This window comes from Arvicola amphibius, chromosome 6, assembly GCF_903992535.2.
Source record: "Arvicola amphibius chromosome 6, mArvAmp1.2, whole genome shotgun sequence".
Classification (NCBI taxonomy): domain Eukaryota; kingdom Metazoa; phylum Chordata; class Mammalia; order Rodentia; family Cricetidae; genus Arvicola; species Arvicola amphibius.
In genome coordinates, this window is record NC_052052.2 from 106,622,034 (window position 1) to 106,910,391 (window position 288,358).

Below are 288,358 nucleotides of genomic sequence, written 5' to 3' on the forward strand. Positions count from 1 at the left end.
AGGCTTGGGGAGATAGATGGCTCAGTTGGCAAAGTGCTTGCAGCACAAACATGAAGGCTCCAGTTCAAGTCCCAGAACCTACATTAAAAGCCAGACGTTGCGGTGAATGCTTGTAATCCAAGCACTGGGAAGTTAGAGACAGGCAGGTCCCTGAGACTTACTGGCCAGCCATCCCAGCCTAAAGCTTGAGCCTCCAGGCTAGTGGGAAACCTCTGCCTCAAAAACCAAGTTAGAGTAAGGCTGGGGAAGACTCATGAGGTTTATATCTAGTTCCACAAGGATACTGGCTCATATGCATACCCATGTACACACGGACATGTGCATACACACAATGTATTCAATAAGGTTTTGGCTTGTCATTCTATCTCTGGATAGATGGGTGGTACACATAGCAATTTCGTACCAAATTTCATCTCATTCATTTAGATAGAGAGAGAGAGAAATGGTTATTCAGTGATGCCAGGAATATCCTACTTTAATGTTCACAAGAAGCCACATTACGGCCTGACTATTTTTACTGAAATCTCCAACAAGGCTCCCAAGTGAGTGTGGGGAGGCCATGTCCTTGCCAGGAAAACCACCGTGTGCTGGTGTCTGATGCTGCTATGCTTGTCTTCTGGACCTGGCCAGCTTATTTTGATAAACATCGATTATGTGAAACACAGAGCCCTGGGCTGGGAGCACCATTCAGGAGAGCAGCCTGCTCGTCCAAGGGTTAGTTGAGCTTGGTAACTAGACAGTGAAAGACCGTTCATCACCAGGTAGAACAGAGCTGCCCTGGCCCATAACCAACAGGACTTATATTAGGCCCAGACAAATGGAGGAAGCGGCAGTGATGGTGTCCTGCATTGTCTTATTAGAAATGCATATGTGAAGAAAAGCCACTTCCTACCCCACTGGCCTGTCCCCAGCTCTGTTCTGCAGATACCCAGGGAAGGGCAGAACCAGTTAGTCAAGGCAACTCCCTCTGCCATAGATGATGAACTGGCAGCCACATGGCAGGGTGAAATATATTTAGGACAGAGGCAATGAGGCTCCCTGGGGTGGTATTCTGGTTCTGTTTGCTGGACTGGGTGGCTTGTTTGTCTAGCAACATATATGAGGAAGAAGCTGCTCTTGGAAACTAAAGCAGTATTCTCATGAACTCATCTTTCCTGTGTGCTCAATCGATGGCCTTTAATTGGGAAACTGTTGATTAAATTAAGGAGGGTGGGTAGTTGCTTACAAAGTTGAGCTCACTGCTTCTTTATCACCCCCCTCTTGGACAATTTATGATATAATGGTATGCAGTTCAATAATGCAGGATTCTAGTCTACCAGTAAATAAATATTCATGTAATAGAAATCTTCAGTTATGCTGTAATAGATGATTTTGGAGGCCACCACTTTAGCATCTGAATCATGGGTTCTCCCACACTCATCTCCTTACTCTAAGGAGAGATGTTCAGAGACAAGGAAACCCTAGATACTGCAACGATGTAAGTGTCTTCTGAGCCCAGGCAAATGCCTTGAAGTGTTCCTCTTGGAAAACTTAATAAGTAGATACAACAAAATAAGAGTTTAGAGATGGTGAGATGGCTCAGTGGGTAAAGGAACCTGCTGACAAGCCTGAGGACCCGGGTTCAATCCCCGGGACCCATATGGTTGAAAGGAGAGAACAGACTTGTTTGCAAGTTGTTCTCTGAACTTCACACTGTGCCTTAGCACCGGAATACGTTCTCCCTTGCACAGGTTTGTGCACACACACACACCCACACACACACACACACATAAAATTTGCCTTTTTAAAAATAAGAGATTTTAGAAGAATAAAAACATTTAAAACAAATTACCACTGTAGACATTTAAAGGAAGCATAGGATTTAACATAATTAACTTTCTATTTCAGATAATATAATGATTAAATTTTTTGTAAATTACTCTTCTGCTCACACCATGCTCACTTCTCTCTTTGCAGTATGATAAATAAATTTGTTTTCTTTCTATTAAAAAACCATCATTTAAAAACATTACTTATTCTTTAGTATGGAAAGACCCTGACTTGGAGGGTCATGCCCACAGGGGCGTTGACTCTGTGGAGGATGCGCTTGGAGGGTCGTGCGGACAGGTGGTTGGCTTGCAAACAGTTTGCTCAGTCTCTGGATTCATCTCAGCCTTGCATTCTTCTCACTTTGAAGTCATCTGACTTGTCTGTTGAAGGGAGTATTTGTCCTCTGAGCTTTCCCTCGGGCTATGGAGGAAAATAAATAACAGAGGAGGAAGCCGTGGAACACGCTCTGTGTTGGCGTCAGAGACCTTTGGTTTCATCTGCTCCGGCTCCGTTTGCTTCACCAAGTCATGACTTCAGTGTTGACGCGAAGGTGCTGGGCAGATGACTCAGGTGTTAAAGTGCTTGCCCTGCAAGCATAAGGGCTTGAGTTTTGCCCCCAGTAACCAAGTAAAATACACAGAGATGGTGGTGCCCGAGTGTAACTCTAGCGCGGGGGGTTGGAGACCCATGGATCCTTGGGGTCTATTGCTTAGCAAGCCTAACTCAGTCTGCAAGCCCCCAGGAGGCAGCGAATGACCCTGTCTCAAAAATAAAAAGGTAAATGGGCCCCGGGGAACAACACCTGAAGTTGATCATTGCCCTCTGTGTGCACCCACATACATACACACAACACAAATGGAGGGGGCCCGGGGAGGCCCATGGTAGTTCCTCATCTTGTGGATCACAACACCTGGCTCATCTCCAGATTGACTCTTGTGATGCCCACTGGCTATGTCAACTTGTTGAACCCGAGTCTCCCACTTCCCTCTCTGGGTGTGCTAAGCTGTTTCCTCTCTTCTCCCTCTCACCTCTCCTCTTCTACCTCACAAATCCTAGGGCTGCAAGGCTACACGAAAGTCAAGAGAAGTGTAGTTGCAAGAACGTTGGGTGGGAAGATGACACCCTGGCTTCCAAACTCAGGTTAGTGTTTCTTGTACAGAAACTGACTACACAGAGCCTGAATCAGTGCCGGGCCAGCGGATTTGGGTACAAAATACAATCAACTTTTGCAAAATCAAATCCCTGTTTGCTGAACGCAAGGCTTTGAGTTGGAAGGCAGGACAGTCTCCAGTGAGGGGTCCCTGACCACACCTACTATACCACAGAGTAGAAAGAGTAGTTAATTGATTACTGTTTGACCCTTAGCCAGCCAGGGACCAGATCAACTATTCAAGCTTGTATGGCCCCTTCTTAGGAGTTTGACTGTAATCCTTCTCCGCAGATCTGCTGACAGGCTTACTGTTTTGTTTATGGGGGTTGGTAGATTGCCTCCAGTTGAGGTAATAGTTCGTTCCCAGTTTATGACATATTACTATTTTACATGTTCCAGGTCTTCCGTCTGCAGAGTTCTAATGGTTTTTGGAGACTCTGAACCAAAATGTACTAAATGCAGATACCTGACACAGTGAGGATTTTTTGTTGTTTTGAATTTTGCTTTGAAATGAAAATCTGTGTATGTGGTGTGTGTGTGTGTGTGTGATGTTTGTATGTGTGCTTCATTGTTCCTATACTTGTGCGTGTGAACATGTGGAGGTCAGAGTTTGGCAACACCTGTGTTCCTCAGTCTCTCTCCAATAAGATAGAGTTTCTCCGTGTAGTCCAAGCTGTCCCGGAATTCTCTCTCTACATCAGGCTGGCCTTGATCTCAGAGATCCATCTGCCTCTGTCTCCCAGGTGCTGGGATTAAAAGTGTGCACCGCCACCACCCAGCTCTCCATCTTAGATTTTTGAAACAGAATCTCTCACTGAATCTTGAGCTTACTGAAGTCTGGCTGTCCAAGGAAACCCCAGGGAGCTGGATGTCTCTGCTTTCCCAGGGCTGGCATTACAGATGCATGCCACCCCCGCCTGTCTTTTTATGTGCATACTAGGAATCCGAACTTGGGTCTTCATACTCGTGTGGCAATTGCTTTGCCAACTGAGCCATGTTTCCAGCTCCAGAATTCATTTTAAAACTACCCTCTAACTTTTCATTCCCCAGATGATGCAGACACTTTGGACCCTTAGAACCTTCTGCATCAATCTCATCTTTTGCCTAGGCGTTCCAAGAAGTATGGGTAAACCAGATATGGCTCACCCAATTTCAAAAGAGAAACAATGTGGGAATTTTGAGAGGATCATTTTTCTCCCCTGCAAGTCCTTTTGCTTTCTGGGGATGCTCCCAGACACAGTAAATTGCACCGGTAGAACCTGATGGATTACTTCACAACCAGGGGCAAATGGAGGGAGTGACCCACAGTCTCCTCTCTCCTGTCTATTCTAATTTCATCTTTGCCTCCCTTGACAAAGTCTCCCATCATTTCCTTTTACTCCCAGTTTCTTCTGTAATTGGTCCAAAAAGCAAGGCAGGAAATATGTTTAGAAGGTAACATAAAGGTCTGAAGATGTTAAAAGTGGGGACAGATCCAGGGTTGTGTGAAAGGACAATTGTTTCTGCTCTTTGACATTGCAGAAAGCCATGCTAACTGTTTTTCCTAAAGGGGCTTCTTTATTGTTTGTCTCTTAAAACAATGTCTTATGTGTCTGTACATGTGATTCTCTCTCTCTCTCTCTCTCTCTCTCTCTCTCTCTCTCTCTCTCTTTCTCTCTCTCTCTCCCTCTCAGTGTGAATGTGCTATAGCAAGTGTGTAGAAGTCAGTGAACAACCTCTGGAGCATCTTATTGTTGTTTTTCTGCTACACTAGGGTAGCTGCTCCCCAACTTTCAGGAGTTTTCCTCTCTCTGTCTCCCATCTCCTTGCAAGAGTATGGATTATAGAGATGCTGGTTACTGTACTTGGCTTTTCCAGAGGCTCAGGGCATATGGATTTAAATCCTCACCCTTCACCTACTGAGCCACTCCCTAGCTTTATTGTTATTATTGTTTTTGCCTTTTCTAATTAGGTGACTGTGAAGCATTGTGATCACTCTGAAAGGCACAGCCAGGACTCCAGGATTCACATGAATCATCTTTCAGTTCAAGCTGCATTACGTAGTGATAGGCAAATCACGAGGCTTTTCCAAGTTTGGTCACAAACATGAGAATGAGAAGTATACAGAGTTAGAATCAGTGTCCTGCTAAGAGTGGCAGGTGTGTCCTTGCAATACCCACTGCTCCAGTACCCAGGCTTTGCACTTGGCCTGAAACTGCACGATCAGAATAACAAATCTGTCCATTTTCGAGATGCTGAGAGCCTCAGAAATATGGCATGTTCTGAACATCTTCATTCTCAGCAGAGAGAGGCCAACATGGGGACAAATTAACAGCAGCAACAAAATCTTACTTCTCTTGCTACAGCTCTTACCAATATCTCAAGCCACAGAAGAAGAAAAATGAGAGAGAAGTGGGGGTGGGGTGGGCATGAAGCACACCTGCCAAGGTCTATAAAAACTGTACAATAGGTGTAGAAAATTTCTCAGCAAGAAATTTCCCTATTACCTAAATAATTTGTTAGGGCTTTAAAAAAATTTTAAAAAATCAAATGAAGAAAGAAAGAAAGAAAGAAAGAAAGGAAGGAAGGAAGGAAGGAAGGAAGAGAAAGAGAGAAACAAAATATGTTCTTTGCTTGACCCAATTGCGATGTTAAATGTCTGCTCCTCACTCATTTTTATTACCAGGCTAAACACAGCCTGTTTCAATGAAAGCCCTTTATAGCATATAATAAAATGGGTTCATGACTCATTTTCCTCTTATTATCCTTCAATTGCTCGAGCTCTCAGTACTGTTGAAAGTGGACATTAGGCCCCAGAAGCCAGAACATTACAGAGTGCAATTGATGATAATACTTAACGCCTAACACACCAGACCTGGAAACTCTGTCACCTGACCTCTTAGTCTTGGCCGAGTCTCCAACCATCAACTCCATTTCTTTCCTCCTGTGAAATGGGGAGTTCCTCTCTTCTCTTCCATACAGCACCGCTCCTGTTCTGTCAGTGGCACAGGCCCTACTAAGTTAGCTTCAACAATTTTCCCTTAACACACGTGGTGGTGGGGGAGGGGAGATTTACACAGCTAGGTTTAATATTGTTGGAAACAACTGGACAGTCACTAAAATGATTCCTTCAGGGAGTGACTTCAGATGCTACATACAAGTGCTATTGTTTTTGGATGACTGCCAATAATTATGTTATAATTTAATCCAAAGAGAGGGGGCGGTCCCAAACCATGTGTTTACTTACTGCATGGATTACAACCTTTCTCCAAATACCTTCTACTTCCTCAAGGTAGATTACAGACCCTCATTATGATATTTTATCTTGATTCCTTGAAGTAACAGGTGAAAGTCAGAATCAGTGGGTTTCAGAAAAGCCATCTTAGGGGGATAAACAGCACTGGCTTTGGTAACTTACATTAACGTCACTTCACATGTAAAAAGTAAAAATGTTCTTTTATAAGGAGCACAGGGCTTTCTCTCTGAAGCAGCAAGCTCTTTATAGATCCCGTGGCCCTTATGGTTTGGTAATGCTCCTATGCCAATCACAAGTGGAGTTCTCAGCTCCTACTCCTCGTCCCTGAGCAACTCCTATAAGTTCTTTGTGGTTCCACTTACCTGTGGCCAAATGAGTTTATTTCTAGCTAGTTCTCATAATTGTTAAGAGGATAAAGAAACCATCATCATAAAGTCCTTACCAAAGGGCTGTATTAGATGCTCATGAAGTCGGATTTGATGCCTATACTCACCGTCATATGGCATACACTTTTCCCTTTTATTCCTTTTTTATATATTATTGATTGATTGATTGATTGATGTTTGGTTTTTCAAGACAGGGTTTCTCTGTAGCTTTGGCGCCTGCCCTGGAACTCACTCTGTAGACCAGGCTGGCCTCGAACTCACAGAGATCCGCTTGCCTCTACCTCCTGAGTGCTGGGATTAAAGGCGTGTGCCACCCTGCCAGGCTTCCCTTCTTATTCTTTTTTGATGCTGGGATTGAATCCTTACACGTGCTGTGTGCAGGCTCTACCACCTCGCTACACCCCCAGTCCTGGGAGGAGTGCTCTGATATACGAACTAATTCAACCCTGACAACATGACTGAGTCAGTCTCGCTGCTACTGTCCTGAGCATGAATGGGAAAATCAGTGGAAGGGAGTCACTGCCATCGTCCACATCTGTCTGTAACACCCACTTCAGGTCTTCCTAGTAGAACACGCTTCCTGTACAAGGGGGCGCTCTGCGTTCTGCGAGAGCACGAGGGCTGGGAAGACTTCTTGTCTTGTTGCTAAGAACCCCGACAGAAGCAGCGCAAGGAAGCCAGGGTTCATTTAGATTTACAGTTCTGCAGTATAGTTCATCACGGTGGAGTCAAGGCAGCGAGAGCACAAAGCTGTTGCTAACACGACCTCTATCGCTGGAAGCAGGCAGATGAATGCTGGTGCCCAGCACACTTTGTCCTTGTCTTCAACCCAGACCCCACAGAATGGTGCCACCCACATCTACGGTCAGTTTTCCTACCTTCATTAATCCGATCTAGAGACCTCCTCATAAATATGCTTCTCCCCTGGGTTATCCTACATCCTGTCAAGTTGACAGTGAATTCACCCTGCTTGTGTCTGTTCCGCCACCAAAGGCAAGCCTTTGCCCCCAACCTTGTCCACGAAGGATGGAGCTATCCCTCTGAATCTTTTTTTCTTTTTAAGTCTCGGGTCATGGAAGAAGTCCATCCACATGGGAACTATTTATTAGTGCTTAAGTGAATAAGAAACTTAATGTTTGGTTCTAAAAGTAACACTGTCACATCTTAGATGGTATATTAATATTAGAGGTAGCACAATGGTAGATTAACAGTGAAATGCCTTTTCTTATAGCATTAATACAATTGAAAAAATGGAACAAGAACTATCACTGGGGTCAACTTCAGTCCTCCAAGGGAATTTGGCTTTATTGTGATAAAAAAATTAAAAAAATAATAAAACTGGGCTTCATAACATGTGGTGAGAATTTAAAATAATGGAAACACCACTTTCTCAGAAGGTTGGCTTCCTGGGTCCAAAAGTTAAACTAGCTCTGATTTTTATCCTTGAATAAATTACCATGGAAGACCTTGTTTTTAAAAGAATGATCACAAATGAGCACTGAGTGATTCTTAGTGGGGCATCTGCAAGCCTTAGGATTTTGAGCATCCTATAGGAATATCACTGACTCAAGGACCTGCCATTTGGAAGTAACTCAGCTGGGACAGGTGGATTTTGAGCAGCTATTATGGAGAGCAGAAAGGGGAAGGAAGAACAAGAGGCAGTGTTGGGAGAATTCATCAGTAGCTCTAGGTGAGACCCTTCCCATTATTGCCTTTCATCCCCCTGACTGCCTACTGTGCTCACATCCTTCTAGGCCATCTCATGGAACCTGCAATAGCCCCACCCTCTCTTGCTTCTCCAACTCCACCCATCTTTTGGAAGATGTGTGTTACATGGGTTTGGCAAGCAAGATTGTCCTGTGGACCCAGACACACGATATGTGCTTCTCTTGTTTCGAGTTCCATCCTTCATTTTCACTGGCTGCACCCCATGCTCCGGCCAATCTTCTAACCAGAACCTGTAGGTTCTTCTTTAGTCTCCCTTTTCTTACCTTGACCATGACTGGGGTGCTATTGCCACAGCCCAATAAGGACAGGCTAGCCCAGAGGAGTTAAGTGTTGTTCAAGGACACTTGTTGTTCAAGCTGGGAGCCAGAGTTTTCTAATTTTTAGCTCATGTGTTTAGTTGAATCTTTATTCAAATATATATTGTCCAGTCTCCTCCCAATTCACTCCATCCCTTCTCTGTCCTGTTAGTTCCCCTCCCCTCAGAAACTTTCACTTCAACAGCCAATGCCTCAACACTTCCACCATTTTATATATCTTTATAAAATCCAGGGAGCACAAGGAGAGAAGACACGATATTTTCCTTTCTGAGTCTGCCTTAATTTGATTAATAGCTTATCTCCAGTTGAATCCATTTTCCTGCAAATGACATTCTTACTTGTGTGGAGCTAGAATGTGACTCTTGAACTCATGTGTCCTATTAGTAACTTTGTCCATACCAATGTGCATAAGTTATTCTGAATCCAAAATTCATGATCTTAAAGCTAGACTCCACACAACACAGCAACACACATGGTTGAGTCCTTCTCCAAGGTGCCAATCTCATCAACCCTTTCTGTGTTTTGGGTTTTGATGGTACCAGAAACTTAGCTCATGGGGATGAGACACAACCACACTGGTAGCTGCTATGACTTTTCGTTTAGGGGAGAAAACACTTCTGTAAACAAATATGAACCCCAAATACACCAGTAATGAAGAACTGGACAAAAGAACCTGACTTCCAGCCGGGCAGTGGTGGCACACGCCTTTAATCCCAGCACTCGGGAGGCAGAGGCAGGCGGATCTCTGTGAGTTTGAGGCCAGCCTGGTCTACAAGAGCTAGGTCCAGGACAGGCTAAAAAAAGCTGCAGAGAAACCCTGTCTCGAAAAACCAAAAAAAAAAAAAAAAAAGAACCCGACTTCCAAAGGTCCCTAAACTCTGAAAAGAAGCATAGACTATAAATTCCTCTTTGGACAACTTTTATGTCTCCAGTTCTCGCATCTGTATTCTTACTTCCAAGTTAATATATGTCATCCCTTGAATTGAAGTAATTTTCTTGACAGTTTTATTCAGCCAGTTCATCTTCCTGAGAAAATGGGATGCATCAAGATGGCACTGGCTTAGCCAATGAAAGTAAATGATAGGCTGAAGAGATCTCTGAGAAACCGGAGTGGTGTATGTGTGAGTGTGTGTGTGTGTGTGTGTGTGTGTGTGTGAGAGAGAGAGAGAGAGAGAGAGAGAGAGAGAGAGAGAGAGAGAGAGAGCATATGTGTGTTATGTGTGTGTATTCTTAGACTGGTCATTGGTGGGTATCTTTCCACTTCCCTTTGATTCTTTGATGCTAACATTTCCACCTGGATCCCCCATGAAGGGAAATATGTGGTTATGTGTGTTACCGTCTCCATTCATGGTTGGGCTTGGAAACATTGTGAGCTTTACCATCAAGAAGATGAGTGTTCATGAAGCAAAGCCTTTGAGGAGCCCTGTGGCCTTGGGTGAATGACTAGACCCCATTCAGTGTGCTTCTAGAACTATAGAAATGAGGATAACGTCGACCTCCCCAGCTTTAGAGTAGAAAGTAATCAAAGGATGATTATTCAAACTCCCCACCTCCACAATGGATAAGGAAGACATAGTAGGTTTCTAACAGGTGTGAGCTTCCTTTTCCTTTCAAAATCCAACAGAGAGAAACGTTTCCTAGTCCTCAAATGTAAACACATGCCAGGAAATCCCCATAGCTGTCTCACAGCATTATGCAGAAAGAAGTATAGCTACCCATGCCATAGCCAACCAACTATCTCACTCAGCGAGGAGACCTTGGAGATGGAGCGCTTTCTCTTTGCCATGTCCTAACTAAGGGGGCTCATGGAAAAGAAATGAATAGGTTTTTTTTCCAGAGCATTGCCAGGATGTGGGAACAAAACAAGATGGATATGAAGCAAAAGGAACACTAAAAACAGCCAGATTCCAAACCTACTGGACTTTGGATTTTCAATTTTATGAACCAAAATATTTCCTGAATTGATTGTTTCATTTGAGAAGTAGGAGCTACTTGTGAGACACTTGGGACCTATTTCTACCACAGCAAGACTAAGCCTACAACTCTCCATTTGTCCCTGGCAATTTCATGCTGGCTGCAGGTCACTTAACAGTGAGAACGCTTGTTCTTCTCTCCCCAAACACACATCTCTGCCTCCTCCCTTGTCCCGCTCTGCTTCCCTCACTGAGTGCCCTGTTCTCTCTTTGTTTGTGCTAATGTAATAACCTGTCCCCAGGGAGTGCCACTAAACATAACCTTAAATAGTCAACAACATAATCAATTATTTTCACTGGCGGAACGGCTTGTTTACTTAATCTCTCTTTTAGAAACAGTCATTTCTAGAAAGGCATTTAATACCTTACTTATTTTGACAGCATCAGGAAACTCCATTGTTAATCAGAAGCATGGTAAATCAAACAGACATACATAAAAGCAACAGCCGAGATCTGTCAGCCGGGTCGACTTTTACAGCATAAAGCTGTAAAAACATTTTATAAGGACAAGTCATTTAGGGTCTGGGAAACTCACACTGAATGACTAAACTTAGTCCAGATTAGTCACATTTATCCAAATTCGTTTTAGCCCGCTCTCTTTGTAGGAAGAGATTTCAGAATGAATGAATTTATAGAAACAATAAAACGCTGAATTCTGAATCATGAAGTGCATTTGGTTGATTTATTTTGACAGGTGCCATTTAGCTTTAATGATTCAAATAACACTTTGTAGGGATCCTGAAAGTCCTCCACAGCTGATTTATGAGTGCCGTGATAAAACCGTGGCCATCTGAGCTTTACTGTATCTTAGTGGTTAAGTCACAATTAAGCAGTCATTGTCCAGGATCTACACCAGGAAGCAGTACAATGCTGGGCTCCTCTACTTGACAATTAGAAGTTTTAAAAATTGCATTTATTTGTTTTGTGCACCCGTGCATGTATGTATATGAGTGCATGTGTCATGTTTGTAAGTCAGAAGAGAGCTTATTACAGTCCGTTCTCTCCTGCCGTGTTCAACGAGCTTAGCAGCAAATGCCTCTCTTGCTGAGCCATCCCAATGGCCCATTTGCAGGAGTTTGTTTTTTTTTTAAAAATTTGTTTGTTCGTTTTGTATTTTATCATATTCCTTGTCTCAGTTTCTTTCTGTACAAGAAACACTGAGATTGTGTTCTCTGTGTAATTACCCAAGTTCTGGCCTCAATTTTTTACATGACTGTCACAGGTCACAGAACCTCCTTCTATCGGTTGTTGTCCAAGACTGACAAATTAAAAATGATGTTTCTGCTAAGAGAAGTAACATCTGGAAGGAACTTTAAGATCTCTTTATTAACGACCTCTTCCTGAGAGAGAAAATGATATGCCTTGTGACATAAATGAGCAAACTAGGCTGGGCGGTGCTGGCACACTCCTTTAATCTCAGCACTCGGGAGGCAGAAGCAGGCGGATCTCTGTGAGTTCGAGGCCAGCCTGGTCTACAAGAGCTAGTTCCAGGGCAGGCTCCAAAGCTACAGAGAAACCCTATCTTGAAAAAACCAAAAAAAAAAAAAAAAAAAAGAAGAAGAACAGAAAAGGAAAAAGAGCAGAATATAAATTTCAAATACTGTAGAAGGTATTGAAGAGTTAAAAAATAGCAAAGGGATACAATTATCTCCAGAAAGGCACACATCACTAGACAGACTATAATACAGTGATAAAAGAGGTAGTAAAAAGATGTTGGATGGAGCTGTGAGGAATTTAGAGGCTGCCTAATTGGCTTTGGTTGTCCACTTGAGAAGAAAGCCTCAACTGAGAAACTGCCTACATCGCGTTGGCTCATGTGGCAGATTGTGTTGGTTATTAGTTTAGGTAGGGGGCTCAGTCTATTGTGGGCAGTACCACCCCACAATGACTGGGCATTTTTACAAACCCACATATTTACAGCCCACTGAGTGAAGAAAGCATCTAATTCCCTGAAGATATTGGGCCGTACTGTGTTGCCTGCTAGAGAAGAACAAATAACTGAAGCCAAGAGGGCTGATTTGATCTGTTCTTCATCTCTGTGATAAAATGTCAGCTGGAAAACGTTTAGTGTTACAGATGCCTTGGACCATGTCAGGGCTCTGTTGGGGTCCGCTGAGAAAAATCTGTTTCCTTCTGGACAAAAGATAGACGGAGATACTGCGTTCCGATCTTCCCTAAAGACTGGAACATTACACTCTACTGCCGTCTCTCTTAAGGGTTAGTCTATCTGGGCTTGTCAATCACTTGACCATCCCCTGGGAAAGGTGATTCACTTAAAGCCATAATAAAGTTGAGAGGAATAATTATCCCCTTAATTATATAATGTTCTTCATTCTAAGAAATCCCTCCCTTGGTGCAGTGGATTATGGCGCTGTTGCCAGGCAGTTAAGCCCACCTACTTTTCTGAGTCCTGGCTTTAGAAAAGCGTAAGTTTTCTTCTCTCTTAGCTCTTCCTTCAGGATACGTCCCAAAGCTTCAGCATGGCTTCTCCGGCCCTTGGGGCTTTCTCGCTGTTTCTCTAACACTACCCCACTTTCACCAGTATGGATGCTTGCTGCCCTCCATACTGAACGCGGCAGCCTAACTGAAACGTCAGGGCTTTCTCTCGTCTCCATCTTCCTCCTACAGGCAGCTTTGATTTGCAGCTTTCATGCCAGTTGTTTTTCTCTCAAACTCTAGTAAAAATGTCCTTGAACTTCTTTCTGAATCTGTCTTAAGCTTTTCGTTTAAGTCATCTTCTCAAATGTGCACGAGTGTTTAGCCTGTGTTCCTCTATGTGTACCGTGTGTGTGTGTGTGTGTGTGTGTGTGCGCGCGCGCGCGCGTGTGTGTGTGTGTGTGTGTGTGTGTTTGTGTGTGCTGGTGCCTATAGAAGCCAGAAGAAGGTACCAGATTCCCGGAACTGGAGTTCCAATGTGTCAGTACCGGGAACTGAACTGGGGTCCTCTGCCAAGAGCAACAAGTGCTCTCCAACCCCCTGAGTCTGTTTTTAAATCATTTCATCTCATTAGAAACTTAAAACTCAAGGTCGATTCAGCTGGTAAACACTAGCAGAGTAATTGGTGAGAGAATGTGAGTGGAAAAGTTTAAAAAATTCTGGTTAAGCCGGGCGGTGGTGGTGCACGCCTTTACCCAGCACTCGGGAGGCAGAGGCAGGCGGATCTCTGTGAGTTCGAGGCCAGCCTGGTCTACAAGAGCTAGTTCCAGGACAGGCTCCAAAAAAGCTGCAGAGAAACCCTGTCTCGAAAAACCAAAAAAAAAAAAAAAGAAAAAAGAAAAAAGAAAAAAGAAAAAGAAAAAAAATTCTGATTAAGTCTTTTGCACAGAGGAAGAGATTAAAAAAGACACTCAGGCATATTGTTATACTCTATGGGAAAATTAAACGAGATTCTCCCATGACATCTGCGTATAAATTCAGGCTACTAGAACTTGGTATTATTCACAATGACTGTTGCTGTTTTTTTTTTCAAATTCTTCTCTCATTTCGGCAAATAAAAGCCCCAATTTTAAGGCTGACTATTGTACACTTTAACTGTCTTTTGGTATTCAAGAAAATATTTCCATTTTTTTGTTGTTGTTTCTAAATACTAAATAATCATTAGAGCTGGGCGGTGGTGGCTCACGTCTGTAATCCCAGCACTCGGGAGGCAGAGGCAGTTGGATCTCTGAGTTCGAGGCCAGCCTGGTCTACAAGAGCTAGTTCCAGGATAGGCTCTAGAAACTACAGGGAAACCCTGTCTCGAAAAACCAAAAAAAAAGCCGGGCGGTGGTGGCGCACGCCTTTAATCCCAGCACTCGGGAGGCAGAGGCAGGCGGATCTCTGAGTTCGAGGCCAGCCTGGTCTACAAGAGCTAGTTCCAGTACAGGCTCTAGAAACTACAGGGAAACCCTGTCTCGAAACCCCCCCCCCAAAAAAAAAAGAAAAACCAAAAAAAAAAATAATAATCATTAGTCCCTCTCAAGACTTTAAAATTGAGGTCAGAAAAGTTTTTAAAATCTGTAATACTTGCTTTCCCCTACTGGTCCAAACCATAAATGCTTCTTTTTTTTTTCCAAAAGGAAGAAGGAAAAAAAAAATCTTCTAATAAATACCTAGCTGATTTGAAACTGTTTGGAAAATCAATTGAGAAATTAAAATGATAGATAATCACAGTGTAGCGCTAAGATGTTACATTAACATTCATATTTTTAGAAGAGGGTTGCATTTTAAATATGGCAATAATTATCATATCATAGAGAAGACAGCCTATATTTTTTTAATTGAAGTTGCACCTGAGGCCTTCAGGGGAGGGGACCCTGATGCTGGGAAAATTATCCTTATTGAGGGACTATACATGTTGCCCAAGAAAAGTAAGTGTTTGTAGGGGTCAGACGTATCAACTGGTTACATGGAAACCGAGGTAACTCTTGCAGCATCACCCTTAGCTTCTACTGACAGCCACAGACCAAGTAAGCTCAGCTCTCAGTGTGCACCTCATAGTCTGAGACAATACCTACCGTACTGATCTGTTCCTAGTCTTCTATTTGGATTTATGTCTTAAATTTGCCCTGTGTATTTGGTTCTTTCAAAACACTGGGTTTTATTTTCACCTGTAGAAAAAGGAGAGAAAAAGGAAGTAGAACACAGTCTCTTAAACTCCAGCTTGCATGAGTGCCACCCTGGGTTCTTACTTAAAATTGTGGGTCTGAGTGGGACGGTGGTGGCACACGCCATTAATCCCAGCACTCAGGAGACAGAGGCAGGTGGATCTCTGTGAGTTCAAGGCCAGCCTGGTCTACAAAAGCTAGTTCCAGGTGAGGCTCCAAAGCTACAGAGAAACCCTGTCTCTAAAAACCAAATAATAATAATAATAATAATAATAATAATAATAATAATAATAATAATTGCGGGTCTGAAATCAGGAGATCTGTGAGGTGAGCCTTTGGGAGTCAACTTTCCCACTTGGCTCCAAAGTGATGCTTGTGTTGCTGATGCAAGACCTCCATTTGGGGCAATATCAGTTCATGCGCTTCCTCTTTCCTCTGTAAGGAACTTCTTCAGATGACCCAGCGATTTCGGTTTCCATCATGCGCTGCTGGAGTTGTCCACGGAGCTTAGAGCATTACTGCTCATCTTGCCTCTCTCACCTCCCTGGAGAAGGCTCAGCCTAGGTTTTGTGTTTGTTTGTTTGTGTGCGTGTTTCTCAAGACAGGATTTCTCTGTGTAGCCCTAGCTAGTCAGGCACTCTGTAGACCAGATTGACTTCTCTCTGCCTCTCTGCCTCCTGAAAACTGGGATTAAAGGCATGCACCATCACCGCCCAGCTTTAGGTTTTGCCTTTAAAAACTTTTTAATAGTGATCTTTGGCCTAGCAGATAATCGGCGTTGTCAAGATTTAATAAAAGCCACAGACTGGGGAAAGAAGGAATTCTGAGCCAGCGAGACAGGTCAGCGGGTGAAGGTATTTGTCATACACGCCTGGCAATCTGAGTGTGATCCCTGGAATTCAGGGAAAGGTAGAAGGAAGGGAATGAACGTCATAGTCATCCTCTGGTCTCCATGTGTAAGAGATGTACCCTGGCCCCTCCCCACCCACATCATGCCCATACCCCCAGCAATAAGGAATAAAAATAAATAAAAGGAGGAAAGGAATGAATGAGTGAATAAATAATAAATAAATCAAACTCACCTTAGCCGAAGATCACATACTCAGGCTCTCTTCAAACCTATCTCTCCTTTTAATTGTCTTGAATATTTGATCAGCGCTGCACTACTGAGACATAGTCACTGTAATTCCTGGCAGCCTTCTGGACTGTTGGATAGATAGAGAAAAGATGGAGCTCTGAGGCTCAAGCTCAGCTGGAGACATTGAGGTAACTGACATTCATTCTCAGCAACAGCACGGCTCTCTTTAAAGTGTAGTGCATGCTTGTTTACCCATTCCGAAGTACTTAAGTTCAATTCCAGAGTAACAGACATCAGGGCCTCTGCTCTGGAGCTGGGCTGCTTGGTCAACACATGCCCCTTGGTCTTCAAATGACCTGCTCTCTCTGTGCCTTGGTTTCCTTTTCTGCCAAGTAGAGGAAGTTTTCACAGTTGAGGAGACAAAATGATGTCATTCCTGTTGACTACTGAGAAACCTAGCACACAGTGACTGAGTCTTGCAAGGACCTGCTTACACTGCCGTTCAAGTTACAATTTTTGAATCTCATTTCGGTCTGGGTATATTTGTTTATCTATAAAGCATCTATAATTCCTGCTGCTGTATACAAAGTATATTTAACAGTTATGATAACCCCTAGTCTTAATAGAACCTGACCCCTTATAAAAATCTTGATAGCTTGTACACTTTAGAAATTTAAATTTAAAAAACTGTATAGCCCGTGGACACTCTGGAGAACACTAAATTGTGTTCAAACAACTGTGCCATCAAAAATGATCTGTCTAGGGCTGGATACCACCCAGTGGTAGAGCACTTTCCAGGCTATCTATCCAAGGCCCTAAGTTCGATCCACAGCTCAAAAGAAGAAGGGAAGAAGAAGAAGGAGAGACTCCTTGGCACAGTAACACATACTTATAAAGAGAGGCAAGAGCAGTAGAAGGGTGTCAGGCTGAGGGACAAGGGTTTACACCCAAAAGTCTGTTTTCCACTTCAGAGCTCATCCTGGAATCTCAGCACTTAGGAGATAGAGACAGGAGGATCTTGAGTTTGAGGTGAGCCTGGGCTACATATGAAGTTCCAGTTCAGCCTCGGATACGTAGGAAGGTCTGGTCTAAAAACAAATAAACAGACAAACAATTGAATATGTGAATGAATTAATAGAATTTCATAAGGAGAGGATGTTAACCGTCACAGAGTTGGGGAACAATTGGGTACTTTCCCCTACTGTGTGGCAAAGCAAATAAGACAATTCAAGTCAGGGAATTACTCCTTTTGTGCTTCCATTTTCTTTAATTTCTAAAAACTGAATTTTAATTTTGCCAAAATTATTTTTTTCAAAGTGTTAGTGTTTTCTTGGTCACAAAACTAACGTGCGGAAAGGCAGAGTCTACCCCAGGGAGACCATGGGCAACAGAATTATCACTAGGAAGGGAATAATAGCTATGTTTTGTCACAGATCATGGAGGAAAGCTACCCTTGTCACTATTTTTGCTCTCTTGTCACCTTTACATTTTGAACGTACAAATATTATTTACTAAATTAAGGCTTTTTCATAAGTCAAGATGCATCTTATAATACACATTGCATAGTTTTAAATATATGTAGAAATTATAATATATATAGAAGTTAAAATTACATATATAGAAAATGAAATGGTTCATATTACTACCATCTTATTATTTTATTTATTATCAGATTCTGAGAATCTTCAATTCCAAGCAGAAACATATTTTTTAAAAACCTGAGATCATGTTACACATACTATTTGAGAAATATCTTTCATGTCAAAGTAGATAATTGAGAACACAGTTTCTAATTCCTGCTTTGTTCTTTTGTATGTATGCACATCACTTAATTAAATCAGCTCTCCAGAGATGAGCATTTTTAACAATTGTGTGATAAATGAATGCATGTTTATGCCTTGGTCTTGTTTTCCTAATCTAGCATCCTAGAAGCCCAAATTGATAGGTAAATTATCTATCATGTATATTACATAATATACATACCACATTGAGACTTATCAGCCCCAAGCAATGGCTTAGTGGGTAAAGGCACCTACTTGCTGCCAAGCCTGAAGACCCCAGTTGAGTCCCTAACTCCTAAATGGAAGGCGAGAATGCACTGCCGAAAGTTCTTCTCTGACCTTCACAAGCACACCTTGCTGTGTGTATATCCACATACACAAACCTGTACATGCACTCCTTACTGTGTGTACACCCACACACAAACCTGCACATGCGTGCTAAATAAATGGATTCAGTTAAACTTTTTTTCTTTTTAAAATTGAATGCTTTCTTTTCATTCCTTTTTTCTTCTCTTTTCTTTTTTTTTTCTTTGAGAGATAGGGTTTCTCTGCACAGCTCTTGTTGTCTTAGAACTCACTTTGTAAACCATACTAGCCTCAAACTCCCAGAGATCAGCCTACGTCTGCCTCCCAAGCGCTGTGATTATAGGCATGCCTCCTTAAAGCTGAGATTGAGAATGGCAGCAGGCAGAAAGGAATGCTGACTTTAGGTCTTGCAGTTCTCCCAAAGTGGAAGAGTCGCGTTGCGCTTCTTCAAGGACAGGAGCAGAAGGAATCCCTGTCCTTGCCTCCCACGGATGGACAGAGTGTGCCTGTGTGCCAGGCAGGAAAATGTTAGGGGAGAAGGTGGATCTTGGACATTCTTGGTTGAATTTTATTTTTGTTTCTCTGCTTTCCAAAAGGAAATCCCACATCTCATCTTTGAAGAAACTTTTGGAATATTTTTTGCTTACGGTCTCATAATGAGTTCCTGCAGCTAATGCTCTTCTTAATGACAAGAGTGGAAATAAAGGGGATCAGGACAGCACTTACAATCTCTCAGTCAAGATGACAGCGTCGACCCAAGCAGAGGAGAGGAATGGACAGATAGATGTAGACAAGACCTGGTGACAAGTCTGTTCGTTTTCCCTCTCTTTTCAACTAGAGGATATTTAGACTGAAAGTGGTGAAATTATTGTCCAAGATGATAACAGAATGTGGAATCTAACTAATCTAGACTGTGGTCTGGGGCTGTTTGTACCACACCAGGCAAGTGAGTCCATGTCTGAGTGGGTAGAGTGTCTGAAGACCGGGCACTAGCTGGCTGAGCTGTTTTCTCCACTGGTCCTCATTCGTGTATTTAGGAGTTCCCTCTGGTATAATCAGTGCTTCAGTTTCCCTCTGGGTAGGCTCACGGACAGAATGAAAGGTGCACACACGGTTTAGCTAGGACAGTATTGAGATGCGCTTCAAGATGTTCACATCTGAACTGACTGGGAAGCAGACTTCGTTCTCTTTGGGACTGCAAGGGGCAGAAGTTACAGGGTTGTGGCCCCTAACAGAGTGGAGATCCTGGGAAGATTCAAGTTAGCACCCAAGCATTCATCTCTTCTGTGCTAACCTCTGCTTCTGGAAGTCCTAATAGAATCCGGTCTCTTAGAGAACTGCTCTTTACTAAGGGACAGCCACTGAGTTCATTCAGTGCTTTAATCAGAGAGATAATAGCTACAAGCTTGGAGAATGCCTCCAGTATAATAGGAAACCTGCTGTAAAGGAAAGAGAGGGGGGGGGAAGGAGGTGGTGGAGGAGGAGGAGGAAGAGGGAGGGAGGAAGGTTTGTGAACAAAAAAGCTTTAAAGATTATTTTCTTTTTGGGAAGTGTGGAAGCTTCCAGAAACAGAAAAGGGCAATTTGCAACTCAGTCTCAAGCTAACACACAGGTTAACCGTGAGAGTGTTCATATCCTAACTTCTGTGCTCCCACACTTTGGCAAAGGAGAGAAGAAAGCCAAAGTTTTAGGACTGATAGTGCTGGTGCATTTGTTTGCTCCTTGATTGCATCCTACAATGGCCAGTTTTAATTGTTAACTTGGCACAACCTAGCTTCATCTGAAATGAGAGTCTCAATGAGATACTGTCTAGATTGGGTTGGTCTATGGAGGATTGTCTTCATTGCCTTAAGGATGTGAGAAGAACCAGCCAGAATAAGGCAGTGCCATTTCCTGGGGTTGGGCCCTGAGCTGTTAGAAAGTTGAATACTCAGTGAGCATGCATGTTTTCTTTCTGCTCTTGATTGTGGATGTGATGCAATTCACTGCCACAAAATCCTGCCTTTCGGACTCTTCTGCAAGAATGGACTGTTGCCTGGAACTCTAAGCTAAAAGAAACTCTTTCTCCTTCAAGATGCTCTTGACCAGGATATGTTACAACAGCAGTAGAAATGAAATTAGGACACAAATCAGTGGTCTGAGCGTATACCCATGCGGCTTTTTCCCATTAGGAATTGCAAATTTCTCTCTTCTAATTTCCCATTGTTGCTACAGAGAACTTCTACATTGAGATGTTTGGAGGAGGCCATCACATCAGAGGACAGGTCTGTCGTGGGATGATAATCTTTTTGTACACTGTGAAGCTGTGTCTCAGCCAAAGCACCTTCTGATTGGTTTAATAAAGAGGGGAACGACCAATAGCTAGGCAGGAGAGAATATGAGGGACTGCCAGGGTGAGGGGACGGTCGGGGAGAGGTACTCAGTGAAAGAATCTAAGAGTTGGGGAATTCGGCAGCAGGACACAAAGGAAGTGGTCTGTACTATACTGAGGAGAGGTAATGAGCCACGTGGCAGAACAGAGATTAATATAAAAGAGTTAATTAAAGTTATAAAAGCTAGTTGGGAACAAGGCAACGCTAAGGCCAAACTTTCAGAATTAATAAAAGAAAAGTCTTTCTGTCATTATTTGGGAGCTAGCAGTCCCAAGAAAGTCTGACTACACAGGTCAAAGGCGGCTGGAGCAGGAAGATTCCAAGTTCTAGGTTATTCTGAGCTACAGAGTGAATTGAAAGCCATCCTGGCTGGGCGGTGGTGGGGCACGCCTTTAATCCTAGCACTTGGGAGGCAGAGGCAAGTGAATCTCTGTGAGCTCGATGTTAACCTGGTCTACAGTTCCAGGACAGGCTCCAAAGCTACAGAGAAACCCTGTGTCGAAAATAAAAAAATAAATAAATAAAAAAGCCATCCTGAGCAACTTAGTGACTTTAGTGAGACTGATCTCAAGATTGAAAATAAGGCTTGAGTATGTGGCTTAGTGGGTAAAATGCCTGCCTACCATGCAGGAAGCTCCAGTTTCTCCATCCTTAGTATTACATGAAACCAGATATGATGGCACACACCTTTAATTCCAGCACTGAAAAGAAGAGGCAGGCATATCTCTGTGAGTTTGAGGCCAGCTTCATCTACACAGAGAGAGACCCTGTCTCAAAAAAAAAAAAAAAAAAAACAAGACAGTAGAAAGTAAAGTAAGAACAGGGCTGGGCAAGTAAGACAGTGGCAGAAGACTTTCACAGCCCCTTGGTTCAGTTTCCAGAGCAACAATAGTAAACAAAAAACCAACATTCCAATGTGTGTCGTTCTTTGTGGCTGAGACGTGAAGGAAGAAAGCTGCCTTTGTGCCCACACCTTGGATTATCCCAGCAAGAGTCACCCCCAGGCTTCTGCATCCTCTAGGCTGCTAAGTCTTGCCGACGTTCATTTGATAAAGGTAGCATTCTTATGAAAGGCACCAGCAGCCCTGTACCCGTCACTTCTCTCTCCCGGCAGAGTCCACCTTCTCACCCTCCAATGACACAACGCAGAATGAATGCACACCTTGCATTTATGGAGTCCGTGGGTCACTCAGAAGCCGTGTAAATAAACTTTGCTTTCAAAATCCCAAATCTGATTTGGTCTCTTTCTTCTGAGAAGTTAAGGAAAGGCACTGACGAGATTTCTATACAGTCTTCTCTCAAGTGTTCATGAGATAACACTACACTGTGTACAGAACGGAGAAGGAGGCCTCAGTGTGCACGCAGTGACATTCAGGTCAAGGCCAAAGCCTTGACCTCACATTGCAAACATTGACTGAGACTCTTTGAGGAACAAATTACTGTGGTAAATACCAGGTTCAAGCTGTGATCTTTAGATGTGTGCGTTTTCACTGCCCAAAGTGAGCCAGGCAATGGGGGAAATGAGTCAACGGAGAAGAGCACATGCTACACCAGAATGAAGCATGGGTTCAAATCCCCAGCTCCTACCTAAAAGAATCTGTAACACCAGCCCTGTGAGAGGTAGTGGAGGAGACAGGAACATTTGGGAGTTTGTTTTCTACCAACCTTGCCTGAGAGAGACCCCGACTCAAGGGTATAGGGGTGAGAATGGAGAGCAAGGTATCCTAAGTCTGCTTCTGTATGTGCATCCCCTCAACACACAGCCACACACACACACACACACACACACACACGCACGCACGCACGCACGCACACACGCATGCACGCACACGCACACAGTCATGCACGCAAGCTAAATAATTTTCCTCAATAAGTAGACAGAAAGAATCAAAAAATACTTGGAGGCTTTTTTGTGTGGAAAATATTGATTCATTCAACATAGTTTCTATGACCTAGGATGAAGACTATAAAAAGAGATGAGGATATTTCTGTCTCACAAAACTTTTTGATTTTACAAATTTTCCTTCTTGTTTTCTTCTTCCTCTTCTGCTATACCAGTGAAAGCCACACCTGTGGAAGAGTCACAAGAAATGTCATTTATAGGCTGACAAGTTGGATCAGCTAATAATGGTGTTTGCTGCCAAACTCCGTGATCTGAGCTAGGTCACCCCCCACCATACACACACCTAAAATCAAAATTTTATTCATGCTAAAAATTTTGTAATTCTCACCGGGCGTGGTGGTGCACGCCTTTAATCCCAGCATTTGGGATGCTGAGAGGCAGGTGGATCTCTGAGTTCAGGGCCAGCCGGGTCTACAGAGTGAGTTCCAGGATAGTCAAGGCTGCTACACAGAGAAACCCTGTCTCAAAAAAATTAATTTGGTAATTCTCTTCTATATAAGAGCCCAAGGCAGTTTGAAATATGAGCACAAATGTAAAAGCAAGTGGTATCTAACTAAACAATATGAATAGTGCTGATCATAACTTACTTGGATTAAGGCAAGTTTTATAACACACCTGATGTAGGAAAGGGCAGAGATAGGTATCTCTAGGTGTCATTTTGCCCAAGCACCAGTCAAGGCAAAAATAGAATGTTTGCCCACATTTATATGACTCAAGGTTAATTTTTATTTGGGCATTTTTATTAGACTCTTCCATTTCTGGATTTCGTAATAACATGTTTCTATGGTTTTCTTTGACTCTTGATAATTTAGTTAATTATCAAATTAAGAAGGAAGAGTAGTTCAATTGGTAGAGTGCTTGCCTAGTATGTAAGAGACTTTAGGTTTAATCCCCAACACTGCATAAAACAGAAGTGCTGGTCCACATCTGTAATCCCAGCGTTTGTTAGGTAGAGGCCTGAAGTTCCTTGGCTGCGTAAAGAGTGTGTACAATGTGGGCTGCATAAAACCCTATTTATATTAAAAAATAAATATAACAACAGCAACAAAACAAAAACAAAAAGAAAGAAAGGAAGGAGGAATGAAAGGTAGAAGGAAGGGAAGGAAAGGAAGGAAGGAAGGAAGGAAGGAAGGAAGGAAGGAAGGAAGGAAAGAAGGAAGGGGACTTATGTGGTTTCCCACCTGGAATTCTGAACACATGGCTTAGTTTAGGCAGGTAAAATTAACAGTTCATGCTCATGTGGTTGAACAAGTATCATCCAAGTTTTATATAATTCTTTCTTTCAGTCAAGATAACCGCAGGGCATCTGTAGCCACGGTTCCTTCCACACTTTGTCCCAAATGTCAGTTCCAGAAACTTCTCCCAAATAAAATGCCATGCCTCTTTCTGTTGTTGTCCCTTTCTCTGCTTTTCTCTTTTCCCTTTTGCGAACCTCCGAGTGACATGTCGGATTGCTTACCTTTGACTTCTCCCTAATGGAGTGTAAGTACTGTGGAGTAAAACTTCTCTCACTGCGGTTCAGACCTACAGCAATGTCTAGGACATTGGAGGTTGCTGAGTGAGTCGGGGTGAACACAGCAGTTACCATTGCTGGTTGTTTGCCATGCTGGGAGCGGACCCCTGGGCCTGGTGTGTTCCAGGTGACAGTGCTGTCGCCGAGCCACAGCCTGAGCCTCGCTTTCAGTTTTCATTGCTTCACATTCTTCTAGATTTAACGATAAACATTTGCTTCTTCAATAAATTGGTTTAGGAAAACGTGGAAGGAGTTCCTTCTCTTCAAGGCTTGCACCTCCAAGAACTTAACATGATAATCATATCATGGGCACTGACAAATATTTAAAAAATTCTTAAATGGATGATAAAAAAATAGTGCTCTCTCAAAGAACTAGTTTTAATGATTTATTTTGAAAATCGGAATCAATTTTATTTTTCAAAGAACATTCAAGTACTTTATATGCCTCTCACTTAAAGGACAGCTGACTTGTTAGGGTTATATTGTAGCTTCTTTCTACACAGAAATATCAAAACATGAGATTACATTAAACATAATCAGGTCCCATGTCTTCCCTTACTATCGATGCCTACATTCGCTAATGTTCTTTCTATTACAAACAAATGCTAACAAAAAGACCACCCTTAAAAATTTCAAAGGCTGTAGGATCAAAACCCAGTGCCATTGTCCTTGGCTTCTCAGCAGCCCTCATTGTCCGACATGTTCAGAGAGTCCGGTTTTATCCCATGCTTTTTCAGTCCCAGTCCAGCTGGCCTTGGTGAGCTCCCATTAGATCAGCCCCACCATCTCAGTGGGTGGGTGCACCCCTCGCGGTCCTGACTTCCTTGCTCATGTTCTCCTTCCTTCTGCTCCTCATTTGGACCTTGGGAGCTCAGTCCGGTGCTCCAATGTGGGGCTCTGTAGCCTGTTTGTAGCTCACCTTCCTAGACCTGGATGGAGGGGGGAGGACCTTGGACTTCCCACAGGGCAGGGAACCCTTACTGCTCTTCGGACTGGAGAGGGAAGGGGAGGGGATGGGGAGGGGGACGGAAATGGGAGGCGGGGAAGAGGCTGAAATTTTTGATAAAAATAAAAATAATAATAAAAAAATACAAATTAAAAAAAATTCAAAGGCAAGTCAGCCCTAGCTTCCAGTAGATGGCACTGCAGAGCAAGCCTTTGTAGGTCTAGTAAGGTCCCTTCTTGGATTATAATAATAATTATTTATTCTGTTATAAGGTCATATAAAGAAACTCACAGAGTGACTACAAAACACAGGGAGACTTTGCACTGTGCTCTGCCACTGACATCTTGTCTACACACAGTAGCTGGACACTCACTAAAATAGTGGCTCCCTGTCACTGACGGGACCCACTGTGTCTATACATGATGTTAGATTTTGCCCGCTTGTTTCGTTTATTTTACTTTATGAGTCCAATGAGACTGTATACATTAGCACAGTGTCAGATTTGACCTCATTCAAGCTGGTCAGCACACACATAGGAAAGACTGTTCTAGAGTCAGAAGCAATATCCCTGACCCGTTTATCTCCGTGTGTGTGTGTGTGTGTGTGTGTGTGTGTGTGTGTGCGTCCGCGCAATACCTTTAGCCAGTAACATGTTGTCCAGAAAAATGCCATCTCTCTAATTTTAAAAAGTTACACAATGTTTAGGTAGAGTGACAAAGAGTTGGAACTTTGTATATCGAGGAATACATGTTTATGCTGTTTCTTAAAACCATTTAGAAGAAACATCATACACTATACTGACTAGTAGTTATTACATGCTATCATATATGAAAATATGCCTAGACAAGTGTCTGGAACTGGGGATATGGCTCACTTGGTAGAGTGCTTGGCTAAATTCAAAAGGCCCTGGATTTGATCCCGAGAATCCCATTAAAAACAGCTGTGGTTCTGCTTGTGAGGACCCATCATCCTCTGGTATATGGGTGAGTTTAAGGCTAGACTGGGCTATATGAAATGGAAGCAAAACAAACCCCCTTCTTTCTGCTATCATTCAGAGCACAGAGGAATACAAAGGGCCAGAAGCAGAAAGCCAGAGCTCTGCTCTACTACTCTGTCTAGTTAATGACACTGACCGTATAATCCTTCTGGATTCCAGCTCTCAAAATGACTGGGCCTGAGGCTTCGGGACAGGAAACAAGCTGCCTGAGAGAAAAACGTCATGAGATGCAATGTGTGAATCATTGTCCGCTCAGATATGTTCCTGGGTGCCCAGGTATTCAAGTCAAAAGCTGTGAAAGTCCTTAGTGATGTTTGTCAGGATTTTCCCCGTGGAGAAAGTAGCCATTAGTCTTACTGACACTCTACAAACAAACAAGATGTTAACTCTTTGAAGAAGAAAAAAAAGCCCCATCTAGACACAGTGCACTTTTAAAATAGTTCATGTATGTTTTTATTTTTTTATTCTTTTCAAAGGAACCCCAAATGTCTTGAAATTACACAAGTAGCCATAGCAATAATGAGTCTCTGGAATTTCTAGAAATACACAAGAGACATGGTTATATTTTTGTGAACATCACTAATACAGATTAATAATTCTTCAGCCATGTGAGTATTCCTTCTTTCTCCAAGTATTTTTCGAAATCACCTTCATGTTTGGCACACTCACCTTAGTCCTGGACATTTCTGGAGACCAAGGCAAAACCCACACAGTAATGGTAATAATGGAACAGAAGCCCGGAAAGGAATAAACAGGATCCAAAGAATAGCTTCCTAGTACAATCAGGCAAAGAAGGCCCCACAGATCTGTGCACTTGATTTTTCTTTCTTTCTGTGACCTCCAGAGTTTATGCTTTGCCCTATATGGAATTGGTAGAGATAGTGTTAGAATATTACAGAAAGCAAAGTATGGCTATTGAGTAAAGCAAATCACTAGATAATCTTTGGAGTCTTAAAAGGCTTTATGGAACATCTAACTTCATGCCTTTAGTTTACACACTGGGAGAACGTGCAGCAGATAGGCCACTGGATTCCCAGAGGTTATACAGATAAATTAATGACAAAAACAAGCACCAAGGTCATTCGATTCCTGGTACTTTGGCCAAGTACTTTAATGATGATAAGGGATAAAGAAAGAAGGTGAGAAAGAGAGAGAGAGAGAGAATTTGGACTTGGTGACTTAGGAGGAGATAGGAAATGCTCTTTTATGTGGGCTAAGAAAAAACACGTTTGGGGGTAAAGGTTCCCGGGAAGAGCGGATTGCACACATTTGTCAAATATTAGTTTTGGCTGTAGAGCTCCTGGTTTTGTGCAGGCTTCCGTACCCTGCATCTGTTAAAGAAAATTCACATAGGAAGAGTCTCTGGGAAGGCGATTTCCTCTTTTTTCCCTTGAAAAGAGTGATAATGTAAACACTGGATGTGTCTAAGCAAGTAAGCAGCATGTATTTATTTTTATTATTTATTTATTTATTTTAAGAATGCAACAAGATTTAAACTCCTGCATGCCTTTAATATAAATATAAGCACACACTTTTCCAAGCCTGCAAGTTCTCATGATGCAATTCTTAAGAATGTACAGAAAACGAAGGAGAAACTTTTGTCTGTGAACTTCCTAATTTTTTTTTGTGTGTCATTAAAGAAATGGAAGAGCATGTACACATTTTCCAGTTAACAAAAGAAATTTGAATATTTTAACATAGTGATGATAACCATGGTTTAGCCAGAATTTAGGAGTGCAATGGCGCCTATAGCCATTTCTATCAAAGACTTATTTGGGAAGAGATTTGGGAAGGATGCTGAGACAAATCTTGTTTTAATCGTGAGACTTACATGACTTTCTGAGTTGGAGTGCAATTTGTCTTTACTTTGAAAAAAAAAACAGTCTTTGTTTTCACTGCTTCTTTATTCTTGGCAAAGGTTGTTGTTCTATTGATTTTGGGGTGGAGCCCACATTTGGATTCCCACATCCCCAAAGGATCTGGTTGTGAAATGAAAATGGAAATTGGAAGGCATTGGAGTAGGATGAAGGGGGGGGGGGTCCGCTTTAATTGCCTGAGGGAATCTGTTAACCAATCTTCATTTGTCTCTCTGGTGTCCTTGGATAAAAGGGAATAGCGGGAAGTGGTTAAAAGAGAGAGAAAGAAAGAAAGAAAGAAAGAAAGAAAGAAAGAAAGAAAGAAAGGAAGGAAGAAAGAAAGAAAAAGAAAGGGCAAGGGACTTTAAAGGAAAGTCACATGCAAAGAATGAATCAAAAGTGAAGGAAACTGAACTTTGAGACAGATCGCTGTAGATATCATTGAAGATCTTTGTGTAAACAATGCAGCCATTGTAGGCTGTGGTAGCACAATGTTTTTATTCCTTAACCACGACAGGTAGATAAGTAAATAAATAAATAAATGAAACTCCGAGCCATTTATTCTAGATCCACGGGCAAAATTATATAACGTGGGTCTGAGTATCAACCATCTGGAGGAATTGCTCAATTGCCTTGGAGAATCAGGTAAGAGAATCAGATGTGTGTTTTAAAATTTTGATGGAATAACGTTTTATGGGGAATCATGACTTAAGACCATTAAGTAGACCCGAGACTCTTACGGGTTGGTTACAACCCAAGTTTCTTGGCTGGTGGACTGATAAAATTCGATTTCCTTCCAAACAAGAGCTGCCCGGAAGTCCTGTGGGGAGCTGGGAGCTAGGTGGGCGGTCTGGGTCGCACAAAGGAGTCCCGCAGCCTAGGGCGCCTAGCGCAGCCCCAGCCTGCGGCTTTGGGAAGTTGGAGGAGCCTGTTGGAGCTCCAGGCCATTCCGGTCCAAGAGCGCTTTGCACTTGGGGGGGATGGACAAGACCCTGACCACTGTCTCCAGGACGGAAGCGCGAGTTGGATTTGTGCGCTTTAAGTTTCTAAAGATGTCTCTCATCTTTTTTCCCCCTCTCTGAAGGCTCTATTATTGTTAAATGAGAGAAAAGAGGTGACTTAAGATTTTGAGATCCAGAGCTGGCACTGGAATCCTTGGATTCACTATGGATCTATCTTGGAACCACCGCCAGACGCTGAAAGAGTCAGTTGCGGGTGCAGGTGGGATGGGTAATATTCAGGGACCTGACATTGTTGTTTTGAGGACTCTCTGCCGTCAGTGACTTTAAGGGGCATGAGCTCAGAACTACGGTTTGGTGTTCTTAAAACACTGGTAAGCTTCAGGAGTGGCGAACTCAGGCTGGGGATTAACATGTGCACGTCAGAGAGTACTGTTAACCAACTGACTGGACGCTTCTGGGTAGCTTCTTAGGTAGCTCATGTTCTAAAGGGAAGTCTGAGGGCGAGGCAAGGCGAGGCGCTTTAGAGCTCCTAACGAGTTCTCTAAAAACGTTAAGGAAACAGGGTATTCCCCGACTGGCAGTGCTCAGGCTCTCCTAACTTCTACCACCCTCCCTGAATCGCTGACTTTTGCCCATGGGTTTTGTGGAGGTCCATCTGTGGTAAGAGCCATTTCAGGCACATTTCTTCCTGATTCTTCCAGATGAACTAAAGCCTCATAGTTGGTGAGTACTCCTGCTGAAGCTTAGCCCCAGGCTCCTTAAACTCCCCTGAGTACCTAGTCCTCATCACTCCTTAGGGGACCACACATGAGGACACACACACACACACACACACACACACACACACACACATATATATATCTGGGATGTTGAGATCAGGAAGGGTGACAAAAATCCCAGAATGTGGCAATTTTTTAGTGAGTGGTGTAAGAGAGAGATAGGCAATAGGAGACTCGGGCGTGAGGAACTTTTATGTAGGGTTGCAAAGGCAAAGACCGTGAGCAATTGTGCCTGCTCATTTCCTAGTCGATATAATCGAATCTATACTCGCACCTCCCCTCTGCTTCCTAGCTTTGTAAGCCGCGGATCTTGTCTACCTGAGTGTCGCCAGCTTTTCCGTACCGGGGACATTTCGTTTGTGCTCTGTCCAGTCATTGCGCCTAAGGCTGGGAAAGCTCTTTAGTCCTCCCACCACATCTGTGACAAAGTGCGGACTGACCCCGCAAATCAGGCCGCGTTGATCTTCCTCTGCAGTCTTCGTTTTTTCTCTATCTGCTCAGGGATTCTTAGCCCCCACCTTTTGGGAACCCATTCTGACCAGGTGTCCCACAAGAAGCCCGGCGCGCTTTGTCATACGCATCCCAGCAGATCGCAGCTGGTAGATCTCCCCAACAGGTCAAACTTAATTTCCAGCTTTCACGCGTTTTACGAGTCCATGGAAAACCTCTCCTAGATCCCCCTGCCCTCCCCCAAGGGCAGGAGACTTGAGAATCTTAGTAGAAAAGGACAATTAAAGAGCAGGGTGGGGTGAACCGGGCGGGACAATCGATTTTGTTTTGGGGGTCCTCATCCTCCCCATTAGAAAGCTCTTGGGCAGATATAGCACAAGTTTGTATACTGGGTCGATCAGGGCATTGCAAACCCAGAAAACAAACAACCCCGAAGGAATTGAGGCATTAGTTCAGTTGTCGGTGCAAATGGGTGTTTGGGAATGCTTGCGGTGTGAACTTTCTACCCATCACTTATGGAGGGAGTTGAAGGAGGGGAGGGAAGGGAGCGGCCCCAAGGGGGCCGCGTGGCGTGGACTGCGTCTGCTGGGGGAGGTGTCTGTGTTTGCCGGAGCGTGGGGGTGGGAGGATGTCGCGTTGTGGGCGGAAGGAGTCTACAGCGAACAGCAGGCTAATTGGCTTGAGACATTTTGCAAGCGCTGGAAAAGGTCGTTGAAGGAGTTGGCTGTACAGAGAGAAAGAGAAATCTTTAAAAAAAAAGAGTGCCGGGCATGCGCATAGAGAGGATGCCATATTGGAATGAGGCTGTAGTGGGAGCTGGAGGACCCGAGCGGGCGCGCTAGTGAGGCGGCGGGTAGAGAGCGAGTGAGCAGGGAGGGCGGGTGAGCGGGACCAGCGCCCACTCCGATCGTACCCGGGAGCCTGGCTTCACTATCCCGCGCAGGATAAACTTCATCAGGTAAGACGCCGCCCCAGTCACTGTTCCCTCGCCTAACCCGGCCCCCCGAGCAGATCTCTGGCCCGCAGGTTGAGTGCACCGAAAGGCGTTTTTTTTTTTCCAGTTTAGTTTTTTTTTTTTTTTTTTTTTAAAAGAAAAAAAGGAAGCCCGAACCAGCCTAGGGGTGGAGGTGGGGGAGGCGGGGGGTTGGGGAGGAAGGAGGAGAAAAACCGAAGAGCAGAGGCTGGAGAGGAAATGAGCAGCACTTGAGCGAAGACTCTAACTCCTCTCTGCGCTCTGGGTTGTCATTTTTTTCCTTTCCCCACCCCCTTTCCCCTGGCTCCCGGCTCTGAAAACCCAGGCCTTGCGGGAGTCTGTCCGGAGTTGCAAAGTGACCTCGTCCTCCTCCGGGTGCAGCCTGTTCCCTCCCGCCGCCCACCTTCCTCGTTTGTGCACTCGTTTTAGCGACGCAGCCGCCTCTGCCACCTACCCCGCGTTCCCGCGTCTCCTCCGCTCTGGGGTCTTCCTCTTTTGGTGTGTATTTGGGGGTTTGGGAGAACTGGGGAGAAGAAGGTGGTGGTGGTAGAATTGCAGATCAGCAGGGGTGTGGTGGGGGCTGTTTCCAAAATCGCGCAGACATTTGGAATCGCCCGGTTGGAAACATTTGCCTTGTGCAGCGGAATTGAAATTGTCAATAGTAGTTTCGGAGCGAGCTCTAGCAAGGGCGATCTTTTTGTTCATTTTTGTTACCCTTTAAAGTAACATCCCGTCACTCGGGGCTTTCTTGTGTACACTCATCTTGTCTCTTTTCAGAATTACTAACCTAATCGAGCTCTGGAGTTTATTTATTTATTTTTATGTGCGTGTGTGTCTTTCTGAAATCCTCTTTTTAAAAAAAAGCAACGGTAAGAACTGCTTGATATATGTTTTGATTTTTGACCTGGAGCGGTTGAAGGAGATTAGGCTCGGAAAGGGAGAACATTGGGTGTGGGAAGTGGTTGATTCGCAGTGGCCGGACACACGTCTTCAGCCCAGTACATACTTGTGTTTTCTTGGAAGCGCTACAGCAGCGGGGAAGGAGTCTTTAGACACCGTACCAGTTCCAATATGGCGGGCTAAGGTGGCTTTAAAAACTGAAAATAAAGGTTTTGAGGTGGGAAAAAACCCAACCAAAGTGGCCACGCCTTAGTTTCGACTCCTTTTGGTTACTCCAGGAGCTTCTTTAGCGAATTAAGTAGGAAAAAAGAGGAAAAGCTAGCTTTTCCAGTTTTTTTTTCCGTGGTTTATCTGTATCTAGTCCATTACTAGAGGGTCCGAGGTGGAGGGGTGTTTCGGGCCGGGATGAGGGCAACCAAGCGCAACTGCTTCGTGTGTGTGCCTGTGGAACCGTGTACAAGTCTGTATGTGCAGTCGCTAGGGTGTGTATTAAAGAGACCCCATCCCCCACGTCAGTGTGTGTGTGTGTGTGTGTGTGTGTGTGTGTGTCGGAACCAGACTCTACCACGTTCTGACGTGACAAACTGCTGACACGAGGTGCAGAATCCACGAGGGCAGAGGGAATGATTAATTTCGCTTTTGTAGGGGTTGTATTTTCTTTTTCCCTCCCGTGTTGTTGGATCTTGCGTGGAATAGGCAGAGCGAGGAGGTGCTTATTAAAAAGACTAACTGTCCAGGGTACTCGGTGCAATCGGGAGGGCTGCACGCAGTCAATGGGATTTTGTGTCCGGGGAGATTAGGTACGTGCCACGTTTAGGGATAGGCTTCTGTTTTCCTGCACTCCCTGCAAAGGTGGGAGGTTGGGGGCCGGGGCCAAGGCTTGCAGAGGATGAGGAAGCACGGACCTCCCAGCAAAAGACATACAAGGTCAACCTCGAGAGTTCCCAGGTTACTTTCGATTTTTCCGTTCTAGCGAAGGTGATGGATGAGGAGTGAATTTTAGGAAAAAATTGTCCCTAGCTCAGATTAGAAACCGACCGGACTGCTGCGGGAGGGACGTCCTCCATGAGTAGGCGCTCGGGGCTAGGCTGTAGTCTTGTGGTGTGAAGGGAAGTTGGCGTGCCGGGAAAGGTCTGCATCCGAGGTCTGGATGGGTATGGGAAGGTCTAAGAGTGGAGTTTGGAGACAAAGATTGGAGCCACTCTAGGGGTTCTTAGGAAAGCCAGTCAACCCGGACCTGGAAAAAAACCACCCAGAATGCATGATCCTAGTTGCCTCGCTGGGAACAGGGGTCCCCGACAGGGGTCGCCCGTGTCCACGACGCAGCCAAAGAGTAAGGTCTGCGCCGCTGGTTGAGCAGAAAAGAGTCTAGGAGGAGGAGAGTGGGCGTGAGCCACGCGCCAGGCGCTCGCGGTCTCTGGTGAGGGCTGGTCTGGGAGGACATTCTTCCGCCAACGGATGTGAAAGCGCAAGGCCAAGATCAAGGAGGCATTTATAAAGGATTGGATTAAAAACGGGACTGGCCAGGTCTGTAGTTACTGTAACAACGTGGTCACCTGGCAGTTGCAGGGACCCAGAGGGTGATTTTATTGGGTTCCTCAGACTCCGCTAAGTAGGGTGGGGGCGTTCAGTCCGCTCGCGGTTTAAGGTGGGTGGGAGATGGGCTTTAGAGACTCCACCGCAGGTTATTTCTTCCCACCTGAGCGACTGTTGTTGACAGGCGGGACAGGAAGCATTTCATCTTCCCAAGTGGAGCACGCGGCGCGTACCCAGCACTCCCAGCCTGCGCGTCCCCGGGGATGGGGGAAGGGGTAGGGGAGGGCATCCGTGGGCTCTGCTGAAGTAAGGATAAGTACAAAATCTTCTGTGTTTGGTGTTTGTAAACTGCAGTTTCAACAATAGTTCCTTCCCCTCTTCCTCCTTGACGTTGCCGCTGATGAGGGCGTAGCTCATCCTAAGGCTTGAAAACCCACAATTTCGCACCGATTCGGGCTATGGAATCTAGTATCCAGTTAATTCCAAAGAATACTCCACAGGATTGTCGCAGGGCCAAGGTATTCCTTTTTCATGGAAAGCAGCGGGAAGAGGGAAGAACTGAGGTGGTGTAAGCTACCAGCGCTGCACAGAAGAGACTTGGGGCACTCCAGTGGCTTTGCATAAAAATCCAAGGGAGATTCCCGGGAACCTGTGAGGAGCAGCGGCGGCAGGTGCTCCTTCTTGATATCAGTGCAGCATCCAGGAGTACTGGAGACAATGCCAGGAAACCTGGTTCCCGAGACAGTTCCTAAACTTTTCAGTTTCACTTTTGGAATTTCAGGGATGTGGAAGATTGGAGGGTTGCGTGGGATTCTCAGAAAGGCTAGCGACGTTCGTGCACCTGTGGCTCACTCAGTTCCAGGACGTCACGTTCACTCCTGTTAGCTCTATTTTTGCCTCATATGCCTGGTTAGCGGCGGATTTTGGGGCTCCTTGCTAGATGCTAACTGGGAAGAGAAGGTCTTAGCCCCTGGTGGAAAGGAAGCTACTTTGGACCAGGGCTCACTGCCCTAGTAAATCATTGTCAGCGCCTCCCACTCTCACCGCTTCATCCTGGTACCATAGTCCAAGGACCCAACCTAACCACACCAAATGAATGCATTCAGGCTCCATCAGGTTTGAGGAAAAAGGCTGCCTGCCTTTCTGGGGAGTTGGTGATAGGGAATAGGAAGGGGGCTTTAGTGTTTTAAAGGAACGGTTGGCCAAGCTGTCTTTGAGACAAACTTCTGTGTTTTTCTCCATGTCTACCCCTGAATTTGTGCTCTCTGAGACTCCAAGCCATAAAGAAATGGCTTTTAGATCTTTCCTGGGACTTTCAATGGGCAGGAAAAATGTTTGCTTGCCCTAAGAGGTCCCTTGTGCCACAGCAAAGTTCTACTGCTTGCAATGGTCATTCCTAGGCCCGTGTCAAACATAGTGAGCAGGGATGGGTATCCCGGCAGTCCTCATCTTAGGAAAAACAGCACCAAGCACCCATTTCTCTGTAAATACTAGCCTAGGTCCGCTCATGTGACACATTGTTTCCCATGTCGTTAGGGTGCCGGAGACCATGAACCTCACACAGTCCGTTTGGCTGAGAGATAGTACAGACCCGCATTTTAAAAAATGATGGCCCTTCCACAACATAAAACAAGAACCCTTTTCTTTTTTACTGCAAGCTCTGCTATGTTCATCAAATCCCTTTTCTGCCCAGGCTAACTGAGGTGACATTTTCTTTCTTTCTTTCTTTCTTTCTTTCTTTCTTTTCTTCTTTCTTCTTTCTTCTTTCTTTCTTTTTTCTTTCTTTCCTTCCTTCCTTTCTTTCTTTCTTTCTTTCTTTCTTTCTTTCTTTCTTTCTTTCTTTCTTTCTTTCTTTCTTTCTTTCTTTGTTCTTCATGTCAATAATACCCTCAGAGAACTCTGGGAAGAAATGGGAAGTGTTAGCAACATTGTTCTGAGCTGAGCCTAAATACATGTGGTATGTTTTAATTAATATAATATGATTTTGAATGTGAGTCAAGCAAAACCCCAAAGTTTCTGAGGCCACATTTAAGTCTACAAGTTTGTTGTAGATATTAGAGTAAGAATTCTAGCTTTCTAAAAATTTTATTTTGAGCAATCAATCAATCAATCAATGAGTAAAATCTCTACTGTGGGGTTTAGATGCCCTCGAGTTTGGTATAGTCAGTTTGAATAACACTTCTGTCTTTGCATTTCAGGATTCGGAACTTGTGTTTCTGTGTAACAGTACAGCTCTCAAAAGGAAATTTATCTTGTCAGGAAGTGAAGCTCAGAAAGATTTTTGTACTAAAGTGATATTGAGATTTGTAATTCAAATTTATGCTCCATTCCCAGCTCTTGTATCCATATTGCTTCAATAGCAACTTGCTGCCTCTGGTCTACAACCGAAGGAAAATAGGGAAATTATACTTTTTCCGCAACAAACCAGAAGGTTGGCCTGCGCATTAAGTTTGATAACCCGGGAATGTCTGCCTAGTTGGTATATAAGGACAGTTGTTGATAGGAAGAAACAGGGAACAATTCAGGAGGCCTGGCGCTTAGTTTCAGAGATGACCTGGGATGAAGATAGCTATCCTAGGAGTCTGAGCCTTCTTGTCTACAAAAGGGCCTTGGTCTGGAGTTTTACTTGGCAATGTCACTGTATCACAGGGGACTAGAAACAAAGAGACAAAGTCTATGATGCTGTCAGTCTACGCTAACGTGCTCAAGCGATGCTTGAGTTTCACGTCCCCAAAGTGTAGTAAAACATGGCTGGCCCTAGGTGACAGTTGTGTGACATAAGGTCCGAGAGCAGCTGGTGAGCTGGAGGCCACCGTGGAGGAGTAAGTGCTGTTATTGTTCAGGGGTGGAAGAGCCACATGAGGTCCTGTTTTCTTTTCTGCTCAGGAAAGTAGTGCTAGTGCGTACTGGGTTTCGGGAGGTTTCTTTGAATACAAGTCATGAAGAAATGCTGGATTTGATTTGAGACTACTCATTCCTAGGTCTAAACGGGTCCTTTGCACTGTGTACACTACTGTCCCAGACTTGGTGGGGGTTGTTCAGACTGCCTTGGATAATGACTGTAGTGTGTCTTGATGGCTAGGGAATGCTGGTAGCCAGGGATAAAGTGTCCCCCGTCCCCTGGGAGACTTAAAACTTTCTATCTGCAGTCTTTGGGTTTGGCCACTGGGCAGTCCATCCTTTGTAAGATCTGGGCAGTTCTTTTCCTTTTGTTACTTTGTGTGATTTAGTTTTGTTTTATGTGTATGGGTGTTTTGCCTGCATGTATGTCTGTGCACCATGTGCATGAAGTCTGTGGAGGCCAGAAGCGGAGGTTGGATCCTCTGGAACTGGAGTACAGATGGTTTTCAGTCACCAAGTGGGTGCTGGGGATAGAAGCCCAGTTCTCTACAAGAGCCCTGAGTGCTTTCTCAGTTGAGGAACCATCTTTCAGGTCCCAGGGCAGTCTTTAAGAAAAATAATTTCTTACTAAAGTAAATGTCGACTATATTTGAATCGGTATAAAGACAATTAGTATATAGGGTTGCGTGTTGCAAATTGAGACTCTGGAAAGAACTTGGAACTTAACAGGGAATATTGTTTATTCACATTGTTTGCTCAACTTTCCTCTGCAAAGATGCTGCCGTCATACCGACCACCTTGTCCGAGAGTGATGAGTTAAATGGGTAACACGCCACCATTGGTTGACAGCTAGCTGTTACACAAGATCCGGAGCCTGTGCTCATCAGAGTTTTTATCACTGAGACACGTTATCTGAGGAGAGGGACGAAGGGGAAGGAGGGTGGCTTCAGCTCACCGTTTCAAAGGTTTCTAGCTGTAACCCTTGACTCCTGTCTTGGGATCTTGGTCAGACAAACCATCATGGTTGTGGGAACATGGTGCAGAGGCTGTTCGCCTCGTGACATATATGATACATGATAAGTGTGTGTGTGGGTGTGTGAGGACATAAGAGACAGCTTCCAAGAACATGACCCCAGTGACATAATTTCTGCCACTAGGCCTTGTCTCCTGCTGTTTCCAGAGTCTCTCCAAATAGCCCCACCCATGAGGACCAACTCTTGAATATTTGAGCCCCCCATGGGGGCTATAGTTTATGTGTAAACCGCACTACCACCGATAGGCTTTCCTTCTAGGATAAGATGGCTGTTTTCCACACCGACTAAAGAAAAAGTATCTGTTGTGTTTTTCTGAACTTTTCTGAAAAAGAAAAAAAAAGACAAAAAACCAAACCAAACAAGCCATGAAATAGTTTAAAATAGAAATTGATAGAACAATTGTAAAGTATTTTGTGAATTGTTCAAACATTTCTAGAATAGAGCAAATATCGTCGGCGTAGTGATTGGAGGACAATGAGATGAGGCCAGTGTGAAGGGATGAGATTTAAAGATTTTAGGACTGCTGGGCGGTGGTGGCGCACGCCTTTAATCCCAGCACTCGGGAGGCAGAGGCAGGCGGATCTCTGTGAGTTCGAGGCCAGCCTGGTCTACAAGAGCTAGTTCCAGGACAGGCTCCAAAGCCACAGAGAAACTCTGTCTCGAAAAACCAAAAAAAAAAAAAAAAAAAGATTTTAAGACTTTCGTTTATTATTTTTGCAAGTGTGCATTTGTGTGTGCGTGCATCTCTCTCTCTCTCTTTCTGTGTGTGTGTGTGTGTGTGCGCGCGCGCGCGTGTGTGCATGTGTGCGTGCGTGTATGAGTTGTGTGGAGATCAGAGGACTGCTTTGCAGAGTTAATATAGCTTTCTCCTTTCCTCTGTGAGCTCCAGGGATCAAACTTAGGTCCTCAAGCTTGCACAACAGGAGCTTTTATCTGCTGAGCCTTCTTGATGGTGTGTGTGTGTATCTGAAATCCTACATGAAGCCTCTCCCTCTCTCTGTCCCTCCCTCCCTCCCTCCCTCCTTCCCTCCCTCCCTCCCTCCCTCCCTCCCTCCCTCCCTCCCTCCCTCCCTCCCTCCCTCCCTCCCTCCCTCCTTCCTTCTTTCCTACTTGTTTTAGGCCCTACCATTTCTTTAGTGTCCTGTATTTGTTCACCGCACACCCAGTGGTCTTATTGAGGGAGAGGAAAGGAGAGGCTCTCAGGGATTCTGGTGAAACATCAGAAAGACCGGGTGCGGTCGTGGTTATCAGTGTGCTTTCTGTGTTGCTCAGGTGCACAGGCAGCCAGCCTCTCTTGCTTTAGATGGGCAAATTTTTATTCTGACAGTTTTCTTTTTCCGTCTGCAGTTTTATTTCTTGAGAAAGAAAAACATACCAAACCGTGCCTTCTCTGCTCCCTGGAAAATGTTGTCATTTTGTTTTCTTTTCCCCACATTTGATCAAAACTAAGACATGTACTGAACTGTGTAGCTGGAGTCCGAATTTCAAGTGCACATTCCTGCAAAGTCTCCTATTAATTGTAATTGAAATGAGCAACAGGGTCACTTTGCCAGAGAGCATCCTGATCTGAAGGTCCGAGAAGAGCCTGTGAGTGGATTGTGGATCAATCTGATTGCTCAAAACTTGTTCTTAATGTAATAGCTGCTAATTTTCGCATCTGCTGTTTGCCAGTCACTCTTCCTATTGTGTTGCCTTCTTCATTTATCTTTTTTTAAAAATTTTTTTATACAGAATCTCATTCTGATGCACAGATTGGTCTTAAACTCTCAGCGTATTGTTGCTTCGGCCTCCTATATACTGGAATGAGAACTGGGAGCCAGTACTGCAATTGCTCATATTTCTCTCTTGTAGTGAGGTGTGTGTTTGTGTGTGTGTGTGTGTGTGTGTGTGTCTAGGCCAAAGGTCATTCCTTAGGTATTCTTCACCTTGTCTTCTTTTTTTTTTTTTTTTTGGTTTTTCGAGACAGGGTTTCCCTGTAGTTTCTAGAGCCTGTCCTGGATCTAGCTCTTGTAGACCAGGCTTGCCTCGAACTCAGAGATCCGCCTGCCTCTGCCTCCCGAGTGCTGGGATTAAAGGCGTGTGCCACCACCACCCGGCTCTTCACCTTGTCTTTAAGACAAATCTCTGTCATCACGCTGGAACCCGTGGATTAAACTAAGCAGGCTAACCAACAAGCCCAGGTACCTGCTGTCTTCTCCTCCTTAGTTTGAGATGACTAAAGTATGCCACCACGCTTGACTTCCTTATGGGAACTCAGGGCACTTAGGTCTCATGTTTGCCTTGCAAGCACTTTGCTGGCAGACATCTCCCCAGCCCCACCTTAAGTAGCTTAAGTAGCTCTGTAGAACTCTAAATCTCTGCTTTTTTTTTTTTTTTTTTTTTTTTTTTTTGTCTGTTGTGATGTGTCTCCAGAATCTAAGCTACATCTCCAGGTCAGTGAGAGTTTATCTCCCTGTTTCATACCCGAGAACACTGATGTCCTCCTTTATTCTAGTACATTCCTTGTTATTCCCTTTTACCAAATCTATAAGACAGGGAAGCAAGCACCGAGACTCTTGAGTTGGAGTGGGAAGGGAGGTTTTAGAAGGCTTCCCGAACAGCTCTGTTTTGCAGCTCAGAGTACAGTACTTGGAGGTCTTAAAAAGCCCATTTCATGTAAGTGGTTTTACTGTACACTTTATCAGGCTGGACCGAACTACAGCCTACGGGCTGCACGTGGCCAAGTACAGCTATGAATGCAGCCTGACTCAGAACCTCAAGATGCATTGCTTTCCATGTGTGGCTCACTGGTGCAGGCGGCTCTTGGGTGTGAAGGTTGTAGATGATAATGTTGAGTCGGGTCTGGGAAATTTGGCCTCTGAAAATTCCATACATTTTTTTAAGTTATTTCCTGAGTAAATTAGGGTGTTTTTATTTACTCTGCATACATTTTCAGATTACTTAGTAAATTCCCCATGCATTTAAATGATATAATTTATTAAAATTTGGTGTATATGTACATTTGTGTCTTAAACACGCAAAAGCCCCCAAACTTGTGTGAGTTCCCAGTCAGATAGTGGAGCTCTGTAGGCTTGCTTTCTGGTCATGTTTTTCAAGAGGTTGCCCCTAGGGTTGGTGCTCAGTTTTATTGTTTTGGATGCCTATAGGTAGCAGTGATTTTGTGCACGTGTTTGTGTGGTCTGCATGTGTTGTGTGCAGTGTATGTATATGTTTGTGTGGTTATGTGCACAAGTGTCCAGTGTATGTTTGTGTGGTTATGTGCACAAGTATCCATGTCTGTGCAAATGCATGTGGAGGCAGGTGGTTGGCTTGGAATGCTTTCCTCAGTTGCTCTCCACATGATTTTTTTGAGATAGGCTTTCTCACTCAACATGAAACACGTTGATTCAGCTAGACTGGCTCACCACCAAGCCCTCCGGATCTGTCTTTTCCCATCGCTATAGTACTGGGACTATAGCTCAGTGCTGCCCACCTGGCTTGTGGGGTGCTGGGGCTCTGAACCTGTGCCCTCAGGTGTGGCAGACACTTTATTGGTTAGGAAGTGTGTCCTTGTGCATTGAAAGCTCGGTTGATGTCTTCTTTTGAGCACTGTTCCTGAGGATCTGTTGGGCTTGAAGGTCTCAGTTCATAACCATCACCCAGAACACTGGGCTCAGCATATTAGGCAGCGTCCATTCAATCCAGCTCATAGAAAACTCTCGTGTGAGATTCTCCACTCTCTGAGTTCTCATGACTGAATAGCTACTGTCTAGTTTACCATAATTGACCTGTATATAGATGCACCTTGTATCATAGACAGTTCAATCACACGCTTTGTGACAACTTGGAATATTACTGTAATTTTTTTTTTTTACTGATAGTAGAACATGGGAAATCTTATACTTGGGGTTTGTTCACTGTGTCAGAACCAAGAATATCATGTCTGTGCAAATTTTAAAACTTAAGTTTCTTTTTGGACCAGGCTTGGTGGTGTACATCTTTAATCCCAACACTCAGGAGGCAGAGGTTGGTGGATATTGGGCCAGCCTGGTCTACATAGTGAGACACTGTCTCAGCAAAAACAAAAAAAAGCTTCCCCCCAAAGGTTAGCAAGCTTATTGAAATAGCTCCTTGCAGCCAGAGCACACTGGAAAAGGAGTTGGCCCTCCCCTCCCCTCCCTTCCCTTCCCCTCCTCTCTTCTCCCCTCCCCTCCCTTACCCTCCCCCCTCCTCTCCCCTCCTCTCTTACTTGTTTTACTTGACTCTGGAATCAAGTTCAATCCTTTGTGGCTTGGATGTAAATTCCTGGTACAGGAAACCCTAATTTGGTACTCCGATGCCAAGCCCTCTTGTATTCAAGTTGAATTTCCTAAGTCAAAAATCTGAAATGCAAAATGCTCTGAATTTAAAACTTTTTGAGACCTGACGGGGCACTGCCCATGGAGAACTCCAGACCATGAAGTTCTATTTCAGATACAGAGTGTTAGCAACCCTGTATTAATAGCCGGGCCTGGAGGCACCTGCCTGTGATCCCAGCACTGGGGGACTTAGGCAGTGGCAGTAACATGTGAGTTCTAGGACAATCTTGACTGAATACCCAGTTTCTAAAAGAGCAGCAAAATCCCCTAATGTTAACTAATTCAGATTATATGTATAAGATGTTTATGTATGCAACATAAATTTCATATCTAGGCTTGGGTCTCTGCCATATCATATTATGTATTTGTATCCTCCAAACTCGGAGAGAAAAGAATCCGAAATTCAAAACAATTTTGTCCTAAGCATTTTGTTTAACTGGGTAGTTCACAATCTTATCTTTCTTTCTAGTGAATAAATAACTTGTAGCCAGCTAGTTGATAAATGAACGCACTTTCAAGTGGAAGTATGCTGATCTGAGCTTTGGAAATCCTTCCTTCTCATAGAAGGCCTTCAGATTTACCATCCTGTTGCTGTGATAGCATTCCCTGACCACCTGACCAGAAGCAACCCAGGAGAGAGAGAGAGAGAGAGAGAGACAGAGAGAGAGAGAGGGGGGGGGAGAGAGAGAGATCTATTTGCTTTTGAATTCCAGGCTCTAGTCCACGATTTAAGGGAAGTCAAGGTAGGAACTTCAAACAGCTAGTCACAGCCTGGTCAAGAGCAGAAGGACATGAATCCTTGATGTTTGCATATGCTCATATACCAGTCACCTCCCGAGCCTAGGAAATGGTGCCACCCACAGTGAGCTGAATCTTCCCACATTAATGACTTTAGTTAAGATTTCCCTATAGACGTGCCTATAGGTCAGCCGGCTGTAGACAATCCTTCACTCAAACTCTTCCAAGGTGATTGATTCTACGTTGTGTCAAGCTCACGATTAAAGCTGACCATCACAAATGCTTACTTACATTTTAAATGGGTTATTTTTGTTTGTGGTATGTATGTACATGTATTCATGTGTGTGTATGCACAGATGAGTGGATGCATGTAGTGTGTGCATGCGGAAGGCAGAGGCTGACACTATCTTCCTCCCTTTCTGTATTTTGAAACATTGTTTCTGATGGAACCTAGAGTTTATTGATTGGCTAGACTGGCTGGCCACCCAGTACTGGGATTATAGGCATTTATGCTACATCTGGCTTTGTTTTATGTGGATGCTGGGACTCAAGCACATTATCAACTGGGTCATTTCTCTAGCCCGGGACGCTCAGTCTGCAGTGCCCTCTGTGAGCTGCCGGCTGCTCACCCTGTAGCCCCTGTAGCAGACATTGTTTGAGGACTGAGTGAAGGAGGCCCCATTAGAATAAAAAAGTTGCTGTGGGAGGTGACAGCTGCCTCCAGCTCTGTTATTTTCTCCTGCAATGCCTATCATTCCCAACATGTCTTATATCTTAGTATTGGGGTATGAATCTGATTGCAAAAAAATGAGCATTTCTTATGCTGGGGCAGCGATTTGTGTCAGATTTCAATCTATTTAGAGTGAAAACCAATGAAGTCTGGTTGAAAAATGGAGAGTAAATTTCTGTCCTAAACAAGGTGGGCCGGACCCTGTGCTAATGGTAGAGGGTACCATTCCAGGTACCCTTCTGCCCCAAACAATCAGGCCATCTCATTTGATGAAGGGAGGAGGCAGGCCTCATCTGTTCTTAGGAAGGCTGGGAAGGCCGGGAGTCGGCGGGTGAGAGTTGGAAGGAGGTACTTAGCCAGGCATTATTAGCAGAATGAGCCGGGTGACAAGGTGACTATAAATAAAAGGGTTGATGGTAGCAGTTGGCACTTACCACTGCTTTTCATCTTCAAAGCCATCCACAGATGCGTGCGCTCCTCAGTCTCTTGTGATTCCTGGCTGTTTGCACTTGGCTTCGTAGGAAGAAGTTATGATTTTTTTTTCAGAGATCAAATTTGGGTTCCAAACTTGGTTGTGCTTGGTTTATAATCCTTTGAGATTTTCCTCTTTGATTGGAATCTTTCGCAAGGTCTCAGGTCGGTATCCTGAGCTCATTATGGTATTCCTAGTGTGGGGCAGAATAGCCGCGATTCAGGCCTGCGAACTCCACAAGCCGTTAGTGTAAATCTTTGCCTTTTATTTTACCTTTTCTCCCCCTTGAGTTGGGGGCATAAAATAAAGAACGGCAAAGTAAGCACAAATCCAGCGAGCTTTTGGAAAATAAAGTGTGTGGAAGCTAATGGCGGAGCCAGAGAAGAGGCCAAGGAAGCGCTCCCGATGGTAGGTTAGGAAGGCAAGGATTTCGTTAAAAAAATTAAAGCGCTGTAAAATAAAAGGAGACATGGCGGAGGTCCAGCCTTTGAAGTAATGAATATTAGAATGGAAGAGAAAATGAGGGTGATGAAATTAGCACTAATTCTACAAAGTGCCCCGGAATGGAAGAAATTGACAGAAGTCAGTGGGTGCCTCCAAACCTTCAACTAGTTTGCCACTAGACGGCGCTGTACACATCTGAGCATTCAGACCAGGATTTCAGATGGCATCAGCGCTCTCCGGGGTGGGGGCTGGCAGGCCGTGGAGGGACACCCTCCTTTTGAGGATAAATATTTTCCTAATTGAAGAGTAAAATTCTTTTACATTACGTTTTTTTAAAAAGTATTTATTATTTATACAGTATTCTGTCTGTGTGTATGCCTGCAGGCCAGAAGAGGGCACCAGACCCCATTACAGATGGCTGTGAGCCACCATGTGGTTGCTGGGAATTGAACTCAGGACCTTTGGAAGAGCAGGCAATGCTCTTAACCTCTGAGCCATCTCTCCAGCCCCTACATTACGTTTTTAATCAGTTTGTGTGTGTGTGTGCAAGTTTGTGTACGTGTGTATGTATGTTGTGTGTGCACATATGCCACAGTATGTCTGTAGAGATCTCTCCTCCTACCAGTGGGTCCCCGAGATTGAACTCTGGCCATTAGACTTGGCAGCGGTTGCTTTTATCATGCTAGCAACCAACTTAAGATATCTTTATCCACTTAAACGATAGGTCAATATATGAGAGCACATTACAAACATTTTCAGCCAGACAAGCCTGGCGAATTCTCCATGCAGCCCTTTCTTAGGGAGCTACCTGGAGTGTGCTCTAACAGCGGCAATGGGGAGAAACCAAAAGAGGACATCAGCAGATCCTGAAAAAAGGGGCCAGGAAGTGGAATGTCTAGACGTGAGAACACCTACGTCCAGCAAGGGAAGTTCCAGGGTAGATCACAGCAGACGAAGGGACACTGCAGCTACAGTTAAGTAAACACTGCCACGAGTGAAAATTAGTACTATCTTCATGCTAAATTTATTTTTTTATTTCGTATATGTGCGTATGTGTATGCATGTGAATGTGCGTGTGGAGGACATAGGTCAACATAGTGTCTTCCTGTGTTACTCTCAACCTTGTGTTTTGAGACAGGGTCTCCCTGAACCTAGAGTGAGCTCACTGATTGGCTAGTGAGCACCAGAAATCTACCTGCCTCTGCCCTTAGCTCCTCACAGAGTGCTAGGGTTACAGATGCCTGCCACCTAGCTTGCCTGCCGGCCCTCCCTGCCTCCCTCCCTCCCTGCTTCCCTCCCTCCCTGCCTCCCTCCCTCCCTGCCTCCCTCCCTCCCTGCCTCCCTCCCTCCCTGCCTCCCTCCCTCCCTCCTTTCTAAGCATGAGCTGGGGATCTGAACCCAGGTCTCATGTTTTCGTGGTAGGCACTTTGTAGACGGAGCCGCATATCTCCCCGGCCCCTGTATTCTTTGTTTTATTATGGAGAGGCGCTGCAATTGCAGTTTTGCTAGCTTCTTTTATGCTCTTCAGAGTTAGCTCAGGCAACTCTGTGATTTCTGTTCCATTTTCTTGTGAAATTGAAATGTCTCGATGAACACATCAATGCGTGCTGTAATTCTTTTTTAAACCAGAGATGGCATTTGCAATGCGAATAGTTTCTTCGGCAAAAACTTTTCCTGCTTGATAATAAGCGTAAAAACATTACTCTATTCATTATACAACCATTTTCCCCTCCTTCAAAGAATTGTTACAGCGTGATAAAATGCTCTCTATGTAATGCTAGATGGAAACTGGGTTAGATTCTGAATATTTTATGAACTCACAGAAATATGTACCAAGACGCCATCTTGAGAAGATAGAAATATACCGAAATGACTTTCCTAGGTGTTAGGGTTAAAAGTGACTTTCATTTACCGTTGTATTTAAATTTATTTTCCTGGATTTCTGTCAAGACTGCCTTTACTATTTATGCAGAGAAGAAACGGTAAACATTGTTGAAAACCTGAAAACGTGGCACGCCACTTACCAAAAGAAGCATTTTTTTCCAGCCATACGAGAGGACATTAAAAAAAAAGGTTAGCGAGGCTGGGATGGTTGCTCACTGAGAAAGGTGCTTTCTGTGCAAGCATGAGGACCTGAATGTGACCTCAGCTTCCCCATAAACTGTGCTCCTAATCCTGTCTGGGAGGAGGTGGAGCCAGGCAGGTCCCTGGTGCCTAGTCACTGAAGTGACTTAGTGAGCACCTGGGACACTGTCACCTGAGCTTGGCTTCCATATGCATTCACGTACACTCACTTCCACATCCTTGCACACACACGTGCGCATGCGCAAGCACACATCCCATACAGAGAGAAAGGCTTGGAGTGACGTGAGGTCTAACTCTCCCACTCATCCTGGGGGTTTTCTCTTTGTTGCCAATATGGTTCCCTTTGCGTTCTACTTAGAACGACCCATTTGGTACATTTCCATCACCGTCTGCCGTATGGATTACCCTTCCATGGTGTCTTGTGAGATACAAATGAATACAGAGTTGAGTCACGGTGGAGTCACAGACTTTATCATCACCTCCCCCCCATTGGTGTCACAGGAGCCACTGATAGCTGATGTATTAATAGGTACATTCATGTCCCCTCCCCCCTGTTTTCAGAAAAGCTATGTGTAGGACAATATTTTTCAGGTGGGATTTACTAATTTACTAACAAACAAGAAAAGTAACTGTAGTGTTAGTGTCACACAATAGGTTTGGTTTCTAGGATTGCTTCTCCTTTGACGTTGTCTGCTACCAAAGCCAGCACACTTGGTAATGGTTAGTGTTGGAGAAAGTTTGTCACATGCTTCTATTTGAGTTTGTCTGTTGTTTCTTAGGCTTCGAAATCCCTAGTTCTCCTTTAACAAGCTTGAAATTATTAAATTCAATGAATAGTTTTTTTTAAGAGAGCCAAGAATTGGTGGTGGTTTAGGGTGTGTCCCCGAGTCTCAAGTGTGGCTTCCCAGTACTAGGGTGTCTGGGAGTATGCAACTGTTGGACTTTTGTGGATGTTTAAGTTCTCTCTCTCTCTCTCTCTCTCTCTCTCTCTCTCTCTCTCTCTCTCTCTCTCTCTGTGTGTGTGTGTGTGTGTGTGTGTATGTGTGCACACGCATGTGTGCATATATCCTCCTGTATACATACGCACACCTTGGTTTTTTGTTTATTTAGTTGAGAGTTTTTATTGTAAACGTATAATGTGCAATTGAGTTGGAGGTTGCTCTCTGCCTTGGTGTTTGGCTTTGGTTCTCTATGCTCAGGGATGCTCAGTTGCTATTGTTCTTGGTGTGTGTTCTTCCAGGATCAAGGTGTGCGCTTTTATAGAAAATCTTGCTTGTGAGTCTTTGTCTGGCAATTCTTTTTCTGGATTATTTTTGTAGATGTGTGCATATATTTACAATGGAACCATAATCTTAAAGTCAACATGATAAATCCTCCTACTCCAATATCATATGATCTTCAAGTTTGGTTACCAGGAAATGTCCAAGTCTGTGCAGAGCAGATCTCAATGAGCTGTATGACATTGAGTCTCTCAGGGAATGCTTTCAAACTGTAGAATTCCTGGGAGTTTAAAGGCTTCTTCTCAGCTGCTGGAGTGAGCCCAGTCTCCAGTCATACCTTCCCTGAACTACCCTCCCCCACTTTTGGAGAAAGGGTCTCCCCAAGAAAGCTCCATGTAGGAGCTCCATGTAGGCGTGCAGGCACCAGAAGTCTGCTTGTCTTAGTCTTTGCAGTGCTGGATTGAGTAAGTGCCACGTGCCTGGCTGTTCTGTTAAATGCTGTCCGGTCTGGAGATTGGATATTAGCAGATCTTCATGCTTGTAAGGCAAGCTATCTCCACAACTTCAGATATTTAAGTATCCATTTGCTCTAATGAAGTCCTATGGAACACACCCATAGTCTCAGAACTTGAGAGGATGAGGGAAGGGAGTTCATGAAATCGGGTATCATTCTTGGCTATGTAGAGAGTTTGTGACTAACCTGAGCTGCCTGAGACTCTGTCTCAAATCTGCCTTCCCCTACCCCCCACAGTGCTAAAATTAAAATCCAGACCTTTAGTTACACTAGCTATATTTCGTGTGCCAGCAGCCACGTGGGCTGATGGGTAAGCTGTCACTAGGTAGGTATAGAAAGTTCCTTTGGATGGGGTTTCAAAATGGATCATTCCATCCTTCTGATTTTAGAGTTTTCTGATAACATCCAATGAGTGTCCCTCTGTACTCATTTTCTCGTGACAAAGCTTTTCTTGACTCATGTTGGAATTAGGTGTATTCTGTAAGCACACTCCAAATGAAGGAAAGGGGCTGGATGAGGCTAAGAGAGGGAGATTTATTGTATTAAATGTGATTCACGTAAAATGATAGTCTGATGGAGAAAATACACAATTAATACTGAAGAGGCATCATAGATTCTCATCCTTTTAGAGTTGAAAAGGATCTTTGATTGCATGTAATCAAACCTCTTATTTAACTGATGAGAAATTTGAGGTACAGAAAGGTTAATTTATGTCCCGCAGCTCGATAATGGCTTAGTTATTCCATATTCAAGTTAATGGTTCTTTTCACAGGACCAAGGAGACTTTTGCAATAAGTTCCCTTACTGTAGTTCCCTGGATCCTTGGCTTCGGAGGAGGGAAGAGCCAATTGTGTTGCCTGGGCTCACAGTAAGAAAAGGAAGTTCCCCTTTAGAAGTGCAGCTCGCTGGACTTTCTTTATATGTCTTTGGAAAAAAAGAATTTTACCGCATTTCAATAGACACTTAACTTTGGTTTTGAAATTATAGAGTTTATTTAAAAATAGGAGTCAGAAAGGGATGGGAGTGTAGCTTACTGGAGGGTTTATAGATGAGGGCACACTCACACTCACACATACATGCTCACACACACATACACACACAGCCACGCTCAGACATACATGCTCACACACACGCATACACACACAGCCATGCTCACATTGAAAAGGCAATAAGCTTCCTTATAAAAACAGCTCTTTTGTGGGTTAGAGGTGAGGATATTGTTGTTAGGAAAAGGATTTCATTTTTAAAATATCCTGTTACTAGCCAGGCATGGCCACCATGCCTGTAATCCTAGTATTTGGTGCCTTGAAGCCAAAGGATTTGGAGTTCAAATCCAACTTCGCTGCATAGAGAACTCGAGGCCCATCTGGGCTCTATAAGATCCTGTGTAAAACAAACAACAAATCAAACCTCAAGCAAAATGTCTTCATTGAATGAGTGAGTGCATGTCTGAGTTCTTGTATGAGTGTGCATGCCTGTGTGTGTTTGCCTTTTTGTTTTTGTGGATAGTTGGGGTGGAATTCAGGGCTTCTCACATGCTAATGAACACTTAAGCAGTAAGCCAATCTCCAGTTTAAAATACCCCATCTTTATTTTGCTAAGCTTAATGGATCAATCAGTTGTCACCAGTAAGACTCGACCTTCCATCCCATTTAAAGTAAAATAGACTTTTTAAAAAAGGGAAAGTAAGTAGAAATTTCTGTGAAGTCGTGTGCCATTCTTGTATTTAATAGTCTTCCCCCAGAGCTATCTATTTCCATAGTGGCAAAGAGCTGACTGCATGGTGACTTGTTCTTACCTCCGTGGCTACATGCTATGAAAAGATCGCATTTTGTTAGGATTATTTCTGCTGGGTTCTGTTGATTACACCTTTCAAATATTTCTTGAGTTTGTTTCCTTTATGTCTTCGCCATGGCTTTAGTTTTCCCCCTTACCCATTGCCTGCACGCACGCTCTTGTTTACAGTCTGCTCCTGTTGGTCAGCTTCCCAAAGCTGTGACAAAATACTTGAGAAAAAAAACCAAACAAAACAAATGGAAGGAAGTGTCCTCCTGGCTCATGGCTTCATGGTGTGTGGTGAAGAAGCGGAGGCTGGAGGCTGCCAGTGTCATTCTCAAGTCTTCTCCACCTTATTTAATGAGTCAAGGTCCCTCAAATAAACCTGGAGCTCTGCAGTGCGGTTCACTGCTTGCTCTGGGTCTCCCTTTCTCCACTTTCCACGCTTCCACAGATGGGATTATGGGCAGGCTGCCATTCCCGCCCAGCGTTTATGCTGGTTCTGGGGATCCGAACTCCACCCCTCATGTTTACATAGTAAATGCTTTAGCATCCAAGCCATCTATCTCCACAGCCCTTGATTTAATTGTTTTCTTTTGTATCATTACTAATGTTCACTCTTACTCCTTGGTCATGAATCTTTATATTTGCTAGTAGCACAGACACTGAGAGAAACAATTAATAAATGGAACCTCCTAAAACTGAGGAGGACACGGTCAACAAGACAAAACGACAGCCTACAGAATGGGAAAAGATCTTCACTAACCCCTCATCAGACAGACTGCTAATCTCCAAAATATACAAAGAACTCAAGAAATGGGTCATCAAAAGAACAAATAATCCAATAAAAAAGTGGGGTACAGACCTAAACAGAGAACTCTCAACAGAGGATTCTAAAATGGCTGAAAGGAAACGTTCAACATTCTTAATCATCAGAGAAATGCAAATCAAAACAACTCTGAGATTCCATCTTATACTTAAGAATGGCCAAGATCAAAAACACCGATGACAACTTATGTTAAAGAGGATGTGGGGTAAAGAGAACACTTCCTTCATTGCTGGTGGGAGTGCAAACTGGTACAGCTGTTTTGGATTTCAGTATGACGATTTCTCAGAAACAACCTTCCTGAAGACCCAGCAATACCACTTTTGGGTACATACCCAAAGGATGCTCAATCATACCACAAGGACAGTTGCTCAGCTATGTTCATAGCAGCATTTTGTGTCATAGCCAGATCCTGGAAACAACCTAAATGCCCCTCAGCCAAAGAATGGATAAGGAAAATGTGGTACATTTACACAATGTAGTACTGCACAGCAGAAAAAAATAATGACATCTTGAAATTTGAGGGCAAATGGATGGATCTAGAAAACATCATATTGAGTGAGGTAGCCCAGACCCAGAAAGACAAATGTCTTATGTCCTCACTCATAAGTGGCTTTTGGACATAAAGCAAAAACAAACAAACAAACAAAAACAAAAAAACCCAGCCTACAATTCACAATCCCAGAGAACCTAGACAACAATGAGGACCCTAAGAGAGACATATATAGATCTAATGTACATGGGAAGTAGAAAAAGACAAGATCTCCTGAGTAAACTGGAAGAGCATAGGGGCCATGGAAGAGGGTAGGAGGGGAGGGGTGCAGAGAAAAATATATAGCTCAATAAAAACAATAAAAAGCCTTCCAAACCCATAAGCCTCTGTGCTTAGTGAATATTGAATGAAAAAGATAATCCAGTTGTTTGGAGGTGCCTTATATCTTTGATTGCCATCCTTTTTGCTTATTCATGAGCAAGATGCCTATATTGCTATTTAATAAACCACTTAAGGTGGTCTTATACTCTCCAGTCTAAAGCAAACATTTTCTTCCTTTATCTTTGTTGGGGAAATAGCCTGGGCTTTTTCCAACAGTGTTTGGTGTGTTTTGATGCGACAGGTGGATAAATAAATATGCACAGAATTAAATTCCAGTGCTGCGTGCTTGGCACAGCTTCTTCCTGGTGACTGGATCTGTTTTCACACTTTCTTGCCATTGCACAAAGGATTCACACCACACACACGTGCACACACACACACATCAAACAATTACTGTTTTTTTTTCTATTTTTTTAATTGAAAATAGATCCTTCTCTCCTACATAGGACGACAGTTCCCCCTCCTTCCACTCCTCCCAGTTCCTCCCCACCTCCCCTCTCCACCAGATCGGCTACCCCTTCATTTCTCAGATTCACACTCTTGTATGAACTTACAGCTGCTCAGGGATCTGTTCTCTAGGAAAGGAATGTTAATAATACTAGAGGCAGGCACATGTGCATGCGGTGTTAAGGAGGTGATAGTCTTGGACCACTTGCTAACATGTGGGCTACACATTATTCCTGCTAGTCATACATGTATCATATTCCTTGTAGTTTAGCCTTTTTCTTTGCTTTAGTTTTTTACCTATATGTGGAATATATTAATTATATACATATATAAATTTTAAAATGTATCTGTAATACAATATGTAAGTACATGTAAATTAAAAAAAATCTTAGAGGGGACACGTGTCCCAGTCTGGCCTTGAACTTGCTGTGAAGCCAAGGACGACCTTGAGTCTCTGATTCTCTTACTTTCCCTCCCAAGTGCTGAGTGCTGGGATTCCAGGCATGCGCCATCACCTATGGTCTATGTGGTACTGGAGATCAAACCTAAAGCTTCCTGACCCTAGGCAACCACTCTCCCAACTGAGTTACATGCTTAGCCCCAAATAAATAATGATTTCAAAATGCAGCTAGGTCAGTAGCAGGGGTGAGGACCAAGAAGGGGAGGGGAAGAGGGGGAGTGGTGCCCGCCTTTGATTCCAGGAGACAGAGACGGGAGGATCTCTGCGTTCCAGGCCAACCTAGTCTATAGAGGGAGTTCCAGGACAGCCAGGGCTACACAGAAACCCTCTCCATGGCTGTGCTATCTACCCAGAACTGAGCATCCTGGCCTTGTTAAATATTGCTCCTGGTGTCCATGGTCTCTGGCATAAATGAACTATGTTGTAGGATTCTATGGGACCTGCCTTAATTTTACCTCTTTCTCTTCTCAGACATAACAGAATGTACGTGCGGAGTGGCAAAGCTATTGTATGGTGGGGAAATTCTTACTTCTTTCTAATTTGTGAAAATAAGCAAACCTGTGCGCCCTTGCTTTGATAACTGTTCTCAGTCTCCACTCACTGTGAGGCAGGATGACTTCTTACAGAGTCAGGAATGCCTGTGGGGCACTGAGATGGGTTTGCAATGTCACATCACCAAGGAAGAGATGGCTGATATCAGCATGGCGGATTGGTACTTAGATTGTACTTGGTGAAAAATGTGTCATTTTCTAATGACCTCTAGAAAATAGCTAGTCTCCTTTGCTACTGATGCTCTGTAGAGATTTGATGTGCTGCTGTTTGGCCTAATTCTGGTGTTTCCAGTTGGCAACTGCCCTACCCGGCTTCTGAAATGTTGCAATGAGCTGGTGGCCACTCTGCTCGGGTTCTGCTATTTTAGGAGAGTTAAATGAGTTGATATGATTCATCTGATTAAAGTACTCTGATCTTTTGGTTTTGGTTGTCTGTAGGTAACCTGCTGCAGGATGAACTAAGGGAAGAGGACGCACATTTGTCAGCGTGGAGAAACATTTGGCAGTTTCCAAGATGCAAAACTCATCCTCTTCATTCGAAAAGAAAATGGGCCCAGCAAATGGGAATGGGGATCTTGATTCAGGTAGGATTCTACATATTTTTTTTTAATGAAAATTTGGCTCATTGACCAGTATTTTCTTGAGATGTTCAGGAACAATGGGGGTGCATTTCTAGAATTTGTCTGCCACCAGTTCTTGGCATTTGCTGTCCTAGCCAAGCCATATGTCTACAGACACGGCAGCTTTCAAGTTATGAAGCATTTGAACCAATATTAATATTGATCATACACACAGAGCAGGCTAGGTTACAGCATGGCGACACAGCACTTCTAAGTCTCGGTATCTTTTGCTAGTAAATGTCTGTAAATATCTGTGCTGTCTCGACAGCTGTCATGGTACTCTCATACTTAGTGACTGTACCATTCCTCAGTGCTGCACTCAGCAGTGTTCAGGGTAGTTTCCGTAGGAAAGGGAGAGCTGGGGGATAAGACATCACTGGCACACCCTCCAAGTTACTGAGCATGGCTGGTCATGCTCATTTGTGTCATGCAATTGGAAAAAACAAAGCAGAACAAAACAAGAAAAAAAACCAGATTGTGTTTGATTGGATTTTAATATTTAATGAATTTACAAATGCATCTCTAAAAATATTTATGCAGTGGTATATTTTAAAAGAATACTTTTTTCTCCTGAAAATAGAATTGCATGATTTATACATCAGCAAATTAAATAAGGGTAAGAGAGCCCTATGAATCATTAATGTTTGCTACAGTGAATTCATACAAAAAGCTTCCCGTTAACTTAAGGGAAGAGGTGACCATTGTCTAATGAAATTAGCAAGTTTGTCTTTACTTTAAAGTAAAGAGAGAGAGAGAGAGAGAGAGAGAGAGAGAGAGAGAGAGAGAGAGAGAGAGAGAGAGAGCACTCATATGCCATGTGCTCATGTGAAGGTAATAGCCAGAGGACAGCTTGGAGGAGGGAGGTCTCTCCTACAATTGTAGGTCAGGGGAATTAAACTCAGTCTTCAGCTTCAGGCTTGAGAGCCAGTGTCTGTATCTGCTGAGCCATCTGAGGGTTCCATTTCTGTGTTTTGATCAAACTAGTCAATGGTGGAATCAAAGATTGCCTATATTATTGGATTTGTTAGATCAGGTTTCTCCATCCTATTTTTTTCTGCAAAACTGTAAAAGTGAATATTAGAATAGGATAAATGCACGTAATGTCTGCTTCAGGATCAGGCTGGGGCTAGTCCCTCTAGTTCTTCTACATGTATAGAATGAATAAGGAACGTCTATAAGCACAGCTGGAACCTTGTCCCGTGCAGGGATACCTTCTGAGAGTCCTCTCCCCACAAGGCTGAAGACTCATACTAATTGTTCTTTTGTTGAAATATATATTCTCTCTCTCTCTCTCTCTCTCTCTCTCTCTCTCTCTCTCTCTCTCTCTCTCTCTCTGTGTGTGTGTGTGTGTGTGTGTGTGCGCGTGCGCAAGCATGTACGTGAGGTTGATCTCAGGTGTCTTTTTCAAGTGCTGTCCACCTTAATTATTTTACTGGTTGTTAATAATTCAGGCGGAAGTTTGCGGGTCATGTGCGGGGGTTAGAGGACAGCTTTCCTAGTCAGGTCATCAGGATTCTGCCACGTGCACTTTCACCCACTGTATTTTTTCTCATCAGCTCTCCACAAAGGTCTCTTGCTTTCTGCTGTTTTGCTTGAATGGCTAGCCTGCAAGTCTCAGGGATCCTCTTTCTCTCTCTGCCTCTCCAGCACCAGGATGACGGGCATGCAGCACTATACTCAGCTCTTATGTGGTTGCTGGGGATCCAAACCCAGGACCTCAAGGTTGTACAGCAAGCATCTCTTCAGCCCCAATTACATTTTCTTTTAATGATGCTGGAGATTGGACCAATGGCTTAGAGTGTGCTAGGCAAGCACTCTGGTACGACCTATGCGGCCCCACTGCTGCCCCCAGTCTATTTATATGTGCTCAGTAAAGTTATGTTGCACTTTGGAAGTTCCTGGGCGTTTCCTGTATTTTCCTCGTGCATCCTGTGCACGCATCGCTGTCTGCGGCTGTGTCATTTTCAATGATGAGTTTTCATTTTCACACCGCTGCCGTATTGCTCTCTAGTGTAATAGATTCTGAGGCTCATTACTGATAATCTACTGTCAGGAAATTATTCGTACTGACAAGTTCTTCAGAATGGTATCAGAGTCTGGAGGATTCCGGGCAGACAACCCATCGTAGATACTTATTCATGATTTGTTCTTCACTCTCGTGTAGTGGATGGTTTAAATCATACAAGATGTTCTGATCTTTAATACTAAGGTGGCTGAGTAATTCTAAGTTACGTTTATAATTTGCAGCTTCTGATCCAGGCCTTTCCCCACTGCGCTAAGGGCTTTATGTGTCCCTGTTTCTTAGTATTTCAATATGTTTGTGATTAGGAGGTTTTGATAGTGTTACAATTTCTTTAGATTAAGTTAAAAATTTTGTGCATGAATTTCATACATGAGTACAATGTATTTTCATCAATACCCATCATCCTTTTCTTCCTCTGGTTCCTTCTGTGTTCCCCCATTGCCTCTTTCAAATTTATGTCTTTTTTTATCCATAATTATTGTTGGTATTTCTATATACCCTGTTGAATCTCATTAGTGTCGCCTGTACATACTTGAGTGCAGAGCTGACCACTTGGGCATAGGCAAACTATCAGGGGGCTTTTTCCAGAAAAAAAAAGCCAGACCCTTCCTTGGTAGCCATCTACTGCTTGTAGCTCTGCAGTCGTGGGTGGGGTCTATGTGCCCTTCCCCCACCCGTACTGGAATGTTGGCTGCTGTGCTCTTGTGTGGGCAAGCATATTGGCAGCAGTTCACGGGTGCAGTATAGTGCCTCAAATTTTAGAAGAGAGTCTAAAACTTTATAGACTTCACAGACTGACTTTGTTCCCCAAATCACGTCTAGTTATGATCATTAAAACTGATAATAACATGGTCAAGTATGATTCTTCAAGTCATTATCTTTTTCCAACCCGCTAAAACATGAAGTACCTTTTTTTCTAGTGTCATTTGCAGAGACATCTGCTCTCGCGACTCTCTGGGACATGCTTAGGGATGCTCAGAACCTCTTTTTGCTTTCTGTTTTTTTTTTGTTGTTGTTTTGTTTTGTTTGGGGGGGTGAGATTCAGGTGAGCTTTCTGGATATGCAAAATAAGGCATATTTGATATACTTCAGTGGGTTCTAAATGGACTTGTGAATTAGGACAACAGGCAGGCAAGCAAGATTTCTATTGATAAGTGCTCATACTTTAGAGTCCTCACATGTTAGAGTTGACTTTAATCTTCAATGCCCAGTAAAGCGACTGCTTTTCAGGCCTCATCTTACAGATGAGAAGATTGGATAGCAAGGTGAAGTTGCCTGAGTGGTGTGTTGGAAGCAGGCTGTAGGCTCAGGTCCTGGATTGGTGTACTGACGTCATCAAGAATCCTGACCTCCCCCCACCCAACCACTTAGATTCCTCTTTTTTCTTTTTTTATCCTGACCCTTCTCTCTCTGTTACTGGACACATGATGGCATCTCCTTGGCAAGTGACAACACTTATTAGACTGTAGCTTGCTGGGCTCTGCCGTACAGGTTCCTAATCCTAACTGCCTGGGCATTTGAGAGAGGGAGATTGTGAGCTCAGAGTCAGCCTGGGTTACAGAGTACAAGACTACCCCAGGAACTTGGTGAGACCCTGTCTCCAAAAAATGTATATATGGGGATTATAGTTCATTGCGTGGGATGTGTGAGGCCCCAGGTTAACCCCTCAGTACAGAGTGAGAGAGGGAGGAGGGAGAGAGAACACAAGTGAGTCTGTACAGCTCTCTCCTGAGAAAATTAGCCTGTCTGATGCTAAAGAGGCAGAACGTTAGTCTGGTGACTTCAGGGCCTTCCCCTTTGCTATTTAATTCTGTCTACTCTGTGCCTCTGTCCACTCTGTCTACTCTGTGCCTCTGTCCACTCTGTCTACTCTGTGCCTCTGTCCACTCTGTGTCTCTGTCCACTCTGTGCCTCTGTCCACTCTGTGTCCCTGTCCACTCTGTCTACTCTGTGCCTCTGTCCACTCTGTCCACTCTGTGTCCCTGTCCACTCTGTCTACTCTGTGTGCCTCTGTCCACTCTGTCCACTCTGTGTCTCTGTCCACTGTGTGCCTCTGTCCACTCTGTGTGTCTGTCTACTCCGTCCACTCTGACTCCATCTGCTATGTCCACCCTGCCTGATTCACCTCCTTGCAATGGTAATTCTTCCATGAGATACTCTCAGCTGGGACTGAACTGAATAGTTTTTCTCTTTCTTTCACTTTTGACTTTTCCTAAGGAAAGCTCAAATCTTTGCAGGGATCAGTAAGTCAGATGTGAAGCCTGTTCTGAAATAAGATAAACGGGCACTCCCTCCCCGAAACAAGGAGCATGTATTCCTGAAGTAAGCACGGTTGAACACATAGTCGAGGAGCCTCGGGTCTCCCCAGCAGGCAGAGCCTCCCAGCAGCAACCCAAGGCCCATAGGAATGAAGCCCACCGAAATTCGATGGCTGGGCTTCTGAGTGTCTTCACCCAGAATAAAAGCGAGCAGAGCAATGTGGGGACCCCATAATAAGCAGGTTCTGTGACGTGGTTTGTGCATGCCTGCTCAATATAATTTCCCAATGGAGCCTGTGGTATTGTACGTGCAGCCAAGGCCAGTCTCTGAGTAAAAAGAAGGAAGCTGAACATATGGGCTTGAGTTTTCCTAAATTATAAAATAATAATAGGGCCAGAAAGATGGCTCAGGCAGTAGAGCCCTTGGCTTTAAAACATGAGGACATGGGATGAAGACCCAGAGACCATGGGAAAAAAGCCAGTGTGCTTGTCACCCGGTGATCCCTCGGGCCTGCTGACCAGCCACACTGTCCTAATTGGTGAGCTAGTGAGAGACCCTGTCTGAAAAACAAGATGGACGGCTCTTGGTGAGTGACAGTTGACACTGGCCTCTGCCCAGTTTCAGACATGCTCACATAGGCAAACAGACATATACATGTGTGCACGCAAAGATTGTATGTGTGTCTGAAATATACTTCTCTCCATTTATATTGTCTATGTGTTAAGAGACAGGGCTAATTATGGGATTGTGCTTTGCTTGCTTGAATGTAGTAGTCCTGCCTCAGCCACCTTAGTGCCATGCCTGGCTCTCACCGGGAACACATCAAAGAAGCAGGTGTCTTTTATTTGGGAGAACATAAGTCAACACACAGAAAAATCCAGGGCTTGCTTTTCATTCTGAGAACCAGTTCTCATCGGTCGATGTTAATGCCCACACCGCCCATTGCCCCTTCGAACTCCAGGCTGCGATTGTGTGTTCAGTCAGATCCACGGCGGACTGGTGGCTGTCGTTCCTACCTGAGTTAGAGTGCTGTTCACAGTTGCATTAGTTCCTCTCCTGGTGAAAGGAGGAGCTACCGGGATCTGGAGATGCTTTAGTGCCTTCTTCCTATCTCTGTCCACATTTCAAAACTTACGTAACATGTGAGAGATTGTCTTCTGTACAGTTTGGTTTGTGCGGAATCTGCCAGGTCTCAGAGCCCGGTATTGTGGCAGTTACAGAAAGGCTTTAATATCCTGCCTCGCGAAGTCAGGATCCCTTCAGGTTGTAACGTGAGCTGTTCTCAGACTTTATTAAGAAAAAGATGCATGGGGCACTTGTTTATTATATTTTTATTCTAAAGTCACTTGTGTTCCAGCTTTTCATGGGACATTCTCTGTATGTTTATTCTGGAATATTCTGGTCCCACAGATAGCTTTCTGTTAAAAAAAAAAGCAAAACAAAACTGGACTGCTGTTTAATGAATATGCCCATTTTTCTTTGTGAGGTGTGAAATGCTCATGTAGCTTTTCATAGTGGGTTTTCATGACGTCATGGGGAAATGTCTCCACCAGCTCATTTATGGCGGAGGGGACTGTCAGAGTCTCCTTGGTCAAATATTTGCGGGTTGAAGAGGTTTATGGATCAGCTGTAAATATTTTCTCTGGCTTTATGAGATCTCTCATAAACATGGTGTGTGTTTACCTATTGGTCACTGGACGTGCCTTTAGAACATCGACTGTTTGGGACACAGGCCCGGGGAGGGGCTGCATGTGGCAGATTTGAACAGGCTGTGTTATGTCTGAACCTAAGTTTTGTATACTGCTTTATTGTTTCAACAGCAAGGCTATTGTTATTGTCTAGTCGTGGACGTACAGTGTTTGTGTTTTGGGTCTGACGTGTGGTTTACTTTCCTGAAGTGTTTTTGTTTGCCAGAACGACTGCATTCTGTCTCTTAGCTTCTGTGTGTCTCAGATGTTCCAAGTCCTGTATCTTACCTGCTTAGGCTGGTGCTCGGGAGCTAGAAACTTTTTTTGAGAGGCATGGCTGTGTTCTCTTGGGTGTTTGATTTGTAAGTGTCTTTATTGGTCAAGAGGCAGCTTTAAGGAACTTAGAAGGCAACATTTAAGGTCATTACCTTCCACGAGCTTCTTTTAGCTGGGCCTGGTGGTGCAGGAATATGCCCTTTTAGCTTCTTGGAAAGCTGAGGCAGGAGGATCACAAATTTAAGACCTGTGTGGGCTACAGGGTGAGTAGTGAGAACTTGTTTTAAAAAGTAATGTTAGCATTTTCTGATTATAAAATAAATTAATATTAGCATTTTCTGATTATGAAATAAAGTGCCATTTTCTATTCGTTTCCTAGACTATGTAGAGTATAACAAGACAATACCTTTCTTTCTGATAATTGAAAACATTGTTAGTAGACAAAAGGCAGCATAGCCTCTAAAGGAAACCTTTCTTTCCACATGTCTCTGGGTCTTAATCCCTCTGGGCCACCTGAGTGCATATACCTCTTCAGGGAGGACCACACGCCTGAGACAGCACTTCCTCTTTACCAGTGGAATCTGGTATGGGTTCTGAAAGATGTGTGGTCGAAGGTCAGCATCTTTTGAGCATTTTTTGTAAGACAAGAGAAGTGGACATTTGGAGCACTCCCTTTAGGTCCCTGCGCCAACACTGCATATTCTTTATGATAGCCTCGCAGATGGGTAGAATCACAGGGGTGACTCTTGTTGTTGCCGATGGAAAGGTTTGGTTTTGGCCCACAGTATGACTGTGATATGTCATGGTGACAGGCCCTTGAGGTGACTGGTCACATTGTACCCTCAATCAGGAAGCAAGGAGAGATGAATGCTGGTTCTTGGCCCACTTCCTCTTTTTTATTCAGGCCAAGGCTCCAGTTCATAAATGGTGCCAACCATGCTTAGGGCTAGGTGTCCCTCTTCAGGTAACCCAATCTGGGAACTCCTTCACGGGCACCCAGAGCTTTGCCTCCTGGGTGATTCCGGATACAGTCCAAGCCAACCATGATACTAACATAGACTGCTTAACCCTAACCATTTGAAGTTATAACATGACATTTATGCTGTCTTTATCTTTCAATGTATTATTTGATGCTTTTCAATTTTGGCAATTTCTTTTCAGATTTCAGGCGTGTGGCACTATGTAGCTTTAGAATACTTATGACCCTGACTCTCTCTGCCTCTGCTTGTCTCTGTCTCTCTCTTGTATATGAATGTACTTTAAGAAGACAGAAAACAACTCCCAATAGTCTGTTTTTCCTTTTCTTCAAGTGGATTCCAGGGGTTGAACTTTGGCCTCCATCTTTGGCAGCAAGCCTCTTTGCATGCTAAGCCATTTTGTCTTGAAGGCCATTGTACGCTATGGTTGTTCTTGTCCTTCCCCTTGTGGGTTGAGAAAACCCATATTCTCTTAACAAAAGTCTGTTGGTGTGACACACCCTCTTGTTGAGGGCTTGGTGTGAGAACTCTTTCATTGTAGGAGATGGGGTTTTGTGTGAGGTAAGCATGTCACCACAGATGACATGGGGTCTTCAGGCACCTGGTCTGTTCTTGGTGGTAACTTGATGCTTCAGATGCTTCAGGATGCTCAGGTACTTTTTGTTTATGTGTGTGTGTGTGTGTGTGTGTGTGTGTGTGTGTGTGTGCGTGTCTGCCTCTATCACATGCATAGGAGCGTTTGTGGAGGCCAGAGAGGGCGGCGGGTCCCCTGAAGCTGGAATTGCAGGTGCTTGTGAGCTGCCTGATGTGGGTGCTAGGGAACTGGACTCAGGACCTCCACAAGAGCAGCAGGCTCTCTTAACCACTGAGCCCTCTTCCCAGCCCACTTTAGTTCTCTTAAGATGTTACTGAAGCCACAGTTTTATAAAACTCGGTTATTTTCCAGTCTCCAGCCTTAGTGGGTAGGTAGTTTGGTGCCTGTGTCTATCTTGGCACACACTTTGTGTTTGAAGTGTCTCTTTCCATGTCTTCCAGCCTTTCCAAACTGGGCTGTCTACTATGGCTAATGTTAGGCTAATTCATGTTAGCTTTAAGACAACTCTTACCCATTTGACTTGAAAGCACAAATGCTGCTTTTAATTTTGACAAGGTATCAAAGTGTTGTCTCTTCTGGTCTCTCCGTCTCTGTTTCTGTCTCTATGTATTTCTGTCTCTGTCTCTGTCACTGACTCTTTCTGTAAGTCTGACATCAGTGCTGGCTATCTTCCTCAATCGCTCTGCATTTGTCTTCACTTACTTGCTTAGGCAGACCTTTTCATTGACTCGGGAGCTCACTGATTTAGCTAGCCTGGCTGGATAGTGAGCCCCAGGGAGCCTCCTGTCTCTGTCTCCCTTTGATTACATTTATATGTGTGTTACCCAGCATGGCTTTTTTATGAAGGTTCTGGATACCTGAACTCAGTTCTCACCATTGGACAGCCAGCAGTGTACCAAAGGAGCCATCTTCCCAGCTCCCCTTCCCCTCCTTAAACTCAGCATTTCTGCAGCAGCAAACTGAGTTCTTCAGAGAGTTCAGCCATGCCCTTTAAAGGCAGTGAATCAGTCTGTGTCTCCCAGGCATGCTTTGCGCTGGTTTTGATAGTCTTGCTTTGTTTTGTTTCCACAGAGGACGGTTCTGGCCTGGAGGAAAACGGCTTCAGCTGGGGAGACTATCTGGAAGAAACAGGCACCAGGGCGGCGCCACACTCATCCTTCCGGCATGTATGTTAAGCATTGCACTCCCTTCTGGTCTGTGGGAGGGAAGGTGAAGGATCTGTTGGGTGATTCAGGCGCCAGTCAGAAGAGAAGAATGAAGAGAAGTGGAAAGGCAGATGAGATTTTACAGGAGGAAGGCGAGATGGGATAGTCGCACAAGGAACAAGCCGCAGCTGGATTCTTAGAAGAAGCCAGCGAGTTAGGCAAGAGGTTACATTAATGTCTTCTTAGTAGGTGTAGTGACTGTGTATTTTTTTTCTTTATGATGAGGTGACATTTGGGGCTGGGGACTTGTCTCAGTTGAGTGCTTTCCGAATAGCATGAAACCCTGGGTTTGATCCCCATCACAGCTTAAAATTGGATGTTGTGGTGCATATGTGTAATTCCAGCACTGGGTGGGTGGCGGCAGGAGGATTAGCAGTTCAGTCTCAGGCTATATAGGCATCTCAAGGCGAGCCTGAGCTACTTGAGATTTTTTTTTTAAAGGTTCATATTTTAATTCTGAAAAGCTACACTAGAGTTTTAGAGGCTTTGGAGGAACGATAAATCGGGTGGGAGGAATCACGGTAGATATTCTGAAAAGGTTTGTCTCACAAAGGTCATTCTCCTTAATAATATCTGTGTGTATTTGGCTAGCATGTCCACCGGCAGACAAACACCAGGAAAAAGGAACACAAGTTCTTGGCAGATTATTCTTAGGTGCAAGCTCTTGTTTCTAAAGCTCTAGCATAGAGAAGATGATGTTCTCCAAACCCAAGCTCTTATGCATGGCAATTGTTTCAGCAAATAAAATTTTACTTCAGAGAGATCTGTTTTCTCATCACGCAACCCCAGCAGCAACTCCACCTTCTTAAGCTTCTTTTTGGCTCCTTAGCTGAGAGCTACAAGAGAGCTACACCAAGTTCTTCTCGGAAGTGAAATGTTCTTTTTTTTTTTTTTTTTATTAAATTTGTAAGATTGCACCCCACTTTTCTTCCCTGTGTTCCTCAAGCTATGGTTTAATGTGATCATGGTTGTAGCCACGTCGTGACGCCAGGGGCTACGTTTTTGAGCACAGCCGAAGCAATGCCCCTCTGGCTTTTACCGTCAGGATCATGACCCTCCAGAAGCCAGGCCGACAAGATACTGCGATGGCCTGGTGGTTTCCTTAAGGCAGTTTGGGAAAGAAGGATGATTGGCCGACAACATGGTGAAGCCGTGTCTTCAGGAATGAGTCACTTCCGTTCTCTGATTCATCACTTCTCTCGTGTCCCTTTCAGTTGAAGTAGATGCCACCCAACGGCGGAGGCCTTGATGAACATGCGCTCATTCTTCAGGATGCCTGTATTTCTGAAGGCTGATGCAGGCGTCTACCCTTCCAGGTGTAGACGGTCCTGTGGGCAGGACTGAGAGGAAACGTGGCCTCAGTCTCCCAGATTGCAGTTCATGGTCCCATTGCCTTCCTGGCTGGGGAACGCTGAGACCTCCAGGCTGCGAAGATTTTTTTTTTTTTTTTTAATTTTTGTTTTTCATCCCAGTGGTGGCTCCTGGGACACAGAAAAACTGAATCACTTGGAGAATGTGTAGCTGCGATTGAGATATGTTGTTCATTGAACTCAGGATCTTGGGGGCCTTTGGGGGCCTTTGTTCAAAAACACTAGCCCTCACTGTTTTTTTTTTAAATATAGGCTCCCATGTAGCCCAGTCTAGTCTCAAACTTTTCATGTAGCCAAGAATGACCTTGAACTTCTGATTCATCTGTCTCCTGCTTGTTTTTTCTCTTTCTTTCTCCTTTTTCTTCCTCCTTCCCTCCCTCCCTCCCTTCCTCCCTCCCTCCCTCCCTCCCTTCCTCCTTTCCTCCCTCCCTTCCTCTCTCCCTCCCTTCCTCTTTCTCCCCATCCCCCCATCTTTCTTTTTCAATGGTGTAGTGCTGGGGCTCAGACTCAGAACTTCTGGGCAAGCATCCTGCCAACTGAGGAACACTTTCATCCCCCTTGGTGTTTTTGAGACAGAGTCTATTTGTGTAACCAGGTTGACCTAAATTTAGGGTATTTATACCTTGGCCTCTGGACTATTGGAATGAAGGGTGTGTACCACCATTCCTGGCTCATCCACTTTTTGTAATATTGGTTTCATACTGAAATGACCAACTGTTGAATTTAATGGGTGAAACAAAATTTGTCATGAAAATCCACTTTATCTTTCCTTTGAATGTGGCAGAGGACTTAGCCTTGCATTGGAGGCTCATGTTCCATTTGTCTTAAATGCATGCCTATGTTAGGGCAGCAGAAGTACTGTTTTAAAATGCCATATGCTTTACTAGTTCTTAAAATCCTTTGAGGCACATGGCTAGTGTGATAATGGTTTTCTTGTGTTTCTGATATCTCAAGGTGGAAATCAGCATTCAGAGTAACTTCCAGCCGGGAATGAAGTTGGAGGTGGCCAATAAGAACAATCCAGACACTTACTGGGTGGCCACAATCATCACCACCTGCGGACAGCTGCTTCTTCTGCGTTACTGTGGTTATGGGGAAGACCGAAGGGCTGACTTCTGGTGTGATGTGATCATAGCAGATCTACACCCCGTGGGGTGGTGCACACAGAACAACAAGGTGTTGATGCCCCCGGATGGTGAGCTCACATATAGAAGGCTTTGATATCCAAAAGGTTGCTCTTCATGATTCCTGTCCTTGCTGAAGGGACAGAGAGAATCGTCTAGAAAATTGTGAATCTGTTTAGTGCAAAGGTTTCTTAGTTCTTTAAAACATCTGGGCATTATTATCTAATGGATGTTGTGGGGGTAGGTGGTGGTTTACTATCTTGTAGATGCTGTGGGGTAAATGGTGGTTTACTATCTTGTGGATGCTGTGGGGTAAATGGTGGTTTATTATCTTGTGGATTCTGTGGGGTGGGTGGTGGTTTATTATCTTGTGGATGCTGTGGTGTGGGTGGTGGTTTATTATCTTGTGGATGTTGTGGGGTAGGTGACAGTGGAACTTTGTTTACTAGAAATGGTATTGATCTTCAATCAGTTGGATCATGTAGGAAGAAAAAGGTTCAAGACCAATTCTCAGGTTGTCTTTGGATGGTAGGGGATAAAGTTAAGCTGGATGTGTGTGTGTGTGTGTGTGTGTGTTAGAGAAAGAGAGAGAGAGAGAGAGAGAGAGAGAGAGAGAGAGAGAGAGCGCTACTCTTTAGGGATTAGATGTCCTGCTTTTACTTTTCTGCCATTTTAGAGAATTGACATTTGAAACAAACTTGTGGTTTTTTTAAAAAAATTAATTTATTTTGAATTATGTGTATATGTCTTTGTGTAGCTGAGTGCACATGATTTTAGGAGCCCAGAAAAGGGCAATGGATCCCCTGGAGCTGGAGTTGCAGGTGATTGGGTTGTGAGCCACCTGACTTGGGTGCTGGGAACCGAGCTTGGGTCCTTCACTATAGCAGTACATGGTCCTAACCACTGTGCTGCTTCTTCAAACCACCTGCATAGACTTCTTTCCTAAGTTTGCTTCTTTGCTTTCTTTTCTCTTCCCGTCCTTTGCTTTTGACAAGGTCTTACGTAGCCCAGACTGATGACCTTGCGTCTGATCCTTCTACTTCAACTTTCTCAGTGCTAAGATTATAGACATTTTTCACTACTGCCCCACTTACGCCATGCTGGGAATTGAACCCAGGGCTTCCTGCATGTCTGGCAAATACTCTACCAACTGAGCCACATCCTAGCCCTGCACTTAAATTTTGACCTTTCTTACTGTGGGCAGACTGAGGTAATGGGACAGGAAGAAAGCCAAACTGATGAGAACTGACATCACTCAAGGCAGTGGTATGGGCTCATATAGACAGGAGATCAGTTTAGTCCCTGCAAGACAACGGTTTCCTATTAGGGCAGGTTTTCTCCCAGGAGACATCTGGCAATGTCTTGAAGTACTCTTTTTTGGCACTGATGGAAAGAGATGCCACAAACACCTAGTGAGACCAAGTCAGACCCTGAGCCTCCTCCAATGCACGGGACATCTCCACAATTAAGTATTATCAGGTTCAACCTCCCTGAAGTGCTGAAGTTGAGGGCTCCTGCTGGGGGAAGAAGGCATTGAAGAAGCTCCTATGGGTCTGTGAGAGCTGAGTTCAATCAAGTATTTGACTCTGATCTCTGTTGTATTGTATGGTTATAGCATCGGTGGTACCCGATGGCTTTGCTACTGTCTCCCAAGGGTATTTCATGATCTCTGTACCCAGATGGCTGCCTTTCCTTTCGAGTAATGTCTTTCCCTCTCTTTCTCCATCTTCCTTCCCTCTCCCTCTCTCCCATCTCCTTTCCCTTCTCCCTCCCTCACTTCTCTTCTTCTCTTCCATCTCCTGTGTCCTTTGCTCCCCACGCCAACCTCCAGTATGATTTTTTTTCTGATATGGAAGAATGATCTGCGCCTTTTATTTCATCCCTTTGTTATTCATAATTGATGGCTTGCTAAAGAGGGGTCATCCAATTGGCTGAGGCTTAAGAGTTGCTTTTCTGTGACATTTGTCGGGGTTGAGTCCATTACCTTGACCTCAGCTGACATCATGACCCCTTATTGTCTTGGAAGAAAGAGAGAGGGCATCCTTTTGGATCTTTGTGTCTGTTTTGCCCTATGCCTGGAACTACTTGCCTCCTTTCTCCTCTTCTCCCACTGGTCCCTGAGGTCAGAACTGATCTGTGCTTACAAACACGTCTGTTGGGACCTTCGTGTTGCTCACATCTCAATTATGTGTGTGTGTTTAATGTAACTTAATTGATAATTAATGTTGCAAGGACTTTGAGAATATTAAGCAAACGCTCTACCACTGAGTTATGCCCTGGCCCTCTATAATTATAAAACATAATTCATGTATTATAAACGTCATCTGTCTAAGTTCAGTGATTTTTACTATATTCACAAGATTCTTCAAGTAGTGTTACTATCAAGGCCTGGGTTTTTTTAAATCTCTCTAAAGTTATTCTCCATTCCCATCTACTATCAGTCTACTTTTTTTTTTATAAAACAAATCACATTTTAAAATTTTATTTTTGTGTGTGTGTGTGTGTGTGTGTGTGTATGAGAGTATGCAAGTGCACACACATGTATGTGTGTGGAGATCAGAGGACAACATACAGGAGTCTGCGCTCCCTACGTGGCTGGCAGCTTTGGCAGCAAGCAGCTTTGTCCACTGGAGCATTTTGCTTCCTCTCCCCAGCCTGGTGGTTGTGCTTTACAACAGCTGCTTTTGTGACCTCATCTCCAGAGCTCTGGTGTTCCAATGTTAGTGCTCTAAGAGCTCCTGGGTTCACTTGGGACAGTCCCCGCTGTCCCTGGGGGAGACAAGGCACAGTTGATTCATCAGGTCCCCTCTCTCACTTGGAAGAAAAATATGGCAGTTGTCAAAGTCTCAGAAACACCATCAAATTTGTATCCGGCAGACCCTGTGCTATTAGCCAAGACAGAGATGCCCTTAAAATGACAAGATGAAAATGAAAAATGGAAAAAACCCTAGAAAAAGGGAGACCATTAATTTGATGGAAAGATGAGAAATCTTTTCAAACAACAGCGAGCTGTGTTAGCTTCAGGATTTCTTCAGTGCTGTCTTGTAAAGAACTTAAAAAAATTTACTATGCAATCAATATGACTTGGGAATCTTTAGTTTGGAGAACAAAGTCAGGAAATAGCAGGTTCATGGGGCAAGAGGTTTTATTGATTTCTGTGGGGGAGGGGTAATTATTGCTTCATAACCAGAGGCCGCGGTTGTTCTACAGGGACTGGGGGGAATCTGTGTTTTGAATGGGGATTTTTATTGTATGGTTTTCTTAGTGAGTTAATACTATAAATGCTGCAACTGTACTGGGTGATCTTTATCTTTGTTGTGGTGGAATTTAAAGGGCATTGCAAAATATGAAATAGCAGTCCAGGACCCTAATGTTTCTGTCTGAGAGGCTCCATGGTGATGTGAAGCTTGTACGTGCACATGAGGGGTGTGTGTGTGTGTGTGTGTGTGTGTGTGTGTGTGTGTGTGTGAGTGTGTGAGTGTGTGACTAGAGGACAAGCTTGGCTGTCTTTCCTCTGTCCACTGTATTGTTTTTTTATTAGACAGGGTGTCTAATTGGCCCTGAGCTCTTTGATTAGGCTAGGCTGGTCCAGGGAGCCCAGGGAAACTGCTTTCACCAATACTGGGGTGACAAGCCCATGCTGCCAGGCCTGGGTTCTGGAGATCTGGTTTATTTGTTGAGCTTGCAAAGCAAGAACTTTACTGACTGCGCTATTATTTCAGCCCAACTAAGGCTTCTTACAGTCCCAGGAATCAAAGTCAAGAAGGAGCATTGTCCTGGACTAGAGATCTGACCTCTTAGGAGAATCCACCACTAACTTGGCTCCGAGTCCCTTCAACCCTCTCCAGCAGTCTATCTTTGAAGTGAGGGTTTCTGTATTGTAATCTCAGGGAGCTATCTGGTCCATCCTCCCTGCATCTGTGATTGTAGTTAAAGGAGGAATGTGTGAGTGCTTACTTTTCTCCTTTATAAATGCGGTATGGAGTTTGTTTTAGAATTAGGATCCATGCATGTCGGCTTTGGAATCTATGAAAAGCACAGGAAAAAATGTCTGTGTCTCTGTTGGACAATGGTTTTATTTCCATTGCTGTGACGAGATCTCCTAGCAGAAGCCACATAGAGAAGAAAGGGTTGATTTGGTTCACAATTCCAGGCTGAAGTCCATTGTGGATGGCGAAGTCAACGCAGGGATTGAAAGCGTCACACCCAGTCAAGAGCAGTGAGAGAATTAACGCTTCCTCGCCTACTCCCAATACCCATACACAGTCCAGGGTCCATCAAGTGAGATGAAGCCACTCATATTCAGCATGGCTCTTCCTACCTCAGTTAGCACCAGGATTAGTCCCCACAGACATGTCTGCAGACCAACCTGATCTAGACAGTTCCTCAATCGACTCTCACCTTAGGTGATTTGAGATGGGGCATGTTAACAATTAAAAACTAACAACCATGCATGTCGAGGATAGGATACGCTTGTGACTTCCTGGGTAGAGTGTCCTTTAATCAATAATTAGGGAGTTTAGTTCCCCTTTTCAATCTAGATAACTAGGAGTTTCTAATTCTTCAATGAGTGATCAGGGAACCAATGACAGCGAGGAGGATGTGGGCTTTTGCCTACTGTTACGTGGGAGGAGAAAAAGGAGGTCCCTCCTCAGACTGAAGTTACAGGGTTCAAGGTCTTTTCATTATCTAAAGTTGCCTCTGCATCAATAAGAGAGCAACGTGATTGATTCATTGTTTGATGCAAGTTGTTTATGGGGTGCTAGCGACTGAACCCAGGGCTTTGTGCTAAGCAAACACTATACCAACTGAGCTACATCCCCGAATCCAGATTTTATTATTTTAGATGCCAGTTTGATGGGGCCCAAAGACTGTGTATTCCTGCTGCATTCTTTTAACTTTGAATGAATGTAGGACTTCATAAATATGTTAAATGTTAGGAAGGGAAATCAGCAGGGCAGCATTCCCAGTTCATGTCATTATGATGTGGTTCCCATCAGCAGTCAGAGGACTCCATTAGCAAGGACATGCTCAAAGACAACTGGGTTCAGTGGACAACTGGCCGTTGATAGTGCAGTTAGCGCTCCTGCTCCGGGGCTAACCAGCGCTAATCTTTCATATTAAAAGTATTAAGAGACGCACTACATTAAAGCCTCACTAAGTGCAGCGAGGGATTAGAGCGCCTATTAGCAGAGCAAAATGGAAAGCGTTTTGGCTTAGTAAATCAATAAGGCTTGATTTATTCATAAGTGTGTACCACGCTTGCAAAGGGCAGCTGCCAAATAATTATTGTTTATGGTGATAATGTACGGAAATCATTTAATCCAATGACTGTTTTCATTGTTATGTATTCAGACGTCGCAACATTACCTCTTAATGTCAGGGGCCCGGGAGCGTTGGTGCACTGATGCTCTGAATGGCTCCTATTGAATTCTTTGAAGGATGCTCCCGAGTGAGATTGCAGGTGAATATTTGTGAAGATGCAGGGACAATAAAAGCCCTCGGCTTCTAAACAGGCAAGTATTTATGTGTGCTTTCGGCTGCTGCAATAAACGTGCTGGAATTACAGGGCCTTAGGAGTCCTGTCACTAATTTTTATTTTTGCCATTATTAAAATTTCTGTAATTTGAATTGCAAACACCTGCAGGCGCGCCAGAATGGCTGTAGTTACCATTTCAAAGTGGGATCACCCTTACCAGAGTTAGTTAACATATATAACTTATTTGAATAAAGGAATGTTTATTCATGAAGTGTGAGGAGAAAGTGCGAAGATGGCCTTATGTTTCGTGGGTAGATCTGCCAAGTTCTCTGGCTCAGTGAGCACTCTAGTTGGTTGTAAAGGAAGAGTTGCTGCGGGGCGGGACACAGCGCTAAAGTGTCCTGACACAAGAACTCGCTTGTCCACAACCATTAATTAACCATGACCATGGGAAAGAGAATTTGATGTTTTATAAGACTATTCCTTTTTATTTTATTCTTTTTCTATTTGCATGTGAGTGTGTGTGCGCACGTGCATATGTATATTTGTATATGTGGTGTGCACACATGTGAGCGGATGTGTGTGCATGTTTGTGCCTGGGCAGGTGAAGACCTGAAGGTGATACTGGGAATCATCTTCCATTTCTTTTCTCTACCTTATTCAATGACGTAGGCTCTCTTACTCAGACCCAGAACTTCCTAATATGGCTACCCTGTGGGGATTCTCTGCATTCTGAGGATGGGGTGAACAGGCCAGGCTGCCATGGTTACCTGATATTTACATAGATTCTGGAGATCCGAGCTCTAGGAAGCATTTAACCACCCACCCATCTCTCATGCAAGAGAATATTCATTTAAAAATTTCAAGATTTAAAAGGACATTTTAGTAATGTTAGTGGTACTTAAACACTTTTATTCCTTTGAAAATCTTGTTTATTAGCAAAAATTACTGATCATTGTGGCCTTAAGCCCACAATCCTCTTGCATCGGTCTCTTGAGTACTAGAATTACAGACTTTTCCTACCGTGCTGGCTAGGTCAGTCTCTTCTCTAATTGAACATTTGGAGTTGAGGGAGGCAGGGAGACTTATTGGCTATTGAATAATTTTATGTACAGACTATGAAGCAATATAGTATGATCTATGAAAGAGCTCCAACATAAACGGGAGCCAGAATTGTGCTTTAGCTTTTGGGAGGAAAAACAATGGAGACCAAAGTATGAGAAATGATAGGATGTATTTGATAAATATGACAGTAAATAAACAAATCATAGTTGTATTTTAAAAAAATCCTGTGGTCAAAATTCACTTTTCTTGTTTTTCAAAGTAGAGTCTTAGGCTCTAGCGTAGGCTTCCCTGGACCTCACTATGTAGATCGCATTGACTTTGAACTTGTGGCCATTTTCTGGCCTCAGCCTCCTAAGTGTTGAGATTACAGGTGGGTGCTGACATGCCTGGCTCCAAAGCCAGCTTTTCAAGATGGTGTGTGAAAGAAGGACATGCTGGCAGAAAGCAAGGTAATTCTTCTATGTGGGCACCCAGTAGACCTTTTAAAATAACTTGCATGGGTGTAAAGACTTTTTGAGCAGGCACAGAGCCTGTGTAGACACATGCCATAGTGTAGATTAGACTGGAGTTGACTTGTGAACGATCATAAGCATATATGTATGTGAGTGTGTGTGTGTTTGTGTGTGTGTGTGTGTGTGTGTATGTTTTGACTTAAACAATGAATCATTTTCAAATAATAATATTAAAAGCTTAAATCTTTGGGATCTGAGGAAAATAGGAAGGCATATAGACACAGTTGAATCTACATTCTACAGGGCAGCAGTCACCACAGCAGCCACTTCTTTAGATGATCATTTGTTCCCTGGATCTTTGTCTTATATGTTTATTCTTTGTGCCTGAGCATCAGACATGGAGACAACAGATGGCAGATGTCTTTGTACAATCCTCCATGCATGTGACCGCAGGCCTGTCAATCCACAAGGAGCAAACTGTTGGATCAGCAATCTCAAGCTTTCTCTCAGTTCAAAAATGTCCTGCTTAACTTAACATGGTGGCACATACCTGTAATCATGACACTTGGGAAGGTGGTGGAGGCAGGAAGATCAGGCGTTCAAAGCCAGCCTTGGTTACATGGCCAAGCCGAGGTCAACCTGGGCGACATGAGACCTTGTCTTAAAATAAAAATACAAGTCTCAGCTGTAATACTTCAAAGAAGTGTGGCGAATGAGATCTATGAAAGGACTTCAACACAAACCGGAGCCAGAGTTGTGCTTTAGCTTTTGGGGGGAAAAACAATGGAGACCAGAGGAGTGGAGGCAGTTTTGATGGTTCCTATGTAAAGCAGAAACGTTTATGAGTAAGTAATGAACACATTCTGTTCCCTGTGGATTTCAAATATGCAGATTCAACACAGATCAAAAATATTAAAACAAAAAAAATTTTTGCATGTTCTGAGTGGCTACAGACTTTTGTTTTCTCTAAACAGTACACAATAGCATCTATTTACATTTTCTCTGTATTGCATTAGGTGTTATAGGTAATCTAGAGATGCCTACAAAGCACATGTATAGCTCTGTATGAAACTTCACATAAGAATGGAGCATCCATGCATTCAGAGTCCCAGATTCAATCCCCTTTGAGCACCACTGGACAGCTGTACTTTTTCTATACAGTTTATCATGTCTAAATCTAATGATTCTCTCGACTCAGCCTTCAGAGTGCTGGGATTACAGGCATGGGTCTCTATGCCCAGCTCATCTTTTCTCTTATGACTCCCTGTTTGGTGTTTGTATTGACTCTTGACAGTTACTGTGTACTAGTCTCCCTTTATCATTGTCTTGCACAGTGTGCGCGTGCATGCACACGCTTGTGTGTGCTTGTGTATGTGTGCAGGCATATCCACATATATGTGTATGTCAGTGTGGAGGACATAAGTCAACCTTAAGTGTCATTTTTCAGCCAAGAGCCAACTTGGTTTTTGAGACAGGGTCTCTCATTGACCTGAGGCTGGTTGATTTTGTCTAGGCTGGCTGGTCAGTGGCGTGCCTGCCCTGACCCCCTAGTGTTGGGATGATATATATTTTTAAATGTGGGTTTGGAGGCAATGAACTCGGGCCAGTGCATGTACAATAGATTCTCGATTGAACTTAGCTATTGCTTCAGCTTTCCAAAGCAGACTATTTCTTACTGTGTGCCTATCTTTCGTAGTTCCAAATGTTTAACTCTATCCTTAGAAAAACCATGTAAGTTGGCTGGTGGCATTTTTATTTCAAATTTGAAGAGAACGTGGCTGATCCTAAATTAGGTGACGTGTATAGATTGAAGGCAAGGGTGACTATTCCCAGTCTTGTGAAATGGTCCGAGCATGGTGGTGTCAGCCATCATTTGGTTTCTGGTAAAAATTCTGTGAGAAGGTTTTGTATGAGAATTGGCGAGCTTGGAATATTGCGAACACTAGCGGAGACAAGCCATCAGCCTCTTCTTGTGATCTTTGATAGCAGAGTGGGAAGCTGCTTGCCCAGAGTGTTTCCCATCTTGTCTTTTCTGGCGGCAAATAAATGGAAGAGCTGTGGTCTGGAACTTCTTTGGCGAACGGTAATCATGAAATTATGTAAAGTTATGTAAATTGGATCAGATGCTATTTGGGTTTTCCCTTGTTGCATGAAAACTGTAAGCGCAAAGCCAGGAGCAGATTTTCTTTTCTCGTGAGTCATAAGTGCACTTATTTTCTCTAGCTTCTCCATTGAGCGACGTGTGTAATATAAAGCGAGCGTGAGTGCGGTTGTGTGTGGACTAGCAGCGTGAGTTCATCCAGTGTGTTTCTTTGGCCTCTGGACACTCCTTTCCTCAGTTACTCCCTCTTTTATCTCCTTCATTGCCAGAGCCCTGGTCTCATTTGGCCAATGCCTCCTGTTGCCCCTCCTCTTCCCTCATCCAGAGATTCTGTCCCTATCCTGCTCAGACCACACGGCCTAATGTGCACAGTGGGATCAGCTCCCATCTGGCCCGGTTCCTGCTCCCGGCTGGACCTTCTAATGCCCCACATGCGCCTGAGGTTCATTCCTTGGGGAAGTCTCCTGGCCCCTGCACCAGACAAATCCTCTGAGCTCAGCTTGCTGAGACATCTGATGGCTTTGCCCCTGCCTCCCCTACATCGCCCTCCTTTGTTTTTACTCTGAGCCCGCAGTCTCCAGCACTGCCCTCTGCTCTCTGTCGTGTTGCTGGTCTTTCAGTTAATCCGTGGGACTGGTGAGCTGTTGCCAGTGTGGTTTGGCGTTTTGGCCTTCAAAGCATACACCTCTTGTTCTTTTTATTAAAGCTCCCTCATGAATAGATGTTCCGGGCCACGCCTCCATGACCATAGCCCATTCTATGGTGATTCCTCCACTTCAGGGCTGTGCCTCTATTCTATGGTCAGATCTCCAGTCACGGTATCGCCTTTATTCCCGACTGTCTGCAGCTCTGTCCTTCCGTTTTGCACACCTTCTAGAAGAGAGTTTGCCTTCTCATCCCAGCTGGAAGGGAAGGCTCAGTTTGCACATATCTTCTGAGCCTGGCATTATCTTAAAGCTCGCTGAATACAACTTCCAATTCAAAGACTTGAGCAGCAAGATGATGTGATTCAGAGATGGATTTAATATTAATTCGAATTTTACATAGGGAAGGGAGTGATAAGATGCAAATATATATGCACATATGTACAAAGGTACACACATACACCTATACACGCACAATCCATCTATCCCTACCTACATATATTCATATATGCATACACACACATATATGTATATACACATACACACATACATATATACTGGATTGGCTTCTGCTTGTATGGTGAGTCTGAGATCAGATAGAAAGGACTGGAATATAAGACCCAAGCAAGGAGACTTTTAAAATTACAGTGTGAGCCCAAGAAGCCGTCTCCTGTACAAGCAGGCAGAGATGCTGCTGCTGGTGAAGCCCTAAGGCCTTTGCTAGGAAATCCCTTCTTGCTAAGATAAATTTTGCCCTTTGTTCCGCTCATGCCTTCAACTGATTCGGTGAGGCTCGCCTGTGTGAGAGAGACAGTCTGCTTGATTCAGAGCACTGAGTCCGGGGAGTGTGAATTGTGATGTTAATATCATCAGAGTGAAGGAAATAAAATCAGTGGCCAAATTATTTCTCCAAAAGCTCATAACTATGACGCATTTGTTCATGGAAAGTATCGCTTTGCAGTAGCACTGAGTTGGAGAAATACCCCTTCCCCTGTTTTTGGTCCTACTTATGATCCCAGCTATCCTACTGAGTCAGTAGCATTGGCAAAAGTTGTATATATTAGCGGTAAATATTTCATCATAGTGAACAAAACTGGATTTTCTTCTTATATCATACTAATTCATGTTACTGTCACATGTATCAATGTCAGTCGAGAAAGGATGTGGGTGAAAGACAATTTTGATTTTTTTCCATGTTGGCAGTGGATAGACACAGATTCATTGATAGAATTGCATAGTTTTAATTTTTATGAACACATTTAATTAAAATCAGTTGTGAAAAAAATCTAGACAACTTATTTAACTTTGCTTACCTGTCTTAGAATTAGGACATCCATAGTAAAAGTTAAAATTTACATATTTTAGTAGGTAGATATAAATGGCAAACTAACAGATATTCTGTGTAGTAGTGTTCAGAAGGAAAATGGGTTGGAAGAATCTATTTTCTGGGATATAGCTCAGTTGGTAAAGTGTATGGCTAGACTTCATGAGGATCTGGGTTTGAGTCACATGAAATTGGGCATAATGGCGTATGCTTGTACTCCTAGCACTCAGGATGCAGTAGCGGGAGATCAGAAATCCAAGGTCATCCATGGCTGCATAAGATCCCCTTCCTACATGCATCTATATAGACAGAGATACTACTTTAAAGTTTAGTTCCTTTAGTTTGCAGTTTTTGATGAAATATATTAAGATGATAAAAATTTCTGTGAATACAACATGTTATGCCAAAGTCTTGATTTTTCTTACCTTGACAATAGTTTTGCTGAAATGACGGCAAAACGAAGTCAATATATTTTTTAAAATAAAAGTACAATTGCCTGTGAGTTAGGTAATCCTTATTTTTGTTTCTCATGTAAATGTTGCTGGCCTATTAGTACACTATCCAGACTTGGCTCATAATTACATTCAGTAATCTTTGTCATTTTGCCAACTTCGTGTGTCATAGGTATGATAGCTTGCATTCTCTCTCTCTCTCTCTCTCTCTCTCTCTCTCTCTCTCTCTCTCTCTCTCTCTCCCTTTCTCCTTCCCTCACTCTCCCTCACTCTCTCTCCCTCCTTTATAGCTGCGGTGTTATATATGTGTGTGCTATGTGTGATGTGTATATGGGGATGCATGTCCCTCCCCCTGCTGTCCCCCCACTCAGCTGCTAGAAGGAAAACTGGAGCTGACACAGAGAGACATTGCAGCAACGGGTAGTAAGTCTCGTGACTACCAGCAGCTGCTTCGGGATCCCTTTAGTGCTAGGGCCATGCCCATTGCTAAACATGCACTCTATCACAGGGTGATGCCCTCCAGTTGATTTTCAGACAACATTGCTGTTGCCATGGAAGCAGAAGCATTTTTCTACCAGTCTATGGGTAGTTGTCTATTGAGGGTTTGCGTTTTCTGTTCTTGTTGAGACCATGTGATGCAGTGATTATTCAGCTTACTAAGATTACTAATTATTAATTGAAACGCAAATGTAATACAATCAACCTTAAGCCAATTCCACCCCCTTCTTTACAATGGCTAACCCACTGGGATAGCATTCTCATATACTTTTAAATTTTAATTCAATTTAATTTTAATTTCTTAAGCTCTTTTTCAATGTCAGCATGTGGAATAATGAGTATGATTATAGCATTTTTTACAGTACTTTGTTCATTGTGATATGTGTAATGAATACATGTGTAAACTTCATATTCATTTTCATAGTCGCGGAAGCTGAACTCTCACCACCAGTGAGTAAGGGTTCCTCTTTCCCTCACACGGAAGCCAGCATTCATTTTTTTGCTAGCAGCCAAGACTGGGATAAGATAAAGCAGTTTGAATTTGCAATCCTCTGATGCCTAACCATCTAGTTTAAACATTGACGACCACTGTAAATACTTCACAGCTTTTAGGGAAGTGTAGAGTGGACAGATCTAGCGTCAGCATGATTTTCTTCTTCAGTGTCAAAGGCCTTTACCTCAGTCTTTCCTTATAATGCTGTGACAGGGCATGTGACCTGTAAGAGCCTGCATTCTGACAGGGCCCACCTATATAGCTGTGAAGATGCCCCACCCTCTGAACCCCCATTCTTCCAACCCCCCGCTTCTTGTGCCATCTCATTAGCTGAAAATTCTTCTTTCAGCTGTAGCCACTGTCCAGTGTACTGACAAAAAAGTTGTTCTTTTCCTGTTACCTGAGAATTTGGGTTATAGAACCTTCAAAAACAGTTTTGCTTTCTGTTAAAGTTGTTTATAGATACAAGTTCTCGTTCATCTGACTGTACGGATAATGACTTTTGCACATTTAGTAATCAGAAGTACCTCCGTCTGGATTCCCTTTAACACTTAAATGTATGATTTTGGATGAGGTGTCTCATTTCTAAACTGCCCGACCTCAATCTCTCAGGTATAGATTGCGGCTGAAGATTGGGGCCTGTTGATCATTTTGTATATTAAATCTGATTTGCATAGACTCCTCAGGGCGGTGCTAAGACTGTAAGAGACAATAAGAAATTTGTATTTTCCCATTCATCATCCTTTTGCTTGAGGTGGCGTTTTATTCACTTTTTAATTTCCTAGAAAACCCTGCAGAGTTAAAGCCCAGGAGTTTTTATTCAGATAAGGGATAAAGTGTGTGAGCTAAACCAACAACAAAACGCAGTGCTACCAAATACTAGTGTTTATGTGTAGTGTATTGGAGAGCTCTGCTGTGTTTGGACATTCATGTGTGTGAGAATGCGCATGTGTACAGAGGAGGCCAGAAGACTCTCATTCCTCAGCAGCTGTCAGCCTTATTTTTAGACAGGGTCTTGCTCATTAGATCAGACTGATTGACCAGTAGCCACCAAAAGCTATTGTGTGTCCCTCCCCCTGTTAGGGTTACTATCACAAGCCACCACTCCTGGATATTTTATGTAGGTTCTGGGGATGCTTGCAAGGAAAACACTTTATCAACTGAGCCTTCTTCCCCCTCCTGAAGATCTCTCTGTAATATTACTATGCTCATATATGTATATAATAGCAATCGTATTTGGTTCTAAGACCTGGTTCATATTTCCATTTGCATATGAGAAGCTAGGAGAACTAACAGCTCATCATCGTATCAGAAATAAATGACAGCCATCAGCCTGATTGGAAAGGTGAGGACAGCTGGGATAACTGGATACTACGTGCAAGTACAATAAATGCCTCTTCCCATAGGAATGGATAGCCCACCCATAGATCTGGAGGCTGTGGGCTAATTACAGATCCAAGTGTCAGCCATGACATAACAAAGCAGAAAAATTTTATAACTCAGTTTTTAGGAAAGTTCTCAGATTTCTAGCTACCAAGGAGCAAGAAGTAGGAAGCCCTGGCAATGGCTGATCTCAGAAGTGGGAGGGTCTGGAGTAGAGAAAAAGAGGGGTCTCAGGAAATATCTCTCTTTGAAAGACAAATGCTTGGGAGTTCACGTGTGTGATAGAACTTTTCTCAGGTACTAGGACAATAACGGTCTTTATTCTGACTCTTTAAACCTGAGGCCAACATCATGAGTGTGCTGCTATTGACCTGGCACATGCGTGTTTAAACACTGTGTACTTTGATATGCACTGAACTGTGGTGATGATCACCTGGGAAGTCATTTAGCAGGCAAGGGGGCAAATGTAAGGGAGCTGACATGGTTGTTAAATGAGCTTACCTGGAAGGGTCGGGGCAGGTGGATGTTGCCTCCAGATGGAGAATCCGTGGTTTATCCATGTTTCAGTCCGAGGTGTTGGGTTGACCAGAACAAACAAGGCCCTCATCAGCATAATCCCTGTATGCTTGTTGCCATTGAATAGCGGTGAGAAAATTCATGACAGAAACAATGTAAACGAGATTATTATTAAAGATTATTTTAGCTCACAGTAACAGATGGTTCATGCCACCCAGAGTAGCTGAGTAGCATACCATGGTAGAGGGGATTGTGTGATGTTGGAAATTTAGTTAATTTATGGCAGCCAGGAAGCATAGAGCAAGACAGAAGGGATTAAAGATTGTAGTGATGAGGTGCGGGCAGGTCTGCTTTTCATCCTGCCCGGCTCCCACACAGCTAGCTTTACACCCAAAATAACAACACACAAATTGTATTCTTTTAAACACTGCCTGGCCCATTATTTTCAGCCTCTTACTCACATCTTGACTAACCCATATCGAATAATCTGTGTAACACCACAAATGGTGTCTTACTGGGAAAGATTCAGCATGTCTGACCTGGTGGCTGGCTCCATCGCATCTGTCTCCCTGAGGAGAGGCACAGCGGTCTGCCCCAGAGAGGAGAGGCGGGGCAACTGTCTGAGCCATCTACCTCACTTCCTTTTTCCTGTTCTGTCTACTCCACCTATCTAAATTTTGCCCTATCAAAAAGCCAAGGCAGTTTGTTTATTAGCCAATGAGAATCCTCCATTAAAAGATAATATGGCTCCGAGAATCTATCCTCAGTGGCTTACTTCCTCTAGGGAGGCCCCACTTCCTAAAGTTTGCTTCCACAGGATCCTCAAACAGCTGGACCAATGTATTCAAAACATGACTATGTCCTGCGGAGCACATTTCCTATTTAAACTGTTGCAGGGCCCCTTAGGAAGAACCTTGAGCCAGGAGTGTGTTCTAGACTAGGAGACCTAGTGGGAAGGATCAAGGCATCTCCTGGCCGCACTGAGTAGGTAGAAATGGATGGGGAGGGTAGGCGTGTCCGTTGAGTCTGGGAGGGTAGGCATGAAGTACCCATGACTACCTGAACGAAACAAGCTTGCTAGAACGAGTGATGGCTTATTTCAGCTTAGGACCCATTTGTGATTGAGCGCCTTTTTGTCGCTTTGAGAAAGTAGTGTACACGGGGTTTTCTAGAACTTGGGTAGCTTTGGTCCTGAAGATACAGTCCCTAAGCGTTAACTGTTCTCGATAGGTGATGGGGGAAGATTGGTGAAGACAGCTAAGGGACTCTGGAGGGTAAAGGGCATCCCAGCACCATGATGCTATGCCGGTGTGTGCTTCAGTCTCCTTCAAGTGCAAAGCAGTAGCTCCAAGAGCCAGAACCAAGGCAGTTTTGGGATTGAACGCTGAGGGCTGCTGGATTAAGATAGCCAGTCCAGGGAGTGAGGGACAGTTCCAGACATTTGGAAATTGAGATGGCGCAGTTTTCAGAGACTAGAAGGTTTTTCTTTTCATGTATATGATCTCTAGGGCTAAGAAAGGGGCCTGGGATTCTCTCTGCTGTGATTTCATTTGTGGGAAATTAAAAATGTACTTGAGATTTCAGAATCACGGCAGATGGGGACAGAGAGGAGACAGGTGGTCCCCATTGGTGATGTTGCCCAGTCTCAGACAGCAGGGTCTCATCCTTACCCTGATGAGAAGACTGCTATCCCTATACTTCTGAATTTATGGGCTTCGAGGAGCTTGGTGTGTTCCTGCATGCCTGTAATTCCAGCACTCAAGAGGTGATGCAGGATTGTGATTTCAAGGCCATCTTCAGTCATATAGCGAGCTCCTTTTTTAAAGAGGAAGAGATAAAGCTAAACGTCAGTAAACTGTGTCTGTTGTCCAGTGTTACTGCTACTCTGAGTAAACCGTGTCTGTTGTCCAGTATTATTGCTACTGAGTGTACTGGAGACCCAAGAGCCGCGGCATTGGAGGGTTGCCTTTTCTCTTAAAAGGTTAATGTTGAAAATGATATGCTTGTCATCCATAGACTAGCACAAATTTCCTCTCGTTTATGCCCAACAGCTTTTGGAATTGAATAATTACACAAAACAAGGCACAGTTGTTCTTTAAAACGTTTCCGCGGTTTGCGGTAAGCCTGCGAGCTGATGTTTCTAGAGATTTCATCAGAGGGAGGGCCGAGGAAGTAAAGAGAAATTGGATTTTGAGGAGTTTTGTAATTACTTGTTTGATTATCTCTTATCAAGGAGCAGAGATGCTGTTGAACATAGTTGATTAAACAACGTAAAAATTTTAAAAAGCTCATAACGGCCTATTTATATAGTGGTTTGGAAAAGACTCGCCCAGAACCTATCATGGATTATAAGAAGTGAATAACCATTAAAGTAGTCTGTAATTAATTTTTTCCACAATGGATAGTTATGTCATCTCATGATCATCCATTCAGCCTGTTTCCCAGACAGTCTGGTCGTGAATCTCTTTTGAGACATCAGAAAGTAAGCAAGCTTCCAGTGCCTACACACTTCCTCCCTACCCTCCAACACACAAACGTGGCCCACTGAAGATCGCCAGAGGCAATAACGTATGTAAGAACTCCCCCCTCCTCTATTTTCCCCTCTTCCTTCCCTTCCTGCTTCCCTTCCTCTCTCTCCCCCTCCTGGACAGTGGTCACTGTTGCAAACTCACTTAGCTGAAAAGAACGGTGCAGGGCTTTCCTGTATACCAGGCTGGTCTCAGCCACCTTGAACTCCTGATCTTCCTGCCTCCACTTCCTGAGTACATTGTGTACAATGAAGGATATAGCATTGATTAACTTGTGATCTAATTGCTGTAGGAGGTGATTGTCTACTTAGACAATTAAGAACGATAATGAAGTGCTGTGATTGCAGGCTTGAGCTATCATGCCTGGCTTAAATGATATCGAGGATGGGTCCCAGAACTTCACGCATTCTAGGCAAGTACTCCAGCATCTGAGCATTACCCCAGCCTTGACCAAATTATTTCTTTCAGTATTTTCTCAATGACTTAACACCGAGGGATATAAGCGAACGTTATACAGTCTAGAGGATAGGTGTATAATTGAGTGTTAGATACAAAATTGGGTTAGAAGTCAAAATTTAGACGTTAGTTTTGAAACAAGGAAGAATAACAGAATCTGGATATGAGGACTGTGGGATTAACATTTCAGAGCCTTTTTACTTGCCTGCAACATGGTAGGACCCGAGTGTCATGCTAAGTCCTTGGAAATTGTAGTGTTTTTTCATTTTGGGGTAATCTTGGTGTTGTAAGAATCAGACTCTCATTCCAATTTGTGTTCCTGTGTAGAAACAGATGAAGGGTTGGTGGCTAATCTTGGTTGTCACTGTGACACTTCTGGGAAGAAGGAGCCCCGGAACTGCCTTCCTCACCCTGGCCTATGGGCATATCTATGTGGCATTTTCTTGACTGTTAATTGTTATAGGCGTGCCCAGCCCACTGTGGGCGGGACCCTCCCTAGGCAGGTGGCCTGGGCTCAGGTTCCTCCATGTTCTCTGATTCAGTTCCTGCACCTGGATTCTTGTCTTGAGTTCTGACCTTGGTTTCTAAACCCTTTTCCCTAAATTGCTCTTGGCCAGGACTTTTATCTAAGTAGCAGAGACTGAAGCTAGGACAAAGGGTGAGTTCCATTTAAGTCAAAGCTGATGCTATCAGATTGTGCAGGGGGAGAGGGAAAGCAGATGACTTACTGCAGGGCATTTGACTCTGAATGCATCCTGACCCCGAGGGGGAAAGTCACCTGGCCTCTTGGGCAAGAAGTAGGGTCCTTAGCAATTTCTGTTCTCTCAGGGTCTTCTGGAACCTTCTTCGTCAACGCATTAACTTATTTTGTAGGTTTCTTTTTTCTATTGATTTCCCAAGACTACATCACAACCTTTTTTTTTTTGACTATTGTTTCCCATAAACCATAGCTCAAAAAATGTTAATTGTAAGAGCTAGGATATTTGTTCATGCCTTAGCCTGCAAGGGTGAAGGAAGTTCAGCCCCACCCCCCACCCCATTACTGCCAGAACAATTTGACTATAAATTATAGATAAATGGGAATTTCTGTGCTCCTTCTTCTTGGGTAGCCTACGTGTGTGTACAGCTCTAAACCATACCATGTAACAAACCTAGTTGAGCATTAGGAAGACAAGACGACAAGCCAAATGCATTCTTTCTCTGAATAAGCTCATTGCATACCCAAACTGGACGAGGAATTAACCAAGAAGGCATGAAAGGTTCCTTGGCTAGTTTGTTCCAGTGAAAACCAACTGTAGCTTCCTTCAGAAGTGTATGGGTAATTGTGCCTGGCACGTGATCTTTGGATTGGCGGATGAGAGTAAGAATAAAGGCGAACACTTTCTTGCTTCATTCTAAACTTGAACTCTCAGAGACTCTTACGTAGCGACCCACTCAGATACTCAGCTTCCACAGGACCTGTGTAGACATTGCCATCAGTGTTGCTGTAATTTCTGCTCTCTCCACTCTGTTGCCCCATTCTCTGAATGGTGTGACGCTGAGTTAGGATATCAGCTTACCCCAGCTATGTGACTGTTGGTTCTTTTGCGGCCTTCTTTGTTCTTCTGATGGATTTTGACATATACTTCTATTTCCTCCTTGCTCCCCTTCACAGAGATATCAATGGAATTTTCAGAAGATGGTATAATGGTTTACTAAAATTAATGGCTTAGTGAAATTGTTTTTTTTCAATTTATTCCCATAATGGTTTAAGTTTTGGTTCATTTAAGCAGTTATTTTATGATAGTTTTCGGTAAAACAAAAGCAACGAAAATATTAGTGATTATATTTAAAAAAAAATGAAACTGAATAAATGAATATTTCTTGGTAACTACAAGAGTTGTTTCTATATGACTCAGTGTTGTGGATTCTCAGTCTCATTCACTTCTCGATGGTTTCCCTTCCCCTGCAATCTATGAGTTAAACTAACTCAGGCAAGCACATGCGTACATGCCTAACTTGCTGCGGTAGCTTATATGTAAACTAACTTGTATAATACCTACCAGTTTGCTTGCCATACAAATGTTGCGGTTCTCTGGATTGATATCCGTTTATTATTATTGAGGCTTGCATTTGAAGATCTTGGGGTTCTCACTGCAAACACATAACAAATTAATTTAATGAGACAGTGAACTGTCTTCAGATTCTCAACTCTCTTTTGGCATGTTCTATTAAGTTGCAGGCAACACAGTTTCTTACTGTGATTTATAGCTTTCCTTTTTCTTAATGAATGGCAGAATGCCTCTCTAATTCTGCTTTGAAAACTTTTTTATTATGGGAAATTTAAGCATATCCAGTAACGGGCAAAACCTCATATGTTCATTCTTCAACATTAACCAGGATCAGTTCAAAGCCAATCTTTTGTTTCATCAAATACGCCACCCACTTTCCCTGGCTTTTACTGCTTAAAAGCAAATTCTAGGCATCATATCAGTTCATCTGTAAATATTTTAGCATGTGTCTCTAATAGATAATTCTGCACATGTGTGTGTAGAATCATTGAGAAGTCATGGCAATTTAAAGGGAGGCTTTTTATTTATTTTCTAGATGGTTTTTAAGAAGTGGAGCCAAACGCTGATTTAAAAAATACTCCCCTAGTGGAAGTTAAATACCTCTTCCGAAACCTGTGGAATGAGTAAAGCCTAAAATTAAATCAACACCTCTTCTCAGTGAACTGTACCAAAAATTAAAGCCAGAAGAAGGGTGCTCTTTTTTTCTAGATTTAAAATGCTGATAGTTTGTGTTTTTCTTTCTTTGGTGGACCTGAAAAAATACTTAATTTTACTCAAATTTAAATGTAGTAGGTTTAGCCCTAGACATGGTAGCACACATTGTAATCCCATCACTGGGGAGACCGAGGCATGAGGCTTGTGAGTTAATAATGGACAACCTTGACTGCAGAGGTATATCTAAAATATAAACTGATAATAACGAAGCAGTAAATTAGGAAATAAATTCAGTAGCTTTGGGTTTATAAGCAGTGATGGCCCTGCGTCCTTGAGGAACTTGTTACTTCCCCATTTTTTAATTTGTGTATGTTCAAACAAAAAGCCACCTAACTTTTGGCATGCATGATTTGAGGTTAGTTAGGAGACTGAGGAACTTAAATCATTGTACTGATTAAATTGATTGCCTGCTGTGATTTTTCTCATGCTTGTGACCAGGGCTTCTTCTGGTTTGTAGAAAAGGGACATAGTTCGAGAAGACATATAGTCTATCAGAGCAAGGAAGATGTGACTGAAGGGGCATGAGGTAGCCTGCCCCATTGCCTCTGCAGTCAATAAACTGAGGCACACAGTAAGGGAGACCTGTTTTTTAAACCTCAAGGCCCACTCCCATTGACTTACTTGTTCTACATCCCCAAAGTCCCAGAACCTTCTAAAACATCTCCACTAGCCAGGGACCATGCGATGAAACACAGGACCCTGTGAAGGATGTTGCACTTTCAAAACTGCAGCATGTGCTAAAAAGCCATGGTTGCTTGTTCTAACTCATTCCCTTAGAGAAATCCTGTGGAGTAGAAGGGGCTGTTCAGCCATCAGCATTACGGACGTGAATTGATTGTGTATCACAGAAGTGTGGGCATCTCAGCTTGGTTGTAGAACACGGTCCTAATAGTGGTAATGTTGCTTCTCCGCTAGAGTGAGCATTTAAATCGTCAGGCCTGTCTCCAGGGCAAGCATGCCTTTAGATTCTTTGTGCACTGGGCTGGAGGATCCCTGCAATTCTGTCCCTAATACTTTTCTTGTTAATTGTCTCCCTTTCCATGTTGACAGTCTGGGTGTGCACAAATAAGCATGTTTGCACACCCTTAAGTACACACACACACACACACACACACACACGATGTTCTCCACCAGGATCCTTCTGCTACCAAAAAGAATAGAGTAGAAGTGGGTGGTGGGTGGCATCAGCTGTCACCCCAAATTCCTGCACATGGGGAAAGTTGTTTGCTCTCCTACTCCCTTTTTGGAAAATATTGGGGTTTCACAAGCTACAACAACTTTTCTACTCAGAAATTTTATAAGATAGTTATAAGATAAAGTATTAGATTCAGGGACATAATTGGGTTTGTGTCCGTCCGTCCTTCCTTCCTTCCTTCCTTCCTTCCTCCCTCCCTCCCTCCCTCCCTCCCTCCCTCCCTCCTTCCCTCCCTCCCTCCTTCTTTTCCTTTTTGAGTCAGGGTTTCTCTGTGTAACAGCCCTAGCTGTCCTGGAACTAGCTCTTGTAGATCAGGCTGGCCTCGAACTCACAGAGATTCGCCTGCCTCTGCCTTCTGAGTGCTGGGATTAAAGGCGTGTGCTACTACCAGCTGGCTTTTCTTTATTATTGTACTGATCAGCCTCCACCTCAGTTTCTCGTTCAAATTTATAGTGAAAAATATTTTCCTATTAAAGGTTATGCATCGGCAGTCACGTGATTAGATAGTATTGATAATTAATTGCATGTGTTGCAGAAAGATTTATTAGATAGTACGGTCAAGGGTGTCTTTATTTTTGCACAGCATCCTGCTTTATGATATAGAGTTGGTAGGCTGAGTGATTGAATTAGAAGATGACGATTAGGGAGAAGGAGAGGAGAGACGGAACACGAAGTGCATTAGAACCTTGCAGAGGGTTTCTTGCTTAGGTTCCTGGTGATTTGGGGCTAGCACAGTATCCCCTAGAATCACCTAGGCGTGCCCTTCTGACTGACCCTGTGTGGAGGTCACATGGCTAACACATTTCAAGGGAAGGTGTCCTACGTCTGCAGGGTCAGCGGATGCTGCTTTCCTCAGTTTTCCTTCTTCCATATGCAGCGAAAATTAATGAATTGACATTTGATTTTCATGTTTATTCCTTCTAGGGCTTGAAAACGTATTTCTAAATCTATGAAAGATTAAAGAGTATTTTACATGTATGAGCGTTTGCCTCCCCTGTGCATGCACACGACATGCTACTCAGTGCTGCAGGAGGCCAGGAGTGTCAGGGCTCCGGGACTGGAGTACAGAGTGTTGTGAGCCACCATGTGGTGCTGAGCGGCACGCTCTCGAGCCATCTCTCTACCCCGAATATGAAAAGAACTGCGGTGCAATTCATGCCTCTGCAAGGAACGTTCACTGTTTGCAATGTAGCATTTCCATCGAGAACACTCCTTGTTCAGTCAATATGAATTCAGAAGGGATTGGGTCCCATGTGTGTCAGAATACATTCCACATCCACTGAGAGGCTAAAGCTGTCAGATTCCCCAGAAAATCCCACTGAGGTTTGGGTTGGACTTGCGTAAAATCTAGGAACTGAAATAATCATTAAATTGAACTTAGTATCCTTCTTTTTTTTTTTTTTTTTTTTTTTTTTTTTTTTTTTTTTTTTTTTTTTTTTAGGAAAGATGTCTTTTATTTTAGAGCCTGAGTCTCAATGTCGAAAGGGCCCCAGAGAAGCCCTGAAGCCTGACCTCAGATCACAGCAGTGTCTGGAAGTAGAATAGATAGAGCCACAAAAACCTGGAGATAGGATCTTACAATTCTTTTAAGAAACATGCAAATGTGTGTTAGAGGTTTAAAAGGAAGAGCGGCAAGTCCTAAAGGCCAGTTTATTTAGCAATTTTCCAAGTGTTTTCACTGCGTACCCCTAATCTATTCCAGATGGTTTACTCCAAATCACTCTTCTGGTACTTAGAAATGCTTTACTCAAATGTTGTTTGCCTTCGCCCTTTAAAGGGTAGATAATCATTTTCATTTCAAAAAAAGAGGCTCCCTTCTTTCCAAGAAAGATTGTTAATTTATTTTATATTGAGAGTAATCTCACAATAAAATCTATCATTGCTAATCCTAGGTCTCAGGAGAGCAGGTCTTTTGATCTTTGGCATAGAAATGTTGCTTAGGGTGGTGTATTTAGTTCTCTTCACCGGTCCAGCAGGGAGAGGAACTAGGTGCTTGGCAGGTCTACTTTGCCTCCCAGGGAATAACTGACTGATAATTCCATCATTTGCATTGGTGATGGTGGATCTTTCCTGCCACCTTGAGGGGGTTTTCCTAAGAGTCATAGCTCTGGTATTGTATGTGACGGTTAACTGATGAGGAAAGAGCCATTCCTAAATGTGAGTGGCACTGTGGTCTGGGAAGGGGCCCCAGACTGAAGAAGGGAATAGGCGAAAGCCATTGAGCACCGGCATTTGGCTTTGTTTCCTGACTGTGGATTCAGTGTGATCAGCAGCCTCTCACTCTTGGCTCTAAGCCTTTTGGGCCATGACAGACTGTACCTTCTAATTGTGAGCCAAAGCAAACCCTTCTTTCCTTCAATTGCTTCATCATTCCGTCACAGCGGCAAGAGAAGCAACGCTGCACATATGGAATTAGCGATGTAAATATCTCAGTGAAAAATGCCGTTTGGGCTTTGCCTGGATGCGCTCTTTGTGATCCAGGGGATCCACATGTTGAATCAGTGCTTCAGCAAAGCAAGGCGTACCTTCTCTGCTTGGCTCTCTTTCTCTGAACAGAAGGGGTAGTATTACCGAATGCCTTGATATGGTACCAGTGGCCAGCAAGTGTGACTTCTTCGTGACTGTTGATCTTATATCCTATAGTGACACGTATCTTTGATAAGAAAATACATGAGTAATTCTCACCGTAGGGGACAAATAGTCCAGACAAAAAGGTTTCCAAAGATACGCCTCCTGTGGCTTGAAGTCATTTCCACTCTGGTTTTCTCTGGGCATACGTTTGAGATGGAGAACAAGTGTCTGCAACCCAGGCATTGGAGAATAACTCATAAAAGGATGCGAAGTCCTTTGAGTAAGCACTAGATAAAAGCGAGCCATTAATTAACTTTTAAGAGTCAGCAGCTGCACACTCAGGCATCTAGTTTGATAGGAAAGGAAAACAAATTCCTTGGTCTTAAATTGCCTTGTGTGTATGACAGCATATTGAAGTAATGAGAGCCATTCATCTTGCCACGTTGGGCTTGTCAAGCTGTCTCTCTGCTCTCTGCATGTGTGTATACTGCCTGCTAGTATATGTATGTTTGTGTGTCTACATGTGTGTCCAGTGCAGTCACACGTGTGCATGTGGAACCAGAGGGTAACATCAGGTGTCTTTTCCCACTGCTCTCCAATATTGTATATTTAGGCAGAGTCACTTGCTAAACTTGGAGCTTGCTCATTCTGGCTGCGGTACCTCACCAGCTTGCCTCTGAGATCTCTGGTCTCTACCTCCCAAGTGTTGGGTTTACAGGTGAGTCACCAGACCTACCCAGTTTCTATATGGTTGGGGACCTGACTTCTGGTCCTCACTCATTGGTGGCAATTTCTTTATCTACTGAACCTACCTCCACAGCCCTTCTCTGTCTCCTTCCCCTCCCTTTCTCTCTCTACCAGTATAATCCCTATGCTTTATGTACTATAAAAAGATATAACAATAATGATAAGACAAACAAAACATGAGGTTATCACAAGCAGATAGCCACTACTCTATGATTACTTAAGATACCCAGATACAAAGCTGCCTTCCTAGAGAATGTTTGCTTTCCCAAAGGTTTATGTCTAGTGAAGAAGACATCCCCGAGTCTATTTCCTAGATGTTTCTAAATCCAGTTAGGTTGACAATGAAGATTAACCATCACGTGGTCCAAGATGGCTTCTTAAGAGAACTCCCAGAGAATCCCTAATCTCTAGGCACAAAATTTAGTGAAAAGAGTCATGAACATCCTGACAGGAGCCCCCTGTACTCACAAATCTGCCAATGATGGGGGTCTTCCTTCTGCCACCAGGTAGAATTTCATAGGCAGACCTGCACGTAGCACAGTCAACAGACGTGTTGAAATAATTGATATCTTCTCAGCGTTCCTAGTAATTCTGGGGAAGCTTTGTTCTTGAGGTGATTCCTGCCCCTATGACATTCTTCCACCTTGAACTGCATCTTCCACTTGTGGCTAGGATGCTAACACCAAGGAGTTCTTGGAGCTCCTTGTCATTCTTCAAGAATTTTCAAAAAAAATTCAAGTATATTTTTTATTCAAAGAACTGTTTCTACCCTCTCCCTTGTTCTTACCATGTATTTACATGCATGCCATTGCTAATTGGACAGAAACTGAAGCCAGTTAATGTCATTTTATACATTAAATAATACAAATTTCCATGGAGATCTGACTCTGAACTTTGACCCTCTCTCTGCTGAGAGGGTCAAGAAGGCCATGCAATTATGATGTTGTTGATACATACATCTTAATATATACATATATAATGATGGCCTGCCTAGCTATACCAATAATCTCTTTAATTATTTAAACAGTCTACTCGGGTACTGTGTGGGTGTCTCTAGTCTGAGACAGCCTGCGCCAAACAAAGTCCACTGAGGTCCAGTTATCCAGTGACAGCCCTCCTTGGTCAACTCTGGCCTAAGATTTAGCTCTGGGTTCATCCTGTGGCATGTCTTGGGCATCCCTGGCCTATGACTTAGCTCTGGGTTCATCCTGTGGCATGTCTTAGGCAGCCCTGGTCCAGTGTTTCATTCTTTCCTAGGCTTCCTGGCTGTGGGCTTCAGGCTGTGATCAACTCATCCCCATCTGACGTTTTCCTAAGATCCTTTGGTTGAAGGTTCTGGCCCGCAAGGCTCAGGCTCAGCTTGTCTTTCTTCTGTTCCATTCTTAAGTTATTTCACTGATCCCTTTTCACTGCTCATTTCCAGCCATAAGCATGACTGCTCTCTGTGCAAATCTGAAAAAAATGTAACAGTCCCATTCACTCACTAGAACGCTGTGTAGACATCAGTCCTGGTGAGGACGGTCAAGTGTTTGGTCCCCTGTGAAGCGTTTTACCATCTGTTTTCAGTGCGTTCCTCTGCGCCCGTCTCTTTCTGCTATGATCAAGTAGGCTAAACTCAATTTCCCATTTCTGGGGAATAGTTCCAGATTTCCTTGTCTGCTCATTGTCCAGATGCATGTTCTTCTGTACCTGAATGGTTAACGAGCAGCTGCAGATGTTTCTACAGGGCTTACTGTTAGGCTTGACAGTCCTGAAGTCTTCTTTTGTGTATGGGGAGGGTATGAATGTTGGTGGATGTGTGGGTGTCAACCTTGGGTAGCATTCCTCAGGAGAAATATCCCTTTTTTTGAGACATGGTTGCATGACTCTGGAGCTCACAGATTCATCTAGGCTTGAGAACCTAGAGACGCACCAGTCTCTCTTTCCATGGTTTTAAGATTACAAGTTCAGGCTACCTCACCTGGCTTTTCCACATAAGATCTGGAGGTCAAACTCAGACCCTCCTGCTTTCAGGACAAGCACTTTAAGATGAAACTCTCTTCCAAGCGGTAGAATGTATTGTTGGCGCTGGGCCTATTGGTGGAGAGGTCTGTTACTCTCCCTGTTCACAGAAGAGGACTGGGAAAGCCAAGTGCTTCATAAAGGTCACACAGAGAGTAAGTGTGTAGCTTAGATTTAAACTAATTTGAAATTATTTGGCATAAATTCTAGTCAGTGTTCTGACTGGCAAACCATGTCAGTTAGAATGAAGAAACATGAAGAGATTTGTCTTAAAGACAATCTTACGAATATGGCAGCCACATCAGCTACTCTTGTATCCTTGGAACAGAAAACCTGTAAAAATCAACTTAAGGATTTATTTTGGCTCATAGTTTGAGAAGTTCTAATTCATTATTTCTAAACCTTGTGCCCTTGGGAAGAGACTTATAATGATAGGACCATGTGGCAGAGTTGTTCAAATTCTGGTGGACCAGGAAACAGAGGAGGGGTTAGAGCCAGGAGCCAGAGGACCCAAAACCTGCCCCTAGTGACATACTGCTTCCAGCAATGGCCCGCCTACTACTAAAGGATCCACAGCTTCCTAAGGTACCCCCACTAGCCTGACATGATTGTCCAAAATCTGAGCCCATGCAGTCCAGTCCAGATTCTAACCCAGTTCCAAGGTCTGAAGTTGACAAGGTGGAGATTCGGAGAGCTGATAGTGGAATTCGAGACAGTCCAACATTGCTGAGAAGCAGAAGAACCGATAGCACAGTTCCTGGACGAAAGCAGGCTGTTGACCCAGGAAGACTGGTACTTCGGTTTCTTTGGAAGGTAGGAAAAAGCCATGGTTCTAGAGGAAGGCAGTCAGTCACCAGCAGGACGTCTTCACTTAGGTGGGCTCACCTTTGATTTCTTGTCATGTCTACGCTGATTGTATGAGCCCCCTCCACTGGCAAAGACAATCTGCCTCATTAGCTCAACTGGTTCATATCTTAATCTTATCCGTACATATCCAGAATAATGTCTGAAGAAAGATCTAGACACCATAGCCAATTAACAAACGAATAGCGGTCACTTTGGATCTTATTAGCTCTGTGCGCGCGCGTGTGTTATCTGCTGTTCTGTGTTCTTTGTAGGTAATATGTACTTGTCTTTTTGAATAGCTGTGCCAAGAAAGGCCGTGTAATAATCTCATCGAGGGAGCTTGAGTTCCAAGCCCGAGGAATCTTGCACTTATGTGGAAACAGGACAGGTGATGCTGGTTTGTTTCTGAGAGGATCTAGGGTTTTGTTTGCAGAGTTGCTTTGGCACTTGTTGCCTTGAGGTTCATTACGTGGCTCTGCCTTAACCCATCATGAATTCACAGACTTGTTGCTGGGAATGTCTTGTGACTTTTTCTCTAAGCAATGGGGGCAGATTCATCCTTCTGCTACTGAGAAAGTAAAAACTGCTGAAGCCGCTGGGTATTAACAAGCTGATCAGTGCCACGCCTCCCATTGAAGACTCGCCTCTCTTTTTTCTTGAAAAGAAATAGTAGTTTGGAAATCATTCTAAAACTTAACAGTGATTCTATATTAGGCTTTTATGAAATGTTCTGACTTGGATGTTTCAAACTGGATTGATTTCATTGTTCTTCGGCTCGGTTTTTCATTACTTTTACGTGTGGGTGTATGTATATGTTTGAAGGTACCCATGAATGAGTGGAGGTCAGATGTTAACACCAGTTGATTTCATCAGTTGCTTTGCACATTAATTTTTAAGGCAGTCTCTCTGCCTTAAGCTTTGGCTGGGCTGACTGACCACTGGGCTCCAATGCTCAACCTGCTGTCACCCCTGTAATCCCAGGTCGGCTTAGCATGGGGTACAAATGCTGCCCCAGCCAGCTTTTCACATAGTTGCTGGAATCAGAACTCAGGGGCTCAGGTGTGTGCAGCAGACACTCTGGTGATGGAGTGTTCCAAGCGCCAACTTTACATTACTAAAACAAAATCAAAAGGAATAAAAGTGAACATATTAGATAAATAAATGTGGCAAAAATGAAAAATAATTTTCCTTATCTTTCTTCAAACTTAATAGCTGCTGAGAAGATGTGCATTTGAGGGATTTTATCCATTCGGGAACAAAATTCCTCATACTGTATAGTCTTGTTCTCAGACGTAGGTGGAAGACTTCATGTTGACTTGTTTCAACCCTGCGATGCAGCCAAATACGAGAACATCCTCAAATCACATTAACCCTCTGCTAATTTTTTTGTTCTGTTTTGTGAAATTAAGTTATACAGTCTAACTACTTCGTAAGCAATTAACATCTCAGTTTTAGGGCTTTGTGCTTAACCCCAACTTCAGGTTTATAACTTCCTATCCAGGAAGAGTCAGTAACAGCGTTTTAATACACACACCCTTTCTGAAAGCTGCCAAAGAAACAACCTTTAAACTGAGGCTGACTGGCCCAGAGGAGCTCCACTTAGCTAATCTGATAATTATTGGTGCGTATTTATGTAAGGATGTATAACTGAAGCCCCAGAGGTGATTAAAGAGAAGGTTATTTCTGGCCCATTGCCTAGAATGTGGGGTCTAAGGCAAATTTTTTAGGTTTTTCCCCTTATGTGCTACTTCGCTAGCCTCTTTCACATCGGGTTTGAGCACCTCTGGAACACTCCACTGCCCTGATTTGTGTCCGGTAAAAAGGAAGAAGATGGCCTCTCAGACTCACCAAGTCCACAGTCAGTTCTAGGAGTGTGGATGGAGAGTTGCAGTAACCCCACCTCAGCCTCCCGGACCCAGACTTCCACCATTGCTGCATGGCCATGCTGTTTGCTTATGTCTTGAAGATATGCTCTGATTTTTGTGAGTAATTTTTTTTTTTTTTTGGTTTTTCGAGACAGGGTTTCCCTGTAGTTTCTAGAGCCTGTCCTGGAACTAGCTCTTGTAGACCAGGCTGGCCTCGAACATGTTTTTTTTTTTTTTTTTAAATCATTCTTTCTAGAAACTACAGGGAAGCCCTGTCTCGAAAAATGAAAGAAAAAAAAAAAACCAACAAAAAAATCATTCTGGGGCACGGAACTGAAAAGATGTTTTCAGCTATTGATTTCTGCAGTGGAAGGAAATAATTTGAATGCGTTACAAATGATTCTTCCAGGCTCTACCATGCCAGCCTATTCTCCTGAACTGTCCTCTTGCCGTCGCCCTGAAATAAATCCACTTTTAAAAAGAGGCATTAAAAAGTGCTGTGACAAGTGTAGTTTCAGCAGATAGATTTAGCTCATGTATTTTATCTGCATAATCTGATTGTAATTTATATATCTTCAGCCCAGATAAAGCAAAGCCGTTTCTTATTACCCAGTTCTTTTCATTGTCAACATGATGTGAGCGGGATATTGACTTTAACTGAAGGGTGGTGATTAATCATAGCAGCTTGCAGGGAGATCATTTATTGCTTTGTGTAGCTGAGTGACTGCTGGCGGAGCTGCGAGTCAATCAAGGCAAACCCGAGTGGGTTAGTTGTTCTCGGGTGACAGTGGATGATGTGATGGATTTATTAGCCATATTCTCGACTAAGGATCTCTTTCCATTCGTAGCCAGGCAGGTTGCAAGTGGTCAAATTAACAAGTTACCATCAACGGAAGGATCTGCTTGTTTGCAAAGTAGAGTTAGACCAACTGTATTGTCACAAGAGAAGATGAGTTACAGAGATATGACCACTGGCACTACTCAACTCACGATTAGTTTTGTCAAGTTAAAGAATGGCAGTTGTGTTCCTATTATTTTGGATGTTTGCTGAACTAAGAAGAAAAGAGTCATCCTGTGTGGTTATACAGGCTGTGCGATGAGAACTGTTTTCTAATTTATAGGTAAATATTATTTCCCTGACAAAATTTGTAACTCAGGCTGACCTTCTCACGCCTTGACTTGGCTGGCTGTTTTTTCCTATGTAGAGGGTATGTGTTTTTAAGAACCATATATTGACTTAATATTAACTAATAGTCAGAGATGATTCTAGGGTGCCAGTTATGGCTCAGTGGGCAAAGAACTTGCCACACAAACCTGGCGAGTTCTGCCCTGGTACCCACATATAGGTAGAAGGAGAGAACCAACTCTACAAAGTTATCCTCCCACGCCCACATGCGATGTGTGACACCCAGTTAGTTAAGTAGCACAGGTCACACACACATACACAGCAGTAATAGTAAATACAAAAGGAAACCAATAGAAGATGCTAGGGAAGATACAATCAGGGAAGAGAGGAGCTCGGCGGATGCTATCAGAATCAGGTGGTGGTGAGCCGTCATCCCGTCCGTTCATCAGTCCTGTTCATCTTTAATCTTCATCACCGCTGTTCTTCAGTGTTGAAGATTAAAGTGGACTGCCTACTTTATTAAAGTGCCCTGAGTACCTGATAGTATGTTGTCCATAGTCTTCTGGCTCTTTCTTTCCATGGGGAGTTTAGGATGGTGCTCATTTTCCCTTGAGCCAGAAGTGCACGTGTATGCATGGCGTTGAAGTGTTCTAATGATGGGGCCCGATCAGTCGCCCATTTGCAGAAGAGTCAGCTTGCGGTTGTGAGTCCTCAGCTCCTGACCTTTCCCTGGTTCAAGTCTTCTTTCCCCATGTGTTTTTTTCTGGCCTACGATATGTGATGGTTGGAAAGGCATTTCTTCTGTGTCTGTATGAGGTGTGTATGTTTATACATGTATGCACTTGTGAATGCAGGTGCAAGCGCACGCTTGTGTGTGAGTATTGTATGGAGACCAGAGATTGATGCCTGATAGCTTCTTCACTTACTCTGCACTTCACCTTGTATTTTGAGATAGGGTCTCTCCCTGAATATGAAACTCATGGGTTTAGCTAAACTGCCTGGTCTGCAAGCCCCCAGGGATCCTCCGTCTAGGTCTGCTCCAGTCTGGGGTTAGAGATACATGTTTCTGTGCCAGGCTTTTTATATGGGTACTGTAATTTAAAGCAGGTCTTCATGCTGGTCTGGCAAACCTTTACTAACTGAGCCTTCTCTCCAGCCCTAGAGAGGCATTTCTAAAGCTTTAATAAACTCGTGGCATTTGGCTGGAGAATGGTGAGACCATTATGTTAATATATATGTTTGAAACTGCTTTCCAAGTGCTTTCGGTCTGAACCATTGGTTTCCAGTTGGGGAAGATTTGCCACCTAGTTACAAACTAGCAGGTAGTTTGAAACTACCTGGGGACGAGTTCTGTTGTCACAACAGGGGGACATATTCCTGGCATTAATATGAGAGTTTCAGGATACTGCTAAGGATATGTAGCACACAGAACAGCCACCTGGCAATAACAAAGAATTATCTGGCCCTAAATGACAAAAGTTTCAGAGACATTGGCCTCACGGTAGGGGTCTCTGGGCTTAGTTGCTATGAGCTTAGGTTCTTGGACAAGTGGCTACTAGGTTGCACTTAGAGTAAATGTCTTCATAGGGACCTATTGGGTTCTTTTATTTTTTTTTTGTCGTTTTAAACCTTCAATTGCCACATCTTTCCTTTGCTGAAGAAATAATAGTTGCAAAGTGATTAGGAAATGCTTTCTTCTTCCCTCACCTGGCATACATTGTTTGTGCCACAGAAGCTGATGAATTGCCGCTTCTAAGGCAGACCAGCTGGTTTTGTTCGTTAGCTATAAATCTCATCTAGTCTGGTCTTAGTGTTAACGAGAAGAAAACCATCAGTTAATATCTGTTATATTTCATTGCTTAGAACTAATTGCTAGTGGTAAAGCTTCTTTTTTTTTTTTTACAAACATAATTGATAGAAGAAAGCTTGGGGAATTTTTCATGGCTCTGATTACAGCTGGCCTTTTCTAGACGGGCCTCATGCAGTAATCCACGTGAATTCTGTTGATGTGATTTAGCTGGCAGAATTTATAGTCAACGTTAAAAATGACTCGGTGACAGGACTGGTGTTCTTTTCCGTATCCTAGCCCTCGTGTGAGCCTTTCGCGGTGCTATTTCTTGTGTGAGCCTTTCGCGGTGCTATTTCTTGATGCACTATTGCAGCATCTCTGCTTTGTTTTAAGGGTCACACAGAGCAAACCCCTAGGGCTTTACTCATTTGAAATTTCCTGTTTACTTATTGAGAAAAAATATAGAGATGGAGCTCAGGCTTGGGGATATGGCTCAGTTGGTAGAGTGATTTTCTGTGTAGCGTGCGTGAAGCCTTGGGATGGCCCCTGAGCACTGCATACACCTGCCAGGAGAGCACATGCAGGGGATGGTGGCCAGAGAATCAGGAGTTGACGGTAGCGCTTGACTACATGAAGAATTCAGAGCCAGCCTGTGCTACCTGTAACTCCGTGTCAAAAATAATATAAAAAATACAAAATAAAATAAATAGTACAAAAAAGCCTATTAAACACTCAAATATACTCCTTCTCATTATTGCTGATTCATGACATTGTTCCTTTCTGTGACCAAATAAAGCAAGTTGAGAGGAAAAGGTTTATTTGGCTCATGGTTTGAAGAGGTGCGGTCCAACATCGTAGGGACAGCATAAAGGTGGGGATAGTTTGAAGCTGTGCCTACAGGAGCGTGGCCTCATTTGCTCATGTTTGCTGGATAAAGAGGCAGAGAGAAGGAGGGGACTCTGCTGTTCAGCCCGCTTCCACCTTCCCTTCCTCCTTTATACCTCCAAGTCCCCAGGCTGTGGGATGTTGTCACCTAAAACACTGAAGCCTGATGCCAACTAAGGAGGTGGTGGTGCTTTGTCTCCACACACACACACACACACACACACACACACACACACACACCACATGCATAATACACACTTGTACATACTCTCACACCCACATACAAACATGCACATAAAAATCCTACACATGCACACACGCTTGCATGCATGCACGAACACATCCACACAGCCTTATATTCAATTTTATGGGCTCATGAACTTCATGAAGTCTGTCATGGATCGCAAGTTAATAACATTTGCTTTAGACCAGGATGTAATAACCCAGTCAAACAGGCTTTAGAAATGGATTGTCTGGGATTAGAGAATTGGCCTGCCTGCTAGATATTTGGTTAGGGAGAGTCCTATAAGTTCAAATATGCTTGCTCAGTAACCTGAGGCTAGGGTCGTGTGTAAAGGGCGTGTCTTGGTTCCCATGTGTTACTAAAAATGTTCAGAGCACAAGAGAAGAGCATCATGGTTAGGTTTGAACTGCTACTCTAGGCAGAGACTCAACAAAGGGATTATGCTGGCTCCTGGTTCGAAGGGAAGAACCAGGAAGATGAAGACCGTTATATTTTCCTTGAGACACCGGGTCTTTCCATGTTGTGCCGAGTTTCTAGTTATTTTCTGAAGAAAGAACAAAACATCTACCTATCACCGGTTAAGGGGAAAGTAGATTCATGGTGAGTGATAGGGTCTTGCAGCTGGGTTCTGTGGCACAGAGAACCACGAGTAACTCGGGACCACATCTGCCTGCCTCAGTTGAGGTGGAGGCCATCTTTGGGCAGAAGTGAGAGCTTCTTTGTTGAGGAGTAGCCAGTAGGGGACAGAGTGTAGGCTAAAAGCTGAAGGGTGCGCGCGCCCGTGAGTGTGTGTGTATATGTGAGTGTGTGTGTTGCTGAAATGTATGTAAACATTGTTTACCAATATACAAGTGTCCAGATGACCTTTATTCTTTGTTTCCTTTTGTTTTTTGAAGGAAGGTCTCATGATACCCAGGCTGGCCTTCGGCTCATAGGTGGATAAAGGCAAACTTGAACCACTGATTCTTACTCATCCTGTGCCCAGTTTATGTGATGTTAGGAATTGAATCTAGCTCATCCTGCATGCTAGGCGGTCATTCTGTGAACTGCGCTACATCCACAGCCTCTCCGTGTGACTTGTAGACCAAGGCCGCAGTCTGGGACGTGTTGAATGTGGCTGTAGTCCTCACACAAATGAACGTACTAGTCATAGCAACCTACTGTCTAATTCCGTTTCCTCTTCTTGTTTGGAGTAGTGATTTGACTTTGTTAATTGTCCGGCTTTAGTTTTGAAATTTAAAAATGTGGCTTCTTAGTTAACTTCCTTTTGAATAATTTCTAAAATTGGCTTATTTCCCTCCGACAGATCATTTTGGGAGTGCGGTCATGTTACCATTGTTTTTGCTGACATATGTACCCTCCTTTTCCTCACTCTCCTTCCTTCTCCTGATCATCTATCTGCCTTATTCAGAATTCTCTCCCTCCCTCCCTCCCTCCCTCCCTCCCTCCCTCCCTCCCTCCCTCCCTCTCTCTCTTTCTCTCTCTCTCTCTCCCCCTCCCCCCTCCCTCCCTCTCCCTCTCCCTCTCCTACCCTTCCTCTCTCTCTTTCTCATTGAGCACATAAACCCTGCATTCACAAGTGATTACGTTTAACACCTCCACAGCCCTGCCAGGTTGATAATGTAAATACAGTTTCCTAGGTAAAAACATACACCTCCAGGCTAGGTGGTTATTTTTTTTTCCTAATGTCACACAGCTGATATGGGATGGAGCTTTCATCCAGCTCAGCAGGGCTGTCAGAGACCTACCATTTCCTATATCAAGTGGCTTTCTCAGAGGCGGCAGGTCTGTCTCAAGTTTCTTACGAGTTCTCTTTGCAGGAGTGCTGTATCATTGTTCTTTCCTCTTTCGGTGAGTACTTTTGTTCTTTTCTGTTTGTCCCCTGAGCTTTTAGAACAGAGATAGTAAAGCAGTTATTATCCAGAGTTCTCCAGGGAAATAAACAATAGGATGTCTGTAGACACACCTGCACTTATACACCACATACATACACACACACGCACACTCACACTTAAGACTATGGAGACCTTGTGGGTCATAAATCTGCCGGGGGAGTCCAAGATGCTGGAGACTTAGGAAACAGTGACAGTTGAAGACCTAAGGGTGTCTTCTGAGGCCCCCAGGAAGAACCCATACTACACGTGACGCTCCAGTCCTCTTTAGGAAACTCCTTTTGCTCTGAAAACTCAGTCATTTTCATCTGATGCCTGCATTGAGGTGTTGTATATGTGCTTGTATATGTTTGTGTGCACACGCCATCACCTCTGTGTGTGTGTTTGTCTCTGTATAGACTAAAGGTCTATACATGATATTGCATATTTTCCTCTATAACTTTCTGCTTCGTGTTTTGCAATTTGATTTTTCAGTGAACTTGGAGCTCACCAGAGGACTAGAACGAATGGCCAACAAGCTCCCATGATCCACTGTCTTTCCTTCTGCCTTACTCCCTAATTCCTCAGGTCTAGGGTTACATATGCTCACTGCTACACACAGTGGTGTGTGAGTGAGAGAGTGTGTGTGTGTGTGTGTGTGGCTGCTGGAGATCCAAACTCAAACAGCAAATGCTTTATTGTCTAGCCATTTTCCCAGCCCCAACAATTTATTCATTCACATGATTGGATTGGGCCCACTCCCATTAGATAAAAAAATCTGCTTTAGAAGTTGAGAACACATCTTCACAGAAACACCCAGAATTATATTTGACCATATATCTGGCTGCCATGGCACAGTCAAGTGGACAAGCAGGATCAACTATCACAGAGAGCAACTTGAAAACTGTTGACAGGAGACAGTCACAACCCATCAGAGCTATGCAGAGGACGTGTAAATGATAACTTTTTGTAAGTCCTCTTCTTTTTAAAACCTATCTTAGGAGAACATTGGAAAGTATTTGAATGGGAGTTCTTTTGTTCCATCAAAGAAAGCAACTTTCCAGAAAGAACTATGTCAAATATGAACAGGAAAAAGAGACCTAGGAGAATAAAATCTTTAGCAAGCCAAGTTCCCATTAAACTTCTAGCCCTGGGCTTGTGTGAGATGCCCATTCCCATTCACCAGTTTCTCTGCCCTGGAATTGAACGAAAGGCCTATAGTCGTCACAGTGACTGCCATAGTGGCTCTCAAATGCTGCCTTGTGAAGAGCTACTTTTTAGAACACAATGATGCTTGCTGTTCCTTTTGTGATCATGAACGTTTACTCATGTACTCAAGCTGAAAGAATCTCGAAGAGTTCTTCCAAAACTTCCCTTTAACAATCTCTATGTGAATAGATGGAGTTGTGGTTTGAATGTAAAATGGCCCCAATTGGTTTGTGTGCTTGAACTTGGTCCACAGCTAGAGTGGTGGTTTTGAGGCTGTGGAATCTTTTAGGAGATGGAGCCTCACTGAAAGGGGGTCACTGATGTCACCTTAAGGTTCCATAGCCTGGCCTTTTCTAGCCCACAGATACAGTGTGACCAGCTGTCTTACCCACCTTACATGATTGGACTATACTCTAACCATGAGCCAAAATAAATCCCCCCCCCCCCTCTCTCTGTGTGTGTGTGTGTGTTAGTAGAGAGTGGACCTAGGGATTTGTGCGTGCTAGCCAAGGCTCTACTACTGACCTATTTCCCTCGTCCTCTTTTCAATTTTTAATTTGAGACAGGATCTTGAGAAGTTACTGCAGCTGGCCTTTGATCTCACTCTTGATCTTTGGGATCTACCTGCCCCAGTCTCTCGAGCAGCTGGGAGTATAGGCCTGTGGTACCAGGCGCTGCTAAGAGTATTTGAACCTATTCACCTGATCAGCCATTGTATGTGGTATACAGTGAACGTTTCAATTCTGCTGAATCATTTGAAGGTCTGTCCTGTTTGTAAAAGCAGTTTTACTTGAATAAGATATGAAAATATCAATGCAGATTCCTCTTCAGAAGTCTTCACGGGAAAGCTTACTGTAGTTCTGATCTTAGTGCGGATAAGCGTTCGTATTTTTCATCCAGCACCGCCACCTCTTTTGTTTAACTAAGTCAATATTAAATTCTTTTCTGATATGTCAAAAGCTGCTGCCGAAGCTGTTAGTGTAAAGTTTAGTCTTCTCAGGACCGGAGAGGCTGCTGAGCGTTTCGAGCGTGGGCTGCTTTTCCAGAAGACCCAGGTTTAATTATCAGCACATACATTATGGTTCAAAACCTTGTACATATGGTCTATAACTCCATAATTCTAGTCTCAAGAGATTCAACAGCCTCTTCTGGCCTCCATGGGTACCAGGCATACATGTGATGCCTAGACAAAAGACTTACAATAAAATCCAGGTCTCTTTAGGTCTTCTCTTGCCTCACATTCCAGACATGCAGAGACCCCAGGAAAACCTTTGTCATAAGAAAGAAGATGGAGAAAGAAAACAGTACGGTCCCTAGGAGTGAGAGAGGACCCAGGGAACAGGACAGGGGAAACTCCCGAATTACCCTAATGAAGGGGTTTGAAAAATATCATCTGTTACCAAAAAAGGAAAGATCCACCAGAGACTAAAGAGCAATCCATCTCTAACTAAAATTATCGTCCATGGGGTACCTTCAAAGAAGGCTTGGTGGGAAGTGAGCTGAAAAAGTAGTTCATGGAGATCAACCAAATAGCCTGTGTTTCTTAACCTCTAAGAGACAGGCCAGTGTCCAAAACCACTTCTGTGTTACCTAGTGGATATTTAAATGAAAAGGACCTTTTTTTTTCATCATGACTTCTATCTGCCTCCCAGATGGGTGGAAAGGCGTGGTGTGGTTGGTATTCTCTAGTTTGCGCTATTATATGGGAAGTTAAAAAAGATGCAGAGCCATCGTGAATCCAGGTGACACACCTCTCCCCCTTGCCACGGCCCCTTCCCATCTGTTTGAAAAGACAGCTGGACCCCTGGGCCAGGCTCTGTAGAAGATGATACTCTTAAGACGCGACATGTCATTGAACTCCGTGATGACATTCACTTGGTTGGGTTTGAAATCTGCGGTAGGAGTGCTTCTCTGGAGTCTGAAATCTGACAGGAATCTCCTGTGTATTGCTCCTTTTATTGCTTTCTAATCCTAAGAAATCTGCTGTGTGATTTGGGGCCATCCCTAAATGTCTTCCCCAAAAGTCTGTATTTCTGTTTCCTGTATCTCAGAGTCACAGTGACGGTTCCTCCCCAAATGACACATTTGTGGAATATAACCTCTAATTTTATAAAAAGTTTTCTGTTTATGTAGTGTAACTGACTAGAACTTTTGAAAAAGTTCTGACAGAGGCAGGGGTGTCCATTCAGTCCACAAAGTGCTGAGGTATAGCAGGAAGACTCCAGTTCAGTCCGCACAATCCGTAGTAAAAGCCAGATGTGCTGGCAGGGGTTTGCAATCCCAGTGCTGCAGAGGTGAAGATGGTATCTTGGTGCCCATCCTAGCTGGTGAGTTCTCCACCAGTGAGAGACACTGTCTCTTAGAAATGAAGTGGGTGATGCCTGAGGTCAGCACAGGGGTGACCTTTGGGCTCACCACACAGGTACAAATGTGTTTCTGCATCCTCATAGAGGCAGACACACACACACACACACACACACACACAGACACACAGACACACACACACACACACTCATACACTCATACATGGTCACATACACAAACACAGTCTTATACAAGCACACACATGAAAACATAAAATGTAAAGATTTTAACTATCTACCTCCTATAGATTTCTAGGACTTTCCATGTATGGAAACATAGGTTGGCGACTGACAAGTCCTGCTGGGATTTCTTTCAGCTGGAATTACATAGCCTTGGCCTGCAGCCCCTGATCATTTCTCTCCCGCCTTACAGCACATGGGTGCTGTAGGTAGTGCAGAGCAGGTTACAGACTTCATGACAGGACTTCCATGGGAAGGAAACCGTGTGGGACAAATCCTAATTGGTCTTAATAAATAAAACCCAGACTCAAGATATTAGGGGGCGAAAGCTGAAGGATCAGAGAAGCAGTGTGGCCAGCACTAGAGAGACCTTTACCTCTCCTAACGCTCAGACCGAAGGGGCGATCTTGTCCTCAGACTGCACACTCAGACTCCAGGGGTGATCTCAGACTGCACTGACCTGTCTCCTCCTGCCTTGTGTGCCTCTCTCCGCCCAGCCGTATCACTCCTGTCTCCACCTCATAGTGCTGGGGTTAAAGATGTGGCAGTGCTGGGATTTGTGGAAGCTCTGTTTCTCGTTTAGACAGATTCAGTCTTGTGTGGTCCAGGGTGGCCTTGAACTAACAAGAGATCCCTCTGCCTCTGTCTCTCAAGTCCTGGGGTTAAAGGTGTGTGCCACCACTCCCTGGCCTCTGGTGGTTTAGCTCTGCACTCTGGTCTTGAGGCAAGCTTTATTTGAGAAAACACAAACAAAAAAATCACTACAAAACCCCCTAAATAACATGGTAGATATTTAACTGCCTTTCCTGTGCAAATTTTCTTGCACTCACACACTTCTTAAATAAACATTTATAATATTAACCTTGCTAGTTGCAGTGTAAGTGGACACAAGAAACGATGTCAATCAACTTCCACTGCAGTGCATTCTAAGGGATTCCCCAGGGCACTGGAATTCTTTTATAATGTATCCATATCGGAAATTGCTTAAAGCATGTGCAGTTGAGTGGAATTTGTAAATTTGTTATATTTAGTTTTATGTTATGGGCATTTATTTGTTCACATATTTTCTCATTTTGTATGTGAGTATGTTTGTGTGTGTTTAGCACAGATGTACCTACCCGTGTCTGTGGAGGCCAGAGGGCAAGCCATGGGGTATTCCCTAGATCCATGACCAACCATGGTGGGGTTAATGAGGATAGGGTTGTCTTTTTGTTTGAAAATTTAGAACTTTGAAGGCTGAATGTTGATGGAAACTTTTTTTTTTTTTTAATGTGGAAGGTTCCTGAGAATTGTTTTACCACCATTTTTACTTAAGACTGTCAGTGCATTTCTGTAGGCTACAGATGTGTTTCCCCTAGAGGACACTATCCTGGATATTCAGGATCCCTTCTAAATGTTTTGTGGAAACATGGTAAGGGAGAGTCTGAAGACTTCGGTAAGCTCAGGGCTCACATGACTATCTCCATGGCTACCCTTTCTGTAGTACCCAGGATACCACAACTGTCTGTGTCTTCATTATGTGTTTGCATACTTTAGAATTTTAACTTAAGTGCTAACTTGGACTACATGCTTATTGAATGACCTTAAGAGGAAAATGGATTGTTTCCTGTTGGACACAGACAAAATTCTGTAAAGCACAGTGTTGTGGGATATTCGATTGTGCTGTGAACTTGCGAATGTGTTAATAAAATCAGCCTTGAATGGGGGTGGTCAGAGCCAGAAACTAGTTGACAGGAGTCAGCCATAGGGCCAGGAAGATGGATAGGGAGACATACTGGAAGGAGTGAGGAGGGACTTGGAGATTGGCAGTCTTTTTTGGTTTGGGATGGTTGGACAAATGTTCTCTTGATGGGTCTCCAGCTAAAAAGGAAGATTCGCTGGTTGCTTCTTGGCCTCTTTGAGATAGCAGGTTTTCACCCCCATATCTGATGGCTGAGTCTTTACTGGTAAATAGAGCGATACAGACTTAGTTATAAAGTACATTTGGTGGCAGTGGGCGAACTGGTGACAGTGGGGCCAGAAATCCCACCAGACTGAGTGACAGGACACTGACCCTGGGGCCACAGGTCGCAGATGGTGGTTAAAATATCAGTAGATTCAGGTGCAGCCCCTAAGCGGAGGGAAAAACAACAACAGAGGACCCCTTATTGCTTTATTGGTGTTATGATATGTTTCAAAATCTGTATTTCCAAATACAGTTCTATATTTTGTCCTAATCTTGACTTATTTGAATAGGCAGATGCTTTTCTGGTATTCGTCCTGCCTAGGACCGATTATCTATTTATACACAATTAGGAGCGTTGCAGATCGTGGTGGAAATATCCCTTGATATATGACTCCTGGATTTCTGGAGGCTTGCGACTGATTTTTTTCTAGTTTATTCTGTAAGAGCAAGAGTTAGTTAGGAACAGCCTCTGGAGAGGAGGAAAACAGCGTCAATGAGAGGTCTTCGTGTGCGAAGCACAAGGCAAATAGCAGTTAATTTACTGTGTGTGTCTTCTGGTCTTAGTTACCTCAGCCGTGCAGGAGGGCTAATTTTATGAAAAGCATTGTCGACTGCGATTGTAGCTTAGTGGCTGGACACTTGTTGAGCATTTTTGAGGCTCTGGGTTCAAGCAGTCATCACTGCGAGAATAAAAGAAGAATCAAATTATTTTTAAAAAACTACTATAGTGCCGGGTGGTGGCGGCACACGCCTTTCATGCCAGCACTTGAGAGGCAGAGACAGGTGGATCTCTTTGAGTTTGAGGCCAGCTTGGTCTACAAGAGCTAGTTCCAGGACAGGCTCCAAAGCTACAGAGAAACCCTGTCTCGAAAAAAAAAAAATAAAACAACAACAAGAAGAAAACTACTATAGCACTGAGAAATGATTATTATTATTTTTACTGATGGCAACAGAACACGTATAGTTTTTTTCCACATATCAATATATGAATTTTCAATATACGAGTGTACATGTTTAAAATAAGGAAAAAGCTATTATAAATTTGGAGGGTGGGCCTGAGAAGCTGCTGTGGCACACAGAACTGTACTTTCCATCTTTGTATGTGGTGGGAGCATCTTAGGTGATTTTTTTCCCCTTTGGAACTTGATCCTTTATGGGGACTGAGCAACCGCTGCATGAGGTCCATGTTTATGATGGGTAAAGATGGGGTGCCGCTGAACCCCATGCGGATGCCAGGTTTGTTAGGACTGTTGAAAACTTTAAAGAATACCTGTTTATTTTTAAACTTAAGTGTATGTGTGTGTGGACATCTATGAGTGCCAATAGGGTAGAAGAGGTTGTTGGATCCACGGGAGCTGGACTTCAGTTGTGACCTGCCCAGTATGTGTGCTGGGAACACACCTGGGGTCCTCTGCAAGAACAGCAGCCCACCTCCCCAGTGCTGAGATGACAAGCACATGCCACCATAACTGACTTTCTCCTCCCCTCCCCTTCCCTCCCCTCCCCTCCCCTCCCCTCCCCTCCCCTTCCCTCCCCGTCCCTCCCCTCCCCTCCCCTTTCCTTTCCTTTCAGTGGTTCTGGAGATGGAACTTAAGTCCTCATGCTTTCACGGCAAGCATTGTACAGAGCGAGCCACCCCTCTCTCTGTCCCGCCTGCCTTTTTCAGATAATCTCTCGAATGCTTTCCTTTCATGTTTGCAGTGCCGTCTGCCTTGTTTTCCAGCCTAGGCTTTTTTTTTTTTTTTTTTTTTTTTTTTTTTTTTTTTTTTTTTTTTGGTTTTTCGAGACAGGGTTTCTCTGTAGCTTTGGAGCCTGTCCTGGAACCAGCTCTTGTAGACCAGGCTGGTCTCGAACTCACAGAGATCCGCCTGCCTCTGCCTCCCGAGTGCTGGGATTAAAGGCGTGCGCCACCGCCGCCCGGCCAGCCTAGGCTTTTGTACCTAGACAGAGAAGCATCCATTTTCCTTCTTTTATAATCTTTGTTTGCACTCGGACATTCATAGTCTTGCAGGATTGCTCTCACACGGAGACCTCCAGTTTCTGAAATGTGTGAGCCGATGTGTTCAGCTGTCACTGAACGCCATTTACAGGGAAGTGTGCTTACCCAGAGCCCTCCCACCCCTCCTCCCGTTCATGCCATCACTCTCCTTACCATACACCCTTTCTTTCTTGCAAAGCCCCCTTTTCCTCCTACCCCAGAAACCTGTTACATAGTTCAGGGCCTGGTTTTGTTTTCCCTCTGAGAAATGGGCCTCTGATGCTCCAGCTCTCCTTGACCATTTTCTCTTGGCATTTCCCAAACCGCTGCTATGTCGCCATTGTTGCTTGTGACAGGTGTCACACTAGGTGTAAATCCTAAGGGACACAGGCTCTTTCCCTTCTAGATGTCCAGGGGTGTGGTAGGTATCCTGTCCGTACTTGATAAAAGATACGTGACTGTATTTTCATTATTCTTTACTTAATCTTCAGGCACAAAATTCAGAAAAATCTTGAAGTAGTCTTGACGTACAGATCACTTAAGTGGCTTCTGATTGTTTGATACTCCACTGATGTGTTGAAGTGTTTTGTTCTCTCCCTTGTTTTGTTAGCAATCAAAGAGAAGTACACAGACTGGACAGAATTCCTCATACGTGATTTGACTGGTTCACGGACGGCACCTGCAAGCCTTCTGGAAGGCGTATGTATTGCTATTATTCATCTATTATAGCCCCGAAGCATTCTGGTCCTGTGATTGCAAACCTAATGGTACATTTGCATATATCCTTCTGTGGATACATGTAGACGCACGTGTTTTTATTCTCACAGCCTAACTTCCTGTTCCTTACTGATTTGCACAGGTGATGGATCTGAGTGGTATTGACTGATGTTTTCCTGTGTTGTAATCAATAAATGGGAAGTTTTCTCTGTTCGAGTGCATTTTACAATTATGTACCCGGATGTCTTCCCATTACCCTTAAGCCTTATCTTGTAGGATGACTTTTTGGCAGGTGATGACTAAGCATATTTATGTGCTTCCTGAAGTTTCCTGGAGCCCATTAATAAACAGCAACAGGAGTTGTTCATCTTGGGTGCATAATAACGCCCATGATCTCACGCATATGTGTTACCTAAGACTATTGGTTAGCTTTCTCCATAAAAGGAGAGCAGACATGGCTGACTGTACTGCACTGTGGCTAAGGCAGTGTTTAGGCATGGAAGCGGAGTAGTTTAATCTTGAGTCTTGATGGTTTGTTTGAAAACCTTATAATGAAACATTAACAATTCTTATATGTACTTGAGCAGGAAGACAAAGGCAGGGTGTCATATGTAATTATTCAATTACCAACTCTGTCTCAAGGGTACCCTAGGAAAGGGGAGCCCTACGTGAATGCCTGGGAATAAGATGTCGATTTTCATTGTTGTTACTATTGTTGTTGTTATTATTGTTACTATTTTTAACCTTGATTTTCTTCCTTGGCAATGGTAGTAATACTTAAGACAACGACCATGTTATATAGTGTTCACAAGTGTTCTGTGATGGTTTTTTGCTTGATGTGTTTATCTTAATGGCTGATTTTGCCCACTGGGTTACAAGACTGCAATGATGATGACTCATGTTTTCAGAGGGGGAAGTCGCCTTACTGTGTTAATTGTTAAACATGTTTGCCTAAGCAGCTGGCTAAGCAGACACTCTTCACATGCCAAAGGGCCCATGAAAGGCAGCACTTAAATTATCCCAAACCAATTACCAGGTTAAGTAGTAATTACTCTCTTCATGTGCCAAGAAAGTTCCTCTTCAGAAGGGGCAGTACTTACAGGTTTTCCAAACCAATGCCCGGGTAATGTAGTAGAGGAACTAACTTCACTTAATATAGACAGATATTAAAATGAAAACAAAAGATGCCTGAGCTTATAATCTCAGCACTTGGGAAACAGAGGGAGGCAGGTCCCTGGGAGCCACTGGCTAGCCAGCCTAGTTAACAGGAGTCCAAACAGTTGATGATGGCTGAGAAACAGCACGTGAGGGTGTCCTCTGGCCTCCACACATGCGCAGGCCTGTGCATCTGCGCTATCCACATGCCTCCACCCCACACTGAGAAGTTGAATGTAACTGAACACAAACATATATTAGACACGTCACATGTACACACCTGCACTTATTCACTTAATCCGTATATGACAAGGTTCGGTCTGCTGGTTGATGGCACTGTAAGGTGACCTTCTCTCAAAAGGAGTCATGGTATAAATTTATAGCACTACGTTAGATAACATCTGTCAATTTAAAAAAATAGACCTTTTGTTGTTGGTTGTTTTAGCCCTGGGTGCATATAAGTATAATTCTATTTAGAAATGTATTAATTTCTAACAAATGCAATTTTATTTGGGAAGGATAAGTTGTTTGATAAAATACTAGCATAAACTGTTATTTTCTATTTACTTGTGATTTTTGTTGTTGGGAAATGATGTTGGCTTGTGGATGCGTGTGAGGGAGGAAAGGGGAGCGGGTATGTGTGGGGGTGATGGTTGAACCAAGGATGGGGGGCGGGGCGGGGTGATGCCAGACTGTTTGGCAGTAGCTTGGATGATGGTGTGAGAAAAATATTATCTTCTGCTGTCATCTGTTTCCATGAGAACCTTAAAATCAAGTTTAAAATACGGAGTTTTGCTTCTGTTTAAACAGCCTCTGCGAGGGAAAGGCCCTATAGACCTCATTACAGTTGATTCCTTAATAGAGCTTCAGGACTCTCAGAACCCCTTTCAGTACTGGATAGTTAGTGTGATTGAAAATGTCGGAGGAAGATTACGCCTTCGCTATGTGGGATTGGAGGACACTGAATCCTATGACCAGTGGTTGTTTTACTTGGATTACAGACTTCGACCAGTTGGTTGGTGTCAAGAGAATAAATACAGAATGGATCCACCTTCAGGTAAGAGCTGACGCTTTTCCCCTGTGACGTGCTTGAGGTAGCCGACTCCTGTGGGTGTGTCATGGAGCGCATGCACCGATGTGTCTCTTCCATGCCAGAGTGTGGATTTTAAGTGTGTTCACTTCAGAATCTTTGGTGCAGAGATGAAAATCCAAGATGCTGGTCATAAGGAGAACATGGTGTGGTAGCCTCAGGAAGCAGGTCCGCTCCCTGTGGTATCACTGGCTCAGGAAATGAGATGGCTGATAGATGGGGACCCGAGCATGGTCTCTCCATTCCTTAGGATTGTTATAGCCTTGGGAGCATATTCCACCATCTGTTTCCCTGCCCGTCTTTCTGCTAATGCCTGTTTTCTGTTCATTTACCCACGCATTCTTCTGTCCACATTCATCTGCCCATCTTTCCTCCTGCCCACCATGTATGTAACTATTCATCCCTTTAAGCAGATCTGTCCTCTGTATATCATTCATTCCTCTCTTCTCTTTTTTCGTTCTATCCATCAGTCCGTTTCCCATTCATCTACCCACATTCATCCAGTTCCCCACCCTCCACTTACCTCTCATGCAGCCGTACATCCATCTGTGCCCGTTCATTTGTCCAGATTCATCCATACTTCCATTCTCCACCCTGCTACCTTTCTAGTTACTTCGTTGTGCTATACACTATCCATTCATGTCTGTCATCTATCCATCCATCGTCCACCCACCTATCTGTCATTTACCTATGTCATTTATCTCTTTTTCTATACATGCATCCATACAAATTCCATAACACCTGCTTATGATTATGTAATTCATTTTGACAAGGAAACAGCAATGAGAGGATTAATCTGTTTGCCCTTTGCCCTGTCAGGTTACCAGGTAGCATCAAGTGTACTTGCACATGACTTTTCATAGGCTTAATTGGATATGCATTCTGCCTTCTGATAGATCACTCAGAAATCTCATATTTACAGAATGGCCAATCTTAAGTATTTGTTATGTTCCAGGTGATTCTACATCTGTCATGTTGTTTATTTTGATTCCAAAAATGTGGTGCATGTTTGGTGTGACTCTCTTTCTACAGCCAATGACAGAATTGTGATTGAGATTAAACTGCTTCCCCATGGCCCCCTGGAGCTTGCAGGGAATAGCCTGAATGTTGCAATCGGAGTTCCCAGGTCCTAGGCCCAGTGTGTCTCACCGCCTCTGCTGGCCTGTGCTACTCTTACCAGCATTTTGATGAAAAAAACCTAGATCAAAAATGTCACTTTGTTAATGCCAAGGAAGAAATATTTCTTTCTGATAGAATTTTACTCTGTGGTCAGCTTTACAGGTTTATTTAGAGCAAGTACTAGTGCATGGCTTCATTAATAAAATCGCTCCTAGGTTGGTTGCCAGTGTGAGTCTTGTGTACACGAAAGCGAGAAGCTATATTTACTTTATCTGTCACTCAAGGGCTTTTATCGTGGAACGTTTCCTGGTTCTGGACCCCGCGTATTTGCATCTGTGTTAAGTCTGACAGGCGGATAGACGTGTAACCTGGTGTTTTATAATAACCACATTGTTGTTGTCGACGTTTTGAGAAGCAGCCAAGAAATCCTTTTATACCTTAAGCATTTGGGGTGATAACAAACAAAGGTCTTGTCCACGCTGGGAGAAAAGATTGAGCTCAAGTTTGCCTGGGGATTCATAACCTGGCAGGAAAAATTTACTTGTGGGGAAAGGTGGCTGTGTAAATCTCAGCCCAGTGCCTAATTGCTTTATAAATTCTAGAAGGAACTTATCCTTGCCAGTGCTAGGATTTATAGTAATGCACAGAGTTTCCAGTTGCTCCTTGCCTTCTTTGTTCTGTCTTTTTTCCTGTAAAATCCCGGGACTAAACCTTGAAAGCTGGAGCGGAAAAAAATCTCCCTTTAAGAAACATTTGCTTATGAGTCTTCTCACTTTTGATGATTCTCTGTCTTTACAATGCATACGTAAATCATGCTTATCTGTCTTAGAATTTTCTGAACATAATGTGGATTTCACAGAAGAGCTCATGAGTTTGTCTAAAGACGGGGCGAGTGGTTTGTCAAGAGGTTATTTCTCCAACATTTAAAGTGTTGGCATGAATGGTTGTGTAGGGGAGAGAGAAAGTAGAAGGCAAAATGTCACTCAAATATAGTAGTTACAAGGTGAAAACTGGATTCTCTTACCTCAGTCAGTGAAATGATACCCCCGAGGAAAGAGGCAATTATTACTCCTATTTTACACATGGGAGCAGAACCTGATATGTTAGATTTGTGTAAATTAATTTCAAATCCCAGGGTACTTTGTGCCACTTAAATGGTAGCACCATTTCTTGAACTAAAATGGCATTGTGAATAAAATTTCAGACAGTATAGAAAATATGAGGCTGATTCTTCTTTTCCCAGACACTAATAAACCAACACAAATTTACCAGCATTAAAAACTGAGGGAGGGGAGTGGAGCGGTGCAGAGGTAGCATTAGGGGAAACACAGTAGACTGCACGTGTGCGTTGAGAGGAAGGCTGTGGAAGCTGTCCCTGCCTGCGAGATTCCCTTTGCCATGCCTTTTCTCCAACGTCATCATCAACGCTGTAAATAATCCCAACTCTTCACTTAGTGGTACTTCCTTCTTTTACTTTTCAAAAGACACTTTCTTCCTCGACTGTTCAATATGAGCAGAAGGAATAAAAATAGGTAAAAAGAAATGGCTGGAACGTTGTTCGTTGGAAATTCTAGGAAAGGTACTGCATTTTAATACTTTCTCCTTCTGAGGACCTAGCATTGTGGGGCTTTCCATTGCCTGATCCCTGGTGCTTGGGAGCACAGAGAAAGCAAAGGAAGGCACCCCACCCTGCAGTATAGGAACAATTACGCAGTTGTGCAGCATGTATAAGATACATCAAAGGATTGACACCATGGTGATTTAAACCATGGTCAGAGTATTGTGACTAGCCTTTGTTTTCTGAGAAGGTTGTGAAGTCAGGGGTAGGTTAAGAAGCACACTTGCTTCCTTGGCTATAGAGGTTTAGAAGATATGGTATATGTTTTGGTCTTATGGAAGCTAAGGAAATAAAATTCTATCCTTTTCTAACTCTAGAATTTTTTTTTTGTTGTTTTTTTGTTTTTCGAGACAGGGTTTCCCTGTAGTTTCTAGAGCCTGTCCTGGAACTAGCTCTTGTAGACCAGGCTGGCCTCGAACTCACAGAGATCCGCCTGCCTCTGCCTCCCGAGTGCTGGGATTAAAGGCGTGCGCCACCACCGCCCGGCTCTAACTCTAGACTTTTTTAAACCTCTCTCATGTTGATTTCTTCTTCCAAGAAGAAATCAACCCTTTCAAACATTTAGGTAGATCCTGGAATCAGGAAATTTTGGGATAGAACTGAAATGCCTAAATTGTTTCTGTTTTCAGAAGAGCTGGTATGTTCAAAATCATTTTTGTACATTGCCCAAACAAAACACCACAGCCTGGGTTGCTTAAACAGTGGACATTTATTGTGTCGCAGTTCCGAAGTCTGGAAAGCTAAGAGTGCCAGCTTGTCTAGGGATCTGGTGAGGGCTCCCTGGCTTATGGCTACCTTCTCGTTGGCCTTCATGGAGTTCATTAGAGCACATGAATTCTTTTAAAGGGCCATCCCACCATACCCCTCTTAACCCTCATCACCTTCTAAAGCTTTTTCTCCAAAATGTTTCTCTGGAGAGTTCAGGTTCTACACAGAAATTCAGGAGGACACAGATTCAATTCATAACATTTTCCAACATTTCCTGTCTCTTAGTAACCATTGCTCAATCTTTCCTCACTGGTATGGACTCAGGGGAGGAAGAAGGAACAGGTTCACTGTGGTACCTGGATATCCGAAGGGACCATTCCACAAGGCCTCCATTTATTTGATTGTATGTTTATGCGTTGTTGCTTTCTGCAGAGCTTTCTACCAGGACATTCTTAACTTTTGCATGAAGGGAGATTTCCTTACTTCCTTCTAGGCTCCTGGTGACAGACGGGCGAGGGCCATCTTTTTAATTGTTTACGACTTCCCACGACCAGTAAATGGAGTCTGCTGAACACTGTTAAATTCCCTGCAGTGCAGGTCATTTTGAGAACATGTTTTATGTCCTTTTAATAGACCTGTTTATTGTTCATAAATTCGCTGGTGTACCCAGGGTGGCTCTGTCTGCTAAAACACACAGGGGACATTGTTCTCTGTGTATTGTATCATGGAGGTGTTTCGTCTTCACCGGTGATAGAGAAGGCTGTCCATACTGAGTCTTCCCTTTGCAGAAAAGAGTGTCTTGCCATGGTGCTAGACCCCATCGGTGTTAGTTGCCTTTCTCATTGCTGTGACAAAATACCCGGCAAGAGCAACTTCAGGAAGGACGGAAGGGTTTGTGCAGCTCACAGTGTGAGTGCATAGCATCAAAGGAAGGAAGCCACTACTAAGGAGAATCATATTTTTGTTCTACATAAAAATGCCAGATTAGGGGAAAAATTTTTGCTAGAAGTAGAAAGTTCTATATGAAATGCTAGAAAGAATATTAGACAAATAGAAGATGCTGTGTCTAAAGTCAACCTTTGTTTGAAGACAGCAGTGTTGGTAACTTGGCTAAGTCTGTACAGTCTTTCACCAATTATAATTATACCCCCACAAGTACTAAATAAACTGCTAAAACGGGGGGGGGGGCTTCGAGCTCAAGGCGAGTTTAGAAGCTGTAGGAATCCAAATATATGGCTTTATGCTCAAAAGCAGACATGCAAGAAATTAAAAATATGGCCCAAAGGTTTAATGTTGCCTTTTAAGTATGCTTAAATTCATATTCATATCCCCACAGTCTGTCTGAGGCAGTGAGGGTTGATATAGGGACGATATAAACACATCTACTTCCAGTGAGAGTTTCCACAAATCCTGTTTTGATAAGGTCTTAAATCTGTTGGGATCAGGCCATAACTCCCCTACAGTTTCAGAAATACATGAAGACAGTGCTCAACCTTTTTTTTTCTTTTAATTTTGCACGCAGACTGTATGACCTCTATGTGTGTAAATCTTCCCCCTCCTCCAATGCCCGGGGGGAAAATATGGGTGGCATGTGGTATGTTAGGAACGTTTCAAGTATAAATATAAAACTTGGTTTGTAAATTTTAACTTACCTTTTAATTTTTCTGACTTACACATCTGTGTGGTGTGTGTGTGTGTGTGTGTGTGTGTGTGTGTGTGTGTGTGTGTGTGAACTTAGCAGGGGAAAGTGCTATGGTAACTGAGCTATTCAGAGGTTAGGAATTTACCAAAGAGTGAGTTCTGTCAGTGGGAGGACATTTCAGGTGATGCATAGAATCATGGCTCTAGATGATGGAAGGTCTTGCTGATGTGATTCATGCCATTAAATCAGTTACAGACCAACAGAACACATACAGATGTTCCCTGAGGAAGAGCCCTGTGAAGTAGTCTCCATTTCTGATAGCAGAATCCCAAGCTGGTCTTTAATTTCAGAGAACCCCTTTAGCAGGTGACTGCTTATGGGGAAGTGTGAGCCCTGCCACTTGCTGAGCGCTGTGGTACCCTAGAAGCAGAGGAAGTTAACGTTTAAAGAACCAACTAACAGAATTACAGTCCTTAAACTCTTTGTGGTTTGCTGTTGCTACAGAACTCTATCCTCTGAAGATGACTTCTGAGTGGAAATGTGCTCTGGAAAAATCCCTAGTTCTTGCTGCAGAGTCTCCTCTTCCAATGGAAGTATTTAAGGTGAGTCGTGAACGCCGTCAGTCTTGAGTTGTGAACACCATCAATCTTGAGTTGTGAAAGCCGTCAGTCTTGAGTTGTGAACACCGTCAGTCTTGAGTTGTGAACGCCGTCAGTCTTGCTCATGCTCTCTCTCCCTCTCCCTCCATTCTCAGCTCCCCATCTCCCTTTTTCCCTCTCACTTTTTAAAATATAAACTAAACTGTGGGAGGGCTGTGGAAATGGCTCAGTGGGTAATGTTCTTGCCATGCAAGCGTGAGGGCCTGAGTTTGGATCCCCAGCACTCATGGATGTGTTAATGCTCATCAATAAACTGGATTGTTAATGCACACCTGTTATCCCAGCATTCATGTGGTGCTAATGCACACCTATAATCCCAGCACTCCTATGGTGCTAATGCACACCTGTAATCCCAGCGTTCCCATGGTGCTAATGCACACCTGTAATCCCAGTGTTCCCATGGTGCTAATGCACACCTGTAATCCCAGCGCTCCTATGGTGAGATGGGAGGCAGAGACAGGATGGGTGAGCTGGCCTGGCATATGGTGCTGTATGCAAGAGACATTGTGTAGACGGACACCTGGTGTCTTCTTGTTTTCATATACGTATTGTGGCATGCATGTTCCTTCATGCACACACATGGGCGCATGTGCATGTACAGGTTGTAATACATACATACTATGTGCACATGTACCATACCTATCAATTTGAAAAAGAAAAGGAGCACTACTGCACACCAAATCTTGTCCCATGGCGAGGAAACTGCCTGTCTTGCCCGTTTCAGTTTTAAACTCTGAAAATTGTGTCTGCTCCTCTTTACTACTTAAAAATGAAGTTTCATAAACACTCATGTTATAAGGTGTTGGTTAAAATACTTTTGTTTATTTTTCTCTATGATGAAAATCTCAGTTTCATCTTTCACCCCCATTCCATACTGAAGCATCAAAAGAAATTACATCGAGTCTAAATTTACTTTTTTCCAAGGGATTAAAAATGAGGGGTTTTGGTTTTGCTGAATTAGTTCAATTAGATCTTGTTCATGAGCTGTTTTACTTTCTGTACCTTTGTGGCTACATAGTTGTCTTGTACCTTAAAAACAGAGCAAACCAAACCCCTCTGTTCTGCAGCCGCTTATTGGTTAGGACAAACTTAAGGCAGGTTTCTTTCGTTTGTTTATTTGACACCGTAGTCTGCTGTCGTTGTTTTTAGAACCCCTTCTTGTTGGAGGTTTTGTGCAAAACATTGCTGCCTCATGTTTCCCAGGCCTGTCAAATCTATTGTGCTTCTTCCCCTTGGAGTGTTGTATGGTGATGAGTTTCTCTGGGGTACCAGGGTACCTTCATGTGGGTTATTTTTTTAATGTTCTTCTAGCTCCATTCATTCCTGTTTTATTTTTTTTGTCTGTTAAATTGTTATTCATCTTCCAATCTCAAATATAAATTCTCTGAAGAATTCTGCACCTGGGCTCCTGATCCGAGTCCCCAGCCTCGATGAGGTTCCTTGGTCATTCCTTGAGCAGTGATACGTACTCATTTGTGTGGTTCTGCGGATAACAGCCACCACTTTTGCCTAACTTGAAGGTCCAGGAAATAAAGGGCTTTATGTTTTGTACATGGTTGGAAGCATAAGTCTTGGCACTTAATAACTATTTGTCAAATAAATAGACAGATTCTTGAATGGACCACATGCATTTAACTCACTAGATTTAAAAATTCCGAGTTAATATACTTATGGATTAATTGAACATATAACTGTACTTAGAAATGCGAATACTAAGATTTGAAAGGCAGAAGCATTAATAATCTCGATCTGTTTTTAATTAAAAAGGAGCCGATTCATTAAACATTTATTGAGCAGCTCTTCTCTGCAAAAGACCATTATGTCTTGTTGCCCTGATTCCAAGATTGAATTTAAGTTGGCCTGCATTTCCTAAAATACAGCCATCTTCTCTCCTCACCTTAAATCCATCCTATGAGAACTTGGGCTCTTCTGATACTTGCTGTCTCAGAATTGCCATCTTACGTAGCATTTTACTATAGCTTTAAGAGTAGGTGCTGGATACCACTGTGAAGCTCAGCACAAGGTAAGGTGTATGCAGTAGGCACTTCATAAGAAGAGTTGGCTGCACTCAGTATTCGGGTTCAAGTGTGTGAGGTACTTTGTAAAATGTTTTATTTCATTTGATGGGAGAGAAAAGGATGAGATAATTTTGTTTGGCCGGAGTCCATATTTAATTTTTAGGTCTTGAGACAAGTTTGTTTCCTAAGGCAACTGTAACAACTTGCCACGGCCTAAGTGGCTTTTAGACAGCATGAGTTTACTTTCTCATACTTTTGTAGGTTATAATTTAAATCAGGCTGTGGAGGGGTTCAGAATCCACCTGAAGAGAAATGTGTTCGGCAATCTGTCCAACTTTGGGGGCCACCTGTTAAGTCTGAAATCCCCTGGTTTGTAGTGACATCAGCTCATTCGTGCCTCTTAGCTTCCCACGATCACATGACCTCATGGTCTGTGTATCTGTTCACATTTCCCCATACTAATAACGACACTGGCCTTTCGATTAGTTTTATGCTGGCCCAGAATGACCCCCTGTTAAGTATATTTGCAAAGATCATGTTTCCAAATGAGGCGTCCTGTTCATAGGCTCCCATGGAAGTAAACCTGAAGGGGATGAACTTTTCTACCCAGTTCCACCACATTTCATACACAGTTAGTAATTTTGTAAACGGAAAGCTCTGCTGGGCTCCTCGACTGAACATCCACATGGCTGCTTATGTTCAGAGGAATTACAGGAATGTGTGTGAGGGGGGTCAGATTGTCTCTGCTGCTGCTTCGTGTATTTTTTTTCTCTCACATGTATTTCTAAGAGTCCCTGCAATATTCTGTAGGCCTCTGTAAGACTGCCCCTCCCCTGTCCTTTCTTTTTCATGCTGTATGTTGTGTATGTATATATACATGTGCACATGGGTACATGTATGCATTTGTGTTCCAGTGTGTGTCGAGGACAAAGGTGAACACTGGTTACCTTCCTCAGCTGTTCTTCACCTTATTTTTTTTTTTTTTTTTTTTGCGACAGTATCTGCCATCACTAAATCTGGAACACACTAACTTGGCCAGACTAGGTGACCAACAGGTTCTAGCCAGCTTTCTGTCTCTGCCTCCTACTACGTGCTGGGTTTGCAGGAATATGCTGACATGCCTTTGCCTGGGTTTTAGGGACCCCAACTCAAGTCTTCGTGGTTGCACCGCAAACACTTTACCAACTGAGCCATCTCTCCAGCCCTGATGAATTTCCATAGATGTAGTATAATGCATCTATATCTACATCTATGTATTTCCCCCGTATGATCGGTGTTTCTCAGCCAGCAGACTTCACTTCTATTTCTGTCATTACAGCACCAGGAATAAATGTTTGAATTCAGCAGCGACTCATCTGGGATGCATGTTGTTATGGAAAATTGCCAGAGTGTTCTGCTGTGATGAGGCAGAAGTCAAAGCTAAGCACATTTAATGGCCAGATATGAGCAGTATTTCCAGGCAATTCTTTTTATTATTTTTACACTTGAGATAAAATAGGCGAGCTGACGGAATGAATCTCGTTATGCGCAGCCCCTTTCTTTGGGCGATGCCTTCACAGGCTCGGTGTCTCTTCATGCAGCCAGTCATGTTTGTGAGCTCTCGTTCCCTCTGCCTTGAACACAAGCAGAAACAATACGCCAAGGAGCTCGTGAGGAAGCTGTTTGCTGTTCTTCACCTGCATCTGAGGCAAAAAATACCAAATGACTTTGAGATTACGCCATTTTGAATGAATTCTGACTAACCGTTTACGGATAATAGAACAATCCTCAAAGTGTAAATTCAGTTGGAAGATGAGTAGTTAATGTTCTAAATTAAAATAAAAACCAAGGGACATTAGAAAATGTGTTTTATTGGAAAATAATTATTGATTTCTCCCTGACAACCCACCTAAGGATTTAGTGCTTTAAAAGATTTAGTAAAATGATCCCTATTCTGGAAGTAATTTTTTCTTTAAAAAAGATAGAGAAGAGCTGGAGACGGAGATGTGGCTCAGGTGTGATGCTCGCCCAGCATGTACCAAGCCCTGGGTTTGATCACCAGCGTTGCATACCCCTGTTGTGGCAGCCCACAGCTGTAATGCCAGCACTCTGGTGGGAGACGCACGAGAACCAGAGGGGGTTTGAGGTTATCCTGGACTACTTGAATCTCTGCCCCCAAAATAGACAACAACGATAATGGCACGGGGACCATGTTGCATGGTCACGTGGTTCTTACTTAGAACATGTGTGCCTGCATTACCTATCTGGATAATTTCTGCTAGGACTCTGTGGGTACAAGCTTCATTGACAGAATAACATTCACCTGTCTGCAGCTCTGCATTCATCCCCCCTTTTAATTAATTGACATATCATCTTCCAAGTGTGCTATGTTTGTCTTTTACGAAGAACCATTAAGATGTTTTCCTCAGAGCTTGTTTCTGAGCAATGACGCCATGGTGAAGATCCATCCTTGTTTGTGGTTTCTGTTCTTGAGTTCGGTGTCTGCAAAAGAAAGAGAGTAGAATGCAGGTGGGTTTGGAGCGGGGACAAGGAGGAGAGCTAGGATGTGATTATATTAATCTAGAAAGATAAACTATATCAAAACATTCATCATTAAAACGTTTGTGGGACCTTGGTTTCAAAATAAAGCCAACAAAGGCTAAAGAAAGTAAGAACTGGTCAATAATGAATGCAACGCCACCTACTGTGTCCAAACTTCCTGAACCTTCTGCAATCACTTGCTTTTTAGTATCTGTCCTTTCTGGAAATTGCATCCTGTCTCGGTGGCAAATGTGGCGTAATCAGAGTTTCCCTGGTAGGTCATATATCCACCCAGAAGATAAATCAGAAACAGCACTTCTCACATTCCCAGTTTGTGGAGATAAAATATATTTCCTCCTTAGAGACTAGAGAAGGGCCTTCGGGCAATGAGTCACAGGTGTGGCCAGTGCCTAACCAGCTGAAAATACCCGGGTTCGTTCTTGGCTGGGAACTGGAAAGACCTGCGGACAACGAGGAAGATGCTAGAGATGGACTGAAATTAGGAAAGCATCTCTGCTTGACAAACAGGATCCAAAGGCCAGGAAATCTTAGCATTCACACACTTGAAATGCCAAGGGCTTGTCTTTTGCTGAAAAAGCTCAGAGTTGGCTTAATTGACTCACAGGTAGTGTGTGTAGTTTTTATTTTAAACTTTACGGTCTCTTCTGTATATTCTCTCTCTCTCTCTCTCTCTCTCTCTCTCCTCTCTCTCTCTCTCTCCTCTCTCTCTCTCTCTCTTCTCTCTCTCTGTGTGTGTGTGTGTGTGTGTATCCCCATGTCTGTGTGTGAAGGTGAGCATGTGTCTGTGCGCACGTAAGGTCAGGAGTCAATGTTTTATTTGCTCTTCAGTTACTTTCCGCCATAATTTTTGAGACAGGGTCTCACACAGAACCCGGAGCTCAAGTATTCTGGGTGACTATTGAGACCCAGGGCTCTACCTATCTCTGCCTCGCCAGAACATGGATTATAAGCGCATGCTGCTCGGCCAAGCCTTTTTTTTTCTTCTGTGGGCTTTGAGGGATGACTTTCAGATCCTCGTGCTTCTACCACGAGCATTTGGCCCGTCAGCTACCTTCGCAGTCCACCTGGTTCTCTTTGATTCTTGGACCTGTGAACGTCCATGGTGTGATAATATGAATTTATGTGTTCCCTCTTATGTAGATGCCATTTCCTCATTAAATAGATAAGAGAAACACAACGTGCTGGAGGAATGTGCTGGCGGAGTTGGTGTCCAGTGATGGATTCTATTTCTAGTCTGCTTATTTTCTGTGCTGCATTTTCTTTCTCGCTCTGAGCTGACTCTTGCCTGCCACAGGCAGCTAGGTCTTACTAGCTGAGGCATGAACAGCTGAGGCATGGCCGAACAGTAAAGACTCATGCTTCCAAATTCTTTTTTCATGCTGAGGAGAGGGTTATTTTTATATAATATGTACATAGGAAACTTGATCTGTGATTGCCTTCATATTCTTTCTCTGCCCAGTTCCTCCTCATATCTGCGGCTATCACAGAGGTCAGGATAGCTGGTTTTGATTTCATCAGGGTTCTTGGTGATCAAAAGTACAGCTGGAGCTTGGGACATGGTTCAGTTGGCAGAATGCTTATCTAACGTGCACAGAGCCCTGGGTTTGATCCCCGTCACCACATACACTACGTGACATGCCGTACCTGCCATCTCAGCTATTTAGAATGGAACAAGGAGGATCCAGACCAGGATTGGCCAGCATAGCAGGCTCAAAGCCAGCCTAAGACACAGGAAACCCTGTCAGAAAACACAGTGTGTCTGGTCTGAGTACAGTCGTGCATTGTTTGACAATGGAGGTGTCTTCTGAGAAAGTCATCCTCCATTGCTCTTCACATCACGTGAAAAGCACAGAACGTTCTGTGAAAATCAAAGGACTTGACACAGCCTTTTTCCTGCACCCCACCAGAATGCGTGGTCAACAGGAGATGCGTGAGGCTGCTGCTGAGTGTGGTACACTTTTCACAGTGTACTGGTTTTTTTTTTTTTTAATAAATAGAAGGCTGTGCTCTAAAGTAGCAATAAAGTACAGTACAGTGAAACATATAAACCCACAACACAGTCTTTCATTCCATCATCAGGTGTTTTATGCTGCATAGAGCGATATGCTCAGTATTTCATTATGGCCAGCACTATAGTAGGGTTGTTTACATGGGGTTACTGCCTACAGTGTCTCTAGGTCATAGACCATTTTCAGGTCCATGATTAGGATCATTTGGGGGCACTGTTATACTCATGATTCGTCAAAAGACAGCATGAGATTATACTTCAATAGTGTCCTTGTGTGGTTCATTTTCTGTCTTATTTGATACGGAGAACTGTTAAGCAGATCCAAAAGGCACACCTAGATAACTGAGGGAGTTAAGTCTCCTTTTCCCCTTTGCAGTCTGTAAATAAAGAGTCATAATAGTGGCTGATCTAGTTTGGTGTGCTGGCATGAGGTGCCTCTAATCTGTTCTTCATGTTTGCCTTCTGAATTTGTTACGTTTTGTAAACAGAGCAAAGGGGCAGCAGGGAGAAGACTAGTTGAGCTCATTTTTTTTTTTTTTATATACAAAGATTCCACGCACATACTTTCCTAAGAGTTTGTTCTCGTTGCTGGGGAGAGGGATCCCTTGATAAAATCGCAGTGCCTTCTGAGAAAGCTAGGAGACGTGGGGCAAGCTTGTGAACCTCAGTCTTGGGGAGGACACTCTGGGCCTCTGGGGCTCACTGGCCAGGCAGCAAAGCTCTAGGTTGAAACAGACAAGCAAACAAATGAATAAAAATATAAAAGGAAGAAAAGAAAAATGCAAGGAACTAACTACCTGCTTACCCATGTGTGCAAAACATGCATGTGTGTGCTTACCCACACTAGCACATATATCCAACGAAGAATCTGTTCATGACACACCAGGGATTCTACACCCTATAATTTCTTTAAACTTTGTTTATGTGTTTGAGACAGGGTCTCACCATTGACCGCAGGCTGGCCTCAAACTCATTCAAACTCATGCTCCCCTGCTCTGGTCTACCGAGTGGATTGCAGATGAGCCACTTATTGTTTCCTCCCCCTCTTCCTCCTCCTCCTCCTCTTCCTCGTCTTCCTCCTCTTCCTCCTTCGCCTTCTCCTTTTCCTTCTTTTATTTATTTATATGTATACAGTGTTCTGCCTCCATATATGCCTGCATGCCAGAAGAGGGCGCCAGATCTCATTGTAGATGGTTGTGAGCCACCATGTGGTTGCTGGGAATTCAACCCAGGACCTCTGGAAGAGCAGCCAGTGCTCTGCTGAGCCATCCCTCCAGTTCTAGTGTTGTCTTCTTTCTTTCGTTTTTCAAGCTTTGAAGTAGGTTCCTGTCAGTGTGATTGTGAATGTAACCCCGAAGAGTAAATCTCTTCTGTCTTTTAGTATTTGAGATTTAGGTTGGGGACCAGGGAGACAAAGTAAGGAATGCCTTCTCTTTTTCCTGTCTTGTGTAACCAAAGGGTTAAGAAAGGATGGGCCCACTGTGTTTCTGTACATCAGAGTGCAGTTTCTACCTTTCCTCTTGTTCAGCAGTAAATACAGCAACGGTGAACTGTGTATAAAAGCTGTGCTTTGCCTCAGATGCAACTCTTAGATGCTCGTGGAACCTCGGTCCTCTGTGTGGAAGCAGAACTTTGGCCAAGTCATTGAGTTATACATATTTATAACATACAGGTTGCATCTCCTTCTCATGACGTCAGGCTCCAGTGGTTCTTTTAAAGAGAAGGCGTGTTGGCTGGAGGGCGTCTGCCATCAGGTTGGCTGTCCTTTAGTGATCTGCTCAGTGTCAGCCATTGAGCCCATGAGGATTTTAGGGTGATGTTTGTACCTGGCTTTCATCTCTGGGAGTTTTTCACTCCATTTAGGGTGGAAGGCTTGGTTAAGCACGGTCTTTTTATCTGTGAAAATATTAAGCTGATTTTGTGCCCATCTTTGGCTCCTCACAGAAATGGGAGTCAGAGGGGTGGGATAGCTCAGTGAGTAAAGTGCATGTCATACAGACATGAGGCTCTGAGTTCGGGTCCCCAGAACCTACATAGAGCTGAGTGTGGCAGATTGCTTCCTTAATAGTGTGTGTGTGTGTGCGCGTGCGTGTGCGTGTGCGTGTGTGTGTGTGATGCATTGGAGACAGGTGTGTTTGTGTGTGTGTGATGCATTGGAGACAGGTAGATCTCTGGAGTCTCTGGAGCTCACTGGTTAGCCAGCCTCACCAATCTGTGAGTTCCATGTTTAGTGAAAGATTATTAAAAAAAAACCTGGTAGACAACAGTTAGCAAAGAAACCAGATATGATCTCTGGTCTCCACAGATGTTGCACCTATATGCAGAACACTTTAATTTATATATCACACAAATATACATACCCCTCCTCCAACACACACCCAAATGAGATCCAGGACTTGCTTGTGACAGTTCTTTGTGTTCTCTGAGTTCTTGAGCCCAAACATGAATTACAGAACAAGAAAGAACCACAAGGGCCATGCCATTTTCATGAGTGTAGAATAAAAATCATAGATGAAATAAAAAGGGCAACTCTGGTCAAACAAGCGGTGTAATATAAAAGTCACAAAACACACATGTAGCGTTAACTTCAACAGGTAGGGGCTACATGCCGCTCTCTGCAGTCTGTCCTATAGTAACTCGCTTTTGAATTTTAAACATTGAAAACGGAGGCATAGTGTCAACTCTCTGTTGTCTGCTTGGGAGCTGCCACTGCAGAGTGGCTTTAGTTCTTGTTGGTGCAGAAGAAAGCAGGATGACGTTAGCACGGACTTAACGTGATGGTCATGTGGTGTGTTGGAAGTGCCGGGACGAAATCTCCATTGGATGCTTTTCAAAGGGTGTATCACATTTTAATTTTTTAAGATCTAAACACCTGTCACCATTGACAAGAATAGATTAGAATTCTTTCATCTATGGAGTATTTTATCGTGGATTTCAGTCACATTTCAAGGAGGCATCTTGCTTCCCATAAAAAATGCCCAGGGTGCCTGCGTATACTCTAACACGCACAGGGTCTGGTCCTGACCAGGGCGTTGCAGATAGCAGTGACCATGGTGGGGAAAGCAGTAAGACGATGCTTGAACTTTTGACCCTTAATACCTTCAGAGGTTTGCATGTGAACTACGTGGCAGGGTCATGCAGCCTTGACCTTGATCTCCAGTGTACACCCTTTGCACACTGAGGTCTTTGTGTGTCAATGGAAGTCCCTCAGACAGCCACCTTGTTTTGAGTCTCCTAGATGCCACAGGGCCAAAGGTAAGAGTAATTTGATTTCATCTCCAGATGCTAATGAAAAATGTAGCATAAACAAGACAGATAAGCTTTGGGTAAATATGTATGTATTTGTATTAAATTATTCTTAAAAGAATAATGCGTGGAGTTGTCTCAGTCAGTAAAGTATTTGACATGGGTATCAGGCTTGAGTTGATCCCCCCAGAACTCATTTTAGAGAAAAGACAGTGCTAGTCGGGCAGCGACGGAAGTGTTCTTGCATAGTGAATCAGGTTGGGTGAGACCCTGTTTAGAAGGGTCAGGGTGTAGAGCTGGTCATTGGTGGTGTTCACCTTATCCCAGCCCTCTGGAGGGATGCAGGTGGATCTCTGTGCGTTCAAGCCCAGACTGATTCATGTAGTGAGTTCCAGATTAGCCTGAGCCACACAGTGAGAACCTGTATGAGATGTAGTGTGATTAACGGGGACACCTCAAAGCATGTATGTGTGCACACAGGTATATACACACCTAGAGGCTTGCTCCCCGTGTAGCTGTGACTTCTCAGGAAAAGGTGGAACTTCCAGTCAGCTGGGTGGGGCGTTGTTCCTGGCTAACTCCTCCCTCGTGAAAGGTGGTGTCTCTACAGAGGAACAGCTCAGGATTTGTCTCTTGTGTTCATGGCAACAGTGGAGTTGCACGTAGGGTGTCCAGCTGAACAAGTGCTTCTGGCTAATTGTGTCCTTCAGGGTGGGTAGGACGGATGTGAAGCTGATAGGTCAGCCTTCCCCAGTCTTGTTCTGTTTCAGTCCACACTGCCCAGAGCCTGACCTTGAGAACTTAAAAAGATCTCTTGGCTTGTTGGAAGTGAGCTAATGAAGTAAGAGAAGAAAAAAACCAGAAATCAATGTTTACTTATGCATAGAAACTGGACACTAGGTATGTTTTGTTTGTTTGGTTTGTGTGTGTGTGTGTGTGTGTGTGTGTGTGTGTATGCTTGTGCACATAGACATGAGTATATACACAAGCGTGTTTAACTATATTTGCCTGTGCATACAGTGCAAAAGCCAGAGGATGCACTGAATGTTTGTCCTTATCTCTCTCCTTCCTTTTTTAAAAAATAAATTTATTTATTTATTTATTTATTATGTATACAATATTCTGTCTGTGTGTATGCCTGCAGGCCAGAAGAGGGCACCAGACCTCATTACAGATGGTTATGAGCCACCATGTGGTTGCTGGGAATTGAACTCACGATCTTTGGAAGAGCAGCCAGTGCTCTTAACCTCTGAGCCATCTTTCCAGCCCCTGCTCTCTCCTTCCTTTTTGAGAGAGGCCCACTCTCTGAGCCTTGAACTCACTTTCCAGGGAGTTCCTGGGAGCCATCTGTTGCAGACCTTCCGGCACTGGGATTACACATATGTCTTCAGACGCCTAGATTTTTACAAGGGTGTCAGGGGATTCAAACTCAGGTCTGCATTATTGCACTGGAAGCCCTTTATCCACTGAGCCGTCACCTCCTCCCTTGAGTTTTTCCTTCTGGTGCTGTAAGAAAGAGGAGATATCTTTTTTGCTACTTGTTGTGATTTTGTGCTCGGTGCTAATCGGTTGGAGATATTCCTGATGCCAGTGACTTTGCACTTTCTTTTAAAAACAGTTCAGTATCATTTTTGGGGCCTAACCATGAAATAGTCCTGACCTGATCACCTTTTCTGAGTTATGCGGTCCAGGTTGGCGTGCATAATACTTCATTTCTTCTTACGATTTTTTTAACTTGATTGAATGCAGCACTCGGAGATAAAAATTGCTTTTTACAGCTGTGAGCATAAAATGGAAAAGCTTATCGCTGTTAAGTGTATAGATTTTTTCATTACAATTTTTGTTATAAATATTTCACTGGCTAAATTCAAATCAGTATGATGGAGTTGAAACATAATAATACTATTGATTTAGTAAATGCTGGCATTCCAATGTCATTTCTTGACGAAATTAATATCATGTGAGTCATTTTCTAATGTGTACATGAGCATCAAGCCATTCTTCAAACTAAAAAAGGAACACTCTGAAACAAATGGCTTTTTTTAAAAAAAAGTGTGACATATGCTGATGTGAATAAAGTTACCAGAGTTCATTATAGAGCAATTTGAATGTAGTACTAATTAAAACCTTCCTTTAGTTTTACTGAACCCTATTCTTAGAAATTATGCAAGTTATTAAAGCCTTGAAGAGAAACCTATGTGATGTTTAATTTCCCAATAGATGAAAGACTGGCATGTTGGAACTAAAAAAAAGATATTGTGCAGTGCAGTATTTGTTTGTTTGTTACTTTTGTGTATCTATGTGCCTGTGGGAGTGTATGTGCACTCTGTGCGTGAGTGCCTTTCTCTGCACTCATCGTATTCCTTGGTGGGAGGGTCGCTCTCTCCTTTTGAATCTGGCAAGGCCTCACCGGTCCAAATTACTGATATTCTTTTTATAACACAGGACTTGCAGTCAAGTTATTTGTGTTGAATTTGGGCTCTGAGTACCTGCACAGGCCACTGAACCCCTCTGTGCCATAGCCTCCTCTCTATAGCATAGGTGGTACTTCACTGACACTCTGTGTGTGTGTGTGTGTGTGTGTGTGTGTGTATGTGTGTAAAACACCACAGAAGTGCTTACAAGCATTCCTAACCTCTTAGGGATTGTTGCTTCTGCCTACCAGATATTACCTGCACAACCAGGTGAGACTGAGTGCCGAGTCACTGGGTGCAGATGGTGAGATCTGCTTAGGTTTTGAAGGAAGCCAACTTAGTGGGTCCTGGGCAGAAAAAAGACCAGGTGTTACAGCATCCCCTTTACTATACCATGTCTGTCTTCATGCACATGTATGTGTTCTATGTGACATCTAGTGTTTGGCTCTGTGTTCCTCTAATAAAGGAATGATAGAGCATGAAACTGGATGAATGCCAGGAAGTCATCTGTCTTTTTTGGTTCTTTATTTAATTTGAGAGATAATCACTGAGGTCTTTCTGGAATGAACCACATACAATAAACAAGAGAGTCTGACAGCCGCCAGAAGATGCTGCATATATAACATGGTCTCTTCCATGGCTTTTAAACTTCTTTAATGGCTAGAATGTTCAGTGCAGGCTCCTCAAGAACATACCCTGTTTTTAACATAAAGTTTCTGGAATTGGAATTGGAAAATAATAGAGATGGCATATTTGGTTGAACTTGCATGTATTATATCTTGTGTCTTTGAAATTTTCATTAGGTTGACCTAAGTATTTTAAACTGGCAGGATATTTGCATGGTTATAGAAGAAGAGATTTGTTTGTTTTTCGCTTGCTTTAGAGGTGGTCGTAGGGCCTGAGACATGGTCAGTCTGTAAAGTGCTTTTACCATGCAAGCATTGAGGACTGGGATCCTCAGCACCTATGTAAAGAACCCGGTTTGGCAGAATATACCTCTAACTCTGGTGCTGGGGTAGGGTGGGGTAAATTTGGGGAAGCAGGACAACTGAATCCCTGAAGCTCATTGACGACTAGTCAGCCATGTGATTGAATTGATTAATCTCAGATTCAGCGGGAGACTCTGTCAAAAAATAATGTTGGGGAGTGATTGAGGGCAGAAGCCTGGGGCAGACCAGAAGTCTAGATTGCTTATGAGCCTCTTTTACAAAGAAACCTAGAGATGGAAGATTCCCAGAGAGCCCTGGAGATTTGACGCAGCTAAGAAGTAACCATTTGCTATGATTTGTGAGCAAGGTCGCACGCAGGTTTAGCCTAGCATCTTTACACAGTAAACAGAGGGGCATACCACAGCAGAGGAGTTAGCAGAGGGGTCCCGAGAAATCAGTGCCTTCTCCTGGGCCCTTCCTAGTTACCCAGGACTTGCCTGTGTTGTCAGCATAGCATAATAATAACTGCTTTAACTTGTTGACGACATGCAGGGAAGTTTGATAATTACTTCAAAATAAAAGGATAAAGAGTTTTGTTTCAAAGAGGAAAACACTTACCTGCATAATCCACGAGTGTGACTCAGATCTCACCCATAAGTACGGGGAGTGTTGGCGTCCTCAGGAGAGCCTTGATTTTAATCTTTTAATGCAGGTGTCAATTAGTAACTCTTGTGTTTAGCTCTTGTGCCTCAGCACCTGCAGTTTGCAGCCCTGCTTTAGTTAGTCCCTGTTAATTCACATTAAATCCCTGGACCATAGCTTTGAATTCCTTTTGTTTTTTTCTAAAGTGTTTATGAAAGTACATGTTTTGTTCGCAGCACTACCTGTATTGAAGACTTTCTCCTTGCTCTTTTCTTTAGGGTTATAATTTTATTAAGTGTTGATTGTAAGTTCTTAAGGATTTATAAAATTTGTCGTGTAGACAACAAAGTCACCGTCTGTATTTAAGAGTGCTTCCTTATGCATTACATTTTTATAAAGTGTTGATTGTTTAGTTCTGAAGGAATTTATATAGATTTTGAATGAGTGAGGTTCTTTGAATGTCACCCGACATGTGATTGCCTTTCCTCTCATTACCCCCTCACCAACCTCCCCTGCCCCCAACACACACAGGGCACCAGTCCCTTCACCCAGACTCTGAATGTGTTGCCTTTGGATGTAGAGCTTCTTAGATTGCTGCGAAGATGTGGAAGTGAAAGGACCCAAGGCTGGGGAGATGCTCAGCAGCTAAGAGTGTGTGCTGATCTTGGAAAGGACCAGAGTTTGGGTCCCAGAAACCATGTCAAGCAGCTCACTCCCATCTGTATAAGTTCAACTACAGAACTTCTGATGCCCCTTCTGCCCTCCAAAAGACATTTACACAAATGTGTGTGTACCTGTGTGTGTATACCCATGCGCTCTCTCTCTCTCTCTCTCTCTCTCTCTCTCTCTCTCTCTCTCTCTCTGTCTCTCTCTCTCTCTCACACACACACACACACACACACACAAAGCAAGTGTTCTTGTGATTTTTTGGATGTTTATATTCTGCCCTCTTCACAAACTGGTGAAGCCTTAAGAGTTTTATTTATTTATTTGTATTAATTCCCCTTGTTATTATGAGATGAGGCTCACTCTGTAGCAGAGGCAGGGGCTAGAGCCCAACATTTAGTTCAGACTTGCCTTCAATGTACCATCTACCTGCCTTAGCCCCCAAGAGATGAAATTATAGGTATAAGCCCTTCATCGCAGAGGCAGGGCATGTGGGGAACACATGTTTACACATGGGGAGGATAGAGGTCTACACTGGGCACCGTCCTCTGTAACATTCCATCTTATTTTTTAGACAGGGTCTCTCACTGGGCCTGCAGGTAGCCATTTTAGCTGAACTGGCTGACCAGCTAGCCCCTGGATCTGTTTGTGTCCACTCACTCATCTCTATGGTTGTAGACGTTTGTAGTACAGCTGGCTTTTCCATGGGTGCTGGAGATCTGGGCTCAAGACCTCATGCTTTTGAATAAAGCACTTTACCAGCTGAGCCATCCTCCCAGTCCCTCTGATGGAGAATTTTATAAGGAGTTCCTTTTTTCTAGTCTCCTGCTGGACAGAGTGAATGGGTTGGCTTTGGCGGGGGGGGGGGGGGGGGGGGGATCTGGAGCACAGGCACACCCATCACGACTGTCTAATTCCTAGAGTTGACTATAGAATGGCATTATGGAATTCATTCAGAATCCACTTGAGATTTCCAGATCCAAGGAAGCTGTAGATTGCAGGTATTTTTTTTTTTTGTACTTTGTATTCAATTGATGTATTTGGAAATAGCAAGCTTTATTTGAACATGTTATTACATCAGGGATAGACTGCAAATATAATGTTTATCTGTGACTACGTACACTACATGTGAGGTATGAGGTGACCCCCAGTTCAGCAAGATAAATTCTGATCTCCTCAATCCAGACAGCCTCATCTTTAGCTGTGACTGAAGAAGATATTGAAATTTGTTTTCTGGAAGAGTCAGGGAAGCCCCAGGGCTCACACACCAGGTTCCAGGGAGGGTCAATACTGGCAAACACCCATTAAAATGGAAGTGAATGCTCATCTTTATTGGGTAGAACTCAGGTTTAGACCATCAGTAGGACTGTTGCAGGGTCACACAAGCACTAGAGTCATGGGCTCAATGCTAACCAACTCAGCCCCCAGCCTGCTTGGAAGGTGAATAGATTCTCACTGGTGGATGTCCTGTCATGTAATTTTGTGACAAAAGGCCATGCCTTTTTCCAAAGATAATCCCATTGGGTTCCAGATGACTGATGGCCACCTCTATTATGTGGGTCTTCAGCAGAGAGCACCTGGCAAGATCAAAGCAATGCAGTGGCACATGAATTGTTTTGATTCGTGTAAATTTAACCATGGCCATGAAGGCATGCAGCCTCTCCCTTGGAAAAGTAATTTAGCCTGCAGAAAATAATTAAATTCAGCGTCTTGCAATAATTAGAAATTTGAAATGGGGAGGATTAATTATTTTCATCAGATTTCAGTCACTCAAGGAAATGCTTAAGAATGGAGTCCAGACAGTTGCCAAGTTAAATTCCCTTTACCATGTCCTTTAATATGCTCGCCTTTCTCCTGCAGGACCATGCAGACCTCCGAAGCCATTTCTTCACAGTTGGGATGAAACTGGAGACAGTGAATATGAGCGAGCCCTTTCATATCTGTCCTGCATCAGTGACCAAGGTGGGTTTTCTGCTTCGCCCCTTGCAGGCCCTCACAGTGAACCCCACAGGTCTTCAAGGGTGGGCAGATGCAGTGTGCCCCCGCATGGAGCAATCAGAGTAATTCCCAAAAAATAAACCAAAGGGACATAAACACACCTACTTCACAGTTCTGCATTAAGCTCTTTTGAAAGGGGGTAGAGGAGTCTAACCATATCCCTTCTTCTATCATGTACAGGTGACTGTTCTTCTCTTAATAGGTGCCCATGGTTGAGTTGCAATTTACAAACACTATAAGGTTAACATACTGGGCTCGGTGGCTAAGAGGGATTTCAGAGCAAGCGTGGAAACCTGAGTTAAACCCCCAGATTTTATGTTCAAAGTTGACTGTTGCATGCCTGCAATCCAAGCACCTAGAGGACAGAAACAGGAGGATTACTGGGGCTTGCTAGCCAGCCAGTCTAGTTAACCAAATCCAACTAACCACCATCACCACCAAAACCACCACCACCACATCATCATTACAAAGAACAACAACAACAACAAAACCCCCGAACACAGCTCAGATTCAGTGAGAAGTCCTGTTTCCAGGGAGAAAGGTGGAGCGTGATAGGTAAGGACACCTGTCACCTCCTCTGGTCTCATATGCACATGCATACAGGATGCACACACCCTCACACAAATGCACATATAAGCATTTGCCACACACACACACGCACCAGAAAGACTAATTGGCCCTGCTTTCATGACTGTTTTTATTTGGAAAATACCTGGAAGGAGTGAATGCAGAATCTTATTTCCTCATACCCAGCCTTCCTGCTCTCTTTATTATCATCTGTTTTCATTGGCTAAGGGAAACCACGTGCTTCTGAGATTGGCAGTCAAAATGAAATTCCTTTTCTGCGTAAAGTTGTTTGTATGCTGATCTGGTAGTCTCTTAAGATTATATGATTATTAAGATTTTCTCTTCTTCATAAGAGAAATCCCAGTGATTCTAACAATGGTCAAATTCAAATTGCGTGCTTCCCACCTTAAATATTAGCTTTTGCTAAGTGGTAGGAGGAGGTGCTGAGAAGCTTAGCAATTTTAGCCAATGTATCTTTCAGTTAATGACCTTTATATTCAGAGGAAGAATTTGAGTAAAGATTCAAGGTCATTGGCATTTTAATTTCTATTTCCAAAGGAAAGTGGATTTATTCTTGCAGACATTATTATATATACTCAGACATTATTATATTTGAACTCTTCCTTCCTTCCTTCCTTCCTTCCTTCCTTCCTTCCTTCCTTCCTTCCTTCCTTCCTTCCTTCCTTTTCATGATTTGGTAGAATATCAGAAAATCACTGGTGATACTATTTTAAACATGTAAACTGATCGCAGTCATGACACCGAGCTTTCTTCTTTTCCTAAATGTTTCTTATTTAGTGAGCACATTACTTTTGTAAACTAAAATTTATTAAGAGGAAAAGCTGAGTTACTTTGCTAGATAATATCAGGCTTGAAACTCAGGCATTCCTGCTGTTCTACCACTTATTAAAAACCTTTAGTTGGAAACAATGTTTGCAGTCTTTACTGTGCTTCTGGTAGTTGTGACCAGTTTCCCACAGACTGAAGAGTTGTCCCCCCGGTCTTAAAGCCTGTCCAGAATTTCCCATTGTGCCAGAGTTGGGGTGGTGTAGTCATGGCAACGGCCCACTTTTCTGGCTACGTGGACTTATCTCAAACATGACAGAACCGACTTCCATGATCCCAATAAGAAAGCTTACAGAGCTGGTGTGCTCAGCCCACAGTGGTCACATTTCTCAAGTTTTTATACCTTTACATTATGGCTATATTCAGTGGTAGACAGTGATACATTTCCTCCAGGTAGCCTAGAATATCATCAGTTTGGATCAACTTTGAGCAACAGAGGTTGGGGTTTCACAATTAATTCCCCTTAAATCATCACACAGGGAGAATGAAGTATTTGCAGTGCTTTTGAAACTACAAGTTCATGCTGCTTTCCTTAGTGCTTGTGTTGGAGAGGAACTTCTTACGTCGTTCTGCGCATACACCCCCCATTCTTCTTTTATTGCCCATTTCTTGTTTGCATGCGTGAGCTGGAATGTTTTGCCTATCAGAACCCCGTAGATAGGTTCAAGGTACATCTTCATGTGTGCTTATCAGAGTATTTTTCATGTAAAAAGTATTTATAAATATACATAATAACTAAATATATTTTGACTGCAGGGGTTACCAAGAATGGATATGATATGATAATATTTCATTGTATACCTGTTTGAAATTCTAAAAAAATACACTAAATATATTTCTCTCAACACTGAAATGCCTTAGAATATCTTGCTTGAGACTGTAATATACTATCTTATCGTTACGTTTTACAGCAGAAGTTTCACACGCACATCCCTTTGAGTTTTTTTTTTTTACCTGGCAGCCCTGTTGAAGCTAGGATAACTGATATTAAAGCAAAGAGAGACAGATGCAGAGTGGCAAGTGTTACGTGACCAGGCGTTAACAGTGGAGCAGGGCTGGTTCTAGTGTTTCAAATACTGGGGGACGAGGTGCTAACACTGGCGTATGTGAAATGCATTGCATTGATTAGAGGGCAGGGCATGGGGATTCAAAGTCAGGACTTCTGTTGCTATCACATGTGCTTGTGTTTCTTCTATTCCTGTTTCTGCCCATTCTGAGCTGTGCCGTCCTAGGCGCTTCACTTCCTGGACGTGTGAGTTCTGTATCAGAGGGAGCACAAAGAAGTGGTTTTCATCCCTGGGACCATGAGTCCTGATGTGACAGAAGTCCCTGGATTTTTCTCTGAAGTGTTCTCACATCAATGTGCAGTTTGATGGATTCTGAAACTCTTTAGACAGGGTCTGGCAGTGCTTAGAAACCTTGCCGCCTAATGTGTGTGAGAACTGTGTGTATGTGTGGTAGGACTGATCCCAGTAATCTACAGACAGTGACTGAGTGTTCAAAGGCATTGCTGGGAACAGTGAGGCATCGCCTGAGTCCCTGCTGTTACCAAGTCTACATTATACCAGAGGGAATCAAACAACGAAGAAAATTAATGAGCAAATAAATACAGTTTAGTGGAAGCTAAATACTAAGGAGACAGATCTCAAGAAGGGGTTACTGAAACCTGGGGTAGGTGGGGATATATTTTAATTTTTTAACTTTTGTTTTATGGGTATGGGTGTTTGCCTGCATGTCTATCTGTGCACCATGGGCATGGTTGGTGCTTGTAGAAGCCAGAAGAGGGCACTGGATCCCTTAGAAATGGAGTTACAGACCAGTGTGAGCCACTACGTGGTTGCTGGGAATTGAACAAGCAGTGCTTTTAACCACTGAGTGAGCCATTGCTCCAGTCCAGAGAATGTGGTCTTAAATATAATCAGGAGTTATTATCCTGGGCAAGCTGGCCGTGTACGTCTTTCTTTAATCTGTTTGAAAACAGGATCTCATGTGACCCAGGCTGCCCTTAAGCAGCCTGCATCTTCAGGTGTTGAGATGACAGGCTGTGCCACCACGTCCTTCTTGGTTCTTTGTGTCTTAAAGTAGACTTTCAAAGGCAACCTCAGTGAGTACAGTTGGAACTAGTTGCTGGAATCATAATGAAGAGGTGCAGATTTGACTTTCTACTCTTGCTTAATATTAAAATGATTGTCTAGAATATACTTTATAATGGAGGGAGCTAGGAAACACAGCTTAGCAAAAATGGAAAGATTGCATCTCTCTCTCTCCCTCTCTTTCTCTCTGTGTGTGTGTGTGTGAGTGCACACACACTTGTGTATGCATGTATGTACCTGTGTATGCATGAATATATGTATGTGTGTTCCTGTGCACATGTGTGAGCTTGTGAGGTGTAAGGCATCTGATTTCGCTGTCTGCTTAGAGCTTTGTTTCTTTTTCTTTTCTTTGTCATACTGAGATTCTATCTAGAACCTGACACATGCTAGGCAGGCGCTCTACCATTGAGCTATATCTTAGTCCTTTTTAGATTTACTTTTTGCTTGGAGACAGAGCCTCATTAACTTGTCCAGGCTGGCCTTGAACTCACTCTTGACAGTTGCCCCCTTCCTTTAATTGGCCTCCTTAGCTGGACTGACAGACTTACACCTCCAGACCTGACTTGATCATTTTTACCATTGACATTTTTTTCTCACATTCATTGTATATTCACGTACAAAACATTTTCCATGCTTTGTGAATCATCTGATGAATGAGAGAGGTCATCGTCCTCAAAGAACATTTGATATTTTGGTGGTGACAGGTGGCAGGTGGTGATGGAAACACGGAGCAAAGACAGGTTCTGCATCTGTGATTTCCACTCTGGCTATAGTATGTTATAATTTGAAGGCTGTAAGTCATGAGTCTAGACATCTCCCAGAGCTGAACTCTGAGGAGTTGAAGGGTCTGATGTGAGGAATTTGGTTCACTGTCAAGGTTAAGGTGCCATTTAGCCCTTTAATACCCAGTTTGTGTTCCTATGGGCAGGGATTTGTCTGTTTCCTTTTCTTCCGTGTGAGGCCCTTGTTTGTTTTTTTTTTTTTAATTTCGGTCTCTATTTTTCACTTTCTTCTGTATATTTTAGTTACTTCTCTCTCCATGTTTATGACCGCATGGCTGATTTTCCTTTTAACCACTGGATTAATTTAGTAATTAATACACAAATGCTGGTTTGTGCTAAAATCAATTTGATAGGACATGCTTTGTGTCTTTGAAACAGTGTCAGGATTTAGATGTGTAATACTGAGAAAGTAACTTTGACTTCATTTTCTTTCTTTAGGTTTTTAACAATCATTTTTTCCAAGTGACTATTGATGACCTAAGACCTGAACCTAACAAACTCTCGATGCTGTGCCATGCAGATTCTTTGGGAATTTTGCCAGTACAGTGGTGCCTTAAAAACGGAGTCAACCTCACTCCTCCCAAAGGTTTGTATCCCGTGGAAATTTGTGGGGTTGGAAGATCCAGGCTAGTGTCTCATTGTCTCCAAAATGATGTCATCGTGTTTATGTGGAGAAGTTGCAGTGTGAATTAACAGTGCTGGAAGCAAAGAGGTCTTCATTAGTTTGATTGACATTGGTGTCACCCATAGCTCCACCCCTTGAGAAGTATGGGGTTGGGTTTTCAGCCCCAATGGCAGGGCACTTTCTCTGCCAGCTGCTCTATAGCTGCTTCTCACTACTGTGTAGTGAGAGATCCAAGCAACAGTGGCGCCCAGTGATTGGTGTCCAGACGTGAAAGTGTCTGAGAAGTCATTTTATCTGTACGACAAATTGCCAGTAGTGTATTTCTTTCAACTTAGTGTACTTTCTACTTTGCTCAGACACTCTCAGGATCCAGACATTTAATGTAATAACGCATGGTAATTCACCTGATGCTATAATATGATTTCATAATTCACTTCATGTGCAACGCATTGCAGCAATTCACACAGGGCCAGGTTGCATTAATATAATTTAAATTTGAGATCTAAGCAATGCTTAATGACACCCTTGTAGTTTGTTAGGTGGTTTTTGTTGGCTGCATGTCTAAGGTTTACTCAGAGGCGACAACAATAAATGAAAGTGAGTCTCTGTATAGTGGTGTACTCAGACAGCAGAGGCAGGAAAACCAGGAAGCCAAGCTCTTCCTCAGCTGCATATTGAGTTTAAAGCCAGCCTGGGCTACCCAAAACCCTGACTAAGAAAATAAGTGAACTAAATACTAAGCAGAATGAAAGACAAGACTATGAGAGGCTATGTAAAGGGACTAGCAGGAGAGAAAACTAGAGAAAGAATTAGAAAAATAAACTTAATGGAGCAGATTTCAACAGACTACCTTAAATAAAAAAAAAGAGGTTCTACGTTAACCTTTTCGGATCTGTGTGGATTATGGGATTACTTCTGACGTCATGCTTGCTAGCTGACAGTCACAAGCTATGCTGTGCACGTCATTGACTTGCGCTGTGCCTGGTTTATCTATCGTATCGTTGTCCTTGTTGGGCTCTGATTCTCATTTCCCTTCCACACTCCTCTCTATGGAGAAAGTACTTTGTGTATCTCCATTTCGGCTCTTGACTCCTCAGATTTCGGTTGCGTAGTTACGGGGGCTGATGACATAGCTGTGAACTTGCCTGACACCGTTTGAAATCTCCGATTCACTGTGTCCTCAAAAATCCTTTTGTGAGGGCGGTTCAACACTGACAGTCAATAAAATGTGCCCTGGCCGGAGAAACAAGGATTTGAGCGACAGACAGGAGCTGTGGTCTCCACAACTGCCCCTGATGGTACTAGAAAAGGCTTCAGTCTGTGTGTGTTCTGTGCATTTCTGTTTGGCTTCTTTTTGTCGTGACCTGAACCAGATGGAAAAGCTTAAGCTTCAAAACTGTCATGGGGACTTCATGGTTGTCTCCTCAAGTAGCACCCAGAACCAAACCGACAGTCAAACTCTTACAATCTAACTACAAGCTTCTACTCTCGGTGTTTTCTTGGGAATTATTATAATTTTTTCCCACTATAGAATTCCCGTGTCTGACTGCTTACCCAGTGTGAATCCCCTAGATACATCTTCATCTCCTTCTAACTTCTACACGGAAGCATGTAGAATGGATTCCAATCATCAGAAGAAAGCTTATATAATGGAAATGCTGCTTGGTGAGATTTCACAAATCTCTACTTAGTAATCACATCTGCTTTAGAACTAATAAGGGACAAACATTTACATGCTGATTTTGACTACTTGATCAGTTCCTTGCGATAGTATATCAAAGTGGGTATCCGTGTTAAAGATTTTTTGAATACATATCCTTTGAAATGTAGGAAAGGAGATTGTTGACATATCTTGAATATTTACAAGGAAAATAAGCGTAGGTAGCTATCTGCTCATATTTATGACAGGAAGAAAATTATTGTGCATTAATATAGTTGAACTCATACCTACAATAATGATTAGTATGCACACATATAAAATGAAGTATTTTCTATATTTAGGTTATTGGTGTGTGTGTGTGTGTGTGTGTGTGTGTGTGTTTATGTACATGTGAGGCCAGAAGAGAGTATCAGATTGTGTGAAGCTGGAGTTACATTTGGTTGCACCCTGCCCAGTGTGGGCACTAGAAGCCAAATTCTGGTTTCCTCGGTGGTATCAAGCTCTCTTAACTTGCTAAGCCCTACCTGTCCAGCTCCAAGATTTTTATACCCAATGATCATGCACCATTATGTTTTTTTTTCTTCTCAACCAAATGCTTATAACTCTTGGGTAAAATTATCGTAAACGTTCTTTTTAATCAATCCTTACAAAGATGAAACATGCCTTTCTGCAGAATTTTAAAACAGAAAAACAGTGTTTCCTCATGGATTTGGTAGTTTTTTTTTTAATAGGATATTGAGTACTTGTTAAAAAGAAAACCCCACCGGCAAGCCTTTTAAGCCCAAAGTGACAAGCATCCTTAGGCAAAGAGCCAGTGGTGTTCTGTAGCTGTCTGCTGGCTATGCGGTAGCTTTATTGAAATAGAAACATTATGTTTTATCTTATAAGAGAAAAAGAAACATAGGAAAATGGGCAAGGACTATGAATGGATGTAGTCTAAGGAAAGTACGGTGATTCTTCTGTGTGTGTGCATGCATGTGTGCCAATGTGCACATACACAGGCACATCTGGAGGCCAGAAGCCTCCCTTTGCTGTTGATCCTCAGGGCAACTGTATTCCTAGCTTTTTTTTAAATGTGTATTTTATTTATTTATTTCTTGACATTTTTTATTGAAATTTTTTCATACAATATATTTCAATCATATTTTTCTCCTCCCTCATCCTCCACAATTCCCCTCGCATCCAGCTCTATGGCCTTTTTGTTTTGTTTTGTTTTTAAACAACATACAAGGAAGCAAGGATACAAGCAACAACCAAAACCCAAGAAACACACACACACACACACACACACACACACACTGGCAAATGATTCACAAAAACACAAAATCAAACAAAGAGAAGAACAGCAGCACTTGGCTTTGATGACTATAGAGAAACATGTAGTCTTAGTCTTGGCTGTGTGATCATAGCTGAGTGCAGTGGTATAAAATACAGACCAAAAATTGTAAATACTCTGCAGATTTATTTAGAGTACACAGGAGGATATATTAACCATTGTATTTAAACCCTATATCATATTATATGAGGGACTTTAGCACTCAAGTGGAAGATTTGCATATTTGAAATGGATCTTAAAAATTATCTCATTTAAACCTCAGTCATTTTCCCCCTGGAGAACTCCAAGCTCCGTTGTGTTAAACGTTTTCTGAAATCCCAAGAGAGTGTCTAAATTCCAGCCTTATAATCTTAGATGAATGTTTTTCTGCATAACGACTATGCCACCCTTTGCTGCTATTCTCCCATGACTGACATCTCTACACACTCCATCCTTCAGGGCAGTTTGGTGGCCTTGGGCAGGGCTGGCAGATTTAGTGGGCCATGGCTTTTGCGTCGGTAATTGGTCTATGGTTCAGAGCAGTTGGTGAATTACAGTTTGAAGGTGTAATTTCCGAAATGTTGATGGTTATACCACAGTTGTGGCTTTGTTTACCGGGTCTGGTTTCATCTCATGAGGGTAGATTCTATTTATTTTGGTAATTAAAACGAATGTGACTTTAGAGGCGTTGATCCTGGTGGGGTTCGTACTGTGGTTTAGTGGTTTCCTTTTGAGGTAGTTCATTACGTGTCTTGTCTTACTCTGAGCGCTGTTTGGAAACCTGTTGCAGGATTTCTCAAACACCATTCCCTATTTTATTAATATACGAAAGGAGAAGTTTTTTTTAAAGTCTGTTTTAAGCTTGAACATTGGGGCTTATAAGCTTATAAGCTAGAATGTGTAAGATGTAATATGCATATCCCCAAGAGATTTCAAAGGCTTTTCCGTGTGCTTATATTCCTGTGAAAACTGAATACTTCTTGCAATTGGATGTTGCCTGGTCTCTGAAAGATTTTAGTTAGACGGTGACATAGGAGACAGGCATGCCAAGAACACAGGTCTCTTTTTATCTTGTTTTGACTCTGTTCTCTTTTAAAAGAGAAAGGGAAGTATATCTGCCCCAGACTCTAGAGACCAGACTTCTAAGCTATGATGGACGGGAACTTCTCAGTGGCTTCCTGCTTCACTGTCACACAAAGGCTAGAGCCTGAGAGATTTGATCCTGTTTGTTTAACCCAGTAAGGACTGCCAGTATTATAAACCCTGCCAAATGTGATTAACCAGACACACAGATAAGCAAACTGAAATAAAGGATACATAGGATATGAACCTTTTGGGCATATAATATCACAGGTTAGTTGGAGAATTTGAAGGGTAGTGAAAATCATGCAGCCTTTAGATTTGTGTTGTACAATGTAGGAGACAATACTGAAGTAAACCGCTTATTTTAGCACTTTGCTAGTCTCTGGGTAGACCATTTAATAGGCACATAAACTGTCTAATGTAATTTAGGAAGGAGAGGTATATTTAAATTATTATTGGGGCACAAAAATAGACTCTTCCTAAGTCCAACTCTGTTTTCCTAAAGAATCTGAGTCACTTGTAGTTGTCCTTAGTTCATTTCAAAAATTCCATTTTATCAATCATTAGTTGTATTGTCGAGAATAATATATATAGGCAATCAGTCAGGCATGGTGACATACAAGCGTAACTCCAGCACCTGGGAGACAGTAAGGAGGATCAGGAGTTCAAATTCATGCTTAGCTCTATAGTGAGTTTGAGATGAGCCTGGGGTTCATGCAATACCCCCCACTCTCTATATATGCATGTGTGTAAGTATATGTGTATGCACATGTATATACACATATATGTACACACATGCACGAACACAGATGACATTCATTGATCCATTCAAATGATGTTAACATTTTGCCGTATGTGATTTAGAGTTTTAGAGATTAGGCTGTACTGGTTTACCACTCAGTAGTGGAAACGCTTGTTGCACAGGCTCAGCAATCTGAGTTTGATCCCCAGGACTCACCACACGCACACCCATGTCATGGTGTGAGCCTCTTGTTTGGGAGACACCTGAACTTTTTTTTATTTATTTTACTTTTGCAAATTGCAATGTGATTAAGTTTTAAAACTTATCCTTCCTCTCACTCTGGAGACAGTGCTGCCTACCTGATTAATAGATATGGAAAAAGAACCTTATTTCTCATCTTCTGATTCATTCTCCACCAAAGAGGTCACTTTTTTTTTTTTTTTTTTTTTTTTTGTTTTTTGGGACAGGGTTTCTCTGAAGCTTTTTTAGAGCCTGTCCTGGAACTAGCTCTTGTAGACCAGGCTGGCCTCGAACTCACAGAGATCCGCCTGCCTCTGCCTCCCGAGTGCTGGGATTAAAGGCGTGCGCCACCACCGCCCGGCTCAAAGAGGTCACTTTTAATTGAAAAGAGTTAAGAGGATGAACCTGGGTTGCTTTTAATACTGAAAATATTTCTGGTTGTTAAAAACTAAGAATCCCTTTGGCTTATTGACTCATTCTTTAAGATTTTTAAAATGTTCATTTTTTTCCCTGTCAACACTTGATATTTATATGATATTGGAGTCTATTTTTGGAGATATCTGTGTCTCCTAACATAGTTCAAAATAGCATGTTGGTTTTGCATTTACACGGAAACGTATGTTAATTGGCCCACAGCGCCCTCTTACTAAATGCTTCCCAGGCTCGTCTTTCTCTACCAGAAGCAGCGCTCTGACTAGTTTTCATGCCAAACCGACCCTGGTTCCCCTCCTCTTGCCTCCCTTCCTCTTGCTTTTCTGCACGATTCCATCAATAGAAAGAAGAGCTCTGATGGGAACAGATGACCGTCTGCTGTGTTAAATGACCGTGGACGGAGTCCTGGGAGGTGTAGGTGACTAGTTCAGTACTTCTCACCATTCCCATTCGTTGTTTTCAGTTGAGTTTGTGCATGAAGTATGAGCAGCACGGTCCTCTCAGGCTCTACCGTAGAATTGCTTTGCATGTGTTTTCTTTTCTGTTACAACTGTACCGTTAGAATTCGGTTCTCACCAGCTTATTCCATGCCAGCCTTACCGTTCTGTTTACTGATGTTCGAATTTACACCTGGGTTTTGGGGCTCACAGATCCTTTTCCATTCAGGACCTACACGACACTCCCCTCTCCCCAAGAGCTGGTTTTTTTTTCCCCCTCAGTTCTAGGATGACAATATCTTGTGCACCACCACACCTCTCTTCTCTTCCCTCCCTCCTCTCCCCCTCCCTGCCTCCCTTCCTCCCTTCCTGCCCCCTCCCCCTCCCCCTTCCTTTCATTTTTAAAAACGTAGGTTCTAGAGATGGAACTCGGGTCCTCGTGCCTATAAAGCAAGCCCTTTACTGGCTGAGTCATCTTTCCAGCACAGCTGACTCTTCAGAGTGGTTCCATCTCTGTCTTTGTCACAGAAAGGGACACTTTTGTCAGTTTGCTTTACTTCTCTAACTCCAGTGTTAAGAACAGCACCTCACATCCAGCATGCTTAGAGTCAGTTTACTCTTTTTTTGTGGACAAAGGCAGAAATGCGTAGGACAGAGGCTGAGCATATCCTTGAAGACGGGCAGTCTAACAAGCTGGCATCCTCCATAGTGCTGTGCGCTCTACTCTCTGCAGAAGAGCACTAAAGGTCTTGTTTCCTACTGGCTTCAGAATGTGGGCATCTTTTAGTCTTCTTCTTGTCCAGCTTATAGAGGACAAGCACAATAGCCTTTTGCTAGTTTCTTATTTTTTTTTTTATTATGATGGCACGTTTTATAGCCAGGCTCCATGAAAGAGGGGCTTTTATTGTTGTGTGTTTGCTTCCTAAGAGTAAAACCCTACCTTAAACTTTTATGAATACCCATTCTACACTCAGGCGAGGGGCACAAGGCCACTACTGCCTTGAGAAGTTCTGACTCACCTCTTTGTACCAGAGTGAGACCTCACTCAGAGACCTTGTACTTAGGTAAAATCTGAATTGGTGAGGCTGAGAGCAGGGGTCACTCATGGCAAATTGTACAGGATCTCCACTGATTGGCCACATGATCTGACCGTGTATGATGCTTGAACAAAGATGCTAGGATACCAAATTGTTCATTCCTGAAGCCTTTTCACAGTCTTGAGTGGAAGCTTGAAAAGGAAGAGGAGATTAAAGACATTTGCCATGAGTTCAAAACAATTATTTCTTGTAATTTTTCTGTTCTTTGCATAACTCTAGTGAGTCCATGTTGGCGGTTAGTCTTTTGAGCTAAGGCCATAGCAATTATTTTCTCATGATTTCCCCCCCCCCTCTAACCATGCATAACCATGTCTTGGGTAAATCTCATGTTATTTTCTGTTAATGGAAAATTATTTCTGCCTTCCCCAAGTTTCATCATAACTTGCTGTACATTTTTAATGTGCAACCCATTTTTTTTCTTGGAGGGGTCACTTTTATGGGATAAATTCCCAGAAATGAAATTGTGTCAAAGGGCGTAGCTCTTTATAGCGTGTGTTTTCAAAGGCACTGCCCATATTCACAGCCACACTTAATGGCTGCAAGCAGAGCTGCTTGATGTCTGTTCATTTGTATCACAAGAAAATGGGTCATCAGCCTTTCCCCCCTTGCACCCACACTGTTTGGAATGTCTTCATTCAAAATAGACGGTAACGAAGGCTTAACGTCCTTTAATGACTGTCATTCACACAGTCTCCATAGGGGGACTTTGTACGAATTGCGATAGTTGAAGGCGTTTTAGTTCCTCTTTATTTTTCCCCTCCTCCTTGCTGTTTTCTTCCCTCCCTCCTGGTTTAAACTGGTTTTCTTGGCTGTGCTTAAGCCTCAGTACTTCTTGTTCTGTCTTTGTTGATGAATGGGTGTAATTGACCCCTGTTGTCTCTCTTATACAATCCATGGCAGTTTGTTTTTTATGTAGTGGTTATTTTCTGAGCTGTCTCAAAACTGCCTTACAAAAAGAGCTCATTATCAGCCCAAAGGAAAAGAATTTTTAAATGACGGCTTGAATAACAGTCCCTAAGAGGAAGGGGGAGGAGAAGTCTAAGCCATTCCAATTTTCAAGTAAATGAGTGAGTTTTAGGGTCAAGATAATTAATTGCTGCTTAGATGAAGCCCAGCAAGACTTGATTGTATCTAGAAATTATTAGATTAGAAATGGCTTCCCCACGGACACTGTTGCACTCTGGATGTATAGAAGGACTGGCTGCAGGTCCAAGATGGCACTCTGTGTGACACTTTGCAGCCCATTAGAAACTGGTTGTAGAAAACCCAGCTAAACATCTGTATGTAACAACGGGGAGGGGGGGGGGTGACGTCTACATCAGAAGATTTGATCTGAGCAGATAGGAACCACAAAAAAAACACCCAAATGCAGTTCATACAAATGCATGGATATCAGAAAATACTTTGTACCACTGGCTCAGTTGGTAAAGTGGTTGCCTCTCACACAGGAGGACCAAAGTTTTCAGTCTCTAGGACCCATGTAGAGGAACCAGGTATGGTGTGACATGTGTCCAAACCCAGCACTGCCGAGGCAGAATATGACAAATCCATGAGGCCTCTTTTGGCCACCCAGCAAAGGCTGCGTGGTGAGTTCCAGGCTACTGAGTACTCCTGTTTTAAACAAAACAAAACCTAGATTGCACTAAGACACAATAGCGAAGGTTGTTCTCTGCCCTTCAGACATATATTCCTTCATGAGTGTACACCATCATCTCAAACAAGTATGAAAACATTTTGCCCTTCATTCATTTTGGATTTTCCAGGGACTTGCACCATAATCTCCCAGTTTTCATTTTCAGCATTGTACGTGTGTGTCTGTGAGTGTGTACAATCCTGTGCTGATGACTAGAAGCCAGAAGAGAGCATGGGGTCCACTGGAGCTGGAGGTACTGAGAGGCTTGGCATAGGTGCTGGGCACCTCCTTAGGTTCTTCAGAAGAGCAACACGTGCTCTCAAGCCTGAGCCCTCTCTCATCAACTTATCTTATTCAGTAAAGAGAATTAGCCAAAAAAGTAGCAGGATCACGGGGAAGAGGTTCTACATGGAATCAAATGCTGATTTTAGCTACATCAGCTTCGTATTCTGAGTTGGCAGGCAGTTGTTTTTAGTATGTGAAGCCCTGGTGGGGAGGGGGAAACAGCAGAGGGGAGTGAGTTTTAATGTATAAATGCAGAAGGGAGGACAATTAGAGAAGTAGAGTTTTGGGTGACAAAGCCCCCCTAAGAAACGAAGGAATCTGAAGTGGAAAAGGCCTTGGTACTGCTCTGCTGACTCAGAACAGAGAAGTGGCAGACCCGGTCCTCTCTGGTGGGAGGCTTTGGGGTAGAGGATTCTGGAAGGGGCTTGAGACACAAGTGTGCTGCGTTGAACTGAATTGCTCAGAACTTTGCCCATGTGGCTTCTTCCTCCTATCCTCCTTCCCCTCCTCCATAGAGGCTGTGTGTGTGAACATAATGCATATTCATCTTGGCAAACATGATAAGATTTTGGAGGAGATGAGAACACCTGGATCCTAAACGAGAAAGGCCTAGCTGGGTAGGAGCACCCCACCTCATACAGACAAGGTGCTGTCACCTTGATGTGTGGACTCGAAAGGATGCCTGTCTGTGTTTGTTTTACTTTTATTAGGAGGACTGGGCAGGCAAACGCACTGCTTAACTCCGATGGTGGTAGTATTGCTGGTAATGTCACCTCATGCCCTCTCTTTGTTGGTTCAAGTTCCCACAAAATAAGTGCTTAAGAGATTTCTGAACCATGTTTTAGACGCAAGTGCCCCACCTCTCTCCCTCTCTCTCTCTCTCTCTCTCTCTCTCTCTCTCTCTCTCTCTCTCTCTCTCTCTCTCTCTCTCTATCTCTGTGTGTGTCTGTCACATTCTCTCTCCCCATTACCAGGAGTCTCTCTAAGGCAGATTATTGGTACCACCTTCCTTCACCTGGTTTCAGGTCCCAGGTAAGCATATGCTAGACAGCACACCTACCTCCCTTCCCTGCATTGAGCACATTCCGCTCAAATGTTCCACTTTTTCATCAAGGAAGCTCAAGAGCTGTGAAACTTGTGAAGACTTCCCTCTTTGGTTCGAAGCTTAAGTTTCCTATCATTTTCTCAAGATACTGATCCAGGCTGATTGTTGTCCGATTTCCAGCTCAACTAAGACCGTATGTGTTTCTCCCTCCACAGGTTACTCGGGCCAGGACTTTGACTGGGCAGACTATTACAAGCAGCATGGGGCAGAAGAAGCACCACCCTTCTGCTTCAGAAATGTAAGACGCTTTCCGTTTCTTCTCATTTGAAATTGTAGATGCTATGCCCTGTGCATTTGGGGAGTTTTGTTTTCTCTCCTATTTGATAATTAAGCATGGAGTACCACCTTGTGCAGCAGGATCCCCGAACCATCACGGGTTTGACAGGTTGCATTTCATGCTGTGTGAATGATACCAGGCTGCTCTGATAAACTGGCGAACAAATGCCCAGTATCTCCAACATGCTGGAGTTTAGTTCCTGCTTTTGGAAGAGGCAAGGATCAGATATTCTTTGCTCTTAAAGTTTATTAAAGTGTGTAATCCTAGGCTGGGAATGTGGTTTTGTGGTAGAATACTTGCTTAGAGTGAATGGATCAATTCCCAGCATTGAATCAGCCAGGTGTGGTAGTGAATGCATGCCTGTAATCGCAGCACTTTGTAGGTAAAGACAGGAAGATTAGAGGTTCAAGGCCATTCTCTGCTACATAGTGAGTTTGCAGCTAGTCCAGGATGCAAGAAATCTTGTTTTAGATAGGTAGGTAGGTAGGTAGATAGATAGATAGGTAGGTAGGTAGGTAGGTAGGTAGATAGATAGATAGATAGGTAGGTAGGTAGGTAGGTAGGTAGGTTAGGTAGGTAGGTATGTAGGTAGATAGATAGATAGGTAGGTAGGTAGGTTAGGTAGGTAGATAGATAGATAGATAGATAGATAGATAGATAGATAGATAGATAGATAGATAGATGGGAGATAGATAGGGAGATGACAGACAGACAGACACTTTAGGAAGTGCTTTTGTTCCTTGTAAGATGCCGGCTGAGCAGCTTCCCGATGTGCTCACTTTAAAGATTACTTTGTTGTTATTGTAGCAGTATTTTAGTGACAAAAACTAGAAACAGATAAGTGAACTTGCTCAGTAGCAGGAAGTGGTAAAGCCTGGCAAAGCGGTGGCAAAATTGTTCTTTTAAGTTTCATCCGCTGTGGAGACCATAGCGAGGGATGTGAACTGTTCTCTCTGTTTTAAAAATGAAGCCTGCGTCCCCAAGTGTGTTCAGCGTACCAGTACTTAGGGAAGTAAATTCCGTGCGCTGAGAAGAAATGACACACCCCTTTCGATTGAGACCTGCAGCTCCCTTCCTGCATAGGCTTGCTTCTGACCCTGTGTTCCTGGAGCTACTGACTGGCTGTCCACTGACAGGGCTGCCTGTGTCTCAGGGACAACAGAATTCATAGGGCAAGAAAGGAAAGCACGGCTCCAGAGAAGCTTGTCCAAGCGTAAGTCACACAGAGGTGATGAAACATGAAGTAGTTTGATTACTGGGTTCGTGTGTACCCCCAAATACAGGGAGCATCAGCAACTAGAGGATGTTTCAGTTACTGACATTAGCGATAGGAGCAGTTTCTCTGCAGCAGCTAACACTGTGGGGGCGTGTTTTACACACTGTGATGGGGACAGATGTGATCGTGTTCCTGAACCCCTTGAGGCTTATCAAGGCCAGCGCCACATGACTTTGTACAATGTTGATGTCACTGTCACAGAATCTACTGTCCTGTCTTTCATGAAGGACTAGGGGAATAACCTGTGATGCCCCCAAACCTGTTCAAAACCCCACAAGAGAACCATTCTTCTTCTGACTCTAGCTTTGGAGAGAAAATTTTCACATCACTTCTTGGCTCCATTTTTAGAGTATATTTCTCCCGTGACAGCATAGCTCCACAAGAGAAGGAGAGACTGGGCGTGGAGGGAACCCAGAGTAATGTTAGGTGTCTTCCTCATTCACTCCCCACCCTACCTATCTATATGTCTGTCTGTCTGTCTGTCTGTCTGTCTGTCTGTCTGTCTATTTATCTATTTCCAGCAGTCAGTCCCTCTCCCTCTCCCCCCCCCCCTCCTCTGACCCGAGGATCTGAACTCAGGTCCTTACGCTTTCCTGGCCAACACTTTCCCTACGGAGCCGTCTCACTGGCCCTCTGATATTCTCCTTTTATCCAGGAGTATCTACATGGCATTTCACTCTGGAGCAATTACCCACATTCCAGGTTGTCTTTGGAGCTTCCAGGATTCAGTCACCGAGATTAAATCTGGCTTAATGAATTTGCTGGTGTATTCATTAGGACTGCTTTTGTTTCTGGCTCCCCATTTATTTAATAGACAGGAGAGCTGTCTGCCTGCTGGCATATGCATTGCATACTGGGCCTCCGCTGAATTTGTTAGCTTGCTACAAGTGCTCTTTAATGGAATGCTTATTATGAATTCATTTTTTAATCACGCATCTCATGTGCACTGAGAGGAGAGCAGCGTGGAACTGGCTGCGTGGAAGACATTTCCCTGGGGATGTTTTAACAATCAGAGTTGGTTATAGGATGGATTGGCATAGCCAAATGCTTAGTAAAGGAAACTCAGAGGTAACAGTTTTGTTATTGATCTTTTATAAATCACCCTCAAGCAACGAGAGGAAATGAAAAGAGGTTATGTGGTTGTAGCTTTTCCTTATTAAGTGAGATAAAATGCTTTTTAACTTCAAGGTTCTCCACACAGCCATCCAGCTGTGCCATTGGAAAGAGGATTCATATGTAATTGTGTGAACGAGAGAGGGTGACTTGTGTGTGTAGGGGGGACCATTAAAGACAAGAAAGAGTCCAGTGTAAACACCCCGGCTTCCTGTTTCCAGAGAAATGTGCAGGGAAGGAGCAAATTGGCTGTTTTTAAGCATGCAGGACATAATTTTTGTTCTGATTACATAAGGATACAATTGCCTTTTCAACTGCTTTTATAAAAAGACACTTAAATCTAAATGACTCTGATTTCTATCCCCATAAGAGTCACATAACGGTACAGTCTTTTATTGGTTTGAGGAATCTGTGTAGATGAGTTTATATGTTTCAACGTGGCTATGCTTTTATAGTACGCTAGCATATTTGATTGCAGTTTATAGTAGCTACTGTTTGGGGAAAGTCACATTTATTTGAGAGTAATATTTGGAGAGAGGTTTGCTGATAGCACTGAGAAAACTCGGACTGAATTGATCTTCCTGAAATAACTATTTAACTCCAGACCAGGTATCAAAAACACTCACACGAGAGTTGTGGAGCATGAATAAAAACACCCAGGCATGTTTGGGGGGCGGGGCAAGCAGCTGGAAGAAGGACCACGGACAATGTTCACATCTATAGTTACAGTATGAAGATGGCAACTTATGGGACAACTGACAATGTGGTGTGGGACTCTCTGCCCTGATAAGTCAATATCTAGAGTCCAGGCTGATATAGATACTAGAAAGAAGATAAAGTTTCAGACAGTGGAGAAGCAGGTAGACAAAGTCCAAAATCCTGTTCCATAAATGCCACCTGCATTGTTGGTAGACGCTTGAATCATCTATGTCCAAGGAAGTCTGCAGTTAACCTCGGTGAGGAGAGGAGAACAGAGTGAGCCTTTAAATTGCTTCTAAAGAGACAGAGTGTGTAGTTCGAATTCAGCCAAGAAGATGGTTTGCTAAAATTGAAAACAGAAACAAAAGCAAAAGCCCCATGTGTAGCCTTGTGGGAATATAGCACAACCCAGAGTTTCTGTGTCTTTGCATTTTGTGCATGCATGTTTCAGCTAAAGCGTACAAAAGCTGGGACAACCGCATTCCATCAGAGAAAGGAGAAAAGGAAAGCAAAGAAAAACCCAGCATGATTGAGATGCTGGAATTGGCAGACAAACACTACATGTCCCTTACTGTACTGAAACCCAGTAGAGGAAGGTATGGTTCTTACTGTGTGACGCCCACACCAGCAGCTATAGCACCCCTTAGGGGCTCATTGGCAATACTGATTCTTTAGTTCTCTGTTTTTAATACACCCTGGAATTTGATAACATCAAATGTAAAGGAAAGTATCCTTGTTGTGGATGTAAAGATGCGGCATAAAAGCTGCCGAAGCTAGAAGCTCTGGCGTTGAGAATGGTGTGTGCATGAAAGGAATTCATCAGTGTAATAGCAGAATGGAAATGGGAGCTACTGACCTCGAATGTGGAGATTCGAGGAGGTACAGAACAGAGAGGAAAGAAAAAAATGGCAAGGAGGAATAAAGAAGACAAATGAATCTTAAGGAGCAATCTGCTGTGAGATTGGAGACCTAGAAGTGGCTGAAGGAAGGTGAAGACAGACAGACACCTCCTATAAAGGATGTAGATGACCAAGATACAGGAAGCACTGCTTAGCCTCACAGTGTACAGGGCTTGTGAAGAATCTACTCTAGTGTAATGGGTGATGGCTAGTTTTCATTGTCAACATGTTTTCCACCTAAAGTCGCCTGAGAAGAGGGTCTTGGTGATGGGTTTTCTGCATAGGGTTTGCCAATGGGAGGTTGCCTTGGTTGCCTTAACTGATGTGGGGAGACCCAGCCTCCTGTGAACAGTGTCATTCCCAAGGTTTGGGTCCTGGACTGGGTGGAGAAAGTAAGCAGGGGAAAATACGCACGCACGCACGCACGTACGTGCACACACACACATTCAGTCCCTCTGCTTTATTTTTTTAAAGATTTATTTATTTATTATGTATACAACATTCCTTCCATGTATGCCTGCATGCCAGAAGAGGGAACCAGATTTTATTACAGATGGCTGTGAGCCACCATGTGGTTGCTGGAATTGAACTCTGGACCTCTGGAAGAGCAGTCAGTGCTCTTAACCTCTGAGCCATGTCTCCAGCCCCAGTCCCTCTGCTTTAATTGTGGACACAATGTAATCAGCTCTTTCAAGTTGCTGCTGCCTTGTCTTCCCAGATGTAATGGGCCATGTGCTGGAATTGAGTTAAAACAAATCCTTTCTTTCCTGAGTCGTCTTTTTCTCAGGATATTTTTATCACAGCAACATAAGCCAAACGAAGACCACTAGGTCTCCATTGAAAATGAATTTGAAGGTCTCTATTAGAGCAGCTGAATTTTGGAACACCAGTCATGCTAACGCTCCCGGGGAGTTATAGCTACTATTCACACGTGTGGGAATGCAGAAATGAGGAGACCGCTTTGCAAGCCAAATACCGGACAAGGCTTAACACCCATTTCCTGTATCACCCTACAACTCTGTTTCTAGAGAAGTGAAAATTTATTGTGAAGGGGTTAAGCTTCTTTCCCACACCCCTATTCATGTGATCTCATCTGAAACCCTCAAAATATGATGGTGTTTGGAGTGACAATATCTAAAGAAACAATTACGAAAAGATGAAGTCTTAATCCCATGTCACTTGTGTACTTATTGAAAGAACAGAGGGATGACCGTGGCCTGACACAGGCTTCAAACAGCCATCTGTAAGTTACAGAAAGTGACCTCAGCAGGAACCAACCTGATGACAGCTCGATGTTGCAATCTCAGCTTCTAGGACCTGGAGAAAACTAATTTTGGTTGTTCTGGCCACTTAGTCTGTTGCATTTTGTTAAGGTAACCTGAACGCTGTCATGTACTTCTGACCACACAAAAAATGTGCGCCTGCAGGGTTGTAGCAGCGTCATTTGTAATACCTAAGTTGTGGAAATGGTTCAGTGTCCCGTAACCGGCAAATGTATTGATAAATTTGATAAATTGTGATATGTATACTAATTGAACAAACTACATATGATTCTTGTGGGAATGATCCTCAAATGCATTCTGCTAAGTGTCCTGGTTTCATTTCAGTCACTGTAATAAAAGATCTTGACTAAAAGCTACTTAGGAGAAAGATTCTAGCTTACAGTCTATGGAAGTAGGGAAGTCAAGGCAGGGACTTGAGTCTGGCCACTTTACATGTACAGTTTAGAACAAAGAAAAACATCCCCTTCCTTGTGTTCTTTATTGGTTGTCCTCTTCTACAGTTTATGATGCCACTCACATTTGGGATACGTCTTCCCTCTTGGCCAGTAAAGAAGACAGTTCCCACACCCATGTTCTCCCTCAACCTGATCTGAATAGTTTCTCACTGAAGACTCTCTTTCCAGTTCATTCTAGACTGTGGCAAGTTGACTTTTAAAACTAACCATCAACTAAGGGAAGGAAGACAGGCTCAGAAGGTCTCATAGAATGTGATTCTCTCTAGTGCTAATATAAAATGAATATGTGGAATTACAGGAACAAAAGCCAGATTGCTGGCCACCAGGAGCTGAGTGTCACGGACTTGCACAGGGCTCGTGCAAGGGTGTTTGGAGGAGGTAGCGAAGGGGCTGTGCTGCGTCATGACTGTAGTTGTGGGTGATATGGTTGTGTGTACTGGTCCAACAGCTTTATCTTTATAGACCAACCAGGGCAACCTAAACAGTGGATTTTGCTATGTGCATGCTTTGTGTGTGAGTGTGTGTGTGTGTTTCTGGTACTTGTGTATGAGTGTATGTACAGGCCTGAGGACAACCTTGCGTGTCATTTCTCAGCTGTGGTCCACCTGAAACTCTCCAAGGGGGCCAGGCTGACTGGCTAGGAAGCTTCAAGGATCTGTTTATCTCCTCCTCAATGCTGGGATTACAAGTAAGAGCCACCACACCCTGAATTTTTTTTCTTAACCATTGATTCTGGGGAGTGAATTTGGGTCCTCTTGCTTACATGGCAAGTACTTTACTGACTGAGCTATCTTTCTGTATTTCCCAGTGCCTAGTATATATAAATTTTTAAGTTAATTAGAAAAGTAAAGACAAATAAGAAGTAAGAAAATAAAGACAATTTTAAATAAATGAAATACAAGGAATTTGTCACCAACAGACCCATGCTATAAGTGAAAGGGCATCCTTTAAATGTCCTTTAAAAGAAAATGATACCAGATGGATACTCCATCTGCCTTGTTTAACGCCCTAGGTATGATTTTAGCAAGGAATATAGAAGAGTAGAGAACTGATGTGTCTTAGAAAGCCCATAGAATTGAGGTTCTATTAGAGATAGAATGTGTCCATACTGTCATACATTTAGCAAAATCTCACAGGTGCCCACTGTGTATTAAGCACAGTTCTGATTCCTGATCTTTGTGGTAAAGAATGAATGGCCCTTTGCTCATGAGCAGGGGGGAAAACAAGCTTTTCTGTATCAACAATAAGATGCAATTGTGTCTACTGTCTTCGCTGGCCAGTTCTGTAGTCACCCATTCTCTGCCTCTGTGAGCTGTTGGCTTAGGCCTACTTCTCTTTTGCTTTCAGGCAGCATTCAATCGGGGCTTCACAAAGAACATGAAGCTTGAAGCTGTGAACCCCAGGAATCCAGGAGAGCTGTGTGTGGCCTCTGTGGTCAGTGTGAAGGGGCGATTGTTGTGGCTCCATCTAGAAGGTATGTACAGTCAACTGCTGTTCAGGAATACTTGGGGGGTACTCTCCAGAGGATGGGGTACAGGAAGATTCAGCACTCTCATAAATGCCCCTCTTGTTACCCTTCTGTTTAAACAGATCTTAAATTATTCAGTGCTCTTAAATAAGTGAAACTAATCAAATACAAATTCATTCCGAGACGCTCATCATAACTAATAATTTCATGAAATGAGATGCTGGAAGATAATTATGTTTGGAACACACTGCTCTTTTTACATCTATGATTATAAAAGCTAATGTTGCAATTAAATTAATATGAGTCACTGAAAATGGTATTTGAGGTCTTGGTCATTATGAGAATAAAATGATAGATTTGCATTTTAATGTGGGCAATACCCTTCATTCTGTTTTCTTCTGTAGATGTTTAATTTTTTCTTAAATACTAACTGGGGGATGGCTTCTCTCTCCAAATACATTTAAGTTTCTTTTTTCTTCAGTGATGTTGAGACAGTTTTTTTACAGATAGTTTATTTTAGAATATGAAGAAAATTCACAGTGTAATGTATTTTTTTGAATAGAACGTTTTAGATTTAAGTACAACATTGTGTCTTCCATGTGTCGCATTTTGAATTAAGAGTAATTAAAGTAGATTTAATCTCTAAGGATTTCCAATCTTTTCATAACATGATGACAGAACTCCAATGTTTGATGCATATACAAAACTCTAAGAATAGATAAGATTATAAAAGACCTCAAGATCTCCTGGTATATGTTTAGTTTACATCTTATGACATGTTCCTGTCACTGTGTGTCCTAGTTACTTTTCTATTATTGTGATAAAACGCTGTGACCAAGGCAATTTATAAAAAGATGGCATTTAATTGAGCTTGTGACATCAGAGGGTTGGAGTCTGTGATTGAGGCATAAAGCCTACAGCGGGAACCACTGAGAGGTCACACCTTGACCTACAGCCATGAGGGAACAACGGAAATGGCAAGAGTCTTTTGAAACCTCAAAGCCTACTCCCCAGAAAACACTTTCAACAAGGCCACACCTCCTAATTCTTCTCAGACCATTCTGGAAGCTGGGGTCTGCGCTCTTTGTGAGGACATTCTAATTCAAATTACACTATTGGAAAAGAATGTGTGGAAGAGAGGGCTTGAATTGGCACTAATATCATGTGATCCTTATCTCATTTGGAAGCAAATCTGAAAAGTGCATGCCGGGTTTTCAGATTAGTTCATAGTCTCATAAACATTATAGTCAAGTAGATTGGAAGATGTGTAACACGGCTATCTGAGATGTCATTGTGTCACTAATATCCAGGTAATGACGAAACATTGTGTAGTTTAGGTGTCAAAATCCATCTGAATTAAGGGAAATTCTGAGAACGGGGTTTGCTTTGTGGATTCCTAGTGAATGGCTTCTGCTCGGAAGCAATCAAAGTCACAGGCAAAACGGCGACACTTTACAGTCACAAAGGGCACGACTTTGGTTTTGTTGCTACCTGTACACTCAGGCCAGTTGCAGTGGAGACACACGATCACCCCCGAGGCCGCTCATCACCGACTTAACTTCTGACTGTGTGTGTTGAGCTACCCTAATGAGACTCTGCCTTAACTGCGAAACAGAAATGGTCACGCTGGAAGCCCGTGTTTCCTCTTCATTATTTAGCACGTTATGGTTGAGATTCCGTAGCAGTCATTATTTATTTAGCAGTTTCTCCTTTCAGTGTGCTTTGCAGCTGTTAATTACCTAACACAAACAGCAGTAAGAATGTCCTGATTTTTATAGCTGGAGAAACCAGCTAAGCCATTGAGATCTGCCTGGGGTTCATTTCCACTGCTCTTGACATTTTCGGCTGCTTAATTCACTAGATGCTGCAACTTCCTGCTTCTTGAAGGAGAGTGATGAGCAACATTTAATGCATATTTAACATTTTCAGCCATAATTTTTTTGTTGTTTATCTGATCTTCTTGATATACAAATTTTGGGTTTTTATTGGGAAGAAAAATAATCCACCTCTTGTCCAGTCTTATTTTTTTTTTACAGCGCTTCATGTAATAATGAAAACTAGAAAGCAAAATTTTGAAAAAGAATATCCATTTTCCAGATCTATTTTTTTAAAGGGCTTCTAAACAATTGGTCGAATATATTCTAATGACTGTTGAGTATTATATGGCATTATTGGTTAAAGGCATGCACCTGTTTCTTTACTTAAAAGATATTGGCTGGGAAAGTGTGAGGACCTACATTTGGATGCTGAGTGCCCATGTAAATAGTTGCTACAGAGTGTCCCTGTCATACCAGGGCTGGGAAGGCAGAGAGGGGTGGATCCCGGGGCACTCTAGTTAGCCAGTCTAGCTGCATTGCTGAGCTCCAGGTTCAGCGGAGAGACCCTATCTCAACGTAAGATGGATAGGGATTAAGTAAGCCACCCTACCCTGCCCTTTGGCCTCTATATGTGCATATACATGTGTGTGGGAGTGTGCTAAGGTGTGTGTGTGTGTGTGTGTGTGTACACATTCCCACACCCCTGTCACACGCATGCACACAACATATATTAAATTACAGACCATCTTCTTGGGTTTTGCTTGAATTTTATTTTAGTTTTGTTTTGTTTAGACTCTGAGCTTAGAGGTACTTTTACCTTCTAAAGGGACAACTTGGTGACACTGATTTCTCTTCATTTTATAATTTTATCTACACACAGCATCCCTGTCCTAAGTCCTGGGGATAAAATGGTAGCGCTTCATTATGGTCACTTTGTGGCTATTAAATTACTTTATAGGGTAATGATTATTCTGATTACAGGCCATTTATTTGACACTCTAAATTTATAAAAGTCTTTACAACAATTTTATTAGTTATTTTAATGTATTAAATCAGTTTGAAGTCTTTGTAGTGCATGGTTGATTGACCACTTTTAGGTAATTAAAATGATCATTTCTAGTTAATATTTGACTCCTTCAGAAGCCAGATCATTCTTTAAGTATCTTTAGAAGGTCTTTTGTTAAAAAGAAATCAATGAATAAAGTATATGAGATTAATGTAATATTTTTAGTTCACATTGGAAAAAGATTCTAATTCTCACAAACCACTGACTCGAAGGGAGACAGAACAGGGCTGAGCGTGTCGCGATGAACCCTGCACTGCTTGCTCTCATCTCATTATTCCAGTGTAGGGAATCCTATCTGAAGCTGGGAACGCTCTCCATAGACAGCCCCCACTCTCCGTTGCCATGTCTCCAGCATTGCAGCTGTGAGCTGGACTGCATACTCAGAAATCGGTCATCTCACAAATGGGTGAACCTTACCCCAGGTCACTTTCTTGTGCAGCAGATGTGGCCTGGTATTGTCCATGGTTTCATGGCTCTTTTGTCCTTAAGTGGGGTCAGATCATTGTGTGGCCTTCTGCTGCCTCTCTTGTCTCACCTTCTTTCTCATCATCCTTTCTTTTGGATGTGTGATAATGTGTAAGTTGCCAGTCCCTATCCAAAATGCTTGAGAGCAGAAATTTTTAGGACTTTGAATATTTGCTTGTACATGGGATTCATATCAAAATGTGAAATCACATCACATCTCTGAGGGGGGAGTGGGGAGAGGGAGAGAGAAAATGGGCATACGGTGTTAAATTAATGAACATCACTGCACAACCTCACCAGTATCCATTTCCAGAACTTTCTTATCTTCATATGGAAATTTGGTACCCATTATGCAAACTCCCATGGATTTCACTGCAGCCCTTGGCACTGCTGTTCTGACTGTCTCTATGAACTTCCTATAAGCCCCATGAGGATAGTCCTATAGTATTTATCTGAAAATAGTTTGGTGTAGGATTTGCTTTTCCGCTTATATCCTATTCCATAAAGATTTGCTCTTTTGTCCTTTTTTGCCTGCATATGTGTAGCAGTGTGCATGTATGTATGTATGTATGTCCATATGTTTTGGGTGCAGATTTGTGTGTATGCACATACCTATGTGTGTGTGCACACTTGCATGTGGAGACTGGAGATTGATGCTGATTTGCTCTCCACCATACATACTGAGGCAGGGTCTCTCACTTGAACCCAGAGTTGCTGATTCAGCTAGGATAGTTAGCCAGAGGAGCTCCCCTGCCTCCTCTGCCAATGTGTCAGGATTACAGGCAGACCTACAAGCCCAGCTACCACTTACTACCACTTATGTGAGTGGTGAATCTGTATCTTTCTGTGTGGTTCTTGTCTATATCTGGTCCTTGTGCTTATGTGGCAAGCACTTTGCTGGGTAATTTATCTCCTTAGCCCCATCTTGTCTCTTTGATCTTCACAAACCTGGCCACTTCATTGCCGAGATTATTAAAATGTGAGAGCTCATGATTATTCAGAGTTAAAACTTGAGTTGTCGGAGTAACACTCCTTATTCCCAAATATATAGACACGATGCTTCTATTTTTCATTCCTGCCGCTTCGTTTCATTCATGGAATTGTTATTTGTTCATCAGTCTTTGACCTAAGCAGCTACAATCTGGGCTTCGCTGGGAGTTGTTCATGTGGGGAAGTCAGAATGAGAATTCTCTTCAGTCATCAGGCCTCTCTCTAGCAGCTTTGCTGGTGGCATTTGTCCTCATGATCACAGAATGGATGCTCTACCTTTAGGTACCATCTCAGCATTGCTGGTAAGAGAAACATCGAGGTACTAGGGCATATCAAATCTGTCTGGTTTTGATTTTCTTGGAAGCATCTCCCATGACATAAACTGCAATTTCACTGGCTAGAACTAGAATATGTGGCCATCACAGTTCCCCAGTAATTTTGTTTCTGGTTTCTGCTGGAAGAGATAATAAGTAATTTTTGGATCGCCAGTCTGGAGTGGCACATTTATTAGATTCGCAAGTCACCGTGCCACATTTATGACTTGTCATTAATTGGAAATGCTGCAAGATCTGCAGGAGAAGGTGTTGAGGACAGAGATGGCCAGGGGACCCATGAAAAGTATTCTGTTAAATGATACCCACATATAAGTGAGAGAGAAGGGATCAGGTACAGTTACAGATGGAATCATGGAGGAAAATAACCTATATTTGCATTCCTTCTAGCCAATAGCTCTGCCCTGAATTGCTGTATTCTAAAATCCAGGGCTTGGTGGCCTTGATCTTGATTTTAAGACTTGTTGATGCTCTTGATTTTATCACTGTAATTTCTTGACTATAACACTACTTTATGGGGCTAAAGGAGCAGAACACTCACTGATCTTTGGCCATTCCCTTTCCTGTGTTTGATCCCAGGTACCCAGTCCTTAGTGAAGTATTGAAACAGATAGACTGAGGTTGGTCCTGAAGTCTTATCTAAACAGACCTAGAATCTCTGATGCTATAAAGAACAGGCCATTTAAATTAAAGGTCAAGAAAGTAAGTATATGAATGCTCTTGCATCCTTTGGTGTGTAGGGTGTGCACCATTAACAACGTGTGCCCAAGAGAGTTCTTCATCTAGCACAGCCCAGGGAAAGCTAAAGATTGACACCCTGTGTCTATATCATAGTCAACAAGAGTCCACATACCTGCAGCCCTGCCGAGATCTTATACTTCCAAGTCCCTGGGCACTGGGCCCGGAACCTGCATATTCAAGCCCCATTTCTAGGTGCTTCACATGAACACTACAACACCATCCACACTAGTTAGTCAGACTGGCCAGGTAGCTTCGGTTCTGAGGGACCTGTTTGAGCCACCTCCTATTTTAGAAGACAGTGCAGGAAACAGCATCTTATGCATTTCCATCATTTGTGGCAAAGCCGGAAGTTAATAAACATTTGCAAACACTGCACAAATACAGTAAAGGCAAGTACAAATATAAAATAGTTCTCTTTTAAGCAAGCCCAGGCAGCTTGCACAGCTCTTATAAGGAGGTATGGCCTGTGTGTATTTTGGAGAAGGCACTGACATAGATCAGACCATGAGAGCAATCATAATAGCTTTTAGCTAGATGAAAAAGCTGGTGCCAAGGCATGATCTTTCAGGGAAGAGGTTGTAAATACAGCCAGATTTGTGTTGTTCCGAAAGCTGATGCTTGGACAATCATGTTTGTGGGGGCTCAGGCTGGCCCTAAGTGGAACTGAGGTTAGGTTGCTGTTAATGACAGACTAGGGATACCTCTCTTGAAGGCTTTGCAGAGGAACCGTGTGTGTTGGGGGAGGGGACACTTAGGATTCAGTCATTTGGATGACAGTGACTCCTCTTGATGAGCCTGAACCTGTTGCCACCAGCCTGCAGAGCCTTGCCTGACCTTTCTGCATGTGTGGTAACCATAGTAATTCCATAATAAGATAGGGGCTTTCATAAGAGAAGGAGCTTGATATGCCACCCCTAATAAAATGAAAATAGGAAATGAACCCTTCTCAAGTGCCAGGTATACGTCTCACATCTTCGCACACAGAGTAGCTGCTGCTGCTTCTCTTCTCTACCTCAGATCACACGTCTCGAAAAAGGGATAGAGAAGTCCCTGTCTTCAGTATTGTTCAGAATTGTGGGAAAAGCCCCTGGTTTTCAGGATTATTATGGACTAAACTCATGGAAAATAGCTGGCCTGTGGGAAGATCTATGAATGCCTTCCCTGTGGAGTGTGTTTTCCTCTATGTGTACACACATATGCACGAGCATGTACGCATATGCATGTATGCATACACACAGACCCACATACAATCACACATATGTATGCATGTACACATGTACACGCACACAAACAGGTATATATTTATGCATGTGTACATACAGTCACACACACACACACACACACACACACACACACACACAGCACTCCCTCAGTTCCATTTGTACCCTTTTCTTTCAGACTGTGTATGTCCTCTGACCTTAATCTTTTCTTCCTTGCTGACCACAGTTCTGTTCTCCATTCCTTAGGAGTTTGGCTCCAAGGCTGACAAAGAGATGCTCCGAAGGCTCCTTTGTTGCTTGGCATTGTAAAGGGACAAGCACAGCAGGGTCACAGCTAGGGCTCCATCCATCATCTGGTTCTGGTTGCTTTCCCCTCGTCTTATGTTTGCCGTGCCCTTGAACTTTGATTAAGACCTTTAACCAAAGTGAAGTTGTTCCCTTAAACACCGCTTACCTTTTTCCCCATCCCAGCGTTTAAGTAAGATGAAGAGGTTGCACCGATTCTATTACTGAAGTAAATGAAAATCATTACTTGTATCATGGCTGGCTCTGAGGCTTCCTCCCCTGGCATCCCTCTTGCCTTGGTACCCTGGAGCATCTCCACTTTCTCATTCACTGGTGCTTTCTCTCTCTTGTGGCTTGCTGGAAGTGACATAGCAAAATATCTTGGGGACCTTGGCAGGATTGTGCTCCTCACTAAAGTGTCCTGCCAAGCCATTCCCCACCCCTGTGTCTTCCCAAAGTTCCTGCATTTAAACAAATCACCATCTCTGAAGTAGCCTATGGCGTTGACTAGATTGAGCTGCAAGGCAAAGTTCTAGCAATCACACAGGCAAGCAGAGTCTTGGGACATAAGATGGCAGGACAAAGGCTACTGGAGATGGGAAATCGTCTCCAAGGTTTCTACAAATTTAAATGCTTGTAAATTTGCCTCAGGACTACCAAAGCTCTTCTTTTAGCAGTGGTTTCTTTTTATTTTCTTGGATGGTAACTTGCTTTTTATTGATTTGAACCTGATGGCAAGACAACATTTATTCACAAGATGCTTCTTCTTGACTGTGCTGCGTTGTTATTATTCTAGAGATTGTGCAGACTCTGTTTGTAAGAAATAACTTCCACAGAGGCCCAAAACCCACAAAGTATCTTGGTTTAGACTCTCACTGTTGGTCTTTTCTCAGATGATGCCATCATTAGTATTTCATATTTGCTCTCATATTTATTTCGTGCTCACGTAAATATCTGTGTCTTCACCCCTTGAAAACAGCATCATGTGCTTATACTCATGGGTGCAGCCTGTCTTTTCTCACTCCACAGTACATCTCGGACATCATTACACTAAGTATTTAACTAGCTGCAGAATGTTCCATCACTTGAATATACCCGATATTATTTGAATACTTTCCCGTGGAGGGACTCTCTGCTTCCTTATGGGAAGATGATTCTTCTAGACAAGCTGGAGAGAATGAAAGTGGTACAGATGAGATGCAGCTTAGACAGAGGCAGAGCTCAGGTCTTGTCTATAAGGGTGTTTTATTTTCTTTTCCTAAAGATTTTGATTCATTCTTAAAGAATTTCATGCAGCGTGTTCTGCTTGCATATGAAGCGACAGGTATTGCCTTCCGTCTTTGGTGAAGCATCTAGGTTTGCTTCTAGAATCCCAGCAGTACCTGAAGAAGCGAGCAAGAGTTCTGGACATGTGGATCATTTTATAAAGCTGTTGGGTCTTCAGGCTTGGAAATAATAATTTTCCCCTTAAAAGGTTATCTGGATTCTGGCCAGATATATGTACACTTATGCAATTGTCACAGCAATTGATAAGGCCGATAGAAGGAAATAAGCCATTGCTACTCAGCGTCGAGAATGGGGTTTAAAAGATGGGGCCAAGAAAAATTTTCTGGGTGATACCCATATTGCTTACTTAAGCATGTGTTCTCTCTCTCTCTCTCTCTCTCCCTCCTCACCTCACTCAGTGTGGCATATGTATGTATGGGATACGCACACATTCCACTTGCTTCCATTCATCTTACTGACAGCCTGTGGGGACTTTGGTGCCTTCCTCTCCTTGCTCTCCACCGTATTTCCTTGAGACATGGTCTTTCACAGAATCTGGAGCTCGCCTTTTTGACCAGGCTGCCTGACTTGGCGAGTAAGCTCTTGGGATTCACTTCCCTACCCCTGTCAGTGCTAGAGATGAAGTTATGCACAGCTGTGCTCAGCTTTTGACGTAGATGCCAAGGAACCAAACTTAGGTCTCATGCTTGCAGGGCAGGTACTCATACTCCTCAGCCACTTTGCCATCCCATCTTATTTCACAGATGCCTTCAGAGGCAAGATTTACAGTGGAAGAGGAGCAGGAGTGTAAGTTCCTTGAGGGGAAAAAAAGTGCCTTAGCCCATCAATGTTCGTGTAATTGAGTGAGGAACACAATGTAAGAACCCTAAAGCATGGTAAAGGCAGCCACAGCAACATATTAATATATGATTATACAGAAGTTTTTATATTCAAGCATTAATATGACATAATGCCTGAGCCAGCAGAACATGGGCGGTGGGACTTAAGCGGTCAAGTTCATTCTATACATCTTTTAGAAATACTTCTTTGAATAACCTAGAAAACCTTATATGTGGCTAAATGCAATCTAAAAATGGCAGATGTTTCTGGTGGATAATATAACCTTTGGGAAAATGGTTGTGACAATACTATCTTTATGAACCCTAAGTCGAGAAAATGAATCCTCAATACCCTTTTGGTTGGACCCTCTAGGAATCATGAGCTCTTCAGGATGAAGAGGGGTGTGTGTGTGTGTGTGTGTGTGTGTGTGTGTGTGTGTGTGTGTGTGTGTGTGTGTGAGTGTGTGAGTGTGTGTGTGTGTGTGTGTGTGTGTGTGTGTGTGTGTGTATTCAAGTGCAAGTGTTTGCATGTTAATATGGAGGCCAGAAGACAAACTTCATTATTGTTCCTCGGGTCTGACCACCTTAATTTTTGAGGCAGTGTCTCTCATTGTCCTGGAATTTAGGGATCTGTCTGTCTCTGCTTCCCTCTTACTAAGTACAAACAGAAGCCACCCTGCCTGGCTGTAAAAACCAAAACCTGAACTTGGGGCTCATGCCTGTCGGGCAAGCACTTTACTGACAGCATGTTTTCTATTCATCAATATGTTGACTTGGTATTAAATTAAGAGCATTCACTTATTAAGTCATGTGCTCACTTTTCCCAATAGCGTCCGACGGGGTTGTGAGTCATGGAACTAGCAGCTGGAATTGGGGCTGTTTTGGGTCTTGGTGTTTAGCTTTTGAAGTTACAGGGAGTTGGGAGAAGCAGGTCAGGGGAGAATCTGATTTCAAATTCAGTGATATGGTGTGATAACACGGGTGCCTGATGGGGATGACAGCGTTCTTTTCATCTTAAATGTCGGCAAGGCAAAGTAGATTCAGAGTCACCAGCTGTTAATAGATCTCTTTTCTTACCTGTTAATTTTTAGTTTGAGAGTTTATCCTTCCAAGTGCTCTTTTTTTTTCTTGCTATTGCTTTCATGTAGAATTTTCTTCTGCTCACTAGTGGAATATGTTCCAATGTTTTTTCTCCATATCTAAGTGTGCTTGATATTTCAGCTGCCACTGTAGACTTCTGGTCTTTTCTTAGAATTCCCCAGCTGCGGTGTTGGTTTATCACAGGCCATAGTTGTAATTAGGAAACAGGATGTGGTAGTTAGACGTAGCTCCTGAAAAACAGAAGATAATCCTACAGGAAAGTAGTTAGTGTGACACAGTTAGGACCTGCAGGTCACAAATTGAGCTGAAAGATGAGCGAGTCTAGAACCTGGGAAATCGCTTAGTTGGTAAGGTCAAGAATCTTCGTCTGATCCCCAGGAAAAAATACTAGTGTAATGGTGTGTGTGTTTAATCCCAGCATGAGAATACAGAGGCAGGTGGATCCCTGCGGCTCACTATTGGGCCTACTTAGGATCCCAGGGCCAGGAACCCTATCTCAAAAACTCAGGTGCAGGTGTGTGTGGCCTGAGAAATGACGCTAGAGGTTGACCTTTTGCCTCCACATGGATGTGCACTCTATTCGCATATACATGCAACTGCACATACACAAATATGAATACATATACATATATAAAAAAAAGAGCCACTCCAGTCAACGCTGAGAGGCAGACACATCCTCTCAGGAAACTGCCTTATCTGTAGTCTGTTCCTAAACAGTGGTTTCCTTGTAGCTGTTGCTTTTGGCTGTAATGTTTGCTTTTATTTAGTTGACAGTTACTCTTTGCTTGGCGTGGAACGAATTCTGTCATGGTGGCTTACAAGCTATACCACATGTCTTTAATTTCATAGCTACTCTTAGGAAAGGGGACATCTGTTCCCTTTTTGAGCATATCTGGCTCTGATCCAGTTTTTCCTAGCATCCTTCTTCCCTCCCCACTTTTAGGGCAATCTATATCTTTTTTTTCCCAACTCCTGTTTTATTTGAACTATCTCAGATTCTCACTGTTAAGTAGTTTCAGCATTTGTACCCACCTGAAGAGTGCACACTCTACAAGCCATCCTTTATACTATTACCATTTTACAAAACATTTTCAGGAATGCATTTCTCAGGCTTAGGGATGCTTTCGTGTGTGTGTGTGTGTGTGTGTGTGTGTGTGTGTGTGTGTGTGTTTACTTCTGTTTCTTTTTAGTACCCATTGTATTGGTTTCTTCTTTATGCAGGTCTGCAGACTCCAATTCCAGAGGTCATTGTGGATATGGATTCCATGGATATCTTCCCTGTGGGCTGGTGTGAAGCGAATTTTTACCCCTTGACCACACCGCACAAAACAGTGTGTAAGTGTTGCCCAGTGGGATGAGATGATGAAGACATAGTGTCCATAATCTTGGTGAATAAATGGGCGATTTGGGTGGTAAAAATCAAGTTTCTAGGTGTTCTAAGGATTGCCAGTATTATTACTGTCTCAGTTATTTTTTAAGTGCTGGTATCACACAGATATTTGGACTCCTTTGTTTTGTTTTATTTTTGGTTTTTCAAGACAGGGTTTCTCTGTAGCTTTGGAGCCTGTGTCCTGGAAGTTGCTCTGTAGACCAGGCTGGTCTCGAACTCACAGATATCTGCCTGCCTCTGCCTCCTGAGTGTGGGATTAAAGGTGTGTGCCACCGCCGCCTGGCAATTTGGACATATTTTTATAGGTGACAGTAAGGAGAATATTAAAGGAGGCTATGCAATCCACTGTTTTGATTGGGAAAGCTTAGATTAGACATCATATTTTTTTAATTTTCTCCCTCCCTCCCTATTTTTGATAAAGGGTCTTACTATGTAGCCTAGGTTATTTTCTTTGTAATTTTTGCGTATGTAAGAATCTGTGTGTGTATATATATATATGTACATGTGAGTATATATGTACATCTCTCCAAGTCCTCCATTAATATTTATTTCTAATAAATGGTTCTCACCTTTATATGCGTGATTTATATGCTACATTCTTGTTGTTAATCCGTCTTGACTCAGATAATTCTGCATTTTCTATTATCAGCATACTTTTCCCAAGGCAGGATCTCACTATGTAGCTTTGACTGTTTTAGAACTCATTGTGTACACCAGACTGGACTCAGACTCACAGAGCTCCACCTTCTCTGCCTCCTGAGTGTTGGGATTGAAAGCGTGCACCAGCATGCCCAGTGTAGCATCTGTTTACGCTAATCAAGTTTCTACAACTAGTAGAGTCTGTTGGGATAAGGGTTCAAGTTTGCCTCCTTTGCAGCACAAGGTCTCGTGAAGGAACGGATGCAAATGTTGGAGCTGGAGAGACAGCTCAGTGGTTAAGAGGATGTACTGCCCTTGCAGAGAGCCTGTGTGCAGTTCCCGGCACCATGTCAGGCAGCTTAAAACTACCTGTGCCCTCAGCTCTAAGGGATCCGGCACCCTTGACTGGACTCACAAGCACACAGCGCCACACAGACACACTTGCATAATTAAAATTAAACAAGTCTTCAAAGAAACAGTAGCAGAGTGCTCTCATCTCCCCAGGTTATTATTTGCTCATGGACTTATTACTATCTGACCAAGCACATGGCTGGCTGCCCCCCCACCCCACTAATTCAGCGTTTTCTTTTCATTGAGGTTGATTTGGGGCCATGTAATTTTGGCAGTATTTTTCGCCTTATCACAATTTCTGTCGAGTTTGCATCAGTTTATCTTAATGTGTGTGTATGTGCAGTATAATATGTGCTCTCTTTATCTTCCTTATTAAAAGTGCCCTTTAAAATAAAGTAGCCAGTGGAGTAGTGATAAGATTAAATGTACTTACAAATTCTTCTTGCTTGATAAAGCCATATCTGTTTAATGCTAGGAGATATTATGTAAATTTTGTGGCTTGACTTCAGCAGCTTTTTAGTCATAAGAATAGGCACAGGACTCGTCTTAATAAAAATTAGTATTATAATTATTATATAACTATTGTTGCATATTGTAATAAGTGATTTAAGACTTTGTCCTAAAAACCATCCTCATTATTTAGAGGCTTAAATGACTTCGAGAAATAATTCCTGTCCCATTCAGAAATAATGGGGGGGCTGGGGAAGCAGCTCTGTGGAGACAGGCCATACCTATATGGCTACTACCCTAAAGCCTGTTCTCAGGCCCAGTGCTGTGCAGGTTGGGTGTGTTGGTAACCCCAGCACTTTGGAGGTGGGTCCTGGAGGATCAGACATTCAAGGGTGCTGGCAACTACATGTTACAGTTCTAGCCCACATGAGGCCCTGTCTCTGAATAAATAAAACAGGGTACACTTTTACACTAAGCCATTAGAGAAGAACTAATCTCACTAACAATCTCATTTTCACTTTCTTTTCTTATTTTACAGCAGAAAAGAAGAGAAAGATTGCAGTTGTACAGCCGGAAAAACAGTATGTTTTTTTTTCCTCCCCCCTTTCCCACCCAAACTGCATGCTTAGCTACAAAGGGCCTGAGTGGTTTCCTTGGGGCATTAGCTAACAATCATCCCACCATTGATGGCGACAGCTGTTATTCCTTGTGTGGTTATTATGTGTAAAGCGCAGACCCCACTCTCAGTGCGCTCGACAGCCCCACGGTTATTTCTCACATTTTATTCTACACAGATGGAAATGACTGTCCCTGGTGCTGATGCTTGGTGGCCCTCATATGGCTAGTATAGTTTATAGATGGGGGAATCTGTCTGGCTGACCCTGAACGCCTAGAGGCAAAGACTTCTGTGTCACCGCAGACCGCCTGTCACCCAGCGGGCTGAAAGTCAGAAGCTGCTATACTCCTTCATATCTCAACATCCCCATTTACAAGCAACACTGTTGAGGGTTTTTTTTTTTTAATTAAACTTGGTTCCATGTTTAAGAAATGTGGGTTTTTCCATTATGGTGTAGATATACGCTGCAATTTTGGGGGAAAAAGGGTGTTTTAGGATAAAGCGTTGGACATGTGGGCAGGGTGTGTTTGAAAAGTTGGAACTTCCGGTGAGCTTTTTGTGCATCATAAAGTATTTAAAATACACCCAGATGTTCCTTCCATCTGAAGTGATCACGTTTTCTTAAAGAACCAAAACAGATGGTTATAAAGTTAACTGAAACAGCACCTTTTCCTGTACTCAAGCTTAAAACTAAATCAAAAGAACAAAGCAAATACTTGCACTGATAATTGAATGAGGACAATGACTCTGAGCGTGTTTTATGTGTGATCATCCCTGAATGCCGTGGGTCAGGCTTGTAACTTGGCTCCAGTTTTATCTGTGTGACATGAAGTAGATAGATTAACATGAGGCTCTTGATTGAGTCCTAATATGCTGTTCTTGGATGGATGATTCTCTCACCTCACATGAATTGCTGGGCCCCCTTCTCACGATTTCTGCTTTAGGACATCTGGGGTGTGGTCTGAGATTCTGGATTTTTTCCGTTCCCAGCTGATGCCTGTTTTGTGGGCTCAGGAAACCACAGTCTGATATCCACTGTAGCAGAGGATGCTCCCCTCCCCATTCTAAGATATCTGGTGATGGCTTATATGACATTAAGGCAGTTTTCAAAAACCGTGGTTGCTATGCAGCCACATAGGCGCAGAGGAAGGATGTCCAAAGTCACGTGAAGGTTGCTTTCAATTAAACACTACAGTGGAAAAGTCTGACATTAATTACACGTCAGTTGGATCTGGAATGTAATTGAAGACATTATTCTAAGTTCAGAAGAGGCTCATTGATCAGGGCTGGTCACTCGGGAGCACTTGTGCCCTAGACTTTTTAGGGTCATCAAATGAATTTGAAAAACAGCTTTCCAAAATGACCTCCTTCCATAGTTACTGATGCTACTCTTGTACCCACAGCCTGCCTTACAATGACTCTTGGGCTTCCTTCCTTTCTGACGTAGTCCTTTTAAATGATAAAGAGATTTCACAGTGCCTTGCTTCCTTCTGTTCCCGGTAATGGTTGATTTTCTATATCCACAGATTGTCATCCACAGTGCCTGTTGAGAAAATACCTCATGACCTCTGCTTATTCCCTCACGTGGACACCACAGGTAAATGGCCCAGGAAGGAGTCTGTCTCGCCCCACTATGTGGGGCATGGCTGTCACTTTAGTCACTGCATCTCAGCTTTGAGCCTGGTTTCTTTTCCTCTGTTGCCACTCGCAACACATATACATCTTCAAATTTTTTGTTAGGCTAAAGTTATACTTCCTCTTTCTACTATTTGGCCAGGAGCTGTAAACAGGTCCTGAAAATCTTCAGGAAAAGGATCTGTTTGGTGTTTGGCCATTACATATCAGATTAACATTCTGTGTCACGGACCACAGTGAAGGAAAGGAAAACGTTGAGCAGTAGTGTTGGGCATTTCTTTCTTGCCATTTTATCTCAGTTCATATAGCCCAGGCTAGCCTTGAACTCTCAATCCTCCTGTTTCGGCCTGCCAAGTACTAGGGTTCCAAGTGTATGCCACTGTCTCTGGCTTAGCCATTTGCACCTTTGCCTGAGTGACCTTTACTTACCTCCACCCCGCTTTTGATTTATTCAAGCAAATCTGAGTCTGAGAAGCTGATTATGACAGATAGATTTGTCAACACATTGTCATATCTTTGTGAAATTGTGAACTGCCATTGGACCACCAAATGTGTTGCAGATAATGTCTGCATGAACTGATTCTTGACTCAGGCTTCTGTGTTCTTAACCAAACAAAATCTGCTTTGAATTCCAGGACTATGATCTATATGCTATGAATGCTCCCATTAGCTGATGCTCTCTTTGCAGTGAATAGAACAATTTTATAAGTAGATTAGATGGACATTTAACTAAAAGTCTGGGTAATACTACCAAGAATTTTAAGGAAATTCAGTTGTGAAGTTAATTGTCTAGCTTGTTGTGTAGAACGCAAGTTTCAAAGTGCTGTTTTGGAAAACCACATCAGCTGCTGTTTTATAGTCTACTGCAGTTATATTTCTCTTTCTCATACCTGCCTACTGTCTTCTGGGTCTGAAGTTTAAGAAACTGGCCTTTCTAAACCGTTAAATTACCTTCCCATAAATGGGTGTATTTCTGAAATAATACCACAGTGCCCATATCTGTGGCATATCTTGGGTAAGAGCCGAGTGAGTAGATCAGAGAGTAGGTCTCTTAGCCCAAAGAGAGATTTAATTATTTATTATAAACACCAAGAAATTTTAATCAAACCAGATGTGGTGGTCCAGCACTTGGGAGCCCATAGCAGATGAGTTGTAAGTTCCACAGCAGTCTGGGTTACAGAGCTGGAGACCTAATATGCCCCACTGAGTGTGTCGAAAGGATGGGAGTTCAAATCATGGTCTGGTGTATTTTCTCTCTATCATATTGGCAACATGGAGAAGCCTAACAATGCTTAGTTGGCCTGGATATGGGGCAGCAGCAATGCTAACACGATGCTGTTGGGAATCTCATTGGAACTGTCACTGTACGGAGCAGTGTGGTCATCTTTACTGAGATGTGGCTATGCAGATGGATGGCCAAGCCAATGCTACTGTGTCCTTACACAAATACCTGGCCCATAGAAGGAGTTGATATTTGAAGACACATTCCTTAATTCATAACCTGAAACTCAGGAAAAGTATTTGTAAGAGAAATGGCAAATCAACCAGTGTGTCTGTAAGAGGAGCGGATCATGGATAGAAGTAAACACTTCTTGTTTCGAGTTTGTTGGTAAATTCCATATAATTTTATTGGCTTGTGACTCTAGGAAACTTATGCAAACTAACAAAATGTTTTTATAAAGATCCCAGAAACATAACACTTGCTACACATATCTGTGAGTTGAGAAGTAAAGTTTATTGATTCATATGAGAATGATAACTGGTATATTTCAGGATGGTGGTTACTTCTAGGGCAGAGGTTTTCAACCTGTGGTCCATGACCCCTTTGGATCTCCTAAGACCATAAGAAAACACAGATGTTTTATGAGTTACAATAGTAACGAGATTGCAGTTATGAAGTAGCAACGAAAATAATTTTGTGGTTAGGGTCACTACCTGAGGAACTGTATTAAAGAGTTGCAGCCTTAGGAAGATTGAGAACCACTGTTCTAATGGCAGTGAGGGGAGTTGCTGGGGTAGAACTTACAGGGGATCCTATCTATATGCCAGTGTTTGTCTTTGAGCTGTGTAATAATTCCCAGTATGTCATTGTTATAGACTACTACTTTCTATAATTCAGATACTATATAATTGACAGAAAAGTCTGTGTTTACATAGTGGGAAAAATAAGCAAATTGTAGAAGTACCTTGGTGTAGATCTTAAGACACTTTTGACAGATCTGACAATGAGCTGGTGTTAGGACACCCGTGTCCTAACTTTTCTCCAAGGGAAACCACTTTTCTCTCTGTCATACTTTGAAACTCAAGTCAGCCTGCTTAATTAAGAATCTTAACAGCTCTAGCTCTTGGGGAAGCAGTGACCATTCTGAGTCCATTTCTTCTCCAGATCTTCCACCAGTCAAGACTAGATCTTTAGATCCAGCACTGGTCTTGACAGCGCCATTAGTCCCGGTAAAGCAATTCCCGAGCATCCATTGTTCCATTCATTCTTTTCCAGCAGGGACTGTCAATGGGAAGTACTGCTGCCCACAACTCTTCGTCAACCACCGGTGTTTCTCAGGCCCGTTCCTGAACAAAGGGAGGATCGCAGAGCTACCTCAGTCCGTGGGACCTGGCAAGTGTGTGCTGGTGCTTAAAGAGGTAAGACATGTGAGCTGTTCTCATGTCCTTAACTTGTGGTTAAGTTTCCAAAGGGGATGTCCCATCCCTCAAGTGATTCAGTTTAGCTCACATCCAGCAAAGCGCCTCAATCTCTGGGGATGGAGCACTAGAGATTCAAATGTGAAAGAATGACATCCCTACCCATGAAAGACTCACAGTCTAATCAACATGCTTTCCCCCCACGAGTTAGGGAGGTATGTTGTGATATATTTAAATCAAGTGCTCTAGAATGACAGGGGAATGAATATGTGGAGTGAATACTCGGGACCAAATAGTACAAGGTTTTCAAGGAGGAAGTTACCTTATATGGCAGGATAGAGTGGCTGGCACATTTCCTATTCCTTGTCTGCTTTTTTAAAGACAGGGTTTCATATATTCCGGTCTGACCTTGAACTCACTATCAATGCAGTGTTGACCTAGAATTCCTTATGCCCCTCCCTCCACTCCAGTTCAGGAATTACAGCTATACACCACTACCCAAGTTTTAATGTAGTGATGGGTATCTAACTCAGTTGGGCTACCAGCCCAACCCAAGTGGCATCTTTGCTGTCTTTTTTCTCCACAGTGCCTGCCTGGCACCTGCACTTAGACAGTAATAACCTGCCTGGTTTCTAAATATGATCATGAGTTTTGCGTCGTTGATTGATCCAGGCCAAGCCCTGGCCACTCATGATGTGGAGAGTACTTTCCATTTCCTTTCTATTTGGGGAGGTGACCTATGGTAGAGGCTCGACTCAAGGAAGCAAATAGACATCGGAGGTCCTTTTACTATATCGGTTTTGTTTGTTTGTTGTTTTTGTTGCTTTAAGACAGGGTTTCTCTGTGTAACAACTCTGGCTGTCCTGGAACTCTATTTGTAGACCAGAATGGCCTTGAACTCACAGAGACCCACTTGCCTCTGGAGTGCTGGGATTAAAGGTGTGCACCCCCACTGCCTGGCATAAACAAACTTCATTTTATTAATTTTTTGTGTGCATTGGTGGTTTGCCTGCATGTATGAACTAGAGTTAACAGAGAGTTGCGAGTTACCATGTGGGTGCTAGGAACTGAACCTGGCTCAACCAGCTTCTTTGGAAAAACAGCTGGTGCTCTTAACCACAGAGCCATCTCTCCAGCCCGGCTTCTACTGCACCTTACTGGCCCAACTTCAGGTGGTATCTGGTGACCCACTGGAATAATGAAATAGTTTCCAGGCTCTTCAAGGAACTTCTCTGCTCTTGTCCTGCACACACCAGGGCTCCCTTAAAGAAAAAGGATGCCAGTGTGACCTTTATTGCTGCTGTGCCAGAATGGATGCTTTTTAAAGCACAGTTCTGTGGTCACACAATCCATCTACCCATTGATGTATTATTTACCTGGCAGCTTCTAGGAACCAGGCGCCTGGGTCATGGAGATTTCTCAGAGTGACCTCAGAGTGACAGCAGGGTGATGTGACTGGACTGTGGCTAAGATGGCATAGATTGTTTGCCTGTGATAGTGCCTGGTATTGGCAGGTCAGGGACACCAAAATTGCCAAAGATTCAGTGACTGATAGAGTTTCTTCTCAGGCGCCTGAAGGCCTGATTCACATGGCAGGTTCTGGTCGCCAACAGGAGACTTTCTATTGTCTGTCAGCTACGTTAACTAGCAACAAGACCTTGGCTTCATTCTCTCTTTAGGGACTGGCTAGTCTAAATTATTTTCTTTCAAGACAAAGAAGTTACCCCAATCATTTTCTGATAGAATGCCAGTCACCAAATTTAAAAGCCTAGCCAGAAGCAGTGTTCTGATGACAACAGTTAGTTTTCGCTGATGGTTAAAAATGTCTGCAGAGTGGTGGAAGAAGAAATAAATAAATAAATAAATAAATAAATAAATAAATAAATAAATAAAAGCACCTCAGTTCTGGAAGTGGAAGAAAAATGTAAGTTCCACCAAACCAATATTTATGCTAATGCTCCTCCTTTGGTGCCAGAGCCTCTGCATGGCTTCAAATTTCATTCTGCTTAAAGAGAACGAGGTAATTGAAGCAGAGACAGAGCACCTTGCTTTTCCGGGCCATCGGCAGTATTGGAAATTTAAACCCTTTTGTATCTTCAGAAAATGTGAAATGAGGGTTGTTTTCTCTGTGTCTCATCTGCTCTCAGTAGATAGTGTCTGTAGGTAGATGTAGGGCAGGTGTTTGGAAAGGCTAGCTGCAAGCTTAGGAGAGGGGGTTCTAAGACATATGTGAGGGGGTCTGTAAGACAGAAGAAGCTTCTAGAAAGCAGTGGCTAAACCATGCATCAAGTTGTTTTCTGGATATTAGACTTAGGAAAGCTCCGTAGAGACCCAGAAAGCCATGCATGACTGACCTTGACTTCAGAGATAGTATTGAAAGGAGATAGATTTAATTAAGCTCTTAGGACCCAAAATCCATCCAACTCCCAACATCCTATAAAGTAGACCTGAAGTGGGTCTTGACCTTCTGTTGTTAGGGATCAAGTCAAGTCTTATGATGACTCCTTATGTGCTGGGCATTTTATGGGTACCACAGAATTATCAATGACAGATAATAATGATGGCATTTGTCATAAACATGAATGTTCAGTAAAATCATTCTAAGTGGGAGCATCAATTTATAACTCAAATCATTCTAACCTGATGTCTTCTCCAGTTTGCCAAGGTCCCTGACAGACAAACCATGGATTTACGTAGTATTATTCTAAGACCGTTAGTATATTGTACCATCCTATGGATGACCTGGTCTACCTGTTGTGTTTAGTTAAATGCAGTGTGTTACTGAGGTGTGCGCATCCTCATCATAAAGAGAGATCCAACCACCAGGGACATGAAACTAGAGAAGCAGAATGTCTTCATCTGCTGACTCGTGTCAGTGTGTCCTGGGATGAGTACCTCACCTTCTGATGATATTCAGCTGGCCATCACTCTGATTGCATAAGCTTTGCAAAGGTGTTACCTCTCTTTTTTGGCAGCCTGGACTGTAGAGCAAAAGAAAAAGAAATAGAGGGGAAACCAATACATTGTGAATGTCTATTAGAACTTAAGAACATCATAATCTTGTCTTCCCTCTTTTTTCTGCTGCTGCTAGCTAATTCTTAGGAGAGAGGTTCACAGAGCCTGTACCTGTAGGAAACATTTGGATGTGATGAGCCTTCATGAGTGTATCAGTTCCTTGGAGGCAACGAGTCTCCGCAAGTGTACCACTTCCTCAGATGTGATGAGCCTCTCTCTGAGTATGTCACTTCTGTGCTGTGTGACTTTCTGCCCTAGTGAGTTGAGGTTGCTGGCAAATCGATGAATCTTGTAGGCATGAGTAGGGTCCAGAGACTAAGTGTGATAATGTATATCATGCCTACCAAGATGGTGTCCTTTTTTTGGATTGAAGAAATAAAAATATAAACCTGCTCCACACTGTCCTAGTTTACCCACTCCATTATCTCCATATTCCTGTGTTTTCCCTGTCTCTGTATCTGCCACCTATTTATCTGCTTATCTAACCATCTGTCTGTCTATCATCTGCCTTATAGTATCCATCTAACCATCTGTCTATCATCTGCCTTATAGTATCCAACCTCTAAAGTTTTCAATCTATTTGCCCATCCCCTACCATCACACGTCTGTTATCTGTATCTTTGATCTGTCTTTGTTAGCATCTGTCATCCGGTCCCATCTATTTATTCAGCCATCATCCAGCTCTGTGATATTTATTATATCTCTCTTACTTATCATCTGTCTTCTTCATCATCATCTATCATCATTATGTTTTATACCTATAACATATTTATAGCCATTTATTTATACCTATACATCTACCTATTTATCATCTATCATAGTATCTGTGTATCATCTATGACCATTGTTATCCTCTGTCAAATACTTACATCTCTCTCATTATTTATCCTCTGTTTATTCATTCCTAATGCGTGAAGTCAAATAGCAATCTATTTGTGGAGCTGATGGGAAATGAGGATGGCCTTTAAGTCATGTTCATCAGTGAAATGGAGAGAAGCTGGCATTAAGTAACAGGGATGGTCTTATTCTTAGTTTTTATTAGCATCTGTTAAAAAAGAATGGATCTCATTGTGATCTTTTCATATGTATATATTTAATGTGTTTTGATGGTATTTGCTCCTGAATATGTCTATCTAGTCCATCCCCCTTTTTACTGAGACTTTCCTCTTTTCAGCTAATCTGTTCTACTTGAATATTTCTTGACCAATGAGTTAGGGTTCCGTATAGTAATATGGTGAGAGGTAGCTTGAAGGCAACTTACCCATGGCTGCACCACTGAGGGAAATGACTCTTGTCCCAGCAACCCTTAACTGGAGGATACTCAAAGGAGGTTTCTGTGAAGGGAGTTTTGGGAAGAAGACCTGAAAGAGAAAAAGAATGGGCCTTATGGATATTGTCCTATTTCATGACAGTAGCACACCTGAGACCATGGGCTTATTAAAAGAAAAAAGAATATGTGGGCTCAGAGTTGCTGGGCTTCCAGTTGGTCCAGTTGCTTTGGGATCCTTGGTGAGATAGTCCATCATGGCGGAGAGTACATGCTGGAGGAAAGCTGTCCACCTCCATGCTTTAAAGTGATAAAGAGAAAGAGGATGGGCTAGGATTCCTACATCCCATTCCGGGACGTGTTCCTAGTGACGCAAAGATTCTCCTACCTCTCAGTGCTCTCTGGCATTGGGACCAAGCCTTTCCCAACTGGGCCTTCAGGGGCCTTACAGATCCAGTGCTTAAAAGGTCTTTCTACAGTTCCCACTCAATGTGGCAGGAAGCAAATAAGCAGGGAACTAAGTGTCAGGAACCTATCCCTGCAGGGTCACAGAAGCTGTGACTATTGTGGTAGCAGCCATAGGGAAGATGACCAGGTATGTGCTCCACAGACAAATGGAGAAAGTCATTTGCCCAGAGGCCTGTGGCTTCCTGGGGATTTAACTGAGATTTGATCCTAGGTATATCCAACTAGAGAGGTCATTGCTTTTGTCCTGCTTATGGGGGTATATTCTCAACATTCCAAAGTCTAAGGGATGCCATGAGCCATTGCTTTGTGGTGTGTATTTTCAATTGGAGTTGCTCAGACAGATCTTGGTTGACAGCTTAGTTTCCTTAGTTGAGGATAGGCTTCATGCTGTTTCTAATCTCTTACAGAGAACATACTGAATTGTATTCTGATAGTTTGTGAGGCAAAGCCATTTGATTTAACTCTGCCTAGTGATATCTATCTTGTTAGTTTTTATTCTTTTATTTGTGTGTTTGTGTGTACTATGCATGTATGTATATGTGTTGGAATGTACCTGAAGGGGTGTGAATGCATTTGGAGGAACACATCTTCTATTGTGTTCATGGAGATAGCACCTTATGATATCATATCATATGGCTAGTCTGGCTAGCCAGCTAGCTCTCCTGTTTCCGTCTTATGTGACTGGGATCACAGGTGGACTGCCACACCTAGCTAGCATTTTGTGTGGGTCCTAGGGACCAAATTCAGGTTCTCACACTGTCTGGCCAGCTCTTTAGCCCCTGAGCAGCCTCCCAAGCCCCCATGGAATTCTTTTTATGGGACAGCTGTATTTTCTTCAGCAGTCACGGACACAGCCACTGTGTGTATCAGCACTCACATAGAGAACCTTGTTGAATTTGAAGACAAATGGGCTGGTATTGGGGAAAACCATGAGAAAAAAAGAATTCAATATCGGGTACCTTTCAAATTTAATTACTGCTTGTTTCCTGTCTGAGTTGAACTCTGGAAGACAAGCTCTGGTCCTATTCACAGTCACCAACTGCATTCTGATATGCAGCAAATGACAACGTAGCTCTGGGGTTTTCTCTGCTAGTCACAATGAAGAGAAGCAAGTGAAATGTTATTGTCTGATGATAAATGTTTCACATGTTACTACAGCCAGCTCTAGTTAGATTTATTTTTAAACTCAGCTTTTAAAATTGTACTGGTAGCAAACAGAAAAATCAGACGATTGTTTCAGTGTAGAAAACAAAATGTACAACAGTCTGTATTGCCTTGTTCCATTTTCGTCCATGGATTCAAGTATGCCTCTCATTATGGCTAGTCAGAGCCCTTAGGACAAAGCCCAGTGCCATCTAGGACAAAGTGGGTTACACACTCACTGTATAATACAATTTGTCTCTCTTTGGGTAGAAGTGTAAATGGTCATGGTTGCATACATGTTTGGGAAGATATATATGTGTGTGTGTGTGTGTGTGTGTGTGTGTGTGTGTGTGTGTACATGTGGTGGCCAGAAGTCAACTTTGGGTATCTTCCTCTGTCACCTTATTTCTTGAGACCTAGTTTCAAAACCCAGAACCTGGAACCCACCAATTTGACTAGCATGGCAGGCAGGCAAGCTCCAGAGATCGCCTGCCTTTGCCTTCCTAGTGCTGGTGTTACAGGTGCCTGCCACCACACCTGACTTTGTATGTAGGTACTGGGACTTGAACTCAGATCCTCATATTTGTGTGGCAAGCGCTTTACTAATGCAGCCGCTTCTGCATCTCTGAAAGCTTCATTGTTTTCAGAGCTTAGCAGGGTATATCCACCCCGGCCAATATTTTCCTGAATATCCTTCCGTCTCCTCCTTTATGTTGACTGTTTTCCACCCAAAGGAGACATGGTGGCAGTCACGCTTCTTTCTCATCTTAGAGTTAGTTTTCTCACTCTCTATTGTATTCTGCCGTCAAACATGCGGTATGTGCCTCATATCTGATGTGACTACTTATACCTTTTCTGAGCCTGGGTAAACTCGAGGGACAGTGCCATGTAATTCTCCTACCTCTCTGTATTCCTGGCATCCCCTGGAGCTTTGTGGAATATAACCCCTGATTTCCTGTTTCCTTCTTCATACTGTTGACTATATCTGGCTATCAGGAGCTTGGAGTGTGGCAGAGCTTGTGAATGTCAGGAGCTAATCGTGCAGACATGCTGACACATTCCTGGACTTCCGGCTCTTGATCAGAGTTAGGGGTCAGCTTTGGCTGCATGAGGGGCTCTTTCCAAAATACAACAAGTGAATCATGACTTGCTGAGTGAGAGGCCAGTGCCCAGAAGTCTCAGTTCCTTGACTGTTTTAGTAAATAGGCACACTGAGAATTACTAGGAACACCTACCTCTCTTCACTAGAACCTGCTCCGTTGGCCCTTAGTGTATATAGAGATATCTGGTCATTCTGGCACTTTGCTGTAGGCAATCTCCACATATTTATTTTCTTGCACTTCAGACTTGGAAATGAGTATGTGATTTGAACACATAGGACATGGATGATGTTAAATGCTCCAGACCACTGCTTAAACCAATACCCAAGCACACTATCAAATTAAGTGCCCATAAGTTGAGGCTTTATCAGCTTTCGGGAACTCCTCCCACTCCTTACAGGCATCTGAAGTCTCCACTGTAGTGTGAGCCCCAAACTCGGTTTTATGTTTTCTAGTTGGTGAGTTAGTTCCATGATGCCTCAGAGTGTCCCATTAGACCTCATCAGAGCCCTTCACTTAATGAGATGTAAGGCGAAACCTCTTGTCAGCAGCATGGTTTCCGACACCTTCTTGTCAAACTCAGCAGGAATGGACACAGTGGTGGCTGATTTGGTGGCATCTTCCTCCCTGCAGGTTCTCAGCATGATCATCAATGCCGCCTATAAGCCCGGGAGGGTACTGCGGGAACTACAGCTGGTAGAAGACCCCCACTGGAATTTTCAGGAGGAGACCCTCAAGGCAAAGTAAGTGTTTCCGATTCTGGGAAACAAGGGCTGTGCGATATCTGACCTGCTGTTTTGAGACTTTTCCTTCCTTGATTTACTATCACCAGGCAGACAGAAGGAAACAGAAGGTCCGTCGTTTCACACCTCCCTGTGCCGCATGTAGTCTTTACTGTCTGGATTAGTTTTTATGATCTCTGTGACAAAATACTTAATAAAAAACAACTTAGGGGGGGCTGGAGAGATGGCTCAGAGGTTAAGAGCATTGCCTGTTCTTCCAAAGGTCCTGAGTTCAATTCCTAGCAACCACATGGTGGCTCACAACCATCTGTAATGGGGTCTGGTGCCCTCTTCTAGCCTGCAGGCAGACACACAAACAGAATATTGTATACATAATAAAATAAATAAATATTTAAAAAAAAAACAACTTAGGGGGGTCAAAGATTTATTTTTCCTCATGGATTCAAGGAGTTCAGGCCATGCTCAGGCTCCATTTCTAGGTCTGTGCTGAGACAGAATGTCGCGGCAGTGGGACAGTGTGGCAGTTACATCGCGGTGGGAAGGAAGAAGAGGGATGAGATGATTAAGTATAATCTTCCAAGACACTTCCCCAATGACCTATAACTGTCGCAGTGACATTTCTGCTATACTGAGCTGCCTTAAACATTAAGATTACTAGTATGAAATGCAGATTTGCTTAACTAATATTTAGTGCATTATGTTTTTATGTATATGTGTGCTTTGTATATGTGCACATGTTATATATGTGTGTGTATTATGCAAATATGTATGGAGGCCAAAGAGCATCCTCATGTGACATTCCGGTGGTTTGTTGAGGCAGGGTCTCTCATTTTCCTAGAGTTTGCTAAGTAGGCTAGGCTTGCTGGACAACAAGCCCCAGATGTCTTTTTCTTTCTCCATCCCCAGCTTGAGGACTACAAGCATACATAACCTCATCTGGCTTCTTTATATGAATTTTAGGGCTTGAACTCAGGTCTTTGTGCTTGCAAGGCAAGCATTTTACCGACTAAGTCATCTCCACAGCCCCTTAAGTAATAATACATTTTAATCGCTAAACATTCAGAAAAAAAAACTTTTGTGTTCCTAAGCCAAAAAGTGATTTATTAAAAATGAGAAAAGCATAGATGTCAATGATGTCCCTGTCACCATTGCAGGATGTCTGTTAGTGTTAAATGTTTGCTATTATGACCTGTTTGTACCACATAAAATGTTGTCTACTTTGGAATGGACAAAAGTTGAAGATAGAAGAAACTGATACATCGCTTTGACTTACATTGGATAAAGTGGCAATGAGGTCTGGGTTCACATATTAGGTGACTTTCTTCTTTTATTTGGAAATTGGGAAGGTGGCAAGTTTTTGCTTCATTTAAAATCTTTCCTCCTCCTCTTTCTCCTCCTCCCCTTCCTCCCTCCCCCCCCCCCCCCCCCCTGTCCCTTGTGGGAAAGAGTTTTCAAAGGCAGGGCCTCTATTAGTCAACTCAGCTTTTTTTTTAAAATTTTAGTTAATTTAGTTAACTAAGTTACCCCAGACTAACCATGCATGTCATGCTTCTTGGGAGACATTGAACTTGAGATCCTCCTGCCTCAGCACCTTGAGTAGTTGGGGTTGCAGGCATGTGCCAGCACACCTGGCTTGCTTTGCATTTCTACATCTCTGAAAGGAAGAGCAGGAACCTGGGCACACTTGCTCTTGGTTATAAAGGAGACTGTAGGAAAAGGTTCCTGTCTCAGGAGAGCTTCATATTGAATGTTACTTAGTGTCTGACAAGGCTGTTAGTCTTTTGTGGGTTTCCATATTGCCCTATGGATAGCCAAGGAAGACCTTAGACTTTCAATCCTCCTGCTTGTACCTTCCAAGTGTTGGCATTGCATGTATGCACCAACGCATCCAGTTTAAGCTATGGGGGTGGAAGCCAGAGCCTCATGCATGATCTATGGCCTCCGGTAATAGTTTTTCCTGGTTCCAGCCATGTGATTGGTGAGACAGTTTATGGTCAGCTGCCTACTCAGCATTCCGGGTGTCTCTTTAGATCAGCCCTGTTATCTTCCATTTCATAAAAGCCATTTATGCTCTACCAATGCCCCGCCCAGGTACAAGGGGAAAGAGAATGAAGGGCAATAAAGAGGGTTTATTTTTACAAAGCAGAAAGGCAGTGACAGGCAAAATTACATGTCATCATTCCAAGAAACTCTTACAGGAGCTTCACCCATAGCACAGAAGAAACAAAGCAAGGGTTTTTTTTTCCTTTTAGTATTCCATATTCCATCTTCTCAGAGGAGGGCCATCTGCCGTAACAGCATTTTTTTCAAGCTGATGCCGAAGACTCCAGCAAGTGTTCATGCAGAGATACCCTTACTTCTCACTTCCGAATTTTTCTGTACCATTCACTGTACCCCAGAGGCACCTAACAGCTATGGAAATAATCAGAACACAAACATCTTAAGTCTCATTAAAAGCAGTACTCTCCCTAAATCAGCCAGAAACCATTCCATGACAGGAAGAGTTCATTCTGCAAGTGTTTGCACTTATTTTCATGTTACTGAATCGACAGTAGCTTTTATTAAATTCAGCCTGATAGAATTGAAACGGACACCTGGCTTTCCATCCTGCTCAATTACAAAGGCACCATATTACCTCTTCTATCAAGGATGGCAGGGAGGTCTTCAGCAAAACCTTACCCAGCATCTTCTCAGGAGGAAATGCCTGTCTGCACGGGGGTGGGGGGTGGGGGGGGTCCTCCGTCCCTGATCATAGCATTCCTTCTAAGCAGCTGCTAATGATGACAGCTTTACAGTCAGCAGGAGCCTGCTGGTGATGGCTCTCTGTGGTGTGTCACCCTCTTTTTTTCTCATGGCAAAGACAACCTTCTAGACCCTGACAATTTGTGCTTTTCTCTGTGCAAATGGGAGGAGAGTGGAGCATGAGCCAGCCTCTTCCTCTGCGTGGAAAGGCAGGAGTGGTCTCTACTATGAGTGAACTTACTTCACAGACCTGACATTTGAGATTGTAGCTGCCCTCATTGTCTGAAATGAACTGTAATGCTACAAGTGTCTTCAGGGGAGGACCTGTCATAGTCCCCAGGGGAGTGTTTGTTGTCACATGGCCTCTATAATTGCTCATTGTTTTGTTTTTCTTTTTAAAATGTTTTTATTAGCATACATTAATTATATATAGTAAATAGTTTTATTAGGACATTTCCTTTTGTGTATGTAAGGCATTTTGATTATATTTCCCTTCATTTATCTCCAACCCACTCCACAGATTCTGTTCTTTCTCACTATTTACCCTTCCACTTCATCCTCCTCCTGGTCCTCCTCCTGCTGGTTCTCCTCCTGGTCCTCCTTCTCCCGGTCCTCCTCCTCCTGACCTTCCTCCTTCTAGTTCTCCTCCTCCTGGCCTTCCTCCTGGTCCTCTTCCTGACTGTCCTTCTTCTAACCCTCCTCCTCATGGTTCTCCTCCTCCTGGTCTTCCTCCTGCCGGTTCTCCTCCTGGTCCTCCTTCTCCCGGTCCTCCTCCTCCTGATCTTCCTCTTTCTGGTGCTCTTCCTCCTGGTTCTCCTCCTGGCCTTCCTCCTCCTGACCTTCCTCTTCCTGGTCCTCCTCTTGCTTCATGACCTAGTGAGTTTCATTAGTGTTACTTAAAGGCACGTGGGTAAGAAGTTTTTACACAAGTATGACCAGTACCAGCGGCTGCACCATAGAGTAAAGTCTCTCCCCCATTTGCTAATTTTTTTATTCTTTTATGGCGGATCGTATTTTCCTCAAAGAATACATAGATGCTTTTCCTGACAAGATAAATGTGTCTTCCAGAAGATTTTCACCTGTAGGTAAGATACCACCCAGCACGATCACGTGCGGTAGTCTGTTGGTATCTTCCCTCACTTTTCCATAAATTACGGCTTTTGCACTACTGAGGAAATGGTTGCAGGGTTGGGACGGCTGTAAGAAGCGTGCTTTGTCATTGTTCCTCAGCCTGTGTCTGGACCGCCTGCGCTGACAGTGGGAAAAAGCATTCTGACATCATTTGCTGCAGCTGTTTTGTAATGGAAAAACTTCCTCCTACTAAATGTAAATATTCCAAGCCACCTGCATTATCCTGAATTTTAAGATGAGAAAAAATTTACTCTCTCCTTTAGGGGGGAATCTAAAACAATTGAATTTTTTTTCAATATATCGCGGTTTCTTTCTATCTTACCTCTTCTTTGAATGGCTTTGAGCCATTCATTCATAGGGAAGCTGGGTGGAAGATCTACAGGGTTTTTTTTTCCAGGCTCTTGTTGCAGCTTTGTTCCACTTCATAGCCCTGTGGGCAGAGGCAGGGGGCTAAGCGGGACCTTGTTTGTATGTGAGTTGTGTTAACTGTGGAGCCACTCATCTCTCCCACGGCGGTGGCTGCCTTTGCCACCCCTACTTTCTCCCGCCTCTGCCCCGTGAGCCATTTCACAGGCTTCTGTGTCATGAGCAGAACGCTGTAACATTGCACCACCCTGGGGGACCAGTGTGAAAAAGGACTCCCAAATAGAGAGGATGTTCACTACAACAGGTGTGTGTGTGTGTGTGGTGTCTATGTGTGTGTTCGCACGCGTGCGCATGCGCTCATTTGTTGGTTTTTGTTTACCTGGCTCAGAGGAGGACGCCAATTTGCACTCCTGGAAATATTTCTGGTGAACTGAACGCAAAGTCAGTGACTGCCTGATTGAGGAGCTTTCTGTGTTGGGGATGTGAGTGGGGTGTTAGGAGTAAATGAGTCAGCCATGTAGCTTGGGGAGACATTTGCTTAATGAGCTTGGGTTTCACAGCAGTGTGTGTGCATGTGTGTCACAGTCCGTGTTGTGTGTGTCATTGTGTGACTGTGTGTGTGTCACAGTCTGTGTTGTGTGTGTCAAAGCGTGTGTCTCTCTGTACGTGTGTGTGTGTGTGTGTGTCTGTCTGTCTGTCTATCCCAGATGTGTGTTGCATCTGGGAACTGAGGTTTCAGAACAGTAAGACTGTGGGAGTGGCTTTCTGTTACTCGGCTGTACAGTGTTTGTGCTGGGCTCTGGGATTTGCTTTGTGTTGGGCCAGAAAAGTCAAGTTCTTGCCCTCTTGTCCAAGTTCTTAGATGCCAGCCAGAGGTACCTGAGGCTTTCCTGACAACCAGCACCTCCAGGCTAAGTGTGGCATAAATCCAGATTTCTGTCCCGCTCACTATCAACCTGGCCTTTTAGTACCGTGTTCAGCTCCCGCCTCTGACAGCAGGAAACCTGCTGTAAACACATAGTAAGAAGCAACCTTAGGCGGAAAGGGCTTGCTTTGGCTCACAACATGAGGTCACAGTCCGTCATGGGGGACAGCAGGCTCTTGCTCTGGTGGCAAGACCTGAGGAAACGGGTCACCTTCGACCTACGGTATGGAAGCAGAGATGAATGCCGGTACAGCTGGCTTTCCCTTGCATTTTGTGTTCAGTGTAGGACCATAACCCATGGGATGGTACCGTCTGTGTTCACTGTGGCCCTTCTTTCTTTCGTCTCTCTGGAAACCTCCTCACAGACATAGCCAGGGTTGTGTCTTCTGGATGATTTGAATCCAATTGACAATGACTCGACAATGACTCTTAGCCACACCTGCAGTTGCTAACTTCAATACATTGTTCGATCAGATACCAACTCCACTTCAGTGTCCTCCCTCCCCATATAACCAGTCTCATATGACAATGGCCTCCTCGCCCCTACCCCACTGCAGCCTCACCTAGCCCAGTGCTAGTGCTTCCTGGGAGACTGTAGTAAAGAGACCATTGGTAGGGAGGAGAGGTGTGAGATTCAGCAGGTGGCTAGCAACCCTCAGGGATACCTATCATCGGTGGCTCATGGGCAGCTATGGGATTAAAGACGCCATCTTGATTGTCCTGAGCCCAATCACCAAGCCTTTTTTGCTTTCTCCACAGTCAGTGGCTAGATGGGAGCCGTCCAACTTTGGGCAGTGGAGGCAGACCCTCAAAGAGCCATAGTTGATTCTGTGTGGCTGCAGCACCCTGCCCCCCCCCCCCCTAGAGTGGGGACAACCAGACTCTGGAGCTCTGGAGGAACAGTGTCTTGTCAGGTTACAGACTCTACCCAGTACTACACTCTCCTTCCTCAGTCCCTCCAGCACCATGGAATCTAGATATGTGAAAGAAAACCATCATTATTTGACCGTGATTTAATTCACATTTCAGTACATTTAGATGGGCTTTTCCTAATTATGGAAGATGTTAGTAAAATACTCACTTTATTATATGACAATACAATGGTATATGTATGTGGTTGTCATAATGAAGCCCATTACTTTGTGTACTAACTTTCAAAGTTAATAAGACAATAGAAAAGACTCCTGTTTCCACCGAAGTAGGAAAGGAAAGAAATGATTTTTCCCCGTGGCGACAGGAAGCAGTCCTGCTCTTTCCATGTCTCTCGATGCACTTTGTCACGGTAGGTTTCCGAAACATACGTGCTTTGTCTTTGAGTTCCCCTTTCACAGTTTGCCATCTGACCTGGTTCTCACATTTCTCCTGCTTTTTGTGTGTCATGCTATTTCCTCTTTTTTTTTTTTTTTATTTCAAAGAGACTTCAAGATTCTTGATATCAAGGTCTTTCGAGCAGAGCTGTAGGGCCACAAACAGGGAAAAGATAAAGCTTCCAAGGGAAAAATGGACCTGTAAAAAAAAAAATGTATATTCTCTGTTTCCCCCTCCAACCTGGGGATGCAGTGTGCTCTCAGAGTGGCTATTCTTGTCATGAAATGCAGCAGCAGTAGAAAGCGAGACCTTCTCCCTGCAAAGCGCAGCCCAGCAGCGGTCGCAGGGCACAGAGAGAGCGGTCTCTCTGCAGAGGGTCCGTGAAGGTTCTAGAGGAGAACAATCAAGAGTGCTGCAAAGCTATTGGATAGAAAGCATCGTTTTGTCTACAGAGCATTGATTTGAGTTCTGACCATATAGAAAGGCAACTTCAAAGATCAGAGGGATTGAAGAACAAGGAGGGTAGAGATCCTAGGACACGAAAGACCAGAGAATAAACACAAAGCACTTTTTCCTGCTAGAGTTTAATTTTTTTTGCTGTCAAGCCTTTGAAAAATGATTTATTAGGGAAAACATACTATAAACTCTAGAAAGACATTAATTTTAAAAAGCAAGATGAAGTCTATTAAGTAGTACTTTTTTCTCTTCACTTCTACCAGCACTTTTTTCATTGTGATTCAGACCAAGGTTTTTAAAGATTTATTTTATTATCTTTGGTATGTGTATACATGGGCAGGGATGGTGGTCATGTGTGCACGTGCGTTCAGGTGCCCACACAGACGGAGGCATTGAAACCACCCCCTACTCCCTGGAACTGCACTTAGGAGAGGTTGTGAGTTGCCTGATGGAACTGGGAACCGAACTCGGGTTCCCCGCAACAGCGGCGCTCATTCCTAACTGCTGAGCCCTCTCTCTGTTCCTGGACCAAGGGTTTTAAACAATGTTTGACCTTCTGATTTTGAACACGATGGTCTCCTTATCCAGTTTTTGAGCATGTACTCTGGGCCCTGTGACCTCATCTGTTTGAGATTTGGGTCCCCAATGAACTCTTGGTTTGAGCATGCATTCAGGAAGGATTAGTTGCACTTCTTTGGGGCTAGCAAGCTAAACCCATGGTAGAAGGGGTGTGAGTACTTCTTCAGAGTCAATTTTATTTGTGGAGCCACCTGTCACTTGGCCAGCCCGGAGAGAGACAGAGATGGTTACTCTAATGGCCAGGATATGATGAAGGGCTTTACTGTTCTGTGTGGATCCTTTGGTACTTTTAACACGCAGAAGCCTGTCTCGGTCTCTGTCATAGTTTGTGTATAGTAGCTCAGTCAGTTTTGGTTCTGTGGGCACTAAAGCTACTGGTGTTCCCTGTTCCAGGACTTCTCTGGTGTTAGACTGATGTCACACGGCTGCATGACAGGGTTTTGTTTGCTTTGATTTTTCTTATAAAATCTTTCGTGTTTCTCTGCTCTTGACTGTGACCTCCTTGCCTGTCACCATGCTGCACAGGCGCCATTTATGAGTAATAGAGATTGTCCCCCGTTTCAGCAACGTGCTGTGCTGACTTGACAAAGGTGTCGTTTCAATGATCTGACTTGGCAGAGTTTTTCAAAGCACATTCGCAGTCCAGTCTGCAGTCCTACTTTTAAAAGAGAAAAAAGAAAGCCCATTAGATCTCATTAGCTTCATTCTGAGGCCCACGCCATTAGATATATCCTATGCTATACTATGCCACACTCAGCTGTGAGACTGTATGTAGCATGGTGAGAACCTGCTTCCATAGAAATCTTTACTAAGGAGATTTAGTGTTGCCACCCTGCTCTTTGTGCCCACCAGAGGACAATTCTCAAACATATCCCTAGTGAGACTGTAAGGAAGTATAAAAAGTATAAAAAGAAAGTAGAAACTATAGCACAGCTATGTTATTAGGAAATAGAAATGTCAGTTTGGAAATAGACTTGTGCTGATCTGTTTTTGCAGTTGCTGTCGCTGTGGCAAAATGCCTAGGCTGAGAAAAACAAAGGAGGAAGCTCTGGTTTGGGCTCAGAGTTTGAAAGGTTTCAGTGCAGGGAAAAGCAGCATGGTCGGGAGTGGATGGTAGATCGGAGCTGCAGAGCTGCTCAGCTCACGGAAACTGTGTGAAGCAGAGCCATCGAAGGATCGAGGACGAGATAAATCTGGAGGCACACCCCAGTGACCCATTTTCTTCAGCTAGGCCCCAGTCCCAAAGTCTTCACCTTCTCTCAGTAATGCCATCAGCTTAGGAGTCCGCTGAGAAATCAGTCCATTGATTAAGAGACACTCTGTGGTTCACTCATTTCCCCAAGGCCCTAAAAGCTGGCAGCCACACATCCAACACCTTTAGAGGATAACTCAAATTCATCCCTTAGCAACGCTGTGTGTCTCCAACCCTTGGCCTGTTGGCTGTGTGCCCCCTAGGAGAGTTGTGAATGAGGCCCCACACAAAATCACAAGCCGGCTTGACACTTCATGACTCTTTTAAAAGATGTATGTACTTTTGGTTTGTGTAGGAGTTTTGCATATGTGTATCTCTGTGCTCCGTGTGCCCACAATGCCCTGGGAGGCCAGAAGAGAGGGTAAGACCCTCTAGAGCAGGAGTTACAGATAGCTGTGAGCCATCTTATGGGTGGCTGGGAACCCAATCCCAGTCTTCTGGAAGTAGAGCCAGTGCTCTTAGCCACTGAGACATCTCTCTAGCCCATCGTGGCATTTTTTTTAATGAAGCTTTCATTAATAACTCCATGTGCCGTTCTCATGTGTGAACTTTGCAGGTGACAACATCCGTGACTGTCACAATGCCCTAAGGCTAGACGAGCCTCCCAGTCTAAGGGAGTAAGTCTGACGATGGACTCACCGTTCCTTCGCCATCCTGTATTTTCCAGGTACAGAGGCAAAACGTACAGGGCTGTGGTCAAGATCGTGCGGACGTCAGACCAAGTATCGAATTTCTGCCGGCGAGTTTGTGCCAAGCTGGAATGCTGTCCAAATTTATTTAGTCCCGTGCTGATCTCGGAAAACTGCCCAGAGAACTGTTCTGTTCACACCAAAACCAAATACAGTGAGTATAAAGAAGGGGAGTGACACCCAGATGCTTGGGCTTTGCCGTGTCACACTTCGGCTTTGCCGGGTCACACTGGAGCTTTGCCCGGTCACACTGGAGCTTTGCCGGGTCACACTGGAGCTTTGCCCGGTCACACTGGAGCTTTGCCGGGTCATAGTTAGGGTTTGCTGGGTCACACTGGAGCTTTCTTGTGTCACACTTAGGCTTTGCTGGGTCACACTGGAGCTTTGCTGGGTCACACTTGTTTTGTTGTTGTTGTTTGTTTTGTTTTTAACTCTTTGCGTAGTTTTTCATATGAAAAACTGGAGAACTCTAAGATATTCTGTGCAGGTCCGTGTATGTTTTGAGCCTGACATAGAGAGGGGTGGACTGGTTCAAACCAGGGTGGTCATTAGAAGGTTTGGGGATGGAGAAGTGAGAATTCCAGAGGACCAGCTGATGCCTAAGCCATGTGGGTGGAAGAAGGACATGAGCAGTTCTTAGGAACTCGGATTCGCTTCTTGTCCTCACTCCCAGGATTTGTAATACTACTTCTTTTAGATTTTGTTTGATTGTTTGTTTGGTTTTGTTTCTGAGACATGATCTCTCATTCTGTAACCCAGGCTGCGTCACACTCTCAGGGCTCCTCCTGCCCGTTTGTGTTGGAATCAAGATATGAGCCACCGTGCTGGCTAATGGCTCTTTTACCCCATAGCAGGAAAGTCTCTCTGGGCAGTTTTCTTATTGTCCTGACCCTGTTGGTTTCTTCTCTGCTTGGAAAACACCTCTCTCCCCCAGACTCTCTCAGGCATATACTGGAGAATTCAGAAACCATATCTCTTCCTTCCCAGCTGCCTTGGCTTCCCTGCTACTACGCAGGACTCTTAAGTTGGCCCCACTTTCCCAACGAGTAGCACTTGCCACTGCCACCCTCACCGCATTGACAGACCTCTGCCTTAGATTGACAGCTTCCCTCAGCCCTTCATTTCCTCTGTTTCAGGAACTTTCTTCTTCCTCTCTGGTAGGCTTCACCACTGTAGAAGCTTCTGCCTGGGCCATCTTAAGCTCTGTAAACTACAGTCTACAACTTCTCAGCTTGCTGTTCTCTCCTTAGTTCTCTCTGGTCCTGGGGTTAGTGGCAAGAAAGATGGCTCTACCAACCCAAGCTCCAGCCACCTACTGAATTTAAGGACCTGCACAGTGTGCTCAGTGCTCTGTGAACCACAGCCACCTGCGACATATCGACTGCTTTGCTGGTACCAGGGATAGAAGGATGGTTGAGATACTGTTCACAGTATGGCTCTGTTCTGTATATAGACACAGACAGACAGACAGACAGACAGACAGACAGACAGACAGACAGACACACACAGATGTACTTGGCAAATTAACCTTCCACTCCCAGTCCCTCTGAAGATCAGAGGGTTATTTATTCTCTGGATTACATCCCACGCCTTTCCCCCTACATACTCGATCTAGCTGAGATGGCTCATGGCATGGAAGTCAGTCTGCACATGCTAGACAAGTGTTCTGCCACCGAGCCGCACCCCCAAGCCTCGGTGTTTTGAGACACGGTGTCTTAGTGTCTGTTCCTTGTTGCTGTGATTGATTAAATACTGTGACAGAGGCAGCTTAAGCAGGAAAGGGTTTATTTTGGCTCATACTCCCAAGCTGCAGTCCACCAGAGCAAGGGCGTTGCCGTGGCAGGAATTAGATGGTGATCATGTGATGTCTGTAATAAGAAGTCTAAAGCAGGGAGTACAAGCTAGTTCTCAGTCTTCCGCTTGCCAGCTAACTCAGAATACAGTCCAGCATCCCATGCAGGGAATGGCACTGCCCATGGTGGATGAGTCCTCCCACCTCGGTGAATGAAGTCAAGATAACTCCTACCTGCAAGGTCACAGACTCTTCTCAGGTTATTCTAGATTCTGTCAGGTTGACAACCCTAACCATCACATACAATGTCCCTTTGTGATTTAGGCTGGCCTTGAACTTGAAAAAAAAAAATTGAGATAACTCCCTTTATAGCGAACTCTATCCCCAGATGCTCACACCTCCCTGCTCATTTCTGCATCACATTATCTTTGGTCGGTGGAAGGGTTTGCTGGGTAGCAACTGCTCCTGAGGGAATTGACTTGACTGAGGACTTCAGTTGATTTGAATGTTGACTTTGCAAATCCGGTCTCCTGTAATCCCGGGCACTAGGGAAAGGGTAAGGGGTAGGCATTGTGTGACCTGCAAGTGAATTGAGAGATGATTCTAGAACTCATTTCACAAAGTCTCAAGAGGCCTAGACCCTTCAGCCTGGATATCGCTGTCACTGGAAACTTAACTACGGTGGGAAGGAAAAACAAAACCAAAACGAAAAAAAAAACAGCCATTGGCTAGAATTGGGACTATAGAGGGCGGGGATCTCCCAGTAGGCTATGGCTTTACAATGAACCGATCATTGGTTGTACTCAGTAAAATTTCCTTCCTATAGCCTATTACTATGGAAAAAGAAAGAAGATCATTAAACCCCCAATTGGGGAAAGCAGCATTGAAAGTGGACATCCGAAACCGTCCAGGAGAAGGAAACGACGGAAATCTATCTTTGTGCAGAAGAGACGGAGATCTTCTGCTGTGGACTTCCCAGCGGGCTCAGGGGAGGTACGCTGTCTTTAAAGGACTTCCAGCATGGGCGGGGGGGGGGGGGGGGGGGGGGGGGAAGAATGAGAATGCAGGCTTAAGCATGCTGTGGTGTACCTGTGGACGTTACAAAACAACTTTTGGGAGTCGATTTTCTCCTCTCCCTGTGGGATCCCGGGACCAAAGGCAGGTTATCAGGTTTCTGCAGCAAACACTTTTGCCTACCCTGTTTGGTTGTTTGGGGGTTGGAAGAGATCAAGCCCAACGACGTTTGAAGGCTAGGCAAGCACTCTGTCATCGAACTACAACCTAACCCTTGCAGTTTTGAGATAGGGTGTCCCTGTGTAGCTGGCCATAAAGTAAGTGTGTGTATGTGTGTGTGTGTGTGTGTGTGTGTGTGTGTGTGTGTGTGTGTGTGTGTGTGTACACAAACATGGGAGGATGAGAGGTCAATCTGTCATCATTCCTCAGGACAAAGTTCACCTGAGATTTTTGTTCTGTTTTCTGTGTTGTTGTTTTTGAGGTAGGGTTTCTTGCTTTTATCTGGAACCCATCAATGTTTGTTTGTTTGTTTGTTTTTGGCCAGCAAGTCCCAGGGATCCACCTGCCTCCATCCGTTCAAGGCCCAGGTTTTCCACACGACTTCTGGGGATCAAACTGAGGTCCTTGTGTTTGCATGACAAGCACTTTATCAGTCCTTGTTTTTTTGTTGTTGTTGTTTTTGTTTGTTTGTTTTTTGAGAGATGGTCTCAGTGTGTAACAAGACACTCTCCTTCAGCCCCTTTATGTACTGAGAGCCATTCACACATGTTCATCTACTAGTCTGAAAAAGGCTGTGTCAGGAAATTCTTCAAGGGTCTCTTTTAAGGCCTCCAGGGACAAACTTTGCCCAGAGCTCCATTCTGGCAAGAAAGCCAAGTGGCATGAGGGCCTGGCAGTGTGACTGTCGGGGAGAGCTCCTGTCAACCCACCCCCACTAAGCACGTCCCTCCCTCTCAGGAAACCGAGGAGGAGGATGCAGACGCCCTGGAGGACGACACCGCGAGTGAGGAAACTGGTTCCGAGGTCCGAGATGACCAGACAGACACCTCCTCAGCAGAGGTGCCCTCTGCCCGGCCCCGGAGGGCTGTGACCCTGCGGAACAGTTCAGAAGCTTTGAAGCGGCCTCCGGTGGAGCGGGCACGAAGGGTCCGCCCAGTGCCAACCGTTACGCCTGCTGATGAAGGAGACAAGAGACCTCCTATTAGGCCCGAGGAGCCAGAGGTAAGCTCAGAGAATGGAGGGTCCGTGGCTCATCTTTAAGAACATGGAGTAGGGTTCAGGGTGTGGCTCAAGAAAAACGCTAAGATGTCAGAAATTACTGTAACTGCTCTGTCAAAATTCCCAAGTCTGAGAACGAAAGGATGATTTTTACCTCTTGGTAGAGGGTGAGGAAGCACCAGCAAGATGTTGCTGGGATAGTGGCTTTAATTTCTCTGCAGCTTTAACCCTCCAGACCTTCCAGTCATGTGGATGGAGAGGTTGCCATCTCTACATCTCCCATATCCACCCTTGAATCCTGCATCAGTCCCTCCTCCATGGGACGCCTCTCTAACAGCTTAATACATTAAATCAGCATACTTGACTCCCCCCCAACCCTGTAGGTGGTCCGTGGACAGCTGCAAAGGTCCTAGGCACCATCTTAACAAAGGCAAACGGTGTATTGCATGGGTCTGGCTGTACTCCTCAGTTTCTCTCTGTATTGTAATCGGTGATGCTTCATTAGTAGCCAGGCCCTGCGTTTTCTGAACTAGGTGTTCAAGATTGACAGTCGCTATGCCATAGGGTGGGACAGGTGTGCATGTTCATGTTCATAGGCACACTTGGAGGTCAGGGGTCAACCTCAGATGTCTTTTCTTAGGAGCCATCCCCTCTTCACTCTGTTTCGTCTTTTATTTTATTTTCTTATTTTTTGAAACAGTATTTCATCCCTAGAGCTTAGTAGCTTAGGATGGTTGGCCAGCAAGTCTCAGAATCCACCTGTCCCCACTTCCCAGCACCACCAGTTTGTCTGTTTGTTTGTTTGTTTGAATGTGTGGTCTGGGTATTGAATTTAAGTCCTTATGCTTCCATGGCAAGCATTTTGCCTGTGCCTCCCAACTCTGCTGTACCTTTTGTTGTTATATTTTTGAACCTTTGAAGACACCTAGGCCGTTGCAGGTAGCGACATCACCAGAGATAGAAACTCCATAGAAGCTGAGCTCTGGGACTGTCTGTGTGTCTCTGGAGACCAAGAGAAGTAGGAGATCTGGTCCCACAGTGTGGCTGAGGCATACAGGGTATTAGAAAGATGTAGTTGGCCCTGCAGTGTGCAGTGACAGTCCCCTGCCCCATTCCCTGCAGGAAACAAAGCAAGAGGAGGAGGAAAGACTGATCCTGGAGAGCAATCCTCTGGAGTGGACCGTCACAGATGTGGTACGATTCATTAAGCTGACGGACTGCGCGCCCTTGGCCAAGATCTTTCAGGAGCAGGTATAGTGGCTTACTGTGTCGTCACTATGTTTCCTGGACCCCAGGTCTCGTCTCTCTGTGTCTGTATGTTTGTACAGAAGTGTATGTGTGCTCATGTGCGTGCACTTACATGCACTTGTGTGTGTACATGTATGTGCATATTACTGTGAAGCCCAGAGAACACCACAGGGTGTCATTCCCCAAACGATGTCACCTTTTTGAGACAAGTTCACTCACTGGCCTGGAACTCACTTAGTGGTCTAGGCTGACTGGTCAGGGAGCCTCAGAGATCCACTTGTCTCTGCCCCTCAAGTGCTGGGATTGCAAGCATGTACCAGGATACCTAGTTTTGCAAAAGTGAATTCTGGGAATCAGGTCTTTATACTCACTATGCAACCACTGTACTGACTGAGCTGTCTTCCCAGCCCAGAGACTAGATCCTAAAGGAATTACCTATCTTACCTGGTTTCTTCATGACTTATCAGATAGGAGGAACGTCTCAGGTGCCCTTCATCTGCATGCACAGTTGATGCCCCTAAGTGGGCTCATCTGTGATGCTGAGCATCCGTGGTGCTCGGCATGAGAATCTGGTTTTTGGTTCTTAATTGTCTCACATGGATGAGGGTTTTCTGACCCAGACATATGTAGTACTGCCAGGTGGGGAGGGAACCCTAGGCTCCACCCTCATCCACAGCTGTAGCCCACTTCTGGTGCCAGGTGAGGAGGGAACCCTAGGCTCCACCCTCATCCACAGCTGTAGTCCACTCCCTGGTACCAGGTGAGGAGGGAACCCTAGGCTCCACCCTCATCCACAGCTATAGCCCACTCTCTGGTGCCAGCTTCTGCCATGCAGTTGCTATGATAAAACACTGACCAAAAAGCAACCTGGAGCCGAAAGAGTTTATTTCATCTTACAGCGTAAGGTATTTCACGAAGGGTTGTCGGGAAAGGAGCTGGAGGTGGGAACCAAAGCAGAGACTTGATGAGACTTGCTTGCTGGTTTGTCTATCATGTTTAGCTCAGGGAACTTTCTTATACTACCCAGGGCTACCTGCTAGTGGGCTGGACACTCCTCTGTTAATAATTAATCAAGAAAATGCTCCAAAGAATTGCCTTCAGGTCAGCCTGATGGTGACATTTTCTCAACCGAGGCTCCCTCTTCCCAAATGACATTAGATTATGTTAAATTGACAAAAGCAAAACAAAACAAAAATCTAACCAGTACAGCCTTACAGAGTAAATATGTCTTTTAAGTATTATGTAAATACTGTTTTCCATATAGCTGATTAAAGGTATGCCTATCTAGTCTGGTTTTTTTTTTTAGATTAACAAGCCAATAATTAGGGAAGATAAAATTTAAACATTGTCAGGGAAAAAAAGGTCTGGTTTTCCAGACACATGGGGAATTTTCTATCTAATATGTTATAAAAAGCAAATTAGTGAACATCCTCATCCTCCCCTCCCACTCCCACGAGTAGTTCTTGGTATCCAGGTTCTCCTGCCTGGAATATCTATGAGACAAAGTGATTCATCTCCTTCATTCTGGAAACTTCTGCAGACTCCAGAAAAGGTCATGTGGAAGGCACGAACAGGAGCCATAGAGAAGGTCCAGCTCTTGGCTTTCTAGCGTTCACAGCTCTTCTGCTCTGGGTACAGACAGGGAGGCAGACAAAGAGACGTCTAAAGAACAAGGGCAATGACCTGTTTCCTTCATTGCAACAAACAGACAAGACCGAGGACATGTCCAACAGTAGCCTAACTGATACAGGGCTTATTGATAAAACTGTATTTCCATCTTAGAAACAAACACAAGGCAATATTAGAAAACCTGCGTCTAGTACTGCCTGGGGCAGCATTTTCCCCATTTGGTTCTTAGTCATAGTGATACTGCCAAACATTGGCAGAAACCAAGCAGAAACCCATTGTATTCAAGTACTTGACAAATTCTATCTATATAGGTTTTAATACTGTGTATATGTTGGCCCGTTGTATATTCAACATACACTGACCAAACACCTGCTACATGCCTTATAATGTCTAAAACATGGCAGAATAAAGGATAGATTTTTTTTTCACTTTCTAGATTCTAAGTTAGGTGGGAACTCAAGACCATCTGTAGCATGAATGGTTACCAGGCTCCCATGTTGGTACCTTGTGCAAATTTTCAGTAGGAAGCTGGCTCGTGGGGAGGGAGTAGCCGAAGCTCCCTTTAAAGTCCTCCTTTATATCCCACGGCTCCATCCAGTTTCCAACACTTTTTATTAGATTACCCACCCAATATCTCAGAATGTTTCAAGGAAAGGAACAATTGGCACATCCCCACGGTAGATTCAGAGTGGGCAAAGGCTTGCTCCACCCACCTCCTCTGCCATCAGCTAAAAGCTTCGTCCTTGATTTAGACGTTAGGTGGGCTTTAATGGATGAGTCTTGTTCCCAATTAATTTTGCATTTCACATTAGGGATTTTCAACTGTTAAAAAAAAATAAGCGTTGCCTGCTGGGCTGTCTAAAGTGTGTGGACACTTGAGTCCTTTCTGGCCCATTAGACTTCTAATGACTTATTTTTACTAATTTGTTCTATCATCATTTTGTGCAAATGATGGTGCTCTGATTGGGTGAGGCCCCCCAGCATTTTCTGAGCTGTCAGATGAACTAGGTGCCTGCAGATTACTCACCAGCCTGCACAGGAGATCACAGCGTACAGAATGAGAATAGCTGTGTGCGTTCACGCCTAGAGACGTTAGGAATTCAGAGATGGTTCTAATCACCACGAGCGATTGCAGGCTTTACACAGTCCCCATTAACCGGCAGACGGACCTTTTATTTCTGAAATGTTGTGGCAGTCTCTTAGTAAAATCTATTCTCTGTAATTTCATGCTGCAAATCTGAACATTATACAGCGAAAGTCCATGCATCTGTAATGTGTTTTTAAACACACAGCCCTGAATATGATCTATGTGCTCATCCATGGCCAATCAGTCTGCTCACAAGAGAAGCAGACTGCCCGAGTGAGTCGTTTATCTTATAAAATTGACAACTTTAGTCGTCTTCTTCATTTCCATTGGCCCCCATTCTTTTCCATTTTCCTCCCAATTTAAAGGAGAAAAGTTTAGCTTTTTTCAGTCCGTGGTCATGTGGGTCTGCTCTCCTGAGCTCCCGTGGCAGTGTCTGCATGGAGCACCATGGTGAAGCAGAATTGTATGCTTAATGGCGATAGGAAAGAAAACAAAGACGGGAGCAAGGTTCCAAGGCAAGCCCTTGGTGACCTATCCAGTGCGTCCATCATGGTCCTCAGGATCAGGTCAGATTCCTAGAGCTTATCAGCTTTAACACATTAGCATTTAGGAGGAACCCTTTAGATAGATGCCCTCACAACCCAGAAATATTCATTAGAGAACTGCCACATCCTACAGAACTCAGGCAAGTATCAGTTTTCCTTGTAACTTTTGTGTCAGTTCTTATTCCTTCAAGGTGTTCTGTAATTATGGTGTGTCGGCTTAATTTTCATGTTGTGTATTTTATCCAAGTCCATCTCCCTGAAGTTAGTAGTCCATTAGTGAACCTATTTAATATAACAAGTGATCTGTCAGCTTTTACGATGATACAGGAGCATCACCACCCGTGAGTCTGGTGTGTAACCTACATAATTCATGAAGGGAAAAAAAAGCAAACTTCTTTCAAACCGAACCAAAGGTTACTCTGAGCCTCTTGGAACGGGAATTCCCCGCTCACTCTTCTGTGATTTACAGTGTTGTATCTGTGTCCCCTTTGCCCAGCTTTTTCCTGTTTACCCATTTCTCTTTCTGACACCACTATGAGATGCAACAAGCATTGACTAAATGGACTCTATAAAGCAGGAGTGAATCCAAAATAAGGGTTAGCCTCAGGTTAGTCTTTGCACAAACATGACAGCCCGATGGTTCAGTTGCCAAATCTAGCTGGTTTTAGCAGGCAGCCTGGGAGTTAGAGGCCTGGTTGTATTCTGAGTAGCATCGTCTTCTCAAAACCATGACACCCAGGTGTCTATGTATTCTCCATCATTTAGAAAGAAAGAGAAATGAGTTGAGAACTCAGAAGTAGCAATCATAGGCCCTCAGGTGGCTCAAATATGGACAGACTGCATTTTAAGCACTTTCCGCCTCTAGATATCAGGCTTACTTTTGGTTGTTTTTTTTCCAGATAAAAAGGAAGGTGAAAGATTGCTAATTAATCAGATTGTTTAGCCTTAACCCTTTCCTGCCACACACTTTCTTGTCCAGGGGTTTTTGTTGAGCTTAGTCCCAGATGTCCACAGGCTACTTCTGTGGAACTCGAGTAAATCAGCTCGTGGAGAGTTTCCAAGTTGTGGCCTCAGTCTGCTTCTTTTCCAGGTTGCCGGCCTTGACATCCACACCAGGCAGTGTGGTCTCTTTCTCACACTCTAATTCATGACTTCAAAGTTAAAGCCCCTATAAACTTGGGGCTTCCATCACTGCTGCTGGCTGAGTAGGAGAGGGGAGCGAAATATTCCTTCCCATTTGTTCTCCTTGGAGGGTGTCTAGGACCAGGACAGGAGGGGCATCTGATCTGAAAAGGTCAGAGAATGACATTTCGAGGTCCTTGACATCATTTTAAGTGGGCTCATCCAAGCTGCATGGCGTCTGTTATCTGCCATTCACCTTAATGCTGTGACCCCAGGGTGGCCTTTACCACTGTTTTGCACAGAGAGCTATGGGACCTGTCCTTGTTCAGAGTAAATGGAAAGAGTATAGTATTTCTTTGAACAATTAGGCCGACTGCCCAGTATCTTCTATGTAATGTCACTGTAGAATCAGTTTCTGAATTGTTTTTTTATCTCATGACTTTTATTTATTTGTCTGTCTGTCTGTCTGTGTGTGTGTGTGTGTGTGTGTGTGTGTGTGTGTGTGTGTGTGTGTGAAGTTTGAGTGCACATGCCCACAGAAACCAGAAGAGAACATCAGATCCCTTGGAGCTGAACTTAGAGCTATTGTGAGTCTTCAGCAAGAACAGCAAGTGCTTTGAACTAAGCCATCTCTCCAGCCCCTCCATTCTATTTTTTTTTTTAAGACAGGCTCTCTTAGTAAATCTGGAACTCTGTGATGTGACCAGACTGACTGGCTAACACAGCCCAGAGATCTTACCATCTCTTCCTTCCCAGTGCTGAGATTACAGTCACACACAGCTGCACCTAGCTTTCTCAGCGATGCCCTGTATCTGGACTCTGGTCCTCGTGTTTGTGTAAACAGTTTGTTGATGAGCCACCCCCAGACAAGGTTTCCTTTATGGCACTCACAGCCAGTAGTTCGAATACATAATTTAAAGAAGGTACGCATAGGTGCCACGCATTTGGTTATATCTCCTCATGGTTTGCTGACAGAATTCTACACAACTGCAAGTAAGGTGTTTGATAGTTCTAGTACCTGCATACCTTACTAGGTTAAAAAGAGCTAAAAAGCAAGGCAAGATCAGCGGCGTGTACCAGGCAGGTACAATCTTCTCATTATTTCTACCTTTTGATTTTGAGCCTCCCTTTATAGAATGTTCTTATTGCCGCAGTTAACACTCAGTTTTAAATTGCTGACTTAATGTGTTGTGGATATACATCTGCTTTAGTAAAGATGTAGAGTGCCCCTAAGCCCAATTTATTCTATAATTCTTTCTTCCTTTTTATTAATTTTGTTGGGACAGTTTCACACCTGCTTGTAATATATTGTGATTCTTCTCCCCCCCACCTCCTCTTGCCTCCCCCTGTCTCTATCAGTGACTCACTCTGTTTTAGTCCCTATTCAAAACTCAGGACTTTTGGGTGTATAGCCATGTTCAGGGCCACCTGTGTGACCACTGGTTTGGAGCTATCCACAGGAGCCTGCTGTGGTCATCAGTGAGAGGTAGGGCCACCCTGAGGCTTTCCTCCATCCCTTCCTGACTGTGGAGGGGCCAGTTCTTATACAGGCCCCAGTGCAGCTATCCACAGCTACGGAGAATGTATGGTTGCAATGGCTGTGCTTTGCCCAGAAGGTAATTTTGGAGTTCTTTCCCCTGTCTTCCTCCACAGCATTCCCTGGACCATTGAAAGGATAGTTTAAAATGCTTGTTTGAGAACGAGCACTCATCTGTGCTTCTTCTTAGCATCTTGAACAGCCATGAGTCTCTGCATTCATCACTCTTTCCCGAAAAGAATGGCTTCTCCGATTAAAGCTGGGAGTAGCATTTGTCTATGGGTAGAAGCATACATATTTAAAAGGCAATAAGACAGTGTGTCTATTTAGCCAAACAACAGTATTCAGCTCCCAGTTTCCAGCACACATGACTCAGTACTTATATTCTATTAAAATTCTACACAGTGGGAGCTTCGTTTGTAAGAAAGATGAGAACGCTCAACAGATGTCCTATCATTGCCTAAAATATTTTCCCAATATCCACTGTTTCTCCTCCATAGTCTCATACTTCAGAATGTCAGCCATTTTGGGGGACAGTCACATGCCTTCATTGTGCCTACATAGGGGAGTGTAGTACATCATCAGTGGGTAAGAACTTCTGGAAAGGATATTTTTTCCAAGTCTAGAGAGGATTGCTAACAGGAGGAGCTGGAACAGGGAAGGAGAGAAGTAGAAATGATGTAAATACAGTACACACATATGAAATTCTCAAAAGAATTAAAAATTAAAAAGAGAGGATGCTGTGGATGTCTTTATAGCCAATCTGATACAGAAGAACTCGTCATTCTCTTTCAGTTTAGAGTAACCTCCTTGTACAGATGCTTTGTGAATGTTGCCTGGCAGCGATGCTGGAGGAAAATGCCTGTGTCCCACATGCTTATATGAGCAAGCTGCACTTCCCATCTTTAGGTCTTGGGTCCGATTTTTAAGATTTATTCTTCTGAGCTAAAAAGCAAATTGAAGGGTCTCTAATCAATGATATTGGTTAGCATTAATGAATTAGCCTACAACTAGAGCATCATTCAGCTGTTAGATCCAATTCTGCATCCCAGAGATGAAAGGTTAGTTTCCCTGTAGAATTCAGGCAAGCAGGTTCTTGCGAGAGAGATTGAAGAGTGATGTCTGTCGCTTCTGCTCCAGGTGGTCCAGCTTGAAATCCACACTGCGGAGTATATACTCTCCTGCACTTTGCACCAACAGCCTCAGAACTGACTCCCTTTTAAATGTAGGGTTGAGTTCAGTTTGTCACCACTGACTCTTAGCATCACCTCACTCCTCCGATCTCATCAGTCCTCAGTTATTCCTGCTGGAATATGAGCCCTGCCTTGGGAAATCGGAAGAGCAAGTTACAGTTATGCTCAGCCACACAATCCCATGGCATCTACATGAACAAGCCAGCTTGTAATAGCAAGCAAGATGGCAGAGACGTAGGCTGACAGAGTGGTCTTTGGAGTGAGTTTTTGTGCCCTTCTTCCTATAGAGAATTTAGCCACCACTTGGTGGATATCACTATAATATGGCACCTGTTGTGTAGATAGAGCAAGATGCAGTGGAACAGGGAGAAAACAGTCCTGAGTGTGAATACCTCTCGTCCTGAGGATTGGCTGTGTTTTCATGATGGAATTTGCTTTTAGGTGTAGGATTCCTTATGCAGTTTTTAGAAACCCAATTTGGTGATGATGCATTTCTTCTGGAAGGTGTCTGTAAGATGTTGGTTCTTGGAAGTCGGATTTTATTTGTTTGTTTATTGAGATCAGGCCTTGCTATAAAGCTCTGGTCAGCCTGGTATTCATTCTTTTGGGACTGTAATGTGGCATTTCCTCCTGATGGCTAAGATGTCTATGAGAAATCTGTTGTCATCTTACAATGATTCCCCAATGCATAACTTGGCACTTTTTTCTTCCTGTTTTAGAATCTGTCTTTCTTGTACATAGTTTGACTACAGTGTGACATTTTGTGGTCTTTTGAGCCTCCCGAACCTAAATGTCCATATTTTTCTTAAGATTTCAGTTGTTTATGACAATTATGTCATCAATTAGATTTTCTGTGCGCCGTCCCCCCCCACCCCGTTGAATATTAGTTCATTTAGTGGCCTCTCCTAAGACTCAGCTGTTTCTTTGCCCTCTTTCCTTCTGTGTCTGAATGTGTTATCTCAAAAGAATTCTCTTCAGGTTGGGAGTTCTACCTGCCTGGTTGCCGAGGCTCCCACCTGTATGTGTTGCTGTTTTACTTACTCGGTTCTTTAGCTCCAGGATTTCTGTTTGTTTGTTTGTTTTCCTAATCTTCATCATTTGGCTGAATTAGTCATTTTAGTAGGAGCTGTTCTCCTAATGTCATTGAATTGTCTGTCTGTATTCTCTTGTATCCCATGTGGCTTCCATGGGGCCATTCTTTTGAATTCAGGCATTTTGTTCACTTTAGTGACCTGTTGCTTGCTATTGGGTTCCTCCAAAGGCATCATGTAGACTTGACATTTTCGTATTTTGTATGTATCCATATTGATATTTATTGTACATCTAGCTATCCTTTAGTGTCAATAGTTTTGGATGGTTACTTCTGTAGTAAAACATTTTCTTCCAAAAATGTTTTTTAGGTATGTTTGATTGCCATATGACACTGACTTGGGTTCTATTTGAATACAGCGTGATCTCATGATTTCATCAGCAATAAATAATGGTTTAGGGCATGGTACATATGGCACTAGTGTTCTTGTCTGGCCATTTTTATAAGTACGTGGCAATGGGAAAATTTAAGTGGCCCAGTAGATATAACCCATGTGTCAGTGTGTGTCTATCTCTCACTCTGTATGTGTCCGTCTGTCTATATATACACACACACACACACACACACACACACACACATATATATACATATATATATATATATATATACACATACCCACATGTGAGTGTGTGCATGTATTTTCCTCTGGAAAATTACACTATATAGTTGACATTTCTATCTTTGTGTCTTATCACCTGTGATAACAGACCTTACAAAGTAGGAAGAAAACTTTTAATTTTTAGTATCTAGCCATTTTATGGTGCTCAGGTTAGCATAAAAGGACCTAGCCTCATTTTATGGTGCTCAGGTTAGCATAAAAGGACCTAGCCTCGAAGGAAGAAATTGCTGTCCCAAAACTGGATACTGAGATTGGGAAGCAACTTCTGGAACCTCCTACCTGTTCCATTGCTCGTCTCTACCAGCAGAGGCTTAGGAACTTGAGATGAGCTAAAATAGTCTTAGCAAAAGTGATTTTGTTGGGGCCGGAGAGATGGCTCAGCTCAGGGGTAAAGCACTGGCTATGCATGCCGATGACCTGAGTTTGTATCCTCAGAACTTGCATAAAAACCAGAGACAATAGTGAACATGTGTTTGTAATTCCAGCACACTCCTGTGAGCAGCTGATGGACAGAGACAGAATTCCAGACCAGCTAGCCTGGCAGAGTTACCCTGTCTCAAACATGGTAGAGGATGAGGACCAAGACCCAAGGGTTTCCTCTGACTCCATCTATATCCATCCCTGTATACTCCCCCCTTCTCTCTCTCTCTCTCTCTCTCTCTCTCTCTCTCTCTCTCTCTCTCTCTCTCTCTCTCTCTCTCTCTCTCTCTCTCTCTCGTGTGTGTGTGGTGTGTGCGCGTGCGTTTTATTCACACAGACATTCAGTGGTCTGAAGGTTAATTGTAACCTGTGATAATATGTTCCCAAATTCAAAACATATGAACTCTTCTTTACACATTTAACTCCCGGACAAAGCTCGACATGACAAATACAGCCACCAAGTATATCCTACTTCTCTAACATGGTTTTATCTTCCGGCAGGACATCGATGGACAGGCACTCCTCCTGCTGACTCTCCCAACCGTGCAGGAGTGCATGGAGCTGAAGCTGGGACCTGCTATCAAGTTATGTCATCAGATTGAGAGAGTGAAAGTGGCTTTCTATGCGCAGTATGCCAACTAGCTTGGCTTCCCCGGGGTGGTGCCTGATTCTGCTGATGCTATGTTTGTGAAGGTTTCCAGGACCGATACCTTGATTTCCTAAGCTTGGTGAAATGGTGCATTCATTGAGGATCGCCAAAAAGCCAGAAGCCCAGGACCTCCTCGAAGCACCAGCCTGTCTGATAGTTCTATGTTTCTGAAGCACACAGAAGGACCACAGCAGCAGTTCCTGGGACTGTAGCGGAAGTTCTGAGACAGAACTTCCCCGACTCCTGACTCGCTTCTTGATCTCTGAGTTTCATTTTTCTCCCCTCCAAGCTAGGCAGCTTCCTGTAAGCCAAGTTTCCTTACACTGAGGTCCATCAACCTTACACTTGGTTTCCATCTCGGAAACCAAGATGGACCGGGTGCCTCCAAGCAGAATCCCTGGCTCACTGGCAGTTTTGCCTGCCTCACTCTCAAGCTCTTTCATAGCCCCACATATGCAAACTACTGTGGTCTGGAGCCACCTGCTTCCCATTTGACCTCATTGACAGCTTCTTTTTTTAACACAACTGTGGACTCTGTTTCGAGATGCTGGTGTAAAACAATACGCTAAGCCCCATCCTCTGTCGGAGGTGCCTTCTCCCCAGGATGGCTGCTTACAGTAGACAGTTGCTGTGTAAGCAGAGCCTAGAACATTGGCAATGGCAAGCACTTACCATAGTCCCCTGAAGAACCATAACTTCAGTGTCCCAAGATCACTGTGACCAATCAGGAGGAGGCCAGTTTGGGGAAATATCAAATTCTGTATTGAAGGAAAAGCTTTCAGAGGGCAAGCTTAGGAAGAGAGTTGGGGAAAGGTTTTGTGAACTAGGTGTAGCCACTTAAAAATGTTAAAGTTGGTCACTGCAAACAAGCCCTTCTGCACCTCTCTCCTGCTAGTCTGGCTTGCCACACACACGAAGCAAACACGAGGAAGCAGTAAGGCCTAGCCTAATATAGCAGAGCGAATACGGGGGCCTGAACTCAGATGGTTTCCATCCTGACTTTGCTAACGACCAACGTCATGTCCTTGGGTAACTCCCCACCATTCTGTATTCAAACTCCCAATGAAGGAAAAGTTAGGACACTTAGTGGTGAGGCACTGAGTATACCCTCTCCCCCAGCCTTCTCATTCTTGCTAGAGAGGAACCCAGGTGGGCCAAAATGAGAAAAAGAACCGGGCCACAGAATTTAACCTTACAGTCCCTCCATTTCACTCTCTGAGGTTGCTTATGAAATCTCACCATGTCATTTATAGAATAATCAGTGGTTATAAAATTTGGCTGATTTTTGTTTTCTATCCAGTACTTCAACTGTGTTTTCTCATTTGTGGTTTAACATGTGTTTGCAGACCCAAAGGGACTGAGGTACATCATGACATGGAGGTCACCTCCCCATTTTTAAAAGGAAGGAAACCAAACTTTTACTCTGTTCATGAGTGGATGTTCGTTTGGGAAGCTTAACTTCACACCTGTGTGGATTTTACTGCTTTTCTCTGTGGTTTTCCATGGTTTGTCATATTCTGTTGATCTTTTCTCTTTGACTAGAGTCTCAACTGTCCTACAACATGGTGTGACAGGCTGATAGCTGCATGTCTTTTGGCAATATTTTAAGGCGTGGTAATTCGTTAGGCTTTGAGATCTGTGGTTGCTTATGCTCACCATCCGCCACATTGAGCAATGGCTGCTGATGGAACCAGAAGTCTAATTATTTGTGGTTGAGACTCTTCCTTAAAGCTGGTTTTCCATTGTCATGCTACAGACCACTGGTGAATGCATATGCCTGGGAGACAACCTATGGTTGATTGTGTCCTTTGTGGTGCTGTAAGGATGCCCCATGCTGGTGCCTGTATGGTTGGCTCACAATTGTTGAATTTCTCTCTCCTAAGCTACGTGCTGAACCTTCCTCAGTTGGCCTGCCTTCTTGGCCATATACTTTTGGCCATAGAAGCTCAGTCTACCGGTTGGAAAGGGTCTCTATTTCAAGATGGTGTGGCATCTCTCCTGTGATGACTCCTTCTTGGTCCTTCACTGTGGCCTTCTCAAGATGAGCCATTTCGGTTGCATCTGAAACAAGGATGTGGCTGTGGCATCGCTAGAACACGATGTGCTTTGAGAACAAATGTCACTTTCTCATGGCATTTCCAGTAATGACTCCGGGGAGGAGGTGTTACTTCCGAACCTGGAGATTTTTCTAGAGGTCTGCTGAGCCCACAGAAAGAACCAGAAGAACGTTACAGAAAACCCAGTCAGGATATGACCGTCACTGGTCAGAAACCCTTCTTCCTGTGGAACCAGATGTCCCAGCCTGTCCTCATTCTTCAGCCTTGCTCTTAGTCTTCACCTTGGGCAAGGAAGAGATGACAGGAGCCATACCCGAAGGGTGCCCAGCTAGGAGCCACCCTCATCAATAGTGACTGTCAATGTTCAGTCAGCCCAGCCCTCCAGTAGACTTGAGAAGTATTTGAGAACTGAAGGGGATGATTTCCTCTTAGAGGTCTCAGGGTCTTCCAGAGCTTTGGTCCAGGATGGTGTTACTCCTCATGCGGATGACAATTTTGTTACTGGGCTGTAAAGAGGGTTTTGTTTCTCTCTAGACTTGCCTCTCCTCTACTTCTGTCTTAAACACAGGACTGATTCCCAAGGAACAGTTTGCTCTAGATGCCCGTTACTATGGCAGAAAAAGAAATGGATCTTATACACATATTCTACAGACTGTACACCAAAAATATTCTGCTCTAAATACCATCAAATGATTCCCTCCCCCCCAATCCTTCCTGGATGGTATCATTTTATTCTCTCTCTGATTATCTTCTGGGACCAGAGTCCTCTCCTCCATGTCCCCACACCATGGGCACATGACACCATTCATTGCCTCCTGTAGCCAAGCAGGCATCCTACAGTCTGTGCTATGCAGTTGAGGAATGGAAATGCCACCTCAACTTAAATAATGACAGTCCATCATTTATTCCCACTCTGAAGTTTAGGGAGTTTATTTTAGCCCTTAGCTTCCTGAGTTTATTTGTACTGTATTATAAAAAAATATTCTGTCCACAAAATAAGCATACTCCGATCAAAGCAGAGTGTACCGGCACCACGTATCTTTGCTACTCAACAATGGTGTCTTTTACCACTGCATCTAACCTGGAGCTCACAGAACGGGTCTGTCACTTTTAAAATTAGATGCCTTTGATCAGAGTCTGACTCACAGACAGTGTTTGAGCTCTATAGCTATTTGAGTCCCTAGACCTTATTTGATCATATTCAAAAAATCATTTTCTGTGTTTGCTTTGATTTGGTCCTCAATAAATTAAAGTGATCCACGCTCTAACACTGCCATGTCTGACCTTTGCTGCCATCTTTACACAGTTCCTTTTGATCAGACTTTTGAAGATAGGTCTCTCCTAATCTATCTCAGAGTTTTGAGTGCTCTCTGAGACAAATACTGGGCTTGTCTTCTATCCTACACCAATACCCCTTCCTAAAAGTTGTTGCTTAGTTTTGGAAGCACTCGGGGGTTTCATACTTATTTTGTACAACACCCATTTATATTTATTTCTGTATATAGAAATAGAACAGAACAGTAGTAGGATCTTCATTGTGGTTCGACATTGCTGCTTTTGGGTTAGGATAGTGAATATAGGTTCTGGTTCCTCTCTCTTCTGTCTTTGGAGAGCTGTGATTGAGTGTGCAATTATTTGGAAGGAGAAAATGTAAATTAAGATATCTGTAGTGTTTATGGAAAAAGTCTCTGGGGACATCTACTGCTTGTGTCTCTTTGGTGCAATAACTAAATAGCAAGAGAAGCTGAAATGACAACCGTACAATCTAGTGACTCTCTTGCTTGCTCATGATTCCTTTCTGTTCGCAAATTCTCTGAAAATTACTCTCTTTAACTGGGTTAACTTTTTAAGTTGCTTAATTCTCATAGCTTTTAAAACTAGGGTGGCTTAGAGGTATCCAAAACATGCTATTACAAAACAAAATTATCATATTTGTGACCCATTTAATTGACTGGAAAATCGTAATTGCTGTCCTGCCTGGTCTCCTTGGGTTTTTTAGCTTTTTAAAGCCTTTGTGGTTTAAATGATAATAATGACTCAGTTTTCTGAGCTATAGACTTCCTCGTTCCGTTCCCTTTTGATGGCGAGGACTCAGCACCAGTGAGGATGTGGGTCACGTCACAGAGCCAAGGCAGAGCAATGCTTTGGTAAGGACAAAGAGGAACGAATGCTGAAGAAGGAAAAGTCTAGAACAATCTTTTGCTAATAAGTACATTATGATGAAAACTGCTGGGAAGGGTTTTTTTGTTTTTGAATAATAAAAAGGTAAACATCATATCTGTCCTTCAGAATGCAAGCTAACACGACCTGTGTAAGCAGTCACTAGTGGCGGGAGCCCTTTATCATTCATGTTCCACTTGGAAAAGTTTGTGCTGAAATTTGATTTATATCTTGGTATGTTTTGGTGCATAAAAGAGAAAAAAAACAGTGTCTTTACTTTTGAAATTTAAAGGACAAAGGGCATGCTCTCTCAGTTTGTTGTAAGATTGTATTCTGTATATATGTTTCCATGTACATAAATGAAAATATATATCAGAGTTATATTTTAATTTTTATTCTAAATGAAAAAACCCTTTTTACTTGAAAACATGGTAAGCCACATTGTTAATAAAGTAAAAATAAATTCTATAGTGGTCTTTGTGCTCATGTCTCAAAGGTTATTAAATATATGTTTGGGGCTTGTTTTAGGGTTATTTTCTTCTGAAGTCTTTGTTTCATAGCATCTACCATTACATTGGTTAGAACCATAGATGGCCAGTTCACCTCATTGTTACGGTTTCTTACTCAAGCAACGTCTATTTAGTCTAGTTTCATTCTTATTGCTTTGATAAAACACTAACCAAAAGCAACTTAAAGAAATGACTTCTTTGGCTTACACTCCCAGGTCACAGTTCATCATATAAGGGAAATCTGGGCAGGAATGAATAAAACTTCAAGCAGAAATTGGTTCTCTGTCGTAGGCTCATGCTTAGCTAGCTCCCTTATACGACCCAGGACCACCTACCGAGATCCGGGGAAAGGACTCAACTGGTAAAGTGAATATCTTGTAATCGTGATGACCCAAGTTACATATTTAGAACCCAGATGAACATACCTGGAGTCATGGTGTGCACTTGTCATTCCAACTCTGTGGAGGTGGGGACATGTGGCTCCCAGGGCTCACGGACCAATGACTCTAGCCTGACTGGTGAGCTTCAATTCAGTGAGAAACCCTGCTTCATAGAAGGCAGATGTCCTGGCCATGATTCCAAAGATTATTACCTGACCTTCACACAAGTAGATACATGGGCAGATACACATGAACATGCACACACAGACACATGAAAGTTGTGCTGTTTATTTTCATAGCGTTCCTGGCCTTCCCAATTTCAACTGTCTTTTATGACATCTTTCTTTGGGAGAAAGATGGCTTTATTTCTATAGGAGCCTCAATTAACCATATCGATAGATACATCTTATGACTTGTCACAAGTAAGTGACAATTAATGTCTTGGCGGTATTGATGCTGAAGTCAGAAGCCAGGAATAGTTGGTATAGTAGAGATGCCATGTAGTTAGGACTGGAGCAACTCCAGCCTCCTTTTAACAATCCAGTTCAGAGAGACGTTGATTGTTTTGGCATCTGGATTTGCCACAATGTGATGGCATCCTGCCGCCTGGAACTGGTTTATAAGCATATCAGCAAACTGCATCAAGTCGGAGACAGTAGGTGGCCCCCATCAGTATTTAGAGACACATTACATAGCTAAAGATTTTAGAAGTCCAGTGGATTGTTCCAAAAACTCCCCTCCAAAGACAAGTTGTGGTTTCTACATTGTGCTCATATCTAAGGCACAACGTGGCTGGCTTCAAACTTAATGTAGCCAAGGATAGCCTTGAACTTCTGACCCTCTTACCTCCACCCATGGAGAGCCAGGATCACAGGCATGTGCCATCATACCCAAATGATGAGTTTTAATTACTATCCTGAAAGTTGATTCCTAATATTCATTGTCTTCCCTTACATGGTGATTGGTGAATATCTTGAAACCTTGTACTTCTCAGCAGATGTGAATTGAATATCAGCATTCTGCTATATTCCAAATACAGAGATTGGTCATAGTATGTGTTACTCATGAATTTCTTCATGTTTACTCAGCACAAGCTTATGTTTTTAGGGAGAAACAGATACTGCTATTACTTCATCTCCCAACACTCTCAAGTCTCCTAGCCTCGCACAAGGTCATTGTCAGTTCCACAGTAACAACGACAAACCACACTGGCATTTGGAGCCCTCGTGCCTGACAGATCAAAGCTTCAGTTCTATATGGCGTAAGGGGGTGTTTCAGGTGACAGAACTTGGAAATGTTTAAGGAATAACATCATAACTTTCAATAATGACATAAAGGTTGTATGAACAAATCCCTCATCAAGGACAGTCATCCCCAGTATGGCTGCTCTGTCCAGTTTGTCCAGAAACAATGCACAAACTCCCACTTTCTGTTAGACTCATGCCCAAATTTACAATGCCATTTTCATTCAGTTCCCAACCTTCTGTGACTAACTTTGCAGCTTGAAATTGCTTCCTCCCCTCAGCTTAGAAACTTTTCTTTGGGGTCTCTTTTCCAGGAAATTCAAACAAAATGTAGGCATTTAAAAGCAGCTATTATCATAGTCATGCAATATGAAAACAATAAAAAAAATATTCTGGCCATAAAGCAACCGACCTGGGAACTCACCAGCATTCTGTAATTGGGACACTCAGAATACAAGTCCTTTTGAAATTAAGACTAGGGTTGAAGGTGAGAAATTTTAAAGTGCTCTTTCTGATTATTAAAGCACTATGTTTATATTATAGAACATTTGGAAGGCAAAGGTGTTATTAAATTGCTCATTATCTCATTATGTTCAATTATAATTTCATCATGTTTGCATTTATATTTAGAACATAATATTGAAATTAAGCCACGTGTACCATTCGAAAGATTTTCACCGGTATTCTGCAATCATCCTCCACGAGGTGGCATTAATATTCTTAAATATTAGCGCTATTGTTTTTAATGTACTTTATTTTTGTCAATTAGTTTCACTCTCATGGGAATGTCCAATGACTAATGACTCCATCCTCCCACTGTCTCCTCTCCTTCCCATCCCTGCCAAACTCTCTCCTCCCTAACACCCCCTTTCCTAGATTTGTGAGTTTTAGTTTCCGTTTGAAGTTTATTTTGTGACCCATTTACTTTAGCTAGGGTCATTTGGGTGACACTGGATAGCACTTCTATTTTAAATGCTTAAGGAAGTCTATGAATAATCCAACATGATATGTCAATTGTCTAGGTGTTGTACCTGGCCTCTAATGACATTGACATTTTGCTGTGTTCGCTTCACATTTGTATATTTTTATCTCATAGTCAAACTCCCCATATCTCCCTCATTCTGTCTCTCTTCCCTGTATTTCACTATTCTGATTTGGGTGTTAGAAATTCTTAAACACCTTTTTCACATCACTGTATTTCAGTGTAAACCTTATAATGAATCCTACTTCTGTTGGTCTTCAAAGTACTGGTTGGTGTCACTTCATTGGGTTACTTATGTACTATGCTGAGATTTCCTCCTTTTGTTCAGAATTGCATATATGTCATTCATATATGATTTTAACACATTGATTTGGTTCCACTATTGCACAAATTGTACAGAACATGTACCATGACTTGTGCATCTATCTCACTGATACACCTTTCTCAGTTTTGTGCAGGTTCATAGATGATGTTGCCATGAAAATTGTCTGTGATTATTTTTCTGTACACAAGTAGCAGTGTCTCTGGCAGGACAGAATTAATGGCCCCTGGGAAGGGGCAGTCACCCTCCTCAGTGGTGTAGGCGCTGGTAAGTTGTCTTTGATGAAGTAGTCTCCCCCGACCCTGCTTATGTAGGCAACTCTAATTAAATTCAGTAGGTCACACAGACTTTTGAAGACGTGAAAATGGGAGAGGGACTTGTTGGGAAAGAAGGGGTTTGGTGGGAGGGGTAAGGGACTGAGAGCATAATGGAGAGAATATGGTAAAAGTACATTTATCCATATGTGTATGATATTATAAAAGAGTAAACACATTTAAAAAAGTATCACATGAAGACAAAACTAGAGCAGGGACAGCTCATAAACCAGTGGCAAGAGCTCAAAGTAAAACCAGAGGGTAACCTCTGGTAATGGGGAGTGCCCAATGCACAGTCCTGCAGTGAAACCCAGGGTAACCTCTGGTAATGGGGAATGCTGCACAGCCCTGCAGTCTTGTTCCACAGAGTCTTCCAGCCTTGCCACCATAATGTTGATGGGGTTTCCTTCTTTTTTTAAAAACACATTTATTTATTTATATTTTATGTACATTGGTGCTTTGCCATGAGTGTTGGGTCTCCTGGAACTAGAATTATAGACAGTTGTGAGGTGCCATGTGGTTGCTGGGAATTGAACCCAGGTCCTCTGGAAGAGCAGCCAGTGCTCTAACCACTGAGCCATCTCCCCAGCCCCGGGGTTTCCTTCTTGAACAGTACCCATGGCTTTGGTATCCACATCCTCACTGTCACTTACCCCTCATTACATAGATGTGGCCAAAGGACCACTCCGCCTTTCCTAGAAGGTCTGAGTGCTGCATGGATCGCCTCTGCTCTATCCCTTTGTGTTTGCCACTTGGTGAATTACCGGAAGATGGTGGTTCTGTCTGAAAGCCAGATCTTTACAGTTGGAGAGACCTTACCTTAACCCTCAGGGTAAAGCTCTGATAACGGGCTCCTCTCCCCAGCTCCCCGTCACAGAGCCAGGCCTCGCTTTAGGACTCCAGAGCCCAGCACACTGTGATTGTGGCAGACTTTGAAAATGAAACCATTTTGCAAAGTACTTGCATCAAGACTGTTCTGTGGTTTCCAGCCAAAGGGAGTGCTTCTGTCTGGGCTCCATGGGTGCTGCCCAGCCCCACTCCCGACCCCGCCATTTTGTCCTTCATACAATTTCTGGCCGGCACAAACTTTTCTTTCTTTTTCTTTTCTTTTTTCTTTTTTAACTCAACTATGTCCCAGCGATTTCATCTGTTGGTCTGTGTGCTTTGATAGCGGAGATATATCCAAGCTTAAACATGTAAAGCTGTCTTCCTTAAAAATCTCTTCACGTTACCGAGAAGCAGGTGGCACTGGGGCTTGTTCTGGGAATGACACTAACTCTCGTGATATTTCAGCTATTTAAAAGTGAGTTGTTTCAGCCCAGATGAACATTTATATTGGCACGGGGTCCACTTAAGTTACAGTTCTCCCAACACTCAGCTAGCTGACATTTCTAAATGTCTCTTCCATGTAGTGAAACCTCCATAAAAAAAAATGGTTTGAAAATAAAAGTTTTGCATGTTGTCCTCTTTGCATTCTCGAAAATTCCAGGGTCTGCAAGAGGCACCGTGAATGGAGTGAATGTGGGAACAAACCTTGTTTTGTTCTGTGCAACTCGCAAACAAGCTAATCCCAACTTAAATGAATTGAGCCAGCCTTTTTAAAAGCAATGACGGGATGAATCCAGGTGTATGTATCACCTGTCAACTGGACCCATTTGAAACCCGAAACCTTAGTGTGTAAACGGCCCAAGTTCACTTAGCTGCACCCACTTCAGCCCCAATAGTCCTATGCAGTTCATTCCCATGAGCTGAAATGAAGATGTTTTATGAACATTTAATAAGCATCGTGATACCAAGTTGTGTCATAATAAACCCAAGAAGTATTTATTCATAGGATAAGGTAGTTTGCTTCTGCCAAGTAGGGTATGTTTTTGTGCCGGATGAATGGCGTTTGCTAGGCTAACCCCACTAGGAGAAAGAATATCTTTGTTTCTCCTAAAAATTGCAGAACTGTGGAGAAGGGAACTGGTAGATAGAATGGCAAAATACCTGTCAAGAGCCCTTTGGCGTGAAAGCAAAACCAAGAGTGGGGTGACACTCACATGTGCACATGGCATACATGTGCATACAGTTATTGACACGATAAAATGCTATTATGGGGACATTGACTTAGACAATAAACATGACTGGATGTGCTGGTGCTATAAATCAGAAACCCCTTGAAACAATGAGACTCTGCCAGGCTCAGTCTCCTGGAGGTTGCCCTGTGCATTAGTGACTTCTCTTGTTACTCTATTCAAATATCTGAGAAGAAGCACATTGGGGAGGAGGGAGTTTACATTGGTTTTGGTGCTGGTCCCTGTGCAGGAGCATCTTCAGACCCAATGAAGTGCAGACGCGTTTAGGTTCAGAGATTCTTCATTGAAAATATCACACAAGCAACCCCGATGCGGTCTTGGAGGGACTTCCCTCTGGAACGCACAGCCAGGCCTCCGTTGCCTGCATTTCTTTATTGGTCTCTTCCAGGCTCCCACAGAACAGCTCCTATTAGGCTTGGAGTACTCCACAGCCTCTCCGGCCCAAAGTTCGGAACACTTTCACAACTGTCCCCAAACCTGCTTAAAGAGGTCCATTGGAGTCCACAAGCCACTCTCTCATACCAATTCTGCTCTGGTTTTCTTTCTACAGCTGTGATACACACCGTGACCAAAGAGACTTGGGGATGAGAGGGTTTGTTTGGCTTACACTTTCTGATCACAGCCCATCATTGAGGGAAGTCGGGGAAAGAACTCAAGGAGCAGAGGAAGCAACCATGGAGGAAAGTGTTTACTGCCTTGGTTTTCAAGACTCACCTGGCTTGCTTTCTAATCAACCAGGACCAAGGTGCCCAGGGATGGCACCACCCACAGTGTGCTGGGACCTCCTGCATCTATTAGCAATTAGGAATATGTCCCCCAAGACTTGCCCACAGGCCAATCTAATGGAGACAGTTCCTCAGTTCAGGTTCCCTCTTCCCAGATGACTCTAGCTTGTGGCAACTGCAAAAAACCAACCAGCCCAAAAAATTAATAAGTAAAATTAATTTGTGTCTCTCCTTCATTTTTGAAAGGCTTACTCCATCCATATTGTCCAGGTCTGCCACAGATTTTTGGGCTCAAATGATCCTCCAGTCTAGCTTCCCAAGTACTTTGTCTGCAGGCCTTGCTTGACTTCAGATGTCATTCTTAATAAGGAAACCATGAACTCACTGTCAGAGAACAGAAAGATCCACAAAGAGAATTATTAGGAATTTCAGAGAAGAAGATATATTAATATACAGGATATAAAAATAATTTTGATATAAAATGCAAATTAAATAGCCACAATTTTTTCTGTCTCCTACCCAATTGACCAAGATTAAAATGTGACCTTAGTGTTGACAGGGAAACAGTATAAAATGAATCACAGTGCACAAGGCCCACTGATGAGACCCTGGACCTCTTAAATAGGGCTGTGGACTACAGAGATGGCTCAGCATGCAAAGTGCTTGCCTTGCAAGTGTGAGGACCTGAGTTTGAATCCCCAGAACCCACATTAACCTAGGCATGATAGCTCATGTCGGTAAGCACAGTGAAGTTGGGAGTCATTCTGGAGCATGAAGCAGCCAACAACACCAAAGAAGCTGACTCTCACACAAACACATGTATACACACACATGCATGCAATAATGAGACTGTTAAACTAATGTCTGGTAGTGTTAAATTTCATCATTTTTACTTAAAGCTTAGCAAGAAAATTTAAAAGACTTAAAGGAGTAAAAATATTTCACAGTGGCATCCAATTTTGACACTTCAAATAGTATTGCTGTACCTACAGACATTGAGCCGAAAGAAGCAGGTGTTGCTAAAATCAAGCACATGTTATAGAGGACATGAAAATGGATGATAACTGAAGCATTGTTGAAAATAGAAAAAATGTTTAAATAAATAACAATATAAATCTCAGGTGAAACTCTGCAACTATTAACAAGGATCAACTTTTCTTTATTAAAGTTAGCTACATTAGTGAGATATCGCTGTGGATAAAAAAATGGTAGAGTATTATATAGTTGTATTACAAATATCATCCTTTTGTGTGAGAAACAAATGTTTATATGCATATACATTACATACTGATATTTGTACTCAAAAGTCTACAAACATAACATAAAATATTGTCACACTTATTCTTGAATTAAAACATTATGATCATCATTTATAGTTGGTATAGATATAAAATGTATTTGTATTTTAAATTTTTGTTAATAATAAGCAATAATAATTGCTGTGTGTGTAAACCTGTGTGAACACTCACATATGCAAATAGAGGCAAGAGGCCAATTCCAGATGTTGTTTCTCAGGAACTACCCACCTTGAATTTTTAGATAGGATCTCACTGGCCTGGAACTGAGCCAGTAGGCTAGGTTGGTGGCCAAGAACCCGTCTCCTCCTCAGCATGGAATTACAAGTGTTCACCATCACATCTTGTTTTTATGTGGGCTCTGAGAATCAAATTCACATTCTCTTGTTTGCTTTTCAAGCATTTACCAATTAAACTATCTTCAGCCCCAGTTGTATTTTGGAAGCTACGAAAGGAACCAGTCAGTCTTTAACCTCCATCTATCCTCCCGTTCTTATGCTATGGCAGGTAGGAGGCTATTTAGGTACTATTAGGTACATCTATTCTGGAGTCATTCATCTCATTAAGTCTGACCCACCCATTGTGTGGCCTTTCTTTCCATCTACCTATTTACAGTGACTCTCATACAATACAAAAGCCCTATGAGAACCAGTCATCCATTTGATAAGCTAGGTGCCATCAAATCTGTTTGAACTCATAGTCCTATGTCACAGAATGCCAAGCTGCATTCAGTTATGAGTTCTCACTACTGTTTTATAGCCACAATGAGGCCCAACACTCTGGGTGGCTTTCTCTCCAAGGTCACACAGCTTGGTTTCATCCCCAGCAACTGTGTGTTTAATAAACAGTTAACTGAATAACATTGAGAGCAGCACTGTTTAAAGCTTGAGAAGTGTGGAGGAACATGAAGCAAACATTGCAGAGCAAACGGACAGCCTGTTGGAATAAGCAGCGGCCATGAGAGTGGAGGAGAGGAGATGCTAACAGTGGATGGAAGCCAGGACAGCTCCCGAAAGGCTTCTGTTCCAGGTCCAGTTTGTATTCTCAGTTTCTACTCTAAAACCACAAGGGCAAGCAAGCAAGATTTTACAGAAGCTCTCTGGGCAGTGAGCAGGTTGTTAAAGTCAACAGTCCCTTGTTTCAGTTACTCGTCCAGCTCATTGTGTTTCAGGTAGCAAGCGAAGCCGTGCTTGGCAAATAGGCAGTGCAAGCAGTGCTTTACCTATGTCACTAAACGAATCAATGTCTAAAAGCTCATCTTTTCTACCTTATTTTACTTCAAGATCAAACTGTTTTGTCTTAGAAATCTTAGGATTCTGTTCATCTGGATGAGATGTCTTTTTAACTCTTGACCTAATAATGGTTCATATTGATCGGATCTGGAATCAGCTAAGAAGACACCCTCTGGGCGCATCATGAGGGCATTTCCAGGAGGGGTTAACTGAGAGAAGATGCTCTACCAGAGGATAAATGCCTGCTAAAAAAAAAAAAAAGGTGCCTAAATTTCACCAAATATTTTCCTGTGCTCGGCATCAAGGCTTCATTCCAAGGATCTGCCTTGTCTAAACTTCAGCTCTCTTCCAAAGACTTCATTTCCTCCCCCTTTGCTCTGGTTTCTTTCGTCTTCCTAGAACTCAAAACTTACATAATTACAAATTATACTTGTTTATGTGATTTACTTCTGCTCCCCCTCAGAGAGTAGAATTTCCTCATGTATAGTTAGTCCTTTTCCTTTCCTTCCTTCCATCCTTCATCTTTCCTTCCTTCCCTTCTCCCTCCCTCCTTCCCACTCCCCTCTCCTTTCATTTCTTTTTTTCCCCCATTCTCTTCCCAGAAGACTTAGCATCCAGTACAAGGCTAGTACTCAGACAGTATCTGTCAAATGCCTGAATTGAGCTCTTTTTACACATTAACATCTTGAATCTTCAAAACTGTCATTAGAGACAGTCACTGGTTCCCCACTCTTGAGTGAGGTGAAAGGAGATTGAGCAGTCTCAGTGGACTGTGATCAGAAAGATAAAGTGGAAGAGAAGCAGGATTAGAACTCAAGTCCAGATATTTTTAGTATAGATGTATTTTTGCTTTATTTTCTGACTCGTTAAACTATACTGGAAGACATAAACTAAAGCTAGCACAACCTATTTCTAGTCTAAAAATATGTCACTCGTGTCTATGAGGGCTCTTAAAAAGAACCATCGCATAAGAAAATAGATTATTCATCTAGCAACAGATCACTTTCCAGCAGGGGTTGATGCAAAGATAGGTAGATGCCATGTGAATCTGCTCTCACAGAACAGCGGTCACAGGCCAGATTCTTGGTCTGACTTACATCTGCCTGTCATGACCACAACCCCATAAAATGTATTATGTGCCTATATCTGTAACCAGAATACTTAGACACTGATGTTGTACCATGGCAACCTGAAGCCAAAAGCAAGGCGCTATTTTTAAAAAGCAGGGACAAGGCCACAGGTTTTATTCCTTCCCCACTCAAAAATGAAGACAAACAAAAAGCAATAGCAAACAAGCTTCCAAGCTGAAGGACAGAACAGAAGGGAGAGGGCAGCAGACATAGAAGCAGGACAGCTGATTTAGATGAGAATACTCTTGGCCCACCAGTCACACAAAAAACACGAAGCCAAAACAGGCTTTAAAATTTCAAGGAAAATTTATCTCATAGAACACCTTTCCTTTAAAAAAAAAGTGTTTATTCACTGCCATGTGTCTGGGTGCCTTGCTTGTATGTATGTTTGCACATCAAGTACGTGCCTGGTGTCCAGAGGCCAGAAAAGGTCAAATCTATCTCCTGAGACTGGAGGTACAGCAGGTGATGAGCTAGCTACCTTGTAGGTGCTGGGAATTGAATTCAGGCCCTCTGGAGAAGCAGCCAGTGCTCTTAACTGCTGAGCCATCTCTCCAACTCTCTTTTTGTTTTAACGATAGGCCTCAACACCTCCACCAAGAAATGTTGGTATTTGTAAAAGTGGGCCATCTGTGTTCTGGTCAGTGTTTAAGGAGCAAGCAAGGCCCCTGGTGCAGGAGAAGTGCCTGCAATCTGTCAATCATGTTTTAAATAAACGCTGATTGGCCAGGCAGGAGGTAAAGGTGGGAAAACCAGACAGGAAGTAGAAAAGACGTAATGAGAACAGGAGAACTCTGGGAAGGAGGAAGTTGATTCCTCCCACTCCTGCCCAGACCACTGAAGCAGCAGGATGTGATCTGCAACCACTGAAAAAAGGTACTGAGCCACATGGCTAACATAGATCAAAAAAATGGGTTAATAAAGATGTGAGAGTTAGCCAGTGAGAGTCTAGAGCTAATGGGCCAATCAGCTTTGTAACTTATAGAGATCTCTGTGTTATTTCTTTGGGGCTTGCCGGCTGTGGGGTACCAGGCAGGACAGAAACCATCAAACAAGCAGGCCTGGCTTCCTTCATGTTACAGGCCCCCACTGGAAATGCTCTACGGTACTTAACGTTCTGGAGGTTGGCACCTTTATGTGAGCAGGAAACAGTAAAACTTCCAATCTAGAGGGAGAGCGCTTCAGAAACAGGAGCTTTGGAGGGCTATGTGAGCTCAGAGCAAGATCTAGCTTTCAGCCTAATGACCCTTCTCAGACTTAAGGATGTTTGCATTTGCTATCTCACTCCAATTTAAGACAAGTATTATCTCATTGAATTCTCCAGCAGTCTTTCGAGGCATTCTCTATTATTTCCACTTGCAGATGGGTAAACCGTGCCACAGAGAGGTTAAATAAACAGCTGTAATATCATGTAATAGCTGGCAGACCAGAGGATTGTATCCGGCTCCAAAGTTCATTGTAGCTGCCTCTCTGATACGTTGCCACTATTCCATAAAGCCCATGCTGTTAATACAGAGATCATTCTGAAATTTCTAAATTTCTATTATAGTCATTATGATCAACTACACATGCTAGTTCCTTGGTACAGTTTTATCATATGCAAATTACTCAGTAACAACTCCAATTGGTAAGAAAAGTAAAATATAAAGCAGGCCTATCAACTCTTGAATCTGTGTTGTCTGGATTGGACTAAAGAGAGAGGCTGAAAACAAACCCTTCCACGAATCAATAAGCCAGGAGCTGAGATTATCTCAGAAAAGAATATTTATAGCCCAGGCACAAAGAGGCACTCAGTGAATACTTGCTGACTGGGTGGAATCAGACAGACTTTCGTGAGTGACAGACACGGTATGGGAGCTAATTGCAAACCCTGTTTGAGGAGCCGTTTGATGAGGCAAAGCAGAATCCATGGTCTGATACGAAAGCTGTAGTATGTTATGAGAACCTCACTGCTGCTGGTGCTGGGGGCGGGGCGGCGGCGGCGAACACTGTCAAGTGCAAACAATGTCCAAATAGAATTTCTTCAGCTTAATAATTTTTGAAAACTGTTTTATACAGCTGGCATGTTAAACGTCCTGGAAATCTCATTGAGTCTTTGCAAGTTGCCTTATTTAATCACCACATAAATTCGCAAATGTAATTTACAGCATTCAGGAAGCTGATCATACCTGAGTCTTCACACTTACCATTTCAGCATTAAAGCAGTATTGAAGATTATACTCCGGAAAATTGTGTTGTGACAGGATGAAATCAAATAGTTGAACTTCAAGGTGAGGAAGGGAAACAGAGAGAGGCTGAGTGAATGGATGGTAGCACTGGGCTTATATTCTTGAGGAAAAACGATGGTCTTTTCTATTTTCATTTGAAATGCAGCCATCTGAGATTTGGCGGCTGTGTGAGAAGCCAAAATTTCTTATTAAATTGTGCAGAAATTGACAGATTCTAAACAAATACAGAGAGTAATCACTAGAGAGCACACAATAACTTGGCTATATGGAAATTACAAATTATAATATCTTCCTCCCGAGTAAATGAAATATGCAAAAGAACACTGCATAATACAATAGAGTTCTTGTAATCCCTGGGCAGCTACTATTAGCTTGCTGTTTTATCACGGTTGTGTATTTCCTTAGTTAATAATAAAGGCACAGAATTAAGTTTAGAATAAATTATAAAAATTCTCTTAAAGTTCAGCTTTTACATAAAATGTCACCGGGAAGTATTAAAGCGCTCTGGCAACCAATGGCATAAATCTTTTTAAATGTCTGTGTGAACCTTGTTGAAGAGTCTATTTATTATTTTTTTTACCGTAATGCTTTTACTTGTGACAGAGCACCTCTCTAATCTGTTTTGAGTCCGTTGGTGTGCATGGTAATCCAGGTTCTAAAGAAATGGGAAATTTAGCTCTGCCAAGAATATTTTTACAATCTCGATGGTATCTTAATAAGACTATTTCTCATAGTGTGTATCTGTGGATGGTGATATAGAAATACAATGCTGATGATAATGGTACTAACTCATTCATCCATGTTTCCATGCCCTCTCCCCACTTTCTCTGAGACAAAGTCTCATGTAACGTAGGCTGACCTTGAACTCACTACATAGCTAAGGATTACTTTTAACTTCTGGCCCTCCTTCTGCCTTCTCCTCGGATTACAAGCATGTGCCACCATGCCTATTTTTATGTAGTCCTGGGAATCAAACCCAGGGTGTTGTGCATGCTGGGCAAGTATTCTGCAAACCAAGCTGTATCTCCATCCCATTCATCACCCATTATTTTATTCAACAAGACTTTACTATTGCTGTTTGGCAGTCTCTGCCCACAAAACCCCAAGCTCAGTGTTCTAAAATATGTAACAAGTAATCTCAGCTTTTGTGAGTCACATTCTCATTTTCAAGACAGCATTCACTCTGAGATGATAACCTCAGCTAACCCCTGATTATTCCCAAGGCTTGCCCACCATCCCATCTTGTCTGCCTTTTCATTTCTTGTCAGTCCCACCCTTCACCAGTTTCTCTTGTACCAAATGGATACAAAAGGGAAGATCCCAGCAATCTGTACCTGGCAAGTCTAGCCAAAGCTCCATCAGACGAGGTCTGGATGTTGCAAGTGTTAAAATCGCTTTTTCCCCCACGAAGAAATTGCAGTTGTATTCCTCATTGTGAGTGTTCCTGTCCTAGCTTTACCAGGCTGCTTGGGGTGAGCAGACCACCTTCCTTCTTGCTTTTTTTTTGTCCTCCCACTACCAACTACATTTCTGTTTCCTGTACAATGTGGAAGGACATAATTCCTTCCCAAAGGAGATAGAAACTTAATGGTTTTTAGCCATACACCTTCTAATGGAAATGAATCCCATACTATTCCCAGGGGTAGCGTGTCAACCCAATGGAAGCTTCTAGAATGTGGAGTCAGGCAAGATGCTGAGACTGAAATACTGAACCAGAGTCAACATTCAAAAGACCATGGCAGTCTAAGTGTTCATAAGTCTTGAGTGTTTATGCAGGTCTGAAATGCCAAGCAGGGCCAATAGACTTAGGACATTTCTTCTGAAAGTCCTAGACCAGTGGTTCTCCACCTGTAGATCTTGACCCTGTTTGGGGCGAGTGATCCTTTCACAAGGGTCTCATATCAGATACTTACTTTCTGATTCATAAACAGTAGGAAAATTACAGTTATGAAGTATCAATGAAAATAATTTGATTGTTGGGGGGTACCATAGCATGAGGAACTGTATTAAGAGGCTGCAGCCTTGAGAAGGTCGAGGGAGGGCTACTGTCCTAGAGAGAAATAAGAGAATGGGCAACACTCACAAATGTTCTGAGATCAAGGAACCTATAGCAACCTTACCATGGAGATTTCCTTTGCTTATGAGAAATGAAGAGCTGGCCATTGAGACAAGACTAATCAAGAACAGAAGGATGGCCTTTTACAGAAACTTGGCAAAACTAGACATATCCTGTCAGAATATCCCATACATGTCTCTACACTTGATTAAATCTTTACAAGAATTAAAATGCATAAAATCAGTAACCTATCATCAATGGAGGAAAGGTATGTGAAAATGATTGAAACTTAACAGGAAGGGAAGTCTTGTATGTTTTTGGCAAATAGAATGAATCATGGTAAATAAAACATCTATTTTTGAAACATCAAGAAGAATACAATTCAGATGACTTTGGCTGTGTTCAGGATGGTATGGCTATAGACCTAGGTTAGAAAAAAATCAGTAAAGTTATTCCTGATGATATTCTGCTATGCTTATACATCGTGCCTGTCCCAGTCATAATCAGAGAGGCTTCATCCAGTAGCTGATGGGAACAGAAGCAGAGACCCACAGTCAAACATTAGGTGCCCAAATTGAAGATCTCCATCGTGTCCTTTTTTTGGAGCTCTGGAGACCCTGTGGAAGAGGGGAGGAAGAATCATAGAAGCCAGAGAGGTTGAGGACATCATGAGAACACAGCCCACAGAATCAACTGAGCAGAGCTTGTAAGGGCTCACAGAGACTGAAACAACAGTCACAGAGCCTGCCAGAGTCGGGGCTAGGTCCTCTGCATATATCTTATGGTTGTGTATTTGGTGTTTTTGTGGGACTTCTAACAGTGGAACTGGGGGTGTCTCTGACTCTTTTATCTACTCAGACCCTTTCTGTCTTACTAGGTTTCCTTGCCCAGTCCTGATATAGGATTTGTGCCTAGTCTTATTGTGACTTGTTATGCTGTCTTCAACTGAAATACCTGGGAAGCCTGCTTTTTCTGAAAGGAAAGAGAGGAGGAGTGGATTTGGGGAAGAGGTGAGGTGGTGGTTGTCCGGGGTGGGGGAGACGACACAGGGAGGACCAGAGGGAGGGGAAACTGATGAGGATGTATTATATAAGAAAATAATTTAAAAAGAAAGAATACAATTCATTTATTATTTATCTTGTATGTACTTTTAATTTTTAATTCAGTAAATACCATCATGTGATACTCCGGCATGTATCGTAGTGTTATGAAAGATGTTTAATACCAACGTATCAATGCATAAATAGAATAACGAAGTTGGATGACAAGAACTAGGCCACCTCTGGGCTGAGGGGGAGGCCCAAGTGGGTGACTGCAAGAAGGTTGAAGATTAATATGTCAGGGCTTGTCAATACATATGTGGAGGAAGGCAGACTGCAGGTGATTGAGAACTAGGGACAAGTTCATCTGGTGAACTTCAACAGCAAAATCAGTGGAGGGTGGTACATGGATGTGAGCATGCAGCAGGGCTGATGAAATGCCCATTTGGAGGTCTAAGGGGAATGGGATGTTAATGAGGCTAAAGGTGAGGACGGATTCATTTTAAAAAAACATTACTTTCAAGGCAATAAAAGGATGAGTTGAGATTACCAAGTGTTTAAGGCCTTCCTGGAGACTTTGGAAAAGGGCTGAGACCTCTGGCTTAGACCTCTGGACCAGAAAGCTCTTACAGTTCTTGCTATGAAGGTTGCAAGGTCTCATTATTGCATTCTTTCTGCTCAGCATAGGCTCACTGGCTAAACTGGTTTTCCAGCTATTCTGTGAGTCCCCAGAGACCACACTCACTCTCTTCTATCTATCACCTAGGAGACAAACCCCCACCCTCACATCATGACTAAGAGGAATTGTCTAGATTAGGTTAGCCTCTGGGTGTGTTTCTTGGGACTGTCCACACTAGATAAGTTGAAATGGGAAGACTCACCTTACCTGTGGGTGTCACTGTCCCATGGGCTGGCATCCAGGATTGAATACAAGGAAAAAGTGATGGGAGCATTAGCCTTCCCCCCTCCCTCCATCCCTTCCTCCCTCCCTCCCTTCTCACCTCCCTCCATCCCTTCCCCCTCCCTCCCTTCCTCCCTCCCTCCCTTCCCCCCTCCCTCCCTTCCCCCCTCCTTCCCTCCCTTCCTCCCTCTCTTTTTCTCTCCCTCCCTTCCTCCCTTTTACCTCCATTCCTTTCTTCTTTACCTCTTTTCCTCTGTCCCTCCCTCCCTCCCTCCCTCCCTCCCTCCCTCTCTCCCTCCTTCCCTCCCTCCCTTTTCCCCTCCCTCCCTTCCCCCCTCCTTCCCTTCCCCCCTCCTCTCTGACCACAGATGTAGTAGAACCAACTACCTCAAGCCTAAGTTTCCATGCCTTCCCCAGTATTCCCTGCAATTGTAAGCTGAAATAAACCTTCCTCTTTTTATATTATTGCTGGAATATTTTGTCATAGCAACAGGAAAAGTAACAGACATTTCATCTCTAACCAAACATCAGAGTTTTGTATTATCCCATTGGTATTCCATGGATTTGAGCCCAGTCTGAGAATCACTGACTCCCTGCGTAATTTTTGAGTATACCCAGAAGAGATGGCAGGGTCTCTAGTTGCTCATGACCTAATTAGCCAACCAGTTCCTACAGTTCCCGGGAATCACTCAGCAAGAAAACAGCTCTCAACATCCTCCTTCCCTCCATTCAGAGTCTTTGATGCAATTTAAATGGCGGGGACACTACACAGCTCATTTAATTACCCTGCCATTTTTACAGAATGCTCTTTGACTTAATTTTATCTCCAGGAGTACAAAGCACTGAGAGGTTTCTCATAAACAAGGAGTTGCCTCTGACAGCTTCTGGGAAGGAGCCCCCAGGGGCAGAGGATGGTGATTTACAGAGCACTAACAGCGTTACAGAACAGCCTCGCCACCAGAAGTTTCTAGGGCTTAATTATTGCCTTTAAATTTTGAGCTAGAGCTAGTCATCAAGCATCATTCACCAGAAGAAAAGGGGTAGAGGACACATGATTGTACAGCTAGCGGCAAACTCGAAGATGCCAGTATTATTCTGTCTCCAAGGTCCTGTAAAGACATCAGCCTAACTCAGTTGGTGTTCATTCTATGGCCAATTTGGCCAATGCACTCTTCTTGTGACCCACATTTTCCATTAAAAAACAACAACACTTTGGGAGCTCAATGGGAGAAAAGACAAGCCAACTAAGCACGAGGATGTGAGTTTGATCCCCAGCACCCACACAAAAAGCTAGGTGCAATCACGTGTATGTAATCCCTGCATTGGAAGGGTTAGAAAGGCAGACATATGGATCCTGGAGCTCACTGACTAGCAGTCAATATTGAAGAAGATATTCACCACTGACCTCTGCACACACATGAATACACATCTATAGGTGCCTGTATGTATCTGGCTTGCCTTATTTCTTGGGACTCCCTGGTTCTGATTCAGCCTCCAGCAATATTTGGTGTAGGTCCTCCAGGTACACAGAATCACTGCGGCATTGCCAAATGGCTACCACTGTCTTCCTTCTAGACTTGAGAGTTGGGCAATAGTCCAGTACCCCTTCTCCCAGGGGAGGAGTTCCAGGTTTCTCCAGGCAGTCACAGATACCCCCTTCTCAGTTTCTTTTGTTTCTCCTTGTCCCCTTTATCAACTTTCCTACAGTGGGCGGTGAACCCTAGAGGTCATGGTAGCTGCCCTTTGGTGTCTATGCCTCACAGCGTAGCACACAGTGGGTAGGTACTCTGCAAATATTTACAGACTGTCAGTCTATGGGGGAATCTATACTAAAATACCATACACTGGGAGGGGTATAAACAACAGGCTCAGTTTCTTACAGCTCAGTTACCAACAGATTGGGTATCTGGTGGGCAGTAGCTTCCTACTTCATGGATGGTGTCTGCTCATTGTGCTGTCACATGACAGAAGGTGAGAGGGAACTCTGGGGACTGATGATGAGGTGTTAATCCCACTCCCACGGTAAGACATCAGTCACTCAGTGTCAGCCTTTCCCTAGTCTGATCACTAAGGGCTAGGTTTCCATAGATAAGTTCAGGAAGATCACAGACATTTAGGTCATTGAAGCCAGCAAAATTCTCAGTCATGGTCTTTTTTTAAAAAAAAAAAAACAAAAATAAACAACTTTTGCACTAATTTTGAATATCAACTTTCTATATGCAGGGTCATTATTCTGGTACGTTGGGTAAACGCTGGTCAAAATCATGAACCATACTCACGAGTGGGTGGATATTGACTTGCAAACATTTTAGCTATTTAGAATACAAAGTAAGAAGTTTATGCTTATGAATGACTCCATCCCTGTAGCCAGTTATGTTACTAAAACAGGAAACTGGTGATAGTGAAATGGCAACAGAGCTAAGGACCTACGACTGAACAGGGCTCTGAATGTAGGAAAGAACTCCAGTTAGCAGGATGGAACTGTGCTCCATTATAGCCCCCTCTGCTGATGCAATGTATGAGCCACGCCGCCCTTCAAGGGTTCACTATCCATCATCCCATTGAGTTCTCTGCTCCCTGTAGTGCACAGGATCAATTACATGCTCCAAACTTATGTCAGTCTTGCTGGGAACCAAAACTTTGCTGTGACATTGTGAACCGGAAGAGTGAACTCCTGAAGGGGAAAATAAAAAATAAAAACAGCAGAAAATAATGCTTGCTTTCTGACTGCTACCCACTTCTGCTGTGTGTGTGTGTGTGTGTGTGTGTGTGTGTGTGTGTGTGTGTGTGCACGCGCTCAGTTCTTGACAGAAAGACTAAAGGAAATGGCTTAGATCACTTAGATAGAGCCATTTGTTGGAATCTGAAAGAGAGTGGCCCAGACACCCTGACCCCATGGCAACCAACATCTATACATGTTCAAGTCTCTTATATAAGTCGGTAGCATTTGTTGTGCAGGAGGGTGGCTCTGTAGGTAAAATAGTTACAAGCTTAAGGATTCAAGTTTGAGCTCCCCAAATCCATATTTAAATAGGCAGACTGCAGTAGTTTATTCTTATAATCACAGGACTGGAAAGGCAGAGTCAGGAGGGTCCTGGGGGTTTGTTGAGTATAACCAAACCTGGAGTTTCAGGTCCAGGGATAGAGCTTGTCTCAATAAAAAATTAAGATGGACAGCAACTAAGAAAGACAGTCAGTGTGGACCCATGGCCTGTACACATGTATGAGTCTGCCTGCATAACACGTGTACATATACAAATGCAGATAAAATTAAAAAGCAATAGAATAAAATCCTGCAGCATTTGCATTGGCTTTGGCACATTCTCCTGAGTACTGAGTGCAAGTCTCCCTAGGTGACTTGTAACTCTTTATATTGTGTGAGATGGTTAGTTCTAATTGCCAACTTGAAACAACCTAGAATCACCTGAGAACAGAGTCTTGAGAAAAGAATTACCTTAGATAAGGTTGACCTGTATGTATATTTATGCAGGGTTAATTACAAGTATCAGTTGATGTAGGAAGGTCCAGCCGACTGTGGGCAGCAGCATTTCCTATGCAAGGAAGAATAGAGAATTTGAACTGAGCAGTAAGCTTGCAAACATCTGTTTCTCTTTGCTACTGACTGTGGATGTGACTAGCTGTTTCTAGCTTTTGCCACTGTGACAAAATGATGGATTGTAACTCTTAACTATAAACTGCACAAAATTTTCTCTATGTTGAGTTTTGGAAAGATATTTGATCACGGCAACAGAAATGAAACCGCGATACCATGTGGGTGCTATGTAAGTATCTAGTACTGCAATGTCTAAGAACTAACAACAGGACAAACCTCTGTTCATGCGCAGTGCATATGTGTTGTAAACTTTTGACTTGTGCTTGTTGGAATTCTTGGGTTCTGAGTGTTCATCACCTCTCAGAGACGCTTTGCTGGAGGGGACGGATTATCATGCCACTATCATTGGTTACCTTGAAAATGTCTTGTCACCTACTTGGATTTTAGTTCTCTCTTTTGTAGAAAGAGTAGTTTAAGCTTTTTTCCAGTGCCCCAATTCTTCAATATGATGATAAAATTACTATAATAAAGCATTTCTTCTTTACTCTCTAAGAATTACTTCACTATTAAAATACAGGTGACTAATAAATAGCAAATTGCTGACTTTTACTTCTAAGTATCAGGAAGTGAGATTTCTGCCCTGTTCTGTTGTGTGTGTGTGTGTGTGTGTGTGTGTGTGCGTGTGTGCATGGCTGTGTGTCTGTGTGCATGCTTGTATGTGTGCATTCACATAGAGCCCAGAGGTCACCAGCATATGTCTTTTTAAAATTGCTCTCCACTTAATTTTTGAAAAGTCAGGGTCTCGTGAACTCTGAGTTCATGGATTTGTCTAGGCTGGCTGGCCAGTGAGCTCCAGGGATCTGCCTGTCTCCACACCCTCTCCTCTCCCAGAGCTGAATATTGCAATTGCACACCGTGTCCATCTTTTTCCTGCCCGGCATTTTCACTGACTGGGGTATCTTCCTATCCCCTACTTTAAGGTTTTAACACTCCAACTATTGGCTAATGACATAACGAGAAGGGACATTAAACGTGTTGAAAGTTTCCCACACGACATCCTGTATGACACACAAGCTATGGAGAGCTTTTTGGGTTGAACAAGGCTCTACCCTACGCAGTTTTCCATGCACTATTTTTAACACACACACTCTCTAAAACACCAGAAACCCTTCTTTTTATTTAACTGTTTTCAAGCCATTGTAAGTAAAGCGCCATTGGTGGCACAAATCATTCACCTTTTCCACGGCTCTGTGGTCTTGGCTATCGGTTAAACAGATGATGTATGAAGTACGCTGCATTGTGCGATGTCATTTATGAGTCTAAAATATTTGTAACCATAGATTGAAAAGCCACTGAAGGAACGGATCAGAGTAACAAGAAACATGGTGGATGATTTGTCAATAGGAAAAAAAAATAAGCAGTGGAAAGTGTAGATGACTGCAGCGGATGTCACATCTTCTAAGTGAGTTAATGGGGACCTGAATTTGTCGCAAAGTGTCATAATGACAGTCAGGGAAGAACTGGGGTTTCTGATGATCTAATCTGATACTCAGGTCTAGAACTCAACTCCTGTGTCTGGCTGGTGGTTATCACATGGCCATGGCTGAACAGGTTTTTCTGTAGTATGGATCCTGAGATGTTTCAAGTGAATTACAGTTTAAAGGATAGAATGGATTATTGGGAAAGCTTTTTTTAAAATATATGATTTATGGGCAAATACAGATAGCTGATCTTAAATGTTCTGGTTACAATCCCTGGGCTCAATTATAGCGCAGTTATCATTCGCAAGTCCTCTGAACTGCACCCTTGTACTCGGCTCTTTAGCTTCTACAGCTGTTCATTAGCTCAGGAGGCCTTGCCTTTCTATTAATCACAGTTTAGTGGATATAGGAAAAGATATTCACTCTGCACAGCTGCTACCTCTTTGGAACAATTCTTTTTTATTTTTTTTTATTATGTTGACCTTTTGGAAACGAGACGGAACTTCCCCAAGTTTTATTAACTATGCTCTGAGAAGCCATTACTCTGTTTTTCTTTCTTGTGATGATATTTTCAGGGGCACTTGCAATAAAACCTTCTATAATGCCGCCAGACTGGACAATGGAAACCCAGAGAAAGGTCTTTATTTCACTAAAGAGTGGAAGAGAAAAGGGAGAGAGAGAGAGAGAGAGAGAGAGAGAGAGAGAGAGAGAGAGAGAGAGAGAGAGAGAGAGGATCCCCTATGGAAAGGCCATTTGATTATTTTAAGCACATGGATAATGATGGTCCTTAGACTCTAAAATACCTTAGGGTTCAAAGGAAAGAGTATTATTATCTAGCACTGGCATTTAGGATACAGGTGCAGAGATCCGTAAGTGTTGATGTGATGGTTACAACTTTATTAACTCGACACAAATTGGGATCATCTAGAAAGTGAGAACCTCAGACCAGAACACAACTCTATCATACAGTCCTGTAGGCAAGTCTGTCAGGCATCTTCTTAAATAGAGGTTTGTGTGAGCGGGATCAGCCCACTGTGGGCAGTGCCACCCCTGGGCAGGTGATCCTGGTGTAAGAAAGGAGCTGAGCATGAGCCTGGGGAGCAAGTCAATGAACCGCATTCTTCTAGGATCTCTGCCTCAGTTCCTGTCCCCAGGTTCATGCCCTGCTTAGGTTCCTACCTTGGTATGCCCTGATGATGGGCTATAAAGTGTAAGATGGAATGGAGCTCTTCCTCCTCAAGCTGCTTTGGAGCATGGTACTCATCACGGCAATAGAAGGCAAACGAGGACTTTTGACATCACAGGGTGGGTCAGAAGCAATGGGAGCTGTAGTAGCCACTCTCTGTTGCTATCACAGAGTATTAAGGAAACTGTAATTGTATTATATATATATATAATATATAACATATATATATATATATTATATATATTGTTTACAAAAGAAAACAGTTCCTAATTGTTGATCTGTGTGTGCCCACAAGTTGCTGTTGGAGGGTGCCACGTAGCAGTGGCACATGCTCTTGATCTAGTCGTTTTGGTAAACTGTGGCTTAACAGAGGAAAACAGGGGCTGGAGAGACGGCTCAGAGGTTAAGGGCACTGACTGCTCTACCAGAGGTTCTGAGTTCAATTCCCAGCAACCACATGGTGGCTCACAAGCACCCGCAATGAAATCTGGTGTCCTCTTCTGGCCTGCAGGCATCTATGCAGACAGAACACTGAATATACAATAAAAATAAATAAATCTTTTTAAAAAAAACAGGAAAACTGCTTTTTGAGAGACCCTCATGCTAGGGAGAGAACATTCTGAAAAAATGTCTCTCGTCTTATGTGAGAGTATTTGAGGAAAGTGGTTTCAGTGAGTCACTGAGAGGCTTTCATACTTCACATTCGGAAGCCTTTCTTTCAGTCTGGACATCTGGAACCATGAAGTCGCATTGCAGAGGGGAGAGCCTGTGTTGCATATATAAGAGCTGCACCTGGCGATCGGTGACCCTGAGCTGCTGGGAGCCTGGGGAGAGCCACTGATAATGCAGACTTCAGCAAACATTTACGAGCCTGATACCAGTGCCTGAACACAGGAAGTTTGGGGTTCATCCAAGACTTTCACCATCTAGGTTACTACCGCCACTAAATCCAGACTGCAACACCGCTGAATCCAGATGCAACTCCTCACATTGCTAAACCATAAACTATTTCATTAGACATTTCAGAAGTAATGACAAATGTTTAGTCACTTGATCCCTAATAATTTGTTAGTGATAAATGCATTTAGTGAGAAGATACTTTTGTACCAACAACAAATTGCCCATTGTGAAGACTTTAGGCTTATCATGTTTAAGTTTTTCTCTGTCTATCTTTTGTTATTAATGTGTCATTTTTGCACAGAAATATATTTATAATAGATGATATGCATATGTATTGGCTAATATGCTACATGTAAATGTATACATTTTACAAATAACTTGCATATGTATAGTTGATTTACAAGTAAAATGCATATTCTTTGCTTACATGGGGTAACACTCTGACAAGCTCAATGTCAGCTGAAAATATACCAAATTTTTTTGTCTTTACGAAGACTTCATACATACATACAATCTACTGACAATGACAGTTTAGTTATCCTAGCTATGTCGGCCAGGCACTTACACTAATCTACAGGTGAGTAAAATCATTTAACACAAGTCATTTTCTATTTTCTTTATTTTGAACCAGTGGTCTCAAACTTGCTGAAGGACTGTGGGCGGGGCTCCACTACACTCAGTTTTCTGCTGTTCTTGGAATAGAACTCGGAGTTCCGCGTACACAAGGCAACATTCTCTACCTATAATCTATGTCCTCAGCCTCACAAATCCATTTTATGACATCACATCATTTTTTTAAATTGGAATATTGGAGCTAAGATGAAACAAAATAGTGAACAAATAAACCTAAAGCCTGCCTGTGACTGCAAAGTGGCTGCTGATTTGAGAGGATTGGACAGCATGTTGTGGACTCAGGAAATGATCAGAATCCAGCGTACATTTCTAAGTTTTGTGAAGTAGCTCCATTTTAAAGCTGGAAAGAAACATTTAGCAGTTGAACTATAGTTAGGTGAAAATGTGCACATGCACGCACACACACACACACAGACAGAGACAGAAAGAGACATGGGGAATACATTTTTTTTTCTGTCGTTTAGAGGCCTCTCGTACAGAGGAAAGACTATAGTTGGAAGGAGTCAGAAGTCCTAATTCAACCTCTGACTCTGAGATACAGTATCATGTATAATATGATAAGCTACTATAAGACGCTATAAATGACTGGGGCTGGAGAGTGGTAGGCTCCCACTGTCTTGGCAAGCTTCCATGAGCAAGTGACTTCAAATGTCGGCTGCCAGGCATGTGCCAAAGTGCACTCGATAACCTGTGGTGAGTGTTAAACGGCATGAAGACCATCCAGCCCATCATTTGCTTTGGTGGGTGAGGAATCTGAGGCCGAAGGGACAGCAGGATGGTTCCAAGGATGTGAACGAGCTGTGGAGCACTGCTCCTGGAATCCAGTGGTGAATTCTCATATTAGTTTTGGTTGTTACTAAAGATTATTTTCCTATAACAACAGTTTCTTAGGATTTTGCAGGAGTCACCTTCTAGTGTGTTATGGAGAACTGTGCGACCAGTATGCAAAGTGGATAAGGCATTCTTGTAGTGCAATTTCTAATTAGTCTTAATAACAAAAACCCAGAGTCAGATATAGGGGTTAATACTAAAAGATCAGAGAAGCAGAGCAGCCAGTCACTGGTTCTTACCTCTATTAATCCTCAAACCAAAGGGCCATCCTCTCCCTACCAATCCTCAGACTTAATGTTGTCTCTATGAAACCTCAGACTGAATGCGGTGAGCTCCTGTCTTCTCCCACCTTATATTCCTCTCTCTGCTAAGTCATATCCCTTCCTGTCTCCACCTTCCTAGTGCTGGGATTAAAGGTGCGTGACTCCCAAGTACTGGGATTAAAGTTGTGAGCCACTACCACCTGTCTTCTGTCTTTGTTTTTCTTTTAGACTGGACTAATTTCGTGTAGCCCAGGGCGGCCTTAAACTTACAGGGATCTGTCTGCCCCTGCCTCTGAAGTGCTGGGATTAAAAGTGTGTGCCACCACTACCTGATATGTATGGCTGACTAGTGGCTTAGCTCTGCACTCTGATCTTCAGGCAAACTTTATTTAGCAAATCCGACCGACCTGCACCAAGAGAACCAGCTTAAGAGTAGATCTTAAAAAGTTCTTCCAGGCTCCAAATTTTCTTAGATACTTTATTAGTCAGTATTCTTTAGAAGGACAGAACAGAAAACTGATAAACTACACACACACACACACACACACACACCACACACACACACACACACACACACACACACACACACACACACACACACACACACTGAGGAGGAATTAGAGTGGCTTACGGGCTGTGGTCTGAGGAGTCCAACAATGACTGTCTCCTGTTGTTGTTCCATCCACAGGACTGAATGTCTCAGCAGTCCCAGTATGGTACTGGAATCCCAGAGAGCTGCCAGTCTTTAGTCTACATTGGGATTTAGAAGAACTGGGATCTAATCCCTGTGAAGGAATAGCCCAGCAACAGACCAGATGAGTTTGCCAGTGACAGTGAGGGCAAGCGGGCAAAGCAAAAGCTTCCTTCTTCCATGTTCTTTTATGTGGGCTGCCTCTGGAAGGCGTGGTCCAGATTTAGAGTGGGTCCACTCACTTCAAAATATCCAATCAAGAAAATGTCCTCGCAGGCATGTGCAGCTGCTTTGGGTTTTAGTTGTTGGTTCCAGATGTAGTCAAGTTGACAACCAAGATCAGCCGGCTTGGATGCCAAGAAGAGATTGATGGTGGTCTTGGTGGAACTCACTGGAAGCAGCACTGAAGGATGCGTTTGCTCTGAATAGTGGTTTAGAATAGACAGAGTCTTTCATCTGTCTGGGAGTCTGATGAACCACTGTTGCTTAGTCTATTAGTTAATTTTCTAACCGTTACGGCACAATATCTGGTGAAAGCAACTTAGGGACAGAAAGATTTGCTTTGGCTCAGGGTTTGAGGGTCAATCAAGCTCACCGTGTGTGGGTAAAAGGAGTCAGGGGCTTCTGGTCACATTGTTCCCAGAGTCAGAAAGTGTGTAGTGATGGTGTCTGCTTTATTGGTTTTATCCAGTCCAGGATCCTGGCCCATGAAATAGTGCCTGCCACCCACATTCAGATTAGATTTTCTCTTCCTGCCTATGCCTCTCAGGAACCACACTCACAAATAGAGCCGGAGCTTTGTTTCCCTGGTGATTTGAACCCCCCCTCCCTTCCAGATACCCACCAAAACCACATCCCTAGAAAACACATACATGATTATGTACATGATGTTGTAAGCAGGGCTGCAGAAGATCAGCAACCCTTGGAGCTTGTGTGTTGTCAGCTCTACCACTATGTTTTTTCGTGTCTACCCAGAGGAGGAAGCTATGTTCATGGCTAACAACTCAAATCCACAGATTGCCGTGACCCGTTTATATAGATTCTTCTCTTTAGCTTGGCTTCATGTTGCTGACAATAAAGCTAAATCTGTTTCAAATATGTTCTTAATGTTCTCTTTTGGTTGGGAAATATAACCAACACCTGGATATGGGATTCCAAACACATGTGGTGTTAATTTAAACATTTTTATTACTTCATTACATGTCTTTCTGTGTGAGTGAGAGAGAGGGAGGGGGAGAGAGAATAGGGTACCAGATACCCTGGAATTGAAGTTGCAGGCAGCCATGAGCGAGTCACCATGCTGTGATTGCTCACTTGGTGCTATGCTGATGCTTTTATTGACTTGTGTCATTACCTTTTGGGAAGTCATAATGAGCCTCACTCAGTGCTGTTGCTTTCATTGGAGACACAAAGAAATCAAAGCATGGAGAAGAAAAGTAACTACAGAGTGAGTTAGATGTCCAGCTCTAGCACCCACATGTGCAGTGTGAAACAGGAAACTCTGATTAGAGTACCACTCTGAATCTCTCCATCTGCCTGTACAGAGCTACCTGTATCTAAGTGTCATGGATTCACGCAGAAGATGGAGCAGAGAGCAGAGGTTGTGTGTCTAGGTACTGTGACTAACTGTTTCCTAGCCATAGATCGGAGTTTTCCCATTAGTCAGTAGAAGTTTTCATTACTCCTTTAACCTCTGCCTGGGGCATAAAGGTGCCATGCACTCCATGGTAATAAACTCTAGTACAGCTTTTGAATTTGGATTCAAACCATCTCTCAATGTAAGTCATAGGGAAATCCACTCTCGTTCTGAATTTGAAGAAAGAGAAATAGGAAACGTCCATCGGGGAGGGGAGGATTGTAGTTTATTTGAAGACTTTAAATGACTATTCGTTGGGTTGGGATGCTGCAAGCCGAACAGCACCAAGACCTTAAAATATCTTTTATTTTTATTTTTTAAAATATCTTTGTAATTGACTGACAAAGTGAGTGAAAAAAATCATGGTTTGAACAAACAAATCGTGTTAATTCCAGGAATGTGTTTATTGGTGTAAATCAGGCAGCGCTCATTAACTGCAAAAGATTGTCCATGCTTGTGTCTTTCTTTATAGCAAGACTAAACCTTGAGAGTAGAAACCAAGTTTGAGTACCAAGATTCCTCTACATGATGAGGACAATGAGTTGATTGAAATGCTGTAGGTGAGTGATAATGAAAAGCATAAATTCTCTTCGAGGGAGCTTTTTGATAGTGCTCATGTGACATGCAAACACTTGCTGCAAGGTGGCATCGAGTGGAATAAGATCTGACACAGCAAAAACTGTAAGTGCATGCTTCTGTTAGATGGTGCCATGTTGAGACGGATAAGCGGGGTGGGGGACAACAATTCGTTCCCTAGAATAGCTGCTTTGGACAATTGGGGAAAATGGTTCCCTTACTTTACAAGCTCACAGATTCATGCAAGTCTCTCATTAGTGTTTGGGAGAAAAATAAAGGCTATCTTATGTCTTAGTTTGGGGCAGTAAGGGTTCACAGTGGGAGCTTGCAGTGGAGTGGGGCTTGGAACCTAACTTTTTGACATGACATCATACAGCTTCTGAAATCTGATTTATTTCACAGGGTTTTTTTCCTTGTCTGCTTGTTTATTTGTTTGTTTTGGTCTATATTCTTGAGAGAACAAGTGAATACTAAGAAAGACTAGCAGGAACCTGATTCAATCACAGCAACTACCTCCTTGCAGGAGAACTGTTTTATACGCAGTGTGATCCAACTGTGACAAGAAAGGGGTAGTGGTCCATCAGTAACTGAGGAGACGGTCTAATTTCCAGTTTTGTTCGAAGAGATGCTTTCCATCGTCAGTGGATTCCAGACAAATACTGGCGAGTGACTTCTCTGCCCTATTTAAATTGCCCCATGGCTTGCAATATATTAATGAAGAGGACCGATAGCCTTGGCCAAGAAGACACCACCAGCATCATTCTTACTACTTCGTGCCTACTTTTTTCCAGCCACCTCATCTTTTAGTGCCCTGGGTAAACTGAGCTCTACCTTCCAGAATCTTTGCACATGTTCTGCTATGAAGTATCCGGCCATAGTCTCCTTTATATAGTTAGTCCAATGAATTCCAAATATAGAGATGTCTTAGCTTAAGGGCCACTCAGTTACTTTTATATTGCTATGGTCAAACATCTGGCAGAAGCAGCTTAGGAGAAAAGAGGTTTACTTACTTAGGCTCACAGTTCAGGGGATATAGTCCCTGATAGTAGAGGTGTGACAAATGGAGTAGCTTGATCTGTATGACAGGAGTTGTGTGGCCATTGTTCGCATCTTGATGGATCAGGAATCAGAGCAATGGGACCAGCAGTGGAGCATGGCTGTGCTCTGAAAGGCAATGCCCCAGCTACCCACCTCTGCCAGCCATGCCTCCCACCAGAGTTCCCCCAAACTTCCCAAGTATCCAAACGCATAAGCCTAAGGGTGCATTTCCTGCTCAAATCATAACAGTACTTTCCCATAGAGAATTTCGTTGATGGCCACTAAAACCGGATCAATTCCTTTATTACTTTATTAGGGTCTAGTTTTCCTCCCTTTAAAGGCACTAATCTTGATTTGTAGCTATATTGTTCTTAGTTTAATAATTTGATTGGACTACAGCTAGACAGGGACAGAGGTTGTGACTAGTACACATGATTAAATACAGTCATTTTTTAAAAGAAATAAATGAAAATAAGACTTGGCTAAATGTGACATTTGCTAAGCAAGATGAGCAACATGAATTAAAGAGAAGACATGATTTGGAGAATTCAATAAGAAGGTCATTAGGGATGTGCTGATATATTTTTATTTATTTTTTATTGGGAGCAATGCAGCTCCTGGCTCTCCACTGCTTCTGACAAGGAATTGTGGAGGTAAGGTGGAAAGACCTGAGAAGCTGGCAGAGCAGGAAGCCTTGAAACCTTAGCTCCTCTGCAGGAATCACACAGTCAGAGTGATTTCAGCAGTTACTTAGGAATTGTGAAGTTTGAAAGTTTATACTTTCCAGGGAAGGCTGGAAAGGTAAATATGGTTATTTTTCTGGTAGGGTGTGATGGTAGCTGCCCTTCCCCAGCATGCCCTCTATGGGCAGCTGCACACATGCTTCAGGTCCTGGGATGTGCTGTCACACAAATACCAGGAATCTCCCCTGGCTGATGACTATCCCTGTTTATATTATATGTATATGATGAAAAGATATTAGGTAATATTGTGTTTGCTGTACTATTACAGATCTCTTAGACTCCAGATGAAGTGATTCCCAAGACTTAGAGGGCTTATGCCCTTGATCCTTCCTATCCAGCCCCCTGTTCTTCATTTACAAAAAGACATAAATATTAGGATATTCAAGAACAACTATATATGGAGGAAATTAGAAAGTAACCATACATGCTTATAGGAATTCTCAGAAAATAACTTATTAGATGTTAAGTTTGCACTTCAGACTGTTGTTGATATAAAGGAAACCTGCACCAGTAAATTTTCTGTGTCTCTCTCTGTCTCTGTCTTTTTCTCTCTCTCACACACACACACAGAGGGGGGGGGAAGAGAGAGAGAGAGAGAGAGAGAGAGAGAGAGAGAGAGAGAGAGAGAGAGAGCGCCTCAGGAAAAATGGGTTTCCAGAGTATTATTAGAGTAGAGTCAGGTGTCCAATTCTCAACCAAGTTTCTAAAGACATACAAAGATTAAGAAAATATTATCCATTGATATCCATCTGTCTTGGAAAGAGACTTGGAGGTAGGTCCACTAGAAAAAGACTTTAAAACACAAAGGCTCTAAAAGGAATTGAGGAAAATATCAAGAAGGGACTTATGGACAAAATGTAAATATCAGTAAATAGGTAGGAAAGTAAAAATAAACTTCTAAAACCCCTGGAGGTGAAAAGCACAGTAACTGAAAAGAAGGATTTACTACCAGAGAAATTTAAAGGGAGGCGAGAGTAAATACAAGGATCAATGAAGTAAAACCTTTGCTCTTAATTGCAATTTCTTCACATGACAGGTTTCCCCCCTTTATTCGAAAGAGATTGTTTTCTCATACAATATATCCTGACCACAGTTTCCCCTCCCTCTACTCCTCCCAGTTCCTCCCCACCTCCCCTTCATTCCAGATCCATTTCTTTTCTGTGTCTCATTAGGAAAGAGTAGGCTTCTAAGAGATGACCACAAAACATAACACAATAAAACTATAGTATGATAAACCAAAAACCATGACATCGAAGCTGGACAAGGCAAACCAAGAAAAGGTACAAGGATCAGAGGTCCACTCGCTCACATATTTAGGAGTCCCATAGAAATACTAAACTGAAAGCTATAATATGTACCCAGAGAGCCTGGTGCAAGCCCGTGCAGGTCCTGTTCTTCCTGCTCAGTCTATGAGTTCATATAAGCTTTGCTTAGTTAATTTAAGGGACGTGTTATCTTGGTGTCCTCCATCCCTCTGGCTCTTACCCTCTGAACACCTTTTCTTCTGTAGACTTCCATGAGCTCCGAGGGGAGGGATTTGATAGAGACATCTCATTTAGAGCTGTGTGTTATAAGGTGTCTCTCTATGCATAATGTATGGGTTGCTTGTCTCTATATTTGTTCCCATCCGCTGCCGGAGGAAGTTTCTCTTATGATGACTGAATATGGCATTGATCTCCGGGTATATAGCAGAATACCATTAGGAGTTGCTTTATTGCTGCTTTTACTTTAAAGGACAAGTAGGATTTAGTTTTACCCTAAATTTAGGTTTCCGGGGTATCTCCTCTCTAGTTCTTGATAACCCAAACAGTGTCAGGTATGGACACCATCTCGTGGATTGAGTCTTAAGTTAAACGGGATATGAGTTAGTTACTCCCACAAGAATTGTATCCTGTCATATTTTGCAGGCAATGGGTTTTTCACTGGGTTGGTGTTTCCATTTCTCTTTTGGTAGCCTGGGGAGTACCTTCCCATACCAAAGACACTAGAGCATAGGGGTGAAGGTTCTATGTAGGTACCAGCCAGATATCTCCATGTTCAATGAGTGGTGTTGGTGCTGTCTTCAGCAATACGGCCTTGCTGTCTGTTTCTGGAGAGCAAGTTATTGTCTGGGCAACTGCCTGGGTTATTTGGGGATTTCCATGGGACCCCTTTGGCCAAAAACTCAATTGGACATGGACCAATACTGGTACTGGATGCTTTATTTAATGACAAGTGAGATAGCCAGCTGGGACACTATCTCCTTCATCATTTAGAGACTTCATTAAGATTACCTTCATATTTAGGAAGTTTCCACTGCACTAGGCTTCCATACCACCTCTCAAATGCCCTTCAACTTTAGCTGTCTCTCCCCGTATTCTCTTCCTTAAGTCCATCTCCCCCTCCATCCCCACCTGATCCTCCTGGTCCTACACCCCATCCCTAGTTTACCCATAAAATCTATTCTATTTTCCCTTCCAGGGAGACCCATGTATTCCCTTCTAGTTCCTTCGTGTATATTTAATCTCTCTGAGTCTATGGATTGTAGCTTAGTTATCATTTACTTGACAGCTAATATCTATATATTTATGAATATATGCCATATTTATCTTTCTTGTTACTGCTCTCTCAGATTTTTTCTAGTTCCATCCATATGCCTGCAAATTTCATGATATCATTTGACAGTTGGGTAACACTCCTCTGTGTCAGTCTACATTTTAGTTGTCCATTCTTCTGCTGAGGAACATCTAGGTTGTTTCCAATTTCTGGCTATTATTAATAGAGCAGCTATGAACATGGTTGAGCAAACAAAAAAGCATAAAAGAGAAAAAAATCTAGAAGATTCCAGAAGAGCCTTCTATGCTTCCAATTCCGATTAAGAAAATTCCTGCTTCACCTTGCTGTCTGTTGAGATACCAGGAGAGAGGACTGAGCTTCCATCGAGACCACAGGTACAATCCATTTCTGCAGCCTCAAACAGCAAACGCAGTTATGGCTATGACAGCAATATGGGCTATTGCGTATTGAATGCTTGCCATATGTCAGGTGCCATCAGTAACATACTGAATCTTCACACTGACTTTATTAATCGACTCTATGCTGGCTTCACAGTTCAGCAAAAGAGGCGAATAGTTAAAGAACTTGAGTCAGATGCAGCTCTTATGAGCTGGAGCCTGTACTCAAGACCAGGGATGAATGACTCTCCGAAACTTATTTTGAACACTAGCTGTTGGACATATTTACTTATTTATGAAATCTGCAGGAATGACATTACTAATAAAAAACAAGAAACAAGTTTCTTCCTACTCTCTTCCTTTATGGACAAATAATTCACCTGACAACAAATTGGAGGTTTGTATTACAGAAGAAAAACCATGTTGTATATTCCTTGATCTTAAGTTAAAGAGTAACTTTATACAATGCCAGTTTTTCCTCATAGCCAATATGGCTGCCCAGGGTGGGAAAGAGAGGCACGCATGGTGCTGTATCCATTTGAGGAATTAAGAATGAGCACAGGACGAGACAACCCCTTGGCCATCCTGTAACCATAATGGTTTCCATGTTTATGAAAGAGACTAATGACTGAAATTGTATCAACATTTGCAGCAGAAGGAATGCCAGTTGGAAATTAGATTTTTTTTTCTCTCTTCTAGTTAATGAGGTCTTTTCTCAAGGTGTGAGAGGCTGGTATGTTAAGGAAACTCACTAATTCCGTTTCTGTATTTTCATCTGCTAATGCCTATTCTGAAAGTTTAAGCTGCATCTCTGTGACAAGGGGAGGCTGGAGATGACCTTAAAAAGATTGTCAGAGAAAGTGTTTATCTGAGGATGCAGCTCAGAAGAGGACTCTCTAATTAGATAAACTATGAAGTGTTTCCAATGCATAAACAGATGTCACATGCCAGCTGAGCTGAACTGCGGTCAGAAACAAAATTCTTTATTTCATAACCCCTAGATGACATTCTCTGGAGACCAAGCGGATGTCAGATGGCCTCTCAAGCTAACTCAGCTGCTGGTTTTTCTCTAAATCCCCATAGAAGAGGCACAGGGCCCGGTAGGTTTACAGGAACGTGTTGAACACAGGCAATTCTTGATCAATTACAAATGCAATTTCATGGTTGGAAAAGACTTTTAGTATATGTGCATAAAAACATAAGCATCTCCAGGCAGCATTAGGGATCCATTCTGGCACTTTGTGAATGAGTTTCTTTAACTCTGGGCAGATGTTATGGGGTAAGTCAGGAATCTTTAGAGTCTCTGTGGTTGGTTCAAGGCAGCGAGCAAGGTCTGTGATGAGGGCTTGCTGACCAGTCTTCTCCCACTCTCCACCCCTAGGAACTCTTGGCAGTCTACCCATCCCTCAGCCTAACAATTTGCTGGATGGAGATAAGGTATATTGTGACGAGGCTGATAAGGTTCTTCGAAAGAAAAATTTCGAACTCATGCAAGATAAATGTAGGCCTAGTTTTAAAAATGATAACATCTGACAGAGTAGGCGTTAAAAATGACTGTGAAAAGCTGGGGTTGTCACGGGGGGGCGGGGAGCTCTGGGGTGGAGTTGGGGTGGATGTGAGAAACAGGAAGTCCTTCAAAGCTGTTTTCAGAAGATTGTCACAGTCGGTGTCCTGCTAAATCAATATGGGCCCGTTTTCCTGCAGTACTAGCAACTGCGCCTAAAGCATTCTGCATACAAGGCAAGTGCACTATTCCCGAGCTATAGCCCTATCCATTCAGTGTTTTCTTCACCAGCTTTTGTGTGTAAAAGCCATCCCGTAGCTGAGTCAGTTTTCATGAGGCGTTTCTTGTCGGTAGAACCACAGCAGCCTCTAACAGCCTCTAACTCCTCTGTGTGACTTCTAAGTGACTTCCGTGTGCTAATACATTGTGTACAGAATTGAAGTGCAGAGAAAACAGATGAGTCCTCCCCAGCTCTTTTATAACAGGATTTTATGTTTCTTCTTAGAAGTGCAATTACTGAACGGCCCAGGGCTACTAAATGCTGGGCTAAGCAATTTGCATATCTGATAGGTAGATATTATTGTTATTCTTCCGTGTCTCCGTAAGAGCCACAGAATGCGAAATTGTCCCTCTCCAGTTGGAGAGTTAGGAGTAACAAAGGCAGACTGGCTTTCTCCAAACTCCCCTCTGCCATGCTCGTATACTGCCGGGTGCTTTGGAGAGAAATGCAAAGTCAGAAAAAAAAAAAAAAGAGGCAGGAAAAAAAATAATTTCTAGTCCCAATAAACGCTAGTAACAATTTGCTTATTTCTTTCTCTACTTCTCCCCATGTGGGTGTTTTCCTTCACCACTGTGTAGTTCAATTGCTGTTGGTACTCGCATACCATGAGCTCTACAGGACTGCAATGGGGCAGAAGGAAGAGCCACTACATTGGTCAAGTAGCCCTAAAATGTTTCCCTCAAGCCCTATAGAACTTCATTCACTTAAGAAAAGCAACAATAAAATAAGCCAAATTGGCATCAAGGGATAAATGAGAATGAGATTGCTTGAACTATGTGATGTGAGCTTCAAATTCACGTCTATTCTAGATTACTTTTGACTCTTTCCCAGTTTCAGCAAATATTGCAAGTTCTGGGGTTAATGATTCCTGAGTAGCCAAGAATATGAAAATTCTATTTTATTACGTTTTCCAGATTCTTTCATTATTGGTTTGTTTTTCCCATCTTTTAACAATTTTGTTGATATATAAACACCGCACACAGTGAAGGGAGATGAACTCATGAGTGTGGACCGAGTCACCCACCCGTGATGCTATCGCCATTGTCCTGATAAGAAGCACATGAGGAGATCCACCCAAATAAGGTCTGCGGTGACGCAGGCTGTGGGGTTTCTTAGCTATTCACCTGAACTCCTACCCTGTAGAACAGTAGCTCCTAACCATGGAGCCTTGAGTCCCTGTAGCTCCTGACAGATTTTAATGGTATATATAACGAAGTAAGAAATAATTGTTTTCCTAAAGAGAACATATTTCAGTAATGGAACTATTGTTCATTGTTAGATATGTTCTCTTCTGTCTTGTGATAGGGTTTTTTTTTTTTTCATACCATTGCTTGACTGGAATAGAAATCTTGCAATCTCACTTTGTTTTGGGAATTCTTTTGTGCCAATAGCTTTGGGGTGCCGGGCATAGGGTGTGGCCTTGTGTGGTATGCGAGAACTGTAAGCAGGAGGGGCAGCTCTCTCTTTTGCTCTTGGCTCTTGACTCTGGGCTCTTGACTCTTGGCTCGGGCTTGGTGTGGTTAGAGACCAAGTGGTGGAGAGGTGGCGTGAGATCAGCAGTGACATCAGCCTTGCTCAGTATCTGTGAGTTTGTCTTTTTTTTTATTGTACCCCTTCATATTGGTTTTTATACCTTTGTAGTTTCTTGCTTCACTTTTGTGGGTTCATGCATCATCACTTTCAAGTTTTTACTCCCCAAAGAATTAAAGCCCAGGAATCTTGTGCAGCTCTTGGTGAACCTCGGGGGGGGGGGGTGTGGTTTGGGAGGTGTTGTAGCTTCATTTCTGCTGCTGTGATAAAACACTCTAATCAAAAGCAGTGTAGGAGAGGAAAATGGGTTTCCTCTTCCAGCTTGCAATCCATCATTGCAAGAAGCCAGGGCAGGAGCTCGGGCTGCAATTTGGATGCAGACTTGCTTGCTACCCCACACAGTTCTAGCCAGGGAACTAACTTCATACTGGGGGAAGCACTAGAAACCATAGAAGAAGGTTTTGTGCTGGGTTACTCAAGATCACGATTATCTAGTTTTCTTATACAGCCAAGACCACCTGCCCAGGGAATGGTGCTGCCCATGGTGGACTGGGACCCTCCTACATTAAATAGAAATCATGACAATCCCCGATAAGATATATCTACAAGCCAGTCTTATCTAGGCAGTTCCTCAAGTGAGTATCTCTGCTCATATGATTTTAAGGTGTATCAGGATGACCGATAAAGCTAAAGAAGACAGGAAGGTAGGCAACGATCACAGTGACAGTGGTTGCCAATGTAGCAGCGCAATGGCTAACCCTGACAGGGCTTCGTTGTGGAGCTCTAATGTCATAGAGATTGCTTTACAAGAATATGATCAATTAATCCTAAGATAAATTCTCTGAGGTGGATAACAGTAAGCACTCTCACTTTCTAAAAAAGGAAACCGGAGTGCAGGGGTTTTGAATGATCTGAATTTGTCTAATTTATTCCCACAGCTGATGGACAGTCAGTCTACAGGATCAGGCACTGTGAGGAAGCTAATAGCTTCTATTCAGCTCTGGGTTTTCCTTTGATGAGTTTTAGTGGGTAGCCCTTCTTTGTGTGTGTGTGCTTATGGGTGTGTGTGGAGATGAGAGAACAACTGTGTTTTCTTTAAGTGCCATCCACTTGTTTTGTGAGACAGTTTCTTTCAATTGTCTGGAGCCTACATACCAGGCTAAGCTGGCTGGACAGAGAACCCCAGCAATTTCCCTGTTCACTTGCCCAGTGCCGGAACACAAACACTTGCTAACACACCCAGCTGTTTCAAATATATATAGGTTCTGGAAATTGAATGCAGTCATGTTACCAACCAAACCATCTCCCCTTGCCTATGGGTAGACTTTTGAATCTTTTATTAACAATACTAACTTCAGCTTTACTCCGTTCCTTCTACAATTCAGGCCACAGAGGCTAGACATAGTAAGTGGGAAATATCCTTTCTGTTGTCTCAGAGGTAGGACCCAAGCAACTCAGCCGACAGGGAGCTTCATCTTGTGAGCCTGATGAGTTGTATGTATGGTGCTACAGTTGAGAGATGGGGACCTTTCATTGCTTCTCCTTTGTGGTTCCTTATTTCTAGAAGATTTTCCAGCACGGAAATTAGTTCCAATATTTATTTAGAATATGACAGTTTGTTATTGTGCTTCGAAAGCTATTAAGTGCCCAGTCCTTTCTACCTTCGACATGAGACGCAGACCTCAGCCTCTTCATACATCAATGAAAACTCCCCCTAAACAAAAGTTAAAACTTGTCTATTAAATGATAGTAATCTCAATAAAAGCTTTATCTATAAATTGTGTCATTCCTTTGTAACTGTATTTCTAGCCTAACTACTGTGTATTAAGTATCACCAGGGCTCATGTACTTCTTATTTTTGCCAAAATACAGTAGAGGTCCATCCAAACACCATTGCATGCTGGGATTGCATGATTGTGGACCACTCATTGCAGAAAATTTAGTTGTCACTTTTTAATATTGCTTTCTTCAGATGGAATTCCTGGCTTGAATTATTTCCCAGAGATTTTTGCTTTTGTTGGGTGTTGCACAGGTAACATCAACAAAAGGTTAATCTCCTTCGGAAGAGGTTGACCTAGCTGGTTATATTTAAAGTATTTATGGTAATTGATGGTTCCCTGGTCTACAGGTTGTCATGTGATTGTGAGTAATTCCTTTCATGGTAAGCGCTTTGTGCTGCACATTCTTTTTAGGGATAGCTTGACAGTTGGATGTTTTGAGTGTATTGGGTGGTGTCAATGCTGAAGGTTTTATTCCATTGTTCCCAGAGTACTGTGAATGTCAGAAGGCTCTTGCTCTGACTGGGGATTCCTAAAGGACAAAAATCACAGTCGTTGACCAGGAAAAGCATACACCAGTTCTCATTTAGAAAGAAAAGTCATTTGGGGTTATAGATAGTTCTTCACTTGTCTACACGGCGCGACTGTGTATAGAAACAGAATTCCTCACAGTGATGGAGGGTTTGTGGAGTCAATAATTGTGCTAAGCACTTTGGCTATCCTTATCTCTTTTGATCCTCCAACAGCCCTGGAAGACTGTTGCTGTTATGTCTCGTCCTTTGCAGATGGGAAAAACACAGCCTAGGAATGTCTAGTTTCTCACCTAGGGCTACACAAGTGAATAGTGAACCTTGATATAGATTTCAGAGCCCTTGATCTTAACCACTTCACCGAATTGCATTTCTTACAACAATTCAGATTATCTGCTGTGTCCTGTATAGATGGAGGAGTGTCTATGTGTTACTTTCATTATTAATAAAGAAACTGCCTTGGCCCTTTAAGAGACAGAAAATTAGGTAGGTGGAGTAGACAAACAGAATTCTGGGAAAGAGGGGGAGACGCTTCAGGCAGTCGCCATATGCAGTTGCCATGCTTCTCCTCTCTGAAATGGACGCAGGTTAAGACCTCTCCTGGTAAGCCACCCCTCATGGTGCTATATAAATTACTAAATATGGGTTAAAGCAAGATATGAGAATCAACCAATAAGAAGCTACAGATAATGGGCCAGGGGCCAGGCAGTATTTAAATGAATACATTTTCCGTGTAATTATTTCGGGTATAAAGCTAGCCGGGTGGCGGGACACAGCCCCGCCGCTCCTTCTACACTGTATCGGTTTACATTCCTAATTTTAAGGTATTTTTTTCTTTCTATTCCCTGAAAATCAAATCTTTTACCTTCAGGAAATTGCCACCTCACGATGTGGCAAAGTCCTTGCTGTGTAGCCCTACAGTCTCCAGCCCATAGCCCACCTCTGGGTAGCCCATTCTTTGCCCCGAAGCATCACTCCACTGCATTTGCTTTAATCCATATGTCAGCTGGGAGGACAGACAGGCAGACTCTGGAAACAATGCAGCTGATGGAGCAGGGACTTCTATGGAGAGCACAGTCTGACAAAGACCCTCCCTGCAAACTCACGGCAGGTTTGTCCTCCCTGCTCTGTGATTCCTGGGCATGAGTCATGCTGCTTGGGTGGTGGGTGACTTCCTCTAAAGATGGATCCAAGTCTCTTCAGAAAAACAAATGTCAACATTCATACACCGTGGTTTCTGTTGTTTTGTCTTTGTGTGTGTACCAGTTTCAGTGCATAGATGTGTGTTATATGTATGTGTTGGGGTGGCGAGGTTATAAACCCATGCGTACCAGATGTTGATATCCACTAGAGTCTCTACTGCTCTCCACCAAGATTTACTTATGTGTTTGAGTATTTTGGTTGCATTATATAAATGCAACCTAAGTATGCTTAGTGTCGTGTAAACCAGATCCCCTGGAACTAGAGTCACATATGATTATAAGCCACTTGTATGGGTGCTGGGAAGCAAACTTGAGAACTCTACAAGAACAGCGAGTGTTTGTAACCCCTGAGCCACATCTCCCTCTTCCACCTTACTTTTTGAGACGCGTCTCTCACTGATCCTGCAACTTGCCATTTCAGCTGGACTGGCTAAGTCAGCAAGGCCTTGGGATCTCCCTGCCAAACCCCTGCTGCTGACAATGCAGAGGTGTGCCATCACTCCAGCTTTCGGCATGGGTACTGTGGATTTGAACTCACATTCTCACCTTGAACAGCAAGCATTTCTATCTATGAGGTCTCTCTCCAGCCCCTCCCCAGTGTTTTAATATTACTGCTTACAGAAGCTATTCTTCTGGAAGGCTGAGCTGGACGTTTATATATGACTGGGTGCTTGGTTTTAAATCCAGCTTGCTTCTGAAAAGTAAATTCCCAAAGCCATTTTTAACAAGCATGAGGCTTATTTGAGGCAGTTTGTGCATTGCGTTAATTAGACTGAGAAGGCTTGTGTCCCAAAGGACTCCCAAGAAGTCTTGGAGTAGAGCTGTTTCCACCGCACTGAAGTTAACTGAGAACCAGGTTAGCATAGAGGAGGGAAAGGTAGACGGACGGCAGAGCGAAAGGAAACCGAGTCAGTCACTCACGCAACACCCTATGTTTTTAGTAAGTAAACTGAGCGCAACTAGAAAATGTGCAATTAGAGCTATGGAATCCAGGCAGTTTAACTTCCAGGGCATCAGTAACTTGTCCCACTTCCTCAACCCACTGTATGCCATAAACTCACTTCATTGAGATCCACTTCTGAGTTCATAAGTTAACCCACATTAGGAAAGAGCTCTTTGCTCTCTATTACTCCACGTGTCTTTTGTCACCAGATAAAAACAATCTTACTGCCTTAACACCTTTTCAATTCAGTCCCTGTCAGTCATCTCTAGTATTTTCTTATTCTGGACACTAACTACCTTCTAACTAGACTAGCAATAACCTACAGCATTTCACGAATTATGCTACAAAATATATTGTAAAGTTTCTTTGTGCTATGTAAGGGCTGAACACTGGAGAACCCACGACGAGTCAGAATTCGCTCCCATGCAATGTATTCCGTGTGCATTGCAGAAGAGAGCGTCTTCATCATAGGAAGCAAATGGCTCTTTTGAGCACAATGGGCATTAGGAGAACATAGATAGGAGAGCAGAGTTAACCTTCAATGGTCAGAGAGGGTTTCTGGGGAAAGACAATGTCCTTTAGATGTAGATGACAATAGAGACTTGGATGCTTGGGGTGAGGGAGAGGATAAAGAAATCAGGAAGGAGAAAGTAGGAAAGGAAATGGCAGGAAGATTGAGGAAAAGGTCAGATGGGAACAGGTAAAAAAGAATCAGAATAAAGTAGGGTTGCCACCTAGCATATTTCACAAGTATACTGAAATAAGAAGCAAAATGTTTAGCAATACTCTGTTAAGATAGCTGTCCATGTCAAACTCAGGGCTGGCAGAGAATCCTTTTGGGGAAAGATATGGGGATCACCCAGTAACTCTAGAGCACATGAACCATTGAGAACAGCTGTATCTAGGTTCACAGAGAGTCATTGAGTTTGTATTTCCACTGTCTGAACTAGCAGTACCTGACAGAAATCCATGTGGAGATTCTTTAGGTATTTTTCTTTCTACAGAAAAGCTTGAAGCTCAGCCTCAATTGGCATTTGTTTATGTAGCTCAGCTTAAGAGGTGTGGTGGAGTAAATAGATTGCAGTGTGCTTTACAACTTCGGCGCTGTATTGATCAACTCAGGCTGTCAACCACAGACAGGTTAGCTTAAGAACGAGTAGCGCATTATCACTTAGTTCCAGAAGCTGAAAGCCCAGGACCAAAGACAGATCTGATTCCTTTTGAGGACTTTCAGAAGGAAATCTGTCCAATATCTCTTTTATAGCATTTAGTGACTTTGAGAGCATTCTTTCGGATTCCTTAGCTTATAGGTTTGTGAGGACACTAGTCACAGAGAATTATGGGTTACCTATTAACTTCATTTTAATTTCATAATCTCTCTAAAACTCTGTCTTCAAATATGGTCACAGTCTGAAAAAGTTAGGACTTCAACACATGGGTTTTTGTTTGTTTTTATGGAAGAGATACAATTCAAACTACAACAATTTCCAATTCTAACCCCCAAATATAAGCATCAAAGAAAGAATATAAAGCTATATCAATCAATAAATATGAGAGATACTTGGGGTGGTATAAACTAATAGTTTTCAAACCTTTCTTCTAGCAGTTTAGATTGAAATAGAATGAAATCCCAACATGTAAAATTGGGAGGGGCTTCTGGTTAAAGAAGGGTATAGATGAAGTGGGAAAATGAGCAGCTGATTAAATCTAAGGTCAACAGACACAGGATGAGAGGCAAGCACATGTGTTAGTAACTCTCTCTCTCTCTCTCTCTCTCTCTCTCTCTCTCTCTCTCTCTCTCTCTCTCTCACACACACACACACACACACACAAAGACAATCTCTTTTTCAAAGCACACCGTGCTTCTTTAGGTAGTGGTACAGCATTTCCCTGAGGCTTCCCACTGCATCCTCCCAAAGTCTGAAGAACCCTGGTTAATTCTTGAGGTTTTTCAGCTTCCCATATAGAGACCAGAGACCATAGAAGAGCTACTCTGTTACACATGACAAGAGCAGCTTGCTGGTGAAAGGACTGGGGAAGAGTCCTACCAAACATCCCTCCAACTGTGGAGTTGTGGTTATAAGCCTTACAGTGATTTTAACAATATTATTTGATATATGGTATCAGAGTCCTATGTATGCTTATTTTATGCATAAAAGCCACTTGGTGTTTTATGGGAACTCAGGGAGAGAATTAGAGCTTTTGCTGATGTTATCAAACTTGAAATGGGGTTTTTCTTCACACTCATTATTCACGTTCTCTGGGACCTTGTTGTTCTGTTTGATTCATGCAATTTTATTATGAAAACTAGCTACAAAATGAAAAAAAAATCATTCTCAGAAAACTGCTGACATGGGTTCCTCTGGAAATGGAATTCAGATCCAGGGACTAATCAGGTAGCTGTGATAACAGAACACAGTCGTCATGACTCTCGACCTGAAGTCGCTACCCTTCTTTCCACCTCCATTCACCTCTTGACTGTTAACTGAGGTCCTTGTTGTAGGGTAGCAGCAGAGCAATGGAGAGTCGTCTCTGTCTTCTGAAGTAAGATGTGCCTGTCCCATTAGCCAAGAGATTCAACAGGCAAGTACTGTAAAAGAGACCTCACGTGGCATTAATTCCCATCACTTGTGAGAGTCACTAAGTAGCTGCTTCACTTCTGAGCATAAGTTTTGACACTGCATTTTACTTTAAATTTGAAATGTCCCCCATGGGCTCATGTCTTGAAAATGTCATCCTCGGTTGGTAGTGTTATTTCGGAAAGTTCTATAAGGTTGGGGAGATGGGCTTAGCTGGATGAACTGGGTTCCTGAGGCAGGTTCTCAGGTTGTGTTATCCCTGCCCACTTACAGTCTAATGTCAGGGGGATAACCTCTACCCATGCTCCCCGTGTGAACTGAGCTGTTCTGTCATGCTGCCCCTGTCATGGGGATGCTAACACCTGCAACTGTGAGACAAAATGAATCTTTCTTCCTCCAAGCTCTTGTGTCAGATGCTGTGCAGCTGTGACCTAATGGTAACTTCTCCTCACCAGAAGACACAGAAAGAGAAAAACATGGGCTTGAGGCAGTTTAGAAAGTCAGAAAAGGGAGTTTGAAGGTGCCATTCCCCGCAACGTGGTCTTGTGCTTTATCCTTTTGGGGCAAAGAGCAAGACTCCTTAAAGAAATAAAAATACCCGGATTTAGCCTGTAAGAGGAATATGTCTGATAGCGGATGCTTTAGAAGTCTTTGGAAAAGCCACAAGGAAGCATGAGCTAATTCTTTAAACTGTATTTCACTAGGCAATCAAAGACTGATGGCTTTGGGCACTTGTATGTCAAGAATGTAAACTCTCCATGACATTCCTCAAAATAGTAATTGCCAGGAATAGCGGATGATCATTAAGAAAGAAAGTTTTGAAACACTTTAGCTTTTCGAGGCGGAAGCAGTGAGACTTCCATCTGGAAGGAGATAGCTTGTTTTGACTTCATAGTTGCGAGCCTTAACCAGCAAGGAAAGAAGAGCCAATAACTGTGAGAGAAAGGGAACGCCATTAGACGGCTCTCACTTTTCCCTATCAAAATCCAGCAGGCCGTTTCCTCTGAGCCCTCGTGATCCCAGGTGATCCTCCTAGACATCTGAGCAGCCTGCTGTCCCTTCTGCAGTGGGTCTCTCTGTGCTCCAGGGAGCTCATGGGCTACAATCCCAGCATTTCCCCGTGAGATGGACGGGATGGTGACCTGAGGAAGCAGAAGTGCCTAAATCACAAGGGTAAAATTAACGCCCTTACCAAACGGGCTCCACAGATCCCTCACTCCTTTCCGCCACGTGTGGACACACAGAATGCACTGTCTGTGAAGTAGAAAGCAGCCCCTTACCAGACCTGAAAGCTGCAGGTGCCTTCTTCAGCTTTCACGTCGGGATTGAGAACTTGACATCAGGTCCTTTTATCCACAAATCGCCCGCCCCATGATGCTTTGCTTCAGCAGTCAAGAGATATCTTCTGGGAAAGTGGGTGATGGCGCTCACTCGGAGCCGCTTTCCAAATTCAGGATGAGGGCTCATCTTGGTGGGACTGGCAAGGTAGAGGCCTTGATCTAATAACTTTTAAATGCATGTGAATGAAGGTACTTTCCTCACAGTAGGGGAGCCCTGAGGTAGAGGACACCACGCACTCAAGGTAAATGCAAATGGAAATGGAAAAGGAAGGAAAGAAAGGAATGGAAAAAGTGAGACATGGTCCTCGAGCTCAGCCCTGCTGCTGACCTTACCTCCTAGTGGCTACAAAGTCAGCATTGTTGACTACGTGTTCCCAACAAGGAACGCTGCCTTGTCATGGGCCTAAAGCAGCAGAAGCAATCAGCTACAGATGGAAACCTCTGAAAGTCCAAGCAAAAGCCAACCTTTCCTCTTTGCAAATTGATAACCTCCAGTATTTTGTTATAGTAAGGGAAACTGATTAGCATTTAGGACAAGCTATTTCTGCTACTCCTCAGAGCACCATTTATTCTGTTTGACAAGACTCAGATAAGGCTGGTAGCTCCTTCTTATGGGCAGAATAGAGTACATGGTGTCTTTATCTCTTAGCTGGGACCCTGTGGTGCTGGGAAGAAGCCCTGTTAGAAAATTAAGGTTTTAGGAGAATACAATGGGAAGCTTCACAAACTGTTTCCCTTTCAATCTCAAAAGCAAAGCTAAGGAAGTGGCTCTGGGGCTGCAGTTCTGCTCAAGCCTGAAGGATAATTCAGATTCCTAGCACTGTGTAAAAGCTAGGTGTGACCATGTGTGCCTATAGCCCGAGCATGTGCCAATAAACCTAGCATCTATCAATAACCAGGGTACACACCTCTAACCTTAGATGGACAGTAAAGAAGGGTCTTAGGGGCTCATTGGCTAATCAGCTTAGCCAAATCTGTGAGCTCCATGCTCAGTTAAAGACTTTATCTTAAAATGTAAGACAGAAGAAGTTATTGAGGAAGATATACCTGAAGAACCAAAGTTCCTCCATTTTGTCCTCTGCCTCCATCTTGTGTCTTGTGTAAGCTATTTCCTATAAAACATTCCAGTCCTCAGAAATGGCTAGTGGCAAAAGTAACAGGGTAGCCATCTGGAAAGCACATGTAACCATAGAATGTCCCCACCTGAAGGTTAGTTGATAAGAAAACTTGACAAGTGATAGATGAGGTTTGAAAACAAAAATTTGTGAAAAGTCCTTAGGCAAGAGCCAATCAGAATTGAACCTGTCACCCCAAACCCTCCTAATGTAGCTTTCCTGGGCCTTGCCTTTAAATAATATTCTATAGAAGGGTGGGGTATCTCCTCTCACTACTGCGCTGAAGAGGTCCAAGCTGGTTTGCAATTATGTGTGTGATAATAAACTTTGCTTCTGCATTTTAGTGAGTCGGTCTCTCTGGTGGTTTTTTAGGATCCCCACGGACTGGGCACAACAATACCAACATCAGTTCCTGTCCTCAATATGTGACCACACAGGTGAGTACACCTTAAGACACATGCACACCCCACTCATACACAACACTCATACACTGAGAGGATAATCCCAAAACTTGGTTTGCAAAGTTTACAGTATGTGTGTACGTGCACATGCGTGTTAATCTAGGGAGATAATTTTGCCTCAGATAGTCTGCTGTGCTTACTTCTGTGAGGTAGGAACTGTCTAAGAACCAAGGGAGAAAGCATCCAGATCAGCGAGCCAGATTGCATCCCCAGTGCCTGAGACATCCTGTGAGAAATCAAAGTGGAAGGAACAAGACTCATGAGGTACCTGTTTTGGAGTTATACATCTCCCTTTCTTCTCCTTCTCCCCTTCTCCTGGAATGTGGGGAAATGCTGGCATGTCCTTTTCTTTCTGTCAATACAGTCTCTTCACATGCCCAGTCACCACCCCTATAGAGACATCCAAATTATCTTTCCTAAAACATTGTCCTGTTGTCTTGAGGGTTAGCTGTAGTGCCTCACTTATGCAGTAATAAGGGGATACAGATTAATTAGGAAGAAATGAGTGCTTTTGACAGCGGATCCACAGTGGAATGTGCAGCCAATGAAAGGCCAATCGCCTGTGGATTTCAGCAGCAAGCTGTAAGGAGTTTCACAGGCCACCTGGGTTGACATGGTTGCCTTGGAAATTGAGAAACAAAAACTGGCAGGAAAAGTTGGCTTTCTGAAAGATGTGTAGCATGAGGAGTGATGCAGACTTGGGTTATCAGGCTTTTCCGTTGAAAGACCAGTCTTCTAAAACTGCCACCTGAACCCATGAAGGAAAGCATCCTGTTTAGAACAAAAAAAAGGACTGGATTTTCCCTGAGGTTAGTAGTCACCCAGGAACAAGGCAATGGACACTTGCCTCCTGGGGTGAGTCCTGAGAGTAAAGCAGAGACTGTGGCTTCTGGGGCACCTCGTGGGTTTGAGAGCCTCTTGGGGAAGGAGCAAGTAAAGTGATAGCATGCTGAGCACTAAGAAAGCAGAGTGGTAACAGGAACACACGGCAGAAGCAAAGACCAGTCTCTCTGAACTCTTGCTTGATCTGCCCTGGAGTTGTCTTTTGGCTAGCGGTATCCATGCATTTTCTCTGTGGAAGCCTACTAGGAGAGCCTATGTGAGTTGTCTATGGCCTCCTGTGCTCAAATGGATGCACCTGTTTGGAAGAAGGACAGAAGCGACTTGCTTGCGTTACCTGACACATTGAGTTGAAAAGAACCAGATTACATGCAGGGGATAGAGCCTATTACTGTGACTGGGGAGGCAGAATGTGCTGACTCTGGCACCTGAGGCTGTAGATGGAAATTTCTGTCCTGCCTGGCCCTGCAGTCATTCAGTCCCAAAGAAACACACAGAGGCTTATATTAATAATAAACTGTTTGGCCTATTAGCTCAGGCTTACTATTAACTAGCTCTTACAGCTTAAATTAATTTATAATTCTTGTCTATGTTTAGCCATGTGGCTTGGTACATTTTCTCAGTAAGGCACTCTCATCTTGCTTCCCCTGTGTCTGGCTTGAGATGCATCTCTGCCTTTCCTCTTCCCAGAATTTTCTTAGTCTGGTTGCCCTGCCTGTACTTCCTGCCTGGCTACTGGCCAATCAGCATTTTATTAAACCAATTTGAGTGACAAATCTTTACAGTGTACAAGAGCATTGTCCCACAGCCTGAGGCTACTCCTCCTCTACAGACAGGAGCCTGTCTCCTGAAGTTCTGTACTTTCCGTTGTGACAGCTCAACTACCAAATGACACAACTTGCCTTTGGAGCACAGTGTCCCCAGGTTTCTTCTCCTGACACATCTGCTCATCCTTTCCTTCCCTTTCACTTCTCTGTTACTTCCTAGAGAGCATGCTTCATAAAGAGGAACATATGAAGTCAGGAACCAACTGTGACATAAAGGGCCCTTGGTACCTTCTAAGGAGCTCTGAACTTAGGAGATGCCTGTTCTGCCTGTGTGACTTTGGTTGGTGAGTGCTTAGGGCTACCATGAACATGGAATGAAACTCCATAAAGAACGTTACTCCTGAATTCCTGGCACTCGGGAGTGAAGATAGAAAGATCAAAAGTTCAAGGTCATCTTCAGCTACATAAAGAATTCAGTGATATCTGGAGCTACGTAAAGTCCTGTTTAATCAATCACTCAATCTAACACAAAATCTAATGAAAATACTACCGCACTTTTTCTCATCTCTTTCCTAGAATCTTAAGGGACCCACTTTCCTGTGCTTTCTTCACTGGTATTCTTGATGGATGACTTTCATTCCTAACTGGTGGAATTTACTGAGGACTCACCATATGCTCTGCACAATGCCTTTTCACATCAGAACCATCCCTAGAAACAAAAAAAAAATGTAAAAGATATTGGTGCCTTTCATTGTCTAGCAATACATTGTGCTGGGCTATTGACATGGCAAAGCAGATTAACTGAGCTGGGATTGGTTACCTGCTGGGTGACTCTTACTCAATAATAGGATAAGCTATGAAAACCCTGTGGTATTTGGATAGCCAGAGCTGGTTTTCCTTATGACTCTTTAGTCAAGACAAACAGAAAGTCTCGATGATAATGGGATAGAGTCTTATTAGGGCTATCTTGATTTTTGTTATGATTTTTATTGCTATAAAATTGGTACATAACATAAAAGTCACCATTTTAAAGTATATAGTTTGACATATTCTATAGTTTAAGTGTACACTAACATTGATTTTGGAGTATCCATAACGCGAACATCACTGTAGACACGGCTCCTGCTGTGTGAGGTGACGTAGCTCTGGCCCTCTGAAAGTAGCAAACCAGGTCCTGTTATTGGAAGTTCAAGGGCTACCTGAGATTAGCATTAGTGTCTCCACAGTGGGGCATTGTACAGTTTTTCTTGCTCTGTGACAAAATACCCGATAACAACAACTTACTAAAGGAAACTTCTCAGGTGCAGGGATAACTTACTATGGTGGGAAAGGACAAGCCACAGGAGCCAGAGGCACGGGTCATGGTGCCTCCAGTCAGGAAGCAGAGAGGGACGGATGCTGATGCTGCACTTCATCCTCCTTACCCAACCCAGCCCCCCAGTTGGGACATGGTGGGTCTACATTCAGGTTAATTCTTCCCGTTTGAGACACAACACTAGAAACATGCTCACAGACAGACCCAGAGGTATGTCTCCTAAATGTGATTGGAAATCCAGTCAAGTTAATGATTAGTTTTACCTATTAAAATTGGGAATTTTCCAGAAAGGGTGATGCAGCCTTTTAAAATAAGGTCTCGTCAAAGAAGTGCAACAGGTTAGCACTTCATTGAGCTTAAACTCAGAATATTTTCCCTAGCATTGCTATTATGCCAGGTTTCATGGGTTAATATTCCCAGGCCTTCTGAGGCATCTGGCTGTCTAGACGTGCGTGCTTCTAGAAGTCATGGCAGTGCAGTGAGCTAAGATGTGCACGTAGAATAGACACATGCCTTTTGCAATTCACCTTAATATGGGAGTACTGGTAGGTGACACCTCTACTCTGGGAAGGATTCATTAGTTCTTTAAATTTATTTCACCATTGACACACAACATTGATAAATTGCCCTGGGACGTACTCAGAAAGTTAAAAACAATGATAACAAAAATTTTCCGGCACAGAAGGCTGTCAATTAAATGCCCAGAAGAGTGACTCATTCATAGTAGGTGCTCAGCAAAATCACCCTCACCTCCCAACTCCCTAATAGCTTGGAGATGAAGAAATCAAGGACCAGGCTTAGTATCCAAGTCTGCCTAAGGAGCAGAAACACATCAGCCATTCTTATTGTTATTGTTACTGGCAATAAACATTTCTCTCAAGCCTTAAGTGTACAGTTCTGCCCAATAAACAAAATTAAACTTAAACTAGTAATGGCTTCTTGAGAACATAATCGCTCATGTTTTGACATTGCTGATTGTGAGGCACGGAGCTTTTCCATAATAAGAAGCACTTTGTGGGCATCTGGCTTATGAAGCAGAACACTAATTTGTATTGTTTATAGGAGCACATAGGGGAAAGGGTGACACATCCTATTGACTCATTGCTGGCCCATCGCCCACCCCTGATTGTACTTGGGACTGAGTGTAACCAGCATCCCTTTCCAAGCCAGGAAAGGACACTGAACTTCTCTCCATTTGTTCCAAGGCAGGAGATGGAACTAATTTCTAGCACCACATTCTCATCTTGTTTAGAACACTAAGAAATGATGTTAAGATGTTAGACTCTCTCTAAAATAAAGGAAATGCTCTTGAAGGGAAGTAAACACACAACCACTAGGAAGACTTCAAAACTGTGTTTAGTGTGGTTGGAGGCTGTCCATTTGTTCCTGGTCACTCAGACCCAAAATAATCACACAGAAACTATATTATTTGCAATACTGTTTGGCCAATAGCTTAAGTGTGTTTCTAACTAGTGCTTATATCCCAAACTAGCCAATCTCCATTAATCTGTGTATCACCACGAGGTCGTGGCCTACTGGAAAAGTTTAGGTGGGTTCCTGTGGAGGTGTCTGCCTTCTGTGGAAGCTTCATGACTTCTCCCTAACTCCACCTTTTTTCCTCCTCTGTCTACGTGGAATTCTCACCTTGCTTTATTCTGTTAAGCCACCAGCCAAAACAGATCTAATCATTAACCAATAAAAACAGCATATATACAGAAGGACTTCCTATGCCATTTCTCCTTTTCTGTTCAAAGAAAAAGGAACATATGGGACAGAAAGAAGAAAGAATTTAGGAAAAAATTTTACTTTTCTCCATACCTATTTTTGTCTCTATCATACCTTTTGTTACATATATGTCTATATAAATAATGTTTAAGTATTCATTATGTATTCAATGAATAATGAATATTCCTGAAGTAATCTTTGAAGTTTCAGGAAGAAGATGGGGCCCTGCAATGACGACTCCACCTGGTTGCTATGACGTCATGATGTTGATAGTGCTACTTTAAGACTGGTTTTGGGTCCTAGCTGCTGAAAACAAGACACATGTGTGTTCATGTTTCTGTGGAGAACGAGAGAACAATGAGATGGACAATCTTTAGAATTTACTTAAGGATATTAAGCAAATTGTAGAGATTTTCTGGATTCCCTAGTTCAGCTTTAGGTAATATTGACAGCTTGAAATGTGATAGATGTCAGCTATAAACAGAGGTGTGGGAATAGATGTCAGCTACAAACAAAGGTGTGGGAAGGAGCAGCACAACTGTAGAATTAGTAAATCGCTCAACAAATCATTGCTAATTTTCTCATGTATAAAATAAGTTCTACAGTCCATTCAGCTCTCAACTTTTCTTCTCTGATGATTCAATAGTTAGACAAACTGCTGCACAATTGGTGCCAGTCTATAATCCTAACTCTTGTAAGAGCGATGCATCCACTAGGATAGTTTCAGTTGGAAGGAAAGAAAAGAATCCAATACTTCAATAAATTAGCATTTCGTTTCCAGCAGGACTTGAAATACAGCCAGGCAGCTTCCAGGTGGTCTCAGTGGCTTCTTGATCTAAGAACTTTGATTCTTGTTTTTTGGGGATGGCTTCCCTTCTTGGAGAATGCTTGGTGCAGGTTGATCCAACAGTGTGGCATTTTGCCTCCTGCTTTCATACTTGCAAGTTGGCTGTCCTTGATCTCACATAGCTGTGGCTTTCCTGCCCACGAATGCAAGCTGTATTCCTCCACTACTGTTTCGACTAACAGCAAAAACTCTCTTAGAAGACTCCCCTCTCTCATCACTCTATTGTTTGGATTTGAATCACAAAACCATCTCCTGGCTGCAAGAGGGGCAGGAAGCCTTAGAAAGTTCTATTCTTTTCAATAGTTCTAGAGGGTAAAGGAACTGAGTGTGTATGGTTATATGGCTGTACAATCAAAAGTATTTGATATCTTCGGGGAGTGAAGCTAAGATTCTAATAATCACTTTACTATCCTTTCTGGTTACTTCCTGTTTAACATTGAAACGTGTGGATTCTGTCCTCAACTACTTGGCCATCCATTACTGTGACAGTTGCCTTATAGAATTGTAAAAATGGTTATATTGAGACTCTCACTTTATTGGTCACGCAACATGAAATGAAAATATTTCAATTGCTGTTGTGAGTTCTTAATACAAATATCCCCTAAAATAGTTTTTCTTAACTTCAATAGTATTTCATTCACTTTCTTAAAGTATTTTTGTTAGGACTCAAAATAAGTCCTATTAATCCTAAAAATTAATCCTCTTGTGAATTCTCAATGCATTTTTCTTCACTAAGTCTCCTGTCCTTTCTACACTCCAGCCCCCAGTTTCCAGCAGCTAGGCTGGTGGCTGCAGAGACCTAGATTGGAGAGACAGACAGACAGACAAGGATCTGCTGATGCCTACCTCTGCTGTGAGGGACTCGAGAGACGGATGACAGATGCATCTTTAGATGTCATCCAAGGTAAGACAGGAGTCCCTTCCTAGTCTTCCTTCAGAGTATCATTAGGCTCAATGGAGGCGTGTGAAAGCATCAGTCAGCCATATTTCAGGGTCCACCAAAGTATTATTTATTCTCTTGGGAACTAGTTATGCACTCTACCCAGCCTCCTATTAGGAACCACAGATCCATTTATTCTGTGCTGCAGAGGCCTCTTATAAGTTTGGAGCACCCAGGCACACCTTTCTCTAATAGCCTGACTCTGACCTGCACAGGCTCCATAGTCCTGATTCCTCTAGAATGTTGTATAGTTTTCTGTGGCAGCCAAAACAAATTCCTCCAGACCAAATGATGTAAAGTGGTACACGTTTATTACCTATGGTTCTGCAGGTCAAAGATCAGAAAGAGATCTTGCAAAGCTGAGATCAAGGTGTCCGTGGGCTGTTTTCCTTCTACAGGCTCCATAGGAGACTGCTCTTTGTCTTTCCTATTTCCCAGAGGCAACACAATGATCCCTGCCAGTGAGAATGCAGATATTCTGAAGGGGTACTTGTGCCCCTACCTTTGACTATCAGTCTATGGAGACAATGAACCTCAGGGAATTGGAATTTCTCCAGGAATCTCATGATGGGAGAAGAAAAATGTTGAATCCTGGTGCCAGCCAAGTTGTGGGACTTGTCTCCATGAAAGTGACTTCATAGTTCTGACAACTCGTCAGATCATCTTGCAGAAGGCACTGGAACTGAGATGATGAATGGTGGGTGGGGCCCCACACTGTCTCAGGAGGGTTTCTATTGCTGTGAAGAGACACCATGACCATGCAACTTTTTTTGTTTTTTTTTTTTTCTTTTTTTCTTCTTTTTTTTTTTGGTTTTTTTTTTTCGAGACAGGGTTTCTCTGTAGCTTTTTTTAGAGCCTGTCCTGGAACTAGCTCTTGTAGACCAGGCTGGCCTCGAACTCACAGAGATCCACCTACCTCGCCTCCCGAGTGCTGGGATTAAAGGCGTGCGCCACCACTGCCATGCAACTCTTATAAAGGAAAGCATTTCACTGGGGCTTGCTTATAGTCTCAGAGGCTTAGTCCATTATCGTTATGGTAGGAAGCATGGTGGTGTACCGGCAGACATGGTACTGGAGAAGGAGCTGAAAGTTCTACATCCAGCTTGGCAGGCAGCAGGAAAAATAGTGAATGACAAGAGGCCTGGCTTGAACATCTGAAACCTCAAATCCACTCCCAGTGACACCGTCCCCCCTCCCCCAAAGGCCATAACTACTCCCAACAATGCCACAGCTTCCTCCTAATAGTGCCACTCCCTATGAGCCTATGGGGGCCATTTTCATTCAAACCATCATGCATGCCTTGACCAGAACTGCTAGGTCATGCCCACTTCTTGCCTTGTCTTTAAAACTAAACCTCCTATCAAGGTCCTGAACTTGGGTTCATTGGCTCTCACTCTTCCCCATGTGGCCACATAGAAGAAATCTCCTCTTATCCTGATTTTTATTGTTACTTCTCATTTTTTTCCATTGGCATATGGAGGATGGTCAGCACAGCCTACTTTGCTCAGGATAACTCTGATACCTCCAGCCACAGAATTGCTTGGCTTGGAGCACCTTCCTCCAAGGATGCTGTCCTGTGAATCTGCTCACTGGTCTCCCAGGTTATCTATCTTCTTCCACTCCCATCCCAGCACCATACTCAGCCTCTACAAAGGACTAGAAAACCTGCAGTCCACGACAGCCAACACAATAATGAAGTATTTCGATCCTTTAAAACAATTCTTTTAAAATATAGACTCTAAGTTTATAATAGATTCTTACAGATTCCTCTCATTTTCACTTTAGGAAGCAAGTTTTTCAGATATGGGTAATGTTTCCCTCCTATGAAGTGGAGTTTCTGCCCTGCTCCCTGGCATTCTCTTATATTGATCTAATAGTGAGAAAAACTTAAAAGGAGACGCTGCCCCACAAGGACACATGGCCTTGATGTCATTGCAGTCCTCGTCTTTTATATTCTTCACGCTTAATTCAACACTTCGTCATTTTTAAAAATGAACTTTTAAAACTATTGGAGACAAGTTCATCAGTTAATACTATTTTATCTCCCAGACCTACATAAATAAGAATAGTAAATGACCCCAGGGCAATTTTCACCCCTTATTTGACAACTTAATTTGTTTAATATGAACTCCGTTCTTGTGGAGTCCTCCACGTCTTAGGAGAGAGATAATGCACTTGAGTTTCTATGGGCACATGAGAAGACTATCCCTTCAAGACTCAGATGCTGTTTTTATAAGTGTATGGCTGTAACTGAAACACTGGGATTACTTAAGCTAACAAATGTGGATTCAGCCTAATAGGAATGCAAACACAACCTGAATTCATCGTTTTGTTAATGGTTCTTTCCTGGTACATTCATCAGCTCCCATTCTGTTTCCTGTCCTAATAAACACACTGTATTATTTTATGACCTCTCTTCTGGGTGTTAATAGAATGAGGGAGTCATTATGGCCTCCATTATGTACAGTCATAATGCAGTGAAGGATTTGCTGGAGTCCACATTTCCTACCACCGTGCAGATAGATCTTAGAGATAGATAAGTACCGCTCTTTCCTCCCCTTATCAGTCCAAACCTTTTCCTTGGTACTTTTCTTTTGCACTCTCAATTCCATGTTCATTCATGTGTGTGCACATGCATGTGAGTGGGTGTGTCCATGGGTATGTACTGTATATGTTTTGAGTTGTCAAACTAGTATCCTTTGAAAAGTAAGTACCTTTTATATCAACATGACAAGGGGCAAGGAGGCAAGATGAGCTCATCTCATTGCACGGCTTTGTAGCCAAGATGAAAGTTAAAGTCCTTTTGTCTGATTTGGGTGATAACTATCATACATGGATATTTATTCTGAAGTACTGCACAGCTTTTTCTAATAGCTGGTTTAAAGAGTTTATGTGTGTGTGGACATGCGTATACATGCTTGTGTACATGCATGTCTGTGGTGTGGGCATGTGGGTGGGTGTGGGTGTGCATGCGTGTGTTTCTGGTATTTCCAGAAACATGTGAACATGAATGCATTGGTTTTCCAGGGCTATTATAACAAAACCACAGATTAAATGGATTATTCTACGAAATCTATTTTCTTTTGATTCTAGGGGCTGGAAGACCAAGAACAAGGAACCAGTAAGATTGTTTTTCCTTTCGGGTGGTAGAAATGGTCTTCATCCTTCATTTGCCTGTGTCTGTGTCCTAATTTTTTATGATGACAGTCAGATTGAATCAAAGCCCATTTTTGTGACTTGTGTAACTTAATTTTATCTTTAAAGACTAAGTCTCTGAGGGTATTCGTATTCAGAGGTTGTAGTGACTTGAATACAAAATATTCCCTCTAAATGTGGATATTCGAGCACTTGTCCATTTCCAGTTGCTGGTGCTTGCAGGTTTGGGGAGCTTCCGAAGGTACAGTCTTGTTGGAAGTATGTTTCTGGAAAGGGGATTTGAGAGTTTAAAAACCCATACCACTTCCAGTTCACTCTCTGCTTCATGTTTGTGGTCCAAGAAGTGACTTCACCACTTTCCATTCCTGATGCCATGCCTGCTATTTGTGACGGTACCTCTCACCTTGAACTCTTGTCCCTCTGGAACTGTAAGACGAAAGAAACTGTTTCTTCCCTAAGCTGCTTTTGGTCATGATGTTTTTTTCAGTTTTAGTTACAACTGACTAATAGAGAGGTGCTAGGGATTGGGACTCTACCTTATGAATTCTGAGGGAGACCTAGATTAGCCCATGACAATGGAGATGGTGTTTGTTTCTCAAGGTGCTTGAAGGTCTGAGATACTTTGGAAGGAAAGCACAGTCAGGTGGTTCATTCTGCCTGTGAAGCAAATGTGTCCGATTGTCACGTTTTCATAAATAAAAGTAATTTCCCAAGACATCAATGCAATATAGATTTGTGCTCTTCCTTGTTAGACAATGCAAGGAATGTAACTGTACTTAGTTTTAGAAGGGAACAGATTGGAGATTCTAGGCTAGTGCGAGACCTCAGCGTTTGTTGAGGCCAAGGTGTAGGGGTCTGAGCATCTGTATGGTGACTCACAGTCATATGTCACTCCAGTCCCAGGGGATCTGTCACCCTCTTCTGGCCTCCAAAGGCATCCGTCATACAAGCGGTCCACAGACACACACATACACACACAACTTGAAGAATATTTACATACTTGAAAATAAAAATAAATAAATCTTTAAAAAAAGAGAGCTTTGAGATCCATGGCTTTGATTTTAATAAATCTATACTAGTGATAATCCGGCAATATCATATGGAAAATTCCAGAATCCAGCAGTTATTAAGTTGTATATTGTGTATTCTGAGTAAAGTGGTGAGATCTGCCCCAGTCCCTCTCCTCCCTGCCTGATTTTGAGCATGCCTTCGTCTAGAGTGTTCACACTCGGATACAAATCATGGTGTGAGTCAGAATCACTGCTTAGTAGCTAATGAAAGAAAAAATTATATACTGAAGTCACGATATTATAATCATATGTGGTGTGTGTGTGTGTGTGTGTGTGTGTGTGTTAATTGTAAGACAAAAAAAAGATTTGTGTTACCTTGATTGCTATACCTCAAACTGCCAAAGTTCTAACTATACCACCTGGTAAACAGTTAAAATGGAAAAAGCATTAAATACAGGACTTAGATTCTTTGTGGTTTCAGGCATCTTTTGGGGGCAGGGCTCTGAACATACCGTTCATGGAGACCATTGGCTACTTCCTTAAATGTAGCCTGTAACGAACAGCAGCTCTGACTGATGGCTGTCCAGTAAGCAATCCAGAGGAAAGGAGAAAAAAGAGAGCTGAGTTTAGGTGCTGCTTTTAGGTGCTAGAGTTTTCAGTTATGGGGTGGGGGATTGGCGTGTTGCTTCTGAGAGACACATGGTATCCTTGAACACTAGCATGCTGCTCTCTGTGAGTGACAGTCGCTGGAAAAAACACAGCTTTTGCTAAACCTTCTGCAAGGCTGATTAGCGGATTAGAACTTGAGTGTATGGAAGGGTGGAATACTGAAACCAGGCATTTACAATCCTCCTCTGTATTTGCACTAACATCTTTGTGAGCGTTAGGTAAATCTTTTGGAATGTACAAACAGACCCAAAAAATAGGAATATAGCCTCTGAGGTATATAGCTCAATTGCACCATTTTTTGGTGACCCGTCTATTTGGTGTTTCTACCAATGTATTTGAAAATAATCTTGATTTATGATTTCCTTTGTTCTGTGGCTATAAAACTTCATAGGATTGCTGGAACATGGGATCTGGGGTAACCTGAAGCTATGTTCTTGGACTATGACAGTCCTGTTTGCCTCTGAGATGAAGTCTCCTTTAAGTCCTTAGAGATGAGCACTGTGGTTCGCTACTGGCAGCTCATGAGGAGAACAGATGGGAACAAGCAGCATAAAGTTGTTTCAGAAAGAAACACTAACACAAACAATGAAGAATTCATATCTTGGGCTACAAAAGCTACCACAAATTCACTTATTTGGCCATTATTTTACTCTATCAATTATTTAGTTGTACTTACCAGTAATCTTTTTTCTTTTAATCTATAACCCTTACTGAAAAGTTAATGAATAGTTAAACTGTTGGTGGGATAGTCTCAAAAACTGCATTAGCGTCTTCTGGGCTAGACTGTGGCACCTAGCTCCCAGTTGGGACAATCTTAGGAACTGTGTTAGTATCTTCTGGTCTAGACTACAGTGATCAGCTCCCAGTATCTGCCTGGTGGCTTGATGTGGCTCCTGTAAGTACCACCATCGTGGCTCTCAGCCCTGTGCCTCATGCATGGGTGTTCAACACATGTTGGTTGGGCAGACTGTCCTGTGGAGCCTGTGTTTCATCTCACCTGAAGGTGAGCACTGTAAGACTTAGCTTTCTCCTCATTGAGGTGGGAGATGATTCCAGGAAAGAGTTTGAGGGTCATAGGGAGGTGTATCATCCTCTGTCCTCTCGACTCCTTCCTGCCTGAAAATGTTTTCATGTGTCTTAAATATGCTGATTAAGGGCAGAAGGGGAAAATGAGCCCAGATTTCATCACGTAATTACTTTCACCCCGTCACGTTAACTCGTAAAATAGAGGTCAAATTGTAAATGGCTAAACTCATAGAACACCCCCCCCCCCATTTCTAGTTCTAGCTGTGGTGGAGCAGAACATAGCGAGATACTTCTAGCTTCATGAGTTCTCATATTAAATCTAACCATCTATGTCAAAGAGAAGACAGGGAGGTCAGAGTCCAAAACTAGCCATTGGATTTTTACTTGTTGGGAACCTCTGCATTATTTTAATTTTAAATAGTCAGAGTCTTCCAGCACAGGTCTAAAAGGTATAGGTTTCAACTGGAGGAGAGAGGATGCATAAGATAAAGGATAAAAACCCTCACAAGGCAGCTATTTAATGGCCAAATTATTTCCCCTCCCCCACATGGACACAGTCATGTGGCGACCAGTTTTTTCGCCCCTGGGGAAAGATTTTTCTGTCTTTTTAAGGGAATGACAAATGCTATTTACAAACAGGAGGAAAATAAAAAGAGGCACTTGTGTCCCTACCAAAAACTAACAGCACCATAGATCACCCTAGCTGAAGGCTCCACATCTTCTAAACACAGCGCACAGCATTACTGCCTGTGAGTTATTGTTTCGCCGCAGAGAGCAGCGGCTCTGAATATATTAATGATTCATGCTTGCCTTGGCAGAACATCATGTATACTAATCACACAAAACCAAGCGTACAAGGGCACTTTAAATGCATTTGTCCAGTTAATAGTTTGACTTAATCTGATATTTCATTGGGTCACCAACCTTTTCATTGTAGGTAATGTACAGCACAAAATATATGGTTGACACGCTGATGAATCAAGAAAGAGTAGCTTCCTGGTTACCAAGCAACACATGCTGCCTGCTCCTTACTGCTGCAGAAGTCTGTCCATAACACCTTTGTGTTTCTTTTACACTGACGAGCTACAATGTAGCCCTGGGAGCATGCACGGACATCTCCACTTGTCTTTGTGTGTGTGTGTGTGTGTGTGTGTGTGTTTGCATGCATGTATGTGCGTGAGCGTGTATGGGGGGGGTAAACTTCACAGACACTAAGTAGCTCATTTGTGCTGCTTTTTATAGGCATTGAGCAATACGCTCCTACCATAAACAGTTACGCCAGAGTTAATACTCAATAAACAGTGTGGTTTATAAGCAATTAGAGACCCAGATCTCCGAATAAGACAGTTCAGCAGAGTGAGAGCAGCTACCCCGCAACAATGCGTAGTAAGATGGGTGGCTTGTTAAAAGTGTCATAATTCTCATTTATAAAACAATTAGCAGTTTGGTGAAGTTTGGTCTGCCGAGCATGGAGCTTCTTAATCAAATGTAGACAAAATCAAAGAGCCACTTCTCAGCTTTACAAATGGACAACGCCTGCCCAGAAAGCACGGAAGAGAAGAAAGAGGTGAACTGATGTTTTTCTCCTATTTAGCTATCAACCTCAAAGTCTGTTGAAGACATCAAGATGAGTTAAAACAAATGCGGTTTGCTAGTTTTTCAAAAGAAGCCAGGCAGCTCCTCTATGGTGCAATGTGTTTGTATTTCTCAGTAACTTTGTCAATTGATGTTTTGTTTTTCTTTTTAAAAAAAAATCCCCTTTTAGATATTTCTTTAAATTTATTTTACCTTACACACACACACACACACACACACACACACACACACACACCCCTCACTATTAGTGTGCACATGAGCATCATTACCTGGCATCCCGATTGCTTTTGAGGCATCTTATCACAGGATTCCAGTATTCAGGGCCGGTTTCCCCCCACTGGAACTGAGGCTAATGAGGACTACTTTTATATACACTTTTAAATAATGTAAGCTTCCAGCACTGTACTCAGAGTGATGAGAAGCTGGACAGAGAGCAACGTATTTCCTTTTTCATGGTCTTGTCACTCCAGGCAGGTTGATTCTCAACCATGGCACCCTTCGAAGAGCATCTTGGAATGAGTATACAGTAGGTTTACCCTATTAGCCACCTAAAGCCATGTATTTGACTCTTTTATCCAGAAGTTGAAAACTGTTGTGTGTTAGTCGAAAGAAGTCTGTGGAGGTTGCACAGCTGGCACAATGCCTATCTAGTGTGCACAAAGCGTGGGTCTCAACCCCACGCTGCACAGGGCACAGAGCTGTGATCCCACTACTGGCTATTTATCCTTTAACTTTTGGTTGCTGTGTACTTAAGAAACTCACTCACTCAAAACCAAAAGCATAGCTCTCACAGATCATTCTCCAGACCATTAATGAACAAGTCCTTCCTAAAATACCAAAGCAACAACTGCTGAATGGCTGTTGCTAAAATAGCCAGAGTAGAAGATGGCTCTCTGTACGTTTATGCCAGCCTGACACAATATAGAGTCATTTGGGAAGACAGAACCTCAGCTGAGGATATACCCCTACCAAACGGGCCTTTAGGCAAGCCTATGGGGGAGTTTCTTAATTAGTGAATGATGTGGGAGAGCCCAGACCAATGTGGTCGGTGCTAACCCTGGCGGCTGGTCCTGGGATGCGCAAGAGAGTAGGCTGAGCGAGCCAAGAGGAACAAACCAGTGAGCGAGCGACACTCGTCTGTGGCCTCTTCTTCAGCTCCTGCCTCTAGGTTTTTGTGCTGGCTCCTGCCCTGACTTCCTTTGGCAAAGGACTGTGATGTGGGAGTCCACGCAAAATAAATCCTTTCCAAGTTAGTTTTTGGTCTTGGAGTTTTATCACAGCCATGGAATCTCTAACTAGCCGGGCATGGTGGCACATGCCTTTAATCCTGGCACTCAAGAGGCAGAGCCGGGCAATCTTTGCATGTTCAAGACCAGCCTAGTCTGCACAGATTGTTCCAGAACAGCCAGAGCTATGTAGAACAACAATAACAACAACAAAGAAACCCCAACTAAGATATTCTTTTTGTTGAAGTTCTATTGCTGTTGGGGATTTAACCAACACAGGAGAAGTTAGGAGTTAGACCAGGGCCATGCTGAATGCAAATCCACACTCACTCAGCAGTCTGGGCCCCTCTTTTATAAAACGTTGGGAGAGTTATTCAGTTCCTGTACCTCCTCCCTGAAAACTTCTCTTTCTACATAGCTAGCTTAGTCATCGCAGGCTGAAATTCTCATCAGGGTGCAGAACAAGATTTATGGAAGTGAGAAGCACAGTAAATATTGACTGCGGCGATGCAGAGGTCAATATTTACCTCCAGGGATGATAAATCCTGATATCTACCAAAACATAAAGTCAATATTTTGAGGGCGGTGTCAGGTGCATCCGAAATGTGCTTGCCAGAAGTAGCTGGAAGTATTTCGCCACTGAGACCGTGTTCCTTCAGCTTTGCCCTTAATGCTACTAATACAGTGCGTATTGAGAGACTAGAAAACAGCATTCATACTTCTTGATTTTAAAGGATAAGAAATTGCTGTCCACCTCAAATACATCTGCCTGCAAACTTTTATTTGTTTGCTTTTTTTTTCAAGACATGGTCTCTCTGCCGCCAGCTCTGATTGTCCTGGAACAGGCTGGCTTCAAACTCACAGACATCCGCCTGCCTCTGTCTTCCAAGTGCTGGGATTAAAGGCATGAGCCACAACTGCCTGGCCTTTTGTATTTATCTTTTTAAATTCCTCACCCTTTTCTACATAAGTCCCCCCAATTTGTTAGAGGGGAGCTGCTAAGTGCTCTTCAGTCTTCTCAATTATTGCACACTGGAAGTTGGAGAAAAACGTACTGAGCAGATTCACTGAACTTTCTGGAACCCAGGCTGCCAAAGCCTGTTTGATTCTCACAATGATGCACGTGTACTCAAGGATTTTCAGTCTGCTTCCTTTAAATATGGCATCCTTCCTCTGTTTAATTGTTAAGCAACGGAGTAAAAGCAACCTCCTTTGGCCCGTCCACTTGTTTGCATGTGAATTAAATACAGGTCACTCTTTTTGAAAAAGGGTTGCCAGTGTACTGGGGACACTTCCCTGCCCAGCCGTCCCAACAGCTATGGCCAGCAGGTGCTGGGTGTAGGAGCTGCTTTTCTGAGTTCTTCAGAGTGGTTTTAAATTTTGTAGGACGTAATCATTGTGCTTCCAGTTGTCCTACAGCCAACACTTCAGGATAACCAAGGAGGCACCACAGAGCAAACACAGCTCTGAAAATACTCACACCCAGCAGAGCCCGTGGAAACCTCATTTGTCCTTTGAGAACAGGCTGCTGGTGTGTGTGGTTTGTTTTGTTTGTGGTTCTAGCAAGCAGAGTCTAGCACGTGTCAGGCAGTGTTCTGTCACCCTGCCACCTTCAAAGGCCACTGATGGGTGCGAATGGAGAAGAATGGAGGGCATTCCTTATTGTCCTTAGCCCTGGCCCCTGCAGGGAGGCTGGGGAATGAGCACCCAGTAGAAGGAAGGGTTCGCAGATGGCTCTACTGGAAGTGCCAACGTGGGTTTTACTTGGAAGAACTGCAAACACAGTTGGCACAAGGATTGCATGTCAGGCCTTCGATTTTTATGCCCATTTCTCAGATTGGGGATGGAGGCCAAGTGGGAAAGTAACTGGCAGAAAGTAGGCAGACTGGATGGGAAGCTAGGATTCAAGCTTGGGCTCCCTGTTGCTTTCATTTCTGCCTGTGCCCCAGTTGGCTCTCAGCTTCCAATGTTTCCTCTCTTCCTTTCCTCCTTACCTAATCTCTAGGCTTAATCATGCTGGTGAAGATAACGACGTAGACAGCTTCTCCCTTGGTTTTGGTTTACTTCGGGTTTAAGGTCAACCCAAGACCTCTCGTATGCGCTTGGAGTTCTTGGTAATCACCCAGGGGAAGACAAAAGCAACACAGAGAAGTCCAGAGCTGAGCACTTGGCTCTTGGCTTCCTACCAGGAGACTTTGCCATGCGAGGAGATTTTCTTGCAGGTTGTATTTGGGGAGCGCTTGGTGCCACCGTAGATCAATAATGTAAACAGAAAGACGAATGTGTCATCAGGACTAGTTCAGAAGTTCCTATACAGGGGCTGGAGAGATGGCTCAGCGGTTAAAAGCACTGCCTGCTCTTCCAAAGGTCCTGAGTTCAATTCCCAGCAACCACATGGTGGCTCACAACCATCTGTAATGAGATCTGGTGCCCTCTTCTGGCCTGCAGACACACATGCAGACAGAATACTGAGAATACTGTATACATAATAAATAAATAAATCTTTTTTTTTTTTTTAAAAAAAAAGAAGTTCCTATACAAGAGGGACTTCACAGTCAGGTCTCCTCCTCATCCTTATTTCTCTCTGGTAGCATTTGCTCTGTAACCATCAGTCGTCCCTCCCATCTTTTTTGCAAGGGGAGAGGTATCCCCATAATTTTGTAAAGATTTGTGAGAGTCAGAGTACTTCTAGTACCTTCTGTTTATTTAAAAATTAAATTGCATTTATTTGTTTGATTTTGTATGTATATATGTTCTCGTGCCATGGTGTATATGTGGAGGATGGAGAATGATTTGTAAGAGTTTGATTTTCTCCCACGTTATGGGTCCTGGGGATTGAAGGCAGGAAGTCAGGCTTGACAGCAATGGCCTGTACTGGCTCTGCCATCTTGCTGATCTGCCTCTTTCAATTTAGTGGGAAACAAAGGCAGAAGCATCAATTCATATTTGTGAGATGACCCTTGGAAGGCACTGAATGCTGAGTGGAGTTGGCCTGATGCTTTATTTCAGCCCCCAAAGCTGAATGTCCCCATTATCAATGGGGTCATCTATGTACGGACCAGAAAACAGACCACAGCAAGTGAGATTAGGTAACTTGCCACTCACTTGGTGAGTACAGACCCACATCCCCCAACTCTCTTTCTTTCTTTCTTTCTTTCTTTCTTTCTTTCTTTCTTTCTTTCTTTCTTTCTGTCTGTCTGTCTGTCTTTCTTTCTTTCTTTCTTTCTTTCTTTCTTTCTTTCTTTCTTTCTTTCCTTCTTTCCTTCTTTCCTTCTTTCCTTCTTTCTTTCTTTTTGAGACAGGGTTTCTCGGTAGCTTTTGGTGCCTGTCCTGGAACTAGCTCTTGTAGACCAGGCTGACCTCGAACTCACAGAGATCCACCTGTCTCTGCCTCCCAAATGCTGGGATTAAAGGCATGTGCCTATCTCTGCCTCCCGAGTGCTGGGATTAAAGGCGTGTACCACCACTGCCCAGCCCAACTCACATTCTTTACCTTCATTGTTTATTGTGCCACTAACCCCCTCTTTAAAGGTTACATTTCATTAATTTCACTCCCACATAGGCACATTTGCCCAACAGCTTCAAGGCCATCTAGCCTGCTTATCGTCAACATTTACACCTCAACCTATTTAACAAAGATATAAGAGACTTCATAGAATGCTCCCGGGAAACAAAAACACTAGGTTCCTGTTATATCTCTGGCAGGACTGGTTCCTAAAAATCTCATTAATTAGTAATATTCCAGAGTGCCTCTTAGAAACTCTGTTCTAGAATTCTCTTAGACCATCCAGACTTAACTGCACCCCTGACTCTCGGACATCTTTTGAAAAGGCTGGGATAGTATTTGTCTACTGTGTGTCCTCTGTCTGGTTCATGGTCCCTTCCTAATTATGGCCATACTTCTGAGACAAACCTGTCGGCTTCCCTCTTAGCTTCAATTCTCCACAGTAGGGAGTCAGTGCTCTGCGTTCTACAAAGGGAGGTTGTGTGTACATTTCTATATCTGCTACAGCATCTGTTCTTTGTTTGATTGGTTGGTTGGTTTTGTTGTTGTTGCTGTTTGCTTCCTTTTGTTTTTTGACCAAGGTCTTACTACGTAACTCTATTCACTATGTAGATCAGGCTAGCTTCAAATTCATAGGACTTTGCTTGCCTCTGTCTCACAAAATCTGGATGGGGTTGACAACATATGTCACAACACCCAGCTAATATTCTGCTTTTTTTAAAAAAAAATGCTTATCCATTTTTCCTTGTGAAAACTAGTAACTCAGGAGTTGAGCAGTTCCCTGTCTTTGTTCTAATTGACATTACAACAATTTTCTTAAGCAGTGAGTCTGTATTTCTGATCATTTTTATCCTTGACTGTTCATTTTCTATCCTTTCTTTCCTTTATTCTTGGTTGTTTTCTTGGAATTGAGTTCCTTCTGGCCCAGTGTCTCTTGGACTCAAATCTCTGAGGTTCTTGGTACAACCCTCTGTGTTCTTGGTATGGCAATTATGTGTGAGTGGCTGTCATCTTCCCTATGTTCTAAAATGAAGCACGTAATAAGATGGGTTCAGAGTTGTGAAATGCTAAGATTAGTGAAGTCAGAATGTAATGATGTTCTAATGGGTGAGATCTTTGCTCCACTGTTTAATAGCATTGTGTTGTGTGTGTGTGTGTGTGTGTGTGTGTGTGTGTGTGCCCGCGCGTGTGTGCACATGCACACATGCGCTGTTGGAAGGAATTAAAGATCTTTCACAGGGTAGGTAAGTGTTCTATCTCAGAACTATGTTCACAACACTATGTGTTAGCATTTGAGTACAAATTTTGATTGCTTTTGGACTACAGTTGCCAAGGCAACCAATCCCAGTCAACATGCTTACCTGAATCTGGAAAGCTGCCACTTCAGTTGGACCAGACCTTGGCTGAAAACTCGGGTTCTGAGAGCCATGATAACACAGAAATGAGTCACCATGTATGACCTGGTGAGCAGTCTTGGAGTGCCCTAGAAAACCTCTGTGATGCTGTGGCTGATAGAGGCAGGTGGGAGTCGTACACGTTGCAAATCCTTATCAACCAAACTCACGCGGCCTTTGGGAACCTTTGAAAATGGCAGCATTTGAGGAAGTTGAATAAATCAATTTTTCTGCTGAACTTATCTGACACAGAAATCTATACAGAGAAAAAATATGACCTCTAGCAAAGAAACAAATGTGAAATCAAAAAAATGGCAGGAAAACTTATTTGATAGCACAAGTGGTGGCCCAGAACCTCTTTCCTGAATGTGATGAGGTACCTTGGAATATTACTAACCAACACAAAAGAATCCTCCTTCAATGATCCATCAGAGACAGGCACATCCATTTGACAGTATTACAGAATTATTTTAAAGTCTAATAGTAAATTATCCTATTTGATTTATTGGTTGAACCTATAGTGACATAATAAATCTATTGCAAACTCCTTGAGTCATAAGTAAATGAATAGTTAACACTATAATAAAATATGAACAGCTTCAGAAGGGGCTCATTCTTGTACAATTCAAACTTTATTTTATACAGATAATGTATACAGTTACTGAGGCAATCAAACAGCTGTGGTTCTGAAGAAACTCAGGCTGAGACTCAGCATGTGTTAAGATGGACTTCTCCGGAAACAGACCCGAGGTAAAGACGGGAGTGGGCATGCTCTCTGTGGGAGGCAATCCCCAGAAGCTGGAAAGGTAGGAAATCAAGGGAGGAAGAGAGGAAGGAAGGAAGAAAGGGAGGAAGGAAAGGAGGAATGGAGGAAGGAAGGAACGAAGGAAGGAACGAACGAACGAAGGAAAGAATGAAGGAAGGAAGGAACGAAGCAAGCCAGGCCATTTCAGGGAGTGCTAATGAGCAGGACTGCAATGTAGAAGTGGGGCTTGAGCCTATCAGGTATCTTTGAGAGACGGAATAGAACCCAGATCAGAGTTGCCCCACTCAAGGAATAAGCAGCTTGGACTTTGCATGTTCATTTATCATCTAGTATCTACATGTCTGCAGTGAGATGTGATCACTGTCTCCCGTACATCTACTCCAAGTGCCGGGCCAAGTCCAGTCTCTCATAATTCTTGGTGAAAACTTACAAGGACTTCCAGAAGCAAGGAACTATCAGATATGGACAGGCAAGGCCAAGGGTACATGGATATACACTGACATCACCAAGACACAACTCTTTTCTTTCTTCATCTCTACTCTCCCTAGAGACAACCTCTTTCAGTGTTTTGCTTTGTTTTCTTTTTGCTATTTGCAAAACCATTAGCATCTTTTCAAATAAAATGCATTGTAGTTAGTTACTCTACCAGTTATAGATAGTGCTTATTGCCCCCCTCAAGGATTGATCTCTCTTTGTACGCTAATCTGTTCCTCTCCCTTGTCCCTTATCGTCTGAATGATGTTCTATATAAAATGTGGGCTATATCAGTCACTTATTTGTGTTTATTAGTTACTTTCTGTGCTTTTAATACAGGGTCTCATTCCATAGCCCAGACCATGCTGAAATCTGCTGCGTAGTTCAGGCTGGCCGTGTAGCAGCAGTGATCCTCCTGCATCACCCTCCACTGTTCCATTACAGAGTGAATAAGTGGAGCACTGTCACACTGTGCACTCTAAGTGCTTAAGATGCTAGATTTCATCTTCTTCAAAATCATAATCAAGATAAAAAAGTTTTCCTTCTTTCCCCCCAAAGTACTTGCCAGCTTTCATACGCTAGCTCCAGTGCTGGCTATCTTATGTCATGCCTCCTGTTCTTCCTCGTCTCTAAACTCAGAGTACTCTTCCACCCAGACCCCCCTATGGGGCACTCACCAGAGTTTTCACTGTCTTATGTCTAAGCTATACATGTATAATATACAAGGAGATGCTAAGATATCCTTAAAGCAGGCATCATACCCCACGCTCTGAGTAGTCTTCAGAGTCAATATACATATTGGACAATGCTAATTTTAGATAGTAATCTCTCAGAAGCCAATCAGGTGGATGGCAATTGGCCTTTAAGATCATCCTAGGCAGAGCCAATTTGCAACTGCCCCTAATGCCTATGATTATGCTATAATCTCTTTTCCTTGGTCTGTCATTTTACTACTAAGGTGCTCTTGAAACAAGCCTGTCTCCTATGTGTTGTACAGTCTGTGCTGGTTAGTTTTAGAAGTCAATCTAAAATCATCTAGAATCATCTGGCAAGAGGGTTTCAATCCATGAATTGTCGACATCAAGTTGCCCTTTTGGGTATGTCTGTAGGAAACTGTACTGATTGTTAATTGACTTGTGGAGACTCCGTCCATCATGGGAGGCATCATTCCCAAGTTTTGGGACCTTGAACTTTATAAAAGAAAGCAGGCAGACATCATGTATGCATTCATGTCTCTTCATTCTTCGCTGTGGATGTTGTGACCAGCTCCTCTCTCTGTGACCTCCCTGTGCTGTGGATGGTGTGACCAGCGGTTTCTGACTCCTCTCTGTGACTTCCCATAAACCCTCCCTTCCCTAAATTGTTTTTTGTCAGATAATCTCGTCACTGCAAGAGAAATGAAACTACAGCAACATCTGTAAGTTTCTTTTGCATCTGTTCTTATTTTTAAATTTTACAGTTTAGTATTAGTGTTGTGTGGTCTGAGAGTGTGGGCACACGCACCACAGCCTGAGAGTGGAGGGCAGAGGGCAATTTTGTGGAGACGGTTATTACCTCCTTTTGTCTGGCTCCCAGGGAGCGACACTAGGTCATCAGGTTTGTACAAAAGCACCTTTACTTGATAGACTATCTTACCAGCCCTATTTTTAATCTATAAATATTTGGACATTTGTACAAAAGCACCCATTTAGAAACCAGTCATTTGAACTTTGGAAGCTTTGACATCAATGAACCTAAACTATGCTTTTCCTAGTGCCTATTATTATCCCAGCTACCCTTTGAACATTCTTATTCTGAAAAAAAAAGTCACTTCAGGAAAGAGACATTGACATTTCTGACCAAGATAACTTTAATAATTTATGTGCAAATATTATTAATATTGTTAAGCCCAGAAAGCAGAAATTTTCACGATAGGTCTATAACTAACTCCTCAATGGGACAAATCCTTTATTATTTATTTCATTATTTTGAGAGACTAAAAGGGCCCAAAGTCACAGCATGAATATATGCATATTTAATATTTTTACTGCACATGCATTAAAGATGGCTATTTCCTCTGAAGAAGCATGAATAGTATAAGCGCTGATGGGCTGATTCAAAGAAAAAGAACTTTCTCCTTGACTTATAAAGAACAAATGCTGCAAGTTCTTGGAATTTGGGGAGGTGGCAAATGAGGGCTCCAGGGAGTGCTTATCTCCACTGAGCTGATGAGAACAGACTCCCAAATTTGAAGGGTCATTTCCCATAACCTAGAGGTTAGAAATTTTGGGTTGACAATATAGTCTCCATCCGATCATGGTGGAAAACATTATATCTACAGGCTAGATCCCAGTTGAACACAGTGGAAAAGATATTTCATCAAATTTAGCTCACGTTTTCAGTTAATCAACTCCGATTTACGTTGTTATGGGGTGTAAGTTAGGATAATATGTTTACACCCACAGAGGACATGAAGGCCTTATATTGTTACTATTGTGTTTGGCTGCAACAGTTCAAGACTCTAGTTGTTACCATGGCCCTGGGTATCTATGCATAACGGACCATACCAGTACACATCACTAAGAAGACAAGACGATAAGACCAACAACGAAGGGGTTGTGTAAATCACAATATTGTCAGAAATATAGGAGAGACTATGAGTTGTCTGTGAATAAAGAAAGGTTGTATGTACATTGGTTCGTGAAAGTAACTGCATTGGGGACATGAAGCAGCAAGAATAGCTATTGGGAAGAATCGTCAATGTCAGGAAATGTGGTAAATGAGGTAAGGGTCAGGAATCTCAAAGCTGAATGCTTCTCAGTGTGAGGTGTGTTTGGAGTGTCTATTGATGATATACACATCTCTCTGCGTTGATCTGCCAACTCTGTATTTCTTCAGCTCCCATTTCACATAGCAGTGCTGGGATTATAGATGTGTGCTATGAGGGCCTTACATAGACTGCAGAGGCCTAATTTCTGGTTTTCATGCTTGTTTGACAAATACTTTATCCACTGGGTCATCTTCCCCACGCATTGTTTCATTTAAAACATATCAGGAGATCTGCAAAGAATGTGCCCTCTGAGAGCCCGGACCAGCATACTGGGCAGATTTCCTGCCATCAGTCCAGGATCCAGCTTTGATACAGATAGACCCAGGCTGACCAACTCAGAATGCTTAGTCTCTAAGACTAGGAAAAGGAATGAGCCTCCAGAATAATTGAGATTTCCTTCCTGTTAATGCTCTAAAGCATATGGACATTTTCTTGGACAACCATGTATATGATTGGATAAGAAGAGCCACCATAGTCTCATATCATAGACCTAAATGCTTGGTTGTTAGGAAGTGGGGTTCTTTGCCAGAGATTAGGAGGTATGGCTTTATTGGAGTAGGTGTGGTCGTTTTGGAGAAAATGTGCTACTGGGGGTGGACTTTGGGGTTTCAAATGTTCAAGTTAAGTCCAATGTCTTGCTCTCTTCCTACTGCCTGCAGATCCAGATGTAGCGCTCTCAATTACCTCCGCTGTATAGTGCCTTCCTCTACGCCTCCATACTTCCCACCATGCTGATAGTGGACCAAACCTCCGGAACTGTAAGTGAATCCCAACTAAATGCTTTGTTTTGTGAGAATTGCTATGGTCACGGTGACTCTTCACAGCAATATAACATTGATTAAGAAACCACTGTTTAATCCCATATAGGAATGATGACAGCATTCATAAGATCAATGTATTAACCATATTCTTTTGTTTCTCTTTTCTGTTTTTGAGAGAAAGTTTTAGATAGCCTTATCTGGCTAAACATGCTAAGTACTAGAGGATAGCCTTAAACCTCTGGCCCGCCTATCCTCACCTTGAAGTACTAGGATTACATATGCCACCACACCTAGCTCCTCTTTCTTTTCATTCCTCTGAATGTAAACCATGTTAAGTGTCAGGAGACACTTGGGGTATAGCCACTGGAATTTAGTTTTCAGGAGTTACATCTATTACTTTTCTCTTTGCTGTCACCAAATACTTGGCAAGATGCAACTTAAGGGAGGGGTTCATTTTGGCTCACAACTTGAGAGTATGTTCTACAACAGAGAGGAAACAGGGAACATGAGGCAGCTGGTCATGTTGCATCGACAGTCAGAGAGCACAGCAAGTTGGATGTTGCCTAAAATTCCTTTTCTACTCCGTCTGGAAACCTAGCCTACCAGATAGTGCTACTCATGTTCAGGGCAGACCTTTCTTCTTCACTTACACCTCTGGATACACCCTCACAGTTACAGTCAGAGTGGGTCTCCTGAGTGATTCTCAAGCCAGTCCGGTTGGCAATCAATGTTAACCATCTCTGCATTTGTACTAAATATGGTATGGGAAGTGATGTATTTGGGTCAGGGATTCAATGTTCACACTACTTTTAGATTCTTCTATAATCTATGCCATTGTAGAATATTTTTATACCACAATGAGACATAGATGCCACTGAATTAAAAAAAATGGTCTTATAGAATTTTACTGTAATCTAAAAATGAAAGAGTTACTATGGTAAATTGCTAAGTCCATTGTTGTGGGATATTTTGATTGGACTCTGACACTCCCAGACTGCCTAATAAAGTTATACCTTGAATCAAGGGACAGAGCCAGTGACTAGCTGACCAGAATTGGCACAGAGAAGCCAGTAATATGGATAGAGAAGATGCACAGAAAGGAAAGGGCCGGGACTAGAGTTTGAGCTCTCTTGGTTCTGAGACAAGGGAAGAGATGTGTCTCTTGCAGTGTCTCTAGCCAAAAAGCAAGTTTAGCCAGTTGCTCCTCAGCCTTTCTGAGCTAGCAGGTTTTTTACTCCAGCCTTTGCCTCTTGAGTCTTCTTGATAAATAGAACGATAGGGACTTAATTTAAGCCTACATATTGTGGCCATGGCAGAACCAGGCCTTTGGACCAGAAGCCCCATCAGGCTGCTGACTGAGGAACTATGGGGCTGCAGAGGATAATACATATCAGTAGATTCATGTGCAGCTGCTAAACTGACAGCAAAGCATCAGTCATCCACGATGGATGCTAAGATCTAGGTGTCTTACCATTGCATCTATTTAATTCTTCACAAATATGGACTCTAGAAGTTAAAATCCAAGATATCTGCAGGGTAATGCTCTCAGTGCATACTCTGGGGAAGACATCTTCCTCATCGTTTTCCAGCTTCTGGTTGCTGAGGAAATTTTTTGGCCTGTGGCAGTATGACTCTGACTTCTATCACATGCCTTTCTTCCTTGCATGCCTGTCTTTTCCGTATCTTCTTCTTCTTCTTCTTCTTCTTCTTCTTCTTCTTCTTCTTCTTCTTCTTCTTCTTCTTCTTCTTCTTCTTCTTCTTCTTCCTCTTTCTCCTTATTAATGAGCAGGGAGAAGTAGCATCTCGACGTAGCATGTCGTATTCGTCCGCTTCCTCTTCCGAGTGAAGATGCCTCAGCCTCCTCCTCCTCTTCCTCCTCCTCCTCCTCCTCCTCCTCCTCCTCCTCCTCCTCCTCCTCCTCCTTCTTCTCTTTAAAGGACACTAAGCGTTGAGTTTCAGGGTTACTCTGAGGCAGTATGGGTTCACTTGCATCTTCTGCAAAGACCATATCTTCAAGGTAGGTCACATTTTAAAGTTCTATGTATGTTGTATGTATGAATGTGTGGAGGAGAGCTATTTACTATTGCTTTACGTGGGAAGTTATGAATGTCAATAAACATGGTGTACACTGATCCTATGCTTGCTTCAGATGATCGCTCTGTTCGTTTTCAACAAAGGAAAGATAAGATTTCATAGTTCAGAGTAAAACCTAAATATCAACATTTTCAAAGTTCTCCTACTGATTGTAATTTAATTCAAGGGTTGGCAATCACTGAGTTATATGAGTTGGGGTGTGGGGTGTGGTTCAGTTGAGTTTGAAGACTTAAGACATTTCCCCATAGGCTCATACTGAGAGTTTACAATGACTAGCTAGTGTTTCTAAACTCTCACACTTCCATAACATGAATCACCTTTCAACCTCTTCGTTCATCTCTACCAGTGTATAGCACAGATAATAAAGCCCAAACCAATTATAACACCCAAAAATTATAAATGGAGACAAAAATAATGGTTGAAGAACAGTTCATTTTTTTCATCCTCAGTTGCTCTATGAAGAGGTTGTTAAACTCAAGTATATTAATAAACTAATCATTAAAATTTCATTAATATCTTCTTGGCAAGCTATTAATACCATGATACTTACAAACCAGCAGGGACATATTTTGGAGTGACAACTTTCTCTGTGCTGAACATGTAAAAAGCAAAAGCAAAATGTTGAGCATATTAAGAAAAAAGCCCCCAAGGCATTAAAAAAATTAACAAAACATACTCAATGGCAAAAGTCCTTCCACATATCAAATTAATGACTAATCTCATTATTTAAACACATACCAATATTGCTAGAAATTATTATTAGCTAGAGAATGCTTGAATTTTTATATCCTTAGTATAGTGATTTAATTTATTTTGATTTGACAATGTCTAATGTAAAAGGTAAGCAAAGAGAGAACTTGTAATTTCATTCAGTGTATGGAAGTTCTCTTCAAAATAGCAGAACTTGACCTAAATTATCTAAGACTTATTTCAATTTTACAGGTGTGTGTGTGTGTGTGTGTGTGTGTGTGTGTGTGTGTGTGAGAGAGAGAGAGAGAGAGAGAGAGAGAGAGAGAGAGAGAGAGAGAGAGAGAGAGAGAAAAGTTGTCTGAACTCTGGTCTTCTACAAGAAAAGCTGTGGCTTTTAACTGTTAAGCCATGATCTCTTTAGCCCCACTTTATCTAATTTAGATCAAAGAAAGGAAAACCCATGAGTTGTCGCTGTTTTAAAATATAGAAGCTGAAGTTCAGGTTCAGTGTATGGGTTAGTTCTCAATCATAATACTAATTTGTTTTTGGATCCCATGCTCATCTGGCCATGTCCTGATACCTAGGCAATATCTCTTTACAAATAGATCCTAGAGCTATTTAAAGCTATTGTAATTTCCCCAAGATTGCAATAGCAAATATTGTCAAGGAACAAAGAAAGCATGTCTGAGCAAGATAATGGGAATAAATCTGATGATAATGGCCATTTGGATTCCATCACAGAAACTTTGTATAGCATCCAGTTTAAAAACTGACTATCGGGCTTCGTACCATTTGAGAAACATAGACAAATCTTCATTCTCATTTTTCACGCAATCTGCTCTATACACCAGACTCTCTATTTCTTTTATAGTTTGGAAGCTGACTCCCATCTGTGTTCCTCTTACAGTTGTTTCTTAGTGACTTTCCTGCTATTCTCATTGTCATGAACCCCATCCCTGGGAAAGAAAAATAAAACACTAGAGCCACTAAAAATAAAGCACACCTTTCTCTACTTCTTCCTCTGAAGATTACTTCAGGTGGAAATGGCACACTGAGTATCACCCCCTTCTGGAAGGTTCTTCTGCCTTCATCCCCCTTAGGAAGAACCATCCAGAGGCTGTGAGATACTGTGGTCCTAACAGCCTGGCTCTTGAAAGCCTCTGAAATCTCTCCTCACAAAAGAGTGGAGTTTAAGACCGATATTAACTTTGCCTTCATCATCATCAGGGGCTAAAATATGACTTACTATGGGGCTCTTTCATCACCAGATGGGATTTCTGACTTGGAAACTCTGAAACAGACTTCCCAATAGACCAGTAATTCTCAACCTGTGGTTTGTAACCCTTTAGGTGACAGGGCTCACCTAAGAACTTTGGAAAACACATATACTTACATTGCAATTCATAACAGTAGCAAAATTACAGTTATGAAAGAGTAATGAAAATAATTTCATGGTTGGGGTCACCACACCATGAGGACCTGTGTCAAAGGGTCGCCGAGTTAGGAAGGCTGAGGAGCCACTGCTTTAGAAAGCCCTAGCACATCACGGCTCATTCATTCTTTTCTTTCACATCCCCGAGACAGCCCATAGTAGGAAATATTTCATTTAACACAATGTCCAGAGGGATTCAGAGAGAGACTGAGGAAGGACAGATGAACCAGTGATTTGCTAAGGTTTGCCCAACAGCTAAAAATGAACTTGAAGAACTGTGAGTTTTCATCTATAGACCAAGCCTAAAACAGCCTGGCTCTATATTGCAATTTAGCTCCTAGAACTAACTAGGATTTGATTTTTGCCTTCTCTGCATCTAAGTTTGAAGAAAATGCCTTTGAAACAGTTTAGCAAGAACAAAAAACAAAACAGACAAACAGCATCAAAAAACCCTACCAGATTTGAAGTTCAAATGATAAGAAAAATAGCTTTGTCACCTGACTCTTTAACTGATACTGAGGGTTGCTGTGTGAGGTACGTTCAAGGCCAAGAGTACTGGAGATAGTGCTTCTTCTTGTCTGATGTTGTTTCCCCTTCTTTTGTTTGCATTTGCGGCTCTGGGTTAATTCTGGGCTCTGGCATGGCTTTGTTTGTAAAGGTTTTTATACAAATCTGATGACTCAAACAATCAGAGAAGGATTTTTAATCCCCCAATTCCTGTAGAATCTGCCAGGAACACAGCCCCAAATCTCTCTGGTGGGTGACCATGTCTCGGCAGCATTGTTTGTGGACAGCAGAGGATGCCACCAAGTTGAGCAGCTCTGTGTGGGTCTGTACCCCAAGCTGGGAGATTCATCAGGACGGCTCTGATTCTGGCAGAGGCTAATGTCAAGCCCCTTCTACCACCACCAATCTAAACATCCTAGTTTGTGCCATTGCTACGGTCATCTGAGATGCTGATGACCACAGGACGTAGTCACCTGGCAAATTCCCAGGAGCACCTGATAGCAGGGGACACCAATATTCACACCGCATTCAGTGGCTGTCTGAGAAGATTGCTACCATTTGAATGTAATATGTCCCTCTTGTGTTTGAATATTTGATGACTAGCTGGGGGCAGGTCTTAAGATTAGAAGCTGGAAGGAAGAGTGTCAGTAGGGAGAGCCTGGAGGATTCTTAGTCTGGCCCCATTTCCTGTCTACTCTCTACTTCCTCACTGGGTACGGGCCACCAGCGGTCTCACTCCTGTGGCCATGCCTTTCCCACTACAGGGGACTGCATCCTTCTTAAACTGTGAGCCAGAACAAGCCTTTCCCTCCCCAAGTTGCTTCTTGTAAAGTATTTGGTAATGGCTGCGGAAAGTAAAATAAAATGACCAGAAATTCAAGATAAGGAACACGGATACAGGAGAAACCCTTCCGGTGCTGCAGAAACTTTGTTACCTTTCTCAGCCCCTCCCCCTTTCCACTTTCTCTCAGGCTCCCCCACCCTTCTTTCAAATGCAGAAACCACAGTAGTAAGTGAGCCCTGCCCTTCCCTCCAGCCAGGAGCCTTAGAGGCAATGCCAAAAGGAAGGAAGGAAACTGACAAAATGAAGTTGCTTAAGCATCTTATATTTTAATGTCCTAGCATAAGAAGAAAATAATCCCAGGACTACAAGAAAGAAGACAGCGGAGTATATATCCTTCCTCTTCTATGTTCGAAATGCATATTTAGAATAAAGAGCAAAGAGGAGAGCTGAACCAGGTGGGCAACACTCAGTTGGGGGCCTCTAAAAGCAGTTTCTTAATGCTCCTGGCTGTATTGCTTCTTTGCATATCCATGCTTTTATGGCTCATACAACTAAAAAGAGTTTGCTTGCCATTTGTCAGTTGTATTGTGTTGAGAAATGTCCCGTCTGGGACCTCAGAATGTGATCTTATTTGGAAATAGTGTCTTTTCAGTTGACTTTAAGAGGAAGCCATGTTGAAGCAGTGTGGACCTTCATCCAGTAAGTGATATCCTTAGAAGAAGAGACGAGACACGGAGGAGACAGTCACGTAAAGAGGGAAAGATTGATGTAACTACAAACCCACAAAGGCCAAGAATTGGAGACAGCCACCTGATAGGTAAGAGAAAGGCAAGAGCGGGTTTGCTTTGCAGGCAGAGAGAATCAAGGTTTTGGCTGTAATATAAAAGAAAGAAAAGCTGTAGAGCGTGCACAGACACATACACTCACACTTACACACAAGCGTACTCTCACATTTATGTGTACATGCACATGTGCCGTCACACACAATTTTGCAAAGAGAAAGTGTTTCGTTTGGGGATATGTCAATTCAGCATCCGTTTCCACCAAGGACTCCTGCGAGTACCAAAGATGACCTTGTTGAGGGGTTAAGGACAGGACTCAGTGTGTAACAGAGAGCATGTGGTAGCCAGCATCAGGGGCATTCATTCTCCTTGCTGGCTCTGTAACACGCACTGTTTGTCCTTCTAAATCCTGGGGTGTACTGAAAGGGACGATAGACACCCTTCTGCTCTCCTCAGGGTCATGAGCCCTGGTGTGGGTGTCTGGAAGTGGTTCACACCCGAGTATTGGGGTACAATTCCACCAACACAAAATAAGGAAACCCCCCTCCATCTTTTTGCCTCTGGAAAGTTATCAGAACCTAAGAGTACGAGTCGTCCTGCAGACTCTGTCCTGTGGAACCGCGGTGTCCTGGAGACACTGATGGAAATGAAAAAAGGGAGGTGAGGTGACCCCGGAGCCTGGAAAGAGCCTTGTTGCTCTCCGAGGCACGTAGCGGGGTACATAGGCTGCTGGTTTCATTATGAGGAGGTTCTGTCAGAGCGCAGGTGACAGGCCAGAGCAGAAACTCTCAGAATACTGATTCCACTGTTTATCGAGCCCCCTACGTGACGATCACTCACTTCGGTTATTTGATCTAACCTCTGTTCGTTTCCACGATGCCTCTATTAGATTAGTATCGTTATTGCCATTTTTATGGAGAGAGAACCTGGATAGGTGAAAGGTTAACTGAATGGCCTAAGCTCCTGCTGCTAATGAATGATGGAAATGCCTTCCAAACTCAGATATGACAGATTATAAATCTATGCACTTACCAGTGTGCTTTGTTTAAATTTTTAAAGATGTTTTAAACATCTCACTCTCTGGGAAAGTTCTGAGCAG

General features: G+C 43.1%; 1 protein-coding gene across 4 annotated transcripts; it reads left to right on the top strand.

The window, feature by feature from the left end:
* The first annotated feature begins 30,786 nt into the window (after positions 1-30,786).
* Positions 30,787-210,450, top strand: Sfmbt2 (Scm like with four mbt domains 2). 4 transcript variants are annotated; one of them, XM_038333304.2, is made up of 21 exons: positions 30,787-31,085; positions 53,324-53,469; positions 62,395-62,489; positions 64,853-65,093; positions 108,604-108,692; positions 110,676-110,922; positions 116,547-116,644; positions 133,026-133,127; positions 137,890-138,037; positions 148,261-148,343; positions 155,455-155,581; positions 166,919-167,032; positions 169,066-169,108; positions 170,670-170,740; positions 173,276-173,418; positions 181,045-181,154; positions 190,581-190,756; positions 193,221-193,387; positions 194,366-194,629; positions 195,749-195,877; positions 205,618-210,450. In XM_038333304.2, the coding sequence occupies exons 2-21, from the start codon at positions 53,400-53,402 to the stop codon at positions 205,756-205,758; spliced, it is 2,658 nt and encodes an 885-aa protein (XP_038189232.1). In that variant the 5' UTR covers positions 30,787-31,085; positions 53,324-53,399; the 3' UTR covers positions 205,759-210,450. The 4 variants fall into 4 exon arrangements, with proteins under 4 accessions (XP_038189232.1, XP_038189234.1, XP_038189235.1 ...); XM_038333306.2 differs by lacking the exon at positions 30,787-31,085 and adding an exon at positions 31,314-31,598; XM_038333307.2 differs by lacking the exon at positions 30,787-31,085 and adding an exon at positions 33,423-33,527.
* Positions 210,451-288,358: the final 77,908 nt, after the last annotated feature.

Bases quoted from the DNA above. Each gene is read 5' to 3' on its own strand.
- Sfmbt2 (XM_038333304.2), top strand. From the start codon at position 53,400: ATGCAAAACTCATCCTCTTCATTCGAAAAGAAAATGGGCCCAGCAAAT. The intron at 116,645-133,025 runs GTGAGTCGTGAA...TTTCTCCTGCAG, and splicing joins TTCCAATGGAAGTATTTAAG to GACCATGCAGACCTCCGAAG. The intron at 194,630-195,748 runs GTAAGCTCAGAG...CATTCCCTGCAG, and splicing joins TTAGGCCCGAGGAGCCAGAG to GAAACAAAGCAAGAGGAGGA.